The sequence below is a fragment of the Globicephala melas genome, chromosome 2 (genome assembly GCF_963455315.2).
Source record: "Globicephala melas chromosome 2, mGloMel1.2, whole genome shotgun sequence".
NCBI lineage: Eukaryota > Metazoa > Chordata > Mammalia > Artiodactyla > Delphinidae > Globicephala > Globicephala melas.
In genome coordinates this window covers 92,883,165-93,168,418 of record NC_083315.2, presented here as the reverse complement: position 1 = coordinate 93,168,418, position 285,254 = coordinate 92,883,165, and the positions used below count along the sequence as shown (strand labels likewise).

The window sequence follows — 285,254 nt, the reverse complement described above, 5'->3', positions numbered from 1 at the left end:
ATTTAAAGAGGCTAAGTAAGTAATGTGCCTAGGATTGCGCAACTGGCAAATGGTGGAGCTGGGGTTTGAATCCTTTTCTGTCTGACACAGGTCCATTGTCCTCACTGCAGAGGGTTTGGGCTTCATGCGTTTAGGCTTTGTGCTGACTTTCTCCCTCTCCCCTCCTGTGTAGCTGGAGAAGGAGTACGTGTGCCGGGTGGAGGGGGAGTTCCCTGCCGAGGAAGTAACCTGCAAGGAACCCATCTTGGTGGTGTCCTACAAGATAGGGGTATGCCGTGTAGATCCTCGGGGCAAGCCCTGTGAGACAGTGTTCCAGAGACTGAGCTACAATGGCCACTCCAGTGTGGTACGGTGCCGGCCACTCACAGGCCGCACCCACCAGATCCGAGTCCACCTCCAGTTCCTGGGTCACCCCATCCTCAATGACCCCATCTACAACTCAATCGCCTGGGGCCCCTCCCGAGGCCGAGGCGGCCACATTCCAAAGACAGATGAGGAACTACTGCGGGACCTTGTGGCAGAGCACCAGGCCAAACAGAGTCTGGATGTGCTAGATCTCTGTGAGGGTGACCTGTCTCCAGGACTCCCAGACTCTACAGCCCCTTCCTCAGAGCTGGGCAAAGACTGCCTAGGAGAGTTGGCTGCATCTGCCCAGAAGATGGATGGAGCAGTTGAGGCAGGCCCTCAGGATCTGGACACAGTGCCCTTGGCATCAGGGAAGGCAACGGAAATCGATGTCGTGGATCAAGAGACAGACCCACTCTGTGCAGAGTGCCGGCTAGTGCGACAGGACCCCTTGCCGCAGGACCTTGTGATGTTCCTGCATGCCCTGTGCTATAAAGGACCAGACTTCGAGTACTTTTCACCCATGCCTGCCTGGGCACAGGATGACTGGCAAGAGGACTGAGGGCTGTGGCCAATGGAGGGATTACTTCTCAGACTGGAACGGGGATGGGCCATGAAGTAGGAGTTGACCACATGGGGTGGTACTCAGACTTTCTCAGGGGTGAGATTGGGCTCTTAAAGGACCTGCTCATACTTGCTACCTCCTTCCTTCTCCCTCCAGCTAGAGTTTGGGGACTTTTTGGTTTGTAAAATAGATCTCTTTTTCTAATACCTTGTGTGTCTGGTTTTCTTACTAGTCTTTTTGGTTTTTTAATTGAGGTAAAGTTCACATAACACAATTACCATTCCAAGATATACAGTTTAGTGGTGTTTCATACATTCACAGTGATGTGCAGCCATAACCTCTTAATTAGTTCCAAAACATTTTCATCACCCAAAAGGAAACCCGTACTCTTTAAATAGGTAATCCCCATTTCCTCTTCCTCCCAGCCCGTGATTCCATTCGTCAACTTTCTGTCTCTATGGATTTGCCTATTCTGGACATTTTTTACAAATGGAATCACATAATATGTGACCTTTTGTGTCTGTCATCTTTTGTTTAGCATCGTGTTTTCAGGGTTCATCCCATTTTGTTTTTTTGGCCACGCCATGTGACATGTGGGATCCTAGTTCCCTGACCAGGGATCAAACCTGCGCCCCCGGCATTTGAAGCACGGAGTCAGCCATTGGACCGCCAGGGAAGTTCCCTGAGTTCATCCAATTTATAGCACACATCAGTACTTCGTTCCTGTCTATGGCTGAATAATGTTCCATTGCATGGTTATAAACCACATTTTGTATATCCATTCATCGGTTGACGGACATTGGGTTGTTTCCACCTTTTGGCGGTTGTGAATAGTGCTGCTATGAACATTTGTATACAAATTTTTGTTTGAATACATGTTTTCTGTTCTTTCAAGTACATACCAAGGAGTGGAATTGCTGGGTCATATGGTAATTCTGTGTTTAATTTTGGGGGAAATCACCAAACTTTCCCACAGCAGCTGAACCATTTTACATTCCCACGGGCAATGCACAACGGTTCCAGTTTCTCTGCATTCTCACCAACACTTGTTATTTTCCATTGTTTTGATTGTAGTCATTCTAGTGGGATTGAAGTATTATCTCATTGTGGTGTTTTTTTGTTTGGTTTTTTTTTTGCGGTACGTGGGCCTCTCACTGTTGTGGCCTCTCCCGTTGCGGAGCACAGGCTCTGGACGCGCAGGCTCAGCGGCCATGGGTCACGGGCCCAGCCGCTCCGCGGCATGTGAGATCTTCCCAGACCGGGACACGAACCCGTGTCCCTTGCATTGGCAGGCGGACTCTCAACCACTGCACCACCAGGGAAGCCCTCTCATTGTGGTTTTGATTTGCATTTCCCTTGTAACTAATAATGTTAAACATCTTTTCATGTGCTTGTTGGACATTTGTGTATCTTCTTTGCAGAAATGTCTATTCAAATCTTTTGCCCATTTTTAATTCAGATTGGCTTGTTGTTTTTGAGTTATAAGAGTTTTTATGTATTCTGGATATAAGACCCTTAAAAGATACATGATTTGCAAATATTTTCTCCCATTCTGTAGGTTGTCTTTTCACTTTATTGGCAGTGTCCTGTGATTCACAAAACTTTTATTTGTTTATTATTTATTATGGTAAGAACACTTAACATGAGATCTACACCTTAACAAATTTCAATGTGTACAATACGATATTGTTAACTGTAGGCATGGTGTGGTACAGCATCTCTGGAACTTAAGTATCTTGCGTAACTGAAACTTTATACTTGTTGAATAGCAGTTCCCCATGTCCCCCTGCCCCCAATCCCTGGCATCATCATTCTACTCTCTGCTTCTATGTGTTTAACTATTTTAGATACCAGGAAAGAAAAACTCATTTTCCTTTACTCACAGAATACTCTACTTCAAATATTTGGTGGTTTCCCCACATCAAGCAATTCTCTGACACAAGCTGGGTGTCCTACACTGTAACTCATCTCTGACACCATCTACCTGGAGATAGGGTCAGATGCCACAAGTTAAGGACTTGGTCCCACAAGACTTTCCCCAACTTCAAATGCCAATGGCAAGTCCAGATTGTTACCTGTGCTTCTGACCCACTGTGAATCAAAGGTTCCCACAACCGCCTCCTCAGGTTCAACCATTTATTAGAATGGCTCACAAAACTCAGGAAAGCAGTTTCCTTACTCAATTACTGGTTTATTACAAGGGATTTTAAAGGACAGGAAAAACAAGCAAGATGAAGAGATACACAGGGCAAGGTCTGGAAGGGTTCTGAGCACAGGAGCTTCTGATACCGTAGAGCTCAGGTGTGCCACTCTCCAGCATGTGGATGCCTTCTTGCTCACCAACTCGGAAGCTCTCTGAACCTTGTCATTAGAGATTTTTAGGGAGGTTTCATTACCAAGGCATGACTGATTATATCATTGGCCGTTGGTTATTAAGTCAAACTCTAGCCTTTCTTTTCCAGAGGTTGGAGTTTGATGGTGGTGCTGGAAGTTCCAGGGTTGGTTCCTCTGGCAACCAGCTCCCATCCTTAAGGGTTTTCCAAAAGTCACTGCATTAACATAAACCTTTTTTTGGCCGTGTGACAGGGCATGCAGGATCTTAGTTCCCCGACTGAGGATCCAACCCGTGTCTCCTGCAGTGGGAGTGAGGAAGGGGCATATTTTGGGGTGACATTTTGGTTTCCCTCAGCTGGATCATATGGTATTTCTGCTTTTAATTTTTTGAGGGCCCTCCATAGCGGTTGCACCATTCTACAATTCTATCAATGCACAAGGGTTCCAATTCTCTACATCCTCTCCAACACTTGTTACTTTGGTTTTTTGATAGTAGCCATTTTCCTCACCCAAAAGGAAACCCATACTCTAAATAGGCCATACAAATGGCCAACAAGCATATGAAAAGATGCTCAACATCAGGACAATGCAAATCAAAACTATCAAAGATATCACCTCACACTCATTAGGATGGCACATACTGAACAGTAGTGTGGGTGGAGAAACACATTGAGTTTATATGCTTTTAGTGGTTCATACTGGTTGTTAACCACCTACTATATGCCAGACATTATTTAGTGCTGGGATACAGAAATGAATGACTAGGCTCTGCCCTGATAGAGCACATATGTTTAAGTGTGCAAAATACAAAGGGAACAGTGGACATATGGCATAATTCAGTCTGGAAGTGCCAGCACTGATTTCCCAGAGGAAGAGGCGTTTAACAATGAGTTAGAATTTGCCCAGTAGAGACATGAGAAGGATTCCAGGTAGAGGGGAAATGTAAGAGAAGGCAGGCGTATTCCAGAGCTAGAGAAGATGGAGGCAGCACCCAAGGAGAAATGTTTTGGGGACTTTTGGCCCTCTGGTCTCAGTGTATGATTCACTGTCACTGACTATGGAAGTCTTTGCATGGCTTGTATTTCAACAGGGCGCTCTGAACTACAAAGCATAGAAACAGCCTGGGTAAGACAAGATTCACATCGATCTGAGTATCTGCCCAGCTTTGTGAAAACTCTTATCTCTTTATCTTATGAGCCAACCAATTCCTCTTATCACTGAGACCCTCCTTAACTCAGGAGCTCTGGTTTCCTAGGACTGGCAAAAATCAGATGCCTGGTAAAACTCATTCATTCAGCAGACATTTGAGTACCAACTGTGTATTAATTTTATACCAGACTCTGTTTATATAATGGTGAATAAGATAGATATGGTCCCTGCTCTTATGGAGTACACAGTCTGCAGTGTACAACATGATGTGGGGAAGACCAGTAAACAGTTAACATACAGGGAGGTCAATGTTCTGTGTGATGGGAGGAGGAAGGGGGCAGAGGCTATCTCCATACCTAGTCTGTTGTCTTCCAGGGTTCTGAATGGGAACATTAACCTTTGCCCATTTTCTTTCCCTCTCTAGTCCTGTTTGTCTTATTCGCATTCTTTTATTCAGCTTCAGAGGTCCTTGAAGTAAGGACACATGGATGGGCTTGATAGGGTCCCTGGATCTCTTGAAATTGTATGCAAAATTTTCTGTATGCATATTTTTTTCTGAGGAGTCTATGTATTTCAACAAATCCTTCAAATCTGCATTGTCTAATACTAGCCATGTGTGGTGATTTAAATTTAAATTAATTAAAATTAAATAAAATTTAATATGCAATTATTCACTTGCACTAGCCACATTTCCAATGTCCAATTCACTTGGTCTATTGCACAGCATATGTGGAGAGCACTTCTATCATCACACGAAGTTCTATTGAGCAGCATTACTTCAGTCTCTATTGAAAACAAAAATCCCTGACTACCATGACTCCACTAGTCTGCAGACACTTAAGAAACAGGGGTTTTGTGTGCGTGTGTGTGTGTGTTCGTGCACATGCATGTGTACTTCCACCTTCCACATGCTAGTCAAGTAATTGGTCTCTGTGTCAGTCAGTTACTGTGCTAGGTGCTAGAACAGTTGTACAGAATCTGTGAAAAAGTTATTGCCCTTAAGGAGCTCAGGTTGAATCCAGTTGATCTTTCCTCTAGTTAACAGTTGGCTGGACTTGAATGTGTTTTTTTCCCCTTGTAAAATGTTACCCTTTTTATTTATTTATTTTTAATTTATTTGTTTTTGGCTGCATTGGGTCTTCATTGCTGCGCACGGGCTTTCTCTAGCTGTGGTGAGCAGGGACTACTCTCATTGCGGTGCGCGGGCTTCTCATGGCAGTGGCTTCTCTTGTTGCAGAGCACAGGCTCTAGGCACGCGGGCTTCAGTAGTTGTAGCACATGGTCTCAGTAGTTGTGGCTTGTGGGCTCTAGGGCCCAGGGCCAGTAGTTGTGGTGCATGGGCTTAGTTGCTCCGTGGCATGTGGGATCTTCTCGGACCAGGGCTCGAACCCATGTCCCCTGCATTGGCAGGTGGATTCTTAACCACTGCACCATCAGCAAAGCCCATGGTACCCTTTTTAAAAATTTAATTTTTATTATAGCCCCCTCTCCTTACCCCTACTCTGGAGGTAACTACTATTAATAATTAAATGGTCTTTTTATGGACTGTTTTCTCTTCATAGATACATAAATCTATCTGTATTTTAAAATAAAAATGGGATCATGCCTTACAAATTTTTCTGCAAGTTGCTTTTCTCTAGGACTTTTAAAAAATAATAGCTGCCTTGTGTTCCATTGTGTGACTACACCATACTTTAATCCATCCCCTATTGTTGAAATTTTAGGTATTTGCAGTTTTTCATTATTACAATCTATAGTGAACATCCTTATATCCTTTCACACTTGTACACGGTGCTTCTGTAGAGCAAATTTTTAGTATAATTGCGGAGTTGATAGCTTTAAATACTGATTGATAGGTAATACCATACTACCCTCCAAAAAGATTAAACCAATTTACATTCCCATCAGTAAGTAGTGTGAGAGGTAGAGGCAAAGGCAGCTGAATGTAGTGACTGAAACGGCTGGTTAGGCAACTGCATTTTCAAGTTTGGCTTTAGTTCCAGCTGTGTGTTGTAATCATGGGTTTCCCAGAAGGTCTGTATCTCTCAATGGATGACCTAGGTTTGCTTGGGTTAGTCTTGCTCCCAAAGGCTTAGTTTAGAGAAAATGGGCTCATTTCAAAGCCTCTTTAGGCTTTGGATCACTGGTCCTCAGGACTGAGGATTTTCTAGAACACAGAATTACTGAAAACATATTATTGAATTATTGAAAATGGAAGCAGAGCAGCTTAATGAATGTGACCAGGTTTGGGTTGGATAAGTTTATTGGAGTCAGAGGTATCATCACCAAGGCACTCATTCTGCTTAGAACACTGCTTTGCACATGGCAAACAATATTGTTATGATTATGACTATTGCTTTCCTCCCCTCCAAACCCTCTGTGTACCCTCCTTTTCCTTTCATTTGAAGCTTGTCCATATTTTCAAAACTGTAACATTTTTATCAGCCATTAACCACATCAAAACAGTTAAGAATTGCCTACTAAAGTTGACCAGTGATTCCACTTGTACCTATATACCTAGAGGAAACACTTGTATATGTACCCCAGAAGGCATGTATAAGAACATCCACAGCAGCATTCTTTTTTTTTTTAATACATTTTATTAATTTATTTGTTTTTCGCTGCCTTGGGTCTTCGTTGCTGCGTGCGGGCTTTCTCTAGTTGCGGCGAGCGGGGGCTACTCTTTGTTGTGGTGCGCGGGCTTCTCAGTGCGGTGGCTTCTCTTGTGGTGGAGCACGGGCTCTAGGCACGCAGGCTCAGTAGTTGTGGCGCACGGGCTTAGTTGCTCAGCGGCACGTGGGATCTTCCCGGGCCAAGGCTTGAGCCCGTGTGACCTGCATTGGCAGGCGGATTCTTAACCACTGCGCCACCAGGGAAGCCCCAGGTCAGCAGATATTTTGTTGCTCTTCTTACCTGTATTTTTGTTGAAATTCTTTCCCCTTTCTTTCCTCCCCTTCCCTTCCTTCCTTCTTTCCTTCTTCATCTTTTTCACTTCCTCCCTCCCTCCCTTCCTTCCTTTGCCAGAAATTCTTTCTGTTAGCAAAGCAAAGAATGACTTGGTTGTGATATACTGTATGCAGTTTCACAGTCAGATATGATATTCTATGAATGGGACTTTAAAGGTCAGAAGTACCCTCCCCCCTTCACTATCACTTACTTTAGAAATAATATCCTTTGCAGCTCACTGCTGAGCAGCCTAGCACGTGAACAGGAGCACAAGCTCTGGGGCCAGGCTGCCTGTTCAAATCCTGGCCCTTCCACTTATCATAGCTTTGAGCAGGTTACCAATTTCTCTGTGGTTCACTTTCCTCAGGTTTAAAATGAGGGTTTTATGTATATATTTATATTTATATATATAGCAGCATTCTTATAATAGCAAAAAACTGGAGACAACTGAAGTATCTGTCCATAAGACAATAGATAATTATATATTCAGATAATTGTATAATAAGCAGCAGTAAAAATGAATGAATTATATGGATAAAACAGTGTTGAGTGAAAGAAGTCACAGAGGAATGATTCCATTTATATAAAATTCAAAAACAGACAAGACAAATATATATTCCTAAAATGTTATATATATGTATGTATGTATATGTATATATGTATATTTGGTAAAGAAAAGTAAAAGGATGAATAACACAATATTCAGTGAAGTAGTTTTCTCTTTGGTGGGAGGATGCGAGCAGGGAGGGGCACACAGGAAGCTTCAAAGGTCCTAGTAATATTCCATTTCTTTAGCTGGGTTGTATATAAATTGTACTGGTTTTATGCTTTTAAACTATACATACACAATATATTACATGTATGTATTATATCCTTGTATGTATAATACCTTTCAAGGTAAAAAAAATTTTTTTAATCGTTAAAAGATCTCTCTCTTTCTTTTTTTAACCTTTGGTTATCTCTGAAATAGTGATTCTCCTGGTCACCCACTGCACAACTCCCAAGGTCTATTTGACCTCCATGCAGCTGGTGGGTACCACTCCCAAGTGCCTCGGCCATGGGTCGCTTTCACCAGCGATGGAAAAAGAGCACCATATGTCTGGAATTTTGGAGACAGTAATGATAAGCAATATATAATAATTTGCAAAAGTGACTGACCACTTTAATATGCCTTAGCAGATTCAAATAATGCTTCTTCATCATAACAGAGCTGAGAGATCTAAAAGCAGTTTAGAGTTTTGATATTCTAGATTTGGCATACTTTCAGACACAAAGAGAGCTCTGTGCATTGCATTTCCTAACACTTTATTAATGTGACATCTAGACACAAAATTCTTGAAAATACTTCATTAATTCAGGTAAACAATAAATGATACAATTTTCTGGTTCCTTTTTCTTGTAAACTTTCCAACATTTGAAATGGAGGAAGAATAGCTTTATGTTTCATCCTAAATGCTAAATTGTCCAGAATGAGAATTGAGGCAAAATTATAAGGATTAAGAATTTTACAAGCAAAGGAATGTTAAAAATTGCCAGAAAATCACCAGAAGCTAGAAAAGAGATGTGGAACAGATTCACTCTCACAGCCCTCAGATGGAACCAACCCTATTGACACCTTGATCTCAGACTTCCAGTCCTCAGAGCTATGAGATAATTTCTGTTGTTTAAGCCAAAAGAAAAATAAAACTAAGTCCTACATCATGGGCTAAAATAAAGGTTGCCTCTGTTACTTGCTGGGTTATACCACAAAAATGATTACTGACAGTCATTGAAAGGAGAGTTGATTTTAAGTGATCCTTGTAGTGAGTACATAGAAACTACTGTCAAGGAGCTATTTCAGTTTTCTGAAAGCAAAATTTTATTTTAGGTGTCAAGTTTCTATATTATTCAAGTATTTAAAAATCAGAATTTAAAATCTATATCTGTATTAGCTATCAACAGAAAGTTGATCATTGAGATGACTTGGAATTGCTACTGGTCTGTTGTTATCACTCAGTATGCTGTCATAATTCAGAACAAATATAGCCTTCATTTGTCCGTCGTAACTTTCTAAGCATTAACTGAAGGCATCTGATCTAGAATTGATAAATGTAAATTAAAAGATTCAGGTAAAAATACTTAAGAAAGTCAGAATCTTTGAGAAAGCCAGAGGGGAAAAAAGTGCTTAGAGTCAATGACCTTTTATTTAGCCCAAAGAGAAATATGAAAAACTTACTACTCCATAGTACCAAAATCAGAAAAGGAATTATTGCTTCTAACTCCATGGAATCATCAGTCACGTCCTCACGTCCTTCATCCATTAATTTCACCTACTGAAGTTGGGTTTGACCCAGTTTCACTTCATTCTGGAGATTTCAAATGAATATTTGAAATTTGAAATCTGGGGCATTGCTCATCCTCACTGTGATGAGAAGGAAAGGTGTATGTAACTGGTTCTTGCTTGCTATCTATCCATAGCTATCTTTGCAGAAGATACAAAGCATGGGATATAAGCAAGTGTTATTCCCCCTTTCCCCTAGTCTATTGGCATTTATTCACTTTCTCTTCCTGAAGAAGTTTACTATAAACTAGATTTAAATTTTTGCTCTATCGATCTTCAATATGAAAATATTGTTTAGTTTTCAGCTTAGTAGGCATTCCCAGAAGTTGTTATGGCAACATGGATGTTTTCATATGATAGCATGCAGCTGAGGGAATAATTTGAGGAAAAAATAAGTTTTGAGTTGATGTTGCAGACTCAGAGAAGAATGCCTGGATTCATTCTTGAACTTCTCCAGGTCTTGTCACAACTGTCTTCCCAGAGATGATTCTCAGTGGGACCGTACTTCCAAATGGTAAGGAACAGAATGAATTCACTTCTGATATTGCCTGCCTCTCAAAACCAATCTTTGTTAAGTCTTGCAGCCCTGGGTCTGAGTTTCTCTTGTAAGAGTTAAGAAACAAACTGGAGGCACACCAAAAAAAAAAAAAATCCTGGATTTCACTTCTTCCTTCAGAGATTTGTCTATGAGGGCTGCTGACACATAAGGATCTGCCCAGGCAGCAGACCATCACCAAGTAAACACTGGACAGTTCTTCCCAGAGCACCTCATTCTCCAGAGAGAATGGGTCTTCTTGAAGCTGGACTCAGAGAATGAAGATCCATTCCCTGGCACCGAAGTAACAGGAGAGCTGGAATATCTTGGTAATGCATCTGGCTGTGCAATGGTTCTTTTTCTCCTGGTCTTCCAGAGGTGAGAGGTCCTGCAATAGTTCAGGATAGGACTTGTGAAGAACCCTGGTGTTGATGGAGAATGATTTCCTTGAGCTGTGGTTTGTTGACAAATTTGGGGGAGTAATGGGGATATTTCAAAACGTATGAGCCATTCAGGCAGAACTATCTTGTCCAAGTCTTCCGTTGCAGCTTCTCCAGTAGATGGCGCCTCTAACACTTTACTGCCTGCCTTCATTACATTGATAAATTTTTCTCCATTACTACTAACCCAAGTCCCCACACCCCTGGCCTCAGGCTTTTAAATAAACTGGCATGTTGTTAATCCTTTTTTTTCCCCAGCTGTGACTCCAGACAGAATTCAAGAGGAGTTTTACAATCTTTTCTCTGGGTTTTAAAGAGACTTACTTTACCCTTCTGTGTTAGCCTGAATCCTTTTGATTCTCTCAGAAACAGGTAAAATAAGCACAGTTCTTATACATGAAGAGATCAAAGAAATGCAAAAACTTGGACTGTCATAGCAAGACTTACTGTAAGCATGAGCTTTGTCCAGAGAGAGCAAGGCCTAGTTGAGAGGAAGGTTAAGATCAATGTCTTGAGGGCACTTCAGAAAAATCTCTCAGGGGCTCTTAACCTTTTTTGTGACATAGATCTTTGGTAGTCTGGTAAAGCCTATGGGTCCCTTCTCAGAATATTGTTTTTAAATGCATAAAATTAAGTTTGTTGTAATAGACAGTCAACCAGTTAAGTTGGAATACAGCTATCAAAATAGTTCAGAAATCTGTGATATAATACCAAGTGAAGCAGAAACAGAAAGACAAATACCATATGATATCACTTACATGTGGAATCTAATGTAACATATATGTGGAATCTATGACACGAATGAACTTATCTACGAAACAGAAACAGACTCACAGACATAGAGAATAGAGTTGTGGTTGCTAAGGGGGAAGAGGGGTGGGGAGGGATGGATTGGGAGGTTGGGATTAGCAGATGCAAACTATTATATATAGAATGGATAAACAAGGTCCTACTGTATAGCACAGGGAACTATATTCAATATCCTCTGATAAACCATGATGGAAAAGAATATGAAAAAGAATGTATATATACATATAACTGAATCACTTTACAGCAGAAATTAACACAACATTGTAAATCAACTATACTTTAATAAAATAAATTTTAAAATTAAAAAAATCTGTGATCTAATAGTATAATGCATGTACTTTCTTATGAATGCATAAATTTACAAGATCTAATGGCCGGTCCAACAACTACCATTATCTTGAAGTAGTAGTAATGAGCATAAAGCAGTAACAGTAATGTGATATAACATTATCTGTTATTTCTATTGGTGACAAAAATCACGGGTAAGGTTAATATTACTGTAGTTTGCTGCTTATCTTTATTGAAGGAAGTGCTTTCAATTAGAGATGAATGAAAATAAAGCTGCAGTTTTTTCCCCAACGAAGTAACCAATTGAATTCTATCCATGGACCCCTTGGGAGTGTGTAGAATCCGGGTAGAAACACCTCCTAGCAGCAGAGTGGTGAATGGATTACAGAGCAAGGCTGAAGGCAGGTACTGGGGTGACCCTCAGTCCTCAGCCCAGGCAGGTATCAACATTCCCAAGGGATTTGAATTGACAAGGAGGAGCCACTGGAGCCTGAATTCCACCCTGAGGGCTAAGAACTTTGCTGAAGACACCTGCCCGGTGCCAGGTTCTGGGATACCGTACACTGCAGAGAGAATGTGTAAACCATCACCGCAAGGGATTGATGAGCACTTTTTACTAATTTCCCGCACCACATAGGATGATGTTAAGAGCCACCAGAGTTCGACAGACTTGGGTTACAATGCCTTTTCTGCAATTACAGAAGCTGTATAACCTTAGGCAAGCTTATCTTTCAGTGTCCTCATTTATAAAATGGAGTAATAAAAATTTTTATCGTGATCACAGGGTTATGGTTAATTAAAGTGCTATAATTCATTGTGTTGCCTGCAGATAAATACTGGATAAATGAAGGTTGTTAAATGTGAGTTGAATGAATCTGCCCGATGACCTTTCAAGAGGGGAATCTATTCTTTTTCTACTCCCTGTTTTTCCCTCTTTGCTTAAATCCAAGAGAGGAATTAAGACCTCCTTTGGGAAGGTAGACATTCAGTCTCTGGCTTCTAGATACTACCAAGTTTCCACGTGTTGTCAACATCTTTTTAATGTCGAATACTTTTCTTGAACACCTGCAGCCTGCTGGGGGCTGGAAGAGAATCCTCAACACTGTCTCGCGGTAGCTTTTGAAGTGAAAACCCTGGGGTAAGAATCCACAGTAATTGAAGTTCCTCAATCAGGAGCTGGGTTAATTAATGTTGACCAGACCACAACTGGAACATATGGGAACAGTAATAATCGTGGAATTCTATGCACTATTGTTAACTTCATTAAAAAGACATTAAATCCATTTTATAATTAAACTCCGAATCCCAGGAAATGTCTCTTTCCCAACTTTTTCTTTATCTGCGAGGTCACAATGCTGCCGAGCCCTTCTTTCAAAGATTCAAACAGGAGGTTAATTGTGCTAGAGTAAATTGACTAGTAAATCATACCTGGAACAAATATTCAACTGTTTTCATTCCGCAAGCAAATTTACGTTTGTCTGTTCAAATCAGAGGCAAAAACAATTCCTCGACGAGGATGGGATTCGAACCCACGCGTGCAGAGCACAATGGATTAGCAGTCCATCGCCTTAACCACTCGGCCACCTCGTCCCCGAGCCCTCCTGTTTCCTGCTAGCTATAGGGAGTAAAACTAGGGGGATGTGACGCAATGTGATAGAAGCCGCCATTTTGTACGGAAGCAAAGCTCCTATCCTTTTGATAGCAAGAAATCAAAAGAAGATGGCCGCTCCCATACTGTGGGGGATCTGCAATGGGAATGGACAAAGGAAAATTCGGTAGAAAATGAGATAACCTTGAAAGAAATAAAATCGGCATACAGGTTGCAAAGGAAGTTTGATTAAAGGAGTCTTAGGAAGGCTCTGGAGCCTAAGGGGCGGGGCCGACGCGTTGAGCGGTTTTGCGCATGCGCTCCAACAGGGCGGTTAGATTTGAATGCTTCACTGAGGCCGTCTGGGTGTTGTGAGGTGACGTCGAGGGGTGGCGGTGAGGTGCCTCTCTGAGAAGCGTGCGGACGCCAAACAAGTCCGAGGAGAATTTCTCAAGCAGTTGGGCCGCGGCGGGTAACTTTCGGCCTGGGCTTCGCGCGGAGGGATTTAGGTTTTGTCTGAGCGGTCTGAAGGCCCCGCGGTGGGAGGTGGGGGACATTCCTACAGCCAAACTGCCTCGGAACTCGCTGGGCTCAGGTACTGACGCTTCTCCGCGGGTGCGGGTCTCTTTTTTTCCTCACCTCGGCCTGCACATGTGCCGCCTCCCTCCTCCCTAGCAGTCTCCGTCCACACCTGGGCCCCACGGCGAGGGGGACCCGGCCCGCGGCGCCCCGCCCGCCATCTTCTGTCAGGGTTCCGGTACTCTTCCTCGCACCCCAGTTTCTTTTCCTTGGGGAACTCGCGTCCGTTCGCACTTCTTACTCAATCTTTTCTTAGCTATAAATGAAGTGACAGCAATAAGTGATTTTAAACTCTCGGCTTATGGTTTATTTACAATGTCTGATCGAGTGCTAGCAGCACTGAGCAGATTTTGGGTTTCCGGCGGATGTAATAACATAGACAAATAAAGCCAATATTAGTACACCACAAATAAGTTTTTAAAAAGTCTTCCTCTGTCCATTATTAGACCAGAGTTAAGGAGTCTTTTCTTGCTGTTTATCTCAATACTGGAGTTTAAGAAAAAGTTCTAAAAAAAATACATTGCCGATTGGAATTTTGAAGATAGGTTCATAGAGAGATGACAGAAAAGACCAAAGCAGAACTTACTCTAGGTATTAAGATTGAAGTTTTCGGTTGAATTGAATAAGTCGAATTCCTCAGATTTGTATTGGGTTCTTTGTTGTCTTGTGCCAGGGCTGGGAGCGGATGATTGAGTCCCTCATCTAGAGTTTACAGTCCAGAACGGGAAAGAATTAATATACACAGATAACTATAAAACAGGACAATGTAAAGGATTGTAGGACATTCTGAAGGAATATGGGAGCACAGAAAAGCTTATCTGATGCTTTTTGGCAATGGAGACTAAAGGAGGCTTCTTGGAGAAAGTGGTATTTGAGGTGGAACTTGAAGGGAAGAATGATTTATAGAGATGAGGAGTTAATGTAAGATTTTGCTAATTAAAGTTTGGGTTCAAAGCAGTATAATTCTTTTTGACTATGTGAATGGCTAGGAATGTTTACAAGATTGACAAATAGATGTAAACTGAGTAAAAATATTTGGAGTGGTAGTATTAATGATGTGTTTGATGCTAAGTAAGAGATGGTAGAAGACACTCTAGCTATTGTTAGTAGGACAGTGCTGTCCAATAAAACTTTCATTGTTAATGGTAATGTTTTATTTCTGCACTAACACGGTACTCATTAGTCCCATGTGATGAACACCTGCAATGTGTCTATTGTAACAAGAACTATATTGTAAATTTATTTCATTTTAATTAATTTAAATTTTAATTAATTTAAATGATATAGACTCTAGACCTGTTCTGTATTGGACAGCACAGATCTAGAATCTATATCATTGGACACTATGAAATATATTAATTCTAGATAGTGGTGAAGTAAATGAAAGAGTGGACAAATAGCTAGATAGTAGATTTTCAGGTTTTGCAGGCTCCATGGTCTACATGATCTCTGTCACATTTCTTCTTTCTATGCTTTTTTTTTTGTTCTCTGTAACTGATTTAAAATGTAAAAAACTACTGTTAAAGGCCCATGTGGCCCAGCAGCTGTAGTTTGTGGACCTCTGGATTATTTAGACTAGTACTTCCCAAATTTTCTTGGCTCATTATGCCCCTAGGACAAAAGAAATATCTAACAGTTCTATCAATATTTATTAAGTGCTTAGGTCCAAACAGTTTTAGAAGTTGTTAAGTGATTCTACCTGCTTAGTAGCCATTTGAAAAAAATAATATACATAAATTGAAGTAAAAGATAATATTTTAATTTTATTCATCAATACTTACAATTATTTACTAATTGGATATGTGTGCCTGTTGAATATTGCACACCTTTTAGATTTTGGAATCAGATTGGATACTGCCACCCTCATTTCCAGTACCACATTGATCAAAAGTACTTGCTTTATATCACAGGAACTGCCAAAAATCCAGCTTTGCAATAATATGTTATCAAAACTAATGTAATGTGAATGGGTACTATTTTGAGCTAGCAGTGATGTATAGATGTTGAGAATTGTTGTTTCTCTCAAAAGTTCAAAATATCCCAGAACACCTTTGTGAGTAAGCTGTAGCACCCCTACCTATGTGCCAAGTGCACAGTTCTGGAACCAATCAGTAATCAATTAATGTGACAGTGATCAAAAGTTCAACCATAATAGCATTTTACACGTGAAGCTTAATGTGAGAACCTGGAATCTCCTGTTTCTGTTGGAGGTGGAACTTACAGATATGTACTGAATAGAATATTTTTAAAAGAGGACATCAATAAGCTTTGAATCTTATTACTTAATCAAGTGTCAGCTGGTCTGCAGGCTAAACAAGAATGATGCACGATGACTGTTTGAAACAATGAAGATGTTTAGGTGATCCTGATTTGATAGTATTTACTTTTTTTTTTTTTTGCGGTACGCGGGCCTCTCACTGTTGTGGCCTCTCCCGTTGCGGAGCACAGGCTCCGGACGCGCAGGCTCAGCGGCCATGGCTTACGGGCCTAGCCGCTCCGCGGCATGTGGGATCTTCCCGGACCGGGGCACGAACCTGCATTCCCTGCATCGGCAGGCGGACTCTCAACCACTGCGCCACCAGGGAAGCCCGTATTTACTATTTTTAATCTGTGAATTTTTAATATATCACTGAATTTGAAAATATTTCCAAAAGAAGAAAAAAATGCAAGACATAGATCATGAAGCCCCCAAAATAATATTTTTAATTTAAAAATTTAAGCTATTACATACTGTCCTCTTTCCCAAAAGCACCCACCTTCACTACTTTAAGTTAGTTATTTTGTATCGAAAGAAAGCTCTCTTGGGACTTCCCTGGTGGCACAGTGGTTAAGAATCCACCTGCCAATGCAGTGGACAAGGGTTTGAGCCCTGGTCCGGGAAGATCACATATGCTGCGGAGCAACTAAGCCCGTGTGCCACAACTAATGAGCCTGCGCTCTAGAGCCCTCGAGCCACAACTACTGAGCCCGAGTACCACAACTACTAAAGCCTGTGCACCCTAGAGCCTGCATGCTGCAACTGCTGAAGCCCGCACACCTAGAGCCCGTGCTCCGCAACAAGAGAAGCCACCGCAATGAGAAGTCCACACACTGCAACAAAGAGTAGCTCCCGTTCGCCACAACTAGAGAAAGCCCATGAGCAGCAGTGAAGACCCAAAGCAACCAAAAAAAAAAACTCTCTTACCCGCAACCACCTCCACCTGCATCCGGAGCCTGTGCTCCGCAACGGGAGAGGCCACAGCAGTGAGAGGCCTGTGTACCGCAAAAAAATAAATAAATTAAATAAAAAATAAAAATATTATTTTAAGTAGATATAGGTGTTATCTGTGAACAGGAGATAAGTGAAACCAGAAGAATGGATAAACAGACTGAGAAAGTGATGGAGGACAAAAGGAGAGGGTCAGAGATCAAATCCTAGAAGATACCCATCACCTTATATCTATATTAACAGCTAATTAAATAAATCAGTACTGAAAAGTAAGCAGACTTTTACTTCAGGTTCAAGTTCATTATGAAGTATTCTTTAATTTGACTTGTTATATATGATGAAAGCATGTAAAATAAGGTATCTTTTAAGTACCTGTTTTTTTGTTGTTTTGGTTTTTTACTTATTGCTAAAAGTGTAAGAACATTGATTCTGACAGTTTGTGTATGTGGTATTTTATTTTTTTCTAAGTAAGTATTTTAGTCTTTTTATCTATCTATCCATCTATTATTTATTTTTGGCTGCCTTGGGTCTTTGTTGCGGTGCGCCGGCTTCACATTGCAGTAGATTCTCTTGTTGCGGAGCACGGGCTCTAGGCGCGTGGGCTCCAGTAGTTGTGGCACGTGGGCTCAGTAATTGTGGCTTGCGGGCTCTAGAGTGCAGGCTCAGTAGTTGTGGCGCACACTTAGTTGCTCTGTGGCATGTGGGATCTTCCCGGACCAGGACTCAAACCCATGTCTCCTGCCTTGGCAGGTGGATTCTTAACCACTGTGTCACCAGGGAAGTCCATATGTATGTGGTATTAATTTAGTATTTAGTAGAAATGCTCATATTGTTGAGTCAGAATCTCTAGCTATTCTGTTTTTTGAAATCTGCAATGGAATTTTTTCTTACCCAGGGATAAAGTTCTAAGGTTAAAATGCATAAAGTGAAAATATAGGTATGGATAGGTAGGAGATAAGACCAGTTAAAGAAACTTCAGGTTATGCTTCTTATTGCACACTCTTTCCAAGACAGATACTCATTGAGTGAGATTGTAAACATAATCAACTACGCTGTTTAAAATGTTTTTTCCCCCAATTATTTATTTATTTATTTATTTTGGCTGCCCCGGGTCTTTGTTGCAGCATGCAGACTTAGTTGCAGAAGGATAAGGGATCTAGTTCCCCAACCAGAGATCAAACCTGGGCCCCCTGCATTGGGAGTGCAGAGTCTTACCCACTGGACCACCAGGGAAGCCCCTAAAATGTTATTTTTATGCCTTAAATTTTTTTTTGCTCGAGTACTTAAAGTTAAATTTTCATAAGATAAATATGCAGTTATGCAAATCCACTTTATGCAAATATCAGTATTTTGATAGCTGATTGACTATATTTTGAGATTGAATTATTATATAATCCATAAACTCATATAAACTAGGACAAATTTTTATTTGAACCGTTAAAGTCCATATCATTCCAATCAGAGTTAGTCACTGATTTCCTCTTGAATATGAGAATTTTCTAGGATTGGTCATTATTAGAGAATAGTTTAAAATCCTCAAAATTTCTCATGTTTAATAGCCCCATAGTGAAGTTTTTACTTTTTTTGGCTCTCCCACAGAAAGTAATCCTGAAATTACAACTCTGCTCTGCTCTTAATCTCTTCACAGATTACAACTTCTCTTCCTTTTTTCTCACCTTTTCTCATATTGTGTATTTGTTACAGAAACAGTTTTTCTTCGAAAATGGATGGGATGTCTTCAGAGGCTAATGAAGAAAAGTAAGTTTGGGAAATGCAGCTAAAAATGTTCAACTCTTTATCAGGGAAAGATACTTTTCCAATTAGTAAGACATGTTTATAACTTCTGAAATGTTTTCCCAGTCTGTTCCAGGGAAAAGAAGTAAATGTTACAAAGTCACAGCACTCCCTGCCATATCTTTATATAAACTCATCTAGAGTCAAAACTGAGAGGGACTTTAGAGACCACTTCCTATCTCTTCAATTTAAGGATGAGAAAATTGAGGCCTGAAGAAATGAAATGATTTGTCTAAAGTTGGCATCACAAACTAGTGGCAGTTTGCAGCCTACAGGCATATATATATATGACAAAGAAAAAATTGTCTAAACAATAAACAATGTTTTTTAATTTTTGAATTAATTGCCAAAATTTCAAGATTTCATACAATAATTAGATTTTCAGCTTTTCCTGAAAAGTCAAGTGGTGCAACACTGGGCTCATATTCTTGCTTGGCAACAACTAACCTGAGCAGAGTACATAATAGCTGTGATGATCAAACCAGGCAGGAAGGAAACCAGACTAAGTTGTCTGTTTGGCTACCATAGCCAGTTGAATATTCAAAACCTGCTCTAAAAATCACACTGTAGTAAAACCAGAACTAGAGTCTCTTGATTTATGGTCCATTTGTCTCTTTTTTTTTTTTTTGGCTGCACTGCGGCTTGCAGGATCTTAGTTCCCTGACCAGGGATTGAACCACGGCTATAGCAGTGAAAGCACTGAGTCCTAACCACTGGACCGCCAGAGAATTCCCTTTCTTTTTTTTTTTTCTTTTGGTCCATTTATCTTATAATTATGCTTATATAAATCAATATGGTAAATTATGTTTTACTGATTGTTTTTCAAGAGATAGTCTTATGGTATACCATATGTATTTTAAAACACTGACTTTCTAAATACTGAATTTAAGTCTTGTAATATAAATTTTATTAAGTGAAAGTGACGCCAAGTGTTAAGTGATGACCAATTTAAAAGCACGTAAGGGATGTTGTAATGATGGGTTTTAGAAATTCAGTTTTTTACCGCTATGTATGTAAATTTTTTTTCCTCTTTCAGTGACAATGTAGAGAGACCTGTTAGAAGACGACATTCCTCAGTAAGAAACACCTATTTGAGCTAATAATTGTTACCTTTTATTGAATAATGACTACATACCACAGTAATTTTGAATGACATCACCATCCCAACCCCCCTGGCTTCTATTGCTCTCTGGATAAAGACTCAAATATTTAACCTGGGCTTCCCTGGTGGCACAGTGGTTGAGAGTCCACCTGCCGATGCAGGGGCATAGGTTCGTGCCCTGGTCTGGGAAGATCCCACATGCCGCGGAGCGGCTGGGCCCGTGAGCCATGGCCGCTGAGCCTGCGCTCCGCAACAGGAGAGGCCACAACAGTGAGAGGCCCGCATACCACAAAAAAAAAAAAAAAAAAAAATTTAACCTGATTACACAATTCTGTAAATATACTAAAATTCCTATTTTATGGGTTTCATGGTAATTTAATACATTCTATGCTGTGTAAATTATACTTTAATAAAGCTGTTTAAAAAATATATTTAAATGTGTACAAAGCTGTAACAAGACACACAATAATCCAACTCAAACCAATTTAAGCACAAAATTTATTGGGTTATGAAATTGAAAAAATCCAAAGATAGGGATGATGTTAGGCACAATTTAACCAATCAGGTGTTCCAACAGTAGCACCAGAGGTTGTAGGGTACTTTCACTGTAAGCATCTTTGCCACAAACACTTTTGCCACATAACTAATTGGCAGCAGTGCAATTTAGCTGTAAAGGTTAAATAACTAATTGATAGTTTGATTTCATTTCTTCATTGATGCAGTACTCTCATTTTTATATTACATAAATCTGAGATATGCCAAGGTCTCCAAGGCAGAGTTGAACCCATTTCTCCCACAGAATTTTGGAACATCTCTCAACAGACATATGGCATTATGCCAAGAACAAACAACAGTGTGGAAGCGTTTTATAATGCAATACAAAGCTCAGTTACAAATATGTATCCTAGTATTTGGAAACTGATAATTTGTCTTAATGAAGAAAGAAATTTTAATGAAAATGAAAAAGCGCGATGCCAAATGAAGGGAACGAATCAATAAACTAAAAAATGTATAAAATACTATGAGCAAAAGACAGAAGGCAAGTGCTTAGGTACAACCCACAAAATAAAATCAGTTATTTGCTCAGTATTGCCATGAATCTACACACATTTTAAATGTATTCAAGTATTTCATATCTTGCAATAAAGTCTTTAACTTTCTTATTCATTTTTCATGTTTCATTATGTCCTCTTTAATGTCCCTCTTTTATCTTTTATAGCAGAAATGCCTTATGGCCAGTTAGTTATGCAGCAAAAATGTTTGCAGCAAAGATGTCTGTGGCAAATATGCTTATGGTGAAAGTACTGGACATGATCACCAGTACTAGGATTTCATTTTTTATACTCTGATCCCTTTCTCTGGGTAATCTCCATTATCAGAACGGGCTCTCCCTCTGTGATTACTACAGTACATCTAGCTCTCCCAACTTCCAGGTTCAAGTCCTACATGAAAAATAGTGTCTATTTCCTCAGGATAAAACACAAAGGAAACAGAATACTCAGGATTGAATCCTGTTGGCTTGATTGTCTTGACCATATCTTGATATGGGTCAAGTCCTCATTACCAAACCAGTCACTATTGACAAAAGAATACCATGTGCAGATTGTTCTCAGCCAGGGCTACCTGTTGAACCGTAGAGTTGGAGTAGAGCTTTACTGAGACCACATGGGATGAGAGTAGGCAAAATAATTGGGGAATGTGGGCAAGGAGAAGGGAATAGATGCCGAATATTTAAAGCAGCCACAAAGTATACCACTGAGCAATATGAGTTTGAGGAGTTTTAGAGGTTTTTACAGGAATTTTAGCATCTCTACCTTTCTGCTCATGGTATAACTTGAAATGAAGTGATTATTAATAGACATTGCAGATTTTCTTGAATAATTCTGTTCTAGATTTTGAAATGCAGATTTTCTTGAATAATTCTGTTCTAGATTTTGAAACCCCCAAGGAGTCCTCTTCAGGACCTCAGAGGTGGGAATGGGAATGAAACTGTTCAGGTAAGTCTCTGGTACAAATGCTTTATAGATGACCATTTTCAGTGATTTTTTTTTTTTTTCTTTTGCGGCACGTGGGCCTCTCACTGTTGTGGCCTCTCCCATTGCGGAGCACAGGCTCCGGATGCGCAGGCTCAGCGGCCATGGCTCACGGGCCCAGCCGCTCCGCAGCATGTGGGATCTTCCCAGACCGGGGCACGAACCCATGTCCCCTGCATTGGTAGGCAGGCTCTCAACCACTGCACCACCACGGAAGCCCTCAGTGATATATATATATATATATTTTTTTGTCAGTGATATTTTTAATAGTTAGAAACTTTATTAGCTATATGAAGGGAGAATGTCATAAATGATTCTCAACTGCATGTGTACAAGTAGGCATCCCATGGCCTTAAGGTTAAAATCCAAACACTTGAGCAAGCTGGCACTCTTGATTTTTAACCCCTATTTGCTTTTCCAGACTTCTTTCTTGCCACTCTCATACATGTATCTCACCATTCAGAACTGTTTACCATTCCCCAAACAGACATGAACTGTCAAGCCTGTAGGTATTTACATGTGATGTTACCTCTGTCTAGATGACTAGTCCCTCATTCTTCGTTTATCTGCCAATATTTTATTAAAAAATTTTTTTTCAAACACGCTGAAAAGTAGAAAGAATTTTAGGGTGAATGTTCATATAGTCATTACCTAGATTCTATAATTAATAGTCATTACCTAGATTCTATAATTAATATTTTATCATACTTGGTTTATCATATATTTGTAGTCCTCTATTTTTAAAATTTATTAATTAATTTTGGCTGCGTTGGGTCTTCGTTGCTGCACACGGGCTTTCTCTAGTTGGGGCGAGCGGGGCCTACTCCTCGTTGCAGTGTGCAGACTTCTCATTGCGGTGGCTTCTTTTGTTGTGGAGCATGGGCTCTAGGCACATGGGCTTCAGTAGTTGTGGCTCACGGGCTTAGTTGTTCCGTGGCATGTGGAATCTTTCTGGACCAGGGCTCGAACCTGTGTCCTCTGCGTTGGCAGGCGGATTCTTAACCACTGCGCCACCAGGGAAGCCCTGTAGTCCTGTTTCTCTGGTAATTCCTATTTGTTTTCAAGACTCAGTTTTGGTATCATTTCTCTCAGAAAATCATCCCTTAACATCTTCTATTGTAATTGTTTACTAATGTCCATTCTAAATTGAGAACTCTCTGAAGTCAGGACTTCGTTATGTGTTTTTTAATATATTATGCCTGGTATATAGTTCACTTTCAGTACATTTTGTTGATGGATGAAATGCATATAGTTTTGGAGACCATATAATTCTGAGTGCTTACACTACTTCTGCCTCTCTTATCTTTCTATTTCTCAAATACATCAAGCCTTTCCCTGCCTCAGGGCCTTTGCACATGCTCTGCCTAGAATGTTTTCCCTCTGCCTAACTGTTCATCTGACTACTAACTAATCCTTCAGGTCTCAACTTAAATGTACTTCCTCAAAGAAATCTTCCATGATTATCAGGCTAAATTATTTTTTTATATATAGTTTTTATTCACACCACTCATTACACTTTGAATTTTATATTTTTGTGGATTTTTTGTTTTAATCTGTTTCACCATTAATCCGCATTAGAGTAAGGACTGTATTGTTTCCTTTACCAGTCTTTTTCCATCACTCAGCACGGGATTTGGTATGTGTGGTTTTTTTTAATTTAATGAATGTTTGAATGAGTAAATGACAGATTCATAGACTCATAGAGCTTTAAAAACAACAGGACCTCAATACTAATCTTGAATCTAGTTCCTTCATTATATAGATGAGAAATATGAGGTCCAGAGAGGTTAAATGTTTTGTCTAAGCCCACACAGTTAGTGGCAAACTTCAAATTGGAGCTCTAATCTCCTAATTTCTAACTCAGTGCTCTTTCCAATATACCACACAAATTTCAGGGGTTTTTAGTAAGAAATATAGTAGTATTTACTATGTCCATAATATTGTCATTATTAAGCTCAAAGCTGCCTGTAGTGTCTGCCAAAGATCTTAACAGAGTGGATGATTCTTTGTTATAACAAAACTTGTCCTCAGTTATCCAGAATTAGCACAGTTAAAATTCTCTATGTATTTCATTTGTTTTTGTCTTTTGCTTTTTGTGTTCGGTATCTACGTGAGTAAAAATGTTTGCCGTTGTTAAGGAAGATGAGGGAAAATAAAAGTAGTATATTATAATGAAAAGATGCTCAGCATCACTAATCATTAGGGAAATGCAAATCAAAACCACAGTAAGATACCAACTCATACCCATTAGGATGACTACTATTAAAAACAGAAAACAAACAGAAAATAGAAAATGTTGGCTAGGATGTGGAGTAATTGGAACCCTTGTGCACTGTTAGTGGGAATGTAAATGTTGCAGCTGCTGTAAAAAACAGTGGTTCCTCCAAAAATTAAAATAGAATTACCATATGATCCAGCAATTCCACTTCTGGGTGTATACCCAAAAGAATTGAAAGCAGGGTCTTGAAGATATGTATACCACTGTTCATAGCAGTGATATTCACAGTAGCCAAAAGGTGGAAGCAACCCAGAGTCCTTTGATAGATGAATGGATAAACAAAATGTGGTGTCTATGGAATATTATTCAGCCTTAAAAAAAGAAGGAAGATGCAAGAGGGAGGAGATATGGGGATATATATGTATGTATAGCTGATTCACTTTGTTGTAAAGCAGAAACTAACACTCCATTGTAAAGCAATTATACTCCAATAAAGATGTTAAAAAAAAAAAAGAAGGAAATTCTGATATATACTACAACATGGATGAACCTTGAGGACATTATGTTAAGTGAAATAAACCAGTCACAAAAAGACAAATACTTTATAAATTACACTCATGAAGTACCTACAATAGTCATATTCATAGAGACAGAACGTAAAATTGTGGTTGTGGGGAGGTTGGCGGGGAAAAGGAGGAGTTGTTTAATGGATGTACAATTTCAGTTTTGCAAGATGAAAAGATTTCTGGAGATTGGTTGCACGACCATATAGAGGTACTTAACACTACTGAAGTGTACACTTAAAAACAGTTAAGGACTTCCCTGGTGGCGCAGTGGTTGGGAATCCACCTGCCAATGCAGGGGACGCCAGTTCGATCGCTGGTCCAGGAAGATCTCACATGCCGCAGAGCAGCTAAGGCCGTGAGCCACAACTACTGAAGCCCGCACGTCTAGAGCCCATGTTCCGCAACAAGAGAAGCCACTGCAATGAGAAGCCCATGCACCGCAGTGAAATAAATAAATTAATTTAAAAAAACAGTTAAGATGCTTCAGTATGTTATGCTAAGTAAAATAGTCACAGAAGGAAAAATACTACATGATTCCACTTATATGAGGTGTCTAAAATAGTCAAACTCATGGAAGCAGAAAAGAGAACAGTGGTTGCCAGGGACAGAGAGGAGGGGGAAATGGGGAGTTGCTAATCAACGGTATAAAGTTTCAGTTATGCAAAATGAATGAATTCTAGAGATCCGCTGTACAACATTGCTGCTATAGTTAACAGTATTGTATCGTACACTTAAAAATCTGTTAAGAGGGTAGATTAAGGGTTCTTACCACAATAAAATTAAAAAAAAATTTTTTTAATTTTATTTTTTTGTACAGCAGGTTCTTACTAGTTATCCATTTTATACATATTAATGTATATATGTCAATCCTAATCTCCCAATTCATCACACCACCACCCCCCAAAATTAAAATTCTTAAAAGTGGTTAAGATGGTAAATTTTATGTGAATTGTATTTTACCGCAATTAAAAAAATTTTTAATCTTGAAAATAGTATAGTAAGGTTACCATAATAGGCAACATATCACTTGTTTTGTTCCCAGTCTTTCTTCTACTTAATTGCAAAATAACCATTCATTTAAAGGAGAGAGAAAAGGTAAGGGATAGTAATCACCTTCCTTAAATATGTTGTTTTTGTCACTGTGCTTATTTTCACATTGAAAATCATATTCATGTTAAGCGCTTCTATATTGGAATTTTTTGGAGAATCAGATTAATTATGAAAATTAATGATATCACATTAATTCAGAATAAGAACTGGTCTCTGTCTATCATAATCTTGGAGACCTAATTCACAGTGGTTTTATTAAAAATCATACCATATAAAAAAAATCATACCATATATTCTCTGTCCTTAGGAATCCAATGCTTTGAGAAATAAGAAAAACTCTCGTCGAGTCAGCTTTGCAGATACTATAAAGTAAGTTGAAAAGAAAAATAATTAAAATGTTACAGGTAATACTTTTTGTGTGTCACACCAAATGTGTTGGTACTAACTGATTCGGATAATTTGTGTTTCAATTAGGGAAGCTTTAGAAAATTGTTATTTAAAAGGCTGTTATGCTTAAAAGAGAAACATTGAAAGCATCCCCTTTACAGTCCAGAACAAAACAACTATGTCTTACGGCTGCTATTTAACATTGTATTGGAGGTGCTAACCAACAAAAAAAAACTAGAGAAAGAAAATGGAGTTACAAAAATTGGAAAGATGGGGATAAATCTGTCACCTTTGCAGATTAAATAATTGAATATTAGGAAAATCCAAGAATATCAATTGAAATACCTCTGTAAACAGGAAGTAGCAGGATACAAAATTAATATTTAGAAATTAATGTATTTCCTATATAAAAATAATAACCAGATAGAATGTAAATGTCCTTTTTCCATTATATTATATTTAGTTGCTGTAAATTTAATAATAAAAGAATATAAACTGTACAGGGATTTCCCTGGTTGTCCAGTGGTTAGGACTCCACACTTCCACTGCAGGGGACACAAGTTCGATCCCTGGTCGGGGAACTAAGATCCCAGATGCCCTGTGGCATGGCCAAAAAAAGGAAAAAAAAAAAGAATTGTGCAAATGAAGACAAGTTCCTGAATAAAAAGATTTAACATCATAAAGATATCACTTCTCCCTAAGTTATTAATTTAATGTAATTCTTATATGTAATGTTTTTATGATTATTTTCTTGATGCTGAGCAGTATATTTGTATTTCCTCATTGATTGAAGAGTTGTTTAATTGAGAATTTTAACATTCATATCTAGGTGGTAAAGACGTCTTGTGGTCATTAATTTTCAGTTACATTGTAGTGAGAGAATGCTAATTTGTATTATTTTGATTTTTATTGAAATTTTCTGTGTGGTCTTGTATATGATCAGTTTCTGTGAATGATCCATCCACTTGAACAGAAGATACATTTTGTATTTTAGGGTGTAGAATTTGATATATATCAAATATATCCATTTTATGCATGTTATTTGGGTCTTCTGTAATTTTATATAATTTTAGACACTTTAATCTGCATGAATTATGAGAGAGGTAAATTAGTCTGTAACTGACAGTGCATCCTACTCTTTCCAGTAGTTCTTCTTTATGAATGTTTATTCTATGTTTATTGGTGCATAGTCATCAATGTTATATCTTCATTCGGGATTGCACTTTCTAGCATTATGAAATATTCATCCTTGCTTTGTTTATTGCTTTTTGACCCAAATTCTACCTAGACTGATGTTAAAATTTCTGTCTTTGTTATATTTTTGTTTTCATTTTTGTGGTATATCTTTGTGTAATGTTTGACCGTGTATGAGCAATGGTAAAGTTAGTCTATTTCCTCTCTCCCAACCCAATTTTACTTAATAATATACTTTTGTACTATTAAATGTGCTTAAACTTCAAATAAAACTTCATTGTATTATATGATATCCTTTGGCATTTATAATGGATGAAGTTATTGGCCTACTTCTTCCTCTCATTTTCTCCCCCCATTCCCTACCCATCTTTTTTTAAAATTTTATTTATTTATTTATTATTTATTTTGGCCACGCTGGGTCTTCGTTGCAGCGTTGGGCTTCTCTTGTTGTGGTGTGCAGGCTCTAGAGTGCGTGGGCTCAGTAGTTGCGACGTGTGGCTCTCGGGGCATGCGGGCTTAGTTGCAGTGTGTGGGATCTTAGTTCCCTGACCAGGAATCGAACGTGGTCCCCCTGCATTGGGAGCACGGAGTCTTAACCACTGGACTACCAGGGAAGTTCTTCCCTCACCCCACCTTTTTTTAAAGTTGTATTATATCTCTTTCTCCCTTTCTCTCACTCTCTTATCTCTCTATCTCTCTCTCTGGGTATTTGACATTAGGTCATTTGTCACATTTGTGTCTTAGTTGTATTCTATATATTTAAATGTTCACATCAGTTCTATTACTATAGTTGCCCTAATTATCTCTTGGTTGGCCAAAGCTTTTTATCTTATGTTTTCCCAAGAAAGGCTCATTGAAGCAATACTCCCTGAGTTCTTGGGCGCTCAGACTGTTAGTCATAGCCTTTATACTTGAAGATTTAGCTGGATATAAAATCTTCAGTTCACATTTTCTTTTTTTCACTTTGAATATGTTTTGTTTTGTTTTTGTTTTTGTTTTTTATCAAACACCAAAGTCACTGAGGGTTTTTTTTTGTTTTTTGTTTTTGTTTGTTATACAGCAGGTTCTTATTAGTTATCTATTTTATACATATTAGTGTATGTATGTCAATCCCAGTCTCGCAATTCATCCCACCACCACCCCACATTTTCTTTAAGGAACTTGTTAATGTGATTCTGTTATCTTCTGGCATTGAATGTTTCTATGAACAAGTCAGAGGAGAGCTTGATTTTTCCCCCTCATAAACAACTAGATCTTTTTGACAGGCTACCTAACAGATTTTTTTTTTTCCTTTATCTTTGAAGTTTATTGACTTTACTTGGATACATCTTTATTTTGACTGTTTTGGGTCTTGAATCTTGAATTAACCTTTAAATATCTTTTTCTATTTCATTATTTAAATTTCGTTAGGGACTCCATAATTTAGAAACACAAATTATGTTTAGATTCTTTGGTTTTCTTCTGTATTATATTCTATCTTAAGTCCTTTTATTTTCTTTTACTTTGTTCAGTTAAAATTTTTTTCTATGTCCTTTACCATATTTTCCAAGATACTTACTTACCCTTATGTCTCTTCCAGTTTTGCCTTCATTCTGTGATGATTATATTTTTTCTTCTGCTTCTTTCATGAGTTTCATCTATTTGTGTGTCATTTCCTGTTTTCTTACCATCTTTTCCTTGAGTTCTTGTATTTTTGCTTTCATTTCTGTCTTTGATAGAGATGATTGATTTGTTATGTTTTTTAAGTCCATAAAAAACTGTATGCATACAATTTTCATTTTCTCTGGGACAACATTTTTCTGAGTGTTTTTCTTATGTTAAGTTATGTTATACTTTGCTTTCTTTTAATCTTATGGTGTCCTTATAGATTGTATACTTTTTACTCATCATTGAATGGGTTGGGTTTTCCTGAACCACCTATTTTCAAGACATTTCTGTGGAGGGAGAGGGGATGTGATGGTGTTCCAGGGTACCTGTCTTTTTGTAAACAGGCTCTCCTTTTAGTTATCATAAAGATAGCTTGTCTACTTAATATCACCTTCTTCAAATTTTATTTTCTGTATAATTCAGATTTCTTTAACTTGGCGTATTGTGAGGTGAGCTCCTAGATCAATTTAACCTTGAATTTAAACATTTTAGGATGAGGCTTGATTGTTTCTTGTCCAGAAATCTTCCTAGGAAAGTCCTGGGCTTTGATCTGCATTGTTTCCCATTCCTCATTTGTTCCTGTCTCTCCTCCGAATTCTTTATCTTAACAAACCTTTAGGATCAGACAGATTAAAGAAATTCAATTCTGTATTTGCCATATAAAACATGATTTTGCATTAGGATAAGTTTATAGTTGCCCAGGATTTCAGTTGTGGGGCTATTTGGAACATGTTTTCTTCTTTTCCTTAGAGGAGTAGTAAGTAAATGTTGGTAAGGGGTGAAGAAGGGGGTTCCCACTTAGCTGCAGACTATGTGACATCTTTCTGTTACTGAGTAGTTCCAAACAGTAGGTACCTTCTGAAATATAAATTCATTGTTGTCGACTGATAGTAATTTTAATTGTTTTATACTTCTTTTCTATCCATCTTTTATCCACAAATCAATTAACGTCTTCCTGGATAAACATGAGTTGTCAATATTTCATATGTATTGAATTCTGGGAGTGGGGGGTGGGAAAGACATAGTAAGATTTGGTATTATCAGGGAAGACTAGCTATTGCCTGCCAGTAGACTTCCCTAGGTGGTATATTCCTTGGTGACATTGCTACTGTCTTCCTAGATCTTGCCCTTGGCTTTGCAGACTCCATATTGGTTTTTTCTGTACCAGAAATGGGCCTCTTAGAGATGGACTTCTACTAAACAGATTCACTAGAGATTTGTGTATAAATAAGAATGCTACTACTAAATATATCATGAGAACCAAATCAAATGAATCAGAACCCTTATTTGAGTAGATCAATACATTCCTTATAGGCATTCTACCTAAGAAAGTAAATTATAATGTAAATATGGCTTGCTGATCATGGAATCTGAACTGTTAGTTATTTGAATGGTTCAGAATGTTTAATGGCACCAGGCTAATGAATCCATGTCCACAGTAGGTACATACACACCTGTTGCAAGCCTTGAATGATTCTGTCTGTATACTCCCAGTATACTCCTTGAATAGGTGTGGCCAAGGTTTGATTTAATAACTCATTTTCTCCCCTTTGTTTCAGACTGACTTTTCCTTCACGTGCTGTTTTTTTGTTTTTTTGATTTTTTTGGCTACGCCACTTGGCTTGTGGATCTTAGCTCCCTGACCAGGGATTGAACCCAGGCTACTTGGTGAAAGCACTGAGTCCTAACCACTGGACTGTTAGGGAATTTCCTTACATGTTTTCTTTAGGAATATTAATGTTAATGTAAAAATAACTATTTTAAATTTTCTGTTAAGCATTTGATTGTTCCTTGTGCTGTGTTAGATATTTTTGTGTAAATTACCTTTTTTCTTTTGAGTTACTTCCTTGGGATTATAGTCCCCAAAGTAGAATTGCCGGACTTAAAAGAAGCAATGGTTACATAGTCATTATTACATTTTTGTTATTGGTTTTAGTACCTCTAGTAATGTACCTTTTTTTCCCTAAGGCACTGTAAAGATTAGATTTTAACACTTAATTTTAGCTGATTTTATTGTTATCTTAGTTATTTTAATTTGTACTTTATTTTTCATTACTATTTTTTCTATATTTTGTTCATTTATGCTTTTTTTTTCCTTCTCATTTTGAAACATTTCATTTTTTATTTCCTTGTCTACCCAGACGATATTGAAGAAAATATTTTAAAGTTTTTGTTTGGTTAAACCCTTTAAATTTTGTGTTATTAAAGCATGTGTCTTTCTTGGTTCATAAATAATTTTTGCAACAGATTGTACCTTTGAAAGCTTTCCTTGTGTCACAGACACTATATAGGTTGAAAAAAAAAATGAGAGAGCAAGGAACAACCATAATTAAGATAAATATCCAGAAAGATAAATATGGAGGAAAGAATTATTTTGCCCTTTCAGTTAGGTGTCTCTATATGTTTGCTAAATATGTTTTATTAATTATATACATTTACAACTTACTCTTTGTCTACCTAATATGTGGTGTTCTAAAATTTGGATCTTAAGGCATCTAAATATATTTCTGCATTTTCTTCTTTGTATTTCTTTCATTTTTTTCCTCTGACTTCTTTTTTTTTACATGTAATTTGGTTTATTCATTGTTAGTTTTCATTGATAACTTTCCTCCTACTGTATGATAGCAACCTTATTTAGTTCTAATACTTTATTGCTATGAAACTTAGTTAATGTGTTGGATGACTTCATAATTATCTTTTCTGTTGTTTGTCCACAGATAATTTTTAGCTGTGAAAAATTTTAATTTGTAACTTACAGGTTGTAGATTGAGTTTAAAATTTTTAAAAATTTAGTCAATAGCCATTTTTTAATAGGGTAGCTCAGCCAATTTACATTTGTTAAAATCAGTACACCTATTCTCCCTGTATTGTTGGTTAAATTTAACTTTACTGTTGCAGATTTTTGTTTTGCATTTAAACAAGAATGGATATTGGATTTTATAAATGTTTTTGATCATCTATTAAAATAACTAGAGTTTTTCCCAGTTTAATCTTTAATATGATAAAACAAATTTTGGGGTGTTGAGTTATCTTAGCATTCCTGGGATAAATCCAGTTCAGTCATAAAATATTCTTTTATTGGGTGGGCCAAAAGGTTCATTCCATTTTTTCTGTAAGATGGCTCTAGTAGCACTTAGTGTCTTTAACTTCATTCGAAACAATTTTGTTAGATTGTATGTGACAGCTGTTATATCAGAATGCATTTTAAAAAAGACTTACCAAAATTGGTGAATTTTTGTATAGCCATTTTAATATTGAAGTTGGAAGAAAAAAAGCAACATTTTAGTCATATTATGCTTTATTTCAAGAAGGTAGAAAAGCAAGTGAAACGCAAAAAAAGATTTGTGCAATGTATGGAGAAGGTGCTGTGATCAATCAAACGTGTCAAAAGTGGTTTGCGAAGTTTCATGCTAGAGATTGCTCACTGGATAATGCTCCATGGTCAGGTAGACCAGTTGAAGTTGATAGCAATCAAATCGAAACAATAATTGAGAGCAGTCAGCGTTACACCATGAGGGAGATAGCCAACATACTCAAAATATCCAAATCAAGCGTTGAGAATCATTTGCACCAGCTTGGTTATGTGAATAGCTTTGATGTTTGGGTTCCACATAAGTTAAGCAAAAAACCTTTCTTGACCATATTTCTGCATGCGATTCTCTACTGAAACATAATGAAAATGTTCCATTTTTAAAACAAATTGTGATGGGCAATGAAAAGTGGATACTGTACAATAATGTGGAATGAAAGAGATCTTGGGCAAGTGAAATGAACCACCACCAACCACACCAAAGATGTTGATGTTCTGTATATGGTGGGATTGGAAAGGAGTCCTCTATTATGAGCTTTTTCCAGAAAACCAAACGATTCATTCCAACAAGTACTGCTCCCAATTAGACCAACTGAAAGCAGCACTCGACGAAAAGAATCCAGAATTAGTCAACAGAAAACGCATAATCTTCCATCAGGATAACACAAGACTGCATGTTTCTTTCATGACCGGGCAAAAACTGTCAAAACTTGTATGGGAAGTTCTGATTCATCCGCCATATTCACCAGACATTGCACCTTTGGATTTCCATTCATTTTGGTCTTTACAACATTCTCTTAATGGAAAAAATTTCAATCCCCTGGAAGACTGTAAAAGGCACCTGGAACAGTACTTTGCTCAAAAAGATCCATCTTTTGCGAAGATGGAATTATGAAGTTGCCTGAAAAATGGCAGAAGGTAGTGGAACAAAAAAGGGTAAATACGTTGTTCAATAAAGTCCTTGGTGAAAATGAGAAATGCATCTTTTATTTTTACTTAAAAAACCGAAGGCACTTTTTGGCCTACCCAATAAAACATTGCCAGGGAATTCCTTGGCAGTCCAGTGGTTAGGACTCTGTGCTTCCACTGGAGGGGGCACAGGTTCTATCCTTGGTCAGGGAACTAAGATCCTACAAGCCACACTATTTAAAAAAAAAAAAAAAAACCTTGCAGGTTTTCAGTAATCTTTATTTTGTTTTCTAGAGTATTCCAGACAGACCCTCATATGAAAATAGTGGAAAAGTCAGAAATTTCAGGTAAATTTGTTACTGCAATCCCTGCTAAATCTGTTGTCTATATAATTATGCTGTGGTTATCTAACCAGATAATTGGTATAACTTAGTATCCATCTTATTGCTCAAAAAGTGTAACTTGTAGAGTCATGTACCAAAATGTTCATTGCAGCTCTATTTACAATAGCCCGGAGATGGAAACAACCTAAGTGTCCATCATCGGATGAATGGATAAAGAAGATGTGGCACATATACACAATGGAATATTACTCAGCCATAAAAAGAAATGAAATTGAGCTATTTGTAATGAGGTGGATAGACCTAGAGTCTGTCATACAGAGTGAAGTAAGTCAGAAAGAGAAAGACAAATACCATATGCTAACACATATATATGGAATTTAAGGAAAAAAATGTCATGAAGAACCTAGGCGTTAGACAGGAATAAAGACACAGACCTACTAGAGAATGGACTTGAGGATATGGGAAGGGGGAAGGGTAAGCTGTGACAAAGCGAGAGAGAGGCATGGACATATATACACTACCAAATGTAAGGTAGATAGCTAGTGGGAAGCAGCCGCATAGCCAGGGAGATCAGCTCTGTGCTTTGTGACCGCCTGGAGGGGTGGGATAGGGAAGGTGGGAGGGAGGGAGATGAAAGAGGGAAGAGATATGGGAACATATGTATATGTATAACTGATTCACTTTGTTATAAAGCAGAAACTAACACACCATTGTAAAGCAATTATACTCCAATAAAGATGTAAAAAAAAAAAAAGTGTAACTTGAGCCATGGGGGGCAGAATGAAAGGTACATGGTTAGTATTTTTTTTTATTGTTAATGTCCTTATGCAATTTTTCTAATGCTTAATCAGTGTATTATTGAAAAACTTTAATCTTTTCTCTATTTATAGAAACAGAAGCAGGAGGAAATGTCCTATTTATGCAGTAAGTAAAAAAAAGTGATGTAAGTTATACTTTAAAACTTGTTTATTCCTATTAAATGAAGTGTTTTTAAAGTTAAAATTCTTTTTGTTTTTTATTTCCATTCCCTTTTGTGGAATACTTAGGATTAATTCAGAAAACAAATTCTTTGCATAATTTAATATACTGCTATAGTTGATAAGTATGTGCATTGTACACCTTATCCTATTAAGAGGGATGAAACATTCTACTTTCATATATAAATCCTCAAATACATGAGCTAGTACAAAACAAATACCAAGTCCTCAGATTTTTTTCATTAAACTAGTTTTTCTTATTATAACATTAATACAAAAATTAAATAGCAGTAGGCTTGAACAAATGAAAACATGCTTATCTTAATCATAAGAGAAATACAAACTTAGACTATATTGAGACATAATTTTTCATCTAATCAGTTAAGAATATAGGTAAAAAGTCTCATTGCTAGTGGGTATATATTGTAGAAGGCAATTGGCAATATCATTCAAAATTTTAAATGCACATGCTCTTTGGCTCAGAGATTTCATCTCCGAATTTATCTTACCAATACACTTGTAAATGTGTGAAATGATGATATAAAGTTATTCACTGTAACATTTATTTTAATAGTAAAAGATGTAAAAGATCCTAAAGGTCCATCAGTAAGGGACTGGTTAAATAAATTACAGTTTTTCCATGTAATTGACTAGTGTTGAGCTGGGAAAAAAAAAAAGTCTCTTTATATATTGACAGAAAAATCTCTAGGCCATATTACTTAGGCTCCTCACAGATAACCACTGTTGATAATTTTGGATGTCCTTGCAGAAATTTTATATGTATATCCAAGTGCATGGTTTATCTTTAGCTTTTTTTTTTTAGACAAGACAAAAATGGGATCACTCAATGTCTTTGGCACTTTCCATGTTGTTACATGTAGATCTACCTCAGTCTATTATAATCTGTTGTATGTCTGCACCAACATTTAGTCAGCTCCCCATTGATGGACATTTGGGTTAACTTTTTTTTGGCTGCGCCCTGGGATCTTAGTTCCCCAGCCAGGGATTGAACCTGGGTCCCCGGCAGTGGAAGCGCGGAGTCCTAACCACTGGACTGCCAGGGAATTCCCTGGGTTGTTTCCTTTGACTTACCTTTTTTTTTTAAAGCTAAATTTCTAGAAAATGAGTTGCTTTACAGGTCATTCGTTTTTTCGTCGTTTTTTTTTTTTTTTAAATTTATTTTAATTTTGGCTGCGTTGGGTCTCCGTTGCTATGCTCAGGCTTTCTCTGTTTGCGGGGAGCCGGGGCTACTCTTCATTGCAGTGTGGGCTTCTCACTGCAGTGGCTTCTCTTGTGGCAGAGCACTGGCTCTAGGCGTGTGGGCTTCAGTAGTTGTGGCACGTGGTCTCAGTAGTTGTGGCTCTGGGGCTCTAGAGTGCAGGCTCAGCCGTTGTGGCTCACAGGCTTAGCTGCTGTGAGGAATGTGGAATCTTCCTGGACCAGGGCTCAAACCCGTGTCCCCTGCATTGAGCAGGTGGATTCTTAACCACTGCACCACCAGGGAAGCCCCTACAGGTCATTCTTTAAAAAAAAAATAGGGAATTCCCTGGCGGCCCAGCTGTTAGGACTCCATGCTTCTACTGCAGGGGACCCGGGTTCGATCCCTGGTCGGAGAATTAAGATCCCGCAGCCTCGTGGCACGGCCAAAAAATATATATATTCTTTTAATAAAAAATTAAAAAGAAAAAGCAAGCAGCATGTATTAAACATATTTTTATAGTGTTCTTGAAATTTAGATATCTGAAAAAAATTAATGATAAGGTCCTTTAATTGCCTTGTAATTTTTTCTGCTAGTATTAGATGTCTTTTTTTTTTTTTTTAATTTATTTTTTGCGGTACGCGGTCCTCTCACTGTTGTGGCCTCTCTCGCTGCGGAGCACAGGCTCCGGACGCGCAGGCCCAGCGGCCATGGCTCACGGACCCAGCCGCTTTGCGGCATGTGGGATCTTTCCGGACCAGGGCACGAACCCGTGTCCCCTGCATCGGCAGGCGGACGCTCAACCACTGCGCCACCAGGGAAGCCCAGATGAGTCTTTTTTTAAAGATGTCTTTGGAGTTTTCTGCCAGTCACCCTGCGAAAACCTATTGCCTACCCTACTCTTTCAACTGTTGTGATTCTTGGTAATTGTCCAGAGTATAGATTTTTAAATTACTTTATAATTTTTAGGAATAAGAATCCAGAAGATAACTACTGTGAGATAACTGGTGAGTATGATCAGAGTACTTTTCTTATCATACGTTTTTCTCTTTATCTAGATTCCTTGAAAAGTAATATGTAAGGGAACCATGAACAAAAAATGTAGAGAAAGTGTTCTTCTTTACACAAAATCTTTAATTTAAAATTTCACAAACTTACTAATATTTCTCTCAAACCTGCTGTTCCTGTTGTTCTCTGTCTTGAACTCCCACTCACTGTCATTCACTCAAGTCAGGAATTGAGTCATGTTTTACCTTTTCCTCCTTTCCCCATATCCATTTGGCCCTATTCTCTTTGATTTTTTTTTTTCTTTTTTTCTGGCTGTGCGGCTTGCGGGATCCTAGTTCCCAGACCAGGGATCGAACCTGGGCCCCCTGCAGTGGTAGCGAGGAGTCCTAACCACTGGACCAGCGAGGAGTCCTAACCACTGGACCACCAGGGAATTCCTCAGGCCCTATTCTCCTTCAATTCTGTCTCCAAAATATCTGGCCCATCTGTTAGTTATTCTCTGTTCCTTCTGCCCGTATTTGAATTCAAGTCCTCGCTGTTCTTTCTTGAGCTATTGTATTTAGTTTCTTATCCTTCTAGTCCATTCTACATATTTCTAAATCTTATCATATTACCTCCCAGCTTACAGTTGTTCAGTGACACTATTTTGCTTACAGGATAAAACCCACACTCTTTAGCATAAACTTGGAAAACCTTTTATAATTTGGCTTGTTTTTTTCTCCAAGTTTATCTCCAGCCCTTTATAGGCATCCTGTGCTCTAGCCCATGAATAACTACTTGCAGTTTCCCATGTGGACTTTTTTCCTGCCTGTATCCATTTGTAAATGCTATTTCCTCTGCCTAAAGTGATCTTCCTAATACAGTTTGTCTAACAGTCTTCTCATCTTTCACTTAACTTAGCTTTTCACTTAGCTTAACTTTAGTGCTTTCAAAGTAACCAGTCCACAAACTGTTATAGTCCTTGACAGAAAAGGAACTTGCAATAGAATGTAAACCAACTATGGCAGTAAGCTACTGTTTAGCGGCATTTTTTTCTTAGCAAAGCTCTACTGATGAAAGGAATTTTACATCAGCTGCAAGCTCCTTATCTCAAAATGAATTAATTAATTGATAATAAGCAGTTCACCATCTGGCAACATACGTTAAGTAATACTGGCTTAAATCAAGCCTTCACTGACAAAACCAAGGAGTTAGTCACTCTGTTTTGTGCTCTTACAACACCCCTTTTATTTCTTAGTCTATTGTAGATTTTTTTTAATATAAATTTATTTATTTATTTTTATTTTTGGCTGCGTTGGGCCTTTGTTGCTGCGCACAGGCTTTCTCTAGTTGCCGCAAGTGGGGGTTACTCTTCGTTGTGGTGCACAGGCTTCTCATTGCGGTGGCTTCTCTTGTTGCGGAGCACGGGCTCTGGGGCGCGTGGGCTCAGTAGTTGTGACTCGCGGGATCTAGAGTGCAGGCTCAGTAGTTGTGGCGCACGGGCTTAGTTGCTCCACGGCCTGTGGGATCTTCCCAGACCAGGGCTCGAACCCCTGTCCCCTGCATTGGCAGGCAGATTCTTAACCACTGTGCCACCAGGGAAGTCCCTATTGTAGAATTTATCATGCTGTATTTTAGGTATTTACTTTTGGCTCTCTTATTAAACTAGGAACTCTTTTGAGTCCAGAAATTTTGTCTTGTTCTTTGTGCTTTAGTATATGGTTGAGTTCTGGGGCACATAATAGGTTCTGAAACAATATTTGTTAAGTAAATGACAAGAATGGAAGCTGGATATGTAAATAAAGCTTTAATAAAAAGCCCATAATTACTTCATCATATTCAGTCGAGGTTGCCATAAACTCTTTGAAATATTCTAAATATTTACCTTTAAACTTAAGAATTTTTAAATGTATTTCCTGTTTCATTATAGCATCTTCAGTCCCTTCCTTATTTCCAACATCCAGTTTGTTACCTAAACCTTTATATTTCAGTTCTAGAATGTCTTTTTTTTCTTTTTCTTTTCTCAACTTCCACTCTTTTTATTTATTTTTTTATACAGCAGTTCTTATTAGTCATCCATTTTATACATATTAGTGTATATATATCAATCCCATTCTCCCAATTTATCACACCACCACCCCCACCACCACTTTCCCCCCTTGGTGTCCATACGTTTGTTCTCTACATCTGTGTCTCTATTTCTGCCCTGCAAACCGGTTCATCTGTACCATTTTTATAGGTTCCACATGGATGCGTTAATACACGATATTTGTTTTTCTCTCTCTGACTTACTTCACTCTGTATGACAGTCTCTAGATCCATCCACGTCTCTACAAATGACCCAATTTCATTCCTTTTTATGGCTGAGTAATATTCCATTGTATATGTGTACCACATCTTCTTGAGGTGGGCTTGTATTGCTATAAACTTCCCTCCTAGAACAGGTTTTGCTGCATCCCATAGGTTTTGGATCCTCATGTTTTCATTGTCATTTGTCTCTAGGTATTTTCTGATTTCCTCTTTGATTTCTTCAGTGATCTCTCGGTTATTTAGTAACATATTGTTTAGTCTCCATGTGCTTATGTTTTTTACATTTTTTTTCCCTGTAATCGATTTCTAATCTCATAGCATTGTGGTCGGAAAAGATGCTTGATATGATTTCAATTTTCTTAAATTTACTGAGGCTTGATTTGTGACCCAAGATGTGATCTGTCCTGGAGAATGTTCCGTGTGCACTTGAAAAGAAAGTGTAATCTGCTGTTTGGGGATGGAATGTCCTAAAGATATCAATTAAATCTATCTGGTCTATTGTGGCATTTAAAGCTTGTGTTTCCTTATTAATTTTCATTTTGGATGATCTGTCCATTGGTGTAAGTGAGGTGTTAAAGTCCCCCACTATTATTGTTTTACTGTCGATTTCCTCTTTTATAGCTGTTAGCAGTTGCCTTATGTATTGAGGTGTTCCTATGTTGGATGCATATATATTTATAATTGTTATATCTTCTTCTTGGATTGATCCCTTGATCATTATGTAGTGTCCTTCCTTGTCTCTTGTAACATTCTTTATTTTAAAGTCTATTTTATCTGATATGAGTATTTCTACTCCAGCTTTCTTTTGATTTCCATTTGCATGGAATATCTTTTTCCATCCCCTCACTTGCAGTCTGTATGTGTCCCTAGGTCTGAAGTGGGTCACTTGTAGACAGCATATATATATGGGTGTTGTTTTTGTATCCATTCAGCAAGCCTGTGTCTTTCGGTTGTAGCATTTAATCCATTCACGTTTAAGTTAATTATCAATGTGTATGTTCCTGTTACCATTTTCTTAATTGTTATGAGTTTGTTTTTGTAGGTCCTTTTCTTCTCTTGTGTTTCCCACTTAGAGAAGTTCCTTTAGCATTTGCTGTAATGCTGGTTTGGTGGTGCTGAATTCTCTTAGCTTTTGCTTGTCTGTAAAACTTTTGATTTCTCTATCGAATCTGAATGAGATCCTTGCCGGGTAGAGTAATCTTGCTTGTAGGTTCTTCCCTTTCATCACTTTAAATATATCATGCCACTCCCTTCTGGCTTGTAGAGTTTCTTCTGAGAAATCAGCTGTTAACCTTATGGGAGTTCCCTTGTATGTTATTTGTTGTTTTTCCCTTGCTGCTTTCAATAATTTTTCTTTGTCTTTAATTTTTGCCAATTTGATTACTGTGTGTCTCAGCATGCTTCTCCTTGGGTTTATCCTGTATGGGACTCGCTGCGCTTCCTGGACTTGGGTGGCTATTTCCTTTCCCACGTTAGGGAAGTTTTCGACTATAATCTCTTCAAATATTTTCTTGCATCCTTCCTCTCTCTCTTCTCCTTCTGGCACCCCTATAATGTGAATGTTGTTGCATTTAATGTTGTCCCAGAGGTCTCTTAGGCTGTCTTCATTTCTTTTCATTCTTTTTTCTTTATTCTGTTCTGCAGCAGTGAATTCTACCATTCTGTCTTCCAGGTCACTTATCTGTTTTTCTGCCTCAGTTATTCTGCTATTGATTCCTTCTAGTGTAGTTTTCATTTCACTTATTGTATTGTTCATCTCTGTTTGTTTGTTCTTTAATTCTTCTAAATCTTTGTTAAACATTTCTTGCATCTTCTCGATCTTTGCCTCCATTCTTTTCCTGAGGTCCTGGATCATCTTCACTATCATTATTCTGAATTCTTTTTCTGGAAGGTTGCCTATCTCCACTTCATTTAGTTGTTTTTCTGGGGTTTTATCTTGTTCCTTCATCTAGTACATAGCCCTCTGCCTTTTCATCTTGTCTATCTTTCTGTGAATGTGGTTTTGTCCCACAGGCTGCAGGATTGTAGTTCTCCTTGCTTCTGCTGTCTGCCCTCTGGTGGATGAGGCTATCTAAGAGGCTTGTGGAAGTTTCCTGATGGGAGGGACTGGTGGTGGGTAGAGCTGGGTGTTGCTCTGGTGGGCAGAGCCCAGTAAAACTTTAATCCGCTTGTCTGCTGATGGGTGGGGCTGGGTTCCCTCCCTGTTGGTTGTTTGGCCTGAAGTGACCCAACGCTGGAGCCTACCCGGCTCTTTGGTGGGGCTAATGGTGCACTCTGGGAGGCATCACGCCAAGGAGTACTTCCCAGAACTTCTGCTGCAAGTGTCCTTGTCCTCATGGTGAGCCACAGCCACCCCCTGCCTCTGCAGGAGACCCTCCGACACTAGCAGGTAGGTCTGGTTCAGTCTCCTATGGGGTCACTGCTCCTTCCCCTGAGTCCCGATGCTATACTACTTTGTGTGTGCCCTCCAAGAGTGGAGTCTCTGTTTCCCCCAGTCCTGTCGAAGTCCTGCAATCAAATCCCGCTAGCCTTCAAAGCCTGATTCTCTAGGAATTCCTCCTCCCATTTGCCAGAGCCCCAGGTTGGGAAGCCTGACATGGGGTTCAGAACCTTCACTCCAGTGGGTGAACTTCTGTGGTATAAGTGTTCTCCAGTTTGTGAGTTACGGGATTTGATTGTATTGTGATTGCAGCCCTCCTACCATCTCATTGTGGCTTCTCCTTTGTCTTTGGATGTGGGGTATCTTTTTTGGTGAGTTCCACTGTCTTCCTGTCAATGACTGTTCAGCAGTTAGTTGTGATTCTGGTGCTCTCGCAAGAGGGAGTGAGCGCACGTTCTTCTACTCCGCCATCTTGAACCAATCTCTAGTTCTAGAATGTCTTGAGTCTAATCCCTTATTTCCATTCTTATTGTCTCTTGCCCTAAGACAAACTCTCAACATGTTGTATCTGAACTTTTAGAGTAGCTTCCTCATTGGTTTATCTTCTCTTGAATCTTCTTTCTTCTCCTTCTCTTGAATTATTTTTATAAAATGCACGTCTCATCCTGGAAACATTTAGACTCCTTAACATAGAATAAAAGATGCCTCAGAATCTTACCCTAATATCTTGGTCTTTTTTTGTTTTTTTTTATTGGAGTATAGTTGTTTTACAATATTGTCTTAGTTTCTGCTGTACAGCAAAGTGAATCAGCCACACGTATGTATATATCCCCTCTTCCTTGGATTTCCTTCCCATTTAGGTCACCACAGAGCATTGAGTAGAGTTCCCTGTGCTATACAGTCTATTCTCATTAGTTATCTGTTTTATACATAGTAGTGTTTGTATGTCAATCCCCATCTCCCAATCCACCCCACCCTTCCTTCCCCCCTTGGTATCCATACATTTGTTTTCTATGTCTATGTTTGTCTGCTTTGCAAATAAGTTCATCTATGCTATTAACATTTTGGTCTTATCAGTTGGTACTCTTTACTATGTAACTTCTACTATCCAGGAAATAAAAATGGAGAAGTGAAGGAGGAAAAAAAGTAGTCCACACTTTCCACTTTTAGAATCCCACCTTCTCTACCACATTCGAAAAATATTTTCATCACACAGAGAATACAGTAATCACTGAACTCTCTGTCTCTAAAGTGGGAAAATTTTAAAGTCTCAGTGAAATTTAGGAAGGACTTAGTAACTGAAAAAACTTTAGTAAATACTTGTAGCTGATGAAATTCCTAAGAAAAGGGAAGGCAGGCTCTTGGTCATATATATTTTTGTCATTGACTATAGTTTTTCTTTTTACTTAATAGGGATGAATACATTGCTTTGTGCTCCCATTCAGACCCAGATGCCCCAGAGAGAGGTATGAGTTCATGCAAGTGCCTTCATATTTTAATCTTCTTTGATAGTTAAAACTTTCAAAACACAAAAAATTTCATGTTAGTGACATGATTTAGGGATTACTTACCAAAATGGACCAACATAGACTGGAAAAACTACATACCTATCCAGTTAACTAAGTATAGTTAAATCACTGCCAGTTTAAATAATAGGGAAATATGTTAATTATATAAGGACTTCTCAACTTTAATGGGCATGTGAATCATCTCAGGATTTTATTAAAATATAGATTCTTATCCAGCAGATCTGCGGTAGGTCCTGAAATTCTGTACTTCTAACAGTCTCCTAGGTGATACTAATGCACTGGTCCACAGACCGTACTTTGAGCAATAAAGAGTTAGACCATGTCCTCACAAGTAAAACCACTGCATTCAAGGACAACTCAACCACCCAAGAGTATAGAGTGTACTATAAATTAGCCATCATGCACTTATTCCTTCCAAGTCTTTTTTACTTAGAATGAGAATGACCTATCTAATATAACAATTCGAATTTACATTATAGTTATATTTGGTATTGTCAGTCTTTTCATTTTTTAGTCAGTCTAGTGGGTGAATAATTAACTTTTAATTTGTTCAGAAACACTAAAAGTATTCACAGACTTCAGAAAAAAATTTAAGAAATTCTGTGCTGCACACCACACCATTGATTCAAACAAACCAATGTAACATGAAACCATCATCTAGGATTGTTTATATAATACTCTTTCTATATAGTACATGTTATAAAATACCTTTTTAGAAGTTTGCATTTGATTTGATCTCTTATATTTTCCTTTCTTTGTAGGTTTCAATTACAGAATACAACCATGAAAGGAAACATGCAAATGACCAGACAGTCATCTTTTCAGATGAAAACCAGATGGACCTGACAGCAAGTCATACTGTGATGATTACCAAAGGCCTTTTAGATTGTACCAAAAGTGAAAAATCCACCAAGATAGATACCACATCATTTCTGGCTAACTTAAAGCTCCACACTGAGGATTCAAGAATGAAGAAAGAATTAAATTTTTCTGGGGATCAAAGCACTTTCTCAGAAAAGAAAATAAATTTCAATGACTTCATAAAAAGATTGAAAACAGGAAAATCGAATGCTTCTCCTTTTACAGGACCTGATAAAGAAAATTCTGAGATGCCTATTCATTACAAAGAATCAAATAGGGCCTCTTCTATGCATCAAATGCATGTATCTCTTAGTGTAGATGCAAATAGCAGTAATATGACTAGACACTTTAGAGAACAAGACGATGGGATGAATTTTACCCAATGTCATACAGCCAATATTCAGACTTTGGTTCCCACATCCAGTGAGCCCAGCTTAAGGGAATTTAAAGGTGGTGATATTACAATTTATGGCAATGACTTTATGGACCTGACAATTAACCACACTATACAGAAGTTACCTTCAGCAGATAATCTGTCTGAAATAGAAAATCAAACTCAGAATGTCATGATGGATGTTTCAACAGGTCATGGAGCTAAAGCACTAGGACAGAAGACAGTCTTTAAGGATAAACCAAACGATGCTTTTCAAGACCCTTCCTTAAACCCTGAAGGTGACATACATATTACCAGCAGTCATATTACAGGGACAGAAATTCAGACAGTCACACAGACTTCCAACCAGGACGTCAGAACATTGGCCATGATCCCAGAATCTAAACGTTCCAGTCCAGCTATTCAAGATTATAAGACATTTTTCTATTCTAGTTGTAATGATGCCATGGAACTGACCAAGTGTTTCTCAAGTATGAGAGAGGAGAAGAATTTGCTAAAGCATGACAGGAGTTATTCTAAAATGTATCCCAATCTAGATGCCATCTCTCTTCTCAGAGAGAATACGATTTATTCGGGAGAAGAAAGCATGGACATTACCAAGAGTCACACAGTTGCAATACATAATCAAATTTTTAAACAAGTTCAGACAAATGTACAGATAGCAGCTGCACCAGTATCTGAAAAAGAAATGATGATCCAAAATCACATAATCGTGTCAGAGGATGGGGAAATGAATATAAATTATAGCTCAGTTCCTCACGTATCTAAGGAAAGATTACAGCAGAACCTGGAAAATCCTTTATTTACTTCATTGACTGACAAAAGGACTGAAATCTTCACAGATGAAAATATGGATTTGACTAAAAGTCACATAGCTAATGTAGGAAGTCAGTTTCCTCTTGCATCTTACAGTCTGGCATCTGAGAATACCAGTAAATCTCACTCTCACAGCATAAGCCCTTCAGATGAATGGGAAGAAATGACCAAAGGTCGTATTGAACCATCCCGACAACCAAACATAATATCTAAAAACATCCCAACTGACACATGGGACAAAGGAAAAGATCAAGTTTTGAATATTTCACCCTATCTTGATAAAGATTCTCCTCAGTCACCTGATATTAACCAGAACATAGCAACAAGCCATAATATAGTATACTCTGGTGGAGATCTTGATAAACAAGTAACACTGAGAAATAATAGAAATACAGTTTCTTGTGAGCAATTTTTGTTTCCTACTACAAAGCCATTGTTTTCATCAGAAGGACAGTCTGCCATGAGAAATCATAATACTGCTGTTAATAGTCAAACAGTGAAAACTGTACCAGACCAGAATTCTAAACTGCCTGAGCCACTGAGGAAAAGTTTAGGCAGTCCCACGCCTGACTGTTTTCATGACAAGATAATTATTTGTTCAGAGAAGGAGCAAAATATGGACCTAACCAAGAGTCACACTGTTGTCATTGGATTTGGTCCTTCTGAAGTACTAGAACTAGGTAAGACTAATTTAGAAAACACTAACAACCAGCTAACAACGGTAAACAGACAGAAAGCTGTAAAAGTTGAAAAATGTAATGAAAGTCCGATAGAAAAAACTGGAGTATTTATTTCTAATGATATCATGGGTGTGTTGAAGGACAAAACTGGAATTCTGAATGAAAAGCAAGATGTCAAAATTTGTGAAAGGAAAAGTCTTGGCAGACTAAAAATTGATAAGACTGTTGTATTTTCAGAGGGAGATGAGAATGATATGGATATCACCAAGAGTTACACAGTGGAAATAAATCATAGACCTTTACTAGATGAACATGATTCCCGTTTGGTGCCTTTGGCAGGAACTTCTAAAACTGTTTTGTATACATGTGGGCAGGATGACATGGAGGTCACCAGAAGTCACACAACTGCTATAGAATGTAAAACTATCTCACCAGATAAAATAACTACTAGGCCTGTGGACAAAACTGTAATGTTTATAGATAATCACGATGAACTAGAGATGACAAAGTCCTATACTGTTTTCATTGACTACCAAGCAAAGGAGAAAACTATGCTTCCAGACAGCTCTAACTTTGAACTATCCAAAAGAAAAAGCCTAGAAAAATCAAAAGTGACACCTAATCCTGCTAAGGAGGGTGTTTTCTTTCCGGACAACGGTGAAAGTGATCGCTCAGTAGCAAAAGTCAGCCAGCTAACATTACCGGGGGAATGGTCTAATAGTGATCCTTTAGAGAAAGCTGAAGCATTTTTAGCTGCTGATAACATGGAAGTGTCTAAATCAACCATTTGGAAAAATGACAAAAATGTACAAAAGCCTGGATTTCTGAATGAATCTCTATCAGGCAAAAGTCAGAGAAGGAAGAGCCTTAGACTCAAAAATGACAAGACCATTGCATTTTCAAAGAATGACAGAAATGGTGTGGATGTCATCCAGAGTTGTACAGTGGAAATAAATAACAAAGGTGTCCTGGAAGATAGAGAGGACTCTCATTGGGTGCCTTTGGAAGGAACTTCTAATACTGTTTTATATACATGTGGGCAGGATGATATGGAGATTACCAGAAGTCATACAACTACCTTAGAATATAAACCTCTCTCACCAGATAAAAGAACCACTGGGCCTATAGACAAAACTGTTATGTTTGTAGATAATCACAGTGATCTGGAAGTTACTAAGTCCCACACTGTTTTCATTGATTGTCAAGCCATGGAGAAAATACTTCAAGAGTACCCTAAATTTGGAATAGCAAAAGGAAAAACCTTGGGTGTTTCTTTTCTTAAGGATGGTAGCTCTGTTCAAGAAATCACTAAAGAACAAGCACTGGCTGTAGAAAACAAAACTGTTCTTCACACTGAGCAAAAGCATCATGTGATACCCTTTGTTCCTACTAATACATTGTCTGGGGGTCAAGGTGAGACAGAAGTCAAATTCCATAGCACTGCTGTGGATGAAGAGGCCATGAAAGTTGTAGTCCAGGCCTATGTATTGGAAAAAGCCAAAATTGAAAGCTGTCACTTAAATAGTACAGATAGAAGAAATGTGGGTTTTACAGGCAGTTCTGTAGCTGCTGTTTGTGGATCCAGTGATAATTATTCCTGTTTACCTAATGTTTCCTTTTTTGATAATTTGGAGGAGAATGGCATGCCCTTATGTGATAAAGATGATGTAAAAGCCAGTCATTGCCCAGTGCAAAATGAGCTTCCTTATGCAAACAATTTAGCTAGTGAATATTATTTGAAATCTGAGGGACTGCCTCTTTCTGCTCCTTGTTCTTTGTTAGAGAAGGAAAAAGTTGTTCAAACCAGTACCCAAGGACAGTTAGACTGTGTCCTAACAGTACTCAAAGATCAAGATCTGATTAAGGAGCCCCCAAATCTATTAGCTAATGAAACTTTAGTATATGGTGAAGATTTGGGGGAGATGACTAAACTTAACTCAAAGCGAGTATCTTGTAAGCTTCCAAAGGATCAAACGGAGGCCTTTGTTGATAATGCAGAGCATAGTTTAAAGAAGACCTTTGTTGATGATGTTTGTGTTGCTCCTCAGCATCATCTGTCAGCCCAGCAACATCCATTACCTCAACAAGGACAGAGTATTGTCAGTAAAGATGAAACAATATTGTCTAAAGTGGGAAATAAGAATTTAAATATTGTTAGAGGAAATGCCTCTGAACCCATATGTGAAAACGATTCCACAATGCTCAATAATGAGAAACAGTTTACTATGGCCTGTAAAAAAGAACTAAAGAAAAATATTCAAACAGCTAAATGTAATACAGCTATAGATTTCCACAATAACTCAGACTTGACCAAGCAAGTTATTCAAACTCATATCAATCCTAGAGAAGCATCAGATCCTGTAATTGAATCTAATGCTGCAACTTTTAGTAGTATCAAACCACATCGGAATAATTTGAATGAAAAAACTGAAGAATTTTTAGATTTCCAACCAGTTCATATACCACCTTCTCCAGAACAATTACTTGAATTAGTAAATAAGGCACACAGTAATATGAGTATAGTGCAAGCTACAGAAATACATAATGTTAACATAGTGTCTAGCAGTGTTAAAGATGATAGGGATGAAGAAAATAAAATTTCTCATAATGGAGCTGAAACCATCTCTGTACCATTAATGACGACTATAAAAGATAAAGTGAGGAGATGTTCTTTGGGAATATTTTTGCCCAGATTGCCAAACAGGAGAAATTGTAGTGTCACTGGTATTGATGACCTGAAGCCGATTCCAGGAGACACAACTGATTTAAATAACTTAGAAACTCAGCCAGTCTCCAGTAAACATTCAGACACTGGATTTGTTGCAGCTAAACTGAACTTAAGTCCATCTCAATATATAAATGAGGAAAATCTTCCTATATATCCGGGTGAGATTAATTCCTCAGACTCTATTAGCATAGATACTGAGGAAAAGGCTTTGACTGAGACATACCAAAAAGAGATTTCACCATCTGAAAATAAACTGGAAGAAACCTGCAATAGCCAAAAAAGAACCTGGGTACAAGAAGAAGAAGATGATATTCAGGATGAGAAAAAAATCAGAAAAAGTGAAATTAGGTTTAGTGATACCGCACAAGATCAGGAGGTGAGCTCTGTCTTGAATTAAGAAATGTTCTTGATTTTTTATGAGTATTCTTGAATTTTAATTTTAGTCTCGGGTAACTAGGAATTGATTATTTCCAATTTTATATATACATATATATATATATATATATATATATATATATATACACCTGCAGAAATATTCCTATGTAGAATCTTAAGAAATTAATTGACTAGCAGTTAGACTTAAACACAATTTGAAGTGACAAATGGTCACAAAAAATGAAATGGAAAGTAGTACAAAAATTAATATCAAAATTGTGTAATTCTAAATATTCTGTTACTTCTAGTGATTTGTCATTTTGGCTTTGCATATTAGAATCTCTAGCCAGGGTATATGTGGTTTGACAGGTCATCTTCAGTGTGAAAATATTTGGAGGGTAAAAAGCTTTTTTATTATGCAAACTGCTTAAAGAAAAGCTGGACTGAATTTTCTTGGCTAGTGAGGATATATAGAAGCTGAAAGTCCATTTCTTTCGAGGATGGGAGAATGCCTAGATCAAGCCCAGTATCTCAAAGTGAAGTAAGTGAGATTTTGTGTTTATTTAAAAGTCATAGAAGTTTCTTTATTTTGCAACATCTAGGCATTTTGGAAGTCCTGAGGTGACAATGTATGATAAAAAGTAGAGCTAGTGAATTAACCCATTTGTAAATATCTTTGTTATAATTGATAAAAAAGCAACATTTTGGACATGGAATTGTTAAACCCTCAGCTGAGAAATGTACATCAGGACTTGTTCATTAGGTTGGCAGCAGAGGGGCAGAAGGAAGTATAAAGGTAGGGCTAAATGTGGATGTGTTCATATTTAAATTTTGATGATAACCATTGATGTATGTGTGTACCTCTTGGCTATACTGTAGGAATACATTAAGTAATTCAGTGGAAACATACCTCCTTGCTAACACTTTAATAGTTTAGATCAGGTAATGAATCCTCTTAGAAGCATTATACTTTACGTACTCTGTTGCATTATGTCTCATTTTTAATTGAACATTAAGGGAATGTAGTATTTTAATCATAACTCTGCCAATATCTTTATCTAGAGGCCTGTTGCCATTTTTGTCTTTTATGAAATTTTTGTTGCCAAGAAAGGCAGGATTACATTTTTTCTTTCCAGATTGAGTTGGTTTAGTGTATTCTTGGTTATCAAAATACTCATAGCTTTGGGACTTTGAAATGTTAAATATTCATGATGTGTGAAAAAGCATGATACATAACTGTATGATCTTAATTACATAAAAATGGATGCTAAGTTTTGTAGGTACACAAACGAGACCTAGGACGACACATCAAACAGTAAACTGCTTGTGATTGTGGATGACTTTGTTTTTTCTTCTTGTGTTTTTTGGTTTCCTATTTTGCATGTGTTAACTTTTAAGAAATAAGTGTTATTTTAAAAACCTTTTTAAAAAAAGGCATAGATTTTAAAAGTTGAGGGAACACTGATTTGGATAACTTGTCACTGAAACTGAGTTTTACAGGTGGAGAAATAAAGATTAGAAAGTATAATAGGTTCATAGGGGGCTTCCTTGGTGGTGCAGTGTTTAAGAATCCACCTGCCAATGCAGGAGACATGGGTTCAATCCCTGGCCCAGGAAGATCCCACATGCCACGGAGCAGCTAAGCCCGTGTGCCACAACTACTGAGCCTGCACTCTAGAGCCTGTGTGCCACAACTACTGAAGCCCGCGTGCCTAGAGCCCATGCTCCGCAACAAGAGAAGCCACGACAATGAGAAGCCCGCGCACCACAACGAAGAGTAGCCCCAGCTCGCTGCAACTAGAGAAAGCCCGTGCACAGCAAAGAAGACCCAACACAGCCAAAAATAAAAAAACAAATAAATTTGTGAAAAAAAAGAAAGAATCATAGGTTCATAGAAACAAAGTTTAAACTCTGTTAAGAAATACGTAAGTAAGCTTAGAAGATGATTTCATTGGTTCTTTAAGGTGAGGTCCTGAGGAAATTGTTCATCTGTGAAGCTTTGAGAAAGTTGTAATAGTAATATAAAATGTATAACTGAATAGATTCTATAAAAATTAGTATTATTTTATTTAATAAATATTTATTGGGTATCTGCTATGTCCTAGGTCCTGTTTAAGTCCTGGGAATGCTTCAGTGGGATTTACGGACAAAAATCTGTTCTCATAGAGGTCACATCCTAGCACTTAGACAAGGAATATATTGCCCTTAAAAACATAAGTAGGGCTTCCCTAGTGGCGCAGTGGTTGAGAATCTGCCTGCCAATGCAGGGGACGCGGGTTCAATCCCTGGTCCAGGAAGATCCCACATGCCACGGAGCAGCTAAACCCGTGTGCCACAACTAGTGAGCCTGCATGTTGCAACTACTGAAGCCCGCATGCCTAGAGCCCGTGCTCTGCAACAAGAGAAGCCACTGCAGTGAGAAGCCTGCACACCGCAACAAAGAGTAGCCCCTGCTCACCGCAACTAGAGAAAGCCCGCACGCAGCAATGAAGACCCAACTCAGCCAAAAATCAATAAATAAATAAATTTATTTTAAAAAAATATATAAGCAAGTAGGTAGATGAAAATGGCATTTAAGGCTGTAAAGTCAAATGGTTAAAATGGTAAAAGCAGGACCATATGACTTATTTGACTTCAATCAAAGGAGTCTTGGTCACCTGGGGAAGGAAGTACTAAAACCTGGAAATAAATGCCTTCTCTGTACTCCAGACAGAGCCATTGTGTACAGCCGGTATTCTCTTCTGGTTTTCTGCAGTGTGGTAGCCCTGACCATGGTGACTAGTAGTTGAAAAATTGGATAGGTCAACGTTTGGTAGCTCATATGATATGGCTGTAACCTAGATACCTCTGGGAAACATTTGCTTATATAGTATAATGCACAAAGTTATTTCTATATATTTTTAAATAAAATTACTTTGAACTCTAAAAGCCTTATTCTAATTCTTTATTAAGGTATTTTATATGATTATAGATAAATTTTATAGAAGTATTTCTCTTAACATTGAACACTTAGTCATTATAAGTATACACTGTCATAACATTATTCTTATGATGTTTCTTTACTGATCATTTCAGATTTTTGATCACCGTGCTGAAGGAGCTATAGATAAAAATGCTAACAGTGTGTTGATAAAAAGCCTGAGCAGGACCCCATCTAGTTGCAGCAGTTCTCTGGATTCAGTCAAGGCTGATGGGACCTCTCTGGACTTCAGCAGTAAGACCTTCATGAAGGCTAAATAATAGAAATCATCTGCTTACTTGACTAATAATAAATATATTTCAGTTCAGGAGATATTTGAAAGTTGTATAAGCTTTTTGGTAGTTGATAAGTAAAGTCATACTTAGTTTATTTTTAATTCTTAGTTATTTTAATAAATTGAGAAGTGTATATTATGAAAGTGATTTTCTTAAGAGGCTTATAATTAGTAGAGAAACATATATGGAGCCTTAAAACTGTAATACACTTTGCCCTACAAACGACTGTCTTCCCAGAAAAATCCTAGCAGATAGCTTCAAGAGCTTGAACCACACATAAACCTGAACAATAACTAAAATTAAGTTTACAATTTAATTTTGACTTACTCATCACTTGAATTTGCTTTACTTGTAGCACACCCCAGTAGTCAAATAGAATCACAGTTCCTCAGAGATACCGTTTGTGAAGAGAGCTTGAAGGAGGTATGTTAAAGTAGTTCTCATTTCTAATGCAACTAATTTCTTTATTTTGTTTTCTCTTGTTTAATTTTTTTTAATTATGAAATGTTTCAAATATACAGGAGACTAGTTTTCTTTTTTTTCTTTTTTTTGGTTAAGGATCCAACATGGCAATTAATTATGTGGAGTAGAATCACAATTGGAAGACCTACGTTTTGTTTTGTTGGGTTTTCTCCCAATTTTACTGTTACTGAATAAACTTCAGAAATAATATTAGATAAAATCTGCTTATGTATAGCTTACAAATATCTGGATAGTGTTTCCACAAATATATGCAAAGTACTTTAAGCCATTTAGAAACAAAGGTGGTGGTTATAGTCAAAATGACTCACCTTGAATGGTCATGCAAACTTTTTTTTTTTCCTCAGAAACTCAGAGATGGGAGAATAACAATAAAGGAGTTCTTTATACTTCTTCAGGTCCACATTCTGATACAAAAACCTCGACAGAGCAATCTCCCAACCAAAGTAAGTTCAGTTTCTTGGTAAAATAGTTATCTCAGTTAAAATATATTGTACTTGTTTACTAAACCGCATCAAAGCAAGCATTTATTAAAAAACAAAAAAAGAATCTAAGGAAGCAAATTTTCCTATAGAAGGTTTTCCTGTAGAAGGTACATTTGGGGTTAGCATAAAAATTGATTTTTTAAAAAAAATCATGAATTTTGAAAATGTGAAAAAATTTTTTTCATTTCTTGCCATCTATTTTGTTTTTTATACTTTTTCCTGAACATACGGTTTTTAAAAAACCAAAGTACAGCAGAAGTTTGTTTTTTGGGGGTTTTTTTTTTTTTTTTTGGTTTTTTGTCTGCATTGGGTCTTCACTGCCACGCACAGGCCTTCTCTAGTTGCGGCAAGTGGGGGTTACTCTTCGTTGCAGTGTGCGGGCTTCTCATTGTGGTGGCTTCTCTTGTTGCAGAGCACAGGCTCTAGGTGCGCAGGCTTCAGTAGTTGTGGCGCACAGGCTTAGTTGCTCTCCGGTATGTGGGATCTTCCCGGACCAGGGATCGAACCCGTGTCCCCTGCATTGGCAGGCGGATTCTTAACCACTGCACCACCAGGGAAGTCCCCGGCAGAAGTTTTTTTGTTTGTTTTGCGGTACGCAGGGCTCTCATAGAATACTTAAATAATACAGTCAACAAACTGAGTTTAAAAGATTAATAGACAAACATATCACTTACATACAAAATTACACAATATTTTTTTCACTTAAGTCTGTCGAACGTTTACAAAAGTTAATTATGCCCTTGGCCACAAAGAAAATGGAAAAAAAAAATGGAGATTTCGTGGACATCATCTGATCTTAATCCAATAAAATTAGAACTAATAAAAGGACAAATATCTTAGCTTCTTGGAAATTAAGAAACACATTTCTAGTTAACTCATATCAAAGAAGAAATCAAAACTATTTAGAAAGCAAAGTAAGGAGAACATTTAATGCCAAATATACGGGATATACAGCAGAAATTATACTTACCAGGGAATTAAAAGCCTGAGATATCATTGTTATAGAAAAGACTCTAAAAATAAAGGATTTTTTAACACTCACTTTAAGAAATTGGAAAATGAACAATAAAATAACATCCATAAAAAGGCAGGAAGACAGATTTAATGCAGGTAAATAGTAAAGTTATTGAAATAGAAAAAAAATAAGTAGAAAATATAACAGATCTAAAAACTGGTACTTTGAAAAGACAATAAAATAAGAAAACTCTTAAAGAGCCTAATTAAGAAAAAGGAGAAAGCTAAAATATATATGGTTGAGAAAGAAGACATGTCCACAGATTAAAGGAGAGATTAAAAGAATTTTTTTTTAATCCACCAACTGTGACGACAAATTTTAAGACCTAGATGGTTTTTCAGAAAAACATAAATTACCAAAATTAACCCAGGAACTGGAAAACTCTAATTAACTACCGTTGAAATTTTTTTTTTTACAATTTACCATTAAAATTGTCACTAGGACCAGATGAGTTCTAACTTTTAAAGAATAGATCCACACATACATGAATATTTGGTTTATGACAAAGATGCCCTTGCAGAACAGTGGCCTTTTTTATAAATGGTGTTGCATCAGTTGGATATCCATAGGAAAAAAAATGAACCTTGATTCAAACTTCACGCTATACATAAAAATCAGTTCTATACAACACCAAAAGTACAAGTGACAAAATTAAAATTTGGAGCTCATCAAAATTTAAAACTTGTGTGCTACAAATAATACCATCAAGAAAGGGAGGGCTTCCCTGGTGGCGCAGTGGTTGAGAGTCCGCCTGCTGATGCAGGGGACATGGGTTCATGCCCCGGTCCAGGAAGATCCCACATGCCGCAGAGTGGCTGGGCCCGTGAGCCATGACCACTGAGCCGGCGCGTCCAGAGCCTGTGCTCCGCAACGGGAGAGGCCACAAAAGTGAGAGGCCGGCGTACCACACAAAAAAAAAAAAAAAAAGGGAAAAGACAACCCACAGAATAGGAGAAAACATTTGCAAATCATACATCTTATAAGAGGCTTGTGTCCAGAGTATATAAAGAACTCTTGAAACTCAAAAAGACAACCAAATTAAAAAATCGTCTGGGACTTCCCTGGCAGTCCAGTGGTCAGGACTTCACACTTCCAGTGCAGGGGGCATATCCGATCCCTGGCTGGGGAACTAAGATCCCACATGCGCCGTGGTGTGGCCAAAAAAAAAAAAAAAAAAAAGCCAAGAAGCTATGCAAATGGCCAATAAACAAAATTGTGATTAAAGAAATACAAATTAAAATGAGTTACTATCACACCCACTAGGGTGGCTGTAGTCAAAAAGACAATAAGTATTGGCAAGAATGTGGAGAAATTGGAATTTTCATACATTGCTGATAGGCATGTAAAATGGTGTAGCCACTTTGGAAAACAGTTGGGTATTTCCTCAAAAAGTTAAACATAGAACTATTATATGATCCAGCAATTCCACTTCTAGGTATTTACCTAAGAGAATTGAATACATACATCTAAACAAAAACTTGTACATGAGCATTATTCATAATAGCCAAAAAGTGAACTGATTATGAGTTACTTGAAGCTGGGATGGGGTGGAGGAGAATGGGGAATGACAGCTAATGGGTACAGGGTTTCTTTTAGGGGAATGAAAATGCTGTAAAATTAGCTGGGGCTTGATGTTGTACAACCCTGTGAATATATTTTTAAAATAATTTAATTGTATACTTAAATGGGTGAATTATATGGTGTGCAAATTAAATCTCAATAAAGCTGTTTAGAAAGAAATCAATCATAGGAGGATTGTATATCTAACGTGAAAAGTAAATCAAAGATGGAAACTGGGAAGATACTCATGCATCTTTTGGGTTGCCAACCTCATTATTCTTATCACCATAGTGCCCCTTCCTAGTAGAATCTCCTTGCCTCAGCTGAAGATGTGGAGTAGAAAGGTGCCTAGGTATGCAGCCAGAGTCTTAGGAAAAGCAGAAAGAGTACCAGGGGACCAGAGAAAGCAGAGGGGAAGGGTAGGAACAGAGAGGATGCTGGCAGGGTGGAAGAGGGAGAGGATATGTAGGAAGCTAATCTTTGAGGGTATGAATGCTCCCCTTTCCTCTCAGGCCTTACAGAGGTCAGGAGGGGCAGTGTTAGGGAAATAAATCTGGGAACAAACCCATCAAGATAGTAAGAGAAATCAACTATACTTCAATAAAATAAATTTTTTAAAAAAGATGGTAAGAGAGTTCAAGCTATATCAGGAAAGAAATTTAAAAATCCCAAAGTAGAGGAAGGCCAAAGAAATGGAGTATGTATGGGCTGTGGAAAATGAGGTTCACAGCTATGGGCATCTGTTCCAGGACTTAGATGACTATGAGTCTCCTTTAGGGTAGAACTGGGGAGAGCATTTTTGAGGCAGGTGGGGAGATGTGTGGCAGCCCTCATAGACAGATGTACAGCATCCATATGTGTGTGTGCAGTTATAGGAGCTCAGCTGGCAGCACCGGCAAAAGGTACTATGTAGAAATATCAAATCACTATATTGTGTAACAAGAACTAATAACATAGTGTTGTAGGTCAGTTATATTTCACAAACAAACAAACAAACTTATTAAAAATGAGATCAAATTTGTGGTTACTAGAGGCAGGCAGTGAGAGGTGGGGAAATAGGATCAAGGCAGCCAAAAGGTACAAACGTCCAATTATAAGATAAATAAGTGCTAGGGATGTAAGGTACAACATGATAAATATAATTAACACTGCTGTATGTTATCTATGAAAGTTGTTAAGAGAGCAAATCCTGAGTTCTCATCACAAGGAAAATTTTTTTCTATTTCTCTAATTTTGTATCTGTATGAGACGATGGATTTTTTTTGTTTGTTTTTTTGAGATGATGGATGTTTATTAAACTTGTGATAATCATTTCATGATATATGTAAGTCAGATCATTAGCTGTAAACCTTAAACTTATTCAGTGCTATATGTCAATTATATCTCAATAAAACTGAAAGAAAAAAAAAAGGTGCTATGGTAGTGCCCCAAGACCTCCTGCATGCCCAAGGAGTGGCTCAGGCCAAAACACTATAACTTACACCCTTTCAGTGCGGTTGAGGAACTACTGCAAGTACCCCTGCCAGACCTGAAATACCCAAGAGCTGATTGTGCATAAATTGGGCACTTAATCAAAATAAATAAGTCAAGTGAGGAGGGTGACCTGTGCATATAGTCCTGGACTCAAGGTACAGCAAATTACCCATGTATTGCATACAGCATGGGCAGTTGCATCCAGTATGTACCCATAGTGCATGAGCCTAATATCCATTGGCACTTGGCATTCCTGGTGAATCTCTGAGAATGTGGTCCCATGTTTCACTTTGTGGTTATGAAGCTTCAAGAGGAAACCTACTCTTTTTTAAAAAAAAACTTTACTATTATAGGAATTTTCAAACATATACAAAAATAGATAATAGTTTAATGAAATCCCCATGTATCCATCACCAAACTTCAAAAATTATCAACTCTTTATTCTCTACATTTTCCTACCTCCCCACCCCTGTTATTTTGGAGCAAATCCCAGGCATCATCAATTTATCTGTATTTCAGTATGTATCCCTAAAAAGATGGGAACTCTTATTTTTAAAATATCCAAATACCATAATCATATCTTAAAATGATTAATTATTAAGTCAGTATTTATATTTCCCTGATTGTCTGCATTATTTTCCAATTTGTTAAGTTGCAACCCGGGTGAGGTCCAAACATTATTAACACTTGATATCTCTCTCTCAATTATCTTTTGAAGTATAAGGTCCCCTTCCATAACCCTCCCTTCCCCCCGCTTCTCTTTCTCTCTCTTCCTCTCTCCCCCTCTCTCCCCTAACCCCTCCCTTTTTATGAGGAAGCCAGATTTTTCCATACTCTGTTAAGTATGGATTTTGCCCATTGTGTATACCCAAACTTTCATTTTAACGTGTTCCTCTGCCCTTTGTATTTTCTGTAAATTGGCAGAGGCCTTTTCAGATGAAGCGTTTTTTTTTCAAGTTTACTTTATAGTTGTACTTTCATCAGGAGATAGTATCTGGTGATGATGTGATGATCTACCATTATTTAATGATCAACCATTATTACTAGATTATCTAGATCTAGTAATTCATTAGGAGTTGTAAAGTAGTGATATCCTAATTTTCTTCTTTTTTTTTTTTCATTTATTGTCTAAATACTTCTATAAAAAGAAATATTCCTTTATCAAGTATTTGGCTCCTATATGAAAGGCAGTCAGCCATTTTCCCAAGGAGGCCTGATTTCTTTGAGAAGTATAGAGCTTTGATTTTTCTTTATAAATTTAGCCTTAAAAATATTTTTTAAGAAAGAGAGTCAACATCAGTTATAATTGCTTTTAGCACATTTTTACACTTTCTGAGCACATCTGTTAGAAAGCTTGTTACAGATAGAGAAATGAGAGTAAAATCTCATTCGTTATTTCCTTCTAATTTGTCAACTGAAAGGGGAGAATGAGAGGAAACTAACATTTGTTAGATTACTTCAGCAGGCCCTGAGCTTTGGTACCTTTTTTTTTTTTTTAATATTTATTTATTTTTAGTTTTGGATGTGTTGGGTCTTCGTTGCTGCATGCGGGCTTTCTCTAGTTGCAGCAAGCAGGGGCTACTCTTCGTTGCGGTGCACGGGCTTCTCATTGCGGTGGCTTGTTGCGGAGCACGGGCTCTAGGCGCACAGGCTTCAGTAGTTGTGGCTCGAGGGCTCTAGAGCACAGGCACAGTAGTTGTGGCACATGGGCTTAGTTGCTCCGTGGCATGTGGGATCTTCCCGGACCAGGGCTCGAACCCACGTCCCCTGCATTGGAAGGTGGATTCTTAACCACTGGACCACCAGGGAAGTCCCGCTTTGGTACCTTTTTAAAAGACTTTTACTTTAATCTTAAGAGGTTGGTCAATATTGTGCCCATTTTATAGATGAGGAGACCAAAGCTTAGAGTGGTAAAATGACTTATTCCGTGCCACACTGCCTATAAATAATGTACAGTTGTGGCGTTTTGTTTGGTTTGGTTTTTATATGTAATGAGCCAACTTGGTTTTTCCAATACTGCATTAAGGACATCAGAAAGTCATTGGATTAGAGCTGTAAGACATTTAAAAAATGTCCAAAAGACACTTAAGACATTTTAAAAATAACTAAATTTTTACTGCTTTATTTTATGTATATCAGAAAAGTTTGAGTTCAACCTGGGATACAAGTAAGGAACAGGGTTAGAGAATAAAAATAGAAAAGAATAATCTTGGAAACTGGCATCTTTTTTCTTTCTTTTAAGGGAGAGGTTTTTGGTAAGTTTGAATTTTCAGGTATTGATAGTTTTTAAAACAATGCATAGCCATTTTCCTTTCTCCTCAATTTTATTGAGGTATAATTGACAAATAATGCATAGTCATTTTCAAATCACTTTCAATCCTATGAGTGGAACATCCACAGTTCCTCTAAACATCTGTGAGAAATTGACTTTGAGATTAGAGACTTTATTTCAGATTCCAAGTAGTAGCTTACTAGGTATATGAATTTAACAGAGTTTTCAAATTTTTCTTTGTAGAACTTTTTAAAATAGGCACTCTGAGACTTGAAACAGTTCTTGAACATGGTTTGGTTCTCAAAATACCAGTTTTGAGGGACTGATTTTTTTTTTTCCAGTTTACTATAAACACATCACCTACTCCAGAAGACCTGATGTTAAGTCAATATGTTTACCGACCCAAGATACAGATTTATAAAGAAGATTGTGAAGCTCTTCGCCAGAAGATTGAAGAGTATGAAAGTTTTCATTTTTGTGTGTGTTTGTTGGATGGGTAAATAATCTGTGTGGCAAGGTTTTGATTAGAATAACACCGGCATAGGAAAAGTTGATAGCATTAATTGGCAGTGTGATATAGTATATGGGAAAGAGTTTCAGCTTTGTAGTCAGACAGATGGAAGTTCAATCCTGGCTACAACAGTAGCTGTGTAACCTTAGGTAAGTCTTTTAACCTTCATTTCCACATCCATCAATTGAGGATAATAATACCTACTTAGTAGGTAGAAATGAGCAGTAGAAATAGTGTATATAAAAAGGTTGCATGCCATTCTTAGCAAAGAGTAGGTCCTTAATAAGCAATCATTATTAGATTATGATATCATAAATTGCAAAAGAACATCTTTAAAAGAAGATAATACCCTTTAGAGATTCATATATAGTGCCTAAAATCAAGATTGACTTTGGGTTTATAATTCTATCACATTTGCCCTTGATTTGCATTTATAAAAGAACAAAGTTTTACTCAGACTATTGTCAGTGGTTTGGTATAAGTAGATGCTGCAGACTAATTTACAAATTAGGTATATCTAGATTTTCGCAGGTAAATCAAGACTTGCGACTCAAGACAATGTTTATATCATACTTATCTAGAACTGTCAAACTAAATTTGAACCAATCTAACAAATAGAAAAGAAATGAAACAATCTTTTAAGAATCGTGTAGTTTTAAAACTTTTGGTGGTGAGCACACTGTAGTGTACATAGATGTCAAAATATAATTTACACATAAAATTTATATAATGTTATAAACCAGTTACCTCAATAAATAAAAATAATTAAAGGGAATTATGTAGTTTTAAAACTAGAAGTTTAAGATGCTGTTAAATTATAGTACTGCAGATTTGCCTGATTTCTGGCTTGTTCATTCAAGAAATATGTATCGAGCACCTACTATGTGCCAGGCACTGTACTAAGTCATGGGGTTCATCACTGAACAAGACAAGTTTCTTATCTTAATGTTGTTTAAAAGAGTTGGGTGTCTCAGGATTTGTCTGAGAATGTTTTGTTTTGAATGAAATAGGTAGATCTTGTATACAATGAAAAGTCTGTTTAGATGTGCTCTACTGTTTGATTTTGCACCTATGTGCCTGTATATATTATCTTCTAACTCTGATAAAAATGTATTTCCTCTACTTATTAACAAGAAACTAATATATAACTTTGCTACTTTTATTAATGGTATTCTATAAAGGTGAGATAAGACCAAAGTGAATTGGAAACCTTTACTTAAAATAATAGCTACGGGGCTTCCCTGGTGTCGCAGTGGTTAAGAATCTGCTTGCCAATGCAAAGGACACGGGTTCGAGCCCAGGCCCAGGAAGATCCCACATGCTGCGGAGCAACTAAGCCCGTGCGGCACAACTGTGGAAGCCCACGTGCCACAACTACTGAAGCCTGTGTGCCTAGAGCCCATGCTCTGCAACAAGAGAAGCCATGACAATAAGAAGCCTGCGCACCGCAATGAAGAGTAGCCCCCGCTCACCACAACTAGAGAAAGCCCGCGCACAGCAACGAAGACCCAACACAGCCAAAAATAAATAAATTTATTACAAGAAAAAATAATAGCTACAACTTCACAACAATAATGCATTCACAAGCTTAAGGATTCTCTATAAGCGACATATTTTCATTTTGGAACAAGTTGATGCATTGAGATGAGAATTCTATTTATTTGGGAGGGAAGTTTTTTTGAATCATAACATTCTTGAACTGTTCTCCAAGTGTTGAAATAATCAGGCCGGCCGCTGTTCCTGAGTGAATTCCCCTCTTTATGTAGAAAAGAACTAGGAAAAATTAAGTGTGCCTGTAGATCTGAGCTGATTCATTCTAGCTGACTTCTGAACTCCGTGCTAATTAACTTTTCTATATTTTAGATTAAAGCTTTCTGCACTGAACCAAGATAAACTGTTCACTGATGTAAATAGGAACCTATGGGAAAAAGTGAGACACTACTCTGATGAGGAGGTACTTTTTTCTCATTTTCTGAATGGGAATCAGTATAGACATTTTGAAAAATGTTTATTGTGAAATTAGTAACTGTTACTTGATAATTAGTGATGAGTTCTTTAAAATTTACTTCTCAGATATAATATGTAAACAAGATTTTATTATACATGAATGATTATTAATATATAATCTTTTCAAACCTTAAGTGATCAATTTAATATATGAAATATATTTGAAATTTATTGAGTTCCCTCCTTGTTTGCTTTTCACTTAGATTAAGATGGGGAAGAGATTTACTTTAATTGATTAAATAATAAGCAACTCATTTTATATTTGCCCTAATTAAAGAATTTTATTAACTAAGAGCCAGTCATTTTCTAATTTGTAATATAAGTGAATTAAAAGTAGGAATCAAAATTGAAATCTTTGGTTCTGGACTTAAACTATTAAATGGTATTAAATTTGCAAATGAGAAGCCTTAGGAATCAGAGTCTAGGATGGGCAAAGCTTAGCAGGTACCAGCTGAACCAGCCTTCCCAGACCATTTGCCTTCTCTAACTCATTTGTTTGAGTGCAGTGTAATCTTTGACTTTCCCTTACAGCTGAAGGCCTTTGGAATTTACCTGAACAAAATAAAATCGCGTTTTACCAAGATGACTAAAGTCTTCACTCACCAAGGAAAAGTGTCCCTGTACAGCAGGCTGGTACAGTCGGCTCAGGTAATTTGAGACAGTTAAGAGCTTAGAAAGATCTATTAAAATTACTTTATAATTGGGGCTTCCCTGGTGGTGCAGTGGTTGAGAGTCCGCCTGCCGATGCAGGGAATGCGGGTTCGTGCCCAGGTCCGGGAAGATCCCACATGCCGCGGAGCGGCTGGGCCCGTGAACCATGGCCGCTGAGCCTGCGCGTCTGGAGCCTGTGCTCCGCAACGGGAGAGGCCACAACAGTGAGAGGCCCGCGTACTGCAAAAAAAAAAAAAAAATTACTTTATAGTGGTTATGGAATATGAAGCATGTTCCTTAGGAGACATGTGAATGAGAGCTGGGCAAAAACTTAAAATTGTTCATAAGAGGTGGGGTTCAATTTATTGAAAGTAGTAAATCCTGGCATCTTGAGTAATTCTAGAATATATTTACTAATATGTGCCTATGTGTCATCTCAAATTTGTCATTCATTATACATACTGAAATAAAACAATACAGGATTCTGATCTTCCATTGCTAAGGACTGTGCTGTAGTATGATCTTCCTCATAGTCCATACTCAGCTGTGTTTGTGTGTGCATGTGTTTAAAGTAGCATTTCCCAAAATGATCATCCTTTAAGAAAGGTCTTGCATAAAAAAACTTTCCATTGAAAATGTCTGGGAAATGTTACATGCAGTGTCCCCCTTTTGGAGAAATATAATAGCTAGCATATTAAAGTCTAAGGTCAGAAATATACATATATATATTTTTTTTTAGTCTAAAAAGAAAAAAATGCTATAATTCTATTTGATCAGTGTTTCCCAAATTTATTTGACCATAGAACATTTTTCATGAACTCTTTTTAAGTAATATATATTAACATCTTATATTACATGGAAATGCTAAAATAAAGCACAAAATATGAACTTATATTAATCTGTTTTGTATGCTTTAAAAAATTCTTTTAAGACCAGACTTGAAGTTTTGATCTTTGTTTTAAGATTTGCCTGTTCATGAATTAGACACAGCAGTTTGAACCACTTATAATGTTATAATGTTTTGTTTGGAGTTTTAACTTGACAGTCTATGATATTGTGTGTTTAGAACGAGAGGGAGAAGCTTCAGAAAAGGATAGATGAGATGGACAACATACTTCAGAAGATTGATAACTGTCTCACTGAGGTGGAAATAGGTAAAGTATCCTGAATACTTTTCCAAAAGAAAATTTAATTGTATCTAAATGCTTCCCTACAGTACACATTGCTGGTAGCACTATGCTGAAGCCTTGTATTAGTAGCTTGAGCCATTAAATTAGAGCAAATTAAAACTCCTTTACTGTCATTCATAATGCAATCAACAAGAAATGCCCAAGATAATAAGTCTCTTTGGGAAGCTCTTCATAACCTAGACCGTGATGTTGTGTTGTTGTTGTTGTTTTAATAAATGAACTTACCTCTGTTTGAAAATTATCTATCCTTTCAGTTGGATCTCTCATGATCCCGACTTGTTAGTATTATCTTGAAACTACTTTCTCAAAGATCACAAAATTTCCCATCATCATCAGATTTGGTAGCTCTCAGTCCTTAGCCATCTAGATGTCTTTCATCATTTGACACTGCTGATTATTCTTTTCTTCCTGAAATTTTCTTCTCCCTAAACTCTATGATACTGCACTACCCTGACCCTATTCTTTTCTCCTAGCTGTTCCTTTTAGCTCCTCTGTTGTCCCTTCTCTAACCCCTTGTGTAACCATTTAGATTTTATCATCTACTCATTTCTATATTCTTTCCCCTAATGCTTTCATCTGCCTTAACAATTATGTTATATGAATAATTCCCAAATTCAGTGAAATTCATCAAGCATTTGTTGAGCACCTGCTACCTGCCAGATACTGTGCTTAGCATCAGAAAAAAGATATACACAGATTTTTGCCTTTAAGTGGCTTATAATCATTTTGGGTGAGGGCATCTTTTGCCTCTTTCTCTTGAGTTCAGACTTAATGTTCCCAGCTTCTTGCTGAACCTCTTGGCAAAAGTGTCCTTAATCACCTTAAACATTATGTGAAAAAATGGAATTTATTGTCTTCCTTTTCCAAAATAAAATCTGAAAACTTCTTATCTCTATAAACAAGTTTTCTTTCTCATCTCTTAACGGCATCACCATTCTTATAAACTGTAAAAGGCTCGAAATTTTATTGTCTTGTAGTCTCTCTTATCAAGTCCTGTCATATCTGCTTCTTCAGTATCCCCTGTGTTCTTTCCCATTCACATTAAGGCTGTCATTAATTCTGACGTGCTATTTCCAGTCTTCTAACTAATCTTTCTACACTCTTAATTTTATTCTATTACACTCTTAATTTCATTCTGTCTCTTTCCTGTCCAGCCTGCACATTGCTGCCAGATTAATGATTATGAAAGACAGTTTTCATTATGTTACTTCTCTGAAAACTTTTCTGCCTTTCCATTTATTACAAAATAAAATCCAGACTCCTGAGCTTGACATTTAACAATCTCTACAATCATTTTCAGATATTCCTTTCTTATAGGATTTTACTATTATTCCCTTACGCATCCTAAATTCCAACCAAATTTTGTCATTTCTGTGCAGTCCTGCCACTTTGTCTTTGCCTAATGTATTCTCCCTCTATTTTTACCAAAGGACATGTTCTCTATCTTCCTTGAGCTACCATGGCTACTTTGTTAGTACCTCTTATATTACCTATCATATCTACTTGTAATTATGGTTACTTTTTATAGTTTATTTTCCTAAGTAAATTGGAAGCTCCATAGGGGCAGAGATCAGCTTTTATTTTTCTTTATATCCGTCAAAGTTCTTAGCACTATGCTTTGCACAGAATAAGTGCCTAGTACATGTTTTCTACATTGAATTGATAAGTATATGAATTTCATAATCTTAAACTGTACCACCCCTTTGTTCATTATCTTGCTTTTTTACTTCATGAAAAAAAATAGAAGCCATTAGGGCCAGAACTTCTAAACTTTCTGCTACCAAACAAACCAAACTTTTATATCTCTATATCAATTCTTTCATCCTTCCTTTTCCCTAAGATCAGTGTTTCCACCTAAACTTTGAATTGCAGCCCCTCTTGTCTTCTCAGGAATCTTATAGCACTGATTTTCCCTTATCTATTGTATATTCAACCTCTCTGCCTCCTCCACTGGATATGTTCACCTCTCTCTTATCTTTAAAAATACCAACAACCACACTCTTTCTGGGTACCACTGGATGGCTCCCTATTTCTTTCTTCATTATTCCTTGAGCAAATTACTGAGTACCTGTTATGTGCCTTGTATAGTGCTCGGTGCTAAGAGTACTATGGTGATTAAAAACAAAACTTTATACCCTCGTGGAGCATTTTTCTTTTCATTTATCAATACTTCAATTACTTTCTTTTTTTAAAATATTTATTTATTTATTTGGCTGTGTCGGGTCTTAGTTGCGGCACACAAGGATCTTCGTTGCAGCATGCAGGGTCTTTCGTTGCGGCGTGTGAGCTTCTCTCTAGTTGTGGCGTGCAAACTTAGTTGTCCCGCGGCATGTGGGATCTTAGTTCCCTGACCAGGGATCAAACCCATGTCCTCTGTGTTGGAAGGCAGATTCTTAACCACTGGACCACTGGGGAGGTCCCCCATTACCTTCTTTTAATTCAAACATTTATACACAAAGAAAGGTTTCCATACTTTAATTTTTAAACATAATATACAGAACCACAATACTATTTCAATTGCAAATCATGGGAGATCACATTCAAATATGCTTGGATTTGACAAGTTGCTATTACAATACTGAGAAAAGATTATAAGAATTAAATAGTTTTATGGTAACTGCTATGGAAGAGTGGTTCCATGGTGCTATAAGTTCCTGAAACAGAAATCTGACCTAGTCAGGTCAGGAGAGGCTTCCCTCTGAGGAAGTGGCATTTAAGTCAAGATCTGAAGAATAAGTAGGAGTTAAAGTGAGAAGGGAGGGGAGAGCCGACTATTCAATATGAATAGCACAGGTAGAAGCCCTTCTATGGGAAAGAATATACCAAGTACAAGGGTCTGAAATAAGGCCAATGTGCTAGAATAGAAAGAGCAAAAGGGAACACAGTCTGAGATGAAAGTGGAGATGTCACTTTTAGGGGCCAGGCCAAGGAGGACCTCTTAAGGAGTTTTGAGTTTTTCTAAGAACAGTGAATAGCCATTTGAAGGTTGTTAAGCACTGGCTGCAGTGTAGATACTGGATTTGAATAGATCAAGAGTAATTATAAGAAGTTAAGTGTAGTTATTGGACTGATATGGTTAAGAAAGGACAATAGCTTATATTAAGGGAACCTGGTGGTGGCAAAGGATAAAAGTGGATTCAGAAAATATTTTTGAGGTAAAAATCTAAACTTGGGTTTGGATGTGGGGAGAGAGAAGGCTTTTAAGGATGTGTCCAAGGTTTCAGAAACAAATTAAATTTAAAAATGTAAATTTGCGTCTGTATATGTGTATCTGTTCCTGCTTAGTCCGTGGGGTTTCCTAACAATAACTTTAATATATGCAAATTATATATAAACAGTTTCCATCTCAGAGTGTCCCCTAAGAAGCTGCTATTGGAGATCATTGCCATATGGCTCAAAGTTCACTTGTCTGCCACTAGAAGCAAGTCTTAGTATGAAATTATTATTATAGCTCAGTGCGTTTTTGGCAAGGAAAGGTAGGGAAAGATGAATGTGAAATATTCTTAACACTTCATTTGGGGACCATCTATTCTTTTCATTTCTGGTTGTTTATTTTTGACTGAGTTATTCTAATGCATGTTGTCTACTTTAGAAACTAAGTATTTGGAGGATGAACAGAAAGACAATCCTGTGGAAGAGTGGGATTCTGAAATGAAGTCTGCAGAGAAAGGTAACTGAATTAATTAAGGAGATAAATGGGGGGAAAAAATCCCCTGTTCTGAGTTTATTTATTTATTTAGGTAAGATTAGTGAGATAGACTTTTCAATAAAACAGATGATTTTTGTACCAATATTTTAATGTGTACATTCTGATAGATTTATTTTTCTTTTCAAAGAACTGGAACAGCTGAAAACTGAAGAAGAAAAGCTTCAAAGGTTAGTCTTCTGTTTGAGTGTTAGAAAATACGCTAAACTTCACATGGCTAAGTGACTTCCTACCTCCAGAAACTGACAAGATTGAGGGCATGAGTATTGACTAAGGCTGAGTCAGAGCTTCTGCTGTACTTTGAACTTGACCTTGGAGGCCATCTTAGTCAGTAGTATTTTCTAAGCATTTATTGTTTACAGAGCATTAATCCAAGGCAGTAGTTCTCAAGCTTGTAAAATATCAGGATCCTGGGCTTCCCTGGTGGCGCAGTGGTTGAGAGTCCGCCTGCCGATGCAGGGGACACGGGTTTGTGACCCGGTCCGGGAGGATCCCACATGCTGCAGAGCGGCTGGGCCCATGAGCCATGGCCGCTGAGCCTGTGCGTCCGGAGCCTGTGCTCCGCAAGGGGAGAGGCCACAACAGTGAGAGGCCCGCGTACTGCAAAAAAACAAAACAAAACAAAAAAAATATCAGGATCCTATTAAAGAAAATCTAGCATTAAACTGCTTTTATATGGCACTTAAGTATAAATAAATATAAAATGAGGTACGTGTTTCTTTTTTTTTTTTTTTTTTTTTGCCGTACACAGGCCTCTCATTGTTGTGGCCTCTCCCATTGCGGAGCACAGGCTCTGGACGCGCAGGCTCAGCGGCCATGGCCCACGGGCCCAGCCGCTCCGTGGTATGTTGGATCCTCCCGGACCGGGGCACGAACCCGTGTCCCCTGCATCGGCAGGCGGACTCGTAACCACTGCGCCACCAGGGAAGCCCGTGTGTGTCTTATACTCTGGATCTTATTTAACTATAAGACTAAAAGAAATCAAATACAAATAATGGCAAAACCAAAAAAATTCCAATTGAAAATGTAAATTTGACAGGTGATAATATCAATATTTGGCTAAAAATAAATTGATGCTAGCAAAATGACTAACAAATTATAAGTTCTATTTAGCTCTAATAAACTAAACAAAACCAAATGCAGGCACTGAAATTATGTCATGTCTCAGTTTTATGTTGGGCATTCTTACGGTCTACATTATGCTTACATTTTTAACATCAAAATGAAAATGTAAATTTTAATAATAATCCTAAAGAACATGTGAACCCCTAAGAATATCTTCATGGATCCCAATTTGAGCGCCATTGATTTAGGCCTTTCCCAATTAGACCCAAACTTCTAGTTTAATGCTTATTAAAAAAAAAAAAAACTAAGAATGCAAAATGGATGTCATACACCTCACTGGGGAGCCATTTAGCACATGACTTTTTGTCATAAACTTTTAATGAAGTCTGAATTCTCTAACAGTGGCCTTATCTTTCTCTAAATACCTGGTTTGATTTGCAGAAATCTCTTAGAGCTGGAGGTACAGAAAAAGCAGACCCTTGCTCAAATAGACTTTGTGCAAAAACAAACAAATAGAACTGAAGAGCTACTGGATCATTTGAGGTAAGGAAAAGTAGGTGACATTAACTTGTGTTTTATCCTGTACCTTCACGGTTGTCTAAATCCACTAGTGCAGTTGACATGTGTTTGTAATGTGTATCACTGTTTTTAACCTATAATACAATGCATTCTCAAAAAAAAGTTAATATACTCAACACTAAGCTGAAAGTATACAAGGTGGGAGAGCTATGGAATTATAATTTTTAAATATTTAATATTTTATATTGCCTAGACTTGGTTTTTCTCTGATATACAACTCAAGATTGAGTCCATTCTTATTTCTTTCAAAAGCATAAGTTTGTATATTCACAATATTGGAATTAAAATAATGATTGTCTCCCAAGACAGTAGAAAACTCCAGCAGCTGCTGATGGTACTATTCAGGTGGTATAAGAAGTTAACTCTCTTCTTTTATCTCAAAAAGTGTTTTTTTTGTCTTGTTTATTCTCTCTTCAGCTTGTCTGAATGGGATGTCATTGAGTGGAGTGATGATCAAGCTATATTCACCTTTCTTTATGACACAGTAGAACTCACCGTCACCTTTGGAGAGCCAGTAGGTGAGTAGCAAGAATAAGATAATTCCCCTGCACATAAATGTACGGCTAAACTTACTAAAGATTCATATCTCTATTTTAATACAATAATAACTATTGACATAATAAAAGCACTGCTGAAAATCTTAATTAAAAGAGGCAATCACTTTAATTAGTGATAATAGAATTTTATTTTATTAAATAAAAAATAAAATAAAAATTCAGCTAGTGAAAGTTACCCTTTGTCGAATTACATTAGATAGAAATTTTGCCTATCCAAAATAATGGATCAACATGCTATTCATATCTGTTTACTCTGAGTTCCTTTTTTCCATCTGTCTTTTGTGATAGAGAATTTACTCTAATGGCTGATGATTCTTGACTGGTTGTTTTTTTGTATATAAGTTAACCTAAAAAGCTAATTGGAAATTCTGTGTGTATTGGTAGGTTTATCAAAGTAGGTAGACATCACTATATGGTAACTTGACAGAGTCCTAGCTATTTTGTTAAAATCTCCTGTCAGTATCTTTAGGTCTTTTCTCTTGAAACAGATAGCTTCAGCATGGCCAACCCTGGGTGATCATGGCCAAATTGAAACTTAGGATCTTTATAATCTCCCAGCCTCCAAGCCCAATTCTCCTTAAAAGTTCCTGGGAATTCCCTGGCAGTCCAGTGGTTAGGACTTGGAGCTTTCACTACTATGGCCCCGGGTTTAATCCCAGGTTGAGGAACTAAGATCCCGCAAGCCGCATGGTGCGGCACCCCCCAAAAAAGTTCTTTTTCTGATGAATACCATCAACTTCTGTTCAGGTTCAAAATTAAAACTTAGGAATCACTCTATACCTCTTTCTTTATTTTTATTTATTTATTTTTGGCTGCGTTGGGTCTTCGTTGCTGCACGCAGGCTCTCTCCAGTTGCGGCGAGTGGGGGCTGCTCTTCATTGTGGTGCACGGGCTTCTTATTGCATGCGGTGGCTTCTCTTGTTGCAGAGCATGGGCTCTAGGCACGTGGGCTTCAGTAGTTGTGGCACACAGGCTCAGTAGCTGTGGCTTGCGGGCTCTAGAGTGCAGGCTCAGTAGTTGTGGCGCATGGGCTTAGTTGCTCTGCGGCGTGTGGGATCTTCCCGGACCAGGGCTCGAACCCTTGTCCCCTGCATTGGCAGGAGGATTCTTAACCACTGCACCACCAGGGAAGTCCCTATACCTCTTTCTTCCTCACCAGGCATATCTAAATCATGAATAAGCCTTATTGATTTTAATTTAATATTCATCTACTTTTTTGTGTCTCCCTATCAATAGTCATCTCTAATCTAAATGATTACAATAACACTATAGCTGGTCTTTCTGGATCTTTTCCTTTTCCTCTCCAATTCTTTCTCCTTCCTGTAGCAATAGTGATTGTTTAAAAGTTTATCATGCACCCCCTATTCTTAGACTAATGATCAAAATACTAATATAGCCTGTAAGGCCCTGCATGAATTGAATTTTTCCTCCTTTTCCTGCCTCATTTTACACTGTTCTCTGCACATCGGCCACAATGGATTTCTTTCATTTCCTTAAAAGGTCATGGTCTTTCATGCTCAGTCATATTTCATCCTACCTCAGGACATTCATACTGATGTTTCTTATGCCTAGAAGCTCTTTCCCCTGTCTTAGTCCTTCTGGGCTGCCATTTTAAAAATACCATAAACTGAGTAGCTTATAAACAACTACTGGAGGCTGGAAGTTCAGTTCTGGAGGCTGGAAGTCCAAGATAAGGATGCCAGCAGAGTCAGGCAAGGGCCCTTTTCCGGGTTGCAGACTTTTCATTGTATCCTCACATGACTGAAGGCCTAGTTAGCTCTCCAGGGTCTCTGTCGTGAGAGCACTAATCCCATTCCTGAGGGCTCCACCCTCGTGATCTAAGCAACTCCCAAAGGTCCCATCTCCTAATACTATCACACTGGGTATTAGGATTTCAGCCTATGAATTTCAGACCATAGCACCTCCTCTTCACTAAATAAATGTCTACTAATAGTCTTTAAGAGCTCAGCTAAATTATCACTTTCTCAGGAAAGTTTTCCCTGACTCTCCTTTACTCATTCCCTCCACTACTTGCCCTCCTGGTATGTGTTCTCATTGCTTCCTGCAGTTTTCTTAATTGAGCTTATTATAGTTTGTAGTTCTTGGTATGTTTATTAGTACAATTATCTGTGTGTCCCCCTGAGTTGTAAGCTTCTTTAGAGCATAGATTGATCATGTCTGTTTGTCTCACTGTCATATCCACGGTGCCTAATACATAGAAAATAATCAACAAAGTGAAAAGAATCAGAATTTGAGATACAGGAGATAACTGGTGTCTGGAAGAGCAATCAGCTCTCCTGGCTACCTAAAATTCATTACTATAATGCTGAAAGCATACATGATTTTCACTGTATTAGTACAAAGATAGTAGGTCTGGGGAGGTCATAGTCATTTTCTTTATATGGTTCCTGAAAATAATATTATCTTCACACAGAAGTTAGGGATCAAAGGAGGAGGCCCTGATAAATTACAAAAATGTTCCACACCTTAAATGTCATTTAAAGGCCTGCCCAGTTAATATAGTTCAGCATTCTCAGGGGAAACTTTGCATACACAGAGAATAATATGATTCAAGGATAAACCTTCAGCTGCCTATGAAAAAAACCTTGCTACCCAGAAAGAGGAGGATTCTAAAGTACTGAGTTGTATGTGGCTTTGAATCAGATAATAAAAAGAAATACTATCCTTCTGTTGGTTTTTCCTAGTTGGTCTCCGTTTCCTGGACAAGGCTTGTAGGAAGATTGTTGACCTGAATTTTCAATCTCTGTTAGATGGTAAGTTCAAAACATTTAAACCAACAAGACTTTGTTGGAAATTTACAAGTGTATATTGCTCCTTGAGAACTCTTTTACATACTAAATTAAATATAAACAACAACAATAATAATAATTTGTTCTTAGAAATGTGTATTATTCCTAAAACTGCTTGGGTATTGTTCCAAATATTGGGTGGGTTTTAAAAGAAATTTTTTTAAAAAGTTATTACTAGATCTTGAACAATGGTTAATAATAGCTATTTCCATAATTTACAAATTACCATTGTGAGTACTTACTCTGTATCAGGCATGTGTACTACTTACATCAACACTACTCCCCATTTTACAGTTAGGGAACTATAGCTCAAAAGAAGTAAGTATTGTGTTTAGGATCACTCAGCTAGTAAGGAAAGCCAGAATTTAAACTCAGGGTTATGTTACATTTAAGCCTATACTTTTAACTAAGTTCTATTCTATATGTGATAAAGGCTTGAGTTTATATCAGAATGTCTTATGTTCACTATATATGTTGATTTATGTGTTTGAAAATAAAATGGAGACGATACTTAGACACCTAGTAGTTTGAAGGTATTTTTAGTTAATATTTCTAGCTTGTATTTATATATATATATAAAATATATGAATAATAAGTAATACTCTGCTTTTGATTTTTTTTTCCCCTTCCTCAGAGGATAAAGCTCCTCCTTCCTCCCTTTTAGTTCATAACCTTATTTTCCAGTACATTGAGCAAAGGCAATCCTGGAAGAAGAAATGTACAACACAGCATCAGGTACCCAAGGTAAATTCCCATTGAAGTATTTAAAGGAAAATTATGTTAACTGTCCCAAACAGCAGAACTGAAATTTTATATATGTAATAGTGTATCCTGAAATGATAAATATATTAAATTGTTTAACTTTGGGGGGTTCTTTATAAAAGAGCCACTAAACACTGAAATGTTTTCATACTCTCATTTTTTTTTTTTTTTTCCTATTTTTCCCAGATGCTTCAAGAAATCTCACTGGTAGTGAGCCATTGCAAACTTCTTGGAGAGGAGATTGAGTTTTTAAAGCGATGGGGACCAAATTATAACCTAATGAACATAGCTGTGAATAATACTGAGTAAGTGTGTTAGTTCCCTAGGGCTGCCATAACAAAGTACTACAAACTGGGTGGCTTAAACAACAGAAATTTATTGTCTCACAGCTCTGGAGGCTGAAAGTCTAAGATTGAGGTGTCAGCAGGGTCAGTTCCTTCTGATGGCTGTGAAAGAGAATCTTTTCCATGCCTCCCTCCTGACTTCTGGTGATTTGCTGGCAGTCTTTTGGCATTCCTTAGTTGTAAATATATAATCCCAATAGCTCCTTTCATTTTCACATGACATTCTTCCTGTGTGCATGTCTGTGTCCAAATGTTCCCTCTTGATTAGGACACCAGTCATTTTGGATTAGGGGCCCCCACCCTACTCCACGAGGACCTCATCTTAATTCATTAAATCTGCAATGACTCTGTTTACAAATTAGTTCATATTCTGATGTACTGGGGATTAGGGCTTCAACACATGAATTTTTAGGGGACACAGCTCAATCTATAACAGTAAGTAATTAGTTGAAAACTTATTAAGATAATTTATTTTATTGAGTTTCATGACTAATGAAAATACAACCATAATCATACTTTTTTGCAGTTGTTTTACTCTCTGTTTGTTTGATAAGGACAAGAAATGATGTATACCAAAGTTTCTCATGCCAGTATAAAAGCAAAATGTATTTGTGTTTCATTCTATTTTTGTTTTGTATTTTTAACTGAGGATCTTGTCTTTTACAGATTGAGGCTTTTATTCTGCAGCTCAGCAGCATTTGCAAAGTTTGAGATAACTTTGTCTCTCTCAGCCCATTACCCATCTGTCCCATTACCTTTCTCTATTCAAAATCACCTTGGAAACATTGGGTGAGTAAAAGGCCAGCAGGAAAGGGCCCCCAACTACTTTTTTACCTTTGTTATATCTTTTGAAAGATCTCTCAAAGTGATCAGAAAATGAATAGACCATAGTGAAAGCCAAATGTCACCTCTATCTGAGTTCATTTTGAAGAATTTGTTCTTTTAAAGTCAGTGACCTTCATTGCTATCTCCAGTGGATGCTGGAGACAGCTGGTCTATTTTTTTATACTTGCTCCACTTTTTGAACACCCCTACCTAAACAGGAATCAAGAAGGATAAAAATCCTGCATAAGCTTAGTCCAGATCATATTTGAACAACTTTTATGGTGCAGTCATAGTGCTTTTCTCAATTAGTCTGCGGAAACAGACCTAAAAATATTTCATTTCTACTGTATATTTTGTGACTTTTTGGACACAGTGCTGACAGATTGTAAAGTGACAGAGTTTAGAATATGCCCACCTCAAATCCATCAGCAAACACCAACAGATATTTATAGCTAGAGAAAGCAGCTAAGTCAAGATACCTCACAATTATATACAGAATTGGTTCTTAGGCCTTATTTTTGGAATCTCAGTTTAAACTGGACAATCTAGCTATTTCCAGAAATACCTATTTGTGCTTCCTAGCAGACTCAGAAACTGTACTCAAACTGTACTCTGATATGAATTGCACTGAAATTAAGACAAGTTTCCAGAAAAATTAAGTAACCTTTTGTTCTTTACAGCCAGGATAAAATCGCTGCCATTCTGTCTAAAGCACCACTGGAAGACAACTACCTAAAGAATGTAGTCAAGCAAATTTACCAAGATCTGCTTCAGGACTGACTGCCATTTCTACCAGTAGACCCATGGACTACAGTTGTAACAAATCAAGCACAGTACACTAAATAACAATATTATGTCAGAGTCTCCATTGCTGTTTAATCATCTTTAGGTCATAGAAGCCTAAAATTTCTTCTGATGATGTTACAGTTAATTTGTATGGTTTTTAAATTTCTACAGTCAGGAGTAATGAAAGGCCTCAAATAGCCTGCTGTCCACTTACTCACCTTTCTACCAAAGGTTTAAGTAGTGGAACACTTAGGGAAAATTTCTCCTAACTAAAGTTGTGCTCTCCGCTTCAGTACAAGCCCTAAGGAGTAACTTTTAAGTATAAGAAAAGATGTCACCACCGACAAAAACATTAGCCATTTTCCATATATAGGGCTGTGATTTTTAGTTGCTGGCTTCTGCCTACCAGGTACTTCTGGAGTAGTCATGTCTATCTACCAACCACTCATCCTCCTTTTGCTCCATTCCAGAGATGTTATTAAGAGAAAGCAATAGCACTCAGCTATTGGAATGGTTGCCATCTTTTCTCGAAGACCTTGCCTTCTTTTAAATAGTGTCTATTAGTATTTTCCTAATAAATATAATTTTGTAGGGAAAGTTAATTCCTCTTTGGTCCAATACATATATGTAAATATATTAATTTGTTCTTGTGTTTGTGAGGTAGTAAGGAGATGTATATAGAAATGCAGAAAGATGTATAGACACCCTTCTGCCTGGGCAGTTTCTGTCTTTCTGAAGGATGCTTTCCAGCAAGATTCTCAGTCTCCTTTTATTTAATAACCAGCTTCAAACAATATCACACCCAAAATACAGGTTTGTCAAGTTTTGGCAGTAGTAATGAACTTAATATAAGTATTGGTTTCTGAAGCCATACGTTTCTCATACACAAAAATAAGCACGTCATTGATATTGAATGATCAGTATTATCTGTAAGATAGACAAATATGAAAAAACTTCACCCAATCTTTAGTCAAATCCTAATCATGATAATTTTTGTTTCTCTTATATTGAAGCCTAAACTAAAATATATTTGCATTTTTAAACTAGTTCGTCTTAATATTTTGCATTATACTTTAGGATGGGGTTTAAAGACCTATAGGTCCCACGGATGTTATCTGCCCTTTTGATTGGCTTTTACTTCGGAGCTACTTTGTCAAAAGAGCAACTGGTCTTTTAAGCTTCAAAAGTCAACATAAAACTCATTTGCCATAAAAATCAAGATGTAGATGTTCCCTATTTCTGTGAACTCCTTGAAAAACTTTTAAAGTCACCAATATGGTCTATTTCTCATGAAACTTAAATTAGTTTTCTTACTGGAGTTATTTCTTTTCTGTAAAGCTAAAAAATAGAAGTTTTGTTTTATGCATTTTGGTAACCTGGAATGACCAGTTCCCAGAATGATTTGGCTTGTAATGATGGTCTCTGCTTTCTTGGGCTTGGAGTACATAATTGTAATATTTACCTAGTTATTTGCTTTTGTATTTGTTCAAAGTATTGGTTATTTTTATAAAATTCTTTGGAAGTTTTTCCTCTACTGATTGGAAGCAGATTAGTTTTTGTGCTATTAAAATAAGCTTATTATATGAAATATTTTAAAAGCAGTGTCTCTTTATGAAGTTTTTTTTTTTAACCATGTATCCAATACATCTTTGAAGATATGTCAAAGAAAGCTCCATTTAGGAACACCCACCTATTTGAAAACTCAGATAAGATTAAAGTATGTCAGGACCTTAATCAAAGAACCAGGTACAAACCATAGTTATCCTTATGCCTCTAAAGGACAGTAAAAGAAAGCTATTTTGAAGTTCCTTAGGAAACTATCACTTCTTATGAGTTAACGGAGTGGTTCTCAAAGTATAGTCCCTAGACCACTAGCAGCAGCCTCACCCCAAAGCTGCTGAATTAGAAACTCTGAGGGAGGGGACCAGCAATCTGGGTTGTTGGGGTTTTTTTACTTTCTTTTTTTCAAAACAACTTTATTGAAATATAATTTACATATGATTCATCATTTTTAAAATTTTTTTTTTTTTTGGCTACGTTGAGTCTTCGTTGCTGTGTGCGGGCTTTCTCTAGTGGCAGCGAACAGGAGTTACTCTTCGTTGAACTGTGCAGGCTTCTCATTGCTGCGACTTCTCTTGTTGCGGAGCACAGGCTCTAGGCACGCCGGCTTCAGTAGTTGTGGCACGCAGGTTCTAGAGTGCAGGCTCAGTAGTTGTGGTGCACAGGCTTAGTTGCTCTACAACATGTGGGATCTTCCCAGACCAGGACTCGAACCCATGTTCCCTGTATTGGCCGGCGGACTCTTAACCACTGCGCCACTGGTGAAGTCCCTGACTCATCATTTAAAGTGCCCAAATGAATGGTTTTTAGTATATTCACAGATACGTGCAACCATCACAATTTTAGAACATTTTCATCACCTCAAAAAAAACCCCCACTTTTCAACAAATGGTGCTGGGAAAATTGGATGTCTACATACAAAAGAATGAAGTTGGACTCTTACACCATATGCAAAAATTAACTCATAATGGATCAAAGATATAAATGTAAGAGCTAAAACTCTAAAACTTAGAAGAAAACGGGAAAAGCTTCAAAACATTGGATTCAGTAATGATTTCTTAGATAGGACACCAAAAGCACAGGCAACAAAAGTAAAAATAGTTAAATAGAACTATCAGAATTTAAAACTTGTGCATCAAGGGACATAATCAACAGAGTGGAAAGGTAATGTATAGAATGGGAGAAAATATTTGCAAATAATGTATCTGATAAGGGCTTAATATCCAGAATACTCAAAGAACTTCAATAACAAAAACAAAAAAACCCATATCACCCAATTTAAAAATAGGCAAAGGACTTAAATAGACATTTCTCCAAAGATGATACACAAATGGCCAACAAGCACATGAAAAGATGTGCATTATTTGTATTAGGGAAATGCAGATTGAAACCAAAATGAGATACCACTCACACCCACCACAATGATCAAAAAGAAGATGGGGACTTCCCTGGTGGTCCAGTGGTTAAGACTCAGTCCCCACTGCAAGGGGCACCGGTTCGATCCCTGGTCAGGGAACTAAGATCCCGCACGCCCACGCAGTGCGGCCCCCAAAAAAGAGGGAAAAAGACAAGATAACAGGTGTTGGCAAGGATGCAGAAAAATCGGAACCCTTGTGCACTGTTGAATTGATGGAAATAAAATGATGCAGCTGCTATGGAAAACAGCACAGTAGTTACTCAAAAATTAAAAGAATTAACCATGTGATGTAGCAATTCTACTGAGTATATACCCAAAAGATGTGAAAGCAGGAACTCTTAACATATTTGTACACTCACGTTCATAGCATATTCACTGATAGGCAATTTCAGTGTCTATCAGTTGATGAATGGATAAATAAAATGTTATATACATAAAATGGAATATTATTCAGCCTTAAGAAGGGGAAAAAAATTCTGACACATGCTACAACATATATGAATCTTGAGGATATTATGCAAAGTGAAATGAGCCAGTCACAAAAAGATAAATACTGCATGATTCCACTTACATGAGATGCTGAGTGTGGTCAAATTCATAGACACAAAGTGGAAGGGGGCGGGGAATGAGGAATTCTTGTTTAATATGTATTGAGTTTCACTTTTGTAGGATGAAAAAGAATTCTAGAGATTGCACAATGTGGATGTACTTAACACTACTGAAATGTACACTTAAAATTGGTTAAGATGTCAATTTTTGTGCCTTTTACCACAATTTTTTAAAAACATCCATAGGTGTTGCTATGGAAACAGACAGGACCTAGGAACCAGGCTTCTTGATTATTATATTCTGCCAGGAGTGTAACATGTTTTACCCAAGGGGGACAAAGACAACCGCATTCTTCTCTACGCATGCTAGAATTGTGATTACCAGCCGGAGAAGAAAAACGGGGCATCATCTACGTCAGCAAAATAACACAACTGACCCAGAACATCACTGACGTGTCCCAGGACCAGATGCTGCCTGGAACCGAGCACTACCGCTGCCAAAAGTGCGGCCACAAGGAGGCAGTGTTCTTCCAGTCACACAGAGCCAGGGCTGAGGACGCCATGAACCGGCACTACCTGTGCAGGGCCCCACACTTTGGCCACCACTGGAGTGAGTGAACCCCTGCAGCCCCACATGTATAAATGCTGGGTTCCTGCGTGCAAAACAAACAAAAAGCAAAACCTATAGCCTTTAGGTATTGCCCCCTATTTTCACATCACCCCAACCCACCTTACCCCTAAAGCAACTAGTAATCTACTTTTTTTTTTTAAATAGCTCTTTATTGGAGTATAATTGCTTCACAATACTGTGTTAGTTTCTGTTGTACAACAAAGTGAATCAGCCATATGCATACACATGTCTTCATATCCCCTCCCTCTTAAGCCTCCCTTCCATCCCTATCCCACCCCTCTAGGTCATCGTAAAGCACCATATAATCTACTTTTTATTACTATGACTTTGCCTATTCTAGACCTTTCATATTAATGGAAGCATATAATATGTGATATTTTATGACTGGTTTCTTTAGCATAATGTTGGAAGTTTCAGTCAAGTTATGTATCAGCTTCATTCATTCCTTTTTATGACCAAATAATATTTCATTGCATGAATATACCACATCTTATTTATATGTATTAGGGTAATGGGATTTTAGAGATTACACAAGCAACAAATATATATATACAAATTAGACTTCATCAAAATAAAAAGGTTTTGTGCATTAAAGAATATCAAAGTGAAAAGACAATCTAAAGAATGAGAAAAGCTAATTATGAATCATATATCTGAGAAGGATCACGTATCCAGAATATGTAAAGAATTCTTACAACCTAACAATAAAATAGACAACTCTATTTTTTAAATGGACAAAGGACTTGAATAGACATTTCTCTAAAGAGCTACAAATGGACAAAAAGTACATGAAAAAGATGCTTGACATCATTAGTCATTAGGGAAATGAAAATTCAAACCACATTGAGATACCACCTTAAACTTACTAGGATGGGTTATATAAGTTTTTAAAAATTGAAAATAAGTGTTGGATAGGATGTGGAGAATTTGGAACATTGTGATTGTTGTAAAATAATGCAGCCACTATGAATGAAAAATGATGCAGCCACTATGGAAAACAATTTATCAGTTTCTGAAAAGGTTAAACATAGAACTACCAAATGACTGAGCAATTCCAATCCTAGGTATATATCCGAAGGAACCGAAAGCAGGAACTCGGAAAGATATTTGTACATTAATGTTCATAGCAGCATAATTCACATTAGCCAAAAGGTGGAAACAATTCAAGTGTATATCGACAGATGAATGGGTAAACAAAATGTGGTATATACATACAATGGAATATTATTCAGCCATAAAAAGGAATAAAATTTTGATACAATAAGAATGGACCTTGAAAATACTATGCTTAGTGAAATAAGCTAGACACAAAAGGACAAATATTGTATGATTCCACTTATATGAGGTAAATACAGACCTTATTTAGTTCCACTAGTTTTTATATGCAACTCATTTGTGTGTGTGTGTGTGGTTTTATGCAATTTTATCCCATGTATATATAGATTTGTGTAACAACCACCACAATCAAGATACAGAACTGATTCATCACCACAGAGTTAGGACTCCCTTTTGCTTCCACTTTATAGTCACAGCCACACCTGCATCCTTATCCTCTGGCAACCACTAACCTGTTTTCCATCTCTATAATTTTATCAATTTTAGAATGTTATATAAATGGAATTATAAGGTATGTGACTTTTTTTTTTTTTGCGGTACGCGGGCTTCTCACTGTTGTGGCCTCTCCCGTTGCAGAGCACAGGCTCCGGATGCACAGGCTCAGCGGCCATGGCTCACGGGTCCAGCCGCTCTGCAGCATGTGGGATCTTCCCGGACCGGGGCACGAACCCATGTCCCCTGCATCGGCAGGCGGACTCCCAACCACTGCGCCACCAGGGAAGCCCGGTATGTGACCTTTTGATACTGGCTTTTTACACTCAGCATAATGCCCTTGAGATCCACCCAAGTTGCCATGTGTATAAATAGTCTGTTCCTTGCTATTGTAGAGGGTTATTCCCACTGTAAGGATGTATCATAGTTTGTTTAATCATTCCCCCATTGAAAAATACTGGGCTGTTTCCAGTTTTTGGCTATACTAAATGAAGCTGCTATGAATATTCATGAACATATTTTGTATGATCATACATTTTTATTGCCTTGGGATAAATGCCCAAGAGCTTGCCGGGTCATAAGGCAAGTGTATATTTAGTTTTATAAGAAAGTATCATACTATTTTTCAGAGTGGGTACACCATTTTACATTCCCACCAACAGTGCATGAGAGATCCAGTTTCTCTATATCCTCATCAGCATTTAGTATTATTAGCACAATTTTTACATTCGCCATTCCAACAGAGGTATAATAATATGATTGTGGTTTAAATTTGCATTTCCCTAATGGCTAACATCTTTTTGTGTGTTTATTTGACATCTGTATGTCTTCTTGATGAAATGTCTGTTCATGTCTTCCGCCCGTTTTCTGACAATCTAAACAAACTGTATTGTTTTGTTTTGTTTTTACTGCTGAGTTTTGAAAGGTCTTTATGTATTATAGATACAACTCCTTTGTCAGATATGTGGGTTGCAAATGTTTTTTTCCCAGTCTAGAGCTTGTCTTTTCATCCTCTTAACAGGGTCTTTTGCAGAACAAACTTAAAATTTTGGTGAAATCCAACTAACAATTTTTATTTTATGGATTGTGTTTTTGGTGGTATATCTAAGAACTCTTCACTTAGTCCTAGTTCCTGAAGATTTTCTCCTCCATGTACTTCTAAAAGTTTTATAGCTTTATGCTTTACATTTAAATCTTTTATCCATTTTGAATTAATTTTTGTAAAAGGTTTAGATTGAGGTTCATTTTTTTCCTATGCCCATAGAACTGCTTCAGCACATTTTTAAAAAGCCTATCTTTCAGGCTTCCCTGGTGGCGCAGTGGTTAACGGGATTAGCAACTAAGCCCGTGCACCACAACTACTGGGCCTGTGCTCTAGAGCCCGCGTGCCACAACTACTGAAGCCTGGGCACCCTAGAGCCCGTGCTCCGCAACAAGAGAAGCCACTGCAATGAGAAGCCCGTGCACCGCAACGAAAGTAGACCCCACTCGCCACAACTAGAGAAAGCCGCACACTGCAGCAAAGAACCAAAGAAGCCAAAAATAAATTAATTAATTAAAATTTTTTTAAAAGCCTATCCTTCTATTGAATTACTTTTTTTTTTTTTTTTTTTGCGGTACGCAGGCCTCTCACTGTTGTGGCCTCTCCCGTTGCGGAGCACAGGCTCCAGACGCGCAGGCTCAGCGGCCATGGCTTCACGGGCCCAGCCACTCCCCTGCATGTGGGATCTTCCCGGACCAGGGCACGAACCCGTGTCCCCTGCATCAGCAGGTGGACTCTCAACCACTGCACCACCAGGGAAGCCCTGAATTACTTTTTTCAATTAACTTTTTTGGTGTGCAGTAGTTTTTATTGTGGTAAAATACATAATATTGATCATTTTAACCATAAGCATACAATTCAGTGATAGACATTCTAGTTGTTTCTGATGCAAATGTTTCTCTAGGCCCTAGAGTGTAGGGCACATTCTAGAGAGAGAAGTTTCTAAGTCAAAAGATATATGAATCTTAAGCTTTACTAGATAAAGCCAAATTGTTTTCACAAGTATATCAGTCTTTCCCAAACCCAGTCGTGAAGATAGTCCTTTATTTTATCTTCTAAAACTTCATAATTTTTCTATTCACAGTCATATCTTTAATAAACCTGAAGCTGGTTTTACATATGATGTGAGGTAGTTTATTTGTTTTTTTTTTTCCATAAGTGCATACCCAATTGTCTGAGCATCATTTATTGAAAAGACCATTCTTTCCCTACTGAGAAATGACATGTGATACCTCTGTCATAAATGAAGAATCCATATAAGTATGGGTTCTTTATTTTGTTCCACTGACCTATTTGTTTATAGCCAAGCCAATAAAACACTGTCTTAATTACTATAGCTTCAAGATAAGTTTTAATATCTGGAAAGGAAAGTCCTGTCATTTTATTTTTCTTCAGTATCACCTTGGCTAGTCTTAGCCTTTTGCATTTCCACATAAAATTTAGAATCAGATTGTAAAGATTCACAGGGGAAAGGGAGACTTGTTGGGATTTTTATTGATAACATTGAATCAATAGACCAATTTGAGAGAAATTGGCATATTTACAATTTTGAGTCTCCAATCCATAAATGTCTCTTCATTTATGTAGTCTTCAAGTCAAAGCCTTTTGATAAAGTTTTATAAGTTTCCCAATAGAGATTGTGTATATATTTTGTTTCTTGTTACTTTTTGATGTTATTATAAAAGATATCTTTTTCAAATGTCATTATTTTTGCTATTATATAAAATAAAATTTTTGTATGTTGATTTTTGTAATGCCACCTTTCTAAAACTCTTAATAATCCTAATAGCTTATGAAATTTCTTTTCAATTTTTTTATATACATAATCATATCATCTGTGAAACTGAGTTTTATTTCTGCCTTTACAATAATTATTCTTTTTCTTTCTTTTTCGTGCCTTAATGCACAAGATTAAACCTCCAGTACAGTGTTTATTAGAGATGGTGATAGGCAGGCACCTTTGTCTTGTTATCTCAAAGTAAAGCTTTAAAGTTTCACGATTAAGTGTGATGTTTACTGAAGGTTTTGTGATGTCACTGTTGCTGTTGATATACCCTTTATCCAGTTAAGAAAAATTCCCTTTTACTCTTAGTTTCTAAGAAATTTAACATGAGTGGATACTAAAGTTTTATCACAGTTTATTTTATTTATCGTGATGATTCTGTGATTTACACTTTTATCCGTTAGTGTGGTGAATTCTAGGAATTCATCCATTTAATCTAGGTTTTAAAATGTATTGGCATAAAATAGTTCATAATACTATTATATATGCTTATTATTTTTTCTACAATGTGAGGGTATGTTCCTTTTATTGATCCTGACTTTGGCCATTTGAACTTATTCTTTTTTTTTCCTTGATAAGTTTAGTCAGGAGATTATTAGCATTTTAAAATAAAAGATCAAATTTTGGCTTTGCAGTTTTCCAGTTTACTAATCCTTGATTATATCTTTATTTTGTCTGTCCTACTATTTTTAAGTTTATTTTGCTGTTCTTTTTCCAACTTCTTGCGATGGTAGATATCTAGCTCAATTTTTAGTCTTTTCTACTATGTACTTAAGGCTACATATTTCCTTTTTTAAATTATTTATTTGTTTGTTTGTTTGTTTGGCTGTACCGGGTCATAGTTGCAGCACACGGGATCTTCGTTGCTGCTTGCGGGATCTTTGTTGTGGCATGCCGGATCTTTTAATTGCGGCATGCGAACTCTTAGTTGTGACATGTGGGATCTAGTTCCCTGACCAGGGATCAAATCCAGGCCTCCTGCATTAGGAGCACGGAGTCTTAGCCACTGGACTGCCAGGGAAGTCTGTATATATTTATTTCTAAGTAATATTTTTGTTATCACTTAGCTCTTCTACATGATGTTTTAAATATATATTATGTTTCTATATCGTATTAATATATACCATATATTTGTCTTTTTTCTTTTGTGGTCAATAAGAAAATGAGATCATTATTGTACTTCATAACAGCACTCAGTCCCAAGGTTACAGATTGGACTTGGAAAACAGATGAAATTTTGAAGGTGGGTGTTTCCACAAATGAAGAATACCTGAGGGGCAAGAGATTGATTTGCACTACTGATATATTTGCTCTTAAAATGTTCATATCTTCAGTTTCAAAGTTTATGAAAATGAACAATGAATAACATATCAGACTGAGCCCAGGTAGGACCTATATAGCTGAGAGTAATTACACTCACAGCTGAAGAAAGTCAAGATGTTTAGACTGAAAATGGTATAAATCCCAAGTGGCACAAATATATATATATATATATTTACATATATATATGTGTGTGTGTGTATATATATATATATATATATATGTATATCTATATATATTCCAACCATTTTAAAATATTTCACTAGGGGGAATTCCCTGGCGGTCCAGTGGTTAAGACTCTGCACTTCCAGTGCAGGGGCATGAGTTGGATCCCTGGTCAGGGAACTGAGATGCCACATGCCGTGGTGCAGCCACAAAAAAAAAAAAAAAAAAAAAAATTCACTAGAAATATTTAACAAGGGCAAAAAAGTAGTGAGGTAGAAAATTTTAATCACCATGGTATCATTTCCTTGGAAAGAACATCAAAATCCAGTCTGATGCTCAGATTTGCAAGTACACAAATTACCTTTACTGGAACTCAGCAAGATATTTAGACTCACACTAACCAAATTCACAAGAGATTTTTTTCATAGCAGCTATTATCCAGTGTAATATATACCATCCCAGAAGATCTTAATGGTTATTAACAAAATGTTAAGTTTATGTATCCATATACTTCAGTGTAAACTGCTGAGGAGGAAAATTTTTTTCTCTACCCTGCTAGATTTGTTAGCAAGACAGTAATAAGGAAGGGCTGGGGTTAAACTAGAGTATGTCATACCTTGCCGAAGTAGAATACCATACCAGGCAATAAGAGAAATTGTAACATGTGCTGGACAAGCTTAAGTTAAGAACCAGAGTGTGAATTTCAGAAACCTCTTTGTGTTCTCTTTACTGATGATTGAGAGGAAGGAGAACTATGGCCTCCTAGGTCTTCATGTGAAACAAAGAACAGGTCTTACTAATTAATGATTTTAAAAGATCAAAGAGGGCTTCCATGGTGGTGCAGTGGTTAAGAAACCCGCAGGGGACACGGGTTTGAGCCCTGGTCCCGGAAGATCCCACATGCCATGGAGCAACTAGGCCTGTGCGCCACAACTACTGAGCCTGCGCTCCAGAGCCCACGAGCCACAACTACTGAGCCCACATGCCACAACTACTAAAGCCCATGCACCTAGAGCCCATGCTCCGCAACAAGAGAAGCCACCGCAACAAGAAGCCTGCGCACCGCAACGAGGAGTAGCCCCGGCTCGCCGCAATTAGAGAAAGCCCGCGCAGAGCAACAAAGACCCAACGGGGCCAAAAATAAATAATAAAATAAAATAAATAAATTTATTTTTAAAAAATCAAAGAATGCAGGAACTATTATTGGGCAAGAGAAGTAATCATAGCAGATACAATAAATCAGTCACAAAATCTCCCAGTTCCATATCAAAGGTAAAGACCAGGACTTCCCTGGTGATGCAGTGGTTGAGAGTCCGCCTGCCGATGCAGGGGACACGGGTTCGTGCCCTGGTCTGGGAAGATCCCATATGCCGCAGAGTAGCTGGGCCCGTGAGCCATGGCCGCTGAGCCTGCGCGTCCAGAGCCTGTGCTCTGCAACGGGAGAGGCCACAACAGTGAGAGGCCCGCGTACTGCAAAAAAAAAAAAAAAAAAAAAAGGTAAAGACCAGCCATAAGCACATCCTTGAGCTGTTTTTGCAGAATCTAAACCCCCTTGAACACTCAACCACTAAACTAACTGGAGCTTAAGGATTGATTACGCTGACCTTTGCTGAGTCTCTTGACTTCACTCAACTAGGTGCCTGGATTTTGTTAACCTAGAGTAAACTTTGCCTCATTTTAAGACTAAAATGTCCATCCCAAGGGCAGGGATTGCTACCATTTTTTAACAGGCAAGTATGTTTGAACATGTTGTGCTGCTCAACTAGAACTCCACCTCCACGTGAAAGATCACACTCACCCTTTCATGAATATGCATGCACCCTTAGCTTAACACTTCCCTGATCTTGCTGTGCTGGGAGACAGTGTTTTGAGAGCTATCTCCCTGTCTCCTTACTTGTCACAAGTGAAAAATACCTCTGCTTTGATCAAAAGTACTTGGCGTGTTCATTGGCTATGCACCCCAAGCCACGGACCCATTGAGTCTGGTAACAATTTCTGGCGACGCTGGTGGGTCCTGATCAGGGACTAGGATGGCCGGCCACACTGGGGTGAAGCAGTTGGTGGGGGCAACTCCTCCAGGGCTTACCTCCGCTACTGATCAGGCCGCTTGGGGTGTCTTGGTCGGTCAGAGGTCTGCTTGGTATCTACCAGCTCAGAGACTGCTCACAGGCTGATCTCTGTGGGTGGAGTGCCCACCTGAACAACTTTGTTCAGTGCCAGCAGACTTCAGAGTGTGAGTAGAATTCAGAACCGGTGCTATATTTAAGTGCAAGTGTTGGGATAATTTCACTTTTGATTAAAGCAGAATTTCAGGAACGTGCATTTGGGGTTTCAGGTGGGACAAATTAAACCTTGGGTTTCTGTAACTCTGGGAGGTTGTGTTCTTCCTGGTAAGGAGCCAGAAATCTCTGTGAGTGGGAACTTCCTTCCGACTGCTCTGGGGTGTTGCATTCCTCCTGTGGGAGACTAGAGACCTCTGGGTTTAGAAGCCATGTTTTCTGTGACTTGAGGAGGTTAAGTTCATTTTTTAATAAGAAACAAGCGACCTCTGGGTTCAGGGAATGCAGACCTGGATAGGGCCCCTATCAAGTTTCTGGGACACTGGAGACTGGGCAACTTGTTGTCGCAGCTTTTTGGGGATCAACAGAAAACTTGCCACGACTTAGGAGTTCCCACCTGAGATCAGTTGGGCCGGATACTCAACCACATCAGTTTTTTTTGTTTGTTTGTTTTTAAATTTATTTATTTTTGGCTGGGTTGTGTCTTCGCTGCTGAGTGCTGACTTTCTCTAGTTACGGGGAGCGGGGGCTACTCTTCGTTGCGATGCGCGGGCTTCTCATTGTGGTGGCTTCTCTTGTTGGGGAGCACGGGCTCTAGGGCGCACAGGCTTCGGTAGTTGTGGCACACAGGCTCAGTAGTTGTGGCTCGCGGGCTCTAGAGCGCAGGCTCAGTAGTTGTGGCACACGGGCTTAGTTGCTCCGCGGCATGTGGGATCATCCTGGACCAGGGCTCGAACCTGTGTCCCCCACATTGGAAGGCGGATTCTTAACCACTGCACCACCAGGGAAGTCCCCCACATCAGGTTTTTCCTTTCTTTTTTTGTTTTGGTTGCGTTGGGTCTTTCTCTAGTTGATGCGTGCGGGCTTTCTTTAGTTGCGGTGAGCAGGGGCTACTCTTCATTGCGGTGCCCGGGCTTCTTATTGCGGTGGCTTCTCTTGTTGTGGAGCATGGGCTCTAGGCGTGCGGGCTTCAGTAGTTGTGGGGCGTAGGCTCAGTAGCTGTGGCTCGTAGTCTCTAGAGCGCAGGCTCAGTAGTTGTGGCGCACAGGCTTAGTTGCTCCGTGGCATGTGGGATCTTCCCTGACCAGGGATCGAACCCGTGTCCCCTGCCTTGGCAGGCAGATTCTTAACCACTGCGCCACCAGGGAAGTCCCAGGTTTTTCAATCAGGAGGATGAGAGGTGGGAAACTATTTTCAGACTCAGGAGGAGCAGACTCTGATGTCTGTAAATTGTATCAGTCAGCCCCTGAGAATGGCTGCTTCCCTGTGGTACATCAGAATGGGAAACATTTCTGTTCCCGATTGTAGTCCGTTGAGATGTATTATAAGTAATTGTAAATCTTTTGGGTAACAACCCATGACAAAGAAACAGATAGTGATCTTCTGTAACGTTGTCTGGCCCCAATGCTCACTAGGAAGCCAAGACAAATGACCAGAGAATGGATCTCCAAATCACAGTATCATCCTATAGTTAGTTCTTTACTGCAGAAGGTTAGAAAAATGGGCCGAGATGCCACATGTACAGTGCTTTATGGCCCTTTGTAAAGTGACAGCAAGCGAAAAACCAGTAAGCATTGGGAAACCGATTCTGCCAATCATAGAGGGCCTATATATTAGAGGGCCCTGTAGATTCAGGACTTCCCATGGGAAGGGCCCAACCTCTTGTGCCACCCCCTTACCCAGCACCTCTTTTTTTTTTCCTTTTGGCCACGCCACCATGCGGCTTGTGGGATCCTATTTCCCTGACCAGGGATCGAACCCGTGCCCCCTGCAGTGGAAGCGCCAAGTCCTAACCACTGGACTGCCATGGAATTCCCTACCGGGTACCTCTTACCGGGTACCAACACCTGACCCTGTTCCGCCTTCCCTGTCAGAAGGGAAGGGAGGTGTACCACCTCCTGCAGAAGTGAACAAGGGCCTGACCGTTCCCTCTCAAGATTTTTGCCCGCCCCTTCCTCCTGGGCCCTCTGTTTCAGGGGGAACCACCTGAAGTGGGGCTAATTATCAACCTGAGGTTTCTGTTTGCCGCCTCAGGCAGGTCCCTAATGGTGAGGGGGGCTTACAACCATCTATGTCCCCTTCTCTACCTCAGACCTCTATAATTGGAAAGAACATACTAGAAGTCTGAGAGAGGATCCAGAGAGATTCATAGATTTAATGAGTGGAATATTTATGACTCATAACTCTAATTGGGCAGATCTTCAGTCCCTCTCAGCCTCCTTAGAGCTGAGGAAGACCAGTGTCCTGTCGAAGGCTGGGGAAGAGGCAGATAAGCAGCACTTAACTCAGCCAACCACCAGATCTGGAGACCAGCAGCGGAAGCAGTCCCTGCCATTGACCCTACATGGGATCCTGTGTTTCAGTGAATAGGGCCTGGCTTGAGAATTACCAGTCTCCCACTTAAGGGGATAAAGCCTTCTTGCCGGAGACCCATTAATTGGGGAAAAGTCAAATATTCAGCAAGAGGCTGAAAACCCATCAGCATTCCTAGAGAGGACTAGAAAATGTCTCCAACAGTATACAACTCTTGATCTACACACCCCTGAGAGTAACCCAGTGGTCAATACTTATTATATCTCAGAGTGCCCCCAACATACAAAGGAAGCTGCAGAAAGTAGCAATGGGCCCAAACACCCCAAACTCCCATCTGGTAGATATTGCTTTTGGGGTGTTCAACAACCGAGATATGGCTGAGGAAGAAAAGGGGGACAAGAAGCTGAAAAGGCCAGGCACCCTCCTGGCTGTTGCTCTCCAGTTCACCTCAGGTAAGCCACGGGCATCAGATAGACCAATGTGGGTGAGTAACCCCGGCCCCCACCGAGGGACCAAAGTGGGGCCACCAGTGAAGTTGGGGCCCAATCAATGTGCTTTCTATAAGAAGGAAGGGCATTTGAAAAGGGAATGTCCTGACCATCCTCAGAGCAGGAGGGCCACAGAAATCCCAAAGCTCATGATACCCCAAGTAGAGGAAGACTGACAGGGCCTTATAAACCTGATAATATATAATCCCAACCTCCCCAAAGGAGCACCAGGTTGTCTTAGAACTAGAGGGGGAGAAAGTAGAATTTTTCATAGATACTGGAGTCACTTATTCAGTCTGGACCACCCTGAGAGGAAGACTGTCCACACTGGAGTGTACTATTAAAGAGGCATTAGGCAACTTTACTAGGAGGTTATTTTTAGAACAATTAACATGAAAATAGGACCCTCCACACTACTGGACTCCTTCCTATATGTCCCAGAGTGTCCCATCCCTCTGTTGGGATGGGACCTGCTCTCAAAGTTAAAAGCCTCTGTAAGTGTTGACCTAATGGAAAGGCATATCTCTCAGTGGGGAAAAATAGCTTTTACTAGCCCTGGGAGAGGATATAAGAAAGTCTGAGAACGTACCTGCCCATATCTTAGAGAAGGTGAACCCAGATGTATGGTCTCAGGGTTGAGTCGGAAGAGCTAAAAACATACAGCTGATTAGGATCACCTTAAGGAATTCTGATCAATATCCTCGAGAAAAGCAGTATCCCCTTAAGCCTGAGGCAATCAAGGATGAGTTACATAGGACTGAGTGAACTGGTGAATATGGTTGTAATATTTATGTTTTTCGTCTGACATATTACTGGCTTTTAATCTGTGTTTTCCAGATATAAGGAAACATTTCCACTTAAGCTAATTGTGATTGACAGCAACTTGGTAAATTATACCTATGTAAGCAGAATTGAAACACTTTTCTTTCTACCTAATCCCTCCAGAAACTGAAACCCTTAGGTTCCCAGCAGCCTGTCAGGTGAACAAGGAAGGTCACCTCCCAACAGGTGCAGAAATCTCAAGTATTTTGTGACTTCAAGAAGAGCGGAATTCATCCAAATCTATAGATATCACAGGCAGAATCTGTGGCAAGCTCTTGACGTGGCTTTTCTGGCCTTGAGAGGCCTTTTAAAGATTCAATCTGAGATTCCTTATGAAAAGTTCCAGCACAGCTAATTGAAAAGACCCTTTATGATCAGTTAGACTTATGTAAATAATCAGGCCAAGTTTATTGAAATTAGACTTATGTAGCAAACAAATTAGTCTTAATTTGGCTATACTGTTTTCCATAGTGGCTGTACCAATTTACATTCCCATTGAATGTAGGAGGGTTCCCAACTGTAAAGTTTAATTAAATTATTAAAAATACACTCTAAGTTTGTTTCTAAAGCTTATCACAGCAATCTATCTTTAGATGAAGATCAGATGCCCTATGACCTGCAACCAGGAGATTAGGCATTTGTCTCCAATCTAGATAAAAGGATCCTTACCAGGTACACTTAACTAGCTCATGTGCAGTGAAACTGAAGGGAACTGACTCTTGAGTTCATATTTCCCACTTAAGAAAGGCCTCTGCACTGGACTGGTCTATAGAAAGAACTGCTGACTCCAAACAACATCCACACCAGGATGACAAGAAGACAGCAACAATGGTAGGCAGCTGACCCAAGAATCTGGACTAGGCCTGTAAGACCCATCCTACTCATTTAATCGAACTCTTTAACAAATGTTTGTAACTGCCTATTAATATTGAAAGTTATTGTTTTATTTCTAACCATACTGGTGACCCCAATGTATAGAATGGAAAGAAAATTCTCTAGTGAAGTTGTCACAGAGCCTAAGTACTCATGACATGTATCATTGCTTGCTTTAAGTCTACTGTTAAAAGCACATGTACAATGTTTGTGTAACAATTCGGTATAATTGATAAATGTATAGCCTATAAAAAGTTTTCCCATTAGCATACCTCTGAGCTTGTTCTCTGTGGTCTGATTAGTTTTCCCCCAAAGTGGATAACTAGGCAAATATCTGTATAAACAAAAAGGAGACCTAGCACTGAGTGACATGATGGACCAGGGTGAGGCAGCAACCTCACTGGCACTGAAGGACAAATATTTTGATCCAGACAAAGATTTGCAAACAAAAGGGGAAATGATAGAAGAAATCTTCACACTGAAGTATGGGTAAGTCATTCTGGCTAATACATAATTAACCTGAACTTTATGCTGACCAGAACCGCCTGCTTTGTGACCTATCAAACATGTATCATATAACTGCTTTGACCACTAAGGAGGGGAATCATTTGAAAATCCAAATGGAGTGGCTGTAGTTCAGGCATCCAAGGTGGAGCTGGATGGCCATTGTGAATGTGATTTTTATTCTTTTTTTTTTTGCCTTGCCACATGGCATGTGGGATCTTAGTTCCCCAACCAGGGATTGAACCTGTGCCCCCTGCAGTGGGAGTCTTAACCACTGGACCATCAGGGAAGTCACCCATTTTTATTCATTTTTGTTTGTTTGGTTTTGTTTTTTGGATGTGATTTTTAGACACATTCCTGTATTGCTGTATTTTCTGAACTGTGTCAAGGACACTCACTGGTTCTCAAGGCAGTGTCTGCTGGCAGTTGCCAGCTGGAGACCATCCTTGTGGTCTCCTCTTGTAACTATTAAATTTTTTCTTATTTTGGAAATAGTAACAAATGAGACAGTTCAAGCCATAGCCTCCCAGTAGAAGACACTAGATTCTTTAGCCAGAGTAGTACTGGACAATAAAATTGCTTTAGATTAGATTTTAATAGAAAAAGGAGACATATGTGTAGTGGCCAATAGCTCCTGTTTTGTGTATGTTAATAACACATCAGAAGTTAAAACCTCCTTAAATAACATTAGGCAACTGGTTACCTGGCTACAACAAGTCTCCCCAGAAGTAACAGGTACAGACTGTTTTTCAGGCTTATTCTCCTGAATTCCTCAGAGAATGAGATCTACTTTTCAAGGTTTATTAAAGTTCAGGTCGTCACTCCTCCTACTTCTAACTGGGACTATTACACTAAAATGGTGGACCAAGGAACTAATATCTTCATCATGCAAGACTAGGTTCCAAGACCTGGAACTTGGGAATATTTCCATCTTGGTGTCCATTCCCCAGCTGAGGCAGGACTACACCCCATTTTAGTAGGAAGTATCCAGAGTGGTTACTGCCCCATTCCTTCAAAGATTTGGGGAAAGTTAAAACAGGAGTGGAGATTGAAACTGAGTCCCCCTAAAACTGACTTCCACTGCCAAGTTTATGATTAACCTCTCTATCCAAAACTGTTCCCTTTTTTGTCGTGCCCCTGTTACCCTCAGGATTGAGGAGAATCAAAGAAATGGGGGGATTAAAACTGAGCAGGTTATGACATAGTATGAGTGTGTTTCATGTTTGGTAATTGCAATCATTGTTGCTTTTGTTGTGGTCATCCATTTACAATGCTTGGTGTCAGTCTATTTATCTCTTGTAAAAATAAAATACAGTGTGTGTGTGTGAAGAAAAATCCATCTATATATATCTATATCTCTATATATATATGCTTCTCCCCTACCTCTTCTGAGCAGTTTACTCAGAGGTACTGAGTGGCTGTCTCTCAAGCTATAGTCTGCAATAAGACCCTGAATAAAACTTAAACTCAGAACTCTCAAAAACAAAACAAAAAAAAACTGAGCAGGACCCTGTGAGGCCCTCCTAGGTACAAAAGCCCCTTGAGTCCCCCATTTCTTATATGTAGAAAAAGACTAGACCTTCTCTGAATCCCAAACAGCAGACTCAAGCAGTTACTAATTAGGGGAATGCAGAAGCACAGGAAAAGCAGACAAGAAACAATAGTTCAGTGATAAAACAGAGTCCTAGTTCCTCCTCAAGGGATAACAATATGTTGAATATATTTGAGTTGTTATGCAGAAACTAAGGCCCCCTGCCCAGGCGAAAAATGGTGACTATGTGCTGACCACAAGTGTGTAGACCCCAGACTGATTAGAACCAGGTTGATGATTGAGATTTCTGAAACACCACCTTGTTACCTTACCACCAACCAGTCAGAAGAAAGCCTATGACCTTGATCATGCATGCTGCAACCCTTACCCCAAGTGTTGCCTTTAGAAACACTTTCCTGAGGGACTTACCTGGTGGTCCAGTGGTTAAGACTCTGCCCTTCCAGTGCAGGGGGTGTGAGTTCGATCCCTAGTTGGGGAACTAAGATCCCACATGCCAAAAAACAAAAAAACCCACACTTCCCTATTTGGGTCTTTTGAGCATGAGTTACCCGTTCTCCTTCCTTGGTGCCTTGTGATAAACACTGTTCCTTCCTTCACCACACCCCAGTGTCAGTAAATTGACTTTGCTGCACAGCAGGCAAGTGGACCCTAGTTTGGTTTGGTAACAATAGTACCTCATATAAACGGATACATACATTTTAAATTCATAGGTGTGTTAACCAAGGTTCAGCTGGGCTGTTTTCATGGGAAAACTGGATGCCTATGAGTTTAATGGCTGTGACATTGATTGAAATTCACATCTGATTGAATCTTAAGGAATCATAGCAAAACTGTATTCAGCTGAATCTTGGGGAAATATACTTGTAGAAAGGTGTTTTTTATTTACAACGCATGTCTGCTGCCCAAGGACTCTTTCCATTTTGTCAGAGTACTAGGAAATTGAATTAGTAAGGAACAAATGAGATTGCTTGATACACATCACCTATATAGTATTCTGATTTTTAAAAAATGCTTAACCTGAATCTAATCATGAGGAAGTAAATAGCCAAATCCGGATTCTCTGGACAACTGGCTTTAATTCTTTAAAAGTGTCAATGTTGTTGACCTAAAACACACTGCCAGATATTTTTCCAGCAAAAGTGGGTTTATTCTGGATCAGCAGAGAATTGCAGTTCAAGATTTGCAACCATCGTGGGCCACATGCAAGTCCCCACACTATAAGGGAAGGAGAACACATTTATAGAGAGGAAAAAGAAGCTGGGAGGGCTGCAGTAAACAAGGAGTTCATGGCTTTTTGTTGGCTGAGTCCTTGCCAGGAAAGAAGAGGAGTCTTCTGCTTTTTGCTGGGCTCTGCTATCAATGCAAGGTTTGAGAGCACCCCCTTCTGGTCTCCTGACTCTACTTAACTGAGTTTTCTAATTTATTAATTTATTTATTTTAATTAATATTAATAATTTTTAATATTAATATTAATAATTTATTAGTTTATTATTTTTTAAAATGTCATGAAATCAAAACAAAACAAAAAGGCAGGGGAATTCTCCTAGAACACAGGAGACTAAAGAGCCTTTGGAAAGGTAATGCCTGATCCCTGATTGAATTCTATAGTTTAAAAAAAAAATTCATAAAGTATATTTTGAGGACACTTGGAAATTTGATTATTAACTATATATTAGATAATATTCTTTTATCAATGTTAAATTTCTTGACTGTGATAATAGTATTATGTAGGAGAATGTCCTTATTAGGAAATACATGTTTGCAACTTACTTTCAAATGGCTTTTTTAAAGTATATATGTGGGCAGGACTTCCCTGGCAGTCAAGCGGTTAATACTCCCTGCTTCCACTGTAGGGGGCGCAGGTTCCATCCCTGGTCTTCGAAATAAGGTCCCGCATGCCGTGCGGTGTGGCCAAAAATTTTTAAAATATATGTATATGTGGGTATGTGTATATATGCATGTGAGAGGAAACAGAGAAAACAAATACAGCAACATGTGCATAGGTGTTTAAATGCACCGTTCTTTCAACATTTCTGTAGGCTTTTTTTTTTTTTTGGCCGCCAAGCGGCATGCGAGATCTTAATTCCCCAACCAGGGATCCAAGCCTGCCCCTGCAGTGGAAATGCAGGCGTCTTAACCACTGGACCGCCAGGGAATTCCCAGCCTTTAATTTATTTTTATTTTTATTTCTTTTTTGAAGTATGGTTGATTTACATAGCCACTGTGTTATTCATTTATTTATTTATTTATTTTTTGGCCACACTGTGCTGCATGCAGGATCCTAGTTCTCCAGCCAGGGATTGAACCCATGTCCCCTGCATTGGGAGCTCAGAGTCTTAAACACTGGACCACCAGGGAAGTCCCTTCCCAGGCTTTAATTTTTTCAAAATGAAAAATTGCAAATGAAAAGAGGGTTGCTTGGTGGCCAAGTAACTAGAGGTAGTATAGTCCTGAGAGAGGTTTCATCCAGGCTTTAGGGAAGCCTGATGAATTGCTTTTGTTCCATAAGGAAATATATCTTCCTGCAACTGTTTCTGATGCCAAATTTTGTTTCTTTCCTCCCTAGACTATGCCAAATTCTTGCTGGTGATGTATCCCCATCCTTTAAAATTTTTCCAAAATGAAAAATTGTATTGTGTTCATTTTTAAAAATCAGACTTAAATCTGTATTATTTTTAGTTTTTGAGTGGGTAATACATTCATATGGCCCAAAATTCAAAAAGTACTGAAAGGAAAGTAAACATGTCTCTTTTAGTCTTCCCCCAGACACCCAGTTTCCCTTCTTGGAGACAACTAATGTTACCAGATTCTTGTCCATCATTTCAAAGCTATCTTGAATACAAAAGCAAACATGTATGCAAGTAGGAATGAGTGTGTAAATATATATTTCTTCTCTCCTTCTTTCTACACAAATAGTACAGCAATACACACTGTCCTTCATTTTGCCTTTTTCACTTAACGACATATCTTGATAGGTTCAGATCAATACATAAAGAGGTTCCAACCCATATTTTTCCTTTTTATTAAATCATAATCCACTGGATGGATGTACGATATCTCTATTGATAAACATGTAGGTTGTTTATCACCTTTTGCTACTGCAAACTATGCTGAAACTTTGCGTATGTGTAAGTTTATCTGCAGGATATTTTCCTAGAAATGGAGCTGTTGGATCAAAGTCTAGTTGCATTTGTAACCTTAATAGATGTCACCAAATTGCCCTTTAAAATAGTCAAATCAATCCTACTAGCAATGAGTGCCACAAACTTGCTAATACAGTACATTCCAAACTTTTTGGTGGTATCTCAGTATGGTTTTAATTTATATTTCTCTCATTATGTATGAGGTTGAGCTTCTTTATATATGCTTTAGAGAAATTTTTATGTCCTTTTCTGGGTATTGTTGATAATCTTTGCCCACTTTTCTGAGTTATCTTTCTCATTGACTTGTAGAATGTCTTCAAATATAAAAGAACTCTTTGTGATATAGGTTGCCAAATTTCCCCCCTGTTTGTTGGTTTATATGACTTTATTTATGATGGGTTTTGCCATTTAGAAATTTAAAGATATATAGTGATGAAATAAAATTCATATTTTAAGGCAAGACAAAAATTTAAACATAAAATTTTTCTCTGCCCTTTCGGGCCTCCTCCTTCCCCTCCAGTGTGCATTGTGCATCTGTATTATGTATTAACCAGACCTCCCCAACAGCAGAAATACCTGCTTAACCATAAAGATCAATTTTTCTTTTTCTGGAACCAGCCATATAATCCTTGGAAGAAATCATTCCTTTCTCAATCCTGTAAGGGATCATGATGAACCACTACCCACATTGTATGTGTAGATGTCTTTGGTGAACTTAATGAATAGAGATTGGTCCAGAACAGACTGGGTCAGATGACCTGGGAAGATACTGGGAGATACTAATGGAAATTCTTAGCTTAAATATTTACTTACTTTATTAATGTTACTAGCTATATTACTTGTATTCTGCCTATTTTACAAGATTATTGTTTTTTGCACTACCAAATGTGTGACTAAGTCTTCAGTAAAATAATAACGATTAGGGAACTTGAAACAACTGACCAAATATATAGGTCTATAAGAGCAATGATTGTAATAGTGTTAACTCTAGATATAGGAAGAAGCCATTTCCTGGACCATAACAGACCAGTAAGACAGGCGGTCCAGAGGATTTGGGCTGAGTCCAGTAACAGCACAATGAGTGGCCTATCAATGAAATCCTCGCCTGACCTGAGAATGAGTATTCCTAGCGCTGTGGGACGAATTGGTCATGAAATGCCTCCCATCCTTGGTCAAAATTAAGACACAAAGGGAGGGTTTTGTAAGATAAAGAATGGTGGCCAGGGACTTCCCTGGTGGTCCAATGGTTAAGAATCTGTCTTGCAATGCAGGGTATGCTGGTTGGAGCCCTGGTCGGGGAGCTAAGATCCCACATGCTACAGGGCAACAAAGCCTACGCACCACAACTAGAGAGCCCAAGTGCTGCAACTACAGAGCCCACATGCTCTCTGGAGCCCACAGGCCACAACTAGAGAGAAGCCTGTGCACCACAATGAAGAGCCCACGCTCCACAATGAAAGATCTTGTGTGCCACAACTAAGAACCGATGCAGCCAAAAATAAATAAATATTAAAAAAAAAAAAAAAAAGGAATGTTGGCCACCATCCAGTTCTATAAGATTCCAGTCGTTAGCAGTGCAGTCACTGACCTACAGTACACCCGAGAAAGGAATTCAGGGCGAAGAGCAGGACAAGGCATTTCCTGCTCTGGGAAAACTGGCAGAACTGGCCCTCAGATACATATTTTCTGGAGAAAATTTTACGAACCCAGTTTCTTGAATCTTCCCATACTGAGAAAAGCACTAACACCATTAACTAAGATATCCATTCCTTTCAAATAGCAGTAACCTTCTACCAAGATGTGTGCTTGTTTGCACATACCCCTTTGTTAAAATCACATACATACTGGCCTCCCCCTTTACTTCTTTGGAACAGTCCTCAGAGCTTCTGAAAGACTGTCTCCTGGGTTATAATCTTCAGCTTAGCTCAAATAAAATTTTCTGTTTCTTTCTTAGACTGAATATTGATTAATTTTCCATCAACAATAGTCAAATGTTTCAATATTTTCCTTTATAGCTTTTGTAAGGCCCATGGTTTCTCTTAGAACTTTTATGGTTTGACACTTTATATCTTTGATCCATTTAGAAATTTATCCTAACATAAAGTATGAGATAAGGATCAAAATTAATTTTTTCAGATGGCTATGTGGTTATCCCAACACCATTTAATAAACCCTCTATATTTTTTCCCTCTGATTCAAAATTCCTCTTTTATCATATATTAAATTTCTTTGTATATTCGTATCTATAACTGATTATGGTAGGCAGAACAATAGCCCCCCAAAGATGTCCACATCCTTTTTTTAAAAAAAATTATTTATTTATTTGGCTGCACCGGGTCTTCATTGTGGCATGTGGGATCTTTTAGTTGTGGCATGCGGGATCTAGTTCCCTGTCCAGGGATTGAACCCGGGCCCACTGCATTGGGAGCATGGAATCGTAACAACTGGACCGCCAGGGAAGTCCCAAGATGTCCACATCCTAATTCCTGAAACCTGTGAATGTTACCTTACATGGCAGTAGGGACTTTGCAGATGTTTTGAAGGATCTTGACATGGGGAGAGTATCCTGGATTAGCTGGGTGGACCAGTGTAATCACAGGATCCTTATAAGAGGGAGTCAGGATGTCAGAGTCAGAGAAGGAGATGTGATGAGGGAAGCCAAGGTCAAAGTGATTGTTGGCTTTGAAGATGGAGGAAGGGGCCTCAAGGCAAAGAATGCAGGTGCCTCTAAAACTTGGAAAAAGCAAGGAAATAGACTCTCTCCTAGGACCTCCAGAAGGAACACAATTCTGCCAACACCTTGATTTTAGCCCAGTGAAACTCAGAATTTAGGATTTCTGACTTCCAGAATTGTAAGATAATACATCTTTCTTGTTTTAAGCCACTAAATTTGTGGTAATTTGTTACTAGCAGTGATAGGAAACTATGACACTGGGATAACTAGTCTGTGCCATTGACCTATCTTTTTAGCACAAGTACATTTTAATTATTGTAGTTTTATAATTTGTTTTAATAGCTGGTCAGTTCAGGCCCTTTTATTTCAGGATTTTCATGGCTCTTCTTGCTTTTTATTTTACCATATAAATGTGAGAACTAGCTTGTTCAGTTCCAAAATAAAAACCTTGTTGGTATTTTTACTGAGATCATGTTGTATTAAAATTAAAGATCAACTAATGGAGGACTGCTGTCTTTAAGATGTTGAGTCTTGGACTTCCCTGGTGTTCAGTGGTTAAGAATCCCCCTGCCAATGCAGGGGCCACAGGTTCAAGCCCTGCTCCTGGATGATCCCACATGCAGTGGAACAACTAAGCCTGTGTGCCACAACTACTGAGCCTGCGCTCTAGAGTCCACGAGCCACAACTACTGAGCCTGTGTGCCACAACTACTGAAGCCTGCGTGCCTAGAGCCTGTGCTCCGCAACGAGAAGCCACGGCAATGAGAAGCCCATGCACTGCAACCAAGAGTAGCCCCCACTGGCCACAACTAGAGAAAGCCCGCGCACAGCAATGAAGACCCAGTGCAGCCAAATAATTAATTAATTAAAAAAGAAAGATGTTGAGTCTTCCATTACAAGTAGATAGTATGCTTTTCTGTTTTGTGTCCTTCTTTAATATCTTTTTTTAAATTTATTTTTTAAATTTTTTTATTTTTGGCTGCGTTGGGTCTTTGTTGCTGTACACAGGCTTTCTCTGGTTGAGGCGAGCAGGGGCTACTCTTTGTTGCGGTGTGCAGCCTTCTCGTTGCAGCAGCTTCTCTTGTTGCGGAGCACAGGCTCTAGGTGCGCAGGCTTCAGTAGTTGTGGCACGTGGGCTCAGTAGTTGTGGCACACGAGCTCTAGAGTACAGGGTCAGTAGTTGTGGCGCACGGGCTTAGTTTCTCCGCAGCATGTGGGATCTTCCCTGGCCAGGGCTTGAACCTGCGTCCCCTGCATTAGCAGGCAGATTCTTAACCACTGCGCCACCAAGGAAGGCCTTTCTTTAATATCTTAAAGTTTCCTTTGATGTACACTTTTCTCATTAAGTTTATTCCAAGATATTTTATATTTTTGTTACAATTTAAAACTATCATCATAAAGTCAAAACAAATTTGTACAAAAAGTTCAAACCATACACCATACACAAAAGAAACCATACACAAAAGAATGCAGATGAAGACAAAGTCATCCAAAAATCTTCCACATACTAGTTTCTCTTAGCCATAAAGAAGAGCAGTGTCTGTTGGGTAGGCAACCCACAGTGATTGCCACAAATCCCATTGGGATTTCTATTAGGAATTCACTGATTTGGGAGAATTTTCAACTTTATAACATTGAGCTCTTCTGCGAACATAGTTTTAGAGATCTCTCCGTGCAGGTCCTGAACATTTCTTAAAGTTTATTCCTAGACATTTATGGGTTTTGTTGCTACTTTGAATGGGATCTTTTTTTCCATTACATTATCTAGTTATTGTTAGCACTTAATAAAGCTCTGATCTTTTTATACGTAATTAGCTACACTAATGTACTCTCTTATTGTCCCTTAAACTATCCAGGCATATAATCATATCTGTAAATCTTTTCCAAGATATGCATCTTTTATTATTTGTTTTTTATCTTTTATTATTTCATTCTTTTGTTATTGCACTTAGTAGCACTTTTTGCACAATAGTAAATAATAGTGGCAATAGATAATTTTGTTCTTGATTTTAATGAAAGTGTTTCTAACATTTCATTAGCAAAGAGATGATGGCAGCTTGTCTGGGATATCTGTATCTATATATTACTGATCATGTTAAGCAAATGTCTAATTCCTTTTTACCGTTTTTTCCCCTTAATCAGGAATTTATGTTGAATTTTATTGGATATGTAGGGGAGCAAAACTTGGCACACCAAAATGTCTCTTTGGTTTGTGGGTTATTTCGAGTTGAAAACAATCAAGGCCCAATCAAGGTCAGGAAATAACTTTGACCTTCCCCCTAATTGCCTAAAACAAGTCCACTCTGTGTTCCATTGTCTCTGCATGGCCAAATAAACATTTATTTGCCAAACATTTGCTTTTCCATCTGCTTGTGAATTGCCTTCCTCTCTTTTGAAGTCCTAAACCGCTACCCTCAACATCCTCTTTTGTCCTTACTAAAAACAGTATTTAAGGTGAGGGTTTCTGCTGTTTTGAGGAGTAACTCAGGTTTCCTGGGTCACTCCCAGCTATACATGTTATTAAAATTTTGTTTGATTTTCTTGTCTTACGTCAATTTAATTCTTAGATCAGCCAGAAGAACTTAGGAGGGTAGAGGAAAATTTCTTCCTCCCTGACAGATGCTTTTCCAATATGATGAAATTAACCATTTGGTTTTTCTCCTTGACCTATTAATATAGCCAATTATAACTGACTTCCTAATATTGAATCGTCCTTGCACTACTCAAATAGATCACTTGGATGTGACATGGGGTTTCCCTTTCTGGATTTCCCTTTCTGTACTCCAGGGTGACTACACTGATGAGATCACTTTTTCTTGAGATGAATTATCAAATTTCTGCTGATTAAGTTTTGGTCTTATTAGAAGTTGCCTCCTTGAGATTTCAGATAGGTCACTTACATTGTAACTTAGGATATATTCAAAACTTTTCAATTACATATTTATAAATATTCTCATGGATTGCTAATTTAACTGTTATCAAGAAATCTATTTTGTCTCATTTCCGACTTCTTAGTGGGTTGTCTTGGACGAAAAGACATATTTGTTTAAGCAGAAAAAAATGGGAGATCACTGGAACATAGGGGTATCTCACGGACCTCAAGAGCATTAAGTGCTGCTGGGCCCCTGAGAAATTGGAAAGATCTGGAAAGCAGTCAGAATTCAAAACTGTTTTTTTCTGTATGACTCTCTCCCACTTTGTCTCTAAACTTCTTAATCTTTCTGCAGATGGGGTTTCTCTGGTTTGACATCCACACAGCCAAAGGAATTCCATTTTAATGAAAGGTCGAAGTCATGTATCTTCACTCAGCCAAGAGGGGCTGTGGGTTTGCAGGTGCTCTCAGGAGGAAAGTACGTGAAGAATAGGAGGTGAAGGTGCGTATCTCTGGTATGGAAGGCAGTTCACTATTATCCCCAGGTATCATCTATAACCACTAAGGTTGATTCTACCGCCAGAATGCTTCCTGAATCTGTTCTCTCTGTCACTGCTCTAGCTCAGGCCTTCCTCTCTTGCCTGAAATATTGCAAGAGCTTCCTAACAGTTTTTGTAGTCTTTACTCTCACTCTCCTGAAATCTATCCTTCAATGCCACAAGGTAACAGTGTGAGGATTAAATAAAAACTTTATGAATTTTAAAGCACTCCACAAATATAAAGTGGTGGGGAACAAAAAACAGGTCTAAGCACATGACTCATCAGGTTAAGAACTTTCAGTGATTTCCCCATTACCTAAAGAATAAAGGCCAAAGCTCTATAATGGTCTTAAGCCTCTTCATAGCCTGAAATAAACGTAATTTAACAGTCTCAGCACCTGTTACTGCACTTCTCCTGCCTCATCAGACAACAGTATTCCTTGACCACACTGTTAATTTCCATACCCATGCTGCTCTATCCGCTTTTAATGTTTTCATCTCCTCTTCTTCGCCCAGGAAACCCTACCCAACCTTTAAAACCGTAATCAACTTTTAACCACGATAAGATTTACATTCTCAAAATCAATGTCTCCTTCCTCTGGAGTCCCGCAAATCTCCAATAAAGTACCACAGCTTTACTAATATTTCAGTCCTTTCTTCCTCTCCTCCATTAGCTCTATGTTCCAGCCTCATCCATCTACTCGAGCGTCCTCAGCTCCACCACCTACAAGGGCCTAGAAAGCCCTTGGCTCCAGAATTTGACTGAGTTGGAGTTCAAAGCAACCTGAAGGGCCAAATACCCCAGTTTAGATGCTTAAGAAACAGATCAAGAGTTCCGAAAAGCCTAGATATTATCTACAAGTGGTGAGGAGCTAAAGCTGCGTCACCCTCCCGCGGTGCATATTGGGAGATGTAGTCTCGGACCGGCCCACTACCTCTTGGGAGTTGTAGTCCCCGATCTGGTAAAGGGAAGAAGGACGCAACTTCCAAATTTTGAATTAGTCGTAAGGGAGAAAAACAAGAGGGGAACCCAAAACATCCTGCGAAGTCAAGTTCTTTCGGCCTATCTCGGCCTCACGAGTAGCCGAAGTGACGGGGAGACGGACCCGAGAAGGGCGGGGAGACGTTACGTTGACGCAGGCGTGGCCCTGCCCAATAGGATTTGGCGGGATTTCCGAAGGCGGCAGACGGAGTGGGCGCTGCCGCCTGAGACCGCGGCCTGAAGAGAGCTGAGACGCGCCCCAGGAGCGCAGTTAGGAGGTGAAAGTCGCCTGGGTTTCGTGCAGAAGGCCGGAGCAAGGGCGTAGAGAAGTGGGGTGCAGGTGAGGGGGTCTGCAGTCCGTCCGGGGTCGGGCGCGCGCGGGTCCGGCGGACTGTAGTCGGAGCGCGCAGCCCGCCCGGGCGAGTTACGCTGCAGGCTGAGGTGAGTGTGAGGCGCAGACCTGGCCCCTTCCCACCGCGTAAGCCGGACCCGAACCCGTACCCGGACCCAGACTTGGGCCCCAGCTCCCTTAGCGGGCTTAGGGGCCCCTCCATGCCAAGTAAAAAACTCGGATATGGCGGGGCGGGGCGGAGCAGGGTTGTGCCCGGGCTAGTCCGACCCTCGGAGCTCATTGTGGCGAAAATAGAAGCGCATTCTAGAGCTGGGAGGAACCTTACTGGCCTTCACTTGCAACATCCACTTTATGGGCGTGGGCGAGGAAGCCCAAGATCCAGAGAGGTGTAGTGACTTAAAAGTCACAGCTCTTAAGCCAGAGCCGGATTTCTGGTGAGTGCCTTTTCCGTCACACAAAGTTTGGCTTACAGAGTTCCCAGCTCCAGTTGCCAGTAAGGTATTTGCGTTTTTTAATGCGGAAGACCGTTCAAGTGATGTCTAGGGAATGATCTCTAGTGAGATTTGTTGTTTTTTCTTAAACTTCTGAAGTGAAGTGTAGTATACAAATAGAAAAATGCACAGATCAAAAGTGTTTACAGCTCCATGAATCATTACAAAATGAATATATCTGTGTAATCACCACTCAGGTCAAGAAATAGAATGCTGTCAGCACCCAAGAAGCCTCCCTTGTGCCCCCTTCTCTAATACTCTCCCTTTTCCCCAGAGGTAACCACAGTGTTGACTACTAACACCATTGTCTAATTTTGCCCGTTGTTGAATTTTGTATATAGGAAGACTATATATTTGTGTCTGCCTTTGCTCAACATTTTGTCTGCAGGTTTGTAAATGTCTTTGCATTTAACAGTTCTTTCTTGTTCCTATGTTGTATTCCTTATTCATTATACCGGTGGCGGATATCGGGATTGTTTCTAGTTTTAACTTGTATGAGAAAGGCTGCTGAGAAAGAATATTCCTGCATACATTTTGGTGCACACGTGTATGCTTTTCACTGGGTTAATTTCACAGAGTAGTGAAATTCCTGGGTCATAGCATTTGCCTATCTTCACCTTCCATATTTAATACCAGTTTTCTAAAGTTGTCCAATTTACACTCAAACCAGCAGTGAACGAGTGTTTAGTTGTTCCACACGTTTGCTAATACTTAGTATTGTCGGTCTTTTAAATTTTAGCTATTACCTTGTTGGTTTGTTTTTTTAAAATTATTTATTTATTTTTGGCTGTGTTTGGTCTGCGTTTCTGCACGAGGGCTTTCTCTAGTTGCAGCAAGCGGGGTGGGGGTGGGCACTCTTCATCGCGGTGGGCGGGCCTCACTATCGCGGCCTCCCTTGTTGCGGAGCACAAGCTCCAGATGCGCAGGCTTAGTAGTTGTGGCTCACGGGCCTACTTGCTCCGAGGCATGCGGGATCTTCCCAGACCAGGGCTCGAACCCTTGTCCCCTGTACTGGCAGGCAGACTCTGAACCACTGCGCCACCAGGGAAGCCCTACCTTGTGGTTTTAATTTTAATTTTCCTGATCATTAATGAAGTTGAGCATTTGTTGATATGTTTATTAGCCATTTAGGTATCTTCTGTTATGCAGTGCTTGGTCAAATCTCTTGCCTATTTTTCTATTGGGTTGTCTGTCTGTTTTGCTGATTTGAAGGAATTCTTTGTATATTCTGGTTACCAGTTATATATGTGGTAAATATTTTCTCCCCTCACTATCATTTGACTTCATTCTCACAGTGGTGACTTTTGATGAATAGAAGTTCTAAATTTAAATACAGTCTAGTTTTTCAGTCTTTTGCTTTTTGGTTATTGCTATATGAATACAGTTCAAGCCATCTTTTTCATAAATTATGAAGGAAGACACTTAAATTTAAGCTGCATTCAGGTGATTCTGATATTTGGAATTATCATAAACTCACATTATGCTAAACATGCCATCTAAGAGCTACACCTGAACCAATCAAGAACAAATGGTTATCTTCTGTCAAGTCTCTAAGAATGGAGATTTCTTTTTTTTTTCCTGTTAATTTTATTTATTTATTTTTGGCTGCATTGGGTCTTTGTTGTCGCGCACAGCCTTTCTCTAGTTATGGCGAGCGGGGGCTACTCTTCATTGTAGTGCGTGGGCTTCTCACTGTTGTGGCTTCTCGTTGCGGAGCATGGGCTCTAGGTGCGCAGGCTTCAGTAGTTGTGGCACACGTGCTTCGTTGCTCTGTGGCATGTGGGATCTTCCCAGACTAGGACTCGAACCCGTGTTCACTGCATTGGCAGGCGGATTCTTAACCACTGTGCCACCCGGGAAGCCCTTATCTGTTGTCTTTTTTTTTTTTTTTTTTTTTTTTGCGGTACGCGGGCCTCTCACTGTTGTGGCCTCTCCATTACGGAGCACAGGCTCCGGACGCGCAGGCTCAGCGGCCATGGCTCACGGGCCCAGCCTCTCCGCGGCATGTGGGATCTTCCCGGACCCGGGCACGAACCCATGTCCCCTGCATCGGCAGGCAGACTCTCAACCACTGTGCCACCGGGGAAGCCCATCTGTTGTCTTTTGAGTTAAATTTATCTTGCTTGTTAAATTGTCCAGATTTAAGTACATTTATTCTTGTGGCCATCAAAACTTGTTTGCTTTTACTAATACCTCATAATAGAAATCTTTTTGTTCTTCATTCTTTTCAACCTGAGCAGTCATAACTCTATCAAAATAATCTGACTTTGGTATAGGCCTTATATTTATATGGAAGATTTCAAACTGAGCAAGGTAATTCCATGTTATTTATTCATTTGTGCATTCAGTGAGGTCTGGAATTGATTAAAATGGTGATCTTTATGGGACTTCCCTGGTGGTCCAGTGGTTAAGACTCCGCAATTTTAATGCAGGGAGTGCGGGTTCGATCCCTCATTGGGGAACTAAGATCCCACATGCTGCACAGCCCCCCCCCCAAAAAAATGGGGATCTTTAAATTTCATACACTTCTATTAGAAGCAGACTGTGTGACTGCAAGCCGTCCTTGCCTAAGGTGGGGCTACTTCTCTCATCTCAGTCCATTGTTTCTCTATCAGGAATGGAGGCTTATGGCAATTATTCTGTACCTTTGTTTCACTCCTGTCCCACCACCCCAAAACCCTGCTTTCTGGAAGGGAACAATGGAACTGAAACAGTTTAACCTTTCATCGATTTTTTTTTTTTTTTAAAGTAGAGTTCTGGAAAGTATGCATTCACTTGCCAAATATTTACCAAACACCTAAGATGTACCTAAGATTTATCATGTATCATGAGGTGTATACAAATAAATGAGACTTGGCCCCTATCCTTAAGGAATATAAAGCAGGGGAACAGAGGGATATAGTTGATCTAGTTAAGCTGTTCGTCTCTTTTTTTTTTTTAATTTTATTTTTTGGCTGCGTTGGGTCTTCGTTGCTGCACGCGGGCTTCTCTTGTGCGGAGCGCAGGCTTCTCTTGTTGCGGAGCACGGGCTCTAGGTGTGTGGCCTTCAGTAGTTGCGGCGCGCGGGCTCTAGGGCACCCAGGCTACAGTAGTTGTGGTGACAGACTTAGTTGCTCCACGGCGTGTGGGATGTTCCCGGACCAGGGGTGGAACCCGTGTCCTCTGCATTGGCAGGCGGATTCTTAACCACTGCACCACCAGGGGAGTCCAAGCTGTTATACTTTATAGAAGCAAGATAGTGCTGGCTCCTCCTAAAGTCTTTCTGATACAGCTATCTAGGTGGAAGAGAAGGCTGGTGAGAGATTTTTTTTCTTTTTCCTGCCATGGGTATGTCAGTGATTAAGCCAAAAGCCTAGCAAGTAATTCTTAAAGAGATTTATTGTAAAACGATGTTTGCAGCTCTGTACTTTCTCTAGTGTTCTTCCTGATGGCCATCTGTACTTTTCAGTATTGAACACTAAGTAATGGCTATGCAGATGCAGCTTGAAGCAAATGCAGATACTTCAGTGGAAGAAGAGAGCTTTGGCCCACAACCTATTTCTCGATTAGAGGTATGTGCTTGGTTGCTAATTTTAGAATTATAATGCTGGACAAGATTGTTCTACCTATTGGGAGAAATCACAACCTTTACATAAACCATTGGTTTACTACCTAAGGTCAAAATCCAAATTAGAGTTTTCAGGAGGGTTGTCAAGGATTCTGTGGAAAGGCTTAAGACAGTTGCTAAACACATCTGGCCAGATCTCTTTTTTTGTCAAGAATTCTTCTACTACATTATCATTTTTCTTTCTTAGAGCTGTATGTCAGAAACTAAGAAGCCCTATGATCCCATGGTAGAGTCTCTGCTATTTGTACTAAGTATGAAATTACTGTCCAGGGAATTACAATGGCCTGGGCCAGCTATGCAGGAAGGGGAGAGGAACAATGTCTCTCCACTGACCTCGATCTGTGCTGAAGTTACTAGGAAGACAGCTGTCATAGGCAGAGAGAAGGGCTTGGGGTTACGTTGTGAGAGTTCAAGACTCTGCACAAGAACATCAAGCACCAGAGCTGGGGCCTTGCACTATTTCTGTGCATTGTACAGAGGCCCCAGAGTGAGTGCAGTTGACTTGGGCTGAAAGAAGCAGGATAAAAAGCTGAGAAAGCCTTCATTCTTCTGTCTCTTTATGCATATTCCTCCCGTTGCCCCCTAAGCTTCCACTCTCTGGAAGTTACTTAAACGGGTTTGTGATAAACATTGGAAAATTCAGAGTCATAACTTTTGGTTTCAGTGAGCATCCTTATACCCACACATATGTATTGCTTTTTGCTTAAATATTAACAACAGACAGGTTTCTATGGGCAGGTACTATTCTCTCCCCTCTCCCAAACCTTCCCTGACCCCCAGATACATACACATCCCCCTAATAATTCATGCTGTCCTAGAAGTCATGGTTTTGGTGGCTAATAAAAATCAAAGCTGACTTTGTATATAGGGAGAAAGAAGTGCCTTTGGGTGGTTTGTTTTTGAGAAGTGGTATATAAATCCCTGACCAAAAGTAGTTTTCTCCATCTTTACTATCAATTGTTAAAACAGAGCTTTCCAGTCATTGTGCTACAAAAAGGTTATGCTAAGATATGCTTCCCTTAGCTCTGGGGCAGTCTTAGCTGTTTATCCTAGCTTAGTGTAAAACATATTTTTTTATGTGTGCTTGATGTGGAAAACATTGGGAAATGTTTAAAGTGGGCTTTTAGGGCCCAGGGTCTCAAAGTTCATTTAGAATCCTAGTCATAAAAGGTTTAGAGTTACAGGTTTAATCCAATTCATGACAAGAGTCTATTTTAATATACATAGTGCTAGTTTAAAACTACTGGTTTTGCTCTCCAGAAAGTGGGCATAGAGGGAACCTACCTCAACATAATAAAGGCCATATATGACAAACCCACAGCAAACATCATTCTCAGTGGTGAAAAACTGAAAGCATTTCCTCTAAGATCAGGAACAAGACAAGGATGTCCACTCTTGCCACTGTTATTCAACATAGTTTTGGAAGTCCTAGCCACGGCAGTCAGAGGAGAAAAAGAAATAAAAGGAATACAAATTGGAAAAGAAGAAGTAAAACTGTCACTGTTTGCAGGTGACATGATACTATACATAGAGAATCCTAAAGATGCCACCAGAAAACTACTAGAGCTAATCAATGAATTTGGTAAAGTTGCAGGATACAAAATTTATGCACAGAAGTCTCTTGCATTCCTATACACTAACAATGAAAGATTAGAAAGAGAAATTAAGGAAACAATCCCATTCACCATTGCAACACAAAGAATAAAATACCTAGGAATAAACCTACCTAAGGAGGTAAAAGACCTCTACTCAGAAAACTATAAGACACTGATGAAAGAAATCAAAGATGACACGAACAGATTGAGAGACATACCATGTTCTTGGATTGGAAGAATCAATATTGTGAAAATGACTATACTACCCAAAGTAATCTACAGATTCAATGCAATCCCTATCAAATTACCAATGACATTTTTTACAGAACTAGAACAAAAAAATCTTAAAATTTGTATGGAGACACAAAAGACCCCAAATAGCCAAAGCAGTCTTGAGGGAAAAAAACAGAGCTGGAAGAATCAGACTCCCTGACTTCAGACTATACTACAAAGCTACAGTAATCAAGACAATATGGTACTGGCACAAAAACAGAAATATAGATCAATGGAACAGGATAGAAAGCTCAGAGATAAACCCCTGCACCTATGGTCAACTAATCTGTGACAAACGAGGCAAGGATATACAGTGGAGGAAAGACAGTCTCTTCAATAAGTGGTGCTGGGAAAACTGGACAGCTACATGTAAAAGAATGAAATAAGAACACTCCCTAACACCATACACAAAAATAAACTCAAAATGGATTAGAGACCTAAATATAAGACGGGACAGTATAAAAAACTCTTAGAGGAAAACATAGGAAGAACACTCTGACATAAATCACAGCAAGATCTTTTTTGATCCACCTCCTAGAGTAATGGAAATAAAAACAACAAATGGGACCTAATGAAACTTAAAAGCTTCTGCAAAGCAAAAGAAGCTACAAACAAGATGAAAAGACAACCCTCAAAATGGGAGAAAATATTTGCAAACGAATCAACGGACAAAGGATTAATCTTTAAAATATATAAACAGCTCATGCAGCTCAATATTAAAAAAAAAAACAACCCAATCCAAAAATGGGCAGAAGACCTAAATAGACATTTCTCCAAAGAAGACATACAGATGGCCAAGAAGCACATGAAAAGCTGCTCAACATCACTAATTATTAGAAAAATGCAAATCAAAACTACAATGAGGTATCACCTCACACTGGTGAGAATAGGCATCATCAGAAAATCTACAAACAACAAATGCTGGAGAGGGTGTGGAGAAAAGGGAACCCTCTTGCATTGTTGGTGGGAATGTAAATTGATAAAGCCACTATGGAGAACAGTATGGAGGTTCCTTAAAAAAGTAAGAATAGAATTACCATATGACCCATCAATCCCACTACTGGGCATATACCCAGAGAAAACCATAATTCAAAAAGACACATGCACCCCAAAGTTCATTGCAGCACTATTTACAATAGCCAGGTCATGGAAGCACCCTAAATGCCCATCGACAGATGAATGGATAAAGAAGATGTGGGGGCTTCCCTGGTGGTACAGTGGTTAGGAATCCGCCTGCCAATGCAGGGGACACGGATTCGAGCCCTGGTCCGGGAAGATCCCACATGCCACGGAGCAACTGAGCCCATGCATCACAACTGAGCCTGCCCTCTAGAGTCCACGAGCCACAACTACTGAGCCCGTGTGCCACAACTACTGAAGCCTGCGTGCCTAGAGCCCGTGCTCCACAACAAGAGAAGCCACTGCAATGAGGAGCCTGCGCACCACAACGAAGAGTAGCCTCCGCTCGCCGCAACCAGAGAAAAGCCCACGCACAGCAATGAAGACCCAATGCAGCCAAAGATAGAATTAAAAGAATTTTTTTTAATTTAAAAGGATGTGGTACATATATACAATGGAATATTACTCAGCCATAAAAAGGAATGAAATTGGGTCATTTGTAGAGACATGGATGGATCCTAGAGACTGTCATACAGGTGTAGAGAACAAACATGGACACCAAGGGGGGAAAGTGGTGGTGGTGGTGGGATGAATTGGGAGATTGGGATTGGCATATATACACTAATATGTATAAAATAGATAACTAATAAGAACCTGCTGTATAAAAAATAAATTCAAAAAAAACCCCACTGGTTTTGATAATGAATAGGTTGATAATTTGTTATTAAATGCCTCAAATTTTAGGTCATACTTTTCAAAGCTTTTGTGTATAATATCACAGTTAAAAAGAGCTCTGTGAAGTAGGTAGGACAAATAACCACATTAGACAGATGAGGGAATCGAAGCTTAAATTTATCCACAATTTTCTTCACTTGCAGCAATGTGGCATACATACCAATGATGTGAAGAAATTGGAAGAAGCTGGATTCCATACTGTGGAGGCTGTTGCCTATGCACCAAAGAAGGAGCTAATAAATATTAAGGGGATTAGTGAAGCCAAAGCTGATAAAATTCTGGTAAGTACTGTTTGTGTGACCGAGGGAGGCAGTAGTGGTACGAAAGGGTGTACAGTGAAAGGCTGCGGTCTTCCTCCTTCCACCCCTCCTTTGTCACCCTCTTCCCCTTTCCAGAAGTGACTGCATTACCAGATGATTATCTTTGTATGTGCTTCCTTGCATAAGTTGGGATTTTTCTTAGGGAATTGCAGTATCACAGGTTATGACATAAATATTGCTAAGTTGACTACCAGTTTGCACTCCCACCAGCAGTGAGTGGTATGTACCTTATAGTTCTGGATATTATGATTTCATGCCTTAGAAATACACTCATTAGTATGCAGCCACAAAAAATAGTTTCAAAGAATATCCGTTGACATAGGAAAATATTACTGATATAAGAAAGCAGGTTAACAAAACATGTTTGTGTGCATATATGTTTTTGTTTTTTAAAAATGTGTGTTTTTATATATGTATAGCACATACACTGGGGATAGATACACTAAAATATTAACATTGTTTCTGGATGGTGAGAATGTGAGCAGTTTTTATTTTTGCCTCAATTTTCTGAAGTTTCTACAGTTTCTATGATAAACATGTATTAATTTAAATAGAAAAGCTGCTTTTATTGCTTGAATATTAAAGTCATGTTAATTAGGCTCTCAGGGTGTATAATCTGTTAGTCAACTAGTCATAAGCAAGATTCTTTAATAATAAGGAAAAATGTGATTATGAATTATACGCTTGTTTTTTTTAACCTAAATAAATGACATAAAAGTGATTTCACTGACTTAACCTAAATGAGGTAGTAACTTAATAACCCTTTATATTATATAGCACTTTAACTTTTTTAAACTTTTTTTTAATTGAATTTTTATTTTACATTGACGTATAGTTGATTTACAGTGTTGTGTTTCAGGTGTACAGCTAAGTGATTCATATACATATATCCACTCTTTTTCATATTCTTTTTCCATATAGGTTATTGTAGAATATCGAGTAGAGTTCCCTTATAGCACTTTAACTTTGAAATCCCATCCCTTTCATATATACAGTATTCTCATTTAGCCTTCATAATGACACTGGGAAAGACAGGACCAGTATTATCTCTGTCTTACAGATAAGGAAACTTAGGCACAGTGATTCAATTATTTATCCAAAGTCATGCAGTTAATCACAGAACTAAGACTAGAATCCAATTATTTTCATCCTGATATACTGTGATCCTTTCTCATTTCCCTCCAAAGTCTTACAGCTACTATTCATTTTTCTTGCTTCATATATTCCTTTAGCATTCATACCCTGTGATTACATTTTATTTTATGCACTTATCCTTTGGTATTTACAGGCTATACCTTGGAGATAATAGCAGGTTAGGTTCCAGACCACCATAATAGAGCAAATATTGCAGTAAAGTGCCACGAATTTTGTTGTTTCCCAGTGCATATAAGTTGTGTTTATACTGTTCTGTAGTCATTAAGTATACAATAGTATTATGTCTACAAAAACAATGTACATACCTTAATTTAAAAATACTTCATTACTAGAAAATGCTAACCATCATCTGAGCCTTCAGTGATTTGTAGTCTTTTTGCTGGTGAGGGTCTTGCCTCCATGTCAGTGGCTGCTGACTGATCTGGGTGGTGGTTGCTGAAGGCTGGGGGGGCTGCAGCAGTTTCTTAAAACAAGACAACAGTGAAGTTTGCCACGTAGATTGACTCTTCCTTTCATGAATGATTTCTCTGTAATATGCAGTGCTATTTGATAGCATTTTACCCACGTAGAAATTTTTCCAAAATTGGTAATCAATCCTCTCAGACCCTGGCACTGCTTTATCAACCAAGTTTATGTCATGTTCTAAATCTTTTGTTGTCGTTTCACCAGGGTCTTCACAGCATCTTTACCAGGAGTAGATTCTATCTTAAGAAACCTCTCTTTGTTTCTCCATAAGAAGAAACTCCTCATCCATGAAAGTTTTATCATGACACTGCAGCATTTCAGCCACACACCTTCAAGCTCTACTTCTCATTCTTTTGTTACCGACCAGGGTTCTTGGCCTTCTTAATCAATGGAAATTGATCAGAGGCCAGACAAGAAATTCAGGCAAGGCTTTATTGGGGCCCCTGCTGCAGCAGGGGGGAGCGAGAACAAACAACAGGCTCCTTTGCTTGCTTGCTCCCTGAGTGGGGGTGAGCTTGTTCTTTACGTGGGGTGAGGGTAGGGGTGTGTCCAGGCGTCTGGCTGGAGGGGTGGCTTAGGTGGTTTGCCCATCCCTTAGTCCGTGTTTCGTGTAGGGCGCATGTCAGTACCTTCCTTTTGCTCCAGGCTCTTCAAAAGTGACAGTTGGGTTTTTTGGTCTCTTTGTATGTTTTGTCCATAATTTGCCCTAATTGCGCATGCAGACAGTTATTTTTTGTCCCATACAGTTTCTTTGTATTTTGTTGCTCAAGGAGAGGTGTGTCCAGGTGCAAGCATTGCAGCACTGCAGCAAAGGGTCCCAGGTCCCAGCCTGTCTCACTTGTTTTTTCCACCACATCTGTATTTACTTCCTCTGTTGAAGTCTTGAACCTGTTAGAGTCACCATGAGGGTAAGAATCAACTTCTTCGAGACTTCTGTTTAATGATATTTTGATCTTTTCCCATGAACCATGAATGTTGTTGTTGTTTATATATATACTTTTTTTTTAAACGAATGTTCATAATGGCATCTAGAATAGTGAATCCTTTTCAAAAGGTTTTCAGCTGACTGCCCAGATCCATCAGAGGAATCACTATCTATGGCTACTATAGCCTTACAAGGTGTATTTCTTAAATAGTAAGACTTGAAAGGTGAAATTACTCCTTGATCCGCAGGGTGCAGAATGAATGTTGTGTTAGCAGGCATGAAAACAACATTAAATCTCATTGTACATCTCCATCAGAGCTCTTGGGTGACCTGGTACCTTGTCAATGAGCAATAAAATTTGAAAGGAATCTTTTTTCTAAGCAGTAGGTCTCAAAGTGGGTTTAAGATATTCAGTAAACCATGTTGTAAACCGATGTGCCATCATCCAGACTTTGTCATTGCATTTATAGAGCACAAGCAGAATATATTTAGCATAATTCTTAAGGGCCCTAGGATTTTCAGAATGGTAAATGAACATTGGCTTCAACTTAAAGTCACCAGTGGCATTAGCCCCTAAAATGAGAGTCAACTGGTCCATTGAAACTTTGAAGCCAGGCATTGACTTCTCTTCTGTAGCTATGAAAGTCCTCAATGGCTTCTTCTAATATAAGACCATTTCGTCTACATTGAAAGTCTGTTGTTTAGGGTAGCCAGATTCATTCATTATCTTAGCTAGATCTTGTGGATAACTGGCTGCAGCTTCTACATCAGCACTTGCTGCTTCACCTTGCTCTTGAATGTTATGGAGATGGCTTCTTTCCTTAAACCTTATGAACCAACCTCTGCTAGCTTCACACTTCTCTTCTGCGGCTTCCTCACCTCCCTCAGCCTTCACTGAGTTGAAGAGAGTAGGGCCTTGCTCTGGATTAGGCTTTGGCTAAAGGGAATGTTGTGGCTGTTTTGATCTTCTACCCAAACTACTAAAAATTTTTCCATGTCAGCAGTAACGCTGTTTCTCTTTCTTACCATTCATGTGTTCCCTGGAGTAGCACTTTTAATTTCCTGCAAGAACTTCCTTTGCATTCACAACTTGGCTAACAGTTTGGCACAAGATGCCTCGCTTTCGGCCTATTTCAGCTTTCGACATGCCTTCCTCACCAAGCTTAATCATTTCTAGTTTTTTATTTAAAGTGAGAGATGTGCAACGTCACTCCTTTCCTCCTCTAACTTCACTTAGAGGCCACTGTAGGGTTATTAATTGGCCTAATTTCAATATTGTTGTGTCTCAAGGAATAGGGAGGCCTGAGGAGAGGGAGAGATGGGGGAATTGCCAGTGGGTGGAGCAGTCAGAACACACAAAACATTTATCAATTAAGTTCAGTCTTATATAGGCGTGGTTTTTGGCAGCCCAAAACAATTATAGTAACATCAAAGACCACTGACCACAGATCACCATTACAAATGTAATATGTAATAATAATTGTAATAAATGTAATAATAATGAAAAAGTTTGAAACACTGTGAGAATTACCAAAATGTGACACAGAGACATGAAGAGAGCAAATGCTTTTGGAAAAATGGTGCATATAGACTTGCTCAACACAGGGTTGCCACAAACCTTCAATTTGTAAAACGCAGTATCTGTGAAGCACAATAAAATGAAGGGCAATAAAATGAAGTACGCTTGTATGTTGTTACAGAATTTATCTTTACTCTTGGAGTTTTCTGTAGTGCAAAGCAAGTATTTAATTTATAAAATTATATATTTATAGTTTGTGTTGACTATTATACAGAATTTTCTATGAAAAATAATCTTCACACGCTAAAGAATCTTCAAAAAATGCATCCTACAGCTTCAGTACATGTAGTTCTGCCACATAACCTAGTCAGATGGACAATATCTGAGATTTATTTAATATCTCATATAATAATATATATACAACCCAGTAAATTCTGTTTTATTGTGTATTATACTAAGAGCTTTGATTTTTTTTTTTTTTTTTTTTTTTTTTTTTGTGGTACGCGGGCCTCTCACTGCTGTGGCCTCTCCCGTTGCGGAGCACAGGCTCCGGACGCGCAGGCTCAGCGGCCATGGTTCACGGGCCCAGCCGCTCCGCGGCATGTGGGATCTTCCCGTACCGGGGCACGAACCCGTGTCCCCTGCATCGGCAGGTGGACTCTCAACCACTGCACCACCAGGGAAGCCCTGAGCTTTGAATTTTTAAGCACTGTTATTTTATAGTATTAATTCAGTGGGCTCAAAAATTATAAGTAATTCTTAATTTAAACCCTTAAAGATGTTGCCATCCATGAAGTATGAAGTTGTCATTTATTGGATTGCTCAAATAAATAAATTTGTTGAAGTGGTAACTTAATTGAATAAGTAAGAATTCTGAATACCTAATACCTCTTTGAAAGATTGTGATATTAAGCCAGTAGGTGTCCCTAAAGTCTATATGTTGTTGATTTCTGGGCATCTGTTTTTGTGACTGAACAGATCCTGACCTTTGCTTATGCCTTGTCAGACATAAAAAACTCCTTGTCAGACATTGAAAACTCCTACAGATTTAAGACAGATGACAGCAAGCTTATATAAACAAAATAATAGAAGTCAAGTTCTGCCAGATTAGGCAGTTGGCATGGTTTTTACTTCAAATTTCACTTTGGTTATAATCTGTTCCTTTAAGAGCTCATAGACTAGAAAATGTCGAGCTTAAAATGACAAGAAGGGAAAACATCTCCTATGAGTTTGGTTTTTTTCCTTCACATTTTTGATTAAAATTTTTGAACTTACTGGGAAGTTGAAAGAATGTTACAATGAACACTTATTTATCCACCACCTAGACACTGCTATTAACATTTTAATATACTTATTTATCTCTCTATCCAGCCATCAGTCCATCTGGGATTTTTTTTATGCTTTTCGAAGACAGTTGTAGATGTCAGTACACTTCCCCCTAAATATTTTAGCATATATTAACTAGAGTTAAATATTGGTTTATAGTTCTTATCCCCTCTCTTTAGTATTTTTATTTTCTAATTTTCATTCTTCCTGAAGATTAATAAAAGTTATAGGAATAAAGAAGGAAAGAAAATTCTCAAAGAAATAATACAAGATTTCCCAGAGCTAAAGGGAAGCAGAAGTCTAAGGCCCCACAGAGTGTCAAAGATGCACACCTAGACTCCTCAGTGTGAAATTTTCAGTATACCAATTATAAGGAGAAGATTCTGAAAGATTTCAGAGAGAAAAATGTAAGTGACCTCTAAAGGAACAAAAATCAAAAAGATAGCACATTTCTTATTAGAAATCTGGATGGTAGAAGCTAGTAGAGTAGTGCCTTCAAAATTCTGAGGGTAAATAATTTTAAACCTAGAATTCTATTTGTAGCAATATTATTCACCCAGTGTTAGAGCAGAATACAACATTTTCAGAAATACAAGAATTCAGAACATTTTTCTCTCATCCTATTCTTTCTTAGGAAGTTACTTGAGGATATACTTTACTAAAATGAGGGCAGGAAACATAGGATCTAGGTTGGAGAGACTCCAACTCAAATAGTCGGTGAAGGAAAGCCCAGGACAGTAGATAGCCTGGAGAGCAGATAGCCCCATTTGCAGAAGAAAAGGATACCTTCAGGGGGGAAAAGGATTAGCAGAATACATAGTAAGATTGAGAGGTTGAAAAATTTGAGAAATGATAAAGTCAGAGAGTACTAGAGAAAGATATTCCTCAGATATAAAATCAAGGTAAAATGGAGCATGATTTTGAAACTAGCGGCATATAAAAAAGAATTCATTTGAATTTGACAGAAACCTTTGAGAGACATCGGTTGTTAACATTGGAAGCTTAGTGAAAGAATTGTATTTCTAGCACACCATTTGGTTCTGCAATAACTATAATATAAACATTGTAAGGAGTTTTCAAGTGAAGTATTAAGCATATAGAGAAGTTTAGAGAATAATGCAAACCCACGATTCAGCTATTTATTGGTTTTCTCCCTTTGTGGAAAGTTTTTAAATTACAGGTTTAATCTCTACTTGCTATAGATCTATCCAGATTTTCTCCTCCCTCCCTCCCTCCCTCCCTTCCTTCCTTCCAACTCAAACAATTTATTTTACTGAATTTAGATTCAAGCTCAGCTAATTATTTGGGGCCTGGACTTGGATTCTTTTTCTACTTAAGTGAGTTTTGATAGTTTGTGTCTTTCTAGGGATTTCTGTATTTCTTATAAGTTATCTGTTGGCATATATTTATTTTTGTAATGTTGGTAGTAATGTCCCCTCTTTCATTTCTGATTTTAGTGATTTGAGTCTTTTTAAATCAATTTTGCTTATTTTTTCAAGGAACCAACTTCAGGTTTCGATGATTTTTCTCTATTGTATTTCTATTCTCTATTTTACTAGTTTCTACTCAAATTTTATCTTCTTCCTTCTTGCTTTATGTTTAGTTTGCTCTTTCTTCAGTAACTTAAGGTGGGAAGGTTACGTTATTGATTTAAGATCTCTCTAATATAGGCATTTACAGCTATAAATCTCCCTTAAGCACTGCTTTTGCTGCATCCCATACGTTTTGGTATGTTTTGTTTTCATTTTCATTCATCTCAATGAATTTACTAAATTCCCTTGTGATTTCTTTGATTCATTGGTTATTTAGGAATGTAATGTTTAATTTCCATGTATTTGTGAATGCATTTATTTATTATTTTTTATAAATTTATTTATTTATTTTTGGCTGCATTGGGTCTTCGTTGCTGTGCACAGCCCTCCTCTAGTTGCGGCAAGCGGGGGCTACTCTTCATTGTAGTGCGTGGGCTTCTCATTGCAGTGGCTCCTCTTGTTGTGGAGCATGGGCTCTAGTCGCCCGGGCTTCAGCAGTTGTGGCTCGTAGCCTCAGTAGTTGTGGCTTGCAGGCTCTAGAGCGCAGGCTCAGTAGTTGTGGCGCACAGGCTTAGTTGCTCCACAGCATGTGGGATCTTCCCAGATCAGGACTTGAACCCGTGTCCCCTGCATTGGCAGGCAGATCCTTAACCACTGCACCACCAGAGAAGCCTGATAACTTTTTTTTTTTTTTTTTTTTTTTTTTTTTTTTTTTTTGCTGTATGTGGGCCTCTCACTGTTGTGGCCTCTCCCGTTGCGGAGCACAGGCTCCGGACGCACAGGCTCAGCGGCCGTGGCTCACGGGCCCAGCCGCTCCGTGGCATGTGGGATCTTCCCAGACCGGGGCACGAACCCGCGTCCCCTGCATCGGCAGGCGGACTCTCAACCACTGCGCCACCAGGGAAGCCCGCCTGATAACTTTTTAAAGAGAGATCATTCTGGAAATTTTGTTAGATGTTATCTCTTCCCACTGTATGCCTGGTTTTTACTAAGCGTATTTCATCGATTTGGCATTTCTTATTTTTCCCCAGACTGAGGCAGCTAAATTAGTTCCAATGGGTTTCACCACTGCAACTGAGTTCCACCAAAGGCGGTCTGAGATCATACAGATCACTACCGGCTCCAAAGAGCTTGACAAACTACTTCAAGGTATAGTAATCCCTTATCCTGTGCTGTGAACTGCGGTTAGCAAAGCATCCAGGTTATAGAATATAACTAAATAAAATATTTGGGTCGGGTTTATGTGTTAGATAGAATTAAGAAATAAAGAGAAGTATTCACATTGAAGAAGGAAGACTGCTGGAGGGTGGTACTTGACTTAAAAAATACTAAAATTATCTGCCAATTAAATAATTTAATCTCCATTTAATATTACATTCTGAGAGTAAGCTCCCTCTGCCTAAAGAATAATTATAACCTTTTATCTACCACAAGGTAGAAAATCTGATGACTGGTTAAAACACTCCATGCTTGAATACTACTTTGTAGTATCAATACATTGTAGTGCACACTAATCTTCAGGACTTTATGGAAAGCTGTAAAGGTTTTGAACTTTTGAAAGCACTGCTGTCTTAAATTTTTGCAGAGTTAGATTTGGTCCTTGTTGCTTCCCCAAATATTCGATCATTCAAGTTTCCTTTTTTTTTTTAGGGCACAAAATAGCATGGGTTCAGGAATCACACTCAAATTTGAGCATTTGCTTTCTCTCCTGTTCCCCGCTCAGCATTTACTGGCTGTATTACATGGTGCAGACTACTTATTGTGGTCTACGCCTCGGTTTTCTTATGTTCATAATGAGGACAAAAAGACTTCCTACCGGGACTTCCCTGGTGGCGCAGTGGTTAAGAATCCGCCTGCCAATGCAGCAGACATGGGTTCAAACCCTGGTCCAGGAAGATCCCACATGCCGCAGAGCAACTAAGCCCATGGGCCACAACTACTGAGCCTGCGCTCTAGAGCCCACGAGCCACAACTACTGAGCCCACACGCCTAGATCCCGTGCTCCACAACAAGAGAAGCCACTGCAATGAGAAGCCCGTGCACCACGACGAAGAGTAGCTCCCGCTCACCACAACTAGAGAAAGCCCGTGCGTAGCAACGAAGACCCAATACAGCCATAAATAAATAAATTTATTAAAAAAAAGACTTCCTACCTTATAAGTTATTGGAATTAAATGAATTGATATATATATAAATACATAGCACAATGCCAGATACACAAGAGACATTTGGTAAACATTAGATATTATTTATAATTTATTTTTTGAAATGACTGCTTATTGACTTGTGATGGCATAGTTCTGTATATTGATTTGTGGTGATAGTGAAATGAAGCTACAGATGTGATAAAATTGCATAGAACTACACACACACAAATGAGTGCATATATACCTGGAGAAATCTGAATAAGCTCTGTGGATTGTATCCATATCAGTTTTCTGATATTGATACTGTATTATAGTTATGTAAAACGTTAACATTGAGGGAGGCTGGGTGAAGAATTCACAGGCCCTCTCTGTACATTTCTTGGAAATTTTCTATGAATCTAGAATTATTCCAAAATAAAAAGTATTTTTAAAATTACTGCTTGTTGAAAATTGGGGTTCTAAATTATGTAAACATCTTTCTGATGAGCTTCTAGGACATTTCTTTTTTTTATAAATATAAGTTTATTTATTTTTGGCCGCATTGGGTCTTCATTGCTGTGTGTGGGCTTTCTCTAGTTGCAGTGAGTGGGGGCTACTCTTCATTGCAGTACGTGGGCTTCTCATTGCGGTGGCTTCTCGTTGCAGAGTATCCGCTCTAGGCACATGGGTTTCAGTAGTTGTGGCACACAGCCTCAGTAGTTGTGGCTTGTGGGCTCTAGAGTGCAGGTTTAGTAGTTGTGGTGCACGGGCTTAGTTGCTCTGCAGCATGTGGGATCTTCCCGGACAGGCTCAAACCCATGTCCCCTGCACTGGCAGGTGGATTCTTGACCATTGCGCCACCAGGAAAGTGTTCCCCTAGGACATTTCTATGACTATTGTTTCTAAATATTTGTATTGTGCTAAGAGGTGTTTCTTATTGCTCTTCTATTAGGAGGAATTGAGACTGGATCCATCACAGAGATGTTTGGAGAATTCCGAACTGGGAAGACCCAGATCTGTCATACGTTGGCTGTAACATGCCAGGTGAGCTGTTGGGGCTCTAATCAGATCACCAAGAATGTGTTGATTCCTGTTATTAGCAAGCATCTGTTAGCATGGGCAAAAAATGCACTTTCACTGTTTTCAGGAATGCTATAGCTAGGGGAACTTCCCGGGCCATCCAGTGGTTAAGACTCTGTGCTTCCACTGCAAGGTTCAATTCCTGGTTGGGGAACTAAGATCCTGCATGCCACGTGGCTCGGCCAAAAAAGAAAAAAAAAAGAATACTATAGCTAGTTAGAAGATAGACTGCTACTGCAAAACTTCCATAGCGTAGAAACTTTCAGATTATTAATTTCACCTACTTTCTTACCAACCACTAGGCCTCCCCTGGCTTCACCTGCCCTCTTCACTAGTTTATATTGTATGATTCATCATTAAATGATTCTTCATTAAAGTCATTCCTTTACAGATACCCTCAGATTTACATCCCCCATCTGAAGAGATGCCATTCCTAGGTAAACCCTATCTGTCTTTTCAGTGCCTGTTCCCAAGTAGCTGATCATACTGGAGAAAAATCCTAACATAAAGGTGATTGGCATCACTTTAAATTCAAGATGACAGACTTTAAGTTAACATTTGATACTGCTTGGCAGACCTACTGAATTTCTCCTCTGAAAAAGGTTGAATTCAGGCAGACTTTTTCCCACTCGGTAGGACAGTTATCTCATACTTTGTCCTTTCTTCTCAAACCTTCATGCTTCTCCTCAACCCTCACTCTTAGCCAAATGACCTAACCTGTTCTTCACATCAAAACTACAAAACACACCTACCTTTTTTTAAAAATTGATTTTATGAAGTATAGTTGATTTACAGTGTTTTGTTAATTTCTGCTGTATAGCAAAGTGATTCAGTTATACTAATATATACATTCTTTTTCATATTCTTTTCCATTATGGTTTATCACAGGATATTCTTTTTTTAAATATTTATTTATTTATTATTAATTTTTATTTTCTTTTTCTTTTTGGCTGTGTCGGGTCTTAGTTGCGGCACACAGGATCTCTTCATTGAGGCATGCGGGATCTTTCGTTTCGGCGCACGGGCTCCAGGGCGCACATGGGTTCTGTAGTTTGTGGCACATGGGCTCTCTCATTGAGGCACGCCAGCTCAGTAGTTGTGGCAGGCGGGCTTAGTTGCCCCGCGGCATGTGGGATCTTAGTTCCCTGACCAGGGATCGAACCCATGTCCCCTTCATTGGAAGGTGGATTCTTTACCACTGGGCCACCAGGGAAGTTCCTATCACAGGGTACTGAATGTAGTTCCCTGTGCTATACAATAGGACCTTGTTGTTTATCCATTCTATATATAATAGCTTGCATCTGCTAATCCTAAACTCCCAATCTATCTCCCCCCCCCACCCCTCCATCGCCCCCCACCTCCAGCAACCAGAAGTTGGTTCTCTACGTCTTTGAGTCTATTTCTGTTTCGTAGATAGGTTCATTTGTGTCATATTTTAGGTTCCACATGTAAGTGATATCATATGGTATGTCTTTCTCTTTCTGACTTATTTCACTTAGTATGATAATCTCCAGGTCCATCCATATTGCTACAAATGACAATAAAAAATACCCCTCAGCCCAACAATGTATTACTTTGGTAAACTCTAAAAAGGATTTTGGAGAGAGAGACAGTTTTATGGAAAGATGAGTTCAAAATTAGAGGTGGTGGGTTTGAGATGTTTTGAACAAAATGGTATTACAGATCTTCCTTGATATACGATGAGGTAACATCCTGATAAGCCCATCGTAAGTTGAAAGTCATAGGTCACAAATGCATTTAATACACCTAACCTACTGAACATTGTAACTTAGCCCAGCCTACCTTAAACATGCTCAGAGCACTTACATAAGCCTACAGTTGGGCAAAATCATCTAATACAAAGCCTATTTTTTTTATAAAGTATTGAATATCTCATATGTAGTTTATTGAATACTACACTGAAAGTGAAAAACAGAATGGTTGTAAGTGTACCAGCTGTTTACCCTTTGGCTCAGGCAGCTGACTGGGAGCACAGCACACTGCTGCTGCCCAGCATCATGAAAGTATCGTACAGCATATTGCTAGCCTGGGAAAAGATGGAAATTTAAATTTTGAAGTATGGTTTCTACTGAATTTGTATCACTGTTGCACCATAGTAAAGTTGAAAGATTGTAAGTCGAGCCATAGTTAAGTTGGGGACTATCTGTATTTGAATCTAGATAGATTATACTCACTTCTCCCATGGGCAAACTTACTGATGGAGTTGGAGAATAACTGAAAGGAAATCTGCCTCCTTTTAGTTTTTTTTTTTTTTTTTTTTGGTTTTTTTTTGTGTGTGTGTGATATGCGGGCCTCTCACTGTTGTGACCTCTCCAGTTGCGGAGCACAGGCTCCGGACACGCAGGCTCAGCGGCCATGGCTCATGGGCCCAGCCGCTCCGCGGTATGTGGGATCTTCCCGGACCGGGGCACAAACCTGTGTCCCCTGCATTGGCAGGCGGACTCTCAACTACTGCACCATCAGGGAAGCCCTCTGCCTCCTTTTATCATTATGACAGAGGGGGCTTCCTAGTATCTTTCCATTCAGTGTGAATTCTTATCATCTCAACAAAATAACAGTCATTGTTGGAACTCATTTATAAATTTAAAAATCAAATATAAATTGTTCTCTTTTGTGTTTTTTTCCCTTATAAAACAAGTTATGAACTATCCTTCATAATTCTGTATTTAAATAGCACTTTATAAAAAATGTTTATTACATCATTGTAATGCAGTGCTATAGTTAAAGATGGTATGTGCCATAAAAAAAAATATGGATTTTGTTAGGATCCTGTGTCTTGGGTAGGGTTCACATTTTAGTGAAACACATATATGTGCAGAGGCTAATATTATGAGACTGATTTTCTGAAGTTACCCAAGAAAATCTGTCTCCTCATATTTTCATGTTACAGATATGTCCATCAGTCAATACTTCTGTCTTGAAGTGGTGAATGCCATTTCTTTCTTTCAGTATTTATTTATTTATGTATTTAGGCTGCACCAGGTCGTAGTTGCGGCATGTGAACTCTTAGTTGCAGCATGCATGCAGGATCTAGTTCCCTGACCAGGGATCGAAGCTGGGCTCCTTGCATTGGGAGTGCGGAGTCTTACCCACTGGACCACTAGGGAAGTCCCGCCATTTCTTGAGATAGGAAAATATTTTGCTTCTTCATGAATAAATGTTTATCTAATAGCTAGAGGCCCAACTTCATGGTCTTCTGTTTTTCTCATCATTTTCCTTTCTCACTTGTCATCTTAATTGTGTTTCTCTCCTCAGTTGCTCTACTGATCTTTTCATTGCAACTAAAATGTCACCATATGACAGCCACGTTAGGATTCCAGTATCAAGTAGACCTAAGCCATGTTGGCTCCATCTCATACATAACTCCTAGTAGAAAAAGAGGGGGATAGGAGAACTTTTAGGATAAGAGGGGAAGCAATGAGAAGAGGAAGAGTGGTATAGTAAGCTGTAGAAGCTATAGCTTATTGCCCAAAGCACCATTAGAAAATTGTTAGCTAAAGGGAAATAGGAGTGTTTAAAATATCACCCAGACATGGGTCATTTGACATGATATGTGACCTTTTTAAATAGAAATGATTTCCCCATGTTGTTTTGGGTTTTTTTAATCTTATTTTTTTTAATTGTTATATTTATTTTATTTTTGGCTGCATTGGGTCTTCGTTGCTGCGTGCAGGCTTTCTCTAGTTGTGTTGAGCGGGGGCTACTCTTCATTGCAGTGTGCGGGCTTCTCACTGTGGTGGCTTCTCTTGTTGTGGAGCACGGGCTCTAGGTGCAGGCTTCAGTAGTTGTGGCTCGCAGGCTGTAGAGCGCAGGCTCAGTAGTTGTGGCGCATGGGCTTAGTTGCTCCACGGCATGTGGGATCTTCCCGGACCAGGGCTTGAACCCGTGTCCCCTGCGTTGGCAGGTGGATTCTTAATCACTGCACCACCAGGGAAGCCCCCCCACCCCATGTTGTTTTGACAGGGATTCATGTGGAATAAATATTTCAAGTACATTACACAATATAGTTGCCATGGCAACTCAGCCTATCACACTGATGCTCTTAAGTTGTACAAACAGACTCCTATATTGGAAATGTTTATTAAGTTGTCAGATAATGCCTATTAATAAACTGAAGGAAAATTCTAAAATATATCCTCTCTATAAAAATAACTGAACATTCACAGTTGGCTGAATAACTACGGATCTTTGATATTTTTTTCAGAGAAAAACAATTCTAATTCATTAATAATAGAAAGGATTACATGTCACCAGCCTAAGAGCTGGAACCAGAGGTATAGAGAGGGTGTTAGATTACTATTTAAATCTAAACGTTATCACCTCACATTTTTTCAGGTTTTCTCAACTTAAGCAAAACCCCACTATATATTAGATCTCTGTCTAATAGTGAAGTTACATAAAGTTGGGAGCCATACTTAGGTTACAAAAATGAATAGCCCATGCTTGTTCAAAGTTCTAGTATAATTTTAAAATTCTGAGAAGACAGTTTAACATAAGTATCAATTTTAAATGCACGTGCCCTTGACAGAAAATATGTCTTACAGAACTTTTCACATATAGTCAAGAATAAATGTGTAAAGAATCTACACCATAGCATTATAAAATGGTGAAAGTTCAAAACAACTTGCATCACTACAAAATAGGAAGAAGAGTTAAATTATGGTACTAAGCAGGTATTAAAAATAGCTACTTTGGTGGTGTCCCAGCACAGTAACACAAGATGGCTGAAGTGGCACTGGGAGGGTGAGGTGGAGGAGACAAAATGCAGTGGGGTGCAGAGCATATAGTCCATCCCCTTGTGACTGGCCCAGCAATACCCTGGGACCATGTCCACTTCTCTGCTGTCAGTCGGCCTACCAATGCCATGCCAGCCACTCATGGCCTCCCTTCTCCCAAGGAGGTCTATTTAGCTGGAAAAGAACTCCCTCGCATGCTAGCACTAAAGATACAAGAAAGTGAGAGAAGGGAGAACTTCATTCATCTTAATTCCTGGGGACTTAGCCCCCTGAATGTGAAGATTTTCTCCTCCCCCCAAACAGGCAGCTTCTGCTTTCTGTCCTCTTGGCCAGTGGTTTTAAACATTTCCTCTATCAAGACCCTCTTTTGTTATATACATATCCTTTGCTCCTTTCATGGATTCCTAAGATTTGAAAGATTTATCTGCCAACCTGCATAATGATAGCGTAATCATTTCCCCCTTTCCAAATTAACAACGCCTTCTGTAATTGAGTATACGCTAAAATCAGTGCCCTAAGAGGTGGAGGATATCAAGTCTTCCAAGTACATTCTGTATGTCAGGCACTGTGCTAAACAGTTTACATGAATTATCTAATCTTCAAAACAGTGCCATAGGGAGATTTTATCTACATTTTACAGAAAATGTAGAAACTGAGAATTAATATTCTCAGGTTCACATAGCAAATGGCAGAATCACATAAAAAGTGTTTGTATGAAAATGTATAGAAAGTGATCTGGAAGAGGACTCCTGTGGGAGATGGGAGTGATAAAGAAGAACTTCCAGTTTTTTACTTTTTTCTATATTGTTTGAATTTTTAATACAAGCATGTAGTACTTTTGTAATTTTGAAAAAATACATTTTCTCAGAAATAGGAAAAGAAAATTTTGGTGCTACCAGGCACTTAATGTAAACTGTCCTGAGGGATTTTCCTCAGAATTTAAAGGTGTATTAGGCTCCAAAGTAGATTTCAAGGGTGGAAAATACACTTTAGCAACATTCACTTAAAATCTGTAGAACTCAGGGTGTCTGGTGTGGGATAGGTAGCCTGAAACAGATTTCCCTAAGTTTAGTTTTCATGTCATTCCTCCATTTTCTTTCCTTTTTTAAAACTCTTTGTATTCTTCCTTTTCTGCTTTTGTTCATTTTTAACATCTGTGTGTACAATTGGAGCAAATATCTTTTTATTCTTTCTTGCTCATACTGTAGACGTGCTAGGGATGCCCCTGGGGTATTTCCAGTCTCCTTTAGCAACCCTAAGGAATGAACTCTGCTCAATAAAGTGAAGTGTAAGTGTGGTCTGCATATGCTAATATTAATTGGGTATTGGATCAGGGTCTCTTACTTATTAAAGCTAAGTAAATGATCTTCCAAATGTTTGTTGTCTTGAGAGAGTTGATCGGTCGTGTGTTGGTATACAGTCATAGAATTAAAAAAAAAAAATTAGAAGTTTTTTTTTTTTTTAAGAATTTTGTCACCTACTTTGGTCTATATTTCCAAGCACTCCAACTCTGGCTAGACTCTAGCCTCACGTGTTATGGGACACAATGAGCCTCATATCTACTACTAACTGTATTTCTATCAGAAGTGAATGCCTCCTCCCTACCTCTGATTGTCACTTTAAAGTGTTTTTTCCTTTTGCTTTACTGGGCGTGGGAGGAATTATAGACCTATCATGAGGAAGTTGGTCAGTTATATTAGAAGTACAGTGTCATTTCCACTGTTCTTTTTCTCTCTAGCTTCCCATTGACCGAGGTGGAGGTGAAGGAAAGGCCATGTACATTGACACCGAGGGTACCTTTAGGCCAGAACGGCTGCTAGCAGTGGCTGAGAGGTAGGTTACTGGATCAGGTGAGAGAAATATGGCTCCATATGTCACTGTAGTGATTGCCAGGGCTAGTCTGGCTGAAGGGTGTCTCTTCTTCTCTCTTATTGCTCTGTATCCCAAAGTCATATGTGTGTTTCAAAAGAATAACCTTCCTTAGAGAAGAACATGCTCCTTTAGTCAAAAATCTATGAGTTGCTGTCAGACTGGATAAAAAACAAGATCCAACTATATGCTGCCTTCCAGAGAACCACTTAGATTCAAAGACACAAATAGGTTGAAACTAAAAGGATGGAAAAAAGATATTGCATGCAAAAGTAACCATAAGAGGGCTGGAGTGGTTGTACTAATATCAGACAAAATAGACTTTAAGACAAAAAAAATCAGTAGAGGCAGAGAGGAACGTTTTAGAACTAAAAGGTCAGTTCATGGGGAAGATATAACAAATGTAAACATATAGAAACCTAATAGAGCCCCAAGATATGTGAAACACAAATTGATATAATTGAAGGGTGAAATAGACAATTCAAGCTCACTGGGGCCTAATGCCTCACTTTCAATAATGGATAGAACATTTATCAGATGCCCTGATAAAGAGCATCTACAAAAAACCTACAGCTAGCATCATTTTAATGGTAAAAATCTGAATATTTTCTCTGTAAGATTGGAAATAAGACAAGGATCTCCACTCTCACTACTTATGTTCCACATTGTACTGTAGATCCTAGCCAGTGCAGTCAGGCAAGAAAATGAAATAAAAGGCATCCAGATTGGAATGGAAGATGTAAAATATCTTTATTCACCAATGATATGATACTGTATGTAGAGAATCCTTAGGAAACTACACACAAAAAACTGCTAGAACTAAATGAGTTCGTTGCAGGATGCAATCTTAATATGAAAAATCCATTGTACTTCTGTATACTGTAAATGAACAATTCAAGAATTAAGAAAATAATTCCATTCACAATAGTGTCTAAAAGAATAAAATACTTAGTAATAAACTTAACCAGAAGTTCAAGACTTGTACACTAGGGACTTCCCTGTTGGTCCAGTGGGTAAGACCCCGTGCTCCCAGCGCAGGGGGCCTGGGTTCGATCCCTGGTCGGGGAACTAGATCTTGCATGCCACAACTAAGACCCGGTATAGCCAAAATAAATATATTTTTTTTTAAAAAAAGGACTAGTACACTGAAAACTAACATTGCTGAGAGAAATTGAAGATCTGCATAGAGAAACATTCCACATTCATGGATTGGAAGATGCAATATTATTAAAATGGTAAGGGAGTTCCCTGGTTGCCTAGTAGTTAGGATTCTGGGCTTTCACTGCTGTGGTCCAGGTTCAGTCCCTGGTCGGGGAACTGAGATCCTGCAAGCCGAGGTGCAGCCAAAAAAAAAAAAAAAACCAAAAAAAAAAACACCTCCCCTCAAATTGATCTATAAATTCAGCACAATGCCTATTGAAATTCACCAAGACATTTTTGCTGAAAATGACAAGGTGATTATAAATTAATATGGAAATGTCAAGGACCCAGAATAGCCAAAACATTCTTGGGAGGAAAAAAAGAACAGAATAGGAGGTCTCAGTCTTCCCAATTTTAAAACTTACTATAAACAACAGTAATCAAGACAGTGTGGTGCTGCCATAAGGAGAGACATATGGATCAATGGAACAGAATTGAGAGTTCAGAAATAAACTGTTTGGGGACTTCCCTGGTGGCGCAGTGGTTGAGAATCCGCCTGCCAATGCAGGGGACACGGTTTCGATCTCTGGTCCAGGAAGATACGTGCCACGGAGCAACTAAGCCCATGCACCACAACCACTGAGCCTGCGCTCTAGAGCCCATGAGCCACAACTGCTGAGTCTGCGTGCCACAACTACTGAAGCCCATGCACCTAGAGCCTGTGCTCCGCAACAGGAGAAGCCCCCGCAATGAGAAGCCAGTGCACCACAACGAAGAGTAGCCCCCACTCACTGCAACTAGAGAAAGCCCTTGTTCAGCAATGAAGACCCAACACAGCCAAATAAATAAATTTATAAGAAAAAAAGAAATAAACTGTTTCACTTATAGTCACTTGATTTTTGACAAAGGTGAAAGACAATTTAGTGGAGGAAATAATAGTCTTTTCAATAAATGGTGCTAATATAGTTGGATATCCACCTTACCTTACACTATACATGAAAGTTAACTAAAAATGGATACCATTCTGGTGATTCCTCAGAAAATTAAACATAGAATTACAATATGATTCAGGAATTCCACTTCTGAGTATATACTCAAAAGAATTGAAAGCAGGGACTCAGTTACACACCAGTATTCATGGCAGCCCTGTTCACAGTAGTCAAAAGGTAGAAACAACCCAAGTATCCATCAACAGTTGAATGGATAAACTAAATGTCCTCTATACATACAATGGAAAATTATTCTCAAAATGTAAGGAAATGCTTACGGTATGCTACAACATGGATGAACCTTGAAAACATTATGCTAAGTGAAATAAGCCAGTTGCAAAAGGACAAATGTATGATTCCTCCTATATGAGGTACTTAGAGCAGTCAAATTCATAAAGACAGAAAGTGGAATGGTGGTTGCTAGGGGCAGGGGTGAGGAGAATGGGGGATTATTGTTTAATGGGTACAAAGTTTCAGTTTGGGATGGTGAAAAAATTCTGGACATGGATGGTAGTGATGGTTGCACAACAACGGGAATGTGCTTCCTGCCATTGGACTGTACACTTTAAAAAGATTAAAATGGTAAATTTTATGTTATGTATGTTTACTATATATATGTATATGTATATATATATTTAAAGAATGATAGTCCTATATTTAGCTAAAATTATAAAACTTTTAGGAAAAAAAAAGAAGAAAATCTTTGTGACCTTGAAGTAGGCAGAGATTTCTTAGATACAACACAAGAAAGCATAGTCTATGAAAGAAAAAAACGATAATACAGAGTCAGTTTTCATTTATCAAAATTTGAAACTTCTGTGCTTCAAAGAGCACTATCAAGAAAATAAAAAGACAACCCAAAGAATGTGAGAAAATATTTGCAAATCATATATCTGATAAGGTTCTAGTATCAAGAATATATAAAGAACTCTCACAACCCAGCAGAAAGACACCCCAATTAAGAAATGGGCAGGGCTTCCCTGGTGGCGCAGTGGTTGAGAGTCCGCCTGCCGATGCAGGGGACACGGGTTCGTGCTCCGGTCTGGGAGGATCCCACATGCCGCGGAGCGGCTAGGCCCGTGAGCCATGGCCACTGGGCCTGCGCGGCCGGAGCCTGTGCTCCGCAACGGGAGAGGCGACAACAGTGAGAGGCCATGTACCACAAAAAAAAAAAAAAGAAAGAAATGGGAAAGGACTTGTATAGACATTTCTCCGAAGCAGATGTAAAATAGCCAATAAGCACATGCAGAGATGCTCAACATTATTATTCAAGAAGAAATGCAAATTAAAACCACAGTGAGATACCACCACTAGGATGGCTGTAATGAAAAAGTAACAAGTGTCAGGGAGGATGTGAAGAAACTGGAACCCTAATACATTGCTGGTGAGAATGTAAAATTGTGCAGTCACTTTGGAAAAGAACAATGTGGCAGTTAAACATAAATTTGTCATATAGCCCAGCAATTTCACTCTGGTTATGTACCCAAGAGATATGAAAACATGTCCACACAGAGACTTGTTTGTGGATGTTTATAGTGTTGTTATAGTGGCCAAAACCTGGAAACAACCCAATTGTCCATCCACTGATGAACGAATAAAATCTGGTTGATCCATACAATAGACAGCTATTCAACAATTAAAAGGAATGAAGTACTGATACTTGTTACAGCATGAATGACCCTCAAAAAACATGCTAAATGATAGAAGCTAGACATAAAAGACCACATATGGTTCCATTTATATGAAATTTCCAGAAAGAAAATCTGTAGCGGGAATTCCCTGGCAGTCCAGTGGTTAGGACTTCGTGCTTCCACGTAGGGGGCATGAGTTCAATCCCTGGTCGGGGAACTAAGATCCTGCATGCCACGAGCCAAAAATTTAAAAAATTTAAAAAAAAATCACTTCAGGTGTCTTTTTGTTTTTGACTGCGTTGGGTCTTCGTTGCTGCGTGCGGGCTTTCTCTAGTTGCGGCGCATGGGGGGCTACTCTTCTCTGCGGTGCATGGGCTTCTCATTGCGGTGGCTTCTCTTGTTGCCGAGCACGGGCTCTAGGTGCGCGGGCTTCAGCAGTTGTGGCTTGTGGGCTCAGTAGTTGCGGCACACGGGCTTAGTTGCTCCGCGGCATGTGGGGTTTTCCCGGACCAGGGCTCGAACCGGTGTCCCCTGCATTGGCAGGCAGACTCTTAACCACTGGGCCACCAGGGAAGTCCTATTTGTTTTCTTTTTGAAAATAGCCATTCTGGCAGGTGTGAGGTAATATAGCTCATTGTGGTTTCAGTTTGCATTTCCCTTGTGATTAGTGATATTGAGCATCTTTTCATGTGCCAGGTGTTTGTTAAATATGCAAATTATCACAACTCTTCCCTGAGCATTGTGATTCATTAAGTCTGGTTTAGACCTAGGATTTTTTTTGTGTGTGTGTGGTACGCGGGCCTCTCACTGTTGTGGCCTCTCCCGTTGCGGAGCACAGCCTCCAGACGCGCAGGCTCAGCGGCCATGGCCCACGGGCCCAGCCGCTCCGCGGCATGTGGGATCTTCCCAGACCGGGGCACAAACCCGTGTCCCCTGCATCGGCAGGCAGACTCTCAACCACTGCGCCACCAGGGAAGCCCGGAATTTAATTTTTTTAACAGAGTATTCTTATCCTTAGGAAGTTCTGGAAACACTAAGAGAAGTTGCTTATTTCCAACCAACTTTTTCCAAGTTGTGGGAATTGAAAGTTCTATGTGCTGCATCAGGAATGTAAGCACAGAGATCCCCATAGTCGTCTTTGTGAACTCTGTTGAGAGAAAAGCCAGGATGACTCTTTGTTTTTCTAGTAAATCTTCCATATTCTGACAGCAAAAGGTAATCTCCGTTCCTGATAGTAGATTATATCAGTGTTTCTTGAGGCAAGACTAGAAGACTTGTGCAGTACAGTACTTAGGCCTCTTCAGTCTTTTTTTCTGTCTTATAGTTATGATTTAAATAAAGAAAATTTTATCTCCTTATTCCCATTTGGTCAGGATCCCAAGGTAAAACTCTATCTTCACTTCATTTTCTTATCTCCATGCCCAGACTCAACAAATTCATCATCATCAATCCACTTAATACAAGAGCTAAACTTCCATTCATGTTGATAATGGTGAAGAATAGCTGGTGAAATGTCCAGGAAAGTGCAAAGACTGCATGTGCCTAATATGATGAATCAATTCATCATAAGATGTGGAAAATTCAGTTGGATAGAGTGGGATCTCCTGATATTGTGGTTCAGCTTATTGCAGTGTTATTTCAAGTGCTAGAACATTCTTTTGTTTTTCTATTCTTTTGGGTAGGAAAAATGAGAGGAAAACTATTTACTAAAGCTAAGTCTCAGAAAAATAGGTTTGACACAGTGTATGCTTTTGTAATGATCAGAATCTACATAGAATAGACTACTTTTTAAAGACTGATAAAATCTTAAGCATAGAAGTTTTTGGTTCTCAAGGAATTATAGCACACTGATTTTGTTTAAACAGATTATCTTTTGAACTGTTACATAAGGGAGTCAGTATTATACTTTTAGACTATAATGATTTTAGGTAACATTAATGTGAAAATATTACTTGAGTTAAAGTGATGATTCTCTTTTGGTTTGGGTTATAGATAATAGCTGTATTCAGCAACATTTATTCAGAATGTACTAGGTATAAAAAAAAATGTGCTAGTTGGAAAGGCCTAGTCTTTTCCCTCAGGGAATTTGTTGTCTAGTAAAAGAATGGCAGGTAGCTCCTCACAAGTGCCATAGAAAAGCCTAAATCAAGTTTTCTGTAAGTGCAGAAGAGGGAGAATCACGTCTATTTGAGAGGTGCAGGGAAGCTTTTATAAAAGTGCGGGTATTTAGTTGTCTTGATAGATGGATAAATCAAACTACCTTTGAAGAAATGGGGTCCCATTAGCATACATTTAATGAGAAGTTGTCTTACTTGGACCACCTTGAGTATTCATGTCTTAGGAAGCAGTTACAAAGGTGAGAAAATATAGATTGTTCTAAGAAAATAGGAAGTATTTTTAAATGCAAAGGGAAGAAAAATCATTATTGAGGTATAAGATGAATTAAGGTATCACTTATTTAACCATACTAGATACATGTCACATATTCCATAACTGTAACTAGTTACTAGCAAGAAAAAAGGGGAGAATAGATGAAATATACTTACTTCTCTTAAACCTCTTACAGTTTTGAGTCCTTAGAAGGTTTTTGAGCTTAGAAGGTTTTATTCCTATACAACAGCAGTTTATGTATGTTTTTAATTGATCTTTGATTGATTCATTGTTTTTGTTTCAGTCCCAATTCTGTCATGCTGCCCTTTGTTTTTCCAGGAGACCATTGTTTCCTTTTATTTGGAAATTTCTCATTCTAGTTCAGGAGTCCTCAAAAAATAAATTTGATTTATTCTGAAGTCCTGCCAGGTGGATCTACTCTAAAGCAGTTGCTGTCATCTCTTTATAGTTTCCCTGGGCTTCCTAATAGAAAGGGAATTATATTCTTTAGCCTTCTTACTATCATTTCTTACCTACCCATCCAGGTAATTTCGTTGTTAGAGATGAATTTCTCATCTGCCTTAGTTCTGTGTGCAGCCTCAAAATGTTCTTTCTTCTAGATATGGCCTCTCTGGCAGTGACGTCCTGGATAATGTAGCATATGCTCGAGGGTTCAACACAGACCACCAGACCCAGCTCCTTTATCAAGCGTCAGCCATGATGGTAGAGTCCAGGTATGTGGGCAATAGAAGATACTGAATATGTTCCCAGAGCCCTTACCCTGAATCTTGTACATGCGGCCAATTTGATAGTAGCTTGAATTAGATATGGGGAGATTTAAGTTTTAGTTCCTATTTTGCTACTCTTTGTCATTTAGGTCAAGTCGCTTTTAAAATATGAAGCTATAATCCACCTGAACTTGTTGGAATTTTTTACTTTGTTAAAAGGTTATTCAGAAATGGATGCTGTATAAATAAATAATATATAACTATAAAATTTCAGGGTAATGGGAAAGAGCAGAATATGACATGGGCTAGAAACAGGCTTCAGAGAATCCATGTTCCCTGTAGGTATGCACTGCTAATTGTAGACAGTGCCACCGCCCTCTACAGAACAGACTATTCGGGTCGAGGTGAGCTTTCCGCCAGGCAGATGCACTTGGCCAGGTTTCTGCGGATGCTTCTGCGACTTGCTGATGAGGTAAGTTGTGGGTAGGGACAGAGAATGCCTACTTTCAGGGGCCATGAATTCTAGTAGCCTTGCTGGGAGGCCAGGATACCAGGGCCTTGTATCATCAAGTTATCAGTTAGATATAGAGACTTCAGTCATTCATTGCTTTATGGGGGATAAGCAGTAAGTCTCTTGGAATGTCTGACCACAAAAAAATGACATTTATCCTTTCCCTGTCAGTTTGGTGTAGCAGTGGTAATCACCAACCAGGTGGTAGCCCAAGTGGATGGAGCAGCCATGTTTGCTGCAGATCCTAAAAAACCTATTGGAGGAAATATCATTGCTCATGCCTCAACAACAAGGTAAAGTGATGGGAGAGATGGCTTCATCATGGAATGTCATATTAACTGTGCAATAGACATGAAGATAACATTTCCATTTGAACCTTGTTAACTGCTGCTGTTGTGTAATTAGACACGGGAGCCCTTGCTTAACCTAATTGTCATGCTCTGGTTAGAACAGGTGTTTGGCTTTTAGTTCATAAAGGAATTAAAAGCTCTCATATGTGGAAGAATAAATATGAGCAATTGATATCTCATTATTTTTTAAAAGGTTTCAATATGGGAAATCCACTGGGGGGCAGGGGTGAGCAGAAATGCATTCCTCTGGATTGCAAGTGCCCTAAGGCAGTGGTCCCCAACCTTTTTGGCACCAGGGACCAGTTCTGTGGAAGACGATTTTTCCACGGGGTGGGGGTAGTGGGGGGGGTGGCCAGGATGGACGGTTCAGGCGGTAATGCAAGCGATGGGGAGCAGCAGATGAAGCTTCGCTCACTCACCCTCTGCTCACCTCCTGCTGTGCGGCCCAGTTCCTAACAGGCTGCGGACCAGTACTGGTCCATGGCCCGGGGGTTGGGGACCCCTGCCCTAAGGAATACAGAAAGATCCCCAAAGTCCTTCTAGGAAGTATATATGTCTAAAAAATTTTTAGATCTACTATAAATAGTCAGGAATATAATTTTTTTTTTTTAATGTTGAGCCTTCTTTTATTTATTTTTGCTGTGTTGGGTCTTCATTTCTGTGCAAGGGCTTTCTCTAGTTGTGGCAAGCGGGGGCCACTCTTCATCGCGGTGCACGGGCCTCTCACTATTGTGGCCTCTCTTATTGTGGAGCACAGGCTCCAGACGCGCAGGCTCAGTAGTTGTGGCTCACGGGCCTAGCTGCTCCGCGGCATGTGGGATCTTCCCAGACCAGGGCTCGAACCCGTGTCCCCTGCGTTAGCAGGCAGATTCTCAACCACTGTGCCACCAGGGAAGCCCAGGAATAGAATTTTTTAATTATAATAACTTTGGTGCTTTGGTCTGTGTCTTTGTCCCAGACTGTACCTGAGAAAAGGAAGAGGGGAAACCAGAATCTGCAAAATCTATGACTCTCCTTGTCTTCCTGAAGCTGAAGCTATGTTTGCCATCAATGCGGATGGAGTAGGAGATGCCAAGGACTGAATCGTTGGGTTTTTTCCTGTGATAAACCTTAAGTGCTGCAGCCTAATGGAGAGGACTGCTCCCTGAGGTTCTTCACAGGCCTCTTCCTGTTGTGACTGCCAGGAAAAGGCTTCCAGGAAAACAGCTATTATATCGGCTTTTCTTACGGTGTAAACACGAGACAGGTCAGTAGTCACAAGCTGATCTGAAATGTTTATTCCTTCTAGTATATTAATCTCTATGTGAATTCTTTGGTTTGGGGGTGTAGGTATGAAGTACCTTTGACATCATAGTGCCTTGGGGTTGACTCAGGACTAACGGCTATTGGCCAATCTTATGTCTCTAAGAGAACTAAAACTGGAGAGACCTGGCTTCTCTCACTGTCTGAATAATGTTGGGGAAAAATATGCCTGAGCTATGTGGCAAAGGGAGTGGGTCTCCTCACAGGTTTTTTTTTTTCTCTGCCAGTAAAACTCTTAAATCAGAAGCAGGTAAAGTTTGTGTGTCTGAATTAGCTTATATAAGAATGTTTTTTTAAATAAGGGTTATTGAATAGGCCTGCTGGGCTACCAGCCCTTCACCATCTACTCTTTTTTAATGCTAAGAGCAATTCAAGATAGTTCCGGAATCTTAAACATTTCGGAAGCTCTTCAAGTAAGTAGATTCAATGTGGGACTGCTAATAAAGTAGTTATTTGTAGTGAATGTGCTGCTTGTAGGAGTTATTCTGGTACAAGCTGAATATTTCAGGATAGGGCCTTCATAATATAGTTTTGGCTCTGGGTAGGGTGATCAGTTTCTATTGCTTTAAAATTGAAAATTTAAAAGGGAAGTCCCACATTCAGATGATTCATTTTATACTCCTTTAACCTTTAACCTAATAGAAGATCTCACAAGATGGCTACACCATGGCTTTCCTGTGGCCTTTGTTTTTATTCTTTAAGTTTTGTATTGTATAGGGCTGGTTCTTGCCCAGATTATTCTACTTCAGGGGTTTGAGATACTCCTTCCCCTTCAAACTTCTACCCAGGATGGGTTCTAACCAACTCTTCCAATTTCAAAGGGCTTCTCGGCTAGTATTAGGAGAGGCAGTGCAAATCTCTGCTGTTGCCAGTGTTGATCCTACTATATGTAGGGAGATAGGAAGATACAATTTAATGCAACTTTGTTTTAAAAACAGTTCTGTTCCGTGACTTTATAGAACAGAGTACCTCCTAGGCCTTCTTTTGTTTCTACATTACAGAACAAACCTGGGATGAAATAATAAAGCCACAGTAACAGATTCTGGAATGGAAGCTTGGTTCTTAAATAAAAGCATCTCCATCTTTTAGTCCTATAAAGTATTTAAGTGACCTTGACCTAAAAACTTCTCAATTTTTCTTGTAGGGAGGATTTTCTTTTCAGATGGGATTAGGCTTTGTGCTATTGGCCCTGAGAGGGTCAGGGAACACCTGCTTAGTTGGACTAGGCCTTGTTAGGCTAAAAATAAGCTCTTCTTATGTTTTACATTTAACTAAAATTTTCTCTGGAAGTATTATTAACCAGAGAGCTCATTCTAAACTATTTGGTACTGTTTTTCTACTTGTCTGCAATAGTCTCATAGTAGAAAACAGTTATGGAAGTGTGAAGCAAGAATAAGGAGCTATAGCAAACATAGAAAGGGGATTATAATCACGTCTAGTTAAATTTGGTTTATTTCAGGTTTGTACCAAAATATATTCCAGGCAGCTCCTCAGATCATCATTTTCACAGTCTCATAAGCCTTATGCACTGCTGTCGTTCAAAAGCTGCCAGGACTCTGGAAGTCAAGTGGTCCAGCCCCTCGGCCCAGGAATACAGTTACAATCCACATGATAGGTTGAGAAGAGGCGATACCCATGGACTCTCCGACCTTTTATCCGGGTAGGTTAGGGTGTGATTTTAGGACTATATACTTTGGTGTTGAATAGTAATCAGTGAAAAAGATTAGAGAGTAGAAGTTCTATGTTTTGTTCCTATAGCTCTTTGGAGTTTCATCCACCTCACCAGCAGTTGGAAGACAGCCTTCAGTGCTCTACCCACACTAGTCTTGGTTTTTCAAGAATTCACTTTACGGAGAGAGTAACAGAAACCCGGGCCTCAAGTACTTCCCCAATTTCAGATTAGGTAACGGATTAGAATAAGTTAACCAGTAGACAATAAGAAGAAGTTGGGGAATGGTGGCAGGTAGCAGTCAGACCTAGGAGTCAGGACACTCCCTTAACCAGTCTTGCCTGATCTAAGCAGAATCTAAGAGAAAAAAGACTTGATTTTTTTCCCCCTCGAGTCATGAAGGCCATTGAAATGTGATTATTCTCCTAAAATTACTTCCAATTCTTCCAGGTCCTTCTGGAAAGCTGAATCCTAGGGAGACAAGAGAATAAGACTAGGACTCAAAATCTAAGCCAACATTTCCAAAACCATTGGTACCTGAGAATGGGCCCTTTGCTTCCTTGCTAAGCTGTTATCATAGTCTTTTTCCTACTTTCCCAGAAGAGCCTGGAACCTACGAAATCTGTCTCCTCCCCTAGGGGAGATGTATACGAAACAGCACACATGCAAAAGGAGGAAATAAGACCTCAAGGGAAGATATTCTTTCCTGAAAGGGTCACATAATGACTCAGTGAAGGATCCCTGTGTTAGTAAAGGTCTTAAGTATTACCTCTTTAGTGACATTTGGCAGCTCCAGGGCCAACTTCATCCACCGTTTAGCTTCAGGGTTTTTCCCTAGTTCTCTGTAGCACTGAGAAGACACAACAGTAAAAACCTGGGAGAAATGCCACCAGGAGACTAGAAGGGGATGAATATGTGTGCCCTCAGGAGTTCCTAGAAATATCAACACACATACTTTCATCTATGTTGAAATAGGCAGGTGAGTTTACCTTGGAAATATATATCCTTCCTGCTTTGGAAAATCCTGGCTGTAGTTCTTCAGCCTGGAGAAGGGAGAACACATTTCAGTAAGGTGTTCCAAAGTCCAAGTCAGGCTAAAGTTTATTAGAGAGTTCCAGTCCCCAACCTGGAGATTGATTCAGTGAATCTATATTTTTTATAAGCTTTTCTGATGGTTCTGATTTTCCCATAGAACAGGCACACATAAAACTGCCCTCTACTTAAAACCCCTTCCAATAATGTCCTTAGGAAAAATAAGGTCACTCTGGCCTTTCTGGCTGCTGTCCACCCTTCCCTTCCTTCCCCAATACCTTTAGGAAGCTCTGGAGGGCGTCCTCCACAGTGGCACCGAGAGGGCTTTCACACAAGGCTGTCGCAGTTTTTTTTTCTAGCCAGCTTAGGTGAGAGACCTGCCACCAAGAGATCAAGGTGTGACTAAAAACTTAAGTATCTTTAGGAACATTGAATGTTCTGTACTGAAAGCAAACAGGGCCAAATAGGACCGGGTCTAATCACCACTAACGTGACCACTTAGAAGAAATAACACATAAGCCAGACCAGGCTGAGGACACTGCTCTTCCTTGTAAAGGTGATCAGTGTCTCAGGACAGTTAGTTAGGGCCCTTATGTCAAGCCCTGAAATTTAGCTTACCTGGTAGCACCACCTGCCAAGGAGAAAGTATGCCATGGGGTTTTCTGGCTTGAGAGCAATGGCTTTGTCCACATGCTCCTGAGGAGAAAATATAAATATAAGGGAACAGAGGCCAGTCACAGAGGCTGCAGGAACACCTTTGCAAGGAGCTAGGATGCAGCAGGGAATCTGGACTAGACCAGCACCAGGGAAGGAGGAGAAGCCTTTCCTCACCTTGAAGCTAAAGCCACTCTGGATGCGCCTCTGGATGCCCTCATGCTCAGCCAGCTGACCACAAAGCACTGCATACCTAGGGGGAAGCAGCAGCAAGCTCAGGGACAAGGACTGAGTACCGTCCCTGCCAGTATTGGGATTCCCACCCACGGGCAATTGCACTGCGCCTGCATCCTTATCCAGAGATGAAAATATCATTTCCATCTGTACTTAATTCCTCTTTTCACAGACTTGTGGTCCCAATTCATATTCTTTAGCAGATACAGTGGTAGGCTTACAATTCTCCAAAGTACCCTAGGTACAAAAAAGGTGGGTCTTCCACATTAAAGCTCTCTTATACTTAATATTTAGGCAAGGTCTCAGTCCAAATTTCCCCTCATAATGAGTATAGCCATAGCTATCATAAACACTTAAGCAGGTATCTAAAAATCAGCATCAAAGTATAAGAGACCTGAGTACACTGCTTTTTGTCTCCTGAGCAGACATTGAAGAAGAAGGTCTCATTAGCCTTGGAAGTATACAGGTATATCATTGGGAAGCTGTTTGGGAATGGGATTCTCTAGGAATTTCTAATGTTAGCTTGGGAACCAACAGAAGCAGAGGAGGAAGAAAAGGCCTCCGATTTCAGCCCTCTCCTCTACATCCTCCCTCCCAGGAGAACAAAGACAGCCAGCTTCCTATCTTCTGCCTTCAGAAACAAAGGCAGAAGATATTACCCCCATCCCCTCTGCATTCTTTCTAGAAGCACAGTTGACAAATGAGTGTCTAAAGGCCCAAGTTGCTTTTTTGTGTACTCACTAAATATCTGGGGGTATTTGTATCGGATACTTCCAGAGGCTCATTTCCAGTTTAGTCCAAACAGCTGTTTCCCAGGAAAAGCTAAGAAAGTATGAGGTCAATTTCCATCCTTGGGACCCCAGGAGCCCCAAGAGAGCCCACAGGGAAACAGCACTCGTGACACCCAAGAAACAATGACCTGGCGTCTGAGAAGAGGCGCTGCAGAGACAAAGTTTCAGCAACAGATAGAGAAACAGCCTCTCCCAGCTCACAGTCTGAGGGCAGGGTTATGGGAAGCAGGGAGGTGGAAAAGGAACATTTTCACTAAAACTGAGGCGCTGGAACCACGCCCCCAGGACACAGGTTGGCCCTGACCCACATGGGTAGGCAGAACTTTGCCTCATGTCAGACCACAGACAGGGCTGATGGTTTTGTAATATTAGTGACTGCTGAACTTCCTGGGGGTGAGCTCACATCTACTTTTCCTCACGCGAGCCAAGCGAAGAAGCCAAGAAGCCAAAGTCCACCACCAGCCAGGGATCGCAGCTATGGGAATGAAGAGCTTGTGTGGGAGAGGGGAACTGCCAACGTCCCAGCCTCTCTGAGGAGCCAAGAACCCACAAGTTTTGTAGCCAGGGGTGACTAACAAAGCTACTCGTTTCTCCAAGCTTCACCAGAAAGAAAAACTATTCCCCCTTGCCTCATCCCCAAGGCACTTCCCAAAGCAAACTCCCCTGGGTCCCTAGCCTGGGGAAGGATGGGACATATGAAAGTAAAGGCCAGAGCTCCCTCTCCTGGTGCCTCTGGCAAATCTCTTTGGCCACAGGGCAGAGAAACAAAAGGGCTCTCCACTCTAACCCATGCTGGCTCTTCCTGGGACCCTGCGGGGTGTTATTACCACTGGTGACACTCAGCATTCTCATTCCCCTTCTCCAGAGCGGCCTCCGCTGCTTCTTTTCCTGTAAGACAGAGGTGATCCAGAGTTAACAAGGGCTCCCATGCACCCTTCCACGGGAAAGGCTGTGGGAAGAATGACTGCTTTAGCTCTCACCAACCCCCACCCGAACGGGACTTGTAAATAGTTATGCACTTGAGCAGAATGAAGAGCTGCAAATAGCTTTTCAGGGATGACTTCTGCTTCACCTTGTTCTCCCTATCCATCGTCAGCTGCCCCAGCTCCCTTATTTTTATAATACCTACCTGATACGCTTGAAGCATTTCAAATATAAAAGGACTCAAAAGCAATCAGAAACTGTCCCCATAGACCGTTACCCTGGAGAGTTTTTGATTTGGGGTCTGGATAGGCTTCAGGGTGTCCATGAATCCCACTGAAGTTGTATATAATTTTAGGTATATGTGCATTTTATTGAGGAGAGGGTCCACAGCTTTGATCAAATTCTCAAGAGGGGGACTTCCCTGGTAGCGCAGTTGTTAAGAATCCGCTTGCCAATGCAGGGGACACGGGTTCGAGCCCTGGTCGGGGAACTAAGATCCCACATGCCTTGGAGCAACTAAGCCCATGTGCCACAACTACTGAAGCCTGCGCACCTAGGGCCCGTGCACCACAACAAAGAGTAGCCCCCGCTCGCCGCAACTAGAGAAAGCCTGCGTGCAGCAATGAAGACCCAGTGCAGCCAAACAAATAAACATTAAAAACAAATTCTCAAAAGGATCCATGATCCAGGAACATTAATCATGGCCCTAGGCCAGAACTCCTCACCAGAGCCAAATGGACTGGGATCTGACCAAAGATGAGTTTCATGTAGTTCTTCCCCAAGTTTTCCAGGCACCCAAACTAACAGAAATCAAGGCCTAAACACATGTAGGCTCTTGACAAGGGTCCCCTAGAATGTCAAGGAGCTGGAGCCCTTCAGATGAGGACCATCACGCCTACACACAGGAAAAGAGAACACTGCAAAATGGGAAATCTGATTAGAACAGAGAGGGCTTCCATAAAAAAAAAGAATGAAATAATGCCACCTGTAGCAACATGAATAGACCTAGAGATTATCATACTAAATGAAGTAAGAGGAAGACAAATATAATATCACTTATATGTGGAATGTAAAAAAATGATACAAATAGGGACTTCCCTGGTGGCACAGTGGTTGGGAATCCACCTGCCAATTCAAGGAACACAGGTTCGAGCCCTGGTCCGGGAAGATCCCACATGCCGCAGAGCAGCTGAGCCAATGCACCACAACTACTGAGCCTGTGTGACACAACTACTGGAGCCCACACACCTAGAGCCTGTGCTCCACAACAAGAGAAGCTGCCGCAATGAGAAGCCCCTGCACCGCAACGAAGAGTGGCCCCCACTTGCTGCAACTAGAGAAAGCCCACACGCAGCAACAAAGACCCAATGTAGCCAATAAATAAATGAATTAAAAAATTTTTAAAAAAAGGTACAAATAAACTTATCTACAAAACAGAAACAGACTCATATAGAAAACAAACTGGTTACCAAAGGGGAAAGAAGGGGGGAGGGATAAATTTGGAATTTGAGACTAACAGATACAGACTACTACATATTAAGCAAACAAGGACCTACTGTATAGCACAGGGAACTATATTCAATATCTTGTAATAAACTATAATGGAAAAGAAACTGAAAAAGTATATATATGTATAACTGAATCACTTTGCTGTACATCTGAAACATTGTAAGTCAACTATACTTTAATAAAATTTAAAATTAATAAAATTTTTTAAATGGTGAGGGCTTGGAAGACAGAGAACAAAAGTAATGGGTTGAGGTGATAGGCTGGCTATTCTGAAATGTTTCCTCATGTTTAAGTGATAGTAATCATGGTATAATTTTGTATATGCAACAAATACATTTAAAGAGAGCAGATGAGAACCCTACATTCCCCTATCCAAGCAGAACCATACGGCTCCACCACTGAGGGACATTTTCTCTTAGGGGACTTCTCTCCGCCCCCTTCAAAGCACTATCTCACTAGGAAAATAACGGTGAAGAATGAGGCAAACCAGTTCCCGCTGCCTCCTGGTGGTCCAGCTTCTAGAGAAAGAACAAAATGAAGAACTTTAGGTCCAGCAAGGTTGGTCCTAAAAAGCTAGAATCCCAGAGCAGTCTTCAAAGATACTGCATAGTCCTCTGACCTCCAGGAGGAACAGATTTGTCCAAGGTGCTGTACTCAGGAAGCCAGACCAGACCAGTGTGGGCTTCGCTGCTCCTCTAATCACTGCCCCACCTCCACCTGTAGGGTTCATGTTGGCTGTTAGTACACAGAGATGATCAAAAGGGAAAGGAAAGGTGGTTGTTGCTACCAAGAGTGCAAAAAGCAGCCCCAAAGGCTGATCAGAATCCTCACCTGAAATTTAAGAGGGGAAGCAGAAACTGTTTTGAAAAGAAAGAAGCAAGCTGTGTCCCCTGCATCAGCAGGACTCTCAACCACTGCACCACCAGGGAAGCCCCTCCAGGGACTTTTTTGAAGATCTATATCAAACATTCAACTCAATTGACCTTTCTATATTGGCAGAATTCTATAACTGTTTAGAATAATGATCTTGAGGTACTGTCACTCTACATTATCAAAGATTCAATGTTTGCAGGACTGTACTTATAAAAGTGGGAAAGCAGTTAACTTAACTTTGGATAACTGAACCACAAGATCTGGAAGTCCACTGATGGTGCCTGACTCAAAGGGTGTGTAGGTAGGCAGGACACATCACCTTCCCCATAAAACCAGTCTCTATTTTTAAAGTCCCAGGGTTCTCAATGACCTCATGACAGAGAAGGACAGGCCTTGAACCTGGCACAAGTCAGATGTACCCTACACCCCCAGGTACAAATTTTGACAACAGAGTTGCTAAGTAGACCCCAGGGACTTCTAACCTAGCAGTATCCTCCCAAACTGCTCCTTCTGGGCATTCACCAAACATACTCCACTCATTCTTAAACACCTGCCCCACAGGCTCCATAACTGAAACCAGATTCCTAAGCAACAGCAAAAAAACCTCCTCAGATTAAGAAAGGTTGTGCCTTTTGTAGTTGAGGAATGAGAACACAGAACTGTGCTAATATGATACAACTACAATTGGCCTTGGACAACGTGGGGGTTCAGGGCACCGGCCTTCTGCCCAGTCAGAAATCCACATGTAGTTTATAGTTGGGTCCAACCAACCATGGATTGTGGATTGAAAAAAAATCCACATGTAAGTGGACGTGTGCTGCTCAAACTGCTGTTGTTCAAGGTTCAACTGTACTCCTAAAGTCGTGTATACCCGTGTGACTCAAGCACCATGCCATGCAGAGAAGCAGAGGTTGCTCTTTGTCTCCAGGAGGAAGCAGGGGTCTCTGGGAGCCAGTCTGTCCCAAAGAGTAGTAGAGCCCCAGCTGTACCGACAGCGTGTGTCTTGGCTCCCCTGGGCCCCAAGCTGATGGGCTGGCTCCACCCTCAGAGTCAGTCAGTGGCCTTCCCACCAGGAACCTGTCAGCACTTACCACTTAGGGCATAGGACCTCTTCTCACCCGCCTCCTCAGCAAGCTCACACATGTCACTGTAGGCCCGGGCCAGGCGCCAGAGAAAGTCCTGCTGGCTTCCATGCTGCAAACCAAACAGAGGGATGAGGCCCCCTTCCTCAGCTGCAGAGAGCTGGGGCTCGACCTTCTCCCCACACCCTACCTTTGAGTGTGTTGTGCACACTGACATCAGGCCACCCCACGTGACCTCTCACCTGCAGTTAGCTGACGACATTATCCCTAGTCAACAGATTGCACAACCCACAGAGTGAGGGCATTCTGGCCTTTTAATACTGTGAGGAAGAAAGGTCAATTCCAACATGTAATGAGGCACAACAGAGAAATCTTGCTAACAATGAAAGATTTGTGAAAATGCCCAAGAAAAAGGAAATTCTAACTTTGGGGGCATTTATAGCCAGGTGAGCATAAATTCTGGCAGTGAACCTGAGAAGGGAATTGTGGTTGAGTGACCTAGTGACCTAACACTTGCCACTTGTGATGAAAACTTTAAATGGGGTAGGCAGCTGTGGCTCTGCCTCAAGGGAAATAAAAGAGGGAAAAACATTCTAGTTCTTTCCACATTTCTCTTTAAGGTGAGAGGAGGAGCTCTTCTGCAGTAGCTCTACAGGAGGCAGCCGACTGCCCTGGGGCTGGCAGAGAAAGCAGCTCTGGGGCAGGCAGCACACAGGGCCGGCGCTCAGCCTCCCAGGAAGAGGATGTACAACCCTGGGTGCAGATGCAGACCTAGCCACCTCACCCTCACTTCCCTTCCCATGTCACCTCGCAGGGTCAGTGACACATTTGTGGGGGGTTAGTGGGGGATGGAGGACAGACAGGCAGTTGGAGCCTCACCGCCAGCTTGTTGTTGAGCAGCAGCTGCAAGCCCTCCCGCTTGCCCTGCTCACTGCCCTGGCGCAGCTCGTCTGCCTGCTGCAGGAGGGCCAGCACATCTTCTGGGCCAGGGGAGCCACCAGCCTCCAGGGCTTCAGGCGCCAGGCCTGAAGCCACCTCCAGGTCCAGAGAATCCTTTCTCCCCATCTTCACGGTCTCACAGCTCACTTCATCTTCCCCGTCGTCATCACTCTCCCTTTCAGAGTCCCGCTCATAGTCAGACTCAGCGTTGGCTGTTGTGTAACTGTGGCAGAGAAATGTAAGTGACAAGGTCAAGGGAGGGATTCCTTAGCCTCAGATCCCTGGGGTCTTGCCTCCACCCACAAAGAGGCACTCTCCACGGCACTGTTGTCCAAAGCACCAACTAAGAACCGTTCCCCTCCACTTAGGGGCAGGAATTAGTCCTTGAGAGAAAGCTTCCTATGGGAGGTATGGGCTGGGGCCCTGTGACAGTCAGAGGCCAGTATGAGAATCCCCTGCTTAGCTACCACCAAGTCTGCCAGAAAACAGACAAAAAGAGAAAGCCTAGAAAGGTACGTACAAAAATGGCAGTAGATCTCGCAGGGTCAAGGAATTAATTTTTCCCCCTATACTTCAGTATTAGATATGATTGCTTTACTGAGCATGTATTCTTCTTATAAATAAAGAAATAAAAGTTTAAGATAAAAAACCTTAAGATGGTGGAACGAGGGGAAGATGGCACAAGAGTAAGACGTGGAGATCACCTTCCTCCCCACAGATACACCAGAAATACATCTACACGTGGAACAACTCCTACAGAACACCTACTGAATGCTGGCAGAAGACCTCAGACCTCCCAAAAGGCAAGAAACTCCCCACCTACCTGGGTAGGGCAAAAGAAAAAAAAGAAAAAACAGAGACAAAAGAATAGGGACGGGACCTGCACCAGTGGGAGGGAGCTGTGAAGGAGGAAAGGTTTCCACACACTCGGAAGCCCCTTCGCAGGCGGAGACTGCGAGTGGCTGGCGAGGGGGAGCTTCGCAGCCGCGGAAGAGAGCGCAGCAACAGGGGTGCGGAGGTCAAAGCGGAGGGATTCCCGCACAGAGGATCGGTGCCGACCGGCACTCACCAGCCCGAGAGGCTTGTCTGCTCACCCGCCAGGGCGGGCGGGGCTGCGAGCTGAGGCTCGGGCTTTGGTCAGAGCGCAGGGAGAGGACTGGGGTTGGCGGCGTGAACACAGCCTGCAGGGGTTAGTGCACCACGGCTAGCCGGGAGGGAGTCCAGGAAAAGGTCTGGAGCTGCCGAAGAGGCAAGAGACTTTTTCTTCCCTCTTTGTTTCCTGGTGCACGAGGAGAGGGGATTAACAGCGCTGCTTAAAGGAGCTCCAGGGACGGGCACAAGCCACAGCTAAAGGCGCGGACCCCAGAGATGGGCAGGAGACGCTAAGCCTGCTGCTGCCACCGCCAAGAAGCCTGTGTGCGAGCACAGGTCACTATACACACCCCCTTTCCGGGAGCCTGTGCAGCCCGCCACTGCCAGGGTCCCGGGATCCAGGGACAACTTCCCCGGGAGAATGCACGGTGCGCCTCAGGCTTGTGCCACGTCACGCCGGCCTCTGCCGCCGCAGGACACTGGTCCACAAGAGACCTTCCAGCTCCACCTAATATCAAATGGCGAAAATCTCCCAGAGATCTCCATCTTAACGCCAGCACCCAACTTCACTCAACGACCAGCAAGCTACAGTGCTGGACACCCTATGCCAAACAACTAGCAAAACAGGAACACAACACCACCCATTAGCAGAGAGGATGTCTAAAATAATAAGTCCACAGACACCCCAAAACACACCACCAGACGTGGACCTGCCCACCAGAGAGACAAGATCCAGCCTCATCCATCAGAACACAAGCACTAGTCCCCTCCACCAGGAAGCCTACACAACCCACTGAACCAACCTTAGCCACTGGGGACAGACACCAAAAACAACGGGAACTACGAATCTGCAGCCTGCAAAAAGGAGACCCCAAACACAGTAAGATAAGCAAAATGAGAAGACAGAAAAACACACAGCAGATGAAGGAGCAAGATAAAAACCCACCAGACCTAACAAATGAAGAGGAAATAGACAGTCTACTTGAAAAAGAATTCAGAATGATAGTAAAGATGATCCAAAATCTTGGAAATAGAATAGACAAAATGCAAGAAACATTTAACAAGGACCTAGAAGAACTAAAGATGAAACAAACAACAATGAACAACACAATAAATGAAATGAAAAATACTCTAGATGGGATCAAGAGCAGAATAACTGAGACAGAAGAACAGATAAGTGACCTGGAAGATAAAATAGTGGAAATAACTACTGCAGAGCAGAATAAAGAGAAAAGAATGAAAAGAACTGAGGACAGTCTCTGAGACATCTGGGACAACATTAAACACACCAACATTCGAATTATAGGGGTTCCAGAAGAAGAGAAAAAGAAAGGGACTGAAAAATATTAGAAGAGATTATAGTTGAAAACTTCCCTAACATGGGAAAGGAAATAGTTAATCAAGTCCAGGAAGCACAGAGAGTCTCATACAGGATAAATCCAAGGAGAAATATGCCAAGACACATATTAATCAAACTTTCAAAAATTAAATACAAAGAAAGCATATTAAAAGCAGCAAGGGAAAAACAACAAATAACACACAAGGGAAGCCCCATAAGGTTAACAGCTGATCTTTCAGCAGAAACTCTGCAAGCCAGAAGGGAGTGGCAGGACATATTTAAAGTGTTGAAGGAGAAAAACCTGCAACCAAGATTACTCTACCCAGCAAGGATCTCATTCAGATTTGATGGAGAAATTAAAACCTTTACAGACAAGCAAAAGTTGAGAGAGTTCAGCACCACCAAACCAGCTTTACAACAAATGCTAAAGGAACTTCTCTAGGCAAGAAACACAAAAGAAGGAAAAGACCTACAATAACGAACTCAAAACAATTTAGAAAATGGGAATAGGAACATACATATCGATAATTACCTTAAATGTAAATGGACTAAATGCTCCCACGAAAAGACACAGATTGGATGAATGGATACAAAAATAAGACCCATATATATGCTGTCTACAAGAGACCCACTTCAGACCTAGAGACACACACAGACTGAAAGTAAGGGGATGGAAAAAGATATCCCATGCTAATGGAAACCAAAAGAAATTGGAGAATTGCTACTGGAGTAGCAATTCTCATATCAGACAAAATAGACTTTAAAATAAAGACTATTACAAGAGACAAAGAAGGACACTACCGAATGATCAAGGGATCGATCCAAGAAGAAGATATAACAATTGTAAATATTTATACACCCAACATAGGAGCACCTCAATATATAAGGCAAATACTGCACTTCCGGGAAGATGGTGGAAGAGTAAGACGCGGAGATCACCTTCCTCCCCACAGATACACCAGAAATACATCTACGCGTGGAACAACTCCTAAGGAGCACATACTAAACGCTGGCAGAAGACCTCAGACCTCCCAAAAGGCAAGGAACCCCCCACGTACCTGGTTAGGGCAAAAGAAAAAACTAAACAGAGACAAAAGGATACGGACGGGTCCTGCACCAGTGGGAGAGAGCTGTGAAGGAGGAAAAGTGTCCACACACTAGGAAGCCCCTTCACGGGCGGAGACTTCGGGTGGCGGAGTGGGGGAGCTTGGGAGCCGCGGAGGAGAGCACAGCAACAGGGGTGCGGAGGACAAAGCGGAGAGATTCCAGCGCAGAGGATCGGCCGACCAGCACTCACCAGCCGAGAGGCTTGTCTGCTCGCCCGCCGGGGTGGGCGGGGCTGGGAGCTGAGGCTCCGGCTTCTGTCGGAGCGCCGGGAGAGGACTGAGGTTGGCGGCGTGAACACAGCCTGCAGGGCGTTGGTGCACCGCGGCTAGCCGGGAGGGAGTACGGGGAAAAGTCTGGACCTGCCGAAGAGGCAAGAGACTTTTTCTTCCCTCTTTGTTTCCTGGTGCACGAGGAGAGGGGATTAAGAACGCTGCTTAAGAGAGCTCCAGAGACGGGCGCGAGCCGCGGCTAAAAGTGCGGAGCCCAGAGACAGACATGAGACGCTAAGGCCGCTGCTGCCGCCACCAAGAAGCCTGTGTGCGAACACAGGTCACTATCCACACCCCCTTCCGGGAAGCCTGTGCAGCCCGCCACTGCCAGGGTCCTGGGATCCAGGGACAACTCCCCTGGGAGAACGCACGGCGCCCCTCAGGCTAGCAACGTCACGCCGGCCTCTGCCGCTGCAGGCCCGCCCCACACTCCGTGACCCTCCCTACCCCCCGGCCTGAGTGAGCCAGAGCCTCCGAATCAGCGGCTCCTTTAACCCCGTCCTGTCTGAGCAAAGAACAGACGCCCTCCGGCGACCTACACGCACAGGCGGGGCCAAATCCAAAGCTGAGCCCCTGGGAACTGTGAGAACAAAGAAGAGAAAGGGAAATCTCTCCCAGCAGCCTCAGAAGCAGCGGATTAAAGCTCCACAATCAACTTGATGTACCCTGCATCTGTGGAATACATGAATAGACAATGAATCATCCCAAATTAAGGAGCCCTGTGGATGAAAGGCTCTTGGTGCTGCAGCCAGGAGTCAGTGCTGTGCCTCTGAGCTGGGAGAGCCAACTTCAGGACACTGGTCCACAAGAGGCCTCCCAGCTGCACATAATATCAAACAGCGAAAATCTCCCAGAGATCTCCATCTCAATGCCAGCACCCAGCTTCACTCAACGACCAGCAAGCCACAGTGCTGGACATCCTATGCCAAACAACTAGCAAGACAGGAACACAACCCCACCCATTAGCAGAGAGGCTGCCCAAAATCATAATAAGTCTACAGACACCCCAAAACACACCACCAGACGTGGACCTGCCCACCAGAAAGACAAGATCCAGCCTCATCCACCAGAACACAGGCACTAGTCCCCTCCACCAGGAAGCCTACACAACCCACTGAACCAACCTTAGCCACTGGGGACAGACACAAAAAAACAACAGGAACTACGAACATTCAGCCTGCAAAATGGAGACCCCAAACACAGTAAGATAAGCAAAATGAAAAGACAGAAAAACACACAGCAGATGAAGGAGCAAGATAAAAACCCACCAGGCCTAACAAATGAAGAGGAAATAGGCAGTCTACCTGAAAAAGAATTCAGAATAACGATAGTAAAGATGATCCAAAATCTTGGAAATAGAATAGACAAAATGCAAGAATCAGTTAACAAGGACCTAGAAGAACTAAAGATGAAACAAACAATGATGAACAACACAATAAATGAAATGAAAAATACTCTAGATGGGATCAATAGCAGAATAACTGGGGCAGAAGAACGGATAAGTGACCTGGAAGATAAAATAGTGGAAATAACTACTGCAGAGCAGAATAAAGAGAAAAGAATGAAAAGAACTGAGGACAGTCTCAGAGACCTCTGGGACAACATTAAACGCAGCAACATTCGAATTATAGGGGTTCCAGAAGAAGAAGAGAAAAAGAAAGGGACTGAGAAAATATTTGAAGAGATTATAGTTGAAAACTTCCCTAATATGGGAAAGGAAATAGTTAATCAAGTCCAGGAAGCACAGAGAGTCCCATACAGGATAAATCCAAGGAGAAATACGCCAAGACACATATTAATCAAACTGTCAAAAATTAAATACAAAGAAAACATATTTAAAGCAGCAATGGAAAAACAACAAATAACACACAAGGGAATCCCCATAAGGTTAACAGCTGATCTTTCAGCAGAAACTCTGCAAGCCAGAAGGGAGTGGCAGGACATATTTAAAGTGTTGAAGGAGAAAAACCTGCAACCAAGATTACTCTACCCAGCAAGGATCTCATTCAGATTTGATGGAGAAATTAAAACCTTTACAGACAAGCAAAAGCTGAGAGAGTTCAGCACCACCAAACCAGCTCTACAACAACTGCTAAAGGAACTTCTCTAGGCAAGAAACACAAAAGAAGGAAAAGACCTACAATAACGAACCCAAAACAATTAAGAAAATGGGAATGGGAACACACATATCAATAATTACCTTAAATGTAAATGGACTAAATGCTCCCACCAAAAGATACAGATTGGCTGGATGGATACAAAAACAAGACGCATATATTTGCTGTCTAAAAGAGACCCACTTCAGACCTAGAGACACATACAGACTGAAAGTAAGGGGATGGAAAAAGGTATTTCATGCAAATGGAAACCAAAAGAAAGCTGGAGTAGCAATTCTCATATCAGACAGAATACAGAATACATATTTTTCTCAAGTGCTCATGGAACATTCTCCAGGATAGATCATATCTTGGGTCACAAATCAAGCCTTGGTAAATTTAAGAAAATTGAAATTGTATCAAGTATCTTTTCTGACCACAACGCTATGAGACTCGATATCAATTACAGGAAAAGATCTGTAAAAAATACAAACACATGGAGGCTAAACAATACACTACTTAATAACGAAGTGATCACTGAAGAAATCAAAGAGGAAATCAAAAAATACCTAGAAACAAATGACAATGGAGACACGACGACTCAAAATCTATGGGATGCAGCAAAAGCAGTTCTAAGAAGGAAGTTTATAGCAATACAATCCTACCTTAAGAAACAGGAAACATCTCGAATAAACAACCTAACCTTGCACCTAAAGCAATTAGAGAAAGAAGAACAAAAAAACCCGAAAGCAGAAGGAAAGAAATCATAAAAATCAGATCAGAAATAAATGAAAAAGAAACGAAGGAAACGATAGCAAAGATCAATAAAACTAAAAGCTGGTTCTTTGAAAGGATAAACAAAATTGATAAACCATTAGCCAGACTCATCAAGAAAAAAAGGGAGAAGACTCAAATCAATAGAATTAGAAATGAAAACGGAGAAGTAACAACTGACACTGCAGAAATACAAAAGATCATGAGAGATTACTACAAGCAACTCTATGCCAATAAAATGGACAACCTGGAAGAAATGGACAAATTCTTAGAAAGGCACAACCTGCCAAGACTGAATCAGGAAGAAACAGAAAATATGAACAGACCAATCACAAGCACTGAAATTGAAACTGTGATTAAAAATCTTCCAACAAGCAAAAGCCCAGGACCAGATGGCTTCACAGGCGAATTCTATCAAACATTTAGAGAAGAGCTAACACCTATCCTTCTCAAACTCTTCCAAAATATAGCAGAGGGAAGAACACTCCCAAATTCATTCTACGAGGCCACCATCACCTTGATACCAAAACCAGACAAGGATGTCACAAAGAAAGAAAACTACAGGCCAATATCACTGATGAACATAGATGCAAAAATCCTCAACAAAATACTAGCAAACAGAATCCAACAGCACATTAAAAGGATCATACACCATGATCAAGTGGGGTTTATTCCAGGATGCAAGGATTCTTCAATATACGCAAATCAATGTGATACACCATAATAACAAATTGAAGGAGAAAAACCATATGATCATCTCAATAGATGCAGAGAAAGCTTTTGACAAAATTCAACACCCATTTATGATAAAAACCCTGCAGAAAGTAGGCACAGAGGAAACTTTCCTCAACATAATAAAGGCCATATATGACAAACCCACAGCCAGCATCATCCTCAATGGTGAAAAACTGAAAGCATTTCCACTAAGATCAGGAACAAGACAAGGTTGCCCACTCTCACCACTCTTATTCAACATAGTTTTGGAAGTTTTAGCCACAGCAATCAGAGAAGAAAAGGAAATAAAAGGAATCCAAATCGGAAAAGAAGAAGTAAAGCTGTCACTGTTTCCAGATGACATGATACTATACATAGAGAATCCTAAAGATGCTACCAGAAAACTACTAGAGCTAATCAATGAATATGGTAAAGTTGCAGGATACAAAATTAATGCACAGAAATCTCTGGCATTCCTATACACTAATGATGAAAAATCTGAAAGTGAAATCAAGAAAACACTCCCATTTACCATTGCAACAGAAAGAATAAAATATCTAGGAATAAACCTACCTAAGGAGACAAAAGATCTGTATGCAGAAAATTATAAGACACTGATGAAAGAAATTAAAGATGATACAAATAGATGGAGAGATATACCATGTTCTTGGATTGGAAGAATCAACATTGTGAAAATGACTCTACTACCCAAAGCAATCTACAGATTCAATGCAATCCCTATCAAACTACCACTGGCATTTTTCACAGAACTAGAACAAAAAATTTCACAATTTGTATGGAAACATAAAAGACCCCGAATAGCCAAAGCAATCGTGAGAATGAAAAACGGAGCTGGAGGAATCAGGCTCCCTGACTTCAGACTATACTACAAAGCTACAGTAATCAAGACAGTATGGTACTGACACAAAAACAGAAACATAGATCAATGGAACAGTAGAAAGCCCAGAGATAAACCCACGCACATATGGTCACCTTATCTTTGATAAAGGAGGCAGGAATGTACAGTGGAGAAAGGACAGCCTCTTCAATAAGTGGTGCTGAGAAAACTGGACAGGTACATGTAAAAGTATGAGATTAGATCACTCCCTAATACCATACACAAAAGTAAGCTCAAAATGGTTTAAAGACCTAAATATAAGGCCAGAAACTATCAAACTCTTAGAGGAAAACATAGACAGGACACTCTATGACATAAATCACAGCAAGATCCTTTATGACCCACCTCCTAGAGAAATGGAAATAAAAACAAAAATAAATGGGACCTAATGAAACTTCAAAGCTTTTGCACAGCAAAGGAAACCATAAACAAGACCAAAAGACAACCCTCAGAATGGGAGAAAATATTGCAAATGAAGCAACTGACAAAGGATTAATTTCCAAAATTTACAAGCAGCTCATGCAGCTCAATAACAAAAAAACAAACAACCCAATCCAAAAATGGGCAGAAGACCTAAAGAGACATTTCTCCAAAGAAGATACACAGACTGCCAACAAACACATGAAAGAATGCTCAACATCATTAATCATTAGAGATATGCAAATCAAAACTACAATGAGATATCATCTCACACCAGTCAGAATGGCCATCATCAAAAAATCTAGAAACAATAAATGCTGGAGAGGGTGTGGAGAAAAGGGAACACTCTTGCATTGCTGGTGGGAATGTGAATTGGTACAGCCACTATGGAGAACAGTATGGAGGTTCTTTAAAAAACTACAAATAGAACTACCATACGACCCAGCAATCCCACTACTGGGCATATACCCTGAGAAAACCATAATTCAAAAAGAGTCATGTACCAAAATGTTCATTGCAGCTCTATTTACAATAGCCCGGAGATGGAAACAACCTAAGTGCCCATCATCGGATGAATGGATAAAGAAGATGTGGCACATATATACAATGGAATATTACTCAGCCATAAAAAGAAACGAAATTGAGCTATTTGTAATGAGGTGGATAGACCTAGAGTCTGTCATACAGAGTGAAGTAAGTCAGAAAGAGAAAGACAAATACCATATGCTAACACATATATATGGAATTTAAGAGAAAAAAATGTCATGAAGAACCTAGGGGTAAGACAGGAATAAAGCCACAGACCTACTAGAGAATGGACTTGAGGATATGGGAAGGGGGAAGGGTGAGCTGTGACAAAGCGAGAGAGAGACATGACATATATACACTACCAAACGTAAGGTAGATAGCTAGTGGGAAGCAGCCGCATAGCACAGGGAGATCAGCTCGGTGCTTTGTGACCGCCTGGAGGGGTGGGATAGGGAGGGTGGGAGGGAGGGAGACGCAAGAGGGAAGAGATATGGGAACATATGTATATGTATAACTGATTCACTTTGTTATAAAGCAGAAACTAACACACCATTGTAAAGCAATTATACCCCAATAAAGATGTTAAAAAAAAAAACAACCTTAAGATGTAGGTGGAGCTGATCTCCTGAGCTAGATGGCTCACCAGGCTAAGGGTCTGTCAATCATTTTTGCTTTATCAGCCAAATGCACCTGCCAGAACCAACATGGGTGGGTGCCAGTCTCTGCGGCCATGGGCGGCCACAGATACCCACATTTTCTTTCTCAATTCAGTGCATACCTCTGTCCCAAGTCAGCAACCAAACCTAAACCACAACAGGAGTAGCCCTTGAAAACCCTGGGAAGTTGCCGGGGCTGGGGAGGGGCCCTTTTGCAGCTGGAAGCAGGAAAGGAGAAAGATGCGAACAATCCCTTGGGAAGGTGTCTGTGGGGCCGCTATGAGCCAGATGTCTCCTAGGGAGCCCAACCCTGATGCAGCCAGTGAAGAGGAAGCCAAGTTTCTCTTGGATCTTGGCCTCCACCAGCAGCTGATTATGGTGTGTTCCCTAATTGCCAAATGAATCAGACAAAAACTGAGTAGAGCAGAAGATAAGGCTTCCAGGGGTCACAACCAGATACCAAAGAGCCCTCCAGACTGAGTGAAGGAGAAGCAAATTCCATCAAAGCCAGAAGGTTCCAAGGCACAAGGAAGATCTTTGAGTCACTTAAGGATAAGCCTTTCTCTGTCCTGGAATGAAAGGGGTAGGACCCCTATGACTGGAGCGATCAGACCTGAAGGAGAGACATGTACGAATAAAGTCAATACAAGACAGCCTAAGGTCAGGGGCTGAATGCTGCGGGCCGAAGTGCTGTCTTCCTCATCCAGAAAGCCAGAGATGACGAGGGGGCCGGCTCCAGAAGGCAGCAGGTGAGAAACCAGACTTGATGCCCAATCCACGCATGCTGTTTTTTTTTTTTTTTTTTTTGTGGTACGCGGGCCTCTCACTGTTGTGGCCTCTCCCATTGCGGAGCACAGGCTCCGGACGCGCAGGCTCAGCGGCCATGGCTCACGGGCCCAGCCGCTCCGCAGCATGTGGGATCCTCCTGGACCGGGACACGAACCCGTGTCCCCTGCATCGGCAGGCGGACTCTCAACCACTGCGCCACCAGGGAAGCCCCATGCTGTTTCCTTATAGAGGAGCTTTCAGACTCATTTAACAAAGGGGCTCCAGTTACATCTATTACAGGAACTTTTGAGGTACTTGTAGGTAACCTGTAACCTTCCTAACCTTGCTTTTTAAGAGGTTATCCAAGTATCTCTCCCCTCTAGCAATTTGCAGTAAAAACTTTAGAAATTAAAGGGACAAGGAAAAGTGGTAGCAGATTTCACAACCAACCTGGGTGATGATGAGCAAGACCACAGAGACAGCCTAGAGAAACTCGCTACCAATTCCTAGGCTTAGACAATAACCTGCCCCAAACGAGAAAGTCAAATCAGCCAAATCAGCATCTACCAGTGCCCCTACTCAGCCCAGCCAGGCCCAAAGGTAAAATGAGTAAATGGATTTTTTGGGGGGTGCGAGCTTGAGTCCCATCATCTCCCACTGCAAAAAGGAGACCCCATTCCCTGTTCAGCTGAAGGCTACCTTGTCAGATCAGGAATCTCCCAGGGAGGGACCCCTGCTCTCATCCCTGCTGGAGCACAGGCATCAGCATAGTCTCTCCAGGGAGCTAGGCTAAGAGGAAGGTCCTGCAATGCTGTGATCCTGCTGGGTCCTAATGGCCAGGAAGCTCACTTGGACAAGGAAAAGGAGAGGTCAGGAGGGGCCTTGCTGCCACCCAGAGTGAGAGCTGGTAGAGCCCTGTGAGACAGGGAGGCTCTAGCGAGGCCAGCGTGGCGAGGAGACCTTTTATTGCACCTCAGCCCCACTTCAAGGAGCTCTGACTCACTAATCTGCAACCCTGCTGCCTTACATGCAGCGGGCTGGCAAACACTTGTTGAGTGAATACAGACATCGGCCACCTGGACTTCCATGGGCTTCCAGCCCCATCTCTTCCAAAAGAGAGTTTTCACATGCCAGAGCTCAAGGGCTGCTGTCTCGACATTCACAGCATTCTCTCACATTTCTTGGACCACCAACCCAGCCTCTGGAGAAATCCACCAGAGAAAAAGGGGTGGCCCTTTTGTTTAACATGCCCGGCAGCTTTTGAGATGAGTCAAAGACTGCAGAGACCTTTGAAAAGGCCCTTTGGACCTGTGCACTCAGGAGGACACACTGTTCCCACAGCAGGGCGAGGACCCAAGGCTCCCTTGAAGCAAGGAGGTCACCTCTACTCCTTGAGGAGAGCCCCCAGGTCAGTGATCAAGAACTCGGTTATAGACGCACCCCCTCCTGGCAATTACTTTTCTTTCTTTCAACTCCTAAGCCCCATTAGAGGTGCTGAGCTGAGGCATTCAAAGACAACCAGGCCTGGGCCCTGACCCTGAGAGATTCTCAGTGGTGGGGGAAGATAAGACCTAGCAGAATGAGGTGATAAAGGCCCAAGAAGGAGTGGCAATGAGGTTGCAGGCAGTTGCTCTTGGCTGGGATGCCTGGGAAGGCTTGCCAGAGGAGCTGTAGGGCAAATTAGGTTTTGACAGGGAGGGAACTAAAGCTGTGTTTGGAACAATGCTCTGAGAGCAAGCTCACGGACCCACCCAGTGATTCTGACTCTACCACATTCAGTTGATCCCCTGGGAGCTCAAAGTTGCTATTTATTTGGAAGAAAGAGGGAACACAGCTTTCAGTGGAGTAGAGTAGCCCATCAAATCATCTTATTCTTTCATCCCTCAAAAAAGCTCTCCTTCCCCAGGGCCCACATGTTTAAAGTCATTCCAGACCAGTCATTCCAGAATTCTGGTCTCCTCCCAGAATTCCCCCTGGACCATGACCATGGCAAAATGAATGATTCACCATGGCCACTGCTCCAGATAGCAGCCAGCTAAACCAGAGTCTTGAACCACGCACGACCATCGGCTTCCACATGCCTTAGGGTCGATCATGGGGCTGAGCCTGCTAGAGCTGTAATGAAGAAAGACACCCTTCCTCTCACACCAGTCCTGCCCTTTAGGGCCTTGGGAGCCGCAGTGAGCATCCCAAGCTGTGAAGCACCTGCACGCTTCCCTGGTTAATCACTCTGGCTCTCACTACCCCCAGAAGTTTGTACAATTACTAAAGATCATCACTAAGGGGTTTGAGTTCTAGTATCCTGGTCTTGGGCAGAGCTGTGACCTCTCCTTCTGTTCTATGCTGTTATAAAGTTCAAATGGCAAGTGATCGGCTTCCTTGGGTCGCATAGAGATGCTCCTTAAGTCTCAGGGCCCGCTATCAACTATTTTGTCCTTTCTTTTCAATCCAGATGTGTCCATTTTTATTTTTTTTAATTAACTTATTTATTTATGGCTGTGTTGGGTCTTAGTTGATGCACCGGGGCTTTTCCTAGTTGCAGCGAGCGGGGGCTACTCTTCGTTGTGATGCGCAGCTTTTCACTCTGGTGGCTTCTCTTATTGTGGAGCATAGGCTCTAGGCACACGGGCTTCAGTAGTTGTGGCACACAGGCTCAGTAGTTGTGGCTTGCGGGCTCTAGAGTGCAGGCTCAGTAGCTTAGTTGCTCCACGGCATGTGGGATCTTCCCGGACCAGGGCTCAAACCCATATCCCCTACGTTGGCAGGCAGATTCTTAACCACTGCACCACCAGGGAAGTTCCCAAATGTGTCAAATTTTAATTTCATTTTTGCCCCCCCTAACACAGCCCTCTGGAAGCATGTTTCAGCCCAGAAGTACTAGGTAAATTGAATAGAAAAGGGCTACTTCTTTGAGCCCTTGAGAATACAGATAATAGGGATCAGACAACCCAGGCAACAGCAGTCATGAATGGAGGACCAAAGCTTTTTACCAAGACCTTACTTATTTCAAGAGGCACCTGAGCAATAGTTAAATTCAGCACAGATGCTCAATGGCAGTGACATGGAAAAAGAGAGAAATACTACTCTTAATTTTCTTAGAAAACCAGATAAGGAGGCAGGAGAATATAATGGTTCAAACAAGAAAACAAGGCTGAAACTTCTGAAGAAGATGTACTGAACAGACCGTACTGCTCTGGACAGGTCTTCCCTGGGCAGTGAGCCGTGGCAGCTCTTTTTGTTTTTTAAATAAATTTATTTATTTATTTATTTTTGGCTGCATTGGGTCTTCGTTGCTATGTGTGGGCTTTCTCTAGTTGTGGCGAGCGGGGGCTACTCTTTGTTGCGGTGCACAGGCTTCTCATTATGGTGGCTTCTCTCGCTGTGGAGCATGGGCTCTAGGCACGCGGGCTTCAGTAGTTATGGCTCACAGGCTCTAGAGCGCAGTCTCAGTAGTTGTGGCGCACGGGCTTAGTTGCTCCGTGGCATGTGGGATCTTCCCAGAACAGGGATTGAACCTGTGTACCCTGCATTGGCAGGCGGATTCTTAACCACTGTGCCACCAGGGAAGCCCCTGAGGCAGCTCTTAATCAATGGGAAGACCTGCCCGGGACTGCAGGCGACATGTCTTCTTGTGAAGGCCCTTCTGTGCCCTGACGACCAAGCCATGCCTCAGAAGGCAGATGAGCCTGGCTGAGCCTGTGCTTAGGAGCTGTATAACCCTGGGAAAGCATGCATCAAACCTCGCTAAGCCTCAAGTCTCTGTCTGAGAAACAGGGCAAAGAACATCACCTACTTCACAGGAACCTTGTGAGGATTAAATGAGGAAATACCTCTGAAGTGCATTGCACAGTGTCTGTTACAGAGGAAGGATAAACAGTAGTTAATACTATAAAGTGTTTTCAGCTGAAGAGGGACATGCTGCGAAGATCATCCTGAATGGCTGGTTTTAGCTTTTAGCTTCCGTGTGCATGTTTTTAGCTAAACCAGTCATTCTGACCTGACAGAAGGCTTGACTGTTCACTTCGCCAGGCTCTTCCTTGAGGAGGAAGAAAGGTCATCAGAGGCCACCAAGGAGAGACCAGCCTCTAGACCTCACATAGGCCACCTGGATGACTGGACCTCACAGCAGAGAAGGGCAGATGCTGCCACCTACAGCATTGGGCACCCCAACAAAGATGTTTATTCAGACTCCATCCTTGGGACCAAAGTTTCAAAATGGCATTAGTGGTTTAAAATCAAAAAGCCCTTTGCCTGCCCAAGTTTGGGGGTTGTCCACCAGACTCCTGCCTGCGGCCCTGTCTCACACACAGTAAGGCCTATGGTCAGACCTGCTGGGCCACCAATTACTCAGGTGAGTCACCGCCCACCTGTGAAAATGGCAAAGATGCATGAGCAGGCCTCTCCCATGGGAAGAGAACTTCCTGAGGGAGGGAGAATGCTTAGTGCTTACAGAGCTCTGTAGACCTGGCCCAGCTACTCAGTGAAGGAAGCAGTCTTAAGACAAAGCTTACAAAGTCCTTGTGGTAACACAGGGAAATGACCAACCAATGTTACAGGAAAACGAAAGTAAAAGATATAATAACTACATAAAAAACAAACCTACTTGGAGGAAAATAACAGATGCAAGCACTAACCACTGTTAACATTTCAACTTGTCTGGATGACATAAGGTGGATCGTTTTCCTTTTTTAGGTAAGAAGTGGTATTTTTGTTTTTGGTGGATGGTTTTTCTTATTTCAACTGTTCTGTATTTCATTTATTTATACCCTTACCTTGTTCCAAAAATTATTTACAGCAGCTTGGTGTGAATTTTCCATTATAAACATTACTTTTACAAAACGTAACCTGGCTGAAGCCACAGCTGTCTCCAGGAGAGAAGACTCACCCGCCTTCACTCTCAGCATCTGTGAACGTGGCTCCCGAGGTGGCCGTGAAGTAGACAGAGCTGGAGCCGGTGGAGTCACTCCTCTCCCGGGCAAATGGGAACCTTCGCCGCCGGGCCACTTTCTGGTTCTCTTCCAGGTGGGATCTGAAAAGCAGGCTCGTTTCTAGAAGGTGCCATTGGGCCCCATCCAGCCTGCCTTTCCCCTCACCATGAGGGAGCCTCTTACTACTGCTGCTCATTAAAGAGCTACAAGCAGAGAAAATCCTGGGTCTCTACCCTCAGGAGAGCAAGCAGGGCAGCTCGCTGGCCCCAGCCTGCACGGCAGACCAGTTGAGTCAGAACAAAGCATTTCAGCTGCTACAACAGACCATGAGGGCCCAAAAGCAGCAAGAACTTGTGCAAGGCAAGGAATCAAGCACATGGCTTCCCTGCCAATTAGGTGAGAAGCTATAAAACTGGCTTCGTCCTGAGACGGACAGCAAAGGCTGAAAAGCTGTAGGGACAGGGAAAAGCTGGGGAGCGGGGGACAAGGCAGAAAAGGAGGCTGCATTACTTACCGGACCTCGCCCACAATCTGCCCAGCAAGCCCCTGCAGGCTGCGCCTCAGCTCCTCCACCTCCCCACGCAGCGCCAGCAGGCTGGTCAGCACAAACTCCAGACGGCCCAGCACCTCCTCCTGCCCTTCTCGTGGAAGGCTCGGCAGCACCGCAGCATCACCAGCCTCACCTGGAGCTGGCCGCAACGGCCTCACTGCAGGAAGGAGGAGAGGAGACATTGATGCCCATGAGAGAGAGTGAGGAAACGATCTCCCACCCAGAATTCAGAAACACTTGTTTCTCACTGGAGTTCAATTTACAAAGATCTTTGAGGCTCAGAGAGCATATGTTCACGAGTCCCAGGTAATGATCCAGAAAAAAATCAAGGTCCCAACCTCCAAACAAGAGCCCCCTGTTCCAAAAATCTTCCACACCAGGGCCCTTCAGCAGTACTGCATACCATGGCAGATCATGTAAAATGCTCACAAGAGTGTGGTATCCAGAAGGAAGGACAGCTGTCCTGATAGAGTAAAAGAAAACCCTTTATCTGACTATATTTCATGCCCAAATCCCAGGCAGTCAATACTAACCCACAGCAAAATTAAAATTGAGCTCACTCAAACTCTGATCTTTCATTTTACAAAGAATGGCAAAGAAAACTCTGAGCTCCTCTCAAGAGCTTCATTTAGTATCATCAGAGAGGGGCAAGGAGAAAAGGGGCAGTTACTGAGAGAAAAGGTACACTGGGAAAAGCCCACCCAAACCCCATTGGAAAAACACCATTGCCGAGCCCTGAATTGAGCTCTAGGTAAATGCTAACAGTAAATGCTAGAAAACTGACAGCTACCTAAGGCAAGTGGACTGGAAAATGTAAAAACAGAGAAGAAACCAGTAAGGCAGGACCCACAGTCCAAGCAAGCATAAAGCTGTTAAAGGAAATCTAGTAACAATCTAGGCCAGATTACAATACACACCCAACAGTGTTCCAGTAGGTAAAGCAAGAAAGATCCCTGGGAATGTGGCCACTTTCTCCCAACCTCAGCAGAAGAAACACTATAGCTAAGAAATTACAAACAAACGAAATACAAGGAAAAGAAAGGAAGGACAAGCACATTTGCAACACTAGGTTACTACCTAGTGCTATAAAATGCTGACAAATGATTGCAATCTAAGGTGACAACTCTTTGAAGACTTCAAAAACGAACTTTTCCAAACTATCTGGCATTTGGTAATCAGAGGAAACACTTGTTCCCAATTAACACAGGGCGAGATGATTTGAAATGCTCCCCTATCACACACACCTGGGAGTGGTTTGAACCAGCCCTAGATGCTTTGCTCCAATTAGTTAAGGAAAGTTTTTACAAAACCGAAAGCACTACCCATTTCAGCCGTGGCTGGCTCCCAGCCATATTCAGCTTCAATTGCAGTAAGTGCACTCCCAGCCCCATGCTGTGGAAAGTCCACAGGAACAGGTGACCAGGCCACTCAGGAGAGCAAGCAGCGCAGCTGCCACTTGCTTGCTCTGTGACAGCCTCGGGAAAGTTACACAATCTTTTTCAATATCGACTTATAAGAAGGATTTTTAAAACTTGGCCTAGGTAGTCTCCAAGGTGCCTGCAAAATTTAACACCTAATTTAATACATAAGCCTCAAAAAATTTTAATTCCTACAAGACTAGTTTTTCCTTTTACCTTCTTTTGGACTTTTCCTCTACTTATTAAACAGCTCACCCACACTAATCAAGTGCCTTTAATATATATATAGCACTCCTGTGGCCAGAACTAAACGTGAAAGCTAAGCCTTTTCGCAGTATACTTTCCTGCGATTACAGGAGAAAGACGACAGAAGAGGAAGACTGCTTCTTTTCAATAAACTTTCCCCAAACGTGAAACTCTAGGGCCTCGCACCCACCCTCCTATTCCTTCCTCCGTTGTCCTGTCCCACAGATTCTGCTAAAGGCAGCCCCGACCCCAGGCCCACCCCTCAGCAGTCAATGAGGCCGGCCTCAAGGGACCGTCTCCTACCCTGGCGTCCAGGCTCTGAAGTCTGTATGTAGTCCAGGGAGCTGGGCTGGCTCTGGCTCTGGCCCCGTTTCCACCGCTGGCTGTAAAGGGCACATAGGAATCCAAGGCCCGCGGCGGTGCCCAGCAACAGTCCTAGCCCGGCGCGGGTGCCACCCAAGGCCCCCAGACTAGACATGCTGCACCTGCAGCCCGCGTGAGCCACCGAGAGCAAGCGGGCGAGGGAGGAGGAGAGATTCGTGAGCGTGGTCCACCCACCTCCAAGGCTGAACCCCTGGAGATAATCTTGCCCAGACCCTGGACACCCACCACCCTCACCCTAGTTCCGACCCTAAGGTTTCTGCTAGCCCCGGACCTGGCTACCGCGCGGTTCAGCCGGCCCGGACGCAGCCTCCCCTCCAACACGCCCCCTAACCCTGATTCCGGAGTCAGGTTGCTGGGCCTCCAAACTCCTCCCCCAGCCTCACGGCACTGCAGACCACAAACCCGCCGCCCTGGCTGCAAAGCCCTGGCCTCCCCGCCGCGCCATTTGAAGGCCCCCTGGCCTGTCAGGAGCTCAACTCACACTCCTACCCCGCCGCTCACTACTGCCGCAGCGGCCGCCGCTTCGCGCTGTCAATGACCGTGACGTCATCAAACGGTGCCGACCGTCAGCCCTGCGCGCCTATAGGAAGGTGGGGTGAGAAGGTCACCGAGGCTCCGCCTCCGGCGCAGGGTTTTTTCAGGGGGCGGGGCCACGGCCTCTGCCAGCGGGGAGAAACCTGCAGAGAGTAGGAAAGGGGATCCTAGAATGGGTTAGAAGCCGGGAAGAGGGGGAAAGCTGGGAGACCCCCTTGAGCCGGGTGCTAGAGCAGTAACCCCCACGGTCTGGCCAGCTGAGGTTCCATTTCCCTCCATTTACACCAGATTACTTAGTGTTCCCGGAATATGCTCCGCGTATTCACCCTTTCTAGCTTTTCGACTGCTGCTTTCTGCCTAGAATGACCCTTTCTCTACCTGGAAAACGCGACCCCCCTCCCACCTTTCCTTAACACTGGGTCATAACTCAGACTTGGTTTGATTTCAGCTTAATTTGTTTATGCATTTTTACCCAAACCATTTACTAAGCACTAGACAATAGTGACTGGCATTTCAGATTAGAACTGATAAATTGTTGGTTATCCACAAGAGGTCCCTGAGTCCCCAGGGCCAGCTTCTGCCAGTTGAAATCTAAAAATTTCTATTGTAGATGCACACCCCATCATTAAAAAAAAATCTTAAACCTTACATTGTCGTTTTAACATTAATCAAGGACAGGGTTATAAAAAACTTTTTTTTCCAGAATGTAAATAAAATTCATTCCTCTAATGATAACATTTTTTAACATTTGGCTGAGGCTGAAACTTGGGTTTATCTCTGATTGCTTAAATTGGTTCAGATACCATTTCAGGTTTTTTTCTTTGTTTTTAATCTGAGTTAATCATTTTTTTCTACTACCTGTGGCCCATAGTTCCTTCTATAATTCTATTTTACTCCTGTGATTTTATGCAACTTGTAATTTTAGAAACTAAAAAGACATGATTTTGTGCACTATGGTTCCAATTTTATCATCAGCTTTCCTTAAAAGTTAAATATTAGTTTAGTGGGAGCTGAAATATCTAGACCAGTCCTTCCCAAATCCTTTACTAGATATTATTTATTCACTTTTTAATTGTGAGATATTTTACACATTTAAGAGACACTTGAGGACTTCCCTGGTGGCGCAATGGTTAAGAATCCACCCGCCAGGGCTTCCCTGGTGGCGCAGTGGTTGAGAGTCCGCCTGCTGATGCAGGGGACAGGGGTTCGTGCCCCGGTCCGGGAAGATCCCACATGCCGCGGAGCGGCTGGGCCCGTGAGCCATGGCCGCTGAGCCTGCGCGTCCGGAGCCTGTGCTCCGCAACGGGAGAGGCCACAACAGTGAGAGGCCCGCATACCGCAAAAAAAAAAAAAAAAAAAAAGAATCCACCTGCCAATGCAGGGGACATGGGTTCAAGCCCTGGTCAGGGAACTAAGATCCCACATACCACAGAGCAACTAAGCCCGCGTGCCACAACTACTGAAGCCCGCGTGCCTACAGCCCGTGCTCTGCAACAAGAGAAGCCACCGCAATGAGAAGCCCGTGCACTGCAACGAAGAGTAGCCCCCGCTCACCGCAACTAGAGAAAGCTCACACGGAGCAATGAAGACCCAACACAGCCAAAATTTAATTAATTAATTAATAATAAAAAAGAGTACATTTGATGCATAGGTACCTTGCAATGAATCAGTGAAAAGCAATGAGGTACCCATCCCACTGCCTAAGGAACAGAACTTCACCAATACCTGCTACTCATTTTTAAGGACTCAGTTTGATTAGTACCTCTTGTGATACACTAAGAGATTAACTATGTTGTCTTGGTGGTGAGAAAGGAATGTTTTTAATATCTTTTCCATATTTTTCCTCATTTTTCTGAAATAAGCATGTATTTCTTTTCTAATAAGAAAAAATATTAACTTTACTTTAGAGGGAATAAAAACCCGTTTCCTCTGGGAAACTTTCCCAGACCACCATCTTAGTGGAATTAATCTTTTTATCTTTCTTTGCTCTTGAGGCTTGTTTACCTCTATTACACTTGGTTCCATGATTATTTGCTTTCTAGCCTGTCTACCCCACTGGGCTGCTCACTCTTCCAGGATAGAGTTCATGCCTGATTCATCCCCTATGCCTAGCAGAGCTCTAATGCAAAAGCCATCCATAAAAGTTGAATGGAGAAAAGAAGAAAATAAAGAACGACCAATATCCAGCCCCTGCCACACTGACAATGCTTTACAACTACTTCTTTATCCCATAAATAGCTCAAACCAGGTTTGTTTGCGCAACGTGTGGCAAGCCAAATGCTGAGACACAGAGGTTTGCGGCAGAAAAATAATTTATTCACAAGGCAGCCAAGCCAGGAGACGGGAGAACAAATCTCAGATCCGCCTCTCTGAAGGTTTGAGCTATTTATGGGATAAAGAAGTAGTGTAGACTTAGGCATGGGGAAAGGTGATTAGAGGTAGGGAAAGGTGAGGTAAATGGTGTTTTGCGCAGGCGTATCTGGATTATATGCTTCTTCATGGGATGCATGTTCAAAAATGGAGGGGCTTAGTGTGATCTGAGAGTGGACTTTTGGCCTTCTTATGTCAAAAGGTTGTTCATTGGACACCTGTGAGGGCCCAGCTTTAGGGTCAGTGGTCCCAACCAGCCTTAGCCAGATTGAACTGACCAAGAGCTGATTCAAAGTTCTGAAAAAACAAATTAAGCCCCTGTTACTATAGCGACCCATACTTCAGAAGTGTTATCTGTAGGGGTGGTTAAGGAGTCTTGTGATATATTACCCAGGCTATGCGATGCCTGGAGGGTATGAAATTAAACAGGATAAAAAAACAAATTAAAGGTAGCTTAATCTGTGAAGGTAGTTTACAAGCAGAGGGGTTTTTAACAAGCTGTTCCTTATCTGTTGTTCTGTAAAACGGGCTGAAGAATTTCTGCTAGTCACAAACCTCCATTAACACTGTGGACACAGTTTCATTTTCATAATGAAAGCTGAGTTGTAGAAGAACAATTTCTCCTCTTTTTACAGGGAAGGGAGATCTGCCAGATAAACTCATTGTCGCAAGGGGCGAGGCCAGATGGGAAAACCAAGTAGGGGAATTCATTTCCTCCTGGATATTAGAGATGTTATCCAGTGTGCATGCGTCTGCCAGGGGAATCAGCCGTGGGCTGGGTGATTCTGGATGGAGCGCTCTATCTTATGCTGCATCTGCAGACCAGTTTTCAAATGTAATAAATCCCTGGCAGTCTGAGATAGGCACTGCCCTCCTGTCTCATCCCCACCCCTCAACGGCCCAGCCTGAGAGAAGAGAGTAGAGCAGACCCCAAACCCCTGTCCTGCTCTCTGCCCAAAACACGAGAGCCTTATGTACCTAGTTCTTTCAAGAGAGGCGACATATGCCTTGGGATGGTGGCCTTACCTCTTGTGTCTAACCTCTAATATGCTTGACACTTAAAAAAAAAAATTGTTCTTGAAACTATCAAACTCTTAGAGGAAAACATAGGCAGAACACTCTATGACATAAATCACAGCAAGGTCCTTTTTGACCCACCTCCTAGAGAAATGGAAATAAAAACAAAAGTAAACAAATGGGACCTAATGAAACTTAAAAGCTTTTGTGCAGCAAAGGAAACCATAAAGAAGACCAAAAGACAACCCTCAGAATGGGAGAAAATATTTGCAAATGAAGCAACTGACAAAGGATTAATCTCCAAAATGTATAAGCAGCTCATGCAGCTTAATAACAGAAAAACAAACAACCCAATCCAAAAATGGGCAGAAGACCTAAATAGACATTTCTCCAAAGAAGATATATAGAGTGCCAACAAACACATGAAAGAATGCTCAACATCACTAATCATTAGAGATATGCAAATCAAAACTACAATGAGATATCATCTCACACCAGTCAGAATGGCCATCATCAAAAAATCTAGAAACAATAAATGCTGGAGAGGGTGTGGAGAAAAGGGAACACTCTTACACTGTTGGTGGGAATGTAAATTGATACAGCCACTATGGAGAACAGTATGGAGGTTCCTTAAAAAGCTACAAATAGAACTACCATATGACCCAGCAATCCCACTACTGGGCATATACCCTGAGAAAACCATAATTCAAAAAGAGTCATGTACCAAAATGTTCATTGCAGCTCTATTTACAATAGCCCAGAGATGGAAACAACCTAAGTGTCCATCATCGGATGAATGCATAAAGAAGATGTGGCACATATATACAATGGAATATTACTCAGCCATAAAAAGAAACGAAATTGAGCTATTTGTAATGAGGTGGATAGACCTAGAGTCTGTCATACAGAGTGAAGTCAGTCAAAAAGAGAGAGACAAATACCGTATGCTAACACATATATATGGAATTTAAAAAAAAAAATGTCATGAAAAACCTAGGGGTAAAACAGGAATAAAGACACAGACTTACTAGAGAATGGACTTGAGGCTATGGGGAGGGGGAAGGGTAAACGGTGACAAAGCGATAAAGAGGCATGGACATATATACACTACCAAACGTAAGGTAGATAGCTAGTGGGAAGCAGCCGCATAGCACAGGGAGATCAGCTCGGTGCTTTGTGACCGCCTGGAGGGGTGGGATAGGGAGGGTGGGAGGGAGGGAGACGCAAGAGGGAAGAGATATGGGAATATGTGTATATATATAACTGATTCATTTTGTTGTGAAGCTGAAACTAACATACCATTGTAAAGCAATTATACTCCAATAAAGATGTTAAAAAAAATTGTTCTTATAAAATATTTAATGGCTACAAAATAATACTTATAATACATGTATAAAAATTGAGTACATTTATAACCCTTTGCACGCCCGTCCTAGTGTAAGAAAGAGAACATCATTTTTGTCTTTTAAGAACTCTGCGTTCGTTGTTTTGTGTATATTGAAGAATCCTTGCATCCCTGGGATAAATCCCACTTGATCATGGTGTATGATCTTTTTAATGTGTTGTTGGATTCTGTTTGCTACTATTTTGTTGAGGATTTTTGTGTCTATGTTCATCAGTGATATTCCTCTGTAATTTTCTTTTTTTGTGATACCTTTGTCTGATTTTGGTATCAGGGTGATGGTGGCCTTGCAGAACGAGTTTGGGAGTGTTCCTCCCTCTGCAATTTTTTGGAAGAGTTTGAGAAGGATAGGTGTTAACTCTTCTCTAAATTTCGATAGAATTCGCCTGTGAAGCCATCTGGTCCTGGACTTTTGTTTGCTGGAAGACGTTTAATTACAGTTTCAATTTCATTACCTGTGATTGGTCTGCTTACCATATTCACAAATTAAAGAATAAAAACCAGGGGCTTCCCTGGTGGCACAGTGGTTTGGAGTCCACCTGCCAATGCAGGGGACACGGGTTCGAGCCCTGGTCTGGGAAGACCCCACATTAGTTGCTGTGGAGCAACTAAGCCTGTGCGCTACAACTACTGAGCCTGTGCTCTAGAGCCAGTGACGCCTGTGCTCTAGAGCCAGCGACTCTGCAACTTCTGAGACTGTGCGCCACAACTACTGAGGCCTGTGCACCTAGAGCCTGTGCTCCACAACAAGAGAAGCCACCTCAGTGAGAGAAGCCCACGCACCACAACGAAGAGGAGCCCACGCTCGCCACAACTAGAGAAAGCCCACCTGCAGCAACGATAACCCAATGCAGCCATAAATAAATAAATAAATAATTTTAAAAAGAATAAAAACCATATGATCATCTCAATAGATGCAGAAAAAGCTTTTGACAAAATTCAACACCAATTTACAATAAAAACCCTCCAGAAAGTGGGCATAGAGGGAACCTACCTCAACATAATAAAGGCCACATACAACAAACCCACAGCAAACATCATTCTCAATGGTGAAAAACTGAAGGCATTTCCTCTAAGATCAGGAACAAGACAAGAATGTCCACTCTCGCCACTATTATTCAACATAGTATTGGAAGTCCTAGCCATGGCAATCAGAGAAGAAAAAGAAATAAAAGGAATACATATTGGGATAGAAAAAGTAAAACTCACTGTTTGCAGATGACATGATACCATACATAGAAAATCCTAAAGATACTGCCAGAAAACTACTAGAACTAATCAATGAATTGGGTAAGGTTGCAGGATACAAAATTAATGCACAGAAATCTCTTGCATTCCTATACATTAACAACCAAAGATCAGAAAGAGAAATTAAGGAAACAATCCCATTTACCAGCACAACAAAAAGAATGAAATACCTAGGAATAAATCTACCTAAGGAGGCAAAAGACCTGTACTCAGAAAACTATAAAACACTGATGAAAGAAATCAAAGATGACAGAAACAGATGGAGAGATACCATGTTCCTGGATTGGAAGGACCAATATTATGAAAATGACTATACTACCCAAAGCAATCTACAAGTTCAATGCAATCCCTATCAAATTACCAATGGCATTTTTCACAGAATTAGAACAAAAAATTATACAATTTGTATGGAAACACAAAAGACCCCGAATAGCCAAAGCAATCTAGTGAAAGAAAAACGAAGCTGGATGAATCAGGCTCCCTGACTTCAGACTATACTACAAAGCTACAGTAATCAAGACAATATGGTACTGGCACAAAAACAGAAATATAAATCAACGGTACAGGATAGAAAGCCCAGAGATAAACGCATGTACCTATGGTCACCTAATCTATGACAAAGGAGGCAAGAATATACAATGAAGACAAGACAGTCTCTTCAATAAATGGTGCTGGGAAAACTGGGCAACTACATGTAAAATAATGAAATTAGAACACTACCTAACACCATACACAAAAATAAACTCAAAATGGATTAAAGGGGCTTCCCTGGTGGCGCAGTGGTTGAGAGTCCGCCTGCCGATGCAGGGGACACAGGTTCGTGCCCCGGTCTGGGAGGATCCCACATGCCGCGGAGCAGCTGGGCCCATGAGCCATGGTCGCTGAGCCTACACGTCCAGAGCCTGTGCTCCGCAGCGGGAGAGGCCACAACAGTGAGAGGCCCGCGTACAGGGGGGGAAAAAAAATGGATTAAAGACCTAAATGTAGGGACTTCCCTGGTGGCGCAGTCGTTGAGAATCCGCCTGCCAATGCAGGGGACACAAGTTCAATCCCTGGTCCGGAAAGATCCCACATGCCGCAGAGCAACTGGGCGCATGCGCCACAACTGTTGAGCCTGCACTCTGGAGCCGCCGAGCCACAACTACTGAAGCCTGCACGCCTAGAGCCCGTGCTCCATAGCAAGAGAAACCACTGCAGTGAGAAGCCCGTGCACCGCAATGAAGAGTAGCCCTTACTCGCTGCAACTAGAGAAAGCCCGCATGCAGCAACAAAGACCCAATGCAGCTAAAAATAAATAAATAAATAAAATTTTTTAAAAAGACCAAATGTGAGACCAGACACCATAAAACTCTTAGAGGAAAACACAGGAAAAACACTCTTTGACAAAAATCACAGCAAAATCTTTTATGACCCACCTCCTAGAGTAATGAAAATTAAAAAAATAAATAAACAAATGGGACCTAATGAAACTTAAAGGCTTTTGCACAGCAAAGGAAACCATAAACAAGACGAATAGACAACCCACAGAATGGGAGAAAATATTTGCAAATGAAGCAAGAGAAAGGATTAATCTCCAAAATATATAAACAGCTCATGCAGCTTAATATCAAAAAAACGAACAACCTAATCAAAAAATGGGCAGAAGACCTCAATAGACAGTTCAGCAAAGAAGATATACAGATGGCCAAGAGGCACATGAAAATATGCTCAACAACACTAATTATTAGAGAAATACAAATCAAAACTATAGTGAGGTATCACCTCATACCAGTCCAAATGGCCATCATCAAAAAATCTACAAACAAGATTCATGGGCATTGCCTGATGCTCAGGAATTTCAAAAGAATAAGATTAGATGATTGATGACAAGGATTTCTGCAGAAGAGCTATGCAAATAGACCTCTCAGAATGGGCACAGGGGTGGAAGATGAAATCTATCCCATGCAAAGTCTCACCAAAGGTTATTCAGAGCAGAGGAATCTCAATAATCAAATGGACAGAATGGCCCATTCTACAGATGTTGAGAATATCCCTAACCATCTGCTGCTTGTGCAATGGGTTCATGAACAAAGAGAATCTAATGTATAAGATGAAGGTCATTCATGGGCTGAATCACATGGACTTCCCCCAACCAACATGATCTGGTTAATACAACTCCTGAGGGCCCAAACTGCCAACAGCAGAGCCCAATACTGTGTATCTTCCCTGGTACTGCAAACCAGCCAGCTATGTGGAGAAGGATGACTATTTGTGGCTTCCTTCCATCATTGTGAGGCTGCGACACCTACACAGGCATGAATTTTATTCTGAATTTGCATATGATATCCCTGCCTGTCCGCAAATTTACAAATTACTTTAATGCCCAATAATGCACTCCAAAACAATGGCTAAATCTCTTCCTAAAAAAGTGAAACATGGACCGTTGCCTATGGAATTCACTGGCCTATAACACAGAAGCAGCTGCTCTTATAAAATGAATGATAAACTGGACAACTGAAGACCCAATTTAGGAAACAGCAGGGAAATGACTTTTAGAGTTTGGAGTGCTGTCCTACAAAATAATGTTTAAGCTCTGAATCCAAAACAAATTTATATTTTGTTTCTCCCTTACCAGAATACAAGGGTCCTGGAATCACGGGATGGCATGAGAAAGAAAGGAGGCATGGTCCATTGTATTAATTGACACCAAATCACAGACTGTACCTAATGTCTATTCTGCTCAAATGATCAGAGACTTGAGATGCACAAGATTTGAGGACACTTGCCAAAGAGATTTGGGGAAGAGATGTGGATAAGATCAACTAAGAAGACACCCAGAGCGTGAGAATATTTGCAGCCCTTGTAAATCTCACCAAAAAGGCCGGAATTGTAGGGAAGGCTCTCTTATGAACTATTCCAAACATAAAATGGTGCCATAAAAATATAATAAAAACCTGTGTTGGGCTTCCCTGGTGGCGCAGTGGTTGAGAGTCCGCCTGCCGATGCAGGGAACAGGGGTTCGTGTCCCGGTCTGGGAAGATCCCACATGCCGCGGAGCGGCTGGGCCCGTGAGCCATGGCTGCTGAGCCTGCGCATCTGGAGTCTGTGCTCTGCAGTGGGAGAGGCCACAACAGTGAGAGGCCCGCGTACCACAAAACAAACAAACAAACAAAACAGTACCAGTACTATTTAAGGTCCCTGGGTAACCTTCCATGATCTCGCCATCCTTACTCTCTATACCCCCTCCGAGATGTAACCACTGCCCTGAATTTTGTTTTTTATGTTACCATTCATAAGTTTATTACACATGTACATATCAACAAAAAACATGTCAGTTTTCATATTTTTCCATTTTATATACACGGGAGCATACTATCTGGATTCTTCAGCAACTTATTTATTTTTTGCTCAAGATTACGAAAAGCATCCATATTTAATTTTCAATAATGTATAATTGTCTAATGAGGGAGTTTATTATGATTGTAGTTAGCAAATACCTTTTGAGTATTATATAAGTTGTTTCTAAATGTCTTTTTGCTATTATAAATAATTCTGTAATTTTTGTACCTGTATTCTTGTACATTGAGTTTACTTGAGTTTTCTGTTTAAGCAATTATATTGTTTGAATAAAAAAACTCATTTATGAAAAAAAAACCCTACAAACAATAAATGCTGGAGAGGGTGTGGAGAAAAGGGAACCCTCTTACACTGTTGGTAGGAATATAAATTGTTACAGCCACTGTGGAGAACAGTATGGAGGTTCCTTAAAAAACTAAAAATAGAACTACCATATGACCCAGCAATCCCACTACTGGGCATATACCCTGAGAAAACCATAATTCAAAAAGACACATGCACCCCAATGTTCATTGGAGCTCTATTTACAATAGCCAGGACATGGAAGCAACGTAAGTGTCCATTGACAGATGAATGGATAAAGAAGATGTGGTACATATATATAATGGAATACTACTCAGGCATAGAAAGAAATGAAATTGAGTCATTTGTAGAGATGTGGGTGGACCTAGAGTCTGTCATACAGAGTGAAGTAAGTCAGAAAGAGAAAAACAAATATATATTAACGCATATATGTGGAATCTAGGAAAATGGTACAGACGCACCTATTTACAGAGCAGGAATAGAAAGGCAGACGTAGAGAACGGACGTGTGGACACGGCGGGTGGGGAAGGGGAGGGTGGGATGAATTGGAAGATTAGGTTTGACATAAATACACTACCATGTGTAAAATAGATAGCTAGTGGGAACCTGCTGTATAGCAGAGGCAGCTCAGCTCGGTGCTCTGTGATGGTCTACTTGGGTGGGATGTGGGGGGAGGGAGGTCCAAGAGGGAGGGGATGTGTGTATGCGTATGGCTGATTCACTTCACTGTGCAGCAGAAACTAACACAACATTGTAAAGCAATGATACTCCAATCAAAAAAAACCCAAAACCCTGCATGTCTGTCTCCACTCCATCCCTTTCCCTTTTCTCAGAGGTAACCACTCCCCTGAATATTACATTTATCATTTCCTTTTCTTTTTAATCTGACCACGCATGTCTTTATCTCCGAACCATATACTGTTTAATTTTGCATGTTTGTGAGCTTTAGGTAAATAGAATTATTCTGTATTTTTCCAAGATTTGCTTTTTCATTCAGCATTTTCGTTGCTATAGTTTCCATTGTATGAATCAACCACAAACTCCACTTTTGTTGGCCATAAAGTCTGTTTCCAGTTTTTTGCTAGTTACAAACAGTGCTATTATGAATATTCTTTTTTTTAATATTCTTGTATGTGTATCCTGATGCGGTCAGTGAGTTCTCCTAGGTTTATTTAGGAGAGGTTTGGTGGGTCACAGTGATGCATGTCTTAAGCTTTACTAGACGATGCCGAATTGTTTTCCAAGGTGATTGTATCAGTCATAACAATTTGCAATCCCAACAGTAATATTTCAATTGTTAGACATCTTCACCAATACATGATGCTTACACATTTTTATTTTTTGCAAACCTGTAAAGCAGTATCTCACTGGTTTAATATGCATTTCTGGGATCTCTAATGATATTGAACATCATGTTATAAGTTTATTGGCCATCTCCACTCTCTCTTTTGAAAAGTGCCTATTTGAGTCATTTGCCCATGTTTCTTCTATTGATTTATCTTTTTCTCCCTAATTTGTAAGAGTTCTTTATATGTCCTCGGCATTAATCGTTTGTCAGTTTAACAAATCGTTTGTTAATCTTGAACATGTCTTATCTCTCTAGCTAAACTGTTAGTCCTGGAGGTTGAGGATAGGTATAGAGAGTACAGAAAAATAAATTAGACCAGTAAGGATCCTTTAGGATTACAACTTCCTATTTCCCTTATACCTTTCTCCACATGGGTCAAAGTGCTGGAGGCACAGAGCGTACCCTTCAGTGAAGTGAAGATTTTTCAAGAGCCTGGGAGGGAAGGTTACAAGCTCCAAGTATTTTATTTTTTTATTGGGGTATAGTTGTTTTACAATGTTGTGTTAGTTTCTACTGTACATTGAAGTTCCCTGTGCTAAATAGCAGGTTCTTGTTAGTTATCTATTTTATACATATTAATGTATGTATGTCAATCCCAGTCTCCCAATTCATCCCACTGTCTTGCTTTCTTTTTAAAGAACCAATCACAGCAAGGCAGATAAAGAATGTTCAGTTGTCAGACTTTGATACATTCAGATGAAGGCGTAGACGCGTGGAGGTGAACTCGCTGCACTCTCTTTGGTGGCTGGTGCGCAGAAGTTTCTTTGGCCCCCAGGTGTTGCCTTATGAGCTCTTACACGTGCGCTGAGTCTCTCCAGCTTCGCCGGAAACTCTCTGAACCGACGGCCAGATTCCGTTGGTTTAAGTCTCTCCAGGCCTGGCACTCAGCCAAGCGCTCAGTTCCTTTACAGATTTACCTACAAGGCCACAGAAATGCACGGTTCCGCCGCTGTACTAGGAATTACGGTCGGGAAGGCGGGAAAGCGCAGTGCACCCGAGGGGTCCCCTGCCTGTCTCCCGCGCGCTGAAGTAATCTCTGGAGAACGTGTCTTGGGGCCGGGAAGTGGGGATCCGCTAAACATTTTAGAGGTCTTCCGCGGGTGGGGTGGGCAGGAGCTTGGGAGGCCTCAGTGGGGTAGCCGTTTGCACCCTGCTCTGCTTCCCAGGGGAGGGGGCGGGGACCAGGAGGACTTTGGAACCTGTTATCAAAGGTGTTGCAGTAACAGGGCGCAAAGTCAACACGCGCGCAGGGCGCCACGGCCCGCCGCAGCCGGCAGAGCCCGGCGGGCCACCCCGGTCTCCGGTCCGGGGCTGGGGGAGCGACACCCCGCCCTCCCCCGCGCCCAACACAGATACCGCTTCGCCTCCGGACTACCCGCGGAAGCGTCGGCGGAAACCAAGGGTCTCAGGGCGCTGCCCTAGCGCTGGGGGCGGGTCTCGAATCGTCGAGCTCCGGGGCGTGTCACGGGCGCCAGCTTCTGATTGGCCGGCCGAGGCAGTAACGGGCCAGGAGCTGCTGGATTGGCGCAGCCGGAGGCCAGAGCAGGAGTAACTGGACTCCAGGTGGCCGGTCGCAGTCCCGGAGCCCGAGGGGCTGGCGTCTGCGCCGGGCCCAAAGTCTAGGGAGAGATCCTGACCGGGACGCGCTCACCATGCCCTACCTGCTCATCAGCACCCAGATCCGCATGGTGAGTACCCGCTGGCCATCCCTGGGAGTTGGCGTTCGGCCCGGGTCAGGGGTCGGGGGGCGCTGCAGACCGCATCTCGGCGCCTCCCTCCCGGGCGACGCCCGCGCGTGGCCGGACCCGGAAGCCGCCCGGAACACGCCCCCCTGGGCGGCCGGGAGGGAGGCTGGGTCTTGGACTTAGCCTGGATCCAGGGACTCAGAGAGCTCTGGCAGCCCGGCGACTCCAGCGCCGCGAAGGGGGCCAGGTGAGTGCGTCCCCACCACCCAGCGAGCTCCGGGCGCCTGTGGCTCCGGTCCTACCTGCCTGCGGGAGGTCGGGAGCCTTCGGGAGGGACCCAGGAAGTCCTGGTCTCACATGTGCAGCACCCACTGCCCCACACAGAGCCACTCTGCCAGGGAGTGGGGAGTGGGAGTGGCCTAACCTGAGGGAGAGAGGTTTGTTAAAGGATGTGCTAAGACGCCAAGACCCCTGTGCCGAGTGGCCCACTAGCTACACCCTTAGGCACTTCCAGGAAGAGCTCTCCTGAGACCTTAGAAAAGGAAGAGAAGAAAGAACCCGAGACAGCCCATGGGGTTAGAGATGGGAGAACACCATTCAACAGTCAGAAACCACGCCCCTTTCCCTGGGCGCAGTTTCCTCTGCAAAAAGAAGGTGCTGGTTGCTCCATGAGTCCCCATCTGGCTTCAGAATAATATGACCGGGTTCCCAACCTGGGTAGCAGGATGCTCCTCTGCCCCTTCCCACTCCCCAGTGCTTGGGTGATCCATCAGAGGGTACACAGCTCCCTTGGGATGCAGGAAATAACAGATGGGCTCACCACTGGGCAGGAGAGGTCTCGGCAGTGCCACAGGGCAGTGGTTTAAGAACCAGTCAGCTGTGCAGTTGTTAAAATGTAGACTCCTGGACCCCTTCCCAGACCTCCGGAAGCACTCTGGAAGCCTGAGGCTTGGGAATTCAGTGCTCCTCAAGCAACTTAAAAAAATAAGTTTCATTGATATATTACACATATCACGACAGAATTCACCAAAGTGTACAATTCAATGGTGATGGGGTTTTTGTTTTTGTTTTTTAGCTTGCTCAGAGTTGTGCATCTATCACCATAGGCAATTTTAGAACATTTCTATCACCGTAAAAACAAACCCTGTACTCATACCCTGTCCTTAGCAGTCACTCATTTCCCCCGGGCCCCTCAGCCCTAGGTAACCACCCGTCTTTCATTGTAATATGTGGTCTTTGGCCTCTTTCACTTACATGATGTTTTCAAGGTTCATCCATATTGTAGCACACATCAATACTCGTTCCTTTTTATTGTCAAATAAAATTCCATTGAATGGCTATACCACATTTTATTTATCCACTGATCAGTTGACAAACATTTAGGTTGTTTCCACTTTCTGGTTATTATGAATAATGCTACTGTGAACATTTGTGTGCAAGTTTTTGTGTGGACATGTTCTCATTTCTCTGTTCTCCAGGTTATTCTGATACACAGATATAGGTGGTGGTGCCTGGCGTGAAGGTCCCAGTAGTTGGGCATTGCCCAGCCCGGCCTAGAGGGTGCAGGGAGGCCCCACATGACTCAGCCTGATCACTGATGGACTCCACCCCTTCCCAGCTTGTGTTTAGCCCCCAAGATTCCTTTCCTCTCCCTCCAGTCTTTAACTGAAGCGGGTTCAGAGCCAGCAGGCGGGGGAGGAAGGAGAGGCGAGACAGCTCACCTCTACCTGGCAGCCAGCCAAGCAGCCACTGTGACTTACCTTGCAGGAGGTGGGCCCCACCATGGTGGGCGATGAGCACTCCGATCCAGAACTGATGCGGCATCTGGGGGCCTCAAAAAGAAGTGTCCTGGGAAACAATTTGTAAGTAGTAGCATTCCTAAGGATCTTCTCCTTGCCAGCCCCTAGACCTGTCTCTGTTCCTTTTACACAACAGGACAATGCCACTGCCTAGCCTCAGGACCCCTCTGCCTGCATCCTGGGGATCTGTCCTCTGTAGGCTTTCTCTGAGAGCTTTCCCACTGGCCCTCCCTTCACAAGGGAGCCCCTGGACAAAGTCCCAGGACAGAGTCTGGTTCCCTGAGTATAGGACTCTGCAAGTGGACTGCTCCTTGCCCTGCCCTCTCATCTCTAAACTGGATCCCATCAAGGCAAAGACAAGCACAGAGAAAGGCTTCTGTCTTGAAGAGATGGCTAAGTAACAAAGCTCAGCCCTAGAAACAGGGAGAAGGGAGCCTGGGTCCTGCTTCCAGTTCAGCTGCTGCCTGGGGACTTAGCCACTTCCCTTGGCATCCTTCACACCAGCCCCAAGTCTAAACAGTGATTCATGCTTCCTTTTCTGCCCTTCACCCCTTCCTGCCATAAGCAGGGAGAACTCTGGCTACACAGGCTCAAACTCCTGAGAAGGGTCACCAGAGTGCACCCCAGTTAGAAGAAGGGAAAGAGGAGGCGAGCTGGCCGTAGCCCCCTGGTCAGGGTTGGAGGGCAGAAGCCAACGCCATCCCTTTGCCATAAGGCTTTTGTCTCTCAGATGCCCAGCCTGGGGCTTCAGCCCTTTATCTACTTGATGGCCCTTCAGAATTAATTAACTCTGAAAGAAGGGAAACCAGGCATTCTCCATCCTAGGGAGTGGCACTCAGAGCCAGGAGCTCTTGGGGGCCCAACTTATTGCTCCACGACTACAGGACAGCCAGGCAGCAAGAGGGCAGAGGCCTGGGGGAGGGTCCCAGGGAGAGCAGGCCGCTCCTGCTGAATGGGCAGTGGCCTAGGGCACATGGAGCTGTTGTCAGACTCATGCCGGTTCTACTCTCTGGATGACATCGGGAAAGCTGCTTTACTCCTCTCTTTTCTCACTTATAAAATGGGAACAATAACAGTACCTTCCTTAGGTTGTTGGGAGGAATAAATGAGATGATGCAAAGAGCTTAGTAGATGAGGGGCAGGGAATGTGTACTCAGCCCGGCACCCAGAAGGCACCCAGCAAACGTCAGTCCCTGTTAGGAGTACTCCTGACCAGGCCTAGTCTGCAGCAGATACTAGCTTGGTACGGGCTGTGCTGTGTACCCCCTCACGCCACCCTCCTTCTCTTCGCAGTTGTGAGTACTACGTCAATGACCCTCCTCGAATAGTCCTTGACAAGCTGGAGCGCAGAGGCTTCCGTGTGCTGAGCATGACAGGGGTGGGCCAGACGTTGGTGTGGTGCCTGCACAAGGAGTGACCCTCCCACGCTGATGAGCTGCAGTCACCCCTTCTCTGGAGTGGTTGCCATGGGCCCCGACCCCAGGACCCTGCCTCACTCACCGCCCTGCCCATTCTTCCCAAGTCGTCATTTTCCTCGGCCCAGCACCACTGGGCAATGAACGGCCTTCTCTGAAACCTGCCTCAGCCAGTGGGGGGGGCAGGGCCTCTGGGCCTGGTGCCCCCAGCTGCCCCTCCAGCTTCAGGCCTGGCACGGGCCCTGGAGGAGGCCGTGTTCTGTGGCAGGCTGAGGAGCTGGCAAGAGCCAGGCTGCCCCTGGCAGGGAGCTGGGTGCCCCTGCGGAGCATGGCTCCAGGACTGGGCGTGTGGGTCCTGTGTAGCTAGTCCAAGCCAGTAAAGGGCTGTGATGAGTGGCTGCTCCTCTGCTCTGCTGGCCACTGACTCTCACCGTGTGGAGCGCCTCCCTGGGAGGGAGAGCCAGGCCTGGGTGGAGCCCTCCAAGGCAGAACCCAGAAACCAAGGCCACACTTGGGCAGGCCCACACCCTACACCTATGTATGCAATAGAGGTAGACTCTAAAAAAAAAAAAAAAAAGTTTATTGGTGACGTTTAAGAAAAGGGCTGTGGGATGGGAGGGCTGAAGGCAGGAGGCTACGTGGGCTGCCCAGCCTGGTCCTCCTGCTGCATCTGGGCGATCAGCTGCTGCCTCTCAGCTGCCTGGCGCATGCGCATCATGACGAGGCTCTCATAGTCCCTCTCAGACCGCACGGAACCCTGGGGGGACAGAGGGAGGACACGGAGGCGTCAGGGCACAGCCCCACGGATTCCAAACTCGGAGGACAGGGCCTAGGCAGAGCCGCCGCCAAGAGTCAAGGAGGGAGGATGCCCAGGAAGGGAAGGACCCTGGAACATCCTGCAATCCCAACTCACCCATGTTCCTTCAGAGCAAGCAGGCCTTTGGCCCCAGGCCAGCTTCTCAGCTGAGATGGCTTCTCAGCCCATCTCAAGCAGCTATCACCCTGCCCCACCTCCCCTTTCCCAGGCCCTTCAAATCTACAGTCAGCTCAGGTGAATCACTTCCTCATGCTCTAGCCAGGCCCTCATCCCTTCATTTCCTCCACCCCATGGCTTCTGCTTCTCACAAGTTACCAGTGAAGGGGGGTTGTCAGAGGCACAGAAATCCACTCCACTCCGCCAGGTGGAGGTGAGAGCATTGACCCCTCCCAGCTGCCCACCCTCCCTGTGGTCTGGCTCCTGCTGAGGATGCACAGGGAGCCCTACCCTAGACACAGCCTCACTCAGCCCCACCCTAGAAGGAGAGAGAAACAAGCATGAGGCCAGCTTGCCTCCTAAAAATACACACTAGGGCTCCTGGAGGGCAGGGCCCGTGGCTTTTTCTTTTATGATCTTGCCCGCACAGTGTGGGGGACTGAACGGTGCAATATTTTCATAATCAAAAGAATAATAAATGACCACCTCAGTGGGCCAAGGCTGTGGGGTGGAGAGGCAGCTCTACAGGAGAGCCCTGAGCCGCCAACACCATGCCCTGATAAGGTCTGCAGTGGCACTTAAATCACTTCCTCCCTCTGTGCAGCTGAAGCTGCATGAAGAAGTATGAAGCCCACCAGAGCTGGCACAGAAGGGAGCCAGGCCAGGGGGGCTGCACAGTAGAGAGCTGCTGAGACCTGCTTCGCAGTACCCCGAGCTGATGCACCTTCTTGGAACAGGCCAGGAAAAAAGTTCGGTGGTCAGTGACCCGGGGAATTAGAAGGGAGTGGCTGGGGTTAAGATGCCAGGCCCTGGCCAACTGGTTTGGAGTCAGGGGTGTACAGAACCAGGAAGTGTTACCCAGCCCAGATCCCCCTGCCCTTCCCGACAGCCCCATGCCTCCTTCCTCCCAGGCCTCCGCAGTTCCTAGGAGAATTGCCCTCCCAGCCAGGCCCACCTCCTAGCTTTGACCCAGCCCCTTCCCCAGAGGCAGGACCCCAAATGAGGCCCAGGCAGCCCCCCAGGAAGGCAGGACACTGGCTCTCAAATGTCCTTTCCTGCCCTGAGGCTATCTGGGAAAATCGAGGAAGGCTGAGGAAATGGAGCAGCCAGGCTTGCTGTCAGGCCAAGGGGAGGGCAATTCCCACCCCCCCCACCCCCCCCCGCCCAAGGTAATGCTGCTCTGCTGAGAAAACTTGAAGTCACCCTCGGCACGCCCCGAGCCTGGCCCTGGGAGGAGCCAGCCCTTTATAGGCACAGGGCTGCTTCCCGTTAACACACCCTCTGCCTCCTTCCTTCCCCCCATCCCTGCAGGCTCTGCTAATGAGGGCCGGTCACTCACACCAGCGACAGGCCTCTTCCTTCCCCAGCAGTCATTCCACACACCTGCCTTTCAATTAGCTCCCACCTCCCGGAGGTCCTCACCCCACACCCACGGGGGCTGGGGGGCCAGGCCTGCCCGCAAGGGCGCAGGGCGTTGGGCTGTGGAGGAAGAGGCGGCAGCGTGGTGACACACAAAGCAGGGCTGCCCCAGACGGTCCCCAGAGGAATGTTAGGCTCCCCGGTGCCCCGGGGCGTTGCCGCGGCCCCAATCCCTGCCTGCGGAAGCTGCAATTACCTCAGAGCACGAGACCAGCCTCCCACCTGACTGAGTCAGCCGAAGACAACAACACGTCTCCACCGCCACACACTGGCACAAACAGCCAAGCCACTGATCATTCTGGGAGCCAGCGGCGGAGAGACCAGCCCCCGCAGGGCCAGGAGCCACCCCGGGTCGCGCCGCAGCTGCCCTCGCTCCGGCTCCACGGAGTGGAGTGCTGTTTCTTCCTCCTGGGGTTTTTCCACTGCCCTATCAAGTAACCAGGCCACTCCTGTCCCTCTGGGAACCTCCCGTCACCAGGAACGCTCAGCTTTTTCGGCTCTCCTGGACACGCGTACGAAGGTCCCTGCTGAGCAGAAACCCGGAGGCCTCTGCTTCTGCCAGCGAAGGCTGCCTCCCTGATTCTCGCTGTTCACTGCTCCAGCGGGACCAGAGGGCCCCCAGCTGCCCTTGAACCGGGCTTCTGAGGTTCCAGGCTTGTCTGCTGGCTCCCTGGGGCCCCATGGAGATCTGGCGGAAAGGCTCCTTCCGCAGCGCCTCCTTCTTCAAGCGGCTGAGCCTGCGGCGGCCGCGGAGGCTGCGGCGACAGGGCAGCGTGCTCAGCCAGGCCAGCACGGCTGGAGGGGACCACGAGGAGTACAGCAACCGGGAGGTCGTCCGGGAGCTGCGAGGGAGGCCAGATGGCCGGCGCCTGCCACTGTGGGGGGACGAGCAGCCCCGGGCCACCCTGCTGGCCCCGCCCAAACCCCCGCGCCTCTACCGAGAAAGCTCCAGCTGCCCCAACATCCTGGAGTCCCCGTCCACCTACACTGCAACCTACTCTGCCACCCTGCCCTCCGCGCTCTCCCTGGCGGACGCCCTCTACCAATACTCCGACGAGGACCTTTCAGACACGCCCCCCTTCCAGAGGACACCTGCTCCAGACCTCAGTGATCCCTTCTTCTCCTTCAAAGTTGACCTAGGGATTTCGCTTCTTGAGGAAGTTCTACAGATGCTGAGGGAGCAATTTCCCAGTGAGCCCAGCTTCTGAATGGGGGGAGGGTGGGCAGAGGTGGGTGAAAGAGCCAGAAGCCTGGGGACCCAGAGAAGGAGGGGACAGTCGTGGATTAAGGTAGGGATAGGAATCCAGGTCGCTGCCTTCCCTCTGGGTCCTGAACAGTTCTCTGAGTCACCCCAGAGTGGAGGGACAGAGGTACAGAGGCAAGCTGGAAATGTGAGGGGGGCACCTGCTGGCAGGAGCCCTGAAGGCAGCTAGCTAGGCTGGGAAAGGGAGGCCACACCTGCAACCACAGGGACCAGGCAGAGGCCAGCAGAGAGGGAGGGAGGCATAAGGGGTGAGTCCAGGAGCAGAGGACGTGCAGACTGGGCACGACAGATGGGTGCCCTGCGCCAGCTCCCTCTGAAGCCACTGTCAACAGAACGAGGTTACAGGACAGGTCAGGGCAAAAGTGGTCCAATCCAGGCTGGAGAGGAAAGTGGGAGACCTAAGGGGAGAGGGATGAAACAGGCGTGACCTTGTACAGTATGGTAGCCACTAGCTGCACGTGGCTGTTTAATTGAAATTAAATACAATTAAAAATTCAGCCCTCAGTCACACTAGCCACGTTTCAGGTGCTCAACAGCCACATATGACTAACGGCTACCACACTGGACAGCGCAGAGTGAGCGTTAACATCATTGGAGAAAGTTCTACTGGGCAGCACAGGCCTAGACCATGGCCTGGGGCCTGGTGGGGGGAAGGGGGAAGCATATGGGGCCTGCGAGGGAAGGGAGGGGCTGACGGAGTAGGAAGAGTGAGGCAGGTAGAGATACACAGTGTAACTCTGGAAAAACGCCAAACAAATCACTAGCGGAAAAGGGGGCATGAGAGACTCAAAGTGCCAGTACAGCTGCCCGGAGCACGAGCACTCCCTGGTGCCCAAGGAAGGAGGCTCTAGGGAATGCCAGGCACAGACAGCTTGCGAAAGGGGGCTGTGGGGAATTCCCAGAATTATTAGTGACGGGAGCCCTTGGGAAATGCAACAAAAAACAGTGGCAGGTTTCCCTCCTTCCTGCGCCCATGGGAATATGGGAGGGAGGACTGGATCAGGGACAGACACGAAGCTCAGAGCTGTCACAATGAAGAGGCAAGCTGGTCTCCAGAATCCTCACCAGGACTGAGGAACTTTGCTTTGCTCAAAACCTCTGACAACGGGGCTACGACCCCACCCTGAGGCCTGGCCAGAAGACTTGGAGCAGAGCCCAGTTGGCCGCATGAGCTTCTGACACCCCAGGCCTTTCCAGGTGTGGCAGAGGGGGAAGGGAAGCCTGGACACACAGCACCTCCACAACCCAAACCTGTGGCCTCCCCCTTCCCTCCTCTTGTGTGGCTGTGCTGAACTGAAAGCCCCCGTGGGATGGTGATAAAGAGAGCTCTTTGTAACACAGCCTGTGGAGTGCCGTCTGGGGCTCTGAAATGCTGGGCCTTAACCGTGGGGAAACAGTCTCTAAAGAAGGATCCCAAGTCAAGCTCAGACCAGGTCTTTTGCCTCCTCTGTCCAGGGTCTGGGACACACTCCAGAGAGCTCCCCATCCTCACGGTCAGGTGAGGGGCGTGGTGGCGGGGTGCCTGAGGCAATGGGAGTGGAGCCGCGAGGACTAAGAGCCGGTGTTGGGCGTGTGTCAGCTCAAGTGCATGCTTTACCACAAGTCGGGCACCAGGCAGCACCTCAGTGTCGGCAGGGTAGTCAGTGTTATTTCTAAAGAGGAGATATTGCCTCTTGATATTAGGTCCCCATCTGGGACAGCCATGGACACACCTGGAAGGAAGCTGGGGAAGGAAGCAGCCACCCTCATCACCGGCCCCTTCCCTGAAGCACCAGGTCATCTCAGTGCCAAATGCTTCACACTGCAACCAAGCGACCCGCAGGCCAGGACAATGTCTTTGGGTGATGATGAGAGACCCCAAAGGGGACCAGAACATGGAAAATAAGGTCTAAGAGGTCTGCATAGGGTGGGCCCCGCTGGCACTCAGAGAGGAAAGGGGATCAGCAAGGAATCACAGTCCTCCTGCTTGGATTGGTGGTCCTGCCAATCTCTCCATATTCCTGATGACTGGGATTTGCGAGGAAAGGGCCCTGAGAAGAGCCCAAACAGGAAGAGGCGCCCCGAAGCCTGAGCAGGCCCAGCTGCGTGAGGCCTGGCTTCTTACCTGGGACAGTCCTGGGTGGTTAGGGCCCATTGTGCTCTGGGGCCGTCCCTCCAACCAGGAAATCTTCAGAGGGTTATCGACTAGGCCCACTTCATTCTGGACAGCCAGCTCCTGTCAAATACAGTATCCGGTCCTGGTCCCATCACTCCAGTCGGCTACAAAGTGGCTCTCGCTACCCCCACAGAAAGAACCAGAACCAGCGCTCTCATCCTCCAAGCAAAGCACAGCAAACTTCATACAATGGTGTGCTGAAGCTCTGACCTTCCTTGTGCGCCACGTGAGCTTTCTGACTGGGGAGTGGGGGAAGGGGAAAAGGCAGTGCGAGGGCTCCAACCTGGAGGCGTGCTGGCTTCCAGGGGAAGGTGGAGGGTGTGGAGCCAGGCAGCAGGAAATGAAGCCATCCCCGGAATATTCTCCTGTCCATCCCTTCACTCACTGTGCCTCTACTCCTGGGAGCTGGAGGGGCTCTGGGAAATCTTGGCTCTGAGCTGGCCCAGAGATCCCCTGGGAGTGTGGACACCTAAGCTCAGAGGGCCTACAGAACTGGATTCCTCCCCTGGAAAGGCAGGGCTGTCGGTAGCCCCCAAAGCCCCACATAGCACTCACCGCAGCCTTGATGGTTGCAAACTCCACCACGGCGGTGCCTGCCTTCTTACTGGACAGTACCAGGTTGAGCACCTCTCCGTACTGTGAGGATAAGGGGGTCCCGGTAAGCGTGGCTCAGCCTTCAGGATGGCCCAGCTCACACCAGAGACAAGCCTGAGCCACCCAGAGGCCACTAGGCCATTTTTAGCCGGGGTATAACCTCTCATTGCTAGGTTCAACCAGAAAGGGGATATCAGAGATGGGAAAGAAAGGTTCCCCTGCCCTTCGGGAATGCAGAGGACAGCAAAGGAGAGCTTGGCAGACGTGGGAATTTAGACCAGCAGAGACGCACAGCTGCCTCAGCAACTGAAGGAGGTGAAGAGGATGGGGCTTTGGTGCCAGACAATAGCCTCCTCTCGCCCCACAAACGCAGCCAAGCCCTTTGCTTCTAAGGATGGCAAGGGAAGGGGCACATGGCAACATGAGTGACTGGAAGGCCGTGGCCTGGGGAGAAGGTCTATGACACAGAAAAAAAGGCAGGTAGAGATGGGAAGGAAGGTTAGGCCTGGAGATCCTGGGGTTTGGGCTGAGGTGGGGCCTGAGATGATGGGTTAGGGGGAAGTCAGCAGGGCAGACCTTTTGAAAAAGCCGCAGGAGGACATCTCTGGAATAGCCGCCTTGTGACTTGGCCTCCTTGCTCTTCCACTTGAGCTGAAAAGACAGCAGTGGGTGTCACCATTAAACACTGACTTCTCAACAGAACCAGACCCTGCACCTGAGCTTTACAGTCTGAGCAGACACCCCCCTTCAAAGTACTGGTAATCTAAGGAGCACCCCCCCAAATGCATTCCCCTTGAAAACAGACAGGCAGGTGGCCTGCTCACCCACAGCTACGCTTCCAGCCCTATAAGATGCTCTCCTTCGAGGGCCTCAGGGAGGGCTGCGCTGCAGCCTTTCACGGCCAGCTCTGAGAGGCCATCCTGATGCCCAGGCAGTGGGAAGATGGAAGGATGGGATGTGGGTAGTGGTGTGGCTCCCAGAGATCCAGCGTCCCCGCCAGAAGCACCTGTGCCCATGGAAGCATCTGTTCTGCTGAGAGGAGATGGTGTGAGGTGGCCCGTAGATCCGCAGGGCTCACCTTTAGCTTGGGGGTTCCTTTGCTTTCAGGATTTTCTGCCATTCCTAGAAAATTTAGGAAAATTAGCAAGGTAGAATATGATGGAATCAGAGGTTCTCTCTCCCAAAGGAGACACAGCCCAGGGCCAAAGGACCTAGAAAAGATCACTCCTGACCAAGGGCAGTATTTGCCCCGCCCTGCTGTGGAGCCTGGTAGGGCAAGTAGAGGCAATCCCACCCCAACCCTGAGGAGCTGTCACCTTGGGACAGCTGCCCAGCTGCCTGCTGAAGGCCATGGTCAGCACTCTGCCAACGAAGGGCTATGAACACCTACGGGGGGCAGAAGGTAGAGGTATAGACCACACAATTCTACTGAAACAAAGTACCCCAGAGCCTTCCCCGCCCCGCCCTGGTGATCTGCTCCAAAATAGAGCCAGCTCTGCTTGGGACTAAGATAAATGGGGCCAGGAGATCGCAGGTAGAGTGAAAATCCAATAGGCCTCAGAGAACTGGTAAGAAGAGACAGGTGGCATGTGTCCAAGTGGGGTGCCCAGGGGGTTCCAGCAGGTGGAAGCTTCCAGAACAACTTCCCTGAGCAGCCACTGTGGCCACTCTGGGCATCAAGAGCTGCCTCAGAGTGGGAGGCAGGTTTGGGGGACGGACTCTCACCTCTCAACCTCTGTTCCCGTTCCTGGCGTATCTGCTCCTGGATCACCCTCTGCTGCTCCTCCAGCTGCCGGGAACCCTCTTCTCGCAGGCGTCTGATCTGCAGAGTGGGAGTTGGGGAGGGTGACAGTTCTGTGCAGATCCAGTTCCAGGTTGGCTCACCTTGCAAAGGTCCCTGGGACATTCCACCTGCAAGCTAGGCTCAGCAACCTGCAGGTGGGACAGATCACCCAGATCCCACAGAAGAAAGTGGAAATGGCATGCCCTCTCCAGCCACAGCAACCCCTTTGCTCCACCAGCCTCCTCCCCCTGCAGATGGCTGCAGTGCCTGGACGCTCACCTCTTGCTCTAGTGTCCCGGTGCTCCGGCTCTCCTCCTCCTCCTCCTCGTCGCTGCCGTGGGCCTGGGCCTGCCGCTCCCGGGCCTCCAGGTCTACGAACAAGGGTTGAATGACCCAATGTCTGGTCTAAGCAGTTTCTACATGGCCCCAGCCTACCAGGCTCTGGCTGCTTCCCCAAAGTCTCACACAGCATGAACCTATACAGTAACTCTGGCCCCTCCCTCAATGCCTATGTGCTCCCAAATTAATTTCCATTGAGAAAAGTCCTAACAAGGAAGAGAATAGGATCCAGCTGAGTGGCCGGGGTCTGGAAAAGTTAAAGCAGCTCACGCTGACTAAGCTGGTTCTCCAAACAGTGAACAAGGTGTGGGTGGGTGCTTATGTCAGCAGCCCAGGGCCATGGGTCAGGGCTGCCAGTGGGTGGAGCTCCTGGCCTCTGTTCCTGTGGTTTGGCACCACAGCCTGACCTGCGACCTTGCCATGGCTTTGATGCTCTTCCCACCACTGAGCTTGAGTTCCCACAGAATCTTCTTTTTTTTTTGGCTGCATTGGGTCTTCGTTGCTGCGCGCAGGCATTCTCTAGTTGTGGCGAGCAGGGGCTACTCTTCGTTGCAGTGCGCGGGCTTCTCATTGCGGTGGCTTCTCATGTTGCGGAGCACGGGCTCTAGGTGTGTGGGCTTCGGTAGTTGTGGCTTGCGGGCTCTAGAGCGCAGGCTCAGTAGTTGTGACGCACGGGCTTTGTTGCTCCACGGCATGTGGGATCTTCCTGGACTAGGGATTGAACCCGTGTCCCCTGCATTGGCAGACGGATTCTTAACCACCGCACCACCAGGGAAGTCTCACGGTGGAATCTTCTACCTCCCCCCTCAACTCACATTTACCAAGCCTCACTGTGGACCCGGCTACAACGGCTCCTACAGGGATGGCAGCCACCATGCAAGGACATCACCCCAGGTCCTGGAGCCTTCCCACCTTCCAAGAGAAACCTGCTTGTGGCCCTGTCCCAGGCCAGCTGCTGTGACAAATGCTTCTTTCAGGTCTGGGACACACCACTTTGTTTTCTGTTCACTTTACTTACCTAAACTCTTCAGGTTTGTTTGTTTTTGATGGATGTACTGGGATGGTATATGTACATAATAAATATATGGATGTGAAGCAGGCAAGAGGAAGGGGAGAAAAATCGAGTAAAGCATGCTTGGACCAATCTTATGGGGGTGATGAAAATGTTCTAAAATTGATTTAGAGTCATAGTTGCACCATTTGGTAAATTTACTAAAAATCACTGAATTGTTCACTTGAAATGGGTGGATGATACGATATACAAAACATATGTCAATAAAGCTGTTTCTTAAAAGACAAACGCCTGGATCTCTTTGGATTCTTCTGAGAGGATTTCACGGAGTGAAAGCTCTGTGCAGAGCTGGGACGAATGAAAAAGTTCCAGGACGGCATGGCCAACAAGAACGCTGACTGTACTCATGCTGTGTGGGTTCAAATCCTGGCTCCAGCAAGTTCTTATCCTTTTGGTGCCTTAGCCTCTTTTGTCTATAAAAAGTGGGTTTCATAACACCCAGCTCCTTGGATAGTTGTAATAATTAAAGGAGGCACTAAAACATCTGTCACAGCGCTTAGCTAATAGCACACCTAGTCACTGTTATTATTCCTATGACTGTCCTTTAGGAGCCACCCCTGAGAACAGGGTTCTGCCCAGAGCCGGGGCCGCCAAGCTCTGAGTTGCTGGAACTGAAGCTGCAGGAGGAAAGGTGGGGGAGCTGCAGGAAAGCGGTCCAGGGAAACTGCAGGCTACCAGCACCACGATGTCACCTACCAAGCTTCACTTTCTTCCTTCTCTCATCAAGTTTCTGGGTCCTCTCTGCTGCCTGCTTCTTGGCTTTCCTGACCTTGTCATATGCAGCCTGGCAGAAGAAAGGAACACAGAGGAGCAGTCAGCCAGGGAACACACACAGAGCCCAGCCACCTCCCCGGCCCTGCCGCTAGCCCTAGAACCATCAGGAGGCAGTCTGGTGACAGGGTCTCCAGGCTAGGACAGCAAGGACTGTGATGCATGGCCAAGTATAGAGGATGAAGCACACAGTGGTCTATAAATGTGGAGTAATTTAGATAGAGAAGGATGAGCTTACCCTGGCGGCAGCATCGGTCAGTACCTCCAAGGCCTGAGAAAGCTGATGGAAGAGTTCAACTAAACATAGGGATCAAAAAAGAGAGGGGAGAAAAGTAAAGTTAGACTTGATGATGGTGTACTCCCTCAAAAGAGCACCTCAAAGAAGCCACAGGCTGCTAGAAAAGCAGACATCAGCAGATGATGGACTAGCAAGGAAGGGTGAGTGCATCAGCAATTGACCAGATGCTCCTAACATGCGAAGTGCAGCCTTGGGGCCCAGCGCTCAAAGCCAGGCTGTGTGCGTTGGCCTCCCACGGCACTCACACCACACCCAGGTGGGTTGGCCTCCTTCTCCCTATGCCTAGGAGAGGCTCACCTGCTCTGGGATTATCCGGATTTTTGTCTGGGTGGCAGGAGAGGGCCTTCTGCCTATATGCCTTCTTTACCTGGAAGAGTCAAGATTTGGTTATTTACTCTCTCACCCCAGGACGGAAAGGAAAACATTGTTAACAGGGAGTGCTCTCCATCGCTAAAAGAAAGGCTGCCACACTGAAACCGTCACCTCACAACCACAGAGGAGACCTGCAGTGGAGGCAAAGGCCGTGGAGGGAGCTAACCACTGCCCTGCAGCAGAGGGGCTGAGCCTGCTTCCGCTGAGCACCCAGTCTTACCACTGTGGATGTCAGAGGGCTCCTCGCAGGGGACAGATGTCCCTATAGCCACCTGGAAACAGGCACTCTCACACACTCATGGTGTAATGTAATGTAAACCAGGGCAACCTTTTACCCTGGAGGGAAATTTAGCCATCAAAATTTTAAATGTGGTCGGTCTCGGCTCCTCGTCATGTCCTACGGTCCCTTAGATATGTACCGGAACCCGGGGGCCTCGGGGACCCCGCTCCGGGACTTCAACAGCATCATCCAGACATGCAGCGGCAACATCCAGAGGATCGGCCAAGCCAGAGAAATAACTTGTACATGCTGCTAAGGACTAAGTTGTTCAGTTTCTACTTAGGAAAAGAGTCACTCAGCAATCACCTGGAAGATTTTGCTTAATTATTGTTTCTTAACAGACTTAGAGGCTATTAACACATCTGTGTTTTGGTAAGCTGCTCAGATAAAGAATTTGATGAGCCAACTAGGAACTAAGCAAGATTCAAGCAAGCTACAGGAAAATCTGCAACAGTTACAGCACTCTACAAATCAGCTTGCCAAGGAAACAAATGAATTACTGAAGGAATTAGGGTCCTTGCCCCTTCCTTCATCTACTTCAGAACAGCGCCAGCAGAAACTTCAGAAGGAACGTCTCATGAATGACTTCTCTGCAGCCTTAAACAATTTCCAGACTGTGCAGAGAAGGGTATCTGAAAAGGAAAAGGAGACTATTGCCAGAGCAAGAGCTGGATCTCGTCTTTCTGTGGAGGAGAGGCAAAGAGAGGAGCAACTCGTCTCATCTGACAGCCATGAGGAGTGGAACCAGATGCAGAGCCAGGAGGATGAGGTGGCCATCACTGAACAGGATTTGGAACTTATTAAAGACAGGGAAACGGCAATTCAGCAGCTGGAGGCTGATATTTTGGATGTCAATCAGATATTTAAAGATTTGGCAATGATGATCCATGACCAAGGTGATCTCATTGACAGCATAGAAGCCAATGTGGAAAGCTCAGAGGTGCATGTAGAAAGAGCCACTGATCAGTTACAGCGAGCTGCTTACTATCAGAAAAAATCTCGCAAGAAGATCTGTATCCTGGTGCTTGTCCTGTCAGTGATTATTGTAATCTTGGGACTTATTTTGTGGCTAGTTAATAAATGAAGTGATTGCCTCCGAGCCTTCTCCTGCTGAGCTGTTTTCAAGGGCAAGTGCTTGCTGCAGTCTTGCCAGAACAAACTGATCACAAGAAGACAGAATACACCAGAATGTCCTGTAATAATTTAGTTAGAAACTAACTACTAACTAGTCCTTGGAATTAGTGACCTGTGGAGACAGTATTTATCAATTTATGTATACATTTTATTGATTTCTCAAATTAAGAATTAATTTATGTGGATTTTGCTTTCTCTTATATTCTGATTGCCCTTCGTCCCAAGTGTTTACTGAAAATTACATTCTAGATATTCTTGTTTTGGTAGGTAACACTATAGTCTTTAATACTGTCTTTCTATGTACATACAAGATTTACCTTTTTACTAGCAACTGAGATAGAATTACTTTCTGTCACCCAGCATATTGGAGTCTGTCAGAAACTGTATAATAAGCCAGCAATTTTTATTATTTAATATTTGTTTGAATTTCTAAGAAGCCTGCCCCCTATATGCTTTGAAAGGTTTTGGCAATGTATTTAACTAGAGAATAAAAAATTGCACAGGTGATCCAGATTAAATAAGAAGTAACTATTTGAGCTGGTCAGCTGTTGGGGTGTGTGTTAATCTGGGTTTAAGTTTATTATCTGCTAGTGTCATCGACTGCAATTCATCCATATATACATTAAATGATCTTGTTCACTTTTTGAAGAGTTTAATTTAATTAACATTATGATTCTCTGTGGGGTTCCTCTCCCACCTGTCTGTATAGAAGGGGAGAATTAGACAAAGCGTTCTTCTGGAGAGCAAATAGGAATTGTTTGGAATGATTTAATCTTTTGTTGTTGTTGCTCAGTTGTGGTTCTGCATTCCTGGTAAATGATGAATGTTGCCATCAAAAGGCTGCCCCCTACCCTAATAAGGTTTGCTGGGCATTTGATGGCAGGAAGATTTTAAAAGCTAGACTGAAGTTGGTTTAAAATTTAGTCCTGTGAACCTGGCGATAAAGCAAAGGTTCTTTTTTGTAAATAATACTGGTTTGGAATAGTGATGTTAGACTTATCCTAATTTGTGAACAAGAGATTAATCTCTCCATGCATAGTTTTAGACAAAACTGTTTCAATAAAAGATTGCTGTCTTGTAACATAAAAAAAAAAAATTTAAATGTACTTTCCCTTTGACTTACTCTGGAATTTGGACTTGTAGAAGCATGCCAAAATAAATATGCAAGGATGTCCACTAAAACATAGTTTATATTAGCTCCAAAGTGGAGCCAACCAAAATCTCCAACAACGAAGACCCATTAAAAAAATTACCATAGACTGAAGTCTGTATGTGCTTTCTAGAAAGATCTTCAAGTCCTCATCACAAGAAAAAAAAATCATAACAATGTATGGTAACAAATAGCAAAGCATTATGTTGTACAAAATGTGCCAATTATACCTCAACTTAAGAAAAAGAAAGAAATATCTTCAAGGTATGGTGCATGAAAAAAACAAGGCTTAGTATATACAATGATCATTTTGGGGTTGAAAATAAGAAAATAAAAGAAATGTAAATAGTTAGAGACACTCGGGCATGTGCACAGCCCTTGTTTTCTCTTCTTTCCTCAAAGCAATCATAAACTTGTGGTTTCCTTTGGAAAGAAGCTGAAAGTGGAGGGGAAGGAAACATTTACTTCTCATTTTATACTTTTCTGTAGTTCAAATTTTCAAACCTTAAACACGTCTTACTTTATTATCATTTTTATTGATAACAGGGGTTATCCTGGTGGCAAGGCTATGGTCCTTTTTTAGTTTTTATCTTTGCACCTCTCTGTATTAAAAAGAAAATGTTTTATTTCTTATATTAGTAAAAATTAGCAAAAATAAGCAAACATAGCCACCAAGATTCTCTTTTATATATTCCCCACACATAAGGGAAGGCAGAGCACAAAATCCCAGAAGCTACCCTCTGCTTCCTGAGGCCTTGCTCTCAGTTCTGCCTGCACACCTTACCTACTGCTCAAACCTCCTGGGAGGAGGAGCCTCTAGACCAGAACCTCTACCAGTAGCTAAGAAGACTGGCTTCCCAGGCTTCCCAGAGGGAACCAATAAACACTTCTATCCAAAGTGTGCTAAATAAGGGGCTTCGAGGCAAGCAGCCAGCACCCCCAGGAGAGGGCCTGCGAGCAGGTGCCTAACTCTACTCCCACCTCCAGAGCTAAGGAGGGCCAGGAGCCACCTAGCCCAGGACCTCTGGGGTGTGCTGCCACCTGCTGGGCCACGCCTAGAAACACACCTTCACCTGGCAGGGCAACCAAGCCCATCTAGCTCTCCTGGCTGAGCCTGAGGAAGCAGGAACCACTCCCAGGACAGGCTTTGAGCAGAGAGGGTGTAGATGTGCTTCCCTGCTCCCCAACCTTCCCAACTGCCCGCCTATGTTCACCTCCCACCCCAACTTAGGTCTTCACCATTAAAAAGAAATGACAACAATAACAAAATCTAGCTTTTTTCACTATTAAGAAATAATAATAAGGGAAGGGGAGGTGATAGTTTTATATATAGTCTCACACTTGGAATGTCATCTTTACTCTTTTTTTTTTTTTTTTTTTTTTTTTTTGCGGTACGCGGGCCTCACTGTTGTGGCCTCTCCCGTTGCGCAGCACAGGCTCCAGACGCGCAGGCTCAGCAGCCATGGCTCACGGGCCCAGCCGCTCCGCGGCACGTGGGATCTTCCCGGACCGGGGCACGAACCCATGGTCCCCTGCATCGGCAGGCGGACTCTCAACCACTGCGCCACCAGGGAAGCCCTTGTTTTGTGTTTTATAATTCATTTTATATGTTCTATATCAGAAGATTGTTTTTTTTTTTTCACTTAAACAGGAAAACAAAACTGTTCAAACAAAAAACTAATTATATAATAATGGGAAATACTCTACATATATTAATTTGCTTCCTTATCAATTCTCTTTCCAGAATGTGTTCCTTTGACATATGTCTTTAACTGTCTCAACAAACTTTATTTGAAGCAATAGTACAACTGGACCTAGGTCACCTCACTCCCTGTCTGGGTGGACCCCCATCTTACCCCCACCCCTCCAGCCTCCCACACTCCCAACATCTACAACCAAACACAACTGCCCCAATCAATTTGATGTATCCTGGACCCCTATTCCCTCAAGGCCTGACTGGGCCTCCATTTCCAAATCACCCTTTAAAGGTGTAAGGGGTTGAACATTCTGTGTTTCAAGAACCTATTGGAAAAATTTACCAGTCTCATGAGTAGGGGGAGAGGTGAGGCCAGAAAGTCAAGGTCAGGCTGGTATTCATTTTTAGAGAGGAATGTCTAAGGGTAGGAGGGGAGCTCTCCTACAGCCCTTCAGTACAGCACCGAATCTACCCTACCTCCCAGGTCCACTCATGGAGCAGCTAGGATATGGAGGGGCTGAGCTGGAGCTGGGGATACAGAGGAAAATCAGGAATTTCCCTGACACTGAAGAGGAAGGACACTGCTTAGCAAGGAAGATGGCTATGAAAACAATGAATTACACTGAGGTTGTAAGATGCCTGTAAGAGAGGGCCCTAAGAATGGAAACAAAGAGAAAAGAATGGCTAATTTTAGCCCTGAGGGCCTCACAGAGGAGGCAATATCTGAGCTGGATCTGAAAGGTGAGTAACAGTTCTCCAAGCAGGGCCAGAAAGGGTATTCAAGACAGAGGATGTGGAACAGCCCAACTTCTCTTCAAGCCCCAGACAAGCTTAGAGAAGAAATATGTTTTCCTTTACTGAGGAATAAGTACTGAGAACAGAAAAAGACATGAAAAAGGAGAGACATGGTTGCAATAAAACATGGGAATAAAAATAATGTTTTTGTCAAAGAATATTTTGGTTAATTAAAAAAAAAAATTCAACCAAAGAAAAGTAATAGAAGAAAACCAGGAAAAGAATAAATTCATACCAACAAGTTTTAACACACAAACTTGGGGTGAAGAAATGCTAGGGAATGAGAGCACACATGTAGGCAAAGAAATGCAAACTGGGCTGAGAAGAGGAGAAAAAGATTAAAGTTAACTCAGGTATGATACTGAAAGTACAAGAAAGTTAACGTGATTCATAAGGTATGTGTAATTCATAAAACACAGAGTAGAACAATTAGAAGGGAAAGCCCCACAGTGCATATGAGCAGGGCGAGATGTGGAGAGCCTTCTGAGTTCAAAAGTAATGAACCAGGATGAATGACTGAGGAGGCATTTGGGGTCTCCAAGCCCAAAGAACTTGAACCTCAAAGTTCTCTGTGACCTAATCAAAGTTTATTGTAAAGCACAAAGGCAAGATTAATGGAACATATAAGCATGGCCAAGAAACAAATAGTAATAAATGTAAAAATTCAATGTATAGTAAAAAGTATTACTAAAATCCAATACACTGAGTGAAAAAAAAAAGGTTTTAGCTCTTCATCTCAAACCCTATACCAAAATAATTCCAGATAGATAAAAAAACTAAATACAAAAAAAGAAACTAAAAGAACCTAAAGAAAGAAAATGATGGTAAAGAAAGAAAATGATGGGACTTTTAATCTGCTTTTAGGATGGGGAAGAAATTCCTAAGCATTAAAACAAGGGAAGGAATCACACATGCATGCACACACACATGCATACTTATACAAAATGAATGAATTTACAAATGAAAAAATTTTAATTTCTCTAAGTAAAAAAATCATAGACAAAATTAAAAGATGAGGGATATGATAACAGAGAGAAGTATGTGCATGAAATATGACACACAACACAGTCTTCACTATGCAAAGAAATCATGCAGAAAAAGACAAGCAAGAAAAAGACAAACTACAAGAAAACAGAAAGAACATGAAGAAACAATTCATAGAATATAAATGGTTAATAACAAGAAAAATATGCACAGCAAAGGAAACAATAAACAAAATGAAAAGAAAACCCTCAGAATGGGAGAAAATATTTGCAAATGAAGCAACTGACAAGGGATTAATCTCCAAAATATACAAACAGCTCATGCAGCTCAATATCAAAAAAACAAATGACCCAATCAAAAAACGGGCAGAAGACCTAAATAGACATTTCTCCAAAGAAGACATACAGATAGCCAACAAACACATGAAAAAATGCTCAGCATCACTAGTTATTAGAGAAATGCAAATCAAAACTACAATGAGGTATCACCTCACATTGGTCAAAATGGCCATCATAAAAAAATCTACAAACAATAAATGCTGGAGAGGGTGTGGAGAAAAGGGAACCCTCCTACACTGTTGGTGAGAATGTAAATTGGTACAACCACTATGGAGAACAATATGGAGGCTCCTTAAAAAACTAAAAATAGAGCTACCATATGACCCAGCAATCCCACTCCTAGGCATATATCCAGAGAAAACCATAATTCGAAAGGATGCATGCACCCCGATGTTCATTGCAGCACTATTTACAATAGCCAGGACACAGAAACAACCTAAATGTGCATCGACAGAGGAACGGCTAAAGAACATGTGGTACATATACACAATGGAATATTACTCAGCCATAAAAGGAATGAAATAGTGCCATTTGCAGAGATGTGGATGGACCTAGAGATTGTTGTATATACTGAAGTAAGTCAGAAAGAGAAAAACAAATATCGTATAATATCACTTGTATGTGGAATCTAGAAAAATGGTAGAGATTAATTTATTTGCAAAGCAGAAATAGAGTCACAGATGTAGGGAATAAACTTATGGTTACCAAGTGGGGAAAGGAAGGGTGGGATAAATTGGGAGATTGAGACTGACATATATACACTACTACGTATAAAACAAATAACTAATGAGAACCTACTGTGTAGCACAGGGAACTCTACTCAATGCTCTGTGGTGACCTAAATGGGAAGGAAATCTAAAAGAGAGTGGATATATGTATATGTATGACTGATTCGCTTTGCTGTACAGCAAGAAACTAACACAACATTGTAAAGCAACTATACTCCAATAAAAATTAATTAAAAAGAAAAACATGAGGGATTTCCCTGGTGGCGCAGTGGTTAAGAATCCGCCTGCCGGGCTTCCCTGGTGGCTCAGTGGTTGAGAGTCCGCCTGCCGATGCAGGGGACACGGGTTCGTGCCCCGGTCTGGGAGGATCCCGCATGACGTGGAGCGGCTGGGCCTGTGAGCCATGGCCGCTGGGCCTGCGCGTCTGGAGCCTGTGCTCTGAGGCGGGAGAGGCCACAACAGTGAGAGGCCCGGGTATCACAAAAAAAAAAAAAAAAAAAGACAGAGTGGCTGGGACTTCCCAGGTGGTCCAGTGGTAAAGAATCTGCCTTACAATGCAGGGGACGCAGGTTCAATCCCTGGTCAGAGAACTAAGATCTCACATGCTGCCGGGCAACTAAGCCCGAGTGCCACAACTACTGAGCTTATGCGCCTCAACCAAAGCCTGCGTGCCACACACTACAGAGCCCACACTCTCTGGAACTGCATGCCACAACTACAGAGCCCACCTGCCCTGGAGCCTGCACGCCACAACTAGAGAAGAGAAAATCCACATGCCACAACTACAGAGAAGCCCACGCACCACAACAAAAAGGCTGCACGCTGCAACGAAAGATCCCCCATGCCTCAATGAAGATCCTGCATGCCACAACTAAGATCCGATGCAGCCAAAAACAAACAAACAAACCACAAGACCCCTCTATATGCTGCCTACAAGAGACTCACTTCAGAGGCTTCCCTGGTGGTGCAGTGGTTGGGAGTCCGCCTGCCGATGCAGGGGATGCGGGTTCGTGCCCTGGTCCGGGAGGATCCCACATGCCGCAGAGCGGCTGGGCCCGTGAGCCATGGCCACTGAGCCTGCGCGTCCGGAGCCTGTGCTCCGCAGCGGGAGAGGCCACAACGGTGAGAGGCCTGCGTACCGCAAAAAAAAAAAAAGAGAGACTCACTTCAGATGTAAGGACACACACAGACTGAAAGTGAAGGGATGGAAAAAGCTATTTCATGCAAATGAAAACCAAAAAAAGCTGAGGCAGCTATACTTATATCAGACAAAATGGGCTTTAAGACAAAGACTGTAATAAGAGACAAAGAAGGTCATTACATAATGATAAAGGAGTCAACCCATCAAGAGGATATAACATTTGTAAATATTTATGCACGCAACACAGTAGCATCGAAATATATAAAGCAAATATTAACAGACCTAAAGGGAAGCATAGACAGCAATACAATGATAGTAGAGGATTTTAATACCCCTCTTTTGTCAATGGATAGATCATCCAGACAGCATATCAATAAGGAAACATTGGCCTTAAATGACACATTAGTTCAGATGGACTTAACAGACATACATATAACACTCCACCCAAAAGCAACAGAATAGGGGCTTCCCTGGTGGCATAGTGGTTAAGAATCCACCTGTCAATGCAGGGGACACAGGATTGAGCCCTGGTCTGGGAAGATCCCACATGCCACGGAGCAAATAAGCCCATGCGCCACAACTACTGAGCCTGCACTCTAGAGCACGTGAGCCAAAACTACTGAGCCTGCATGCTACATCTACTGAAACCTGCATGCCTAGAGCCCGTGCTGTGCAACAAGAGAAGTCACTGCAATGAGAAGCCCATGCACCGCAACAGAGTAGCCCCCACTCGCTGCAACTAGAGGAAGCCTGCACACAGCAACAAAGACCCAATGCAGTCAAAAATAAATAAATAAAATAAATAAATTAAAAGAAAAAAAAAGCAACAGAATACACATTCTTCTTAAGCACACATGGAACATTCTGCAGGACAGATCATATATTAGGCCACAAAACAAGTCAATAAATTTAAGAAGACTGAAATCATATCGAGCATCTTTTCTGACCACAATGGCATGAAACTAGAAATCAATTACAAGAAGGGAACTGGAAAATTCAAATATGTGGAGATTAAACAACATGCTACCAAACAACCAATGGTTCAAAGAAAGATCAATGAAAGCAAGATCTTTTTTTTTTTTGAAAAGATAAGACAGATGAACTTTTAGCTAGACTCCCCAAGAAAAAAGAGAGGACTCAAATAAATAAAATTAGAAATGAAAGATGAGCCATTATAATTGATATCATAGAAATACAAAGGATCATGAGACTACTCTGAACAATTATATGCCAAAAAATTGGACAACCTAGAAGAAATGGATAAATTCACAGAAACATACAACCTACCAAGACTGAATAATGAAGAAACATAAAATCTGAACAGACCAATTGCCAGTAAGGAGGTTGAATCAGTAAATAAAAATCTCCTAATAAACAAAAGTTCAGGACCAGACAGCTTCACTGGTGAATTCTACCAAACATTTAAAGAAGAATTAGGGACTTCCCTGGTGGCGCAGTGGTTAAGAATCCGCCTGCCAATGCAGGGGACATGGATTCAATCTCTGGTCCAGGAAGATGCCACATGCCGCAGAGCAGCTAAGCCCGTGCACCACAACTACTGAGCCTGCACTCTAGAGCCTGCGAGCCACAACTACTGAGCCCGTATGCCACAACTACTGAAGCCTGTGTGCCTAGAGCCCATGTTCCACAAGAGAAGCTACCTCAATGAGAAGCCCGCACACTGCAACGAAGAGTAGTCCCCACTCACCACAACTAAAGAAAGCCTGCGCACAGCAATGAAGACCGAACACAGCCTAAAATTTAAAAAAATTTTGTTTAAATAAATTTTTAAAAGTTAAAAAAAAAATAAAGAAGAATTAATACTAATCCTTCTCACTCTTGCAAAGAATAGAAGAGGAGGACACATTTCCAAACTATCTTTGCAAGGCCAGCATTATTGCCCTGATACCAAAACCAGACAAGGATGCCACAAGAAAAGAAAATTATAGGCCAACACCCATAATGAACACTGATGCAAAAATTGTCAACAAAATATTAGCAAACAGAATTAAACAATAATATGTACATTAAAGGATCATACATAATGATCAAGTGGGATTTATTCTAGGGATGCAAGGATAGTTCAACATCCACAAATCAATTAATGTGAAACACTATATTAACAATGAAAGATAGACATCTTATGATCATCTCAAGAGATGCAGAAAGGCATTTGACAAAATTCAACATCCATTTATAAAAACTCTCAACAAAGTGGGTATAGAGGGAATATACTTCAACTTAATAAAGGCCATATATGACAAGTCCACAGCTAATATCATGCTCCATGGTGAAAAGCTGAAAGCTTTGCCTCTAAGAATCAGGAACAAGACAAGGATGCCTACTCTACCCTCTTTCATTCACCATAGTACTGGAAGTCCTAGCCAGAGCAATTAGGCAAGGAAAAGAAATAAAAGGCATCCAAATCAAAAAGGAAGAAGTAAAGCTGTCATTATTTGCAGATGACATATTATATATACAGAAAACCCTAAAGAGTCCACCAAAAAAAATGTTAGAATAAAAGAATTCAGTAAAGTGGCAGGATACAAAATCAATACACATAGTGCATTTCTAGGCACTAACAAAGGATGATCAGAAAGAGAAATTAAGAAAACAATCCCATTTACAATTTCATCAAAAAGAATAAAATACCTAAAAATAAATTTAGCCAAGGAGGTGAAAGATTTGTACACTGAAAACAAAAAGACAATGATTAAAGAAGTTGAAGAAGACCAAATAAGAGGAAAGATATTCCATGCTTATGGTGTGGAAGAATTAATATTGTTTAAATGTCTTTACTACCCAAAGCAATCTATGGATTCAATGCAATCCCTATCAAAATTCCAATGGCATTTTCACAGGAAAAAAAAAAATCCTAAAATTTGTATGGACCCACAAAAGACCCCAAATAGACAAAGCAATCTTGAGAAAGAAGAACAAAGTTAGAGGCATCATATGTCCTGATTTCAAACTATTTACGAAGTTACAGTAATCAAAACTGTATGGTATTGGCATAGAAACAGACACCTTGATCAATGGAACAGAACAGCCCAGAAATAAATCCACATATACAGTCAATTAATTTACAACAAAGGAGCCAAGACTATGTAATGGGGAAAGGACAAAAAGGCCAAGAATATGCAATGGGAAAAGAACAGTCTCTTCAATAAATGGTGTTGCGGGGAGGGGAGGGATAAATTAGGAGCTTGGGATTAACATACACACACTGCTGTATATAAAACAGATAACCAACAAGGACCTACTGTATAGCACAGGGAACTCTACTCAGTATTCTGTAATAACCTACATGGGTAAAGAATCTGAAGAAGAATGAATATATGTATATGTATAACTGAATCACTTTGCTGTACACCTGAAACTAACACAACATTGTAAATCAGCTATACTCCAATAAAAAAATTTTCCCCAATAAAATTTTAAAAAATAAAAAATGGTGTTGGGGAAATTGCATTCCCCATTTTGCATTTTGCCACATGCAAAAGAATGAAACTGGATTGCTATCTTACCCATACACAAAAATTAACTCAAAATGGATTAAAGACTTGAAAGTAAGACTGGAAATTATAAAACTCCAAAAAGAAAACATAGGGAGTAAGCTCCGTAACATTGGTCCTGGCAATGATTTTTTTTTTTTGGATTTGAGAGCAAAAGCAACAAATGCAAAAAATAAACAAGTGGGACTACATCAAACTAAAAAGCTTCTGCACAGCAAAGGAAACCATCAACAAAATGAAAAGGTAAACTATGGAATGGGAGTAAATATTTGCAAATCATATATCTGATAAGGAGTTAATATCCAAAATATAGAAAGAACTCATACAATTCAATAGCAAACAAACAAAAAACCCCCAAAACAAAAAACAACCTACAAACAAACAACAAAAAACCCAATCTGATTAATAAATGGGCAGAGGATCTGAACAGACATTTTTCCAAAGAAGATATACAGATGGCCAACAGGTACATGAAAAGGTGCTCAACATCACTATCCATCAGGCAAATGCAAATCAAATCACAACAAGATACTACCTTACCAAAAAGACAAGAGTAAGTGTTGGTAAGGATGTGGAGAACAGGGAACTCACGTGCACTATTAGTGCAGCCACTATGAAAAACTGTATAGAGATTCCTCAAAAAATTAAAAATAGAACTACTGGGAATTCCCTGACAGTCCAGTGGTTAGAACTCTGAACCTTCACTGCCAAAGGCCTGGATGGATCCCTGGTCATGGAATTAAGATCCCACAAGCCGCACGGCATGGCCTAAATAAATAAATAAATAAATAAATATTTTAAAATAAAAAACAGAACTACCAAATGATCCAGCAATTCCACTTCTGGGTATTTATCCAAAAGAAATGAAAACACTAACTTGAAAATATAATGCACCCCCATGTTCAATGCAGCATTATTTACAGTAGCCAAGACATGGAAACAACCTAAGTGTCTACTGATGGGTGAATGGATAAAGAAGATGTGAGATTATACATATACATACACACACACACACACATATACACACAGATAGACAGATATACTCATTCAGCCATAAAAAAGGAAATCTTTCCATTAGACAATATGGATGGAACTTGAGGGCATTATGCTGAGTGAAATGAGTCAGACAGAGAAAGACAAATATCATATGATCTTATTTACATGTGGAATCTAAAAAACAAACAAAAAGTAACAACTCATAGATACAGAGAACAGATTGGTGGTTGCTAGAGGCAGGCAGTTGGGGGAGGGTGGGGGGAGCAAAATGTCAAAATGTACAGACTCCCAGTTATGAAATATATAAGCCATAGGGATGTAATGTACAGCATGGCAACTACACTTAATACTGTACTGTTTATTTGAAAGTTACTAAGAGAGTAGATCTTAAAAGTTCTTATCACAAGAAAAAACAAATTTTAACTATGAACAGTGATGGGTGTAATTTACTTAGACTTATTATGCTCATCATTTCACAATATATACATCAAACATATCGAATCATTATGTTGTATACCTGAAACTAATATGTTATATGTCAATTATATCTAGAAAAACAGGGGACTTCCCTGGTGGCGCAGTGGTTAAGAATCCGCCTGCCAATGCAGGGGACATGGGTTCGAGTCCTGGTCCGGGAAGATCCCACATGCCGTGGAGCAACTAAGCTCGTGCGCCACAACTACTGAGCCTGTGCTCTAGGGCCCATGAGCCACAGCTACTGAAGCCCACGTGCCACAACTACTGAAGCCCCAGCACCTAGAGCCCATGCTCTGCAACAAGAGATGCCACAGAAATGAGGAGCCCGTACACCACAACAAAGAGTAGACCCCGCTTGCGCCAACTAAAGAAAGCCTGTGTGCAGCAACAAAGACCCAACACAGCCAAAAATAAATAATAAATTTATTTTTAAAAATAAAAAAACAAAAAGCAAAAAACCAGGGATGTTGAGCTTCTTTCAACTATTCTAAGCTAGGAAGTAGCATGGTTCACGGAAAGAAAGAAGGCTCTGGAGTCTAACATGTGTTTTCAAATTTTGAATCTTCCGCATACTACTAGTGTGACCTTGGGCAAATTACTGGATCTCACTCAGCCTTAGGTTCTTCAACTACGAAGTGTGGGAAGTATCCCATACACATAGGGCTGTTGTGAGGATTAAAGAAAATAACCCATGTGAAGTACCTAACAAAAACCAGGCACTCAATATAAGGTCCAAACCTCTTGTTTATCCACTCCCGAGAGGGAGGTAAATTGTGACACCAGCCCAGGACAATGCCAATCTGACAGGAACTCCAGGGATGGACATGGGTCCACAACAGGCCCAGGTGAGGCCAGTATGAATTCTTGAGGTGTACAACAAGGCTGGTTTCAGGTCTGCTGGGGGCAGTTCTAAAATTCTATCCTTGGTTAGCCCCCAGGGGCTCTGAACTACTCTCATTCAAAGTGTAGGGGGTACGGGTAAGTAGCCTGAGATCTTCCAGAGTGGCCATGAACCAAAACCCAGCTGGCCTAAGAATGCTGGCCAAGTGTGTCTGTCCTGATTCACTAGTTATTACTATGGTCAGCTGCTAAGCCTGCCCTGGGCAAAGCCCACTGCTAGGTTTTAGCCTTGAAGGCCAGTTCTGACTTTGAACCGGTTGGCCTGGAGTTTGGTGTTTTGTGTTACAAATAAGACTCCCAGCTTTGCCCAGCCCTCCTGGAGTGACTGGTGCCTGAAGAATTTCTCATCATGTAAACACAACTCTCCTACAGCAGGCCTTTGAAAAGCTTCCGTGTCGATATTGTTTATTACGAAATATTCTACCTTATTAGCTAGCAGCTCAAGAGGCTGGATTCAGGGCAAAAAGATGCAACAATATTTTTCTTAACTATGATAAGTTGGGAAGGAAGAGGAACTTTCAGAAGAACAAAGAAACAGTAGGACCCTACATGTAATGATGTGAGAGAAAGACAGGACCATCTAATCCCAGGCATTCGGGTTGGCAGCTCCTCTATGAAACCGAGTCTGCAAGTGCTGGGACACCTAGGCAAGGTTGAAGCAGCCACTGGAAGGTGCCAAAAGCTACTGAATTGTCTTAACACTTGCAGTTTTCCTTCCTTACCTATAGGTTTCTCCTAAATCCCCGGGTTTCCCTAGCACTTGGAAACATTCATTTGCATTTCCTGAGACTTCACAGAAAAGAGCTAGGTGACAGTTGAGGGGCCTCTCACCCAATGCCCCCTGCCCAGACCATGGTTTTTCAGATGACCAGGCTGTCTCCAAGGCTCAGCCCCAGAATAACAGAGATCTCAGATGAACATAAGCTCCACGAGGACTTTAAACTCCAATTTGCAGAAGTGTGGTCTTCCTCCTGATGTCTTTCTAAAATATTACTCCCTTTCCCCATCCTAGGATACTACTTGAATTTAATCTTGTCTTCCATATCTCAGGATCATCATTCAGAACAGAAACTACTGAACAGTACATGTTCAGATGCTACTGAGGGCAGAGTCAGGCTTTCCCTACGCTTCCTTAGGTGGTAATGATCTTAAATTCTACTCTTTTTATAGTTTCTCTATCTCCTCCCCAGTCAGCCTCTACTAGACTGTGCCAGATGCCAGCCTGTCTCTGGAAGTGCTTATAATCTGCTGTTTCTTTTCTGGTATGGTCTGGAAAAACAGATAAACTGGTTATGATTGTGCCTCAAATGAGGGCATACAGGTACAGGAAATTATGGGGGTTCTTACGAATAAAGGGAATGTGCTTTAGGGGGCAGGGAGTTTTGCCTATCCCCAGGGGCCAGAACTGTGCACTGGACAGCACCTGGTACTCAGTAGGCACACAGTAAATATCTATTGAATGAAAGGGGCACATGTCCATTTGTTCTCAACCAAACACAATTAGGAAGCCTCAACTATGTCAATTACTTCAGGCCTATTGAAGAGCAGAAGGAAGTGGGTGCTATCCCAACCCTAGGAGACCTTCCCACACTATTTCATAATTTCCCCTTCTACCTGCTAACACTTCCTTTTGAGAAACTAAACCTGGAAAAGGGAAGAAATCACTACCGCAGACTGATAAGAGAACTGCAGTGGGAACTAAATGTTATCCCCCCAGAGCCCACATCACAGAGGGGAATAATGAGTCATGAATTAGCAGCCACCCACTCAGCCCTTCCCGGAGCTCCATAACTGATTTCGCCACTCACAGCAACCTGAGCCCAGAGCAGGGAAAGGAGCCTGGAGCTGGCTCTCCCGCCATCTCCACTGCTTGGCGCCAGGCACACAACAGGGCCTCTGACAATCCACCTGCCTTCAGTTTCACCTCTTATAAGGAATGAACTCCTGACTCACACAAAAAAGCCAAGCACTAAGGGGTCCAATAAATATAAAATAGCCATCATTAAACTTAAAAGAAAAGTGCCCTACATAGAAGAGATCATTATTTTTTAAAAGGCTGCTATCCTTTCTTATAATAAAACTTGGAGCCAAGTAAGCAGTACAAGTAATTAAGCCCAGTTCTCAAAAGCCAGACTCGTAGGTCAGACTCAGATACGGAGGGCACACAGGGAGGTCACTCTATGTGACAACAGGTACTGAATGAACAAACCATGCCAGTCAATCAGCTAGGAAGCCATTACAGGCCCAGTTCCAGGAATGGGAACAGTCAGTAATCTAGGCCTGGGCAGTAATTTCTCCCTAAGCCTGGGGGAGGCAGACAGTTCCCTAAGCCTGGGGGAGGCAGACAGTTCCCCAACCCTGTACTAGCCACAACACCAGAGGTTATGTGACTGCCTGATGTCATAGGCAGGAAGTAAACCACAGAGCTCTAGGCACTTACCTGGAAGTCCCCTCTGCCTAAAAGATTGGCCACTTTCATTCCTTACAGCCTGTGGTCCACACTGCAACAGCACTACATAGAAATTCCCAAATTCCTGCGGAAACCAGACTGCTCCAAAGGCTCTGAGCAAGCAGGGTGCCAGCCACCCCTCAGACCAGCACCCTTAGTTCAACATTCCCAAAATGTGGGCCTGCTGGTGGTAACGAGATGCTGGGGACACCCAGACCTCACACCAATATCTCTTGTAGTCTGCTAACCACGGCCCACAGTCCAGACTCAGGACAGTGACCTGTGCAGCCTGAACCAACTGAGACCATGCACAGGGCCTGGGCTGCTTCTCCCCATATGTTGCCCCTATGCACCCTAAAGGATCTGGATCCCCAGCCCATCCCTGAGGTCACTCTTCTGGTCCTCGTACCCCTCGGGCTCTCACCTCTGGGTCCCCCTTTAGCACTCCCAGTATCCCTTCCTGGGCCTCAACCCCTTCCCTGCCCTCCTTCTCAGCCCACTTCCCCAAGCCAGCTATCCACCTGGCGCACAGTCTACAGCCCTCCTCCTCCCCCGATGCCCCCTTCTCTCAGGCCCCGCCTCTCCCTCCCACCCTTACCCTAAGCAGGCTTACATCATGCTCAGACTCCAAAATCCTCACCTGCATTCTTCTATCAGGTTGGAGATTCCCACCCCTCAGATCTGTCAGATACCCTGGGTCTGGCGGCCCCTCACCTCTCCCCACAGCCTGCTGTCACTCTTAACCCCTGGAGACCTGGGTCCCTACCCCCAAAGCCACTCTCCTCTGCCCAGGTGCAGAACTCTTTCTCTCTGGGCCCTGGTACTCCCTACATCTCATTCTTTTTTCCCCTTAACACACTGGTTTCCTTTATAAACAAATTATATTAGTAAAAACAAGTGAGTCAATTTAAAGAAAAATAATAACCAAATAACAGTATTCAGGAACAGCAAAAATAGGGAAAGCAGCTATGCAAATGGAGAATATTTTGAATTCTACCTTAGCTGAAATGAAAACTCCACTGTGGTAGTTTTAACACAAATTTTAACATACTTCCTCAAGTTGTCCGGGTCGGCTTAATACCCTTTGAGCTCACCCAGGTCGTGCAGCTTTACCCACGGAGTCAAATCTCTATCAGTGTCACAGATGGGAACACAAGGCTTTCTGGGGCCCGCAGACCCATATCTTGTTACCCTAATTGCTCCTGAGGTGTGAGTCATGGAAAACAGCTCTGAAATAGGAGTAGAAAATGCAGGTTTGGGCAGGCGCTCTGCATTTACTAGCCACCTTATGCTGGGCAAATCAAACTCTGTCAGTGTCAGTCTTCTCATCTATAAATTGGAGCTAATAGTCCTCGCGTACCTCACACTCTTGTTTTTTTTAAAATTAATTTATTTATTTTTGGCTGTGCTGGGTCTTCGTTGCTGCGCACAGGCTTTCTTTAGTTGCGGCGAGCGGGGTCTACTCTTTGTTGTGGTGCGTGGGCTTCTCACTGTGGTGGCTGCTATTGCTGCGGAGCACGGGCTCTAGGTGCGTGGGCTTCAGTAGTTGTGGCACACGGGGTCAGTAGTTGTGGCTCACAGGCTCTAGAGCGCAGGCTCAGTAGTTGTGGCACATGGACTTAGCTGCTCCACAGCATGTGGGATCTTCCCGGACCAGGGCTGGAACCCGTGTCCCCTGCATTGGCAGGCGGATTCTTAACCACTGCGCCACCAGGGAAGCCCCAAACTCTTGTGTTTTTTTTTTTTTAAGTTACAGATTTTTTTTTTTTTTTTTTTTTTGCGGTACGCAGGCCTCTCATTGTTGTGGCCTCTCCCGTTGCGGAGCATAGGCTCCAGACGCGCAGGCTCAGCAGCCATGGCTCACGGGCCCAGCCGCTCCGCGGCATGTGGGATCTGCCCGGACTGGGGCACGAACCCGTGTCGCCTGCATCGGCAGGCGGACTCTCAACCACTGCGCCACCAGAGAAGCCCTAGATTCTTATGTGTTCTTTTTTTTTTTTTAATATTTTATTTATTTATTTATTTTTGGCTGGGATGGGTCTTTGTTGCTGCATGTGGCCTTTCTCTAGCTGTGGTGAGCGGGGGCTACTCTTCGTTGCAGTGCGTGGGCTTCTCATTGCGGTGGCTTCTCTTGCTGCAGAGCACAGGCTCTAGGTGCATGGGCTTCAGTAGTTGCAGCACGCAGGCTCAGTAGTTGTGGCGAGCAGGCTCTAGAGTGCCAGCTCAGTAGCTGTGGTGCCCGGGCTTAGCTGCTCCGTGGCATGTGGGATCTTCCCGGACCGGGCTCGAACCCTTGTGCCCTGCACTGGTAGGAGGATTCTTAACCACTGCACCACCAAGGAAGTCCTCACAGGCTTTGAAGATCACATCAAATGAGATAATTTATGTGAAAGCACTTTGGTGTCATGTAAATATGAGGTATTATCTTGAATACTAATGAATAGCTTACAGCTTACAAACACAAATGAATCATTCCTTTTGACTTAACAGGCAGCCAAGGAACTTCAAAAATTCAGACTTTCAGCCAGACAGACAAACCCAGGAATGAGTTAACCATCAGAGAGGTACAGAGAGGACTTGGAGGCCTGGCTCCTGGTCCCACCCAGCGCTGGTCAGGCCCTTGGTGAATGAACGACAGCTGTCAAGTGAAACCAGGCTCACTGCCCAACCCTGAGGCCTCAGTGCCTGGTCTGGAGGTAAGAGGCTTTGAGAAAGGCTCCCATTGGAGACAGTGGACTGAGTCAGGCTCACCTCAAATCCAGAAATGGCCCCCAGATGCCCACAGAATCAAGTCCAACCACCCTAGGGCCTAGAGGCCCAGAGATACCACATTTTTCAGATTCAACTCCTGCCACACCCTCAACAGACCCTAGGCAATGTCCTATTCCTTGTCATGCCAGGCACTTTGACTTCTACCCCTTCATGCCATTCCTTCAAGTCCTTCTCTGTCCTCAAAAACTTATTCTCTGTTTTTTTTTTTTGCTGTACGAGGGCCTCTCACTGTTGTGGCCTCTCCCGTTGCGGAGCATAGGCTCAGCGGCCATGGCTCACGGGCCCAGCCACTCTTTGGCGTGTGGGATCTTCCCGGACCGGGGCACGAACCCGCGTCCCCCGCATCAGCACGCGGACTCTCAACCACTGCACCACCAGGGAAGCCCAAAAACTTATTCCTTTTAAATCTGTAAGAAACAATGTCAATGTATCACATTCTAGGGTATAACAGAAATAAGTGATTTAAATAAAGGTATTAGGGCTTCCCTGGTGGCAGCACAGTGGTTAAGAATCCTCCTGCCGGGCTTCGCTGGTGGCGCAGTGGTTGAGAGTCCGCCTGCCGACGCAGGGGACACGGGTTCGTGCCCCGGTCCGGGAAGATACAACATGCCGCGCAGCAACTAAGCCTATGCACCACAACTACTGAGCCTGCGCTCTAGAGCCCACAAGCCACAACTACTGAAGTCCGCATGCCTAGAGCTTGCGCTCTGCAACAAGAGAAGCCACTCCAGTGAGAAGCCCACGCACCGCAACGAAGAGCAGCCCCCACTGGCCACAACTAGAGAAAGCCCGCACAGCAACAGAGACGCAACGCAGCCAAAAATAAATTAAATAAATAAATAAAAATAAAGTTCCCTTTAAAAAATAAATAAAGTTATTAGCTAGCAAACAGGTAAAACAGCCTTTTCCTTAAAGCAATAATAAAATATAAACTGAAAAGGTGAATATTAAGTTTCCACGGTAGTTTTCCTGGTAAATACATTTAAAACTTCAGTCTTCAAAAACAAAACAAAAAAAAAACCTTCAGTCTTCAAACAGTTGATCAAAATGCATTTTCAAGCTTCACCAAGTAATACCTGCCAAGATACAGTGAGTTATGTACCCTTCAAAGGGCTTCAAATGAAAGGCAAGGCTGCTATAGACAGGAGAGAAATTCATGTGTCAACTGCAGAGCAGTGGAAGGAATATTAAACTGGGGCTCCAGTCTGACCCAACACTCACTCACTGGGTGATCTCAGCAAGTTCCATAGCCTCTTTGGATCTCCATGCTCCTGTCTATAAAATGAAGAGAGTAAATGACCATGATGATCCCTTTTAACCCTGCTGTGATATATTCTTTTCTCTTCTCAAGGTCTTGCACAAAAACACCTCCTCAGGGGAAGTTTTCCATGATCCTGCCAATCATATGAATCTTGTCTTCCTCTTTATTCTGACAGCATTTTCCTTATATACTTTTATTCCACCTCTTTCACTCTACCTCAGAATTCATTCTTTACTATATTGTGTGAGCTGTCAGAAAGCAGAAGTGATGTCTTCTTCAGCTCTGAAGTCCCACCATGCCTACACAGTCCCTTGTCCATGGTGACATACTCCATTCATTTGTAGATTTGAACTGAATAGTGAACTCTGCTGATCCTCAATTTTGTTCTACCTGATGCCCCACCGCCTTTCTACCCTGACCACTGCCTTGGTCGAGAATCACTGGTGTAGTGTGAGGTGAATCAGCACTGGTCTATCAGGACTGGAATGAGTGAGAAGGTGTGAGGAGTGGAGGGTAAACTTAGACATGAGTTTGGGACATGTGCATTGGACATTAGCACTTACAGTGTAAGGAAGGTGGAGCAACAATGATAACAGCATGAGGGAACTTGTAGTGAGTCTGTGCCAAGTGCCTTGCCAAGTGTTTTGCCTGGACTGAGCCTCATAACAAGGCCGGCGAAGAGGGACTGCCACCATTCCCATTTCGCAGACATGGAAGCCAAGGCACACAGAGGTTAAATATTTGCTCAAGGTCACAAACTAGGTAAGTCATGGAGCCAATATCCAGGCAGTCTGCCTCTAAAGTCCACTTTCTTAACTGTCACTGGTGATAAGTACAAAGATGATTATAAACGCACATTTAAAATTCCCAACATTGCTCAAGGCTCTGTATTATGATTTCCATCCATTCTCAACACACGGTAGATGTAACAAACAACGACTCTTGGCCTTACTTGTTAAGATTAGTCATAAAAGCTGTCATTTTCTACATGAGTTACACTCTCTAGGAAATCACCATCTGATTAGAAAGCATCACCTTCTAGAATTATCAACTTTGACCTCTGCATTTCAAAATGATGGACCACAAAAGCAAGAGACAGAGAGGCTGGAAACAGACACGATGGGGTGACCCTCCAGGAACTGCTCTCTTCACATTTGTATCCCTAGCACCAGGCTCTGCGACAGGCACACAGTAGGTAGGCACTTAAAAGTTTGTGGAATCGAATGGTGTTTGTGGGAAATGTTTCTACCCTCCTCGAAAACACAGATGAAGAAAGAGAAAAACAAAAGAGGCAGGGAGAACACTGTAAAGTTCATTTAATGAACTGTGGGACCTGCTCTGTGTGTGTGTGTGTGTGTGTGTGTGTGTGTGTGTGTGTGCGCGCGCGCGCGCGCGCACAAGGCACTGGGCACACAGCATGCTGTTTTCGAGAGCCAGGATGGGAACTGCCAGCTGAGAGATGGGGTGATCTCCTGCCTACCCAGTGGGAGTATAAGATGGCACCACTTTTCTGAAAGACAATTTTGTAAAAGCTTTTAAATACATTTACTTTTGGTAAATATATTTGATTGGTCTAGTAATTTCACTTTGCCACAAAGTATGACTGCATAAGAAAGTAATAATACATATTCAATCATGCAACAAGGATTGACTGAACACCTATCAAGGGCCAGGCATTGTTCTAGGTGCTAGAGACATAGCAGTAAACATAAAAGAGTAAGTCTCTTCCTTCCTGGATTTTTTACATTCTAATGGGGGAGACCAATGGTAAGCAAATGGGCATGTAATACAACGTGTAGTAATTAGATGTACGACTTCTGAAAGCCTTTGAGAGGGTAGGGGGTGATACTTGAATGGAAATTTGAATAAGGTGTGGGAGTGAGATATACAACTACCAGGAAAGAGATGTTCTAAACAGAAGGACTAGCAAATGTAAAGGCCATGAAGCAGTAATGTGTTAGGTGAGTTTGAAATAATATCACTGGAGGCCTCTTTCATATCCATTAGGATGGTTATTATCCAAAACACCGAAAATAACAAGTGGTGGGAAGAATGTGGAGAAACTGGAACGACTGAGCATTTGTTGTAGAAATGTGCAATGGTGCAGCTGCTGTGGAAGGCAGTATGGCAGTTCCTCAAAACATTAAACATAGAATTTTAATGATACAGCAATTACACTGTGGGATACATACCCAAAAGAACTGAAAGCAGGACTCGAACAGATATTCATACACTCATGTTCCTAATAGCACCATTCACAACAACTAAAAGGTTGAAACAACCCAAATGTCCATCAAAAGATGAGTAGAGAAACAGAATGTGTATATACATATGGTGAAATATTATTCAGCCTTATAAAGGAAGGAAATTCTGATCCATTCAACAAAATGGATGAAACCTGAAAACATTACATTAAGTGAAATAAGCCAGATATAAAAAAACAAATACTATATATTTGCATGTTGTATGAGGTACATAAAATAGTCAAGTTCATAGAGAAGAAAGGTAAAATAATAGTTACCAGGGGCTGAGGGGAGAAGAGAACAGGGAGTTAACGTTTAAAGTTATGGAACTTCAGTTTGGGATGATGGAAAAGTTCTGGAGATGGATAGTGGTGATGGTTGCATATCAATGTAAATGTACTTAATGCCACTGAATTGTACACTAAAAAAAAGGTTTAAATGGAAAATTTCATGTTATGTATATTTCACCACAATTAAAAAAAAATTATAGGACTGATGTGGCTGGAGCCCGGTGAGCAAGGGAAGAGTGGTAGGGAACATGCAAGAGAGGCATTGAGGGCCCCAAGGGCCAGGGAGGGCCTTCAGGCTTCATTCTAACACTGATGAGAAGCCCCTGGGGAGCTGGGAGCAGAGGTAACACAATCTGATTTACCATCTAAAGGCTCACTCTGGCTGCTGTGCGAAGAGGCTCAAGGGGGCAAGAACAGAACTAGGAAAAGGATTGGAAGGCCATTGCAGTCACCTAAATAATCCCTGAGATTAATTCAGAATCTCTTCAAGGTTTGCAAGTGGCATTAATCCATGACCTACTCTTCATCTTGGCAGGCTCTAGGGCCCGGCCCTGTCCTGTGTGTGTGCGCACATACGCGCACACAGGCACATGTGCATTAGCACATAAGAACCTAGGGCTTACTGCCTGAGATTCTAGGAGGAGACTGGATTCCTGGGGCGTTATCCTCTCCCCCGGAGAACTTCCACACCAAACCTGGGTCCTCAACTCAAAGCTTTCCTACAAGAAAATGATACCTTGCCCCACCTGTCTCCCTTAGGGCTGGATGGGGAACAAAAACATCTACCTTTGGGACTTGCTGACTCTCTAAATTCCCGTGACATATGTTCTTCTTTGTTTTTATTCTGTTTTGGTTGGTTGTTTTTATTGTAAAACATATATAAAATAAAATATATATTAACATAAAAGTTACCATTTTAACCGTTTTTAAGTGTATAGTTCTATGACATTAAGTACATTAATATTGTGCAACCATTACCGCCGTAAGTCTCCAGGACTTTTTTCATCTTGTAAAGCTGAAACTCTGCACCATTTAAACACTAACTCCTCATTCCACACTCGCTCTCCTGCCCCCGGAAACTACCATTCTACTTTGTGAATCTGACTACTCTTAGGAATCTTGTACAAGAGGAACCATATAATATTTGTCCATTTGTGACTAGCTTATTTCACTCAACATCATACCCTCAAGTTTCATCCATATTGTAGCATGTGTCAGAATGTCCTTCCTTTTCAAGGATGAATAATATTCCATTGTATGTATATACCACATTTTGTTTAACCATTCATTTGTTGATGGCCACTTTGGCTGCTCCCACCTTTTGGCTATTGTGAATTATGCCACTATGAACATGGGTGTACAAATATGTTTGAGGGACTTCCCTGGTGGTGCAGTGGTTAAGAATTCGCTTGCCAATGCAGGGGACACAGGTTTGATCCCTGGCCCGGGAAGATCCCACATGCCGCAGAGCAACTAAGCCCATGCGCCACAACTACTGAGCCTGTGCTCCAGAGCCCGCGAACCACAACTACTGAGCCTGCGTGCCTAGAGCCCGTGCTCCACAACAAGAGAAGCCACCGCGGTGAGAAGTCCACACACCGCAGCAAACAGTAGCCCCCGCTCTCCACAACTAGAGAAAGCCCGTGTGCAGCAATGAAGACCCAACACAGCCTAAAGTAAATAAAATAAATAAAAAACAAAAATCTGTTTGAGTTCATTTCTTTTGGGTATATACCCAGAAGTGAAATTGCTGGATCATATTGTAATTCTATGTTTAATTTTTTGAGGAATTGTCATACTGTTTTCCACAGCAGCTGCACTACAAGCAATGTACAAGGGTTCTAATTTCTCCACATCCTCACCAACACTAGTAACTTTCTGTTTTTGTTTTTCTTTAATAGCCATCCTAATGAGTATGAAGTGGTATCTCACTGTGGTTTTCATTTGCATTTATCTAATGACCAGTGGTACTGAACATCTTTTCATGTATTTATTGGTCATTTATATATGTTCTTTGAAGAAATGTCTATTCAAGTCCTTTGCCTATTTTTTAATTGAGTTATTCGGTTTTTTGTTGTTGAGTTGTGGTTGTTTTTTTTACAATCGTTTTAACATGAAAAACCATTCTCGGCTCATGACTCATTAAAAACCAGGTCATGGGCCATTTGACCCCTGAAGTCATAGTTTGCCCAACTCCCTCGTTTTACATTTGAGGAAAGTCAGGCTCTGAATGAGGCCCCAGATCTCCTGATTCTCAAGCCAAGTTGTTCCAGTGGGCTCTTAGCTGCTACTTCCTTCATTCAACAAATATTTATTGAGAGCCTACTCTGTGCCAGTCACCAGGAAGGGGATGCTACAGAAGTGAATGGACCAGACCTGCTCCTCAGAGCTAAGAGTACAGAGGGGAGTAAGGCATGAGATAAATAATCACACAAATGAATATATGCTTGCAAACTGATATAAGTGCTGGAAAGGAGAAGTGGCTGCTATGAAAGTACAATAGGCAAGGCCTCTCTGAGGAAGTGCCATTTAAGCTGAGTTCTGAAAGCCAAGTAAAAGTAACCCAGGTTAACAGAAGGGGAGAAAGAGTGTTCTCGGCAGAGGGAAAAGCATGTAAGAAGGGGTAAGAAATTCTATTGCATGTTTTATTAAAAGTGCAATAGGGTTTTAAAGGAGCACCAAGATTATTCCATTTTCCGTGAGTAGAACAAACTGGAGGAGTGCAACAGAGTGGAATAGAATAGACTGGAAGCAGGGAAATGAGTTGGCAGGCCACTCTAATCATTCAGATGGAAGTTGATGGGCATTTGGGCTGGAGCGGTGGTGGTGGAGATGGAGATTAATGAACAGGTTTGGAGATTATTTGAGAAGTGAATTCATTAGGACCTGGTGATGGACTAGATGCAAGAGTGAGAGGATAGGGAGGTATCAAGAATGATTCCAGGGGACTTCCCTGGTGGTCCAGTGATAAAAAATCCGCCTTCCAATGCAAGGGACGTGGGTTCGACCCCTGGTCAGGGAACTAAGATCCCATATGCCGCAGGGCAGCAAAGCCCACACATCACGACTACTGAGCTCGCGCACCTCAACAAGTTGCAACTACAGAGCCCATGCGCTCTGGACCCCACGCACCACAACTAGAGAGAGAAAACCTGAACACCACAACTAGAGAGAAAGCCCGCGCGCCACAACTAGAGAGAAAACCCGCACACGACAACTAGAGAGAAAGCCCACGCGCCTCAAAGAAAGAGCCCACGCGCCACGCCTCAACGAAGACCTCGCGTGCCACCACAACTCAAAAGACCCAACACAGCCAAAATAAATAAATAAATATTTTAAAAATCTTAAAAAAAAAAGTCTTCTCACCTATCCCTTATCTCACCTGAGTGAAAACTGAATCCCAACCTCACTGTGCTGCTTAGACCTTGGCCTCTTGCCTAGACAACAGCCCCACCTGACCCTCTAGTGGCAGCTCCTCTACCCACCCCCTACTTGTGTCCTTTCTGCACACTGATGTTGAATATTTTCTTTAAAATCTGATTATGTCGGGCTTCCCTGGTGGCGCAGTGGTTGAGAGTCCGCCTGCCTATGCGGGGGACGTGGGTTCGTGCCCCGGTCCGGGAGGATCCTACGTGCCGCGGAGCGGCTGGGCCCGTGAGCCATGGCCGCTGAGCCTGTGCGTCCGGAGCCTGTGCTCCGCAACGGGAGAGGCCACAGTAGTGAGAGGCCCGCGTACCAAAAAAAAAAAAAAAAAAAAAAAAAATCTGATTAATATATACATCAGTGGCTCTTAATTGCCTTCCTCAGGAGTTCTCAACTTCGAGGTTCCAACACACTGGCTAGATCTGGTGTGAAGTGTCCAAAGTAATTTCTCACTATTAACGAAGTACTAATTAAACAATTTACAAATGTAGAACACTTAGAATAGTGTCCAGCACATAGTAAGTATTATATAGGTGTTAGGCATTATTAATAGTGAAAATTTAAGACTTATGAGATAGGTGTAACAGATGCTTTTGGTGCTGTGTATACATCCCCATGGCCCACTTCTGATTTCAGCTGCAGCTGCAGGGAACAGTTCTGTACAGGCTGACAGTATCCCTCCTCAAGGGCCCTATGGGTCTCCCTGCTTTTCTGCCCCAGAGCTTCCTCTTCTCACAAGCTCTGCCGATGAGCAGAGCAGCCTGGAGGTACAGGGGCATCTGCAGGCATTAATTTCCATCTGGTGACTTATCTGCCTCCCCTTCTTACACTGCTACAGCTACCACCATAATCCAGGAGAAAGTAACATAAATCTTAATTACAGCTTGATCAGTGTCCCACTCCCTGACACATCTATCAACGCCTTCCCGTGAAACTCTAGGTCATCTGCCTTATCCTTCTGATCCTCCTGCTTTTGGCCCACTAGCACATGGTGAGAGGGCAACACCTGAGCATCTGCTACTTGAAAAGAGTCAAAGGGCTGGGATGTAAAAAGAAAATAGAGGTGGCAGAGTCATAGGTCACACTGCCACGGAGGGTATGAAAAAGGAATGGAGGAGCCTTGAGACCTGGCCTTTCTTCCGCCCTAGGCTCTAAGCAGAGTTAAATCAGCCAGCAAGAGAGAGACAATGAAGCTCCCCCTGCCACAGTTTAGATAGAAGCGGAATCGAAGGCTGACACTGCGCAGGCGCAGGAAGTAGGCTAGGGTTGTCTCACAGACTCACCCGCGGCCCCTTCTAGACAAGGGTCACGGGGAGAGCACAGTACAGTTCCCCGCGCTAGGAGCCTCCCTCTCGTGCCCCTTCTTCCTCGTGAGGCCCTCAGACCATTCAGGAAAGGTCTGGGAACCCACCTGAGGCCGTCGGGCCGCCCCTCGCTCCCCACTCAGGGCCCGGCCGAACGTGGAAAGCTGATGGTGCCAGCCTCGGGCGAGGCGCCAAGACGGGAAAGCACGCCAGGTCGCTCGGGATCGGCCCTCCTCGCCCCAGTTCTCACCTCTTTGTCCGTCGCCTTCTCCTCGATACCTAATAACGCGTACAGGTCCATCTGTAAGAGCTCCTTGGTCACCGCCATGGTTCCAACCCTGACTGGATTAGTACCACAACTCCCAAGAGCCTAAGCGTATGGGGAGTCCCGGGGACTATCGACCCCAAGCCTGAGGAAGGCGCTTAGCCTCCTGGGAAATGTCGTGATCTGAACTAGGCTTGACTGCCTCTGAGGGAAGCGGGCACTAGTGAATGAACTACGACTCCCAACAGCCCTCGCGTCCGCCGCTTGTGCTCTTGGGTTGAGGTGACCGTAGTGATTCTCCTGTCGGAGGCCTTGGTTGGCCCGCGCGAGTGGGCGTGGAGAGTAACGGCGGGGCTGGGTGAGGGTGCACGGGGTCCTGGATATGAGCCGCAGGAGCTCAGCTCCGCCGACCTTGCCGCGCCGCGCCGGCAACCACGATGGAGAATAGGTGCTACGGCTGCGCTGTCAAGTTCACCCTCTTCAAGAAGGAGGCGAGTCTTCTCTCCCCGGGGGCTAGAGGGCTAGGGAGGACGCGGAGTAGTGGGAAATGCACAGGACTTGCAGTCCGCAGGCTTGTTTTTACGGGCCCTCTCCAGGTGTGTGGTTTTGATGAAGTCACTGAGCCTCAGTTTCCATTTCTATAAAGTGGGGCTAACACTCCCTCGCTTTCGGGGTTGGTGTGAGGGTCCAGTGAGGTCCTGGAGGTGAGAGTTCCCCATAAACTGTAAATTGGGCTCCTGTCATTTTGGGAAATCTAGGCTTTTCTGTCTGCCAAGTGTAGGATCCGGCTGTTTCCTTCCCTCCACCCTGCTTCTCCACAGCCTACTCTCCATCACCCCATGCCCTTTGCTCTCTCTGCTCTGAAACCGTCACCAGCAAGCCCTTCCGCGGTTTCTTGAGTTAGATTACTGCCCTTTCTCCTGCCCCAGGGCACCATGGCAAAGTCTCACTTGTCCTCAGGCCAGACCTGCCAAGTTTCCCTGGTAAACTGCAGGCTTCCTCAGCCTCAGTTGTGACCAGGAGATAGGAACCAGATAGGATGAATGAATAGCAGGTAGGGAAGCAGATCCATGTAGCACTCAGAAACCTGGGTTTTGGAATCAAAGTGGTCAGGATCCAAATTTGAGCTCTCCTGTCATTCATGGGGTGACCTTGGTTTGGGCAAGTCGTGTAACCTCTCTGATCCCGTTTAAAATAGGAATAATAATGGTGGTCATCAGGAATAAGTAAGATAGTGTGTATAAATTGTGAGGATTAAATCAGGTGATGAAAGTTAAGTACTGAGTTTAGCGCCTGGCACACAGTAAATGCTTAACAGATGGAGGCTGCTACTGTTACCATCCTATTCTGAGTCAAGCCTCCTTTCATCTCTGCTAGAGCAGAGAAGGCATGGGCTCTGCACTGTTTCTCCTTTTTGAAGAGTCAGTGACCTGAAGCATGGGGCTTTGCCTATTTGTCTTTTACACTCCAGTGTCAGGGAATTGAAGACAGAGTAGAAAGCATGGGAATTTTGCATGAAGCTTTCGAGATTTGAATAGAATACTGGAGACTGAGGAATCGCTTTACCCTCCACCCCTGTCTCTCCCCAGTCCTTAGGGGCCCCACTCCTCATCCTCCTCCCAGCAGCTGGTCACAACTCCAGTGTCTGCTCTCTGTGTGTGTTTGGAGAGTCCCAGGGAGGAGCCTGCAGGGGCAGGTGAGAGGTAGACCCCTTGCTTCATGTTTCTTGTAGTACGGCTGTAAGAACTGTGGCCGGGCCTTCTGTTCCGGCTGTCTTAGCTTCAGTGCAGCGGTTCCCCGGGCTGGAAACACCCAACAGAAAGTCTGCAAGCAGTGCCATGAGGTTCTGACCAGGTGAGAAGCCAATATATGGTCGAGGGTTCAGCCAAGCATGGCAGCAGGCAGATGGCCAGGCCTCACAGCCTTGTGCTCTATGTCTAGAGGTCAGCCCAGGAAGTGTTTGGGGTGGGGGACACTCATAGGCAGATGGCAGGTGACTTCTGACACCAGATTTCTTCTCTATAGAGGATCTGCTCCTGCCAATGCCTCCAAGTGGTCACCACCTCAGAACTATAAGAAGTAAGTGCTGAAGGGACAGAGACAAATGGGGATGGGGAAAGGACAAGGGAGCCATAGGGTAGGAGTCTCTTCCCAGCCTACAGATCAAATGAGCACAGGATCAGGAAAATATCTACCTCTCAGGCTCCTGACTGCCCTCTTGGGCTTAGAAAGCAGCTCACCAGTCCTTTCCCCAGAAAAGATTCTTGGCAGATCTCGCCCTCTCATCTGGACTCTCCCGTCGGTCAGCTGGGTTGGGCTGCAGGGTGACATGAGCAAGCGTCACAGAAAATTGTCTGTTGGAGGCCTCCCTAGCTGCCTAGAAATGATTTGAATGGGAAACAGTGAGTGCCTTCACCCCTCCCTTCTGCATTCTTTAAGAGCCTCTATCTCATATCCCGCCAGGCGTGTGGCAGCCTTGGAAGCCAAGCAGAAGCCCAACACTCCCCAGAGCCATGGACTGACCCAGCAAGACCAAGTCATTGCTGAGCGCCTAGCACGGCTCCGCCAGGAGAACAAGCCCAGTGAGTGGGGGCAGACAGGGTGGAAAAGACACTATTCAGGGCTCGTGGGACTAGGATTCCTCTGGATCTTACAAGGCTTCTCTATGCCAATTGCAGAGTCAGTGCCCTCGCAGGCGGAGATAGAAGCCAGGCTAGTTGCACTGAGGGATGCACCCCAGGGTTCCATCCCTTCCACCCAGGAGATGGAGGCACGGCTTGCTTCACTGCAGGGCAGAGTTCCACCTTCTCAGACCCCCCAGCTGGTGAGTGCTGTGGCTTTGAAGGGATGGAGGCCCTGGGACGAGGACCCAGTAGAAGCCCAGATACGTGTATGCTTAGATACTTTGCAGGAGTACCTCCTGCTCCTGAGGCCTGCTGCCAGACCAAGGAACCAGGGACAGGCAGCAGGATTGGGTGGGGCAGGAAAGAGTGGCCTCTTGGTCCTGCTGGGGACTGCCAGACCTACTTGATTACATGGGCTCTGGAATTGTCCCCTTTCCCTGAGCTTTGGGAACTCCTCAGCACCCACCCCGACCTAAAACTGTTCTGAGCCTTATGGTGCGGCTTCCTGCCTACGCTGCTCCCCACTGAGGTTCCCTCCTCTGAGCAGGCACATCAGCCACCAGACACCAGGACCCAGGCCCAGCAGACACAGGATCTGCTGACAGAGCTAGCAGCGGAGGTGGCTATTGATGAGAGCTGGGAACGAGGAGGCCCAGGTATCTTCTCCACCTAGCTCCCCCAGGGATCTGCCCCCCGACTCTTTCCCCAGGTGGGAGAGGCTCTGCTGCCCACGCTCTGGGAGGTGAACATCAATCAGAGAATAGTCAACATTACAAAGGCTACCATTTATTGAGTGTTTACTCCAGTGGGAGCCAGTGTAGGCCTAGTGGATAAGCATGTGGGCTTTAGGCTCAGACAGTGATTCCCTTTTCTACCACTTACTAGCTGTGTGACCCTCGGCACGTTACTTGACCTAAGTCTCACTTTCCTCATCTGTAAAATGGAGGAATGTGTGGTAAAACCTACCTCACAAGGAAGTCATGAGGAGGAAATGAGCTAATCCAGTAGTGCTTAGGACTCTGCCTGGCTCATAGTAAATGCTTAGTGAATGTTCTCTACAACGATGATGATGATGCTAAAGAGGAGGAAGAGGCTATTGACATTTAGCTGAAATTAAATACAATTTAAGAGTCAGTTCCTCAGTGGTACCAGCCACATCTCAAGTGCTCCGTAGCCACAAGTGGCTCTTGGCTACACTCTTGGACAGCACAAATACAGACATGATATGGAATGATCCCATCATCTTAAAAAATTCTTTTGGACACTGCTGTTCAAAAGCTTCAGAGCAGTGGTTCTCAACCATGGATGATTTTCCCTCCAGGGCCCATTTGGCAACGTCTGCAGACTTTTTGGGTGTCACAACTCATAGGGTACCACTGGCATCTAGTGAGCAGAGGCTAAGGATGCTGCTAAACATCGTACATACACAGGACAACCCCGCAACAAAGAATTACAGGCATGCCTCAGAGATATTGCGGGTTCAGTTGAATACCACTGCAATAAAGTGAGTCACACAAATTTTTTGGTTTCCTGGTGCGTGTAAAACTTATGTACACGATACTGTAGTCTATTAAGTGTACAATAGCATGTTTAGAAAAACAATGTACATACCTTAATTTAAAAATATTTTAGTGCTAAAAATTGCTAACCATCATCTGACAACATAGGGCTGCCACAAACCTTCAATTTGTAAAAAAAAACAAAAAACAAAAGGCAGTATCTGTGAAGCGCAATAAACTGAAGCTCAATAAAACAAGGTATGCCAGTATCCTGTCCAAAATGTCAATAGAACCAAGATTAAGAAACCCTGCTTTAGAGATACAATCTCACTGAATATCCTCAGTAATCCTATAATAACTGTTATTATCCGTATTTGATAAATGAGGAAACTGAGGCCTGGTGAGCTTAAGGAACTTGACCAAGGTCACACAGCTATTAAGTAGCAAAGCTGGGACTTGAACCCAAAGCTGTCTGACTTCAAACATCTTACTCTGAAACTCTGAGCTAAAGGGGACCATGTCAGAGCCACACCCACTCTGGTAAAATTCTTCCTGCCTAGTGACGTTCAAGACCTCAGCTTCCCTCATGTCCTCTCTGCGCTGCTCCCTGGAAATGCTGATTCCAGCCTGTAAGGCAGAGAGCCTGGCTGGACCTTGACCTCCCCATATCCTGCTCCTTTTGGGCAGTGATTCTCATACCGTGGGGCACCCACCCTAAGGGCAGCATGTTAAAATATCAGGTGGGTGGGATGGATATAATTGAAAAAGAAATGTCTAAGATTACTAGTTTTTTACATTTGGGATAATGGAGGAAATACTAATTTTATTTATAATATAAACCACAGGAGCTATTGTTGAACAAAAAGCTGATAATCTGTGGTTTTTTTTTTTTTTTTTCGGTATGCGGGCCTCTCACTGTTGTGGCCTCTCCCGTTGCGGAGCACAGGCTCCGGATGTGCAGGCTCAGCAGCCATGGCACATGGGCCCAGCCGCTCCGCGGCATGTGGGATCTTCCCAGACCGGGACACGAACCCGTGTCCCCTGCATTGGCAGGCGGACTCTCAACCACTGCACCACCAGGGAAGCCCAGTCTGTGTTTTTTTTTAAAACGTTGAGAAACGGGCTCAGTGGTTTCTGATGAGAGATCCTGAAATGTCTGCCTCCCTGAATGCATCACTCTTTCCAGCCGCCTCTATCCAGAATGACCTCAACCAGGGGGACCCAGGGGCCCAGAGCACCAGCTGCAAGGGACAGGCCACCTGGTCCCTGGAGGAGGAGAAGAGGAGGCTGCTGGCTGAGGCAGCAGTCACGCTTCGGGAGGAGAACACAAGGCAGGAGCGGATCCTGGCCCTCGCCAAGCGCCTGGCCGTGCTGCAGGGACGCGACCCCGATAGAGGTAGAGGCTGGGGAGCAGCCACTCATTCATGTCCACTGGGCAGTCCTCCCCACTCTCACCCTCAGGCCAAACTGCACAGTGGCTGTACTCTCTGCCAGGCTGAGTCAGGGGCTGGGGGTCCCTGTGCCCAGGGGTCTATCGAGCTCCACCCAGAACCACGAGGAAGGTGCTGGGGCAAAGCAGTGGATGAGGAACAAGTGGCAGCCATCAGGGGGCAGGGGACCCTGGGTCCCTTCAGGTACGGAGCCTTCTGTTCATGCCCTCCAGCCCAGCATGGTGGGGCAGGGTCTGATCAGAGTGGCTGCAAAGGCTGCTCAGTTCTGGAACACGTGCCACTGGAAACCAAACCTCTGCTGGGGGCAGAAGTACAGCCACTCAGGTGAGCTCTCAACCTCACTCCTCTTCCTCTGCTCCCGTCTCTCCCTCTTCAAGTGACCCTACAGGACTACCGCCTTCCAGACAGTGATGACGAAGAGGATGAGGAGACAGCCATCCAGAGAGTCCTTCAGCAGGTCGGCCCCACCTTACCCACCCGACCACCCCTTGTCCTGTCCCTGCCACACTGCCCCACCACCCACCTGACCCCATTCACTCTGCCTCCGCTCTGGGGCTCGATGGCTAGTCACCGTGCAGCTCCTGTTCTAGCTGGGCCCCCCTGCCCCTGTGACACAGACCTGCCCCTGGGCCCTTGAGATGGGGTATCAGCAGCCACGGACAACATAAAGGAAGATGGGTTGAGAGCTCAGGCCACAGAGCGCAGAAATACTGTGTGTTGGCGGGGCTGCCTGGAGTGGGGAGCTGTACCTCTTTGCCCTGTCCACAGCTCACTGAAGAAGCTGCCCTGGATGAGGCAAGTGGCTTTAACATCCCTGCAGAGCCAGCTCTCCGACCCCAAGCCCAATCCTGCAGGGCAGAGCCTGAGGTGAGGAAAACCCCAGACACAGACCCCCGGGCCACCACCACAGCCTCCCTCCCTGCCTGGCCGACTGTTCCTCCAGCCGCCCTCCCAGACCCCATCGGGTACCTTATGTCCCCCATTCCTCCCTGGTCTCCAAAGGTTCAGGCTGTGGCCGCCAGGCCTGAGGCTGAGGAAGAGGAGCTCCCCTGGTGCTGCATCTGCAATGAGGATGCCACCCTGCGCTGTGCTAGCTGTGACGGAGACCTCTACTGTGTCCGCTGCTTCCGGTGGGTGCAGGTGGAATGTTCTTTGGGGCTGGGAGAGTTGCGGGGCCACCTGTGATCCCTGACCTCTATCTATGCTCCACAGGGAAGGCCATGATGCCTTTGAACTTAAAGAGCACCAGACATCTGCCTACCACCCCCAGCATAAAAGCCGAGAGCACTGAGGGAACCCTGGTCCTCCCGGAAAGGCCATCCTACAGGAGTCACACAAGCTGGGGTGCCCTCCAGGGCATCTGATGGGAGAACATGTCAGGCTACACTGCTTATGAATGCGCCCTTTCCTGAGCCTCCGTCCCTGGAAGGAGGAAGGATTCTCCATTGGAGACGATGACTGGAGGAGCCAGAGGGAAGGCAGAAGTCTGGAGCCTCCAGCATTGAAGTCTGGACTAGGAGTGAGAGGCATGATGGGAAAGACCAGCCTGAATCCAGGGAGGAGTCCTGAAACTTGCTCAAGGGTCCAGGGCCCTCTACTGGCACTTAGAGCATTTAATAAAGTATGTTGATTCATTGGACCCAGCATCTTTTATCTATAGAACCCTGTGGGCCCTGAGCCTAGGCCTTGGAGAGGTGGCAAGAGCAGAATAGGCTGTAAGTCCAGTCCTGTAGAGTGAGGAAAAGGCTTGAGCCATCCTGCAAGCTTCTGCAGGCAGGAACAGTCCCACCCATCCTGGTGGCCTCATACGCAGTAGGCATGAATATTCATACTACTGAACTGAACTGAACTGTGCATCCTGCTCTGGGCAGCCCAGCTTAGCCCCCAGGCCCCACCATACTCAAACACTGCATGCACAAGCAGTGAATGCATACCCTGCTTCCTGCCTTACTCCTAAAGGATGCCACCTCCAGGGCTCCTGTCGCAACCCACATGCCATTCAGACCCAGTGTCTGTCCCCACCAACTTCCTTCTGACCTGATTCCTGGCCTCTGAGCCTATACCCTTTACACCCCTCTGCTTAGCCCCTGCTTTTTCTCTTTCTGCCTCTGGCTTGGAGCTGGTTCAAGAAAGAGTCCTCAGCCTGAGGTCTCCTGAATCATTTAGTGAGGGAAGAGGGTTTAGCTTTCCCTGAGGCCCCCAAACCCAGCTGGTTTTTTTCCTGTTACCTCTACTATGGGTCTTTGCCACTTGGGTTCCTATTGGTGATGTCAGGATGCTGTGTCTCTTAGCCAGGTGCCTTCTGCTTGGCCTCCAGGCCTTGCTTGATGGTAATTTCTCTGACGCAGAACTGTGACCTTTATCTTTGAATTCTCAAGCCCTGGGTGGGTGGATGGATAGATGGACAGATGGGTGAGGTATGTGGAGGCAGCCTAGTGACTCAGGATGCTGGCCTTATGGTATAACACTTCAGTCCCTCCCTCCTCCATCCCTCAGCACAGATATGCTCCACACTCCATTCAGCTGGGGCTCCTCAAGGTTTTATTCACTTGGCTGCCGAGGAAAGCACTGGGCCATAGCCATGACTGGCTCCCAGAAAGCCCAGCTGACAGGAATTAGCTGTGACTGCACATAGACAGGGGTGTCCAAATGTCCCTCCTCACTCTCCATGTTCCTTGTCTGTGTCCCAAGGAGCTGTTTCCCTCTCAGCCCAGGATCCAGGGGTTCAGGGCAGACCTGGCAGTGCTGAAGCTGATGAAGGTAGTCTCACAAGGCTTATTTCTGAGGCCGACTGAGTCTCCGAAATTTCTTGAGTTGACTGAGCAGCTCAGAGATAAAAGGCTGAGAAAGAAACACGGGTGAGATCAAGGCATGGGGTCACACCCACCCACCACACTGCTCTCCCTAGTCTCCACCTGACCCCATCGCTTCAGAGTCAGGGAAGGGGAGAAGGACCCAGGACCAAGCTTTCCTCTTCGCTAGCTGCCGTCCCGCTGGGCCTCCTCTTACCCCCCAGAGCATCCCTTACCTCTGTGGGGTGGGGGCAGTTTTGGAGAATAGCCTGGTGGAAGAAAGCAGAGAGTGGGTCCCTGAGCCACAGCACTTTGTCACGAGTCCCCAGTCAGTCTCCCAGGAATTCTCCCCTCTGAATTGGTTCTCCACACACAGATGGGGAGGCAGAACCTGGGTTCTTGGGCTCCCCTTGGTCCAAGCCCAGCTTCCATCCCCCAACCCCTGAGCCCGGGGCCTGGCCCCCCATTCTACCTCCAACTGAGTCTTCTGCTCCTCTGTGGATAGTTCCATGAGAGCCTCCAGGTCGATCTCAGGCTCAGAAGGAGTTGGTTGATCCTGTTTGGGAATCACACGGGGCTCAGAGGAGCCTGGCTAGCTGGTGCTGGGGTGATAGTTAACTGTCGGGTTCACCCATCTCCCACTCTATTTCCCATGTTCAGTTCCTCTCCTCACCTTACTCAAACCACCCCATTCATCCTTTTATTCAACAGTTACTGAATAACTACTATGGTCTACCTGAAACAGTCTAGAGTTCTTTAAAAAGAGTATCTGTTTAATTTCAATAGTTATAAACATTGTTAGTAGGGATGCAAAATGGTACAGATGCTTTGGAAAATAATTTGGCAGTTCCTTAAAATGTTAAATATAGAGTTATCATCTGACCCAACAATTCCACTCCTAGGTCTATTCCCAAGAGAAGTGAAAACAGACATCCACATATGTCCATATGAATGTTCACAGCAGCATTATTCATATTCAAATGTCCATCAACTGGTGAATGGATAAATAAAATATGATGTAGCCATACAATATTTTTCAGCAATAAGAAGGAACAAAGTAGTGATTCATGCCACAACATGGATTAACCTTGAAAACATGTTAGTGAAAGAAGCCAGTTACAAAAGGCTTCATATTATATGATTCAATTTGTATGAAATGTCCAGAATAGGTAAATCTATAGAGACACAAAGTGGATTAGTGGTTGCCTAATGCTGGAAGTGGTGGTGGTAGGGAATGGGGTGTGACCACTAGCGGGTACAGGGTTTCTGTTACAGATTATAAAATGTTCCAAAATAAGGGTCATCCCTGGTGATGCAATGGTTAAGAATCCGCCTGCCAATGCAGGGGACACAGGTTCGAGCCCTGGTCCAGGAAGATCCCACATGCCACGGAGCAACTAAGCCCGTGAGCCACAACTACTAAGCCTGTGCTCTAGAGCCCACGATCCACAACTATTGAGCCCGTGCGTCACAACTACTGAAGCCTGCGTGCCTAGAGCCTGTGCTCTGCAACAAGAGAAGCCACCACAGTGAGAAGCCCGTGCACCACAACAAAGAGTAGCCGCCGCTCACCACAACTAGCGAAAGCCCATGTGCAGCAACAAAGACCCAACGTAGCCAAAATAAGTTAATTAATTAATTTTTTTTTTAAAGTAAGTGCTGGGACTTCCTGGCAGTCCAGTGGTTAAGACACCATGCCTCCATTGCAGGGCGCACAGGTTTGATCCATGGTTGGTAAACTAAGATCCCACATGCCACACGGTATGGCCAAATAAATAAATAATAATAAATAACAAATAATAAAATACACTTGTTTTAAAAAAAATTCCCTCTCTGTTTAAAAAAAACAAAAACAAGTAAGTGCTTTTTTTTTTTCTTTTTTTTTTTTTGCGGTACACGGGCCTCTCACTGTTGTGGCCTCTCCCATTGTGGAGCACTCTCAACCACTGCACCACCAGGGAAGCCCCGTAAGTGCTTTTTGAAGAACATTTTGGATGGTGGAAATGTTCCATATCTTGATGGGGTAGTGGTTATATATGGCAAAGTGCATTCAAATGTACACTTCAAAAACAGGCAAATCTTGTTGTCTGCCATTAGACTTCAGTAAAGTTGATTTAGAAAAGAAAGGGCTTCCCTGGTGGCTCAATGGTTAAGAATCTGCCTGCCAATGCAGAGGATACGGGTTCGTGCCCCAGTCTGGGAAGATCCCACGTGCCACGGAGCGGCTAGGCCCGTGAGCCATGGCCACTGAGCCTGCGCTCTAGAGCCCACGAGCCACAACTACTGCGGCCCGTGCACCTGGAGCCTGTGCTCTGCGAAGAAAGAAGCCACTGCAATGAAAGCCCACACACAGCAACAAAGACCCAACACAGCCATAAATTAATTAATTAATTAAAAAATATTTTTTAAAAAAAAGAAAAGAAAGAAAGAGAAAAGATGCCTCACCCTCTCATTCCTTCCACTGCCAATGGGTAACCACTGTTAACAGTTTTGGTCCTTCTATACCATTTTAAAAATAAACAGTGCTAGGGTTCTAAGTTACTTCTTTCACCCTAAACTCTAGACATTCCCCTTTGCTTCCTTGGTTTCTAGCGCATCTGATTTAGCATTCATTCATTAAATGCATATTTATTGAGAGCATGCTATGCACCAAGCATTGTGATGGGGCCATAACAGCAAAGACAGACAGACATGATCTTGCCCTTGAAAAGCTTATAGTCTCCTGAGGGATACAGACAAGTCAAATGGCAGTTATAATACAGGGCAATAAGCACTCTGATGAGACACTATGGTAGCACATGTAAGGGGAACCTAACCAAGTCTGGGGTTTAGGAAGGCTTCCAGGAAGAGGTGACCTCTAATCTCAGACCTGAAGGCTGAATAGGAGTTAACAAGATGTTTACACTTCTGATGATGGAGTAACAGGGACTGGATTTATTCTCTCAACATAAGTAACTAGAAAACCGGACAAAAATATATGAAAGTGTTTTCAGACTTTACATAACAGGTAACTCAGCACTACCTGGGAAAGAAACGAAATGAAAGGGAGATCCCAAGCAGAGCACAGTGGTCATACTAAATTGATATGACAGATACCAGAATTTGGGGTTGAGGTGGCTGGAAGTTGCCAGAGTTCTGCAGAGGAGGAAGTTATGAAGAAAGAGACCTCCAGAAATCTACATAAGGGTTCTTCTGAGTCTTTGCTGAACACAAGATACACATTCACAGGGTAAAACTTCACAAAGCCAGGTACTCTGAGGCACTGTGGGCACAGAGATGAACACTTCCCAGACCTCACAGAGGACTGACACAAATCAATTTCCACTCAGTCAGAGTGGACAGTAATCACTGATCATACAGGAATTCAGGAGAGACCTCAGGAGGGCCCTGCTTTACTTGGGGGGTAAATTATTTCCTAGATTAAAGGCCACTCTATACTCACCCCAACAGAACTTAAAAATAAGCTTCAGAAGGATCAAACTGAACCACAAGTAGCTAAACTGCATCCTAGAACAAAGTCCAACACTCTAAAGGAAGAAAAAAAATCCAACAACGTAAAATTCACAATGTCCAGCATCCAATCAAAAATCACGAGTCAGGGCTTCCCTGGTGGCGCAGTGGTTGAGAGTCCGCCTGCCGATGCAGGGGATGCGGGTTCGTGCCCCGGTCCCGGAAGATCCCACATGCCGCGGAGCGGCTGCGCCCGTGAGCCATGGCCGCTGAGCCTGCGCGTCTGGAGCCTGTGCTCCACAACGGGAGAGGCCACAACGGTGAGAGGCCCGCGCACGGCAAAAAAAAAAAAAAAAAAAAAAAAAAAATCACTAGTCACAGGGCTTCCCTGGTGGCGCAGTGATTAAGAATCCACCTGCCAATGCAGGGGACACGGGTTCGATCCCTGGTCCGGGAAGATCCCACATGCTGTGGAGCAACGAGGCCCGTGCGTCACAACTACTGTGCCTGCGCTCTAGAGCCCGCAAGCCACAACTACTGAAGCCCGTGTGCCACAACTACTGAAGCCTGCACACCTAGAGCCTGTGCTCTGCAACAAGAGAAGCCACCACAATGAGAAGCCTGCACACCGCAACAAAGAGTAGGCCCCACTCACTGCAACTAGAGAAAGCACGCACAAAGCAACAGAAGACCCAGTGCAGCCAATAAATAAATAAATTAATTAATTAATTAAAAATAAATCTATAAAAAAATCACTAATCACGCCAAGAAGCGGGACATGTGACCTATAAGCAGGAGAAAAAATCAATTAATAGAAGCAGATCAGATATGACAGAGATGATGGAATTAGCAAATGAGGAAAACATGAACATAGTAATGAGAGAAATGGAAGACATGAGAAAGAACAAAGTGAAGCATCTAGAGATGAAAAGTAAAATATTTTAAAGAAAAATTTTACTGAATGGAATTAACGGCATATTTGACACTACAGAAAAAAAATACCATTTAAACTTGAGGAAATAGCAAAAGAAACTAGCCAAAATGAAGCATGGAGAGAAAAAAACTGGTAGAAAAGAAAAGAACAGCATAGAGCTTTGGTGATCTGTAGGACCATATCAAGTGGTCTAACATACATGTAACTGGAATCCCAGAAGGTGGATGCTGGGGCCAAATAATAAAAATACATACTAATGATTAGAATTCCACCTCTAAAAAAGGATTAGTCCTGCTCCCAAAACCATTTTATATCATTTATGACATTAACTATACGTATATTGAACACAGGGTATGTATATCACTGAGAGTCAGATTGTCACTGCAGTCTGGTATTGAGAATATGGGCTCAAATCATAATCCAAAATATTCTTTCCCTCGAGTATTTTTTGAATTCTCAGAAAATGAGCAGATATATCAAACAATTCTGACCGAGGTGAACAAGTATGGTTATATTGTGACTCTGTGTTACATGTGGTGGTTTCCTGACAGATGCTGCCTGATTTGACCCCTTTCTCTGCTCCACTCCATACTCTGTCCACTTACTCCTGATCTCTCTGCCACAGAAACCAGTAATCGAGTGAAGTTCAGAGATGAGCTAACAAATGGTTGTTTCACATTTCATTGACTATATATATATATATATATATATATACACACACACACACACACACACACACATATATATACTGTTTTTTTTTTTCCTTTGGCCTCACTGCTTGCAGGATCTTAGTTCCCTGACCAGGGATCGACCCTGGGCCCATGGCAGTGGAAGCTCCGAGTCCTAACCACTGGACCGCCAGGGAATTCCTGATAATACATTTTTAAAGTTGTAAGTTTAATAGATTGTTTCTTAAAATGCCATCACTTCAAAAGGGCTGCATCAAAATGCATGGTATCATGTAAGCTATAGGAAACTCTGGGGTGGTCAACAGTGTCCCCTGCTGATGTGTACACTAGATTTGGCCCCAAGGTGGTGATTGGTGACTTTGCCAAGAGGTCTCAATAGAGCGGTGGGAACAGAAGTCAGAATCCAGTGGTTTGAATGGTGATAGGAAAGGAAAAAGTAAGTAAAGGCTCTGAGTTGGTACAAATCCTTTAAGGAGCCTTGTAAAGGAGACAGGAAGTAGGGGATGGTAACAAAAGGGGGGCATATTGTTAAACAAGAGTCTCCTTAAAATAGGAGAAACTCATGAGTGTTTAAGTCCCTGCTTAGAAGCCAAATCCACACTCCATTTCTGGACAACAGGAGCTCCAGGCCCCCAAGTCAGTTTGTTTTGTTGAACACAGATCTGGCTTTTCACAAGACCCTAAAGCAGGCTGCACACCCAGTGAGAAGAGGTGGGGTCCTCCAACAAAGGAAGGTTGGGTTCCACTAAACTAAAGTAAACAAATAGTGACGCAACCCACTCCTGGAACCATTCCCAGTGGTGCTACCCAAGGTGGGCATGTGGTGGGGAGTCCCAGTGGGTGGAGAGGGGCTCTATGCAGGAATAACTGAGGCAGGGTAAGCCTGGAGACTGGGTTGCCTCAACCTCTGCCCAAGATGACCAGCCACCTGAGGTTTCCCCAGCCACTTGCCTGCTTCCTGCTGAAAAGGACAGAGATTAGAAGAGGAACTGCCACCTGGCACCTTTGGACAATTGTCATGACAACTGTAGACCAGGTTATTTTATTACAATCATTGCCTGGGAGCGGTCCTCCCATATGTCCTGTTTTCCAATGTTATGAGTTCATTATTTTACAGCTTTCCCCCTGCCTTGATCTTTGCCCTGAGGTGTCTGAGATATGAGACTTTTTATGTAAGGGCACAACAGTCTGAAATTGAAACTGATCCAGAGAGGGAGGGTGCTGGCAGGACTGAAGGGCAGCAGAGATGTCCTGCAAGGTGAGAGTACATATAGGCAAAGAAAGTTTGCCTCTCCTGTTCCCAGTTCTAGGGCATCTCTCTCCCCTCTGCGAGTGGCCCAGGATGCTGCCAGGGACACCGTCAACACCTGGACCAAACCAACACATGACACAGTGAGACTCAGAAGACAGCCTGGGCCACATGCATCACTCTTCCCCTCCCCCAACCACAGGACCACTGACACAGCCCTTACCTGGAAGAATCACAAGCCCTTGCTGCCCCCAAAAGAAAAGACAGGACCTGAGTAAGGAAGGAGAGAAACAAGGACCATGGCATGTGGACAAGGAGGACTCTGGTCTCCGGCTTGATGCGTGGTTCTCGCCAGCCACACGCTACAATCAGCAGTGGAGCTTATGAAAAAGACCAGTGCCTGGGCCCCACCCTAGTAGATTGAAATTCAGTTGAAATGCAGCTGGGGCATCGGATTATTACTGAAGTACTTCAGGTGTGGAGAACCACTAGCAGCTTGAATAAACGCTCAGGCGCTACAGGCAGAGCCCCAGCTGCAGCTCCTGGTCCCTGGGCTCCCTAGTGGTGTGACCTTGGGCTAGTTACTCAACATTTCTAAGCCTCCATTTCCTCCACGGTAAACCATACCGACCTAATGGACTTGTGGGGAGGGCTGAATGAAATAACACAAGTCAGGTGCTGGGTACTGTGCCTACTGCTGAGTTAAGTGCTCAAAATGTTATTCTTGTTGTTGGAACAGCATTTGTTACTACATTAGGATCCCGATTAGTAGGTATCTAGGTAAAAAAAAAAAAGGGCTACTCTCCCAGGGTGGGGTTGAGGGGAGTCAGTCAGAGCCAGGGCCAAGGCTAGGTCAGGCGCTGGTATTAGCGTTCACTATTGATAACTTTGACGTTCTAGTCCAGCACTATCTGTTCTGAGATGATGGAAATTTTCTGTATCTGTGCTGGCAACTTGGTAGCCACTAGCCACCTGGATGTATGGGGCACTTGAAATGTGGCTAGTGTGACTGAGGAACTGAACTTTTAATTTTCATCAGTTTAAAGTTAAATAGCTACACATGGCTGACAGCTACAGGAATGAACAATGTTGCTCTAGTCGTGTATGTGTGTTGAGGTTGAAAGTAAATAAAGACATAAAATAAAGAAAAATAACTCCTCTACTATCTCATCTGAGCCTCAAAAAGTCCTACGAAAGGTATACGACAGGCATTGATAGCCCCGTTTTATAGATTAGGAAACTAAGTCTCAGGGATGTTAAAAGAACTGCTCCAGATTATGTAGAGAGTGAGAGGCAGAGCCCAGACCAGAGGGAGGCAGATTTCAGGACTGCAAACCCATGATTCACCTGTGGGGAAAAACTTTGTCTCCATGGGAGCATCTCTCATCTGCCCTCCAGCTCCTCCTGAGGCCTCAGAGCAGGCTCTCTCCCGGTCCCCCGGCCCGTGGTGTCTTACTCACCTGGAAGAGATCCTGAACCTGGGCGTCCACCCACTGCTCCATCTCCAGCCAGCTCTGGAGCTGCCCCCGGTCATACTTCACCGTCAGCCGGCTGAGTTTCCGGGACCTGGACGCTTTGGAGGGGTCGGACTGGGACTTTGAGTCTGTGGATGACGTCCTCCTCCTCCCAGAAGCCCACTGGACCTTCTTTCTTGGATTCTCCTCGTTCGGGTTGGGAGATGTGCAGGAGGTAGGGCTTGAAGACAGCATGGAAGGATTGGTTTGGTCAAGGAGCTGGGAAAAACTGCCAGTCAGAGCAAGAGAGCCAGGGAACGAGGAGACAGAACAGAGGGCGAGGCCAGCAGGGAAGAAAGGAAGGCAGGCAGGAGGGAGGGCCAAGGTTCCTGGAGTGGTGGGGGTCAAAGATCAATAGGCCTTTGTCTAGTGCTGGGAATGCCAGTCTTTTGGCTCCTGGCTGCTGGTGAGTGGCACTCCTGAGCCGTGCCCTGGGCTCCCTTTCTGCAGCTGCTGGGACAGAGTGATATACCAAGCAAAGGTCAAGAGGATGCCATGCCTCCAGAGGAGGAAGAGGCCCTTGGGTCCTGAGGCGTGCGGGGCTCTGACCTGAGTCATACTCACCTGAGAGCCCTCAGCATCCCACTTTCCTGGCCTAGATCCACCTGGGCCCCCAGAAGCTGCGGTCACATGGATCCTGCTACAGTGGGGTCCCTGGCTGGCAAGGGCTCCTGCTCAGAGAGTTGTGCTGCTGATGGCAGAGTCACCTCAGGGATAATTAGAGGGGTGGTTATCTCTGGCCCTAATGGGGTCAGTATCCTCTTGTGTCTGAGTATGAGCTGCCTTTAGGAATGTGAGGGAAGAGGCACTACCCTGGCCCTGTGTTTGCAAAGGCGAGCTTGTCTCCCAAGCCCATTCCCCAGGGGCAACTGCTTAGGAAGCCATGTTTATCATCACATGACCCTCCCCCGACTCACATCCTTCCTGATGCAGAGGAACCCTGCAGACCTAACATTTACCCAGGTGTCAAGGACTATTACTTCTAGGCCTACTTGCATTCTAAAGGAAGGGTGTTTTTGGACTTCCCTGGTGGTGCAGTGGTTAAGAATCCGCCTGCCAAGGCAGGGGACATGGGTTTGAGTCCTGGTCTGGGAAGATCCCACATGCCGCGGAGCAACTAAGCCCACATGTCACAACTACTGAGCCCGTGTGTCACAACTACTGAAGCTCGCTTGCCTAGAGCCCATGCTCCGCAACAAGAGAAGCCACTGCAATAAGTCCACACACTGCAACAAAGAGTAGCTGCTGCTCGCCGCAACTAGAGGAAGCCCGCGCACAGCAATGAAGACACAATGCAGTCAAAAATAAATAAATTACAAAATAAATAAATAAAGGAAGGGTGTTTTTGTTTGTTTAGTCTTTTGTAACAAAAATTTCAAAACTTTTTAGAAAGGTTACAACAACAGAATACTACTATAATTTTTTTTTTTTAATGAACAGCTCAGGACAAATGAAAAATGAAAGTGTCTCTCTTCCCCCCAGTTCCACTCCCTAGAGGGAACCCAACCAACAGCTTCTGCTTTTAGTTCTCCTGAGATCACCATTATCCCTTTGTGTAATATCATAAATTTGTCCATTTTAGACAGTATCTCTTCTCTCCTCAGTATGAACGATGAGAGATTTAACTCCCTCACTCATGCTCTCTCATCACCTTTCCTTTGCACATTCTAATTTTTGTTTATGTATTTTTTTTTCTTTTATGTATTTCTTTTTAGGTCTTGTAGTGGTTGCCTTTATGATGCTGAGTTTCTGTTTCCAAAGTATCAACTTCATACACTGACTCCTAAAAGACAGTGTTAGACACAGGCCAACGGATGAGTCTTTAATGATGAAATTTTAGGCCCTAAGTTAACAGGGTGAGGGAGATGTTTGAAGGCTGGAGGCCAAGATGGTAGCCTGGAAAAGCCCAGGCTTCAGAGGAAGGCTGACAGACCCCAGTTCAAACCCAGCTTTGCCCTGCATTGGTTTAATAACCCTCAAGTTTCACAACCTGAGTCTGTTTTCTCATCTGCAAAATGGGGTTTTGGAGAGGATTAAATGAGATGATGTATGTAAACATTCAGCCTGATATCCAAAACAGAGTCCCTTCTCAATAGACATCCCTTCCCTTCCTTTCTTTGCCTTCTCATCCTCCCTGCCTTCCTGGTGAGGCTCTGTCCGTCAAAGGCTGGCCCTGGAATTTCTCTGCAGTGGCTTCCTTCCTGGTCCTCTTTGGAAGAAGGTGGCAATAAGAAGGGGGTAGGGAGGCCTCTAAAATACAGCCTGTAGACTCAGCTCTTACCTTGATGACCTGTTACATTCTGTGATAGGCTGTTATGGCTGTTCCCTCCCTCTTCTGTTTCTGTCTTCTGAAGCGTTTGGGAGCCCTTTCAAGAAAAGGAACCAGATCAGAAGAGTCTATGGGTTTTGTTCATTCATTAACTCATTCATTTAACAAAGATTTTATGAGCTCTTCTTGTAGGTCAAGTATTATACTCAGTACTGGGAACTGGTGATCCAAAAAAGACACAGTCTCTGTTTTCATGGAACTTACAGTCTAGTGTAAAAATAAACAAACATTAACCAACTAATCAAATAAATGTAAAACTACAACTGTATTTAATGATCTGAAGAAAAGGTAAGAGGAGATATAGTAGGAGTTAACTAGGTACAGGAGCCAGCAAGAGTGGAAATGGCAGAAGGCACAGCATATGCAAAGGCCCTGTGACAGGAGGAAGAGGGTGAATACAAGGGACTAGAGAAGGTCAATGGAGATGGAATAAAGAGATGAGGGAAGCAAAAGCGAGCCATGAGGCAGACAGGGTGGAGGTATCTACATAGGGCCCTGTCAACCATGTTAAAGAGTTTTGTTTCTATCCTAAGAGCGTTGGGAATAACTGCAAAATCTTAAGCAAGGGTGGTTGGGTAGACTGACGAGTTCAGATTTAAATTTCCAAAATATCGCCTTAGCTATTGAATACAGAGAGGATCAGAGGGCACAGAAGTCCTGGAGGTCAGTTGGGAGGCCATTGCTGTAGGGCTTGACGGGGGGGAGGTAGCGCTGGTGATAGTGAGAAGTGGACACATTGGAGAGCTATTTAGGCGGTAATATTTAACAGAACTTGGCAATGGATTGGAATATGCAAACTTCATGAATGCCTACACAGGAACACAGACAGGTTCATGCATGGGGGCTCTCTGAGCACATTTCCTCATCTGTAAACTGGGGGTTGGTGAGATTCTGCATGAGCACACAACATGGCCCCAGTGAAGCTTGATGGTACACAAATGAGTTATGCTCATTATTTATAGTGTAACCCTCCTTATTTGCATTCTTCCATCTCAGCATTGACCTGCGGAGTGTCACTATTCATCAGTAAGTTTGCCCAAGATAAGGGAACTCAAGTTTCAAGATAAGATGTGAAGAAAAACCACCAGGACCACAGGGTCATATCAGGGTGGGGAAATAAAGAGGGTGCAGGCCTGGGCAGAGGCAAGGGTGTCTGCCCTGCTCTCCTGGCCTGGCCTGGGTCCAGTGGTGGGATAAAATAAGCAGCAGGCAGACCCCATCAGAACTAGACAGGATTTTTGTTTTTTAATTTTTCAGCCACGTCACGCAGCATGTGAGATCTTAGTTCCCCCACCAGGTATCAAACCCGTGCCCCCTGCAGCAGAAGTCTTAACGACTGGACCACCAGGTAAGTCCTTAAAAATTTTTATAATAAAAGAAAAGCATGTTCATTTTAGAAACATTTCTAAATTTTCTAAAACATTTAAAAATTCCCATAATCCTGCCACACAAAACCACTGCTAGCATTCTGGCAAGTTTCTATTCTCTCTTTTTTTTTTTAATGATTTTTAAAACAATTTTATTTATTTTTGGCTGCTTTGGGTCTTTGTTGCTACATGTGGGCTTTCTCTAGTTGCAGTGAGCAGGGGTGCACAGGCTTCTCATTGCGGTGGCTTCTCTTGTTGCGGAGCACAGGCTCTAAGAGCACGGGCTTCAGTAGTTGCAGCATGCGGGCTTCAGTAGTTGTGGCTCGCGAGCTCTAGAGTGCAGGCTCAGTAGTTGTGGCTCACGGGCTTAGTTGCTCCGCGGCATGTGGGATCTTCCCAGACCAGGGCTCGAACCCATGTCCCCTGCATTGGCAGGCGGATTCTTAACCACTGCACCACCAGGCTATGTATATATATTTAACATAGTTGAGAAAATGATATATAATACATAATTATTTAGAAAACTTTAAAAACTACTATCATTATTATTCAAGAAATAAGTTGAACAGAAACAGACTCACAGATATAACAGACTTGTGGTTGCCAAGGGGAAGCGGGGGTGGGAGAGGGATGGACTGGGAGTTTGGGGTTAGTAGATGCAAACTATTACATATAGAATGGATAAACAACAAGATCCCACTGTATAGCACAGGGAACTATATTCAATATCCTGGGATAAACCATAATGGAAAAGAATATAAAAAAGAATGTATATATGTGTATAACTGAGTCACTTTGCTGTACAGCGGAAATTAACACAACATTGTAAATCAACTATCAACTATACTTTAGGGACTTCCCTAGTGGTCCAGTGGTTAAGAATCCCCCTTCCAATGCAGGGGACACTGCGGGTTCAATACCTGGTCGGGCAACTAAGATCCCACATGCTGCGGGTCAACTAAGCCTGTGTACTCTAGAACCCACTCGCCACAACTAGAGAGTCCATGTGCCACAACTAGAGAAGCCTGTGCACCACAACGAAGAACCGATGCACCACAATGAAGACCCTACTGCAGCCAAATAAATATATATATTTTTTAATTTATTTATTTATTTTTGGCTGAGTTGGGTCTTTGTTGCTGCACGCAGGCTTTCTCTAGTTGCGGTGAGCAGGGGCTACTCTGTTGTGGTGCGCGGGCTTCTCATTGAGGTGGCTTCTCTTGTTGCAGAGCATGGGCTCTAGGCACGCGGGTTTCAGGAGTTGCGGCATGCAGGCTCAGTAGTTGTGGCGTACAGGCTTAGTTGTTCCGCAGCATGTGGTATCTTCCCCGACCAGGGATCTAACCCGTGTTCCCTGCATTGGCAGGCGGATTCTCAACCACTGTGCGACCAGGGAAGCCCCAAATAAATATTTTTAAAAAAACAAAAACCTATCGGGACTTCCCTGGTGGCACATTGGTTAAGGCTCCATGCTCCCAGTGCAGGAGGCCCAGGTTCAATCCCTGGTCAGGGAAATAGCTCCCACGTGCATGCCGCAACTAAGAGTTTGCATGCCATAACTAAGAAGCTGGCGAGCCGCAACTAAGGAGCTCCCTTGCCACAACTAAGACCCAGCCCAACCAACCAAATAAATAAAATGTTAAAAAAAAAAAACTATCAATACTTCAATAAAAAAAGTTTTTAAAAAGACATGTTCATTGTAGAAAATTCTAAAATATAGATATAAGAAGTATAAACGATGTTTGGTGTATTTTCCACTTTTTATATAGATTTACTTATTTTGGATTTTCACGAAATTGGATCATTTTGTAACATATGTGTGCTATTTTGTAACTTATATTTTGAATACTTTTTGTGTCATTAAGTAATTTTATACACATCTTTTTTCAACACTGTAGAGTTTCTCAAAATTTAGACCATGACTCAGAGTAAGAAATTCATTTAACCTCATGACACACACGCATACAAACACGAAGTGAAAATGTCTTATGAAGCAAAACTTACCTTTATTTTTTCAAGTGCTGACGGCAAGTCACTTTGCTTTCAAGACTCACTAATAGTTTCCAACCTGTTCTGTTAGAGGCAATTCCATGATCTAGTTACTCAAGCCCCTGCTACTAGATATATAGATTGCTACCAATTTTTTTGCCATTATAAATATTGCTGCTCTGAACATCCTTGTAACTATTCCTTTTTTTAGCAACACATGCTTCCCACCCCCACTCCCCCCTCCCACACTTTAGCGGATTTTCTAGAGGCAGAACTACAAGGACAAAGGAAGTGTGAACTTGTAGGGGAATTTGATGTTATGGCCATATTAGCTCCCTGAAAGGTTGTACCAAATAAACTGTTTATAGTTTGATATCCTAATTTTTTTAGTTAACGAATATCTTAGTTTTATATTGCTGCATAACAAATTATCCCCAAATTGATCAGCTTAAAACAGTAGGCATTTATTATATCACTGTTTTAGTTGGTGGCTTAGCTGGCTCTTCTGGCTCAGGGATTCTCAGAAGGGTGCAAGCCAGGTGCGGGCCAGGGCTGTTGGCCAGACATCTGTTCCCTGCCATGTGGAGCTCTCTAGAGGGCTACTCACCACATGGCAGCTGGTTTCCACAAGAGCCAGGGCACTGAGGGGCGGGGCGGGGGGGGGTTAGGCAAGATGGAAGTCACAGTCTTTTTTTTTTTTGGTTGTCAAATAACCCTTTATTATTTCTTTGCAGTGCTTAACTAGCTGGGCATTCCACCACGCCACTGTGATGTCATCTATGATGTCGTGAGGGTGGCAGCCATCAACACTGCAGCCCACAGACTGGGTGGCCCCCAGGATCTCTTTAACGGTTCCAGAGAGTTCTCTAGCTAAAGACTGATGCCGCATCTGTCGGGCAATGTTGACAATTTCATCAAAAGTCATGTTTCCACTGTACTTAATGTTTTTCTGCTTCTTCCTTTCACTTGGTGATTCCTTGAGGGCTTTGGTCATCAGGGCAGAGGCAGAAGGTACCACCTCAATCTGGGCCTGTCGGTTCTGAATGGTCAGCTTCACTGTAATCCTCAGACCCTTCCAATCACCAGTTGCCTTGGCGATGTCATCACCAACTTTTTTTGGAGACAGATCCAGGGGGCCGATCTTGGGGGCCAGGGCAGACATGGCACCGACTGCCCCACCGGTGCACCTCAGGTACACGACTTTGATCTCGTTGGGGTCGAACTTAGGCGGCATAGTGGAGGCAGCTGGTGTCGGATGAACTCGGATTCGGGACGACTGAAGAAAGTTGCACCTTGGCCTCCTCTGACCCGAAAGCCAAAAGCAAGTCACAGTCTTTTTGTAACCTAATCTAGGACATGACATCCCATGACTTTTGCTGTATTCTATTCACCAGAAGCCAATCACTAGGTCCAGCCATGCTGAAGGGGAGGAGATTACACACAAAACAGCATGAATACCAGCAGGTGTGGACCATTAGTGACCATTTAGAGGCTATCAAACACGCTGAAATATTGTGAGCATTTTTTAAAAAAATTTCCCAAGCAGCTATTTCACTTTCTAAAAATTTATTTATTTATTTGATGCTCTGGGTCTTCATTGCAGCACATGGGCTTCACTAGTTGCAGCACTCGGGCTTCTCTAGTTGTGGTGCATGGGCTTAGTTGCGGTATGTGCGATTTTAGTTCCACGACCAGGGATCGAACCCGGGCCCCCTGCCTTGGGAGCAAGTAGTCTTAACCGCTGGACCACCAGGGAAGTCCCATGAGCATTTTGGACATTAGCAAAATTCTTCAAGAATTCCCTTTTGAGGGAATTCCCTGGCAGTTCAGTGGTTAGGACTCTGTGCTTTCACTACCAAGAGCCTGGGTTTGATCCCTGGTCGGGGAACTAAGATCCCACAAGCCTCAAGGAGTGGCCAAAAACAAACAAAAAAATTCCCCTTTTAGGGCTGCAACAGTATCTGAGGGGCCTTGTCTCCTTTACATAAAGATTGAACAGGTGACAGCAGCCTCGCCTGGAAAAGTATTTCAAGGGTCATTACTTTCCCCAAAATTCCTTATCAAAAATCCTTGGGATTCCCTGGTGGCACAGTGGTTGGGAATCTGCCTGCCAATGCAGGGGACACGAGTTCGAGCCCTGGTCCGGGAAGGTCCCACGTGCCACGGAGCAACAAAGCCTGTGCGCCACAACTACTGAGCCTGTGCTCTAGAGCCCACAAGGCACAACTACTGAGCCCACCTGCCACAACTACTGAAGCCCACGCGCCTAGAGCCTGTGCTCTGCAACAAGAGAAGCCACTGCAATGAGAAGCCCGCGCACCGGAACGAAGAGTGGCCCCTGCTCCCCACAACTAGAGAAAGCCCGCGCACAGCGCGCAGCAATGAAGGCCCAGTGCAGCCAAAAATAAATTAAAAAAAAAAAATCCTTGACTCTGCATTATCAAGGGAATTAGAAGGCTTTTATTTAGATCATTACAACTAAAATTTATAAAATGTATTTATTTATAATCATCAGATAATTACAACTAAAATTTGTTCTGTAAATATATTATCCTTCTGTTTCAGTTATTATTGCCGCAAAACAGTTACCCAAAAACTGGGTTGGCCTCTTGGTGGGTGTTGAGCCAACAGATACGATCCAGCCAGAGACTGGGAAAAGGAAGGATTCATTATTACTTGCAGCAAGTAAGGAGAACACCAGGGATCTTTCCCAAAGCAGTCTCTCACCGAACAGCAAAACTGGAAGTTCTGAGCTAAGGGTACATGCATATTCATGAAGAGGCTTGAGCAGAGGAGCATTCAGCATAGAATTATGGCAAAGGTTGACAGAGTCCAAGTCTTGGTGGATTGAAGTCAGGAGGGTCAACATCATCATTCCGTCCTCCACCTGGGTGGGGGCCTTAGTTCCTGCTGAACTCAGAGACGTATAATCATGTATTGAATATATCCCTTGAGGAGGAACTAGGACTCTGCTTTATCACTGCACTATTGTTTGACTGCCTTCTCTGTTCTGACATTCCTTTGTTCCCTCAAGATCCTTGTTACTGAGACCTGTTTGAGGGCAAGCATTGCGGCCAGGCTTAGATCACAAAATGGCTTCTCTCTTTTTTAAAAAATTTATCCTCGTAGCGCGGCTTGTGGGATCTTAGTTCCCCGACCAGGGATCGAATTGAGGTCCCTGGCAGTGAAAGCCCGGAATCCTAACCACTGCACTGCCAGGGATTTGCCCCAAAATGGCTTCTCTTATGTCAAGAATGCCATTCCTGATTCTCTTTCTCCAGGGACCCGCTAAACTAACTGCTTATGAAATCACACCAAAATTTAAAGGCTTAAAACAAACACATTTGCTCACAATTCTGCAACGTGAGCAGGGCTTCACAGGTGTAGCTAATCTCTGTTGGGACGAGTCGACTGGGGCTAAGGATGCAGGATAGCTTCACGAAGCTAGTCAGCTGAGGTGACTGTGAGATAGCCAGATCCCTCTCTCTCCCTTCACAGTCTCTCATCCTCCAGGGTCTTGCTCTCTTCCGGTGGCCTCTCTCTTCCTCAGGGTAGTCAAACTTTACATCACAACTGGTTCTAAGAGGGGAAAATGTAAGCCACAAGGCTGAGGCCTGAAAGTCATGTGGCACCACTTCTGCTCCGTCCTACTGGTCAAAGCAAATTGTGGATTCAAAGGGAGGGGAAAGATAGATGTCACCTCTTGGTGGGAGGAGTAGCATGCACTTACAGGGAAGGTGAGGTCCTGTCTACCATCTTTGATAGCCATCTTTGTAGACAATCCATTATACCTACTTACAGAAACCACCAGACCACCATCCAAGACAAGGCACTCAGTGTTTCTTTTCTAGTAGTGGTGTTAAGGACTGAATGTTCTCACCAAAACACCCACTCCTAAGGTCAGTGGTTGGTACTGGTGGTATGGCAAATATGAAGGAAACCTGTAGCATAAACCCTGGCTTTCTCTTTCCCAAGTTCATAGACAGGGAGTGAGCCACGTGGTCTAACAAAAGAGATAACTTACCCAGACAGCTCTCCTTGGGCCTGCAATGTACAATTAGAAAACAATATCATCTGGAAATGCTTTGCAGAAAGTCAGGTCAGAATCACAGAAAGAACCTAAGATTGGCATTCAAGAGACCTGAAGTCTGGAGGTGGCCTCTGCCACATACTATCTCTGTGTCTCTGAACAAATCAAGGACAAATCTCTGGACCTCAGTTTCCTATATGTAAGGTGAAGGGCTTTAACTAAGGTCCCCAGTACCTCTGACGCTCTCTACCTCTCCACAAACCAAACTTTATGAATCCATCCAGAGGACAGCTGGTTCTGTACACACTGCTAAAGAGGGTCTTGAGGGTCACTGAGGATCTGAACAGGTGAAGGACAGATGAAGGCAGGGCTGGAGTGTTACCGAGTCCAAGCTCACTCTGCTCGCCAAACAACAGGCCAATAAAGCAGGAGACAAGCTGTTGAGGCAAGGAATACGACTTTATTTGGAAAACAGGCAGACTAGGGTCCCCAAAAAACCATCGCATCTGGGTCTGGATGCCTGTTTCTTTTATAGAACAGAGAGGGGGAGGAGGTGAGGAAGTAAAGTAAAAAGGCCATTTATCTTGCAAAACATCTCCTCCTGTGGCCTGCATCAGGGAGGAGATGTGTTAATTTCTTTTTTGCAGCCATTCACAGGTGGGCAGGGTCAGATTGTCTCCCTGTGAGCTGAACGAAGGCACTTTAGTTTAACATTCAGGCACAGGGGCAGGGTTCCCTAAGGCAGGCCATTATGTATGATTATAATAACAAAAACAATGAAAAGCAAAGGTTAAATTCAAAGAAACAAATCCAACATGGAGTCAAAATTGGCTCTTCCCTGGGGCTTCCCTGGTGGCACAGTGGTTAAGAATCTGCCTGCTAATGCAGGAGACACGGGTTCAAGCCCTGGTCTGGGACGATCCCACATGCCACAGAGCAACTAAGCCCGTCTGCCACGACTACTGAGCCCACATGCCACAACTACTCGCAACAAGAGAAGCCACCACAATAAGCATGTGCACCACAACGAAGAGTAGCCCACACTCTCCACAACTAGAGAAGGCCCACGCGCACCAATGAAGACTCAACGCAGCCAAAAATAAATAATTTTTTTTTAAAAAAGAAAAGGCAGGACTCCAAAGTGACTGGGACAGTGAGATCAGGAGAGAATATGGAGACAGAAGCATTTTGGGGCTAAATATGATCAATGTGGAGGTTATGATGATGTAGTTTTCTCTTCACCAAGGAAGCATTCCATGCTCACTAAAGGAAACCTCGGAAATAATTTTATTTTATTTATTTATTTTTTTTGCGGTACGCGGGCCTCTCACTGTTGTGGCCTCTCCCGTTGTGGAGCACAGGCTCCGGACGCGCAGGATCAGCAGCCATGGCTCACGGGCCCAGCCGCTCCGCAGCATGTGGGATCCTCCCGGACCGGGGCACGAACCCGTGTCCCCTGCATCGGCAGGCGGACTCTCAACCACTGCGCCACCAGGGAAGCGTCGGAAATAATTTTTAAGCTAGGAAGAAGAAAATGTCACTTCGAATTCCCATCATTCAAATGCCATCACTTTCACCACTTTGGTGGACTATCTCAGTCTTTTTTCCCCTCGTGTGTAGGTTTTGTCTTCTGGACGTAAGAAGCAGCATAAGGTTGTGAGAAAAGTGTAGTTTTTGATGTCAGAGAGACTTGAGTTAAAATTCTGGCTCTGTCACTTTTTTCAGGTGTCAGATGTATCTATTAACTCATTTAACCCTCATACTAACCCTGTGAAGCCCACTTCATATACAAGGAGGCTAAGGCACAGAGGGGCTAAATAAGTTGCCAAAGTCTACAACTGATAGTGACAGATGAAAGAGTTAAACCCAGTAGTCTTGAGTCTGAAGCCCACAAGCTGAACCCCTACACAGTCTTGCCTCCCACTCTTCACTGCGTGACCTTGATGGAGTTTAGTGAGCCTCTCTGCAAAGCAGAAACTATTCTCAGAGCTGTTGTGGGAATCAGAGATCACAGATGTCGAGTGTCTGGCACACAGCAAGCATCTCAAATGGGGGCTGATCATCACTTGAAAGTTTGTGTTTCAGGCAAGTTGAATCTGAGGTGAGGGTGGAATTTCCAGCTGAAGTCAGACTGTAAGTGCAGTAAAGCAGTGTTTAGGTGCTGAAGCAACAGACGTGGCCTTCCTGGACTCCAATCCCTGCTCTGCCACCTAACTGCCACGTGACCTGACAAGTTCATTCACCTGTCTGAGCCTGTTTGCTCATCTGTAAAAGGGGAATAAAATTAGTACCTATTTTCTTGGTTTGTTTTGAGTATATGGGGCAATGCGTGGGAAATACATAGGGTTTGGGCATTGTCAGGGCTTGATGGATGTAGGTTTTTGTAATGGTGTATATGATGGAATGGAAGTAATGTGTAATGGTGTAATGGAAGTAATGATTAATCTGTAGTAATATTACCATAAGGTAACAGTCTCCTGTGTTAGGATTCTTGTATGCATAAGGTATTGAAGGAGGTAGGAATGAAATCTCAACAAAATCCTTTCTTTCCAGTAACTGCACAATCGTATGCTTCATTCCTGGTGTACCATCATTGCTCTAATGTTCCCCACTGTGCCTGGGGCAGTGGGAAAACCCAGAAAATCCAGAGAAGGGGAGACAGACCTCAGATTCCCACCCCCAACACTCATAATGTGGGCAGCTAGGGAATGTTGCAGTTTAGCCAGGAAAATGATTGAAGGGTTGGCTACAGGACCTAGTAGGTAAAGCTGCTCTAGATAAGAAAGTAGGAAGACCGTTCCCATTGGGCTGGGGTTTGTTAAGTCATCATGAGAAGGTGTGGAATCTCTTTGGGGGGAAAGCATTAATAGGACCAATCTTGCTCTGTAAAGAATGGACTTTAGGGGCTTCCCTGGTGGTGCAGTGGTTAAGAATCCGCCTGCCAATGCAGGGGACACGGGTTCGAGCCCTGGTCCGGGAAGATCCCACATGCCACGGAGCAACTAAGCCCGCGAGCCACAACTACTGAGCCTGCGAGCCACAACTACTGAAGCCCGCGCACCTAGAGCCCATGCTCCGCAACAGGAGAGGCCACCACAATGAGAAGCCCGCGCAACGCAAGGAAGAGTAGCCCCTGCTTGCCGCAACTAGAGAAAGCCCGCGTGCAGCAACGAAGACCCAACACAGCCAAAAATAAAAAAATTAAAGAATAGACTTCAGGAGGAGTTCTTCTCTCAGGAAATGCAATGAGCCTGGCTTCAAGGAGTACATGGCTCTGTGAAGGTCATTAACTCAGCTACTTTGGAAAGCTGGAATTTCTAGCTTCCAAGGATGTTATTTCACTGGAAGAAAGCAGCCAGCTCCTGACCAGGATCATCCCACCTGGTGAGAGAGGAAAGGGATTCTGCAGAGAAGGGATCAACTCACCAAGGAGGCTAACAGGGACTCAGCTCCGACAGTGACCCGAATGTAAACGTTAGTACACGTTGAGGAAGGGCCTCAAACCAAAAGGAACCACTGCAGATCAAGCAGGGAAGCCTGGACACTGGAAATCTCCTGTTTCTCACTCTGACAGAAAGGAGGGCTTTCGGAGCTGGCAAAGGTGGTGACGATGGAGCAGGCATCCTGGATTCCAGTTACCAAAGGTGCAGCCACGCAGTTTCTGGGATCTCTTCCTGCCACAGATGGAAATGATTTCCCGAGGGCTGACGACGACAGCGAGATCTTTTGCATAGGGCTTTCCCCCATTTCTTCTCCGCCAGCCCCTTCCCAAGCGCCTCAGGCCTCGGTCTGGGAATGCCGGCCCGGACCGGAAAGGGAGGCCGGAGGTAGCCGCCCCCGAGCGCCCGACCCACCCTCGGGTGCCTGACTTCGCTGAAGCGTCCTCCTGACCTGTCCGGGCCTCCGGGAATACGGGTGTACTTCTGGGGTGCGGGGAACCACGTGAGGCTGGACTCGGTGGATCCAGCGGCCCGGGGCAGGGCGCCCCGGCCTCTGAGCCCCTTTGGGCACCAGGCTGAGGGAGAAGGGTCGGGGATCCCGGGGATGCGGATAGGCGGTCCGGAAGCTGGGGCTGGACAGGCGCACCGGGCGTGGGCGGAGCCGGCGGCGCTGGGGTTAATGTCCGCCCCGCCCCTGCTGCACTGACTCAGTTTCACCAGAAACTAGGGGGAGGAGGTGGCCGATCGCCAGCGCACCGGGCACCGGGGCGGAAGCTGCGGCCTGAGCCGCGCAGGAAGCCGGGACCGGAACATCGGCTGGCCCGGCCCCACCCCACTCACCTGAGCAGGTAACCAGGGCCGAGGTGAGCGAGCGAGGAGGTGAAGCGGGTTCTGAGCATGTTTGGCCCTTTGTTCTCTGCTCGTGCGTGTGTCCGGGTACGTGAGTTCCTTAGACGTCCGTCTGGCCGTCCGTCGGGCTGTCGGGTCACCGGAGTGTGCGTGGGAGGACCGGGCCCGCGTGCCCCTCTCCACTCCCGGGGTGCTCGCTGCTTCCCGGTCTTCCCCTTAACTTCCTCCCGGCCCGCCCGCCTACCTTGAAGTCTCCCGGCTGATCCGGTGTCTCCTCCTCCGTCCCCTCCCCTCTCTCAGGTCGCTATCACCCTCGGAGGTCAGGGGCCCACACTGTGAAGGTGACCGCCGTGGGGAGGAGGGCGACGGTCCCTGGGGGGATGATGGCCGGGGCCCGCCTCTCCCAGGCCCGCATCCCAGCGGTCGCCGTGTGGCTCCTTTGCTCGCTCGGCCTCCTGGGCACCGAGGCCGGGCCGCCGCCCGTGCCCCCCAGTCAGCTCACGGCCGACAACTGCCTGGACCGCTTTACCCCCGGGGTGCCTGCCTTCGTACTCGACACCGACGCCTCGGTGAGAAATGGCGCCACCTTCCTGCGCTCCCTCACCGTGCGCCGCGGCCGGGACTGCGTGCACGCCTGCTGCAGCTCCAACGACTGCAATCTGGCGCTGGTGGAGTTGCAGCCCGACGGCGGGGAGGACGCCATCGCCTCCTGCTTCCTCATCAACTGCCTCTACGAGCAGAACTTCGTGTGCAAGTTCGCGCCCAGGAAGGGCTTCATCAACTACCTCACGCGGGAGGTTTACCGCTCCTACCTCGAGCTGCGGACCCAGGGCTTCGTAGGTAAGGACGAGGGTGCCAGGATTCGGGGAAACTCAGAGAAGGGACTGGTTATGGAGTCCTGCGCGAGGCATCAGAACGCAGTTAGGAGGAGAGTCCCATTCGACCCCAACTCCTCCTTAGAAGTAGGCGGTACGAACAGTAAATAAGGGACAGCCTACAGGAGTGGGGAGAGCTGACACCCTAGAGCACAGACTGGCTCCTGAATTGAGGATGTTGAGTGGGTTGGTGCTCTGGGATGTGTGTACAGGAGAGAGGACGCAGCTTCTCCGGATTCTCACTTCTGGCCCCAATAGGCCAAGTCAGGGAGTTAGCTGTCTGGAGGCCACCTGGTGACTAGATAGATAGAAGATACGCCTGGCGCCTTGGCGGAGCACTGTCCTAGGCACCTTGGTGCCCTGTCAAATGAACCTGGTGAAGGATAGGTTCCTTCTCCACTGCTGGGCTTGGGATTGGTTATAGCATCTCTCTGTACTCCTCCCCCCACGAGCTGATTTTTTGGTGGTCTGGGGGAAACTGTCAGGCCCCCAGAGTCTAAAGAACAAGCCCAGTCTGGGGGTGACCCAACTGGGGAGGGGGCGGTATTGAGGGCGTAGTAGCCTAGAGCCTCTGGGGTGGGGGTGAGGAGGGTTGCTGGGTGAGTCAGCCCACTGGTATGTATATCTGGTAGGGAAGGGATGTCAGCTGTCCAGGCAGAGGGTGTGTGTGTGTGTGTGTGTGTGTGTGTGTGACAGAGAGAGACAGGCAGGGCTCTCCCTGCTCAGGATCTGGTAACCAAGCTGTCTTCTCACCTTGTTTACTTCCAGAATAAGGGCAAAGTCGGGCCCAAGGCTCCTTCTCTTTCCTCCTGGGACTGAGCAGTTAGCTAGGATCAGGGCCCCTCCAGAGACCTTCAGTCCCCATTCTCTCCACCTGCTGTTCTGGCCAGGTGGGGCTCCGGGGCAGGGATGGGTCACTCTGATAACCTCTGTTAGCTCTCTACAGTTTGCTGATTGCTATGCCACTCAGCCTCTCACTTAGGCATCATGACAACCACCTCTGAAAAGGGTGTTAGTAGTCATCCCACTTTTAGATTAGGAAACTGACTCCCATGTTAAATGGATGAAGAAGATGTGGCACATATATACAATGGAATATTACTCAGCCATAAAAAGAAACGAAATTGAGCTATTTGTAATGAGGTGGATAGACCTAGAGTCTGTCATACAGAGTGAAGTATGTCAGAAAGAGAAAGACAAATACCGTATGCTAACACATATATATGGAATTTAAGAGAAAAAAAATGTCATGAAGAACCTAGGGGTAAGACAGGAATAAAGACACAGACCTACTAGAGAACGGACTTGAGGATATGGGGAGGGGGAAGGGTAAGCTGTGACAAAGTGGGACAGAGGCATGGACATATATACACTACCAAACGTAAGGTAGACAGCTAGTGGGAAGCAGCCGCATAGCACAGGGAGATCAGCTCCGTGCTTTGTGACCGCCTGGAGGGATGAGATAGGGAGGGTGGGAGGGAGGGAGACGCAAGAGGGAAGAGGTATGGGAACATATGTATAACTGATTCACTTTGTTATAAAGCAGAAACTAACACACCACTGTAAAGCAATTATACTCCAATAAACATGCGAAAAAAAAAAGTAATGGGTCAATGAAGAAATCAAAGAGGATATCAAAAAAATACCTTGAGATGAATGAAAATAGGAATACAACTTTCCCAAATCTGTGGGACACAGCAAAAGTAGTTCTAAGAAGGAAGTTTATAGCAATACAGGCCTACCTAATGAAGCAAGAGAAGTCTCAAATGGAAAGTCTAACTTTCCACCTAAAGGAATTAGAAAAAGAAGAGCAGAGGCAAAAATTAGCAGAAGGAAGGAAATAATAAAGATCAGAGCAGAAATAAATAAAATAGAGACCAAAAAACAATAGAAAAGATCAATGAAACTAAGAGCTGGTTTGTTGAAAAGATAAACAAAATTGATAAATCTTTAGCCAGACTCGTCAAGAAAAAAAAGAGAGGGGGCCCAAATAAGTACAATTAAAATGAAAGAGGAAAAGTTATAATCAATATGACGTAAATACAAACAATGATTAAAAATAATAATAATAATTTGCCCAGGATAACACTGCCCACAAATGGGAGACCTGGGACTCAACCCCAGGCAGGACCTCCAAAAGTCCTGTGCTGTTCCTCACACAAGACCACCTTTCTGGTAAACCTGTCTCTGATCCAGGACAGCTCAGTGGACAACAGAACCAGAGACTGGGGAGCCCAGGCGCCAGGATTGGAGTGGAGCTGGGTGATCTCAGTCCTGGAAAGTAGAAAAAGGACTTTCCTCTCCAGCCTTTCCTCTTCTCCCTATTCTTCCAATAGCTCTGGATCTCTGAGGAGAGGTAGGGTGGAGATTCCGGGAGGGGGACACTGTCTCTGGGCCACTGAGTCCCACTGGGCCAGGGCCTGAGCCTGTTCCACAAGGAAGCAGCAGAGTGTAGGTGGTGATGACTCTAATTGACCTGAGCTGCCTGCCCTCCCTGTTCTGCCAGGACCCCTCACTGTAGGGCTAGCACCTGAAACTCTGGGATCTGGTCAGGAAGCTGAGCTGGATGGGGCCTTCCTCATCTGGAAACCTCCCCACCCCCTGACTGGCCTGGTTGGCACAAGACAGGATGGAGTGGGGATTTCCTGGGACCTGTGGGGAGCTGGGTAGACCTTGGACTTAGTATGGGCCCCAGGCCATTTCAGGGCAACGCAGCGTTTTGGGGAGTGGGGGATGCCATGTGCATGTCAAGGAGTCCATTCTCAGCTGAGTCCTATTAGAGAGGTTGGAAGTACAAAGAGGGTACAAAGAGGGTCAAGCCACTGTGGCATCCTGGAGGCTAGGCTAGGGTAGACCTAGGCAGGCAAAGTGGGCAAGTGCTCAGGGCTTCTAAAACCTTTGATTTACTGGGGAGAATCCTCCCCAGGGTGGGTTGATCTGTTCCCCCTTTCCCTGCCTATGGCCAGGCCAGGCCAGGCCAGTCCAGATTGCTGGGGCCTCCTGAGCACCCTGCTCTTTCCTCCTCTCCCCTTCCCCCTCCTTCCGTTGGAGGAGTGGCTTAGAAGGTGGAGTCTGTGTTTCCCTTGAGAGTCCTGAGGCCTGGCAGCTGGGGGAGGGGCTGGCTTTATTGCTACTCTGGCCCTTTGCTCTCTTGGGGGTGGGAAAAAGGGAGTAGTGGTAGGGCAGGGCATCTGCCCCTTGCTCCTGGGGGCTGGGGCTTGGAGAGGGCCAGCTGTGTGTGAGTGGACATTGCTGATTTGGCCCAAGATCTGCCGTGCCACTCAGCTTGCCACTTCCACCCTAGGGGCCAGTGGGGCTAGCCTATCTTTCTGCTAGTAGACTGCCAAGTAGTCTGTCTCCTTTCCCCTTTGACTGCTGATTACTTTCTGAAAAACGCAAGGAGGGAGGAATGGGCTCCTCCCAGCTCACTGCCCCCTTGGCTTGGCCTCTCACCTCAGGGCCTGGGGATGGCCCCTGTTGGGCCCTTAAGCCACTGGGCTGGGGCTTGGTTCCAAACAGGTACTTTCCTGCTCTCCCGGTCGCTTACTTCCCCTCAACCGAGGTTCCCTTTCCTCATTCCCGTAGCCCTCTGCACTATTGGATGTGTTCCTCTGTGGAAGTTCTCCCCTCCCATCCCTTTGCTGTCACTGTGTGTCCTGGTCTTCTCACCTCTGGGACCACCCTCTGAGAGTTCCCTGTTGGCTCTGCTTGCTCTGCCTCATCAAAGAGGAATCTCTGTGACTCAGCCTCCTACCAGCTGTTCTTATCTCTACCTTCTCTTCTTTGAACTCTTAAACTTGATGTAACCCTCTGCAGAGCCTCTGTGGAGGGCAGTTGGGCAATACCCACCCAAAATGTAAATGCATATAACCCTCAACATGACTCCACTTGCAGGAACTCATCTTGCAGCTATGCTTAAACTTGTGTAAAACAACTTACCAGGCAATCAGTCACTGTACCATTGTTTATAAGAGCAAAGAATTGGAAACAAGCTCAGTGTCTGTCAACACATCCTATAATTGGATACTGTGGTGCTGTTTTAATCATAATAATAAACCCTGAGGTAGCAAGGGTTAGTTCTTAGTAGGGAGGGAGGGAGGGAGGAAAGAAGGACCTACATCAAGAGAGACTAGACTGATGGACTGGTTAATGTGTTGTAAATTTTGGTGCATTCATACAATAAGTACTATGCAACAACAAAAAAAAGGAAGAAGAAGTTCTTTATATATTGCTATGACTGATTTCCAGTATATATTAAGGGAAAAGCAAGATGAAGAACTAGCATGCTTGTGAATATTCTATACACTCTCTCTTGATACTCACACATACACACACACCCAAACTAGTAATTGAGAATGCCTCTGGAGAGAGGAACCTGGGGGTTTAAGAATCAGGGACTTAATTCTCACTACCCTTTTGTATTTTTTGCATATTTCATCATGTACATGTATTACCTAAGCTAAAAACAAAAACAAAACCCAAAGACTATAAAGATTATTTAAAGAATCACACTTCTAAGCACATATGGCCTGCAGCATGGTGTTTTGATGTTTTGGAGAGAGCATGAATCAGACCAGGGTTCAAACCCCAGCTCTGCCGTTTTGAAACTGAGCGACCCTGGGCAAGTCATTTAACCTCTCTGGTGTCAATTTGCTCATCTGGAAAGAGGGACGAGAATGCAGTTGTGGCAGGATCTATCCAGCCCAGCTGGTCTCCTCAATGTCCACCTAACCAGTCTTACAAATTCCCGACTCCTTGCTTTGGCTCATCATGTTTTCTGCTGTCATCAACAACACCAACATTCTTCCCCACAACCAAACAAATAAAAACAAAAGGATCCAAAAATCCTTTCTCCCTTCTTCACAAAGCCTTGCCTTTTTCCTCTAGCTTGCTGTGGGCTTTCCCTTCTCTAAACATCCACCTCCTTTTCTTGTACATGTATCACACAGCCCTTCATCTTGTTGGGTCTTTCTCCCATTTTGCTTCCTGTTGTTGGGTCTTACCTGCCTAACTGGACCGTAGTACCCTCAAGGGCAGTGTGTCCATTTCCTAAGGCTGCTGTGCCATGTTATACACCCTGGGTGACTGAAGACACTAGAAATGTACTGTCTCACAGTTCTGGAGGCCAGAAGTCCAAACTCAAGGTGTCAGCAGGGCCACACCCGCTCTGAAGACCCTGGTTGGGGGAGGGTATGGTTGCCTTGTGCCCCCTTGTAACTGGAGGCAGAGTCTGTCTGAGGTGGCAGAGGCATCCTGCTCCTGTGCCAATCATCATGGGACACCAAGGCTTGACGTGGTGCTGCCCAGGGCTCTGCTCAAGGTCTCTGTCCGGATGGGCTTCTTAGCAGTGATGTGGGCTGCAGGGCGAGGGGTGATGGTGTTATTTACTCATTGACTTATTTGGCTTTTCAAAAGTATCGTTACTCTTAGCTTTTTAAAGCAATTAGCACAAGTACCTGCTTATTGTAGAAAACAAGAAAAGTCCCCCTTCCAAATATACGTGCATATATTGATATATATAGTGTATATATATATTGTATATGTATATTGATATATATAGATATATATATCTATATATTTTTTAATTTTTTTCCTAAATGGGATCAGATGGCAATGCTGTTTAGTTATTTGCTTCAGAAAGTTGGTTTTATAACATAAAAATGTCTTAAGTATGATATATCTAAACAGAGGGCAAGAAGATGGTTTAGTTGTGAAATCGCATCTGTGTCTCAGGCAGGCTGCCAAGTCCTAGGTTGGTCTAGTTGTGACCCATAAGGCACCAGCCCCCCACTCTAGGAGAGATCCTGTCCATTCATTGAGAGTTGACCTTATCTCACCTTCCTCCCAGGGTCCCGGATCCCCAAGGCCTGGGAAGGCACAGACTTGAAGGTACAGCCACAGGAACCCCTGGTGCTGAAGGGTGTGGAGAACACAGACTGGCGCCTACTGCAGGGTGACACAGACGTCAGGGTAGAGGTGCGATGCTGGGCTGGCTCCCTGACCCCCACCTCAGCTCTCCAGGGCCCCCTTTCTGGGGCTGTAGGCCAAACTGCGGCTCCAAACGGGGTGGGGTGGATAGAAGCTGAGGATCCATTTAATACCAAGTCCCTCGGCTCCCCGCAGTGGGGTAGGGGGGCTGACTGGGAGGACCTGGGGCCAACCAGGGGCATCAAGCGGTCCCAGCCTGATGGCCACTCCTGTGTTTAGAGGAATGATCCAGACCAGGTGGAGCTGTGGGGACTCAAGGAAGGCAGCTACCTGTTCCAGCTGACGGTGGCTGGTTCAGACCAGCGAGAGAGCACGTCCAACATCACAGTCACTGTGCTGTCCTCCAAGCAGACAGAAGGTGAGGAAGGGGGTGGGGAGGCAGACCCAGGACTCACCCACACCCTGCACCCTGCTCCGGCTCTGCTGATTGGCTCTCGGAGCTCCCTCACCAGCTTTCCTTCCCCCAGAATACTGCCTTGCATCCAGCAAGGTGGGCCGCTGCCGTGGTTCCTTCCCCCGCTGGTACTACGACACCACAGAACAGATCTGCAAGAGTTTTGTTTATGGAGGTTGTCTGGGCAACAAGAACAACTACCTTCGGGAAGAAGAGTGCAAGCTCGCCTGCCGCAATGTGCAAGGTGGGCCTTTGTGAAGCAGTGTTGGGGCTCAGGTGACATTCCCCCAGGGTAGGTGTTCTCTCGTCACGGGTCAGGGAGGTAGGCGTGGGAATCCCCCGTCCCCGGGCCCCCCTATCAGCTCATCCCTGCTGGGGCCTGGCCCTGCCTCCTCTCACTTCTCTGTTTTTCTCTCCCAGGCCCCTCAGTGGAAAGGCATCATCCAGGTGGGCTTTGCTTCTGTCCCTATTCCCCTCACCCCTGCCAGCTCCCCAGCCTCTGTCAAGTCCAGGCCCCTGACCACACTGCCCTGGCCCAACAACCCATTCCTACCATCAGAATGAAGGCCCACAAGTGCCCCAGCCCTTGTAGCCCAGGATCCTCCTATCAGCTTCTGCCCGTTTTATGTTAGGAGGGTATAAGGGACAGGGGTGGAAAGGGAACCGGGGTTGTGTCATGATGCCACCTTGGGGTAGAGAGGGCCAAGTAGATGATGGACTCTTGGTATCTGTTGGCCGCTGCTTGAGCCTGACCTCACTGTCCACCCTGTCCCGCCCCCACCCAGTGTGCTCTGGCACCTGTCACTCCAGCGAGTTCCGCTGCAGTGATGGCTGCTGCATCGACAGCTTCCTGGAGTGTGATGACACTCCCGACTGCCCCGACGCCTCCGATGAGGCCACCTGTGAAAAATGTGAGGCCCGGGGGATGGAGGGCGGTGGGCGCAGCAGGGGAGGTCCAGACCACTCACCCCACACCTGGGAGACCCTCGTCAGGTCTGCGCCTCTGATCTTTCATCTTTGCAGATACCAGAGGCTTCGATAAACTCCAGAAGATCCATTTCCCCAGGGACAAAGGTGAGCTCCTGCCCAGGTCCCCTGGGTCAGGGCTGGCACTGCTATCCTCACTCATCCCATCAATGGGCCAAAGGCCTGCTGTGTGTACCAGGCTGTGGGCAGAAAGCTGGGTGGGGGGTGTCCTGGACTTGCCTTCTATGTTTCCCAAGCATCATACATCCTCTTAACACGTTCAGAAATTTAGCCATGCCTACATATCACTGAGATGTTATTGATTTAACTTAATGTATTAAAAAGGAAATTTCATATCACTACCGTAAATGAAAAGCCACTATTATATGCCACGATCTGAGACTGACTATTAAAATAAGTATAATAGGGACTTCCCTGGTGGCACAGTGGTTAAGAATCTGCCTGCCAATGCAGGGGACATGGGTTCGATCCCTGGTCTGGGAAGATCCCACATGCTGTGGAGCAACTAAGCCCGTGCGCCACAACTACTGAGCCTGCGCTCTAGAGCCCATGCGCCTAGAGCCCATGCTCCACAACAAGAGAAGCCACCGCAATGAGAAGCCCACACACCGCAACGAAGAGTAGCCCCTGCTCACCGCAACTAGAGAAAGCCCACGCACAACAACGAAGACCCAACGCAGCCAAAAATAAAAATAAATAAATTTATTTTAAAAGAATAAATAAATAAGTATAATAAAACGTGGTAATAAATTTTAGCTGGACATTGTTGTCTGCCAAGGCTCAGACCCTTAGCCTTCTTTGTTAAAAGGTAGACTATCCAGTGCTAGAGAGAAAACCAAGACCTTGATAGAATTGGGAATGCTGAAAGAAAATTGAAAAATATATGAGTCAAGTCTAGGGTGATTCTGGGCCTAAGCTTACTCTCCTCTATCTTCCTTGCAACACTTTAGATGAGCCAGATATTTCTGGGGCCCCAGGCCCTCATTGAGTCACAGCCATCCTCAACATGAGGAGGAGGGTCAGGAGGTGGTGGGCAGCAACAATGTGGAGCCTGGTGGTGGCAGGGAGGCCACGTGGACACTCACCCCTTTGCCTGCTTCTTACCCCCCAGGCCACTGCGTGGACCTGCCAGACACGGGCCTCTGCTTGGAGAGCATCCCCCGCTGGTACTACAACCCATTCACTGAACGCTGCGCCCGCTTTACCTATGGTGGTTGCTATGGCAACAAGAACAACTTTGAGGAGGAGGAGCAGTGCCTTGAGTCCTGTCGTGGCATCTCCAGTGAGCAGGGCAGTGGGGGGCGGAAGATGGGGAGGGGAAAGGCTTAGCTAGAGCATTTGGCTCTGTCCCAAGGCCTGGGCTGGTCACACCTCGTCCTCAGAGCACCCGGAGTAGGGGTGGGAAAGGATGGCACTGGGTCTGGGGCACTGCTGAAGAGCAGCTGTGTCTTTGAACCCTTCATATTGACTTGTCTCTCCGCGACCCCTGCCCTGATCATTTTGTAGAGAAGGATGTGTTTGGTCTGCGGCGGGAAAGCCCCATTCCCAACACAGGTAAGCCGCCATCTGCCCTGTCACCACTGAGTAGGTATCAACTCAAGGATCAACTCACACAATTGGTTGTGACGGCCTAAGCCAGTGCTGAGAAGGATCCTGAGGTTGGCTGAAGGGACAGAGTGCCACGATCAATTGTGGTATCTGCCAGGGGCGAGGGAGAGAAGCATAAAAATGAATGCCAGGTGTGTGTGCCGTCAGCACCCCGGGCCTTCCCCCACACTACCTGCAAGTAGAGCAACCTGGAGCCGAGACCTGAAGCCCATCAGAATCCCTCTCACCGAGCTCCCAACAGAGCTGATCGAGCTGCTCACATGCCCGAGGGCCGTCCACACCCGGCATCCATTTGCCTTGACCCTTCCTTACAGAGTTGGGGTGGGCGTCAGAACTGAGCAGGTCCTGGGAGCACCTCATTCGGCTCCTTCTTCCTCCAGACTCCGTGGAGGTGGCCATTGCAGTGCTCCTGGGAACCTGCATCGTGGTGGTGGTAGCCATCCTGGGTTACTGCTGCTTCAGGAACCAGAGGAAGGGCTTCCACAGACACCGCCACCACCACCCCCCACCCTCTACCCCCACCAGCTCCAAGGTATCCACCACCGAGGACACGGAGCATCTGGTCTACTACCAAACAACCCGACCCCTCTGAGCCTGGGGCTCTAGAGGGCTCTAGCCAGTTCTCACCTGGCCCTGCTTCCTCCTTGCCAAGGTAGAGGCCTGGGCTGAGGAAGACTTTGGGACCAGAGTCCTCCAGCCTGTTTCCCAGGCCTATCTGCCTCCAGGGCCAGGGCTCCAGACCCTCTTGGAGGTGTCTCAGCTAAGCTCAGGCTACTTGTTCCTGAGAAAGCTCAAGGGTCTGCAAGGAGCAGAAAACCTTTGAGCCAGGAGTCCCACGCATGGTTGGACCCGTCTGCCTAGGACTTCAGAGGAAGTTGGAATTTTGCTTCCTGTTCAGAGCTGCCTGCCCCCATCCCACGACCTTGAGAAGAGGCCTGGGGTCGCATCAGAGGCTGGAGGCCCCAACTCCCGTCCTCCAGAGCTGCCCCTCCCACCCTGCAAAGTCCAGGGCTGGGGTGCAGGGGAGGACGTCCCTGTATATTCTGTGTTGTACAGAGCTGCTTTCTGTTTATTTAATGCCGTGCCGGGTGGGTGGGAGGAGTGGAAAGTGGCTCTCTGGCCGCTGCCGCCTCTTCCCCTTACCCACGGAGTGAGCCCCAACCTGGCCTGGCCTGGCACACACAGCCAGATCCTCGGCGCCCCCCAGGGCCCTGCTGCTCCCCTACTTCCCACCGGCCCCAGTCCACCCACAGTGTAATAAAGTGATTTGTCCTGTGAGTCTCCTGCCTCTGCTGTGTGGGCCAGGAGAGGGACAGAGCTGCAGGGGGAGATGGGACTGCCCCGTCTTACCGGTTCAGGCTTTGGTCACCCTGTTTAGCAGGTTTTCCCGCCCTTCCCGAAACTGTCCTAGCCCCAGCCCCTGAGGGTGAGGAGATGTGCCAAGTCTGACCGCCAGGGGGTGGGGAGGGGAGAAAGGGCCGTGGGAATAGGGGGCCTAGGGAGGCCACAGAGCACCGTTTCTTCCGGGTTTGAGCCTGCAGTGTGTAGTTGAGGACGGGGGAGGGGGGTGGGGGGGTGCATAGGCTTGAACCCTGGTTCTTTTTTTTCTGCGGCATTTGGGAATCTTAGTTCCCTGACCAGGTATGGAACCCAGGCCCCCTGCAGTGGAAGCACAGAGCCCTAAACACTGGACCGCCAGAGAAGTCCCCTGAACCCTGGTTCTTATCTCTGCTCCCTTTGGTGTGGGTGCAGGGGTCCCATGTGGCCACCCACAGAAGCCTCTGCTTCTTTACCGGAGTATAGTTGCTCCCCAGTCTCTGAGGAGCAGAGGAGGAAGGAGCCTTTAGCTGAGGTGCTTCTCTCCAACACACACGCCTGCATTTGTTTGAGCTACCTGCCTCTTGGTGCCCCCCCCCCAAAAAATCATCCCTTTAATGCATTTCTTCATTTTCTTTTTAAAAAAAATTTTTTTTTTTTTTTTTGGCCGCGTCACAGGACATGTGGGAATCTTAGTTCCCCGACCGGGGATCTAACCTGCACCCTCTACAGTCAAGGCACAGAGTCTTAACTGCTGGACCGGCCGGGAAGCCCCCATTTCTTCAACAAATTATTGAGCTCCTATGTACCAGGCACAGCCAGTCATTAGAAATTTGGTTTTGTAAGTTAAGCACATAGGAAGTACTATGTAAGTGCTTTACATATCTCAAGTGATTGCCTCAGCACACAACCCTGGGATGAAGGTACTATTATCCTCATTTTACAGGTGAGGAAACTGACTCAGCAAAGTTCAGTTCCTAAGGTCCTAGAGCTGGTGCCGGAGGACTGATTTAAACCCTTACATTATGGCTCCAGAGTCTAGCCTTACAAAAGAGACACTTTTAAATTGTGATAAATGCTATACAGAAAAATCAAACGGCAGTGTGAGAGGTTGGGAGCTACTTTTAAAGGATTGAAGGGCAACCTAGGTGAATGTCCATATTTGAGTCCTAAGTGCACGCCTCAATGAATTTCTGTAACTGAACACACCCAGGAGCCAAGCACTCAGATCAAGAAGCAGAACCTTATTAGCAGCCACGATGGTCCTCCTTTGGATGGGTAACTTTCTCACACCTTTGTGTTCTAGTACCTGTTGTACTCAGCCTGGACCACCTCCCCCTTTCTCATCTTTCAACCTAAACTCGAGTTCTCATTCCTGAAATCCTCCTGCATACACACGGCTGGGGGGCACTCCCTACTCTACATCCCTGTGTCTGCTAACAGGACCTTCAGCACAGAGCACCCCAGCACAGAGCACCCCCTTTTCCTTTCCATTTACTTATCTGTCTTCCCACTGGGTTGTGGGCTCCTGGAGACACAGATGGTATCTTAAGTCACCTCTGGGTCTCCAGCACCCCACACCCCCTCTACGACGTTAGTAAATGGTAGTAGGTCAATAAACTGAGTAGATGGCAGGGGGTGGGTCCTGTTATGGTGCTGTGGCTATTCCTATTTCATCAGGCACTGTATTTTTTTTTTTGGCCGAGACACGCAGCTTGTGGGATTTTAGTTCCCCAGCTAGGGATTGGACTTAGGCCCTTGGCACTGAGAGCACAGAGTCCTAACCACTGGACTTCCGGGGAATTCCCAGACACAGTATTTTTGCTTCCTACCTTGCCAGCCACTCATCCATCCTTCAAAGCTCGAAATGGGCTCTATTCCTCTTCTGGTCTCCCCAGCACTGGGAACAACCTTCATTATCCCTTGGTTCTCTATGAGCACTTCCGGGCTGAGGTCAATTCTGTATCCCAATGCCTAGAAGAGTAATCAACACATAATAAAAGCTTAATAAGTGTTGGACCAAAGGGAGCATCCTCCTCTTAGGGAGAGGTGGAGATGTAGTGAGATGATGGCAGACAAAGCGCCTTCCCTAGAAAGAGCTGCTGGGAGGGAGGAGGGCAGGGCTGAGTCAGCTGGGTGACAGGAGGTGGGAGCGCGGAGGAGCCGCTAGGAGGCGCGCTCACCACTGCCGGGCGCTGTCTTTGCTGCAAGGGTTGGGTCCAGAGTACACAGTCCCAGGCAGGTGTCAGGTGTGGAGCAATAAAAGCTGAGACGCAGTGCCTGTTCTTCTGCAGCTTACACTCTGGAGTGCAGGCGGAAGGAATGCAAATACTGTAACAAAACAATATGGTCCCCAAACTACTGAGATGTCCCCAGCTGTTCTCTGCTCCATCCCCAGCCAAATGACTCCCTTTCTCAGAACTTTGATGCCTCCCAGGACTTCCCTGGTGGTCCAGTGGGTGAGACTCCGCGCTGCCAATGCAGGGGGCCCGGGTTCGATCCCTGGTCGGGGAAATAAGATCCCACATGCGTGGGGCAACTAAGCCTGCATGCTCTAGAGCCTGCATGCCACACCTAGAGAGCCCGCCTGCCACACTACTGAGCCTGCGTGCTCTGGAGCCTCCATGTCACAACTAGAGAGCCCCGCACGCCACAACTCCAGAGCCCACGTGCTGCAACTACTGAGCCCGAGTGCTCTAGAGCCTGCGCACCACAACTAGAAAGAAGCCCATGCGTGGCAACGAAGACCCAGCGTGCTGCAACTAAGACCCGATGTAGCCAAATAAATAAATATTAAAAAAAAAAAAAGACCCGGCACAACCTAAATAAATAGAACTGTCATGCCTCCTTTCTTTGCACAGGCAGTTGCCTCCACCTCAAATGCCTCTGTACCCCCTGGAAGGCTCCTACTTACCTCGTGACCTTCGCTGTTTCTACAGCTGCCCTCTCCATTCTCTCACAGCTCTGCTGCATACATATGGCCCATGTTAGCATAAGTCTACCCTCATAGGGACAAGGCTCCTCGGGGGCAGGAATGGGGACTGGGTCTTATTTATCTCAGTATCAACCGTGCTAGGATCTGCTTGTGCATACAAGGTATCCCACAAATGGCTGTTGAATAAAACAGAGGCTGATCAAGCCGTGGAGATTAAGAAAGAGCTTCATGAAGGAGGTATAAAATGAGATGAGCAGGTGGGTGTGGGTGTTCCAGGCATAGCAAAATCATAGTGAGCAAAAGCTGGGCAGGGGAGATCATGGGTCTTGTTGTGACTGGGGTCCAGCAAGCTGCTCAGTTTGTCTCAGGCCTTGAGAGGAAAAGCTGGGAGGCTGGTGGGTAGAGGTCACATTGGTGGGCACTTGGGGATTTGAACAGAGGGACAGGGGAAGGGGTAATCCAAACTCGGCTTTAAGGAGTATAGAGGTCACAACACAGGGAGAGGGGAAGGAAGAGGATTCCATACCAAGTAAATCAGGGAGAGTAACCTGTGTGAAGTACACAGTAGATGTGCAGTAAAGGCTAGTTGGCAAGGTTGCATGCTGGCAGCCAGTTGGGCTGTGACCCAAACAGTAGTTTAATTTCTTTAATTAGTTACTAACAGTTAAAGAGTCAGGAAAGTTTATTTTTTTTAAATCCCGTATCTCTAGCTTCTTGTGAAAATTTGGGAGACTGGCAATGGGGGCCCACATTCCTGCAGCAATTTAGGTCTTAGGTCCTCTTGAGCGCCTCAGGCTCTAACTCTCCCCATCCACCCTGCCACTCCCAAGGTTAGGTGCTTGCCTGGGCCCTCCAGGCAGTTTTATTCAAAACCTATTGGTCCCAACAGTTCAAACAAACACGGACAAAAACTGGGTTGTTTCTCCCAAACCCACCCCTGCCCACTTAAACAAAAAGCCCTGAATGAGGAGTGGTTTGCCCTATAGCACAAGACCGCTTCCTTCCCCGCCAGCCACCGCAGCTAGACTGAAGCCTGGGAAGGCACTGCTCAGCTCCCCCCACACCCCACTCCAAGGGTTGTGGTCAATGGCACCACCTAGAAACCCCAAACCCGGAAGCCTGCTTCAGCCCTGGGAGTGGCCCAGACTCCCCCGCAGGCTCTCCTTCCCCACCTGCAGTAGCTCCTGGGGTTCCATCAGCTGAGCCCAGAACAAAGAAGAACAAGAAAATAGACTGGGAAGGAAACTGAGAAGCCCCCTGTCACAAAGCTAAAAAACAACCACTTTTTTTACACAAAACTGGAGAAAGATATTTACCCAAATGTCCACAGTGTTCTCTTGTCGTTGATAAAATTACAGGTGGTTGGGCTTCTCTGGTGGCGCAAGTGGCTGAGAGTCCGCCTGCCCATGCAGGGGATATGGGTTCGTGCCCCGGTCCGGGAGGATCCCACATGCCACGGAGCGGCTGGGCCCGTGAGCCATGGCCGCTGAGCCTGCCCGTCTGGAGCCTGTGCTCTGCAATGGGAGAGGGCACAACAGTGAGAGGCCCGCGTACCGCAAAAAAAATAAAAAATTACAGGTGGTTTTTACTGTCTTCTTTTTGTTGATCTGCATTTTAAAAATTTTCTACAATAAATATTTATTGCTTTTGTAATATGAAAAAGGTGTTTTTTGAAGAGGTATTGAGATCTATTTCAGAAAGAAACAGATCATCGGATGAGGAGGCTCCCAGGTGGGATAGAGACCATGGAGCTGGAAAAGGAGAGATAGCATCCTAAGCTCAGGGGAAGGGAGAAGCTCTGAGACCTGGTGACTGACTGGCTCATGCAGAGGGAGAAGCTGAGTCAGTGGGGCCTTCAGGTTTTCTGTCCTGGGAGCCTGGCAGTGCCACCAATAGAAACAGGGCTGACGGGAGGGGGGTGGCTTCAGGAGAACCAGGCAGAAGGTGAGGGATCATCAGGTACCAGATGGAGGCTAGTTTTATTGATTTTATTGCAGGTTACTTAGTTTTTGTTTGCTTTTGCCTAGCCTTACTGGGGAGGGATTTAAAGGCAGTTTAAAAGCATCTATAAACTATGAGATAACCTGAGTATAAAGTAGGACAAAGATTTAAAAAAAAAAGAAGGAACATAAAATAGGGCTAGGAACAGGGCAAAAACACACGTGTCTTGTAGTCTTTGGGCCACACACTTAGCTCTGTGTCCCAGCTGTGGGTGCATCCTGGTGAGGCCCCCGACACTCTGGAGGTGAGCATGTGGGCCTGGTGAAGGGAACGAGCCATGTGAGGGTGAAACGGAGGAGTGGGGAGATTACTGGAAGAGGGAGAGAGCGGACCCAGAGAGGAGAGCAGAAAGTGAGGACAGAGGCTCTTCTTGGAGGAAGAGGAAGCAAAAGAGGATTAGTCGGAGGGGCGGTGGGAGACCCAGGAAGAGAGAGGCTCAAAGGCGAGGGGTTTCAAAGCCTGCCAGGGTCAGGAAAGGAGGATGCTGGGAATGAGGAGCCAGCTGACCATCATGAACGGTTGAGGAGCCAGGTAGGAACCTAGCGGGGCAGGGGGCAGAGTCGGGTTGGAGACTGTTGCAGAAGTGGGGAAGGGAAGGAGAGCTGTGGGTAAGGAGAGGCCCGTGCTGCATTTCAGGCCTGGAGGGAGAGGCTGAAGGTACAGTGACAATGGAACACTGATGGAGTACAAAGGAGTACATTGCTGCCCCACCAGCTCACTTGGGGTTGCCTTCCCAGTGGATTTTTTCTGACCCACGTACCCTCTCTTGCTTGATCCTCTTTGCAACCACTTTATGATCTCAGGTTAACCAGGCCTCCAGAAACCCCATAGTGGTCTATGAAAAGCAAAGGACTTGGACTAGAAGGCGAGATCCTTTCTATCCCAAAACTATGGTTACAGGTTACAGGCTCTAGGATCCCCTGAATGCACAGCTCGGGGAGGCTGTCAGAGCCAAGCTGTTGAGGCCCAGAGAGGGGCAATGACTTGCCCACAGTCACACAGCCAGCGGTTGGGGACAGAGTGCATTGGGAGGCCTGAGCCCCAAACTTTTTGCTCTGACGTCTCATCTTCTCCAAACAACCAGACTCTTGGGTTCAGTTTCTGCCTTTTGTCTGGAAGTGGGACAAAGGAGCCAGGAGCCAGGCCAAGAAGCTGTCAGGGCTGTTCCCAAACCTCAGGAGGCTGGGATCCCGAGGTCCACACCCAGGTAAACACAGGTCAGCGCTGATACCTCTCACTTGGCTCTTGATAGTTTCCTCCAAATCAGTTCCCCACTATTATCTTGCTTATCCCTGCTGGCCCCCTGGGAGCCAGGGAGGGGCAGAGAGTACTAGCCCTACTTCAGAACCGGGAGAAACTCAGACAAGGAAGAAGGCAGTAATTTGCCCAAAGTCGCCCTGCGAGTCAGGGATAGGACTGGAATAGGAGAACCTGTGGGAGGGATGGTCCAGTGGTTAAGACTCCGTGCTCCCAATGCAGGGGGCCTGGGTCCCATCCCTGGTCAGAGGACTAGATCCCGCATGCCAAGACTAAGACCCTGCGTGCCGCAGCTAAAAGATCCTGCATCTGGCAACAAAGATCCCATGTGCTGCAACTAAGACCCGGGGCAGCCCAATAAATAAATAAATATTTTTTTAAAAAAGGAGAACCCATGGGAGGTGGGGTGGTCAGCAGAGCAAACGGCCTGTTGGGCAGGGGTGGAATGGTGCCGTAGGGAGAAAAATGCACACAGCCTCAGGAATCGAGGGTCCCCTGTCTCACCAGGACAGTGATCTCGCCATCCCAGGAGGGATACCTCTGAGGACAGGCTCTGCTCGCTCCCCGACTGGTGCGGGGTCCTGGGGGTGGGGAATGGAAGATGGGCAGAGGCAGCGGAACATGGTCACAGAGAATACAGATCTGAGGGGGAAACTAATCTTGGGTCAGGCTACTTGCTTTTCTGCCAGATTCAAGGGGCCTCAGGGAATCCCTATGCAGCACAGCGCCCAAGGCTCCCCTGCTGCCCCTCACTGCCAAGGGGCCAGGGAGTCATCTGGACACCTGGGGACAGAAGCAGATTGGTGCAGGCAGGGGTCAAGGAAGCCACAGAGCTGGCCAGTCAAGGAGGCCAGTGACTGGCTCTGCCTTCCAGAGGGGTTATGTGTGGGGTGACCATAAACCCAGGTTATTAATAGAGTTCGCATACAATCTTAAAACCATCCTGAGTCTGACAATGAATTCCATTGTCATCCCAATTAGGGAACAAATCTGTTCAGTGGAGGAAGCCTTGAGAACATTCCACTAGGAGGGCAGGCCTGGTTCAATGCTAACATCTCTCCTCACTTCCAGCCCTGTCTCCCTCTGCCCTGCTCCCAAGCCTAGGAAAACCTAATCTGTCCCGTAAACTATGCCTCCCAGCCCTGCCCTCTGAGAGATCCATTTCTAGGGGGCAGAACCCCCCAGGTGACACAGCAGAAAGAAGCCTGGACCCAGGGTCAGGACCCAGGTGCAAGCCCCGTCTGCTTCACCTTGGTCGTGTGGCTCTGTGCTTCAGGCTCCTCATCTGAAACTTGGAGCTAATAAGAGCTGTCTGGCCCATCTTGAAGTTCCGTTGTAAGAATGGAAGGCGATAATGGAGGAGACCAGGCTGCCTAAGCATTGCCACGTACAGGGACAGAAAGCGGTGGTTTCCTGGGACAGCCAGCACTGCCCAGGCCTGGGAAGTCACTCCCTACTGTTGCCATAGCGTGACTAATGTGGCTCCTCGGCCGGCTGAGTTCCGCTCCCCGGAGGATTTGGCCCAGGCCCAAGGAGGGCGCTGACAGTGCAGCCCTGCTGGGAGCTGGGTTTCCCGGCAGTCAGGCACAGTGGGCAGGTCTGACCTGTGAGAGCCTGGTTCCCGCCTGGGGCCTGGGCTGGTTACAAAAGGGGCCGGTGCTCCTGACGCAGATTACTCTCGGTCTCACTCACTCTCCCAGGCTGGTTCCCAGGAAAATGAAGAGCTCAGAGGGTGTGTCACCTCTGCCCTGGGCACCACTCTGCTCCCAGGGGGAAAGCAAGCCAGGCCCAGCTCCCTCAGGTGTGCACACACTTACACACCGGCCTAGCACGCATGCCCAGAACAAAGATGCACGTGGAGAGAGACCCCTCACACAGACCCACACAGAACTGAATCTGGGCACACACAGACACATAGACATACAGCCCCCAAGAAACGAGGTCCAACCCAGATGTGCACCCACAGGCACAGAGACCAACTCACACACCCGGACACACACATAGTGTTGTGTATAATACACACTCCTAAGGGCAGACATTGTGTGGCTACACAGACATACACGTTCAGAGCTATACACATCTCACCTAGACACCCACATTTACAGACATGGATACACAGACTTGCACATATATGGAATGATCTAGAGGTTTGCACAAAGGTAAAACCCACTTGAAATACACAAGAGCAAAAACAGGGACACAGAGGAATGTACATGAAAACCAATATGTCATATATACACACCTTGTCATCAGTTAGTATTTACTGAACACCCACAATCTGCTAGTCATGCACCAACAGAAAGAGCCCCCCACGAGTCACACAGACACAGAAACTCAAGTTCCCTCATAAGTGCCACTTGGGATTATATGGGGGCCCTGTCTCCAGGCCAAAGATGAAGGACATTTTTTTCTGTAGATGGTCACCAACTCATGGTGGAAAAAATAATCAACTGTGGATATAGTCTCATTTATAAAAGAAAAAAACTATTTAAAGGAAAACAACCTAAATGCCCCCAATTGGGGATCTAAGTGAAGAAATTATGGTCAGGGTGAAATAGGAAACAAACATACATATATGGTTATAGATTCTGGTCAGAGTTAATAATGACATGAAAAAACGGTTAAAGTTTAAAAAAAAAAACCCAAATACAGAATTGTATATACAGCATAATCACAAGAAATATTTCAAAAATATGCATAGAAGAGAAGACTGAAAGGAAGTACATCAAAATATTATTACTGGGCTTCCCTGGTGGCGCAGTGGTTAATAATCCACCTGCTAATGCAGGGGACACAGGTTCAAGCCCTGGTCCAGGAAGATCCCACATGCTGCGGAGCAACTAAGCCTGTGCACCACAACTACCGAGACTGCGCTCTAGAGCCCGTGCTCCGCAACAAAAGAAGCCACCACAATGAGAAGCCCGCGCACTGCAACGAAGAGTAGCTTGCGCCCGCGTGCAGCAACGAAGACCCAATGCAGCCAAAAATAAGTAAATAAAATTTAAAAAAAGACTATTAGTACATTTTCAATCTTCTAGTTCTTCAGATTTTCCAATTTTTCTATAAGCATTTATTATGGAAAAAGAAAACAGACATTTTAAAAAATCAGCTAAGAGTTGGTTACAGAGATATTAAAAATAATTTACATTAATAAGCACTAATGTAAGACTGAATATGTAAGAAACATACACTTATCCATTTACCATAATCAATGTTCCTTTAAATTTAGATTCAAGAGCAGAGAAAGCAGGGCAAAAGAGGCAAATGAAAGAGAGATAAAGAGGTAAAAACAGTCCCAGAAAAGTAGAGAGAGGACACATTATAGAGAGAAACAGAAGCAGAATGAGACAATGGTTTTGGAACCAGAGGTAAATCCCTTTTGCTCTGCACGGGCTTGGGCCCCCGTGCCTCAGAGGGCCTTTCCAGCAAGCCATTGCTCTTTAGGGCTGTCTTCAGGCCTCAGTGACACAAACCTGGAGATGGACTTTATCCTCAGGATCCCCTACAGGGCACACTGCTTGGCTTTTTTATCTTAGGCACTTAATGGCCAGCAGCAAACATTGCCTGAGCTCAAGACCCTATGGGAGCACATGGGCATGAGTAGGACTTTTTCTCTGTTTAGCTGGAGAGATGTAGCCTGAGCAAGTGACCAAATTCGGTGTCCCTTCAAGGTGCCAAGAGAGCAGTGCGGACAGTAATACAGGTCCTGGAGAAGGGGAGTATTGATTGGAAGATGGTTAAAGGAGAAACAGCGCATCTGGGGGATTGCGGGGGTGGGGGGAGGTGGGGGCACTTTCTAGAGGATTTGGCAAAAGCAAAGACTTGGAGTCAGAAGTAAAAAATTATTGGGGATCAGGGAGTGGGGATCACTGGGACAAGCTGGCCTTGTCCGGGTTGGTGTCAGATTTGAGGTCCTGAGTGCTTAAATGAGAAGCTGGGAGTTCACTGCAGGCAATGAGAGGTACTAACAGTCTTGAGTCAGGGAGGTGCCAGAGGATAAGGAAGCAGCGCTAGGGGGACTGGAGTGGGAAGTGGCAGTGGCAGAGATGTAGGAGCGAGGCTGATAAGGCTCAGTGACCCAGCAGGAGAGGAGACATAATGACATGGATGTGCTGGTACCATTAGAGAATTAGGGAAGTAGTTGGAGGTGGGGCGGCCCAAAGATCACCTAATGAGGCTTCCTCCCCTGACCCATGGCACCTCTAAGTCCCCTTGGAGCAGTTTGAAAACCTCTAATCCAGAGCCTTGAGTGTTTCATTTTGCAAATGAGGAAACTGAGGCACAGAGAAGGAAAAAAAAATGCCTAAGGTCATGGTTGATGCTAGAGCCTGAACTTGAACCAGGAAGGGAGTGTGTCAGGCTGGGTTGAGGTAACGGCAGGCCACGGAGCAGGGGTGTGAGACCCCCATCAAGACCTGTCTGCAATGGTGCAGCTCAGCACCTCCACCAGAGGGGGCAAGGGGACAAAAGGAGACAGGTGGCTGGAGTTCTGGGGGGTGGGCCCAGGTGGGACAGAAGTTGGACAGTCTTGGGTAAAACTAAACTTGGGGATTATTTGAGGTTTCACTTGGCTAGGGTTTCTGTCCCTCAACCATATGCTGTTTCTCACATACACAACTTCCTGCAGAGGGAGCTGCGCAGGGACAGAGTGCTCACCTGGCCCATTAGTTGCCTAGCAGGTGTTCCAGGTGTCCCAGGAAATACCTCTCCACACGAATAACACTTACCCATGTACCTACTCTGGAGTTTGCAAAGTGCTCTTGTAGCCACTTAGTAACAATATCTCACTTGCGATATTACCGTTTTTCTCTGAGCCTCTTTCCTGATGGGTAAAATAAAGTGGTGCCCCGCCCCCCACAAATGTGCCCATTAAAGTTCCTTCCAGCTCCAGTTCCAGGGAATGTTCTCTGGATCCCTGCTCCTCTCCAAGTCCTCAACCAATGAATGCTCACTCTCAAAGGATTTCTGGGACCAATCTTCTATTTAAGTTGTTGACAACTGGCATCCTGACCTTCACTGGGTCCTTATGTGGACTTTGAGTGCTAAGGCTGAAGACTGGGTCCAACCAACTCAAGTCCAAGAAGTTTGGCCAGTGGTTGAGGTTTAAGCTGTATATGGGGGTCCTTTCATGCTCAGGGTCTGAACCAGAGGGCCACTCCAACCTGAGACCCTGGGCCCTGTGGACTGTTGGAAGGATCAGAGCAGGAAGGTTAGAAGGCTCAGGATTGCCCCAGAGCCCAGCGCTGAACACTGTGCTCTAGAAGGAAGGAGGAGAGGGGAGGGGCACCACCCGCCTGGTGAGGTCATGGGAAAGCAGCTCTGGCGCTGACACCTGGGGAAACCCGTTTCCAGGCTGCTTCCCACGCTAGCTTTCCTGGGAACCAGCTAAGCCCCAAGCGGGGAGCCCCCAACCCACCCCCCCAGTCCAGTTCCCATCACACTGTCCCATCTAGTCCAGCCCGCACCTTTCGATCTAGCCTCATTCCTTTGGTACTCAACCTGCCTCCATCCAAACTGTTGGGCCTTGAGGGACCAGTGTGCTGACTCCTGCAGGAAATGACACAGACAGCAGCTTCAGAAACTTAAGGCTTTATTTGCAGACTCTGCACTGCCTTATCTTCTAGGTTGTGACCTTGGAGAAAGCCCCTTCTTTCTTCAGGCTCCAATTTGCAGCTCCTCCCCCTCCTCTTGCTGGGCCTTGTCTCTCACTTCCTGCCCCACTCCTGGCCTAGCCAGTTTGGGCAGTGCCTAGGGAGCACTGAGACCCAGCTCTTCCCAGGGACCAGCCCTACCCTCCCTGGCCTTGGGGGTTGAGGACAGCCCAGGTGGCAGCCTTGCTCCTCAGCTGCCCCACTTCTCTGCTCTCCTTCTTTCTCTTCTTCCTTCCAAGCCTAGCCCTCTCGTCTGCCTCCTCCTCCCCAGCCTGCCTCCAGTCCCAAGGCTCCAAGCCTTTACTTTCGGACCCCTCTCAATCTCTCACTGACCTCCGTCTTACCCAATCCATCCTAAACTTCTCTCCAGTTCAGGGCCGGATGCCTTCCAGCCCTCCTAGATGCCCAGCTGTTCCCCAGGCTCTTCCTCATCCCTGTGCCAAGGAGCAGGTGGGGACCACCAGGAGTGGTCCTAATTCAGCCAGATTGACCTGAGGGCCCATGAGAAGAGACTGGGTATTGGATCCCAAACTGCTTGGAGGGAGCTGACACTGTTAGGATCATCCCATGAAAATCAAAGTACTGGGATTTCTTTGTACTTGAGAAATCCAAGTCAGAGAAATCCACAGAAATCCAAGTCAGAGCCTTCCCTCCTCCAGGCCCTAGGCTCACCCTGGCACATAAGAGTGGGCAGTTGGAGGCTGTGTTGCCACAGTGTTCAGATGGGAACTGAGTCCCACGGGGGTGACGTGGCCCTGCCAGCAGGTCCCTCAAAGGCTCCGTGCTCCAGGTTCTAGAAGTCTGTGGCCATTGGCCTACTGATCATTTTGCTGCCACAGCTCTTCAAACAAAGCAGAAGAACTTCTTCCAGCGGCAGCGGGAGAGGGTGCGCACACCTTTGGCGTTCAGTTTCTTCTCCAGCCGGGCTTTGTGCTCAATGGCACTGAGAATGGCCAAGTCAAACACCTCCTTCAAGTTCTTCTGCGTCAAGGCAGAGCATTCCAGGTAGCAGCAGGCCCGGATCTTCTCGGCCAGACCCTGAGCCTGGGGTTGAGGCACGGGGCCTTTCCGGCCTCCCTGGTCCAGCTGAATCAGTACATTGACATCGTCCCTCAGGTCGGCCTGCGTGCCCACCAGCAGCACGGGCGCCTGGGGGTTGTGAGTGCGGATCTCTGGCAGCCATTTCTCTGTGATGTTTTGGAAGGAGCTGGGCTGCACCACGCTGAAGCAGACCAGGAAGACATCCGTATCCGGGTAGCAGAGGGAGCGAAGGCGATCAAAGTCTTCCTGGGATGGAAAGGCCAGGCCATTAGTAGGCTTATTCCCTGCCCCTGGACGCGGGAATCCGCTTGTCACCTGAGGTTGGAGACTGAGCCTCGTAACTAAGGGCCCAAGGCCTTCTCCATTCCTGATGGATCTGGGGTCCTCCCAGCCTCCAGCCCACCTCACCCCAGACCAGCAGAGGCCGCTCCCGACTCCTCTCACCTGTCCCGCTGTGTCCCAGAGCTCAATGCGCACCGGGGCTCCGTCAACCAGGACTTGCACTGCAGAGGAGGAGCAGGGGAAAGTCTGAGTTACAGCGTCCAGGATCCCACCAGGCCTCACCAGCGCCACCTCGGGGCCTGCTCCCGTCAGCCTCCCCGGCGGTTTCAGTGCAGTCGGCGCCTCAGCGCCAGCCCCAGCCCCGGGTGCACAACCCCACCCCCGGCCACGCGGCCGCCGGGGCCGTTGAAATTACCGGAGAAGGTGTCCAGCGCTGTGGGCCGGTAGCGCGCGGGGTACCCATTGCAGGTATAGCTGACGATGAGGCTGCTCTTGCCCACGGCGCCGTCGCCCACAAGCACGCACTTGATGCCCAGCTCTGGGGACGCGCTGCCCCGCCGCGACGGAGGGGTCGGGGCCCGGAGCGGGGACGACTCGGCCTCGCTTAGCTCCCGCGGGGGCATGGCCCGCTCCCGGGACAGCCGGGTACCAGGCTCCGCTGTGCTCGGTGAAGCACGGTCCGTAGGTTGCCTCTGACTGAATCTGCCGAGACCCGGCTCACACGCCAGCAGCTAACCGTGGGTATATGTGGGGGCCCCGCCTACCTCATCTGCATATCCCATGCGTGCCTCGGGCCCCGCCCACCCCCCAGGCCTCCTCTAGGACCTCCCACTGCAGCGTACCGCAAGAGGTCAGGCAATCTCACACCCCGAGAAAGAGAGGCAGGCCAAAAAATGACGCTCGGAGAATCACACAGGTACGAGGACAAAGACTCGCCCAAATGAGGCAGATCTAGGTATCTTGGCAGAGAAAGATATCCAGGATTTATTGTTAGGAGGAAGAAGCAAATTGCAGAACACATAATGCAGCATGTTCAACTTAAACCTTTGTTCAAATTAAAACAAGAAACTAGACATGTTTGTACGAGTATAAAAAAGTCTGGGTAATAAGTTTATTAATTAATGAATTATTTTTTTAAAATATAGAGATCATGAAGAGGCCGAAGATAAACTCAGGCGTGAACTCAGCAGGCAGGAATGTAACGACCCCCTTCCACCGAAGAGCATCCTCTAGACTCAGCCTGAAGGCAGGCTTTAAACACCTTCACTCTGCTCCTCTAAAGGAACTCAGGGTGCTGGAGAAGCTAGCTGGGGAGGATCTTCAAGGACAGTCCTCCAATTGAATATTTTCTAAATCCCCAAAGTTCCTAATATTATCTTCATCATCATCATCATCAAAAGCACATAGTAATTAACTATTTGCTGACGCTGTTCTGGGCCGCCCACTGTCCTTGCCTTAGGAGTTTACAGACAGAGACAAGATATCCCAGGTAGCCCTAAGAAGGTCACCAAGAGAGCAAGTGAAAAATAGCCTGATGCTAATTTCATCTCTTTATTGCAGCCACACCAAGTGACACCAGGCCCGGAATCCTTTCTCTGAATTCCAAGCCTGTACAAAGATCTCAGCCTACACAAAGATCATTGAAAACACCTCATTCATGAGTTGTTGAAGGGAGTGTTGGAGGCAGATAGGGCAGTGAATATTAAAGAAAAGAGATAATCCAATTTCTTAAACAGTTGGTAGTATAAAAATCCCTAAGTCAAAATCTCTAAATCTCTTGAAAAAAGTCTCAGGACCCCTGGTTTTTATTTATTTTTCTTTTTTTCCCCCCACTGTTGGTCAAAAGTTGAGGACAACTAGAACATTGCTGATTTAACCATTTAAAGCTTGACTGTGGGGAAATGGTAGGATCCCCAGTATCCACTTCTGCATCCCAATGTCTACATCCTGCATTCCCTATGTCCGAGTGTCTGGGGATGCTAATAACCCCTAACTATAGCCCCCAGTGACTTCTCAGACACATCCACATAAGTTTATTCATCTGGCAAGTGAAAGAAGCCTCAAAGTGTTGTCTTGCCATTGTATAACCCAGGAGGTCTAAAAGCTATTCTTTTTGCTCTCCTGGAAAGGGAGGCAAGAATGGGGATTTGAAAAGACCTAGACATCCAGAGACGTGCCCCAGTATTCCTACTTCTTCAGCTCATTAGCTGTGTGATTCCTGAGAAATCACTTGCTCCATCTCAGCTATAAAATGCCAGGTGAAGCATATTTATTTCTTAAAGTCCTTCTGGTGCTAGCAATCTGTTATTCAGGGAACCTGGGGAAGTTGCCTCAGCCCAGGTGTCTGGGACAAAATTAACACACACACCCCCCCCAACACCACCCACCCACCCACCCACCCACACACACACACACACACACACTCTCTCTCTCTCTCTCTCCCTCCCTCCCTCCCTCCCTCCCTCCCTCTCTCTCTCTCTCTCTTCTTCACAGCACTCTTGTCCTTTTACTCAAGCTTTAACAGTTTTATTGTACCTGAATTTGAGGGTAATCCTGTTTAATTCTTTCTGCAGGTAGAAGGGGTATAAATAATACACAAATACACAAATGGGGGGAGGTATCAGCTGGCTATGGTTAAAGCCCTAACTTGGCCTGCAACAGGCCATTCTTCACTGGCCCCTTGGGTGGGGACACTTTCGAACCTAGGTCGTTCTGTCAGAGCTGGTTTAGGGACAGTCTTGTCAGCAAGAGGGGGAGGGAGGAGACAACCTGGGGAGCTGGTGAGTCATCTATTTCTCAGCTAAGGGCTTGTAATTCTGGCTGTTGCTGCTGGGAGAGTCCCCTCCCGAGAGTGGCTTGAGTCTTATTCCTGCCCACCTGACGGATTGTCTGTCCCAACTTCCAGTCAGATACACATTTGCTAAGACTAAAACGACGCCTTGACTTTCTCCTTGGAGAAATGATTGATTTTAGGATTGGAGTAGGAAATATACAAGAGGAGCCTGGGAACATTTTGTAGCACAGAAAGTAAGGAAGTGCTAAACAAACAAACAAAACAACAGGAAGGTGGAGATAAATTAGAGGACACAGGGGCCAACTGAAAGAGCTTCCAAAGGCCAAATCTGGGACAATTGGAGCAACAAAATAAACCAGTATTGGATTATAACCCAAAGTATAAAATAAATAGCTGCTAGTCTATTCTGATATAAATGATTGAATACATAAATAAATGGAGGATAATAGCCAAATCTCCTGTGAAGAATTCCAAATAATGTATGTAGATATTCCACCCTCAAGGAGGAGTGTAAACCAGCAATCTTGTGGGCTGTGTATAGTGACTTCCTTGCAAAGAGGACAGTCTGAAAAGGGTGGGGAAATAAATAACTTTACAGTGGAGAATCCTGACAAACGCTCCCTCAAGCAGGTGATCAAGATTAAGATCAACATTGATAAGTCAAGTTGATAGTATGTACCCTTGATGTGATGTGATGAGAATGACATTTTACCTCTGAAGAACTCCAGCCTAATCATGAGAAAAACATCGGAAAAGTTCCAACTGAGAGACATTCTACAAAATGCTGGCCCAGTACTCCTGAAAACTGTCAAGATCATCAAAGACAAGGAAAGTCTGAAAAACTGCCACAGCCAAGAGGAGCCTAAGGAGACATGACAATTAAATGTAATGTGGGATCCTGGGTGGGATCCTGGGAGAAAAAGAGGACATTAGGTAAAAACCAAGGAATTCTGAATAAAATATGAACTTTAGTTAATAATAATATACCAATGCTGGTTCATTAATTGTGACAAATGTATACCATACAATGTAAGATATTTATAATGGGGGAAACTGGGTGTGAGATACAGGGAAACCCTGTGCTATCTTCTCAATTTTTCTTTAAATCTAAACTGTTCCAAAATAAAGTGTATTAAAAAACAAAAAAACTGAGCTTCCCTGGTGGTGCAGTGGTTAAGAATCCACCTGCCAATGCAGGAGACACGGGTTGGAGCCCTGGTCCAGGAAGATCCCACATGCTGTAGAGCAACTAAGCCTGTGCACCACAACTACTAAGCCTGCGCTCTGGAGCCTGTGAGCCACAACTACTGAGACCCTGTGCCACAACTACTGAGGCCCACGTGCCTGGAGCCTGTGGTCCGCAACAAGAGAAGCCACTGCAATGAGAAGCACGCGCACCGCAACAAAGAGTAGCCCCACTCGCCGCAACTAGAGAAAGCCCACACGCAGCAACAAAGACCCAACACAGCCAAAAATAAATGATAAATAAATTTTAAAAATTAAAAAAAAACTAATAAAGAAAAGTATGGTACTGGAACAAAAACAGACACATAGATCAATGGAAGAGTATATAGAGCCCAGAAATAAACCCTTGCTTATACAATCAATCTACAACAAAGGAGGCAAGAATATACAATGGGGAAAAGACAAGCTTTTCAAAAATGCTGCTGGGAACACTGGACAGCTACATGCAAAAGAATCAAACTGGACTACTTTCTCACACCATATACAAAATAAACTCACAATGGATTAAGACTTAAATATAAGACCTAAAACCATAAAACTCCTAGAAGAAAACATGGGCAGTATGCTCCTTGACATAGGTCTTAGTAATATTTTTTTGGATCTGTCTCCTGGAAAGGGAAACAAAAGTAAAAATAAACAAATGGGACTACATCGAACTAAAAAGCTTTTGCACATGGCAAGAAACTATCAACAAAACAAAGACTGCCTATTGAATGGGAGAAGATATTTGCAAACAATATATTCGATAAGGGGTTAATATCCAAAATATACAAAGAACTCATACAATTCAACGAAGAAAAAAACCAAAACAAAACAACCCGACTAAAAAATGGGCAGAGGACCTGAATAGACATTTTTCTGAAGAAGACATGTGGATGGCCAACAGGCACAAGAAAAGATGCTCAACATCACTCATCATAAGGGAGATACAAATTAAAAGCACAGTTGTCAGAATGGCTATCATCAAAAGACAACAAATAACAAATGTTGGTGAGAATGTGGAGAAAAGGGAACACTTGTGAATTATCAATTGGATTGTAAATTGATGCAGCCGCTATGGAAAACAGTATGGAGGTTCCCCCCAAAATTAAAAATAGAACTACCATATCCAGCAATTTCACTTCTGGGTATTTACCTGAAGAAAACAAAAACAATAACTCGAAAAGATACATGCACTCCAATGTTCATTGCAGCATTATTTACAGTAGCCAAGATATGGAAACCACCTAAGTGTCCATGATAGATGAATGGATAAAGATATGGTATATATGTACAAAGGAATATTACTCAGCCATAAAAAAATGAAACCTTGCCATTTGTCACAACATGGATGGATCTACAGGGTATTATGCTAAGTGAAATAAGTCAGAGAAAGACAAATGCCGTATGACCTCACTTATATGTAGAATCTAAAAAACAAAACAAAACGAAATAGGGACTTCCCTGGTGGTCCAGTGGCTAAGACTCCACACTCCCAATGCAGGGGGCCGGGGTTCGATCCCTGGTCAGGGAACTAGATCCCACATGCCGCAGCTAAGACCCAGTGCAGCAAATAAATAAATACATAAATAAATATTTAAAAAAATAACAACAATAAAATAAAAAGAGAGTCGTAATTACAGAGAACAAACAGGTAGATGCCAGAAGGGAGGAGGGTGGCAGGGAGTGAAATACTGAGGGGATTAAGAGGTACGAACCTCCAGTTATAAAATAAATAAGCCATGAGGATGTAAAAGGAATATGGTCAATAATATTGGAATAACTGTGTGGCAACAGATGGTTACTAGACTTATGGTGATCATTTCATAACATATGCAAATGTCAAATCACTATGTAGTACATCTGAAACTGATGTAATATTGTATGTCAACTGCATCAAAAAAACCCCAAAAACCTAAGCCCTAAGTTAAAAAGAATTAGCTAGCTTAGGGAGAGTGTAAGATTAATAAAATAGTTTTAATTAGCAGAAAAACAAAACTAAACTAAAACGTGGCCCTGACATTGAATCACGGCAGTCATAACATTTTGTTTCCAAAGTGTCCAACACAAGGTGTAAGGAGCTTTAGACTTGTAAAAGTGCTTTAGTTTGCCCTATCTCACATGGTACCCAAGTGCAATTGCTGGGGTCTGTGAGGGGTGTTGGGGGAGTATACAGGGGCCCAGAGAAGTTAGGGGACTAGCCTCAAGATCAAAGAAGCTAGTAAGTGGCAGACAGTCCCAGAACCAGCAATCCACAGGTTCACACTCAGGTATGGTCAAATTCTTAGGCATTTCTGTTAAGCCCATATCTTATTTAAAATTACTGCATACATTGGAATACCTACAGCAAAACCTCAACTCAGTAAGAATAAACCAAAAGAAATCTACCCGTACCCCACCACCGTGATTTTCCTATTGCTGAAAAAGGGATTAACAAAAAAGAAAGAGTTTACTCAAAAAGTTCAGTGCACAGGCTCTTTGTGAGTGAAATGCACCTCATGTAGTCTTTTTCTATTTCTTCTGCATACTCCACTCCAAAGCCTCCGAATCAGGCTTGCTACTCAGAAGGAGCCCAGAGACTCAATGGGCAGGTCAGAAAGCTTTGAAATAAAAAGAGGATGCAAGAAAAAGAATTTTATATCTAACACTTAATTTCTTTGTCCATCATACTTCAATAAACCTGGGAAGAACACTACTTATTTACCAACATACTGATGATAATACAATAATTAGGCTGCACACTCACCAGGCTTTCCAGTTAATTAATTGGGTTTTTCTCTACTCGGTGTACTTGTGTCCTGGGAGAGAGTTGGCGGCAAAGTCAGCGGCCTGGGCTGAGTCAGCCTCCTGGTGCCAGGGGAACAGGATCTTGCTAGTCAGCCCTCCAGCCCCTCCATGCCATCTGTCTCTAGGATCAGGCTGCCTCTGGGGCTTTGGCCCTGCCCTGCCCACTGTCCCGCATCCAGCCTTGCTTAGCCTTTGCTTCTCCCTGTCTTTCTCTCCACCCCGTCTCCATCTACCTGATCCCAACTGCTACTGCCCCCCTCAGACAACTCTTTCCTGCCCAGACTCTGCACTCAAGCCCTGGCCAGTATTTTTTTCTTTTTCTTTTCTTTTTTTTAACTGCCTTCAGGAGTTGCCAGCTAAAAACGTTCATGTAAAAGAACTCCCCTCTCCTTTCATTAACAGAGTTCCCCTTCTAACTTCCTTATTTCTGACCACGTAGCACAATTCTCTCAAGCTAATGAATTGGAAGGAGTTGGAGCCGAATACTCTCCAAATCTTCCAATGCACTTGGACTCCCTCCTCTCCATCCTCCTCTGTCCTCAGTCCTTTTCGTGAAGTACTTGACACCCCTCTTCCTTTTAGCATCCCTTGCCCAAAAAATCACCTCCTGCCTGCCTCCCTGGCTTTGTTTTGCTCATTTCTAGTGCACTCAATCTTCCTAAGACAAGTTTATTCTGTCACCCTCCCACTAAAAAACCTATAGTGAATCCCTGTTTGCCATTGGATAGACTGTACAAGTCCCTGCTGGCATCCCACAGCCTCTAATTACAGTATACCCCCAGGATGGGATAAATAGCCACTGAAATAATCCTTAAGAGAACTTCCAATGATGTAGGGAAATGTTAAAAATAGTGTTAGGGCTTCCCTGGTGGTGCAGTGGTTGAGAGTCCGCCTGCTGATGCAGGGGACACGGGTTTGTGCCCCGGTCTGGGAAGATCCCACATGCCGCGGAGCAGCGGCTAGGCCCGTGAGCCTCTCGTGCTCAGCAACGAGAGAGGCCACAACACTGAGAGGTTCGTGTACCGCAAAAAAAAAAAAAAAAAGTTAAATGATACAGAATTATATAAACAGTTTGAGCCCAGGTATTTTTTTTTTAAAGTGTATAGTTAGAATAAAAGAGAGTCCTATATGAAGGACATAGACCAAAATGTGGAGAGTCATTGCCATTGGGTGGGAAGCCTGATATATAATGAACACTAAACACATGTTAGCAATTAATATTATGTTGCTTTATCATCATTTTCTCTCCTTTTTCTACAATGAACATGTTATTTTACACCAAAAAAAAGTTACTGGGCTTTCCTGGTAGTGCAGTGGTTAAGAATCCACCTGCCAATGCAGGGGACACGGGTTCAATCCCTGGTCCGGGAAGATTCCACATGCCGCGGAGCAACTAAGCCCGTGTGCCACAACTACTGAGCCTGCGCTCTAGAACCCATGAGCCACAACTACTGAAGCCCGTGCACCTAGAGCCCATGCTCCACAACAAGAGAAGCCACGGCAATGGGAAGCCCGTGCACTGCAACGAAGAGGAGTCCCTGCTCACCACAACTAGAGAAAGCCCACGCACAGCAATGAAGACCCAACGCAGCCAAAAATAAATAAATTTTACAAAGTTACTGAAATTAAAAAATATATTTGTCGTATATTTAGAAAAAAAAGAGGAAATGCACCAACATGTCAATGACTACCTCTGAATGGCAGAATTATGAATAGTTTGTTCTCATTCATTCCTTCATTCCATGAGGTTCTTTTCGAACCCACTGTGGGGCAGTCACTGTGGAAAGTGCTGAGTGCACGTGGATGAACAAAACAGGCCTCACC

General features: G+C 43.4%; 12 protein-coding genes, 2 non-coding genes and 2 pseudogenes across 29 annotated transcripts in view; 9 read left to right on the top strand and 7 right to left on the bottom strand.

Annotated features, from left to right (window-relative positions):
- Positions 1–1,105, top strand: part of RPUSD2 (RNA pseudouridine synthase domain containing 2) — a 3,819-nt gene extending 2,714 nt beyond the window's left edge. The window contains exon 3 of the mRNA XM_030842956.2: positions 173–1,105. Within this exon, the coding sequence (XP_030698816.2) occupies positions 173–907 (735 nt within the window). The 3' untranslated portion in view covers positions 908–1,105. The remainder of the gene's footprint in view (positions 1–172) is intronic.
- Positions 1,106–10,890: 9,785 nt separating this feature from the next.
- On the bottom strand, positions 10,891–11,010 carry LOC115845312 (small nucleolar RNA SNORA26). The gene has a single exon (XR_004036401.1). It is a non-coding gene; the product is annotated as a small nucleolar RNA SNORA26 (small nucleolar RNA).
- A 2,230-nt stretch (positions 11,011–13,240) lies between these two features.
- Positions 13,241–13,322, bottom strand: TRNAS-GCU (transfer RNA serine (anticodon GCU)). The gene has a single exon. It is a non-coding gene; the product is annotated as a tRNA-Ser (tRNA).
- A 5,508-nt stretch (positions 13,323–18,830) lies between these two features.
- KNL1 (kinetochore scaffold 1) lies at positions 18,831–75,514 on the top strand. Its single transcript, XM_030842954.2, has 25 exons — positions 18,831–18,865; positions 19,938–19,977; positions 21,935–22,000; positions 26,178–26,239; positions 33,612–33,664; positions 34,552–34,585; positions 36,806–36,843; positions 42,927–42,979; positions 43,804–48,897; positions 51,972–52,110; positions 52,507–52,574; positions 52,979–53,077; positions 59,778–59,893; positions 61,811–61,901; positions 62,486–62,602; positions 63,672–63,759; positions 67,388–67,465; positions 67,632–67,671; positions 69,008–69,109; positions 69,563–69,663; positions 72,408–72,476; positions 73,147–73,256; positions 73,461–73,579; positions 74,285–74,407; positions 75,124–75,514. Exons 1-25 carry the CDS (start codon positions 18,831–18,833, stop codon positions 75,221–75,223), a joined length of 7,035 nt encoding a protein of 2,344 aa, XP_030698814.2. The 3' UTR covers positions 75,224–75,514.
- A 3,494-nt stretch (positions 75,515–79,008) lies between these two features.
- Positions 79,009–79,372, top strand: LOC115845218 (DNA-directed RNA polymerase II subunit RPB9 pseudogene; annotated as a pseudogene).
- Positions 79,373–104,838: 25,466 nt separating this feature from the next.
- RAD51 (RAD51 recombinase) lies at positions 104,839–139,091 on the top strand. Its single transcript, XM_070044933.1, has 10 exons — positions 104,839–105,070; positions 108,576–108,678; positions 112,600–112,737; positions 120,730–120,847; positions 122,777–122,868; positions 129,400–129,494; positions 136,281–136,394; positions 136,731–136,860; positions 137,071–137,192; positions 138,208–139,091. Exons 2-10 carry the CDS (start codon positions 108,592–108,594, stop codon positions 138,329–138,331), a joined length of 1,020 nt encoding a protein of 339 aa, XP_069901034.1. The 5' UTR covers positions 104,839–105,070; positions 108,576–108,591; the 3' UTR covers positions 138,332–139,091.
- Positions 139,092–139,985: 894 nt separating this feature from the next.
- On the bottom strand, positions 139,986–166,994 carry RMDN3 (regulator of microtubule dynamics 3). Of its 2 annotated transcripts, none has more exons than XM_060294455.1 (13): positions 166,927–166,994; positions 166,365–166,546; positions 164,362–164,554; positions 163,805–163,948; positions 148,199–148,481; positions 147,329–147,431; positions 143,759–143,819; positions 142,084–142,159; positions 141,871–141,948; positions 141,531–141,629; positions 141,210–141,263; positions 140,990–141,070; positions 139,986–140,691 (listed from the first exon to the last, which is right to left on the bottom strand). In XM_060294455.1, the coding sequence occupies exons 2-13, from the start codon at positions 166,537–166,539 to the stop codon at positions 140,638–140,640; spliced, it is 1,401 nt and encodes a 466-aa protein (XP_060150438.1). In that variant the 5' UTR covers positions 166,540–166,546; positions 166,927–166,994; the 3' UTR covers positions 139,986–140,637. The 2 variants fall into 2 exon arrangements, with proteins under 2 accessions (XP_060150438.1, XP_060150437.1); XM_060294454.1 differs by lacking the exon at positions 166,927–166,994 and adding an exon at positions 166,777–166,920.
- A 12,525-nt stretch (positions 166,995–179,519) lies between these two features.
- GCHFR (GTP cyclohydrolase I feedback regulator) lies at positions 179,520–183,470 on the top strand. The gene is made up of 3 exons (XM_030842981.3): positions 179,520–179,691; positions 181,456–181,550; positions 182,781–183,470. The coding sequence occupies exons 1-3, from the start codon at positions 179,656–179,658 to the stop codon at positions 182,902–182,904; spliced, it is 255 nt and encodes an 84-aa protein (XP_030698841.1). The 5' UTR covers positions 179,520–179,655; the 3' UTR covers positions 182,905–183,470.
- On the bottom strand, positions 180,060–222,179 carry DNAJC17 (DnaJ heat shock protein family (Hsp40) member C17). 7 transcript variants are annotated; one of them, XR_009563033.1, is made up of 14 exons: positions 222,069–222,149; positions 201,993–202,178; positions 193,868–193,937; positions 193,511–193,569; positions 193,198–193,285; positions 191,370–191,461; positions 191,033–191,129; positions 190,314–190,429; positions 189,884–189,958; positions 189,269–189,349; positions 188,663–188,773; positions 181,449–183,659; positions 180,509–180,663; positions 180,060–180,112 (listed from the first exon to the last, which is right to left on the bottom strand). XR_009563033.1 is itself a non-coding variant. In XM_070044932.1 (11 exons), exons 1-11 carry the CDS (start codon positions 222,144–222,146, stop codon positions 183,537–183,539), a joined length of 990 nt encoding a protein of 329 aa, XP_069901033.1. In that variant the 5' UTR covers positions 222,147–222,179; the 3' UTR covers positions 183,435–183,536. The 7 variants fall into 7 exon arrangements, 3 of the variants coding, with proteins under 3 accessions (XP_069901033.1, XP_030698836.1, XP_060150434.1); XR_009563032.1 differs by lacking the exon at positions 180,060–180,112 and having other exon boundaries at positions 180,169–180,663; XR_009563034.1 differs by lacking the exon at positions 180,060–180,112 and having other exon boundaries at positions 180,169–180,663; positions 190,386–190,429.
- C2H15orf62 (chromosome 2 C15orf62 homolog) lies at positions 185,365–192,707 on the top strand. Its single transcript, XM_030842978.2, has one exon. It carries the CDS (start codon positions 185,975–185,977, stop codon positions 186,500–186,502), a length of 528 nt encoding a protein of 175 aa, XP_030698838.1. The 5' UTR covers positions 185,365–185,974; the 3' UTR covers positions 186,503–192,707.
- LOC115845238 (syntaxin-12-like) lies at positions 194,320–196,424 on the top strand. The gene is made up of 2 exons (XM_060294453.1): positions 194,320–194,464; positions 194,600–196,424. The coding sequence occupies exons 1-2, from the start codon at positions 194,335–194,337 to the stop codon at positions 195,304–195,306; spliced, it is 837 nt and encodes a 278-aa protein (XP_060150436.1). The 5' UTR covers positions 194,320–194,334; the 3' UTR covers positions 195,307–196,424.
- A 207-nt stretch (positions 222,180–222,386) lies between the features above and the next one.
- ZFYVE19 (zinc finger FYVE-type containing 19) lies at positions 222,387–229,296 on the top strand. Its single transcript, XM_030842973.2, has 11 exons — positions 222,387–222,574; positions 223,816–223,937; positions 224,109–224,162; positions 224,547–224,665; positions 224,762–224,907; positions 225,255–225,363; positions 227,393–227,602; positions 228,035–228,114; positions 228,426–228,524; positions 228,660–228,787; positions 228,870–229,296. Exons 1-11 carry the CDS (start codon positions 222,521–222,523, stop codon positions 228,946–228,948), a joined length of 1,200 nt encoding a protein of 399 aa, XP_030698833.1. The 5' UTR covers positions 222,387–222,520; the 3' UTR covers positions 228,949–229,296.
- Positions 229,297–230,189: 893 nt separating this feature from the next.
- Positions 230,190–238,480, bottom strand: PPP1R14D (protein phosphatase 1 regulatory inhibitor subunit 14D). Of its 2 annotated transcripts, XM_060294449.1 has the most exons (5): positions 238,232–238,480; positions 236,995–237,041; positions 230,922–231,005; positions 230,686–230,718; positions 230,190–230,498 (listed from the first exon to the last, which is right to left on the bottom strand). In XM_060294449.1, exons 1-5 carry the CDS (start codon positions 238,478–238,480, stop codon positions 230,363–230,365), a joined length of 549 nt encoding a protein of 182 aa, XP_060150432.1. In that variant the 3' UTR covers positions 230,190–230,362. The 2 variants fall into 2 exon arrangements, with proteins under 2 accessions (XP_060150432.1, XP_030698840.1); XM_030842980.3 differs by lacking the exon at positions 236,995–237,041.
- RHOV (ras homolog family member V) lies at positions 238,331–278,979 on the bottom strand. 8 transcript variants are annotated; one of them, XR_011377246.1, is made up of 10 exons: positions 277,041–278,979; positions 276,788–276,846; positions 275,975–276,589; positions 267,710–267,907; positions 265,642–265,789; positions 265,291–265,432; positions 252,281–252,417; positions 251,427–251,674; positions 240,567–240,651; positions 238,331–238,466 (listed from the first exon to the last, which is right to left on the bottom strand). XR_011377246.1 is itself a non-coding variant. In XM_030843064.3 (3 exons), the coding sequence occupies exons 1-3, from the start codon at positions 277,246–277,248 to the stop codon at positions 276,146–276,148; spliced, it is 711 nt and encodes a 236-aa protein (XP_030698924.1). In that variant the 5' UTR covers positions 277,249–278,979; the 3' UTR covers positions 275,212–276,145. The 8 variants fall into 8 exon arrangements, 1 of the variants encoding a protein (XP_030698924.1); XR_009563026.1 differs by lacking the exons at positions 251,427–251,674; positions 252,281–252,417; XR_009563030.1 differs by lacking the exons at positions 238,331–238,466; positions 240,567–240,651; positions 251,427–251,674; positions 252,281–252,417 and adding exons at positions 256,927–258,521; positions 259,002–259,698.
- On the bottom strand, positions 244,708–251,453 carry LOC115845236 (large ribosomal subunit protein uL11-like; annotated as a pseudogene).
- Positions 252,037–263,382, top strand: SPINT1 (serine peptidase inhibitor, Kunitz type 1). Its single transcript, XM_070044931.1, has 11 exons — positions 252,037–252,376; positions 252,590–253,129; positions 259,013–259,140; positions 259,372–259,510; positions 259,620–259,790; positions 259,967–259,993; positions 260,332–260,457; positions 260,570–260,620; positions 261,645–261,815; positions 262,040–262,087; positions 262,522–263,382. The coding sequence occupies exons 2-11, from the start codon at positions 252,670–252,672 to the stop codon at positions 262,731–262,733; spliced, it is 1,533 nt and encodes a 510-aa protein (XP_069901032.1). The 5' UTR covers positions 252,037–252,376; positions 252,590–252,669; the 3' UTR covers positions 262,734–263,382.
- Positions 278,980–285,254: the final 6,275 nt, after the last annotated feature.

What these genes read in the sequence shown, in the direction of transcription:
- KNL1 (XM_030842954.2), top strand. Translation starts at nt 18,831, where the DNA reads ATGGATGGGATGTCTTCAGAGGCTAATGAAGAAAA. An exon ending in ATACCGCACAAGATCAGGAG is followed by an intron (nt 48,898 to 51,971) that starts GTGAGCTCTGTC and finishes TGATCATTTCAG; the next exon opens with ATTTTTGATCACCGTGCTGA. An exon ending in GGCTGGTACAGTCGGCTCAG is followed by an intron (nt 62,603 to 63,671) that starts GTAATTTGAGAC and finishes TTGTGTGTTTAG; the next exon opens with AACGAGAGGGAGAAGCTTCA.
- RAD51 (XM_070044933.1), top strand. Translation starts at nt 108,592, where the DNA reads ATGGCTATGCAGATGCAGCTTGAAGCAAATGCAGATACTTCAGTGGAA. An exon ending in CTGCTAGCAGTGGCTGAGAG is followed by an intron (nt 129,495 to 136,280) that starts GTAGGTTACTGG and finishes TCTTTCTTCTAG; the next exon opens with ATATGGCCTCTCTGGCAGTG. An exon ending in GCTCATGCCTCAACAACAAG is followed by an intron (nt 137,193 to 138,207) that starts GTAAAGTGATGG and finishes TCTTTGTCCCAG; the next exon opens with ACTGTACCTGAGAAAAGGAA.
- RMDN3 (XM_060294455.1), bottom strand. Translation starts at nt 166,539, where the DNA reads ATGTCTAGTCTGGGGGCCTTGGGTGGCACCCGCGCCGGGCTAGGACTG. An exon ending in TTCAGAGCCTGGACGCCAGG is followed by an intron (nt 164,555 to 166,364) that starts GTAGGAGACGGT and finishes TCCTTCCTGCAG; the next exon opens with TGAGGCCGTTGCGGCCAGCT. An exon ending in GAAGGATATATATTTCCAAG is followed by an intron (nt 141,071 to 141,209) that starts GTAAACTCACCT and finishes GTGTCTTCTCAG; the next exon opens with TGCTACAGAGAACTAGGGAA.
- GCHFR (XM_030842981.3), top strand. Translation starts at nt 179,656, where the DNA reads ATGCCCTACCTGCTCATCAGCACCCAGATCCGCATG. An exon ending in TCAGCACCCAGATCCGCATG is followed by an intron (nt 179,692 to 181,455) that starts GTGAGTACCCGC and finishes CTTACCTTGCAG; the next exon opens with GAGGTGGGCCCCACCATGGT. An exon ending in AGTGTCCTGGGAAACAATTT is followed by an intron (nt 181,551 to 182,780) that starts GTAAGTAGTAGC and finishes TTCTCTTCGCAG; the next exon opens with TTGTGAGTACTACGTCAATG.
- C2H15orf62 (XM_030842978.2), top strand. Translation starts at nt 185,975, where the DNA reads ATGGAGATCTGGCGGAAAGGCTCCTTCCGCAGCGCCTCCTTCTTCAAG.
- LOC115845238 (XM_060294453.1), top strand. Translation starts at nt 194,335, where the DNA reads ATGTCCTACGGTCCCTTAGATATGTACCGGAACCCGGGGGCCTCGGGG. An exon ending in CCAAGCCAGAGAAATAACTT is followed by an intron (nt 194,465 to 194,599) that starts GTACATGCTGCT and finishes TGTTTTGGTAAG; the next exon opens with CTGCTCAGATAAAGAATTTG.
- DNAJC17 (XM_070044932.1), bottom strand. Translation starts at nt 222,146, where the DNA reads ATGGCGGTGACCAAGGAGCTCTTACAGATGGACCTGTACGCGTTATTA. An exon ending in TCCGGATAATCCCAGAGCAG is followed by an intron (nt 193,570 to 193,867) that starts GTGAGCCTCTCC and finishes CCCTATGTTTAG; the next exon opens with TTGAACTCTTCCATCAGCTT. An exon ending in CCGGGACACTAGAGCAAGAG is followed by an intron (nt 191,130 to 191,369) that starts GTGAGCGTCCAG and finishes CCCACTCTGCAG; the next exon opens with ATCAGACGCCTGCGAGAAGA.
- ZFYVE19 (XM_030842973.2), top strand. Translation starts at nt 222,521, where the DNA reads ATGGAGAATAGGTGCTACGGCTGCGCTGTCAAGTTCACCCTCTTCAAG. An exon ending in TCACCCTCTTCAAGAAGGAG is followed by an intron (nt 222,575 to 223,815) that starts GCGAGTCTTCTC and finishes TGTTTCTTGTAG; the next exon opens with TACGGCTGTAAGAACTGTGG. An exon ending in CCACCTCAGAACTATAAGAA is followed by an intron (nt 224,163 to 224,546) that starts GTAAGTGCTGAA and finishes ATATCCCGCCAG; the next exon opens with GCGTGTGGCAGCCTTGGAAG.
- PPP1R14D (XM_060294449.1), bottom strand. Translation starts at nt 238,480, where the DNA reads ATGCTGTCTTCAAGCCCTACCTCCTGCACATCTCCCAACCCGAACGAG. An exon ending in AGGTTCAGGATCTCTTCCAG is followed by an intron (nt 237,042 to 238,231) that starts GTGAGTAAGACA and finishes TTCCTTACTCAG; the next exon opens with GTCCTGTCTTTTCTTTTGGG. An exon ending in AGCAGAAGACTCAGTTGGAG is followed by an intron (nt 230,719 to 230,921) that starts GTAGAATGGGGG and finishes TTCTTCCACCAG; the next exon opens with GCTATTCTCCAAAACTGCCC.
- SPINT1 (XM_070044931.1), top strand. Translation starts at nt 252,670, where the DNA reads ATGATGGCCGGGGCCCGCCTCTCCCAGGCCCGCATCCCAGCGGTCGCC. An exon ending in GTCCTCCAAGCAGACAGAAG is followed by an intron (nt 259,511 to 259,619) that starts GTGAGGAAGGGG and finishes TCCTTCCCCCAG; the next exon opens with AATACTGCCTTGCATCCAGC. An exon ending in AGTGGAAAGGCATCATCCAG is followed by an intron (nt 259,994 to 260,331) that starts GTGGGCTTTGCT and finishes GCCCCCACCCAG; the next exon opens with TGTGCTCTGGCACCTGTCAC.
- RHOV (XM_030843064.3), bottom strand. Translation starts at nt 277,248, where the DNA reads ATGCCCCCGCGGGAGCTAAGCGAGGCCGAGTCGTCCCCGCTCCGGGCC. An exon ending in AGCGCTGGACACCTTCTCCG is followed by an intron (nt 276,847 to 277,040) that starts GTAATTTCAACG and finishes CCTCCTCTGCAG; the next exon opens with TGCAAGTCCTGGTTGACGGA. An exon ending in TCTGGGACACAGCGGGACAG is followed by an intron (nt 276,590 to 276,787) that starts GTGAGAGGAGTC and finishes TTTCCATCCCAG; the next exon opens with GAAGACTTTGATCGCCTTCG.